Source organism: Megalobrama amblycephala, linkage group LG3 (genome assembly GCF_018812025.1).
Source record: "Megalobrama amblycephala isolate DHTTF-2021 linkage group LG3, ASM1881202v1, whole genome shotgun sequence".
Lineage (NCBI taxonomy): Eukaryota > Metazoa > Chordata > Actinopteri > Cypriniformes > Xenocyprididae > Megalobrama > Megalobrama amblycephala.
In genome coordinates, this window is record NC_063046.1 from 16,744,097 (window position 1) to 16,949,503 (window position 205,407).

Genomic DNA, 205,407 nt, shown 5'->3' on the forward strand with positions numbered 1-205,407 from the left:
AAATAGGGTGCATCATTTTTTTGGTCAAGAACTTGTATTGACAATGCAAGAGTTGAGCACTCTGTAAAGTCTACTCCAGCACATCCCAAAGACTTTCAATGAACATAAGGTCTGGACTCAGAGGTGTTGAAACTCATGTGTGAAAATGACTCTTCATTCTCCTTCCAAACAATTCTTTCACAATTTGAGCCTGATGAATCTTGGCTATGTCATCCTGGAATATGGCCATGATACATCTTCCTACATTCCCCGGTTGCTTAAGAAATGAAAATCTACACATTCCATTAGGGTTAGAAGAACTGTTGCCAAACATATAACATGTTAGGAACATAATCACTGCAATAATGATCCATTCATAGACTCTTAAGCATTTGCCTATTCAAATCCAAACAGTGACTTTTTTTTTTTTTTCCTGGCTGGGCGGTTGATCGGGACACTTTTTGCCACTGAGATAACTTGGAAAAAATGTTGCAATCAACCTGAATCATCAATCACCCTATATGAATTACTAATTCTTTTAGATAAACTAGTAACTAGTAGAAAAAACCTACTAGAACCAGTGACATGAAACAGTGTGTCTTGTTTTAAAACGTCTACCTCCATTTGCCATCAAATATTGTTATCATGTGTCATTAAAACAAACATCAGTTCTATATATACAGTGGGTACGGAAAGTATTCAGACCCCCTTAAATTTTTCACTCTTTGTTATATTGCAGCCATTTGCTAAAATCATTTAAGTTCATTTTTTTCCTCATTAATGTACACACAGCACCCCATATTGACAGAAAAACACAGAATTGTTGACATTTTTGCAGATTTATTAAAAAGAAAAATTTAAATATCACATGGTCCTAAGTATTCAGACCCTTTGCTCAGTATTTAGTAGAAGCACCCTTTTGATCTAATACAGCCATGAGTCTTTTTGGGAAAGATGCAACAAGTTTTTCACACCAGGATTTGGGGATCCTCTGCCATTCCTCCTTGCAGATCCTCTCCATTTCTGTCAGGTTGGATGGTAAACATTGGTGGACAGCCATTTTTAGGTCTCTCCAGAGATGCTCAATTGGGTTTAAGTCAGGGCTCTGGCTGGGCCATTCAAGAACAGTCACAGAGTTGTTGTGAAGCCACTCCTTCATTATTTTAGCTGTGTGCTTAGGGTCATTGTCTTGTTGGAAGGTAAACCTTCGGCCCAGTCTGAGGTCCTGAGCACTCTGGAGAAGGTTTTCGTCCAGGATATCCCTGTACTTGGCCGCATTCATCTTTCCCTCGATTGCAACCAGTCGTCCTGTCCCTGCAGCTGAAAAACACCCCCACAGCATGATGCTGCCACCACCATGCTTCACTGTTGGGACTGTATTGGACAGGTGATGAGCAGTGCCTGGTTTTCTCCACACATACCGCTTAGAAATAAGGCCAAAAAGTTCTATCCTGGTCTCATCAGACCAGAGAATCTTATTTCTCACCATCTTGCAGTCCTTCAGGTGTTTTTTAGCAAACTCCATGCGGGCTTTCATGTGTCTTGCACTGAGGAGAGGCTTCCGTCGGGCCACTCTGCCATAAAGCCCCGACTGGTGGAGGGCTGCAATGATGGTTGACTTCAACTTCAACAACTTTCTCCCATCTCCCGACTGCATCTCTGGAGCTCAGCCACAGTGATCTTTGGATTCTTCTTTACCTCTCTCACCAAGGCTCTTCTCCCCCGATAGCTCAGTTTTGCCGGACGGCCAGCTCAAGGAAGGGTTCTGGTCGTCCCAAACGTCTTCCATTTAAGGATTATGGAGGCCACTGTGCTCTTAGGAACCTTAAGTGCAGCAGAAATTTTTTTGTAACCATGGCCAGATCTGTGCCTTGCCACAATTCTGTCTCTGAGCTCTTCAGGCAGTTCCTTTGACCTCATGATTCTCATTTGCTCTGACATGCACTGTGAGCTGTAAGGTCTTATATAGACAGGTGTGTGGCTTTCCTAATCAAGTCCAATCAGTATAATCAAACACAGCTGGACTCAAATGAAGGTGTAGAACCATCTCAAGGATGATCAGAAGAAATGGACAGCACCTGAGTTAAATATATGAGTGTCACAGCAAAGGGTCTGAATACTTAGGACCATGTGATATTTTAGTTTTTCTTTTTTAATAAATCTGCAAAAATGTCAACAATTCTGTGTTTTTCTGTCAATATGGGGTGCTGTGTGTACATTAATGAGGAAAAAAATGAACTTAAATGATTTTAGCAAATGGCTGCAATATAACAAAGAGTGAAAAATTTAAGGGGGTCTGAATACTTTCCGTACCCACTGTATGTGAAGCTGCATATCAAAAAACTTGATTTGTTAAAAAGTACAAACCAAAACAGAAAGAGAAAGTGAATAGGAAGCAGAGCAAAAGAGTAAAAAGAAGTAAGAGAACTGTGTCTCTCTGAGAGACGCCAGATTATCTGCTTCACTGCTTGAGTGAAACACATTAGCAAGCTGGATTATTCAGCTCAGTGCTTCAGAGAACAAGTGCTGAAATGAAAGCATGTGTGTGTGTGTGTGCGCGGCAGCCCTGTCCTGTTTTCTCTGACATACCTCTTAGTTTAAACCTCTTCATCTGCTATGATTTAAAGACATCAGAGGTATCTTCAAAAATGTTGTAAGACACACTGTAATGCTCCTTAGTTAAACCTCTGTATTTCACTTTCCATCACCAGGATCAGCTGGACATGGAGACTGTTTGACTACAAACTAGGAGTGATTATCTCAGTGAGGAGTAAATGATGACAAGGTGGTTTTAGGAGGTGAAATCTGAATACCTGTGGCAGGGAGGGAGAGAGAGAGGCTGTAGACCACAGGATGACATTTCATTAAGTGCCCCAGTCAACAGCATATTACCGCCTCTGAAGAATCATCGAGTCTGCCAGGGTTATGTGACCTGTCACACAGACTTACATCATGACATGTTACAATCCCTTACACAAAGAGAAGAGAGATGAGAAAGAAGAAAAGAGGACACATTTACGCACACAGAACTGAGTTGATTTTCACAGAATCTTCATGCAGGAAAGCATGAACCACAATGATCCAACTATCCAATCAATCCCCCATGGACAAAATCCTGCTTTTTTTTTTCTTTTTTGAGAAGCCGTTTAACTTCGATATACATTACAATTGTATCGCAACTTCCATGTCATGGCGACTTCCATGCTTTCATGTAAATGATCAAAACAACAAAACAATGAAAATGAACTTTGCAATGATTGTAAGGCTGAAAAACCTAATGATATTAAAAAATGAAGAGCAACGGTGGGAAAGGACCAGTGAGCTCACATACGCAGCATCCCCAGTGGAGTCATTGATCCAGAGAGCCTTACATCACATGATGGGAAACTCGAGCCAGAGAGGATCACTGGACTTGACAACAGCCTGCTCTTTTAAGTGAACACAGATAAGATTTATCTGAGACATACACATCCACATATTCATGGCATGATATATATGCACAAATATTAATGATAAACAGCTACCACAATTTTTGAGCAAAGATAGGCCTCATTTATGGCCTAAATATATAAGGTGCAGAAGATTTTTTCACTTACAATAAATTAAAAAGAGACTAAGATAAGCAGATATAAACATGTAGGCATGCACAATCTTATGCCTTCTAACGGACCGATCAATGATCACACAGCCCTCAGGATATCACTCAAACTGATCCATCTATCATCAACTGAATTATTCATACATGACCAACAGTGAGTGTGTGTATTTGTGAGAGTGTATCCTTAGGACAGTTTGGGAGGATTTGCAGTTTATTCTTTTGTTTATCTTTAGCACAACTGTCCAACCAACCAATTATTATATCACAAAACCTGTAATAATAATTCTGAAAGTGATCCTTCTCAATAAAACACACAATAACCACACATATACAGTAAACGCACAAATCAAAACAGTTCACACAGATCCCAGCTGGCAATCGTGGTACAATCGAGTACAAGGATAATCCTGATCAATATCTATACTTCCTGAGGGATCGGTTTTCATAAGGATATCAATATAGAACATGATTTTCAGCACTAAGATTATGTGTTTATACAATTAAACACACACCACTTTGACTTAAAAATAATTAAAACAAAATGTTAATTGTAAGAAATAGTGAAGAATCTTTCCTCATTTTTAGATCAATATTATTTCTTTGTTTTATATATATTTTCAAAATTCTAAAACCTACTGTTTATTTTCAGATTTAATTCAAAGTTTGAATCCAAGACTTTCAATGTGGTCTCAGACTTTTGGACCCTGTTCATATAGGCCTATATTTAATAACACAGAATACATATTCAATGAACATTTGTAATAACTGATAAGTCATATATTAGAAGACAACATAAAGTGTTCTTGAGAGCTCAAGTGTGTGACTTTCTTTTAATAATTGATAAATAAAATGATCCCTTACTTCAACTGAAATGTCAATGTACTTTACATTTTTCAAATCAATAATCCTAAAACAATGCTGAGCCACTGTTGTTTCATATCTACTGTACTAATACACACACTCACACACACACACACACACACACACACACACACACACACATATATTACTGACAGTCCGGAACAAACTCATCAGTCTCATTCACACGTTGAGAGCTATTCTGGTCGACTTCCTGATGTGACTGAGGCATAAGATATCTCAAGCCCCTTGTCTCTAGGAGGGCACAAGCACACTGGCAGCAAAGGTCACAGCACACCGCTGCTTATCTCAATCACTTGGCAACACACGTCAAGTCTTGTGAACATGTCTCACCACATCTACCTGCATTAAGACAAAGTATCATGAATATATGAATATGCATTGTTTATATTGTTTATATGCAGGCAGTTTATATTAAGGACTGGATCTGGATTAGTGCAAAGCCCCACATCCTTCTTTTCATATTTAGAAACAACAGTGAATATCTGACTTACTAACTGCTCACTTTCCATCTTTATCATGTAGCCTCTCAAGTAAACATTGCTTCCTCATAAGTGGAGCCAGAGAATAAAGTATTTGCTATGTAAGAGATGATACACAGATCACACAAAAATGTGTTGTTTAAACTTAAAGTAAGCGTTCATGCTGCATTTTAAGTTTAGTCAACTTGAAATGTGAAGTTGTCTTTCACCTAAACATTACATTTCTGTCATTAATTACTCACCCTCATGACGTTCCAAACACGCAACACCTTTGTTCATCCTCAGAACACAAATTAAGATATTTTTGATGAAATCCGAGAGCTCTCTGACTCCTCCATAGACAGTAATTTAATTACCACTTTCAAGGCCCATAAAGGTATTAAAGACATTGTTAAAATAGTCCATGTGACTACAGTAGTTCAACCTTAAATGTTATGAAGCGACGAGAATACTTTTTGTGCACAAAAACAAAAATAACGACTTTATTATAATCTATACAAGCGCTGTGTTCACTACATCAACAGTGTAAGAGAATGACAGGGGAGAGAAGAAATTGTTGAATAAAGTTGCCATTTTTTTTGTTTTTGCGCACAAAAAGTATTCTCCTCACTTCATAATATTAAGGTTGAAGCACTGTAGTCACATGGACTATTTTAATGATATCTTTCCTACCTTTCTGGATGTCAAAAGGTGCAATGACGTTGCTGCCTATGTGTGGTTCAGAAACTAGATTTCATCAAAAATATCTTAATTTGTGTTCCTTACGGGTTTGGATGACATGAGGGTGAGTAATTAATGACAGAAATTTCATTTTTTGGGTGAACTAACCCTTTAGCTGACAACTTTTTTCTCTATTGTTACTTCACTAAAACTATGTGATAGTTATCTCTAGTTACTGCAATGACCCTAATAAAACATAGTATGCAACATAATGCAAAATCATCATTTATATATAACACTGTGGCAAGCAAGGCAGGGCTGAGAGCCGTGGGAACTGAGCAGGGTCGGTGGCGCAATTGTTGTGCAGATACTTATCTTAAATACAGATACTTATCTTATTTTACTAATGAGGCCTCAAAGAGATAGTTTACACCAAAATAAAAATTATGTCATGATTTCAAACGTATGACTTTTTTCAAAATTTCTTCTTTTATTGTTATTCTTTTTAACTGCATGGTTTTCTGAAAAATAATATATAACATGATTTATAATCTTTGAAACCTAACTATAACGATAATTCCCAAATTTGACACAAACAGTGTTTGGGAGGGGACTAAATATGCTAAGCTAAATCTGTATCCACTGAATCACCTGTTCGACCACTAAGACTGCTACTGTGGTGTGTGTGTGTGTGTGTGTGTGTGTGTGTGTGTTATAGCCCCTCACAAACTCTCACTGAGGTGGTCTCTACAGCTTGCGTAACATGATCCTTTCAACAGAAAATGCACAGGATGAGAGGGGGAGAGAGAGGCTGGACAAAAGCTCCTAACAGCAGTGCTGTCCAGTAGGTAAAAGAGGAGTTATCCCGAATGGCTGTGTTCGATTGGTGTGTAATGCATTCTGGGGGCTGGTGGTGGGAGCAGGACGGATGGCGCCACGCTGCTGCCCCACTGATACACTACACCACCAAACACAGCCCAAGGGAAGCAAGCGCGTCAACACACACACACACACACACACACACACACACACACATATAGAGCACCTGCAGGCCAGCTGGAAACCCAAAAGCATCTGCGAAGGTGTTGATGTTAATCATTGCAAGAAAATGTGTATGATTGTGACAGGATAGGGAACAAGATGGGTGTGTGTTTGCTGCTATTTGTGTGTGTACTAGTGCTTTGGGATAGCGGGTAACAGTTCATTCATCCCAGGGCTGGCACCAAACCTGTATGTAGTATTTGTGAACCCCTCCTTCTCTGAAGGTCATCCCTGATGTCTTGGGAGGGAGGAAAGCCAGATCGATTATGATAAAAATACACCTGTGAAGGACACAGACACACCTAGATATAGATACTACTATTTCATTGAAACACGTTATCATCTGTAAGGACACTACTATCTAGGAATAAAGCCTCAAATTACATTATGTAAATGATGGCTGGGTAGCAATGGTGAGGATTAGGAGTTCCTATTTCTGGAGATTTTAATATCAAGGCCCTGTTAAAGAGAAGTAAGTGAACTCAATACATTTTTACAATAACCAACACTGGAAAATTGTGTATTGCTACCCCTAGAAAGACAACTGTAATGAGTTACTAGTGCTCATAAATATATTGTAATATTTTAATATTAACAATATTTTACAATATTCATGTATTTTTATAATATAATATATAATTTTATATATTTTATATACATTTCTGATTTCAAATATTTTTAGTTGTGATTTGTATTGTGCAACTTACATTTACTCTGTTAAAAAGACATCTTATGTAAAATCAGTTATAACAGGTATAATATTTAACATGTTAATATTAACAATATTTTATATTTAATGTAATATTTTACATACATTTTTGATTACATGATATCACATTAGTTTGTTTTGAGTATTGATTTATATTGTGCAACTTACTTTTCCTCTATAAAATTAATTGACAAACCTAAAAATGCACTTGTAAACTAGCGAATTTATGCAAATTATATGTACATCCTATAATAAATATGAACATGTTTTTCTGCTTTATTTACCATTTAATATCACATTCTCTCCTTTTCAGTATACATATGAAACCAGACACAAAAAGGTCCATGGTACCAAAAAGGTACATTTAGTCTGTCACCTTAACTAGAGGGGGGACATTCAACACACACACACACACACACACACACACACACACTACGTCAGTCTGTCTGCAGCCTAACCACAATCCTCTTGCCTGCTGTGGTGACCGCAAGCAGTCAACAATGCCACACTCAGCATCATACTGCATAACAGAACAATCAATACACGCACACACACAAACCACCACCACACTGTTCATCACATCAATCGATAATTATGTACACCACCACATAGCTCAACAGCAGTTATACATACCTTTTATAAACGTCTATAAATACATATACATAACTATATGAATATTCACAAGTGCATGCTGCCTGTACACACAATCTCCCACACACAAGGGCAAACACAAAGGATATTGCCAATCGCATGCCCATATCAAGCTACCAGTGAGCTGGCTGACGGCCTTAAACATGCATTAGAAAAATGGTATCTAACAATATTTTACCCTAATCTAACAATGCTTTTTAAAAATGCTCTTTTTGGTGTAACCTAACAAAGTAATGTTGTTATATTAAATCATATTTAGATGTTGCCACATAAAGCACATTTTTTTGATTACCAGACAAAACATGGTATGGTAGGCCTACTATTGATAATTATGAAATGTTGAACTGGTTGCATTTACTTGTGTAGTTAAATAATGTGTGATTCTTTTTTTTTTATTCCCTCCTTGTACTAAAATCTACCTTCCCCCCATTCCTAAATCTAAAATTGTCCAGCTGGTTTAACTCATTAGCAGTGCTGCAGAGAATAAAACTACAAATCTGTCAGCCAGTGAACAGGTTGCATATTAAATTTTTATTTTTTAAATACAATCGCTAATCTCAATACTTGGGTCACTTTTTCAAAACTCTTCAGTCTCCTCACTGTTTGCACAAGAGCAGTATGTGGACTAGACTGTTGATCATTTTGCTTTGGCACAAAATGCATTCAGTACTGTTTCAAATTATATAAATTAGGTGTAAAGTATTTGAGTAAATGTAATTAGTTACTGTATCTTTTTGGGTACTACGTAGTTTTACTGAGTTTTAAAGATATGAGCAACTTTTACTCTCTACTTGACTACATTTTTGAGTAAGTATATGTACTCTTTACTCCAATACATTTGTGATGAGTAATGCAATTACACATTACATTTTGCATGGTACCTAACTTTTTCTGCAGCAGTTTATTTCTGCTATAAAGAGATAATCACCATCTACAGGGCATTGAAGGTACTATATCTTGTGTGTTTTGCCTTTACTCACCCAAACTTGTCAACAAGGCTATATTTACATGAATGTGAGTGCATTAGCAGGCGTTTGCTGAATCGCAGGTGTTTGATTTATGAGATGAGGAAATGACTGCAGCCGGTGATGAGGCTGAAACAAGCACATCCAGTGCAAGTAAACTTTGACTAGTTAATTTTACTTAAAATTATTTTTATTTATCCGCTATATTGAAGAGAACTTTTTGTTAAAAAAAAAAAAAGTTTACTTATGGCCTTGTAGACATTTAAGAGGTTGTTGTGTCAAACTTGATTTATTGCAATTTTGTGGTGTTCAGTTTTATTTTGATTTTAGAAAATAAACATGATTTCTCATCTCATAAATCAATTGTTTCTTATTTTCATTTTCATTTGAATTGTTTCTACATTCAGTACGAGTAAAATACTTAAGAACTGTTAAAATCAGATACTCTATGGCCTGGTTTCACAGACAGGGCTTAGCCAGGATTAAGCCTTAGTTCAATTAGGATATTTAAGTAGCATTTATAAACATACACTAGAAAAAAACATTACTGGTTTGCATCTTGAGACAGAAAAATGGCACTGACATATTTTAAGATATGTCAGTACAAGTTGCTTTTAGTTACAACAGCTCAAACATGCATTTTAGTCTGGGACTAGCTTAAGCCTTGTCTGTGAAACCGGGGGTAAGACTTTTGCTCGTCGTATTGCAATTGGTGACTTGTAACTTGTAGTGGAGTCATTTTGGCTATAAGGTATCTGTACTTTTACTCAAGTATGGTTTTCAGGTAGTCTTTACACCTCTGTTATTTTCTCATTCAGACACAACCACCACCAAAACTCTGTGTAGCTACAGGCCAATTTGAACATTTACGTACTCCAAACTGTTAAATTTAAAGGTACACTGTGCCTTTTGGTCCTCTAGCAGTTACAAAACAAAACTGCAAGTATTTTACAAAAAAACATTATTTTGGTTGTGCTTCGGCTCTGCATGACTGCGATTAAAATGGTTATCCTACTACCAGTTTAGATGAAAAGGATCTCATTCTCAAGCTGACTAGCTGAAGACATTGCTGTATCGACGATTAATAGACATGGTACTTCCTTGACAATAAATACCAGCACAGTACAAAAAAGCTGACGTGTGGAGCGGTCGAATGTGGCATCTATGTATGTATCTTTGGCCAGAGCAGCTTTTCTCTATTTACTGATATGAAGAGACACACATGGGTGAGTGACGCATGTACACAATTCCCCATGAAAACCATCCCGCTGTCTAAAATATAAACACATATAAGGGCCTTATCATAGTGAATCAGGGTAAGACAAAAACACGTTTTGGAAGAAGGTTTGATTATGTATTGACTCGTTACTTAAATTTGGTAAATTTTGAACAAAAAAAGTTACGTAATGTACCTTTAAGTTCAAAACAAATATATGAGCCCTAACTGCCTGAATCACTAAGTTTGGGGTACCCCTATCTGATGTGGAAGAGACAGAGTCAGGTTCACGGTGTCACAGGATCTGACCTTATCCAGTGCTTTACACTCCCTGTAGGGGTATCTCTACACAGATAAACCACACAAATCTGAATAAGACGGCAACTGGTACATTTCTACAGATATAGCATACTGAAATATATTCCAAATCTAAAAAATGAAATATTATCAAAACAATTATATAGCTTAACACAGGTGTCTTACAATTTCATTACCATCTATACAAAAATGGACAACTTAGAAATAAATTGTACTGTAATGTAAACATGGATAATGTAACAAACTGCAGTAAATTACAAACATTTGAGAGTTTCATTCTTATTTATATATATATATGTTTATATATATATATATATATATATATATATATATATATATATAACTATATATATATATAGTTATATATATATAACATTGTATTATATATACATAAGTTAATAAGTTAAAGGTGCAATATGTAATATTTTCTGTCCGCTAGAGGTCACTAGAGGCCTATTCAAAACAAAGGCGTAGCTTGATGACGCCAAGTTTGAGCGCAAAATCTTGGGACATGTGGTCTTCACTTCACAGTCGGTGGAAATAATCGGGATAGGACTCGTGAAGAAATCATGTTCATGGATGCGATTATTAACGTTACTGTAGTATGAAGCAGAGCAGGACTGAGTGTTGTGGGAGCTGAATGAGGCCGCTGGAGCGATTGCGCAACACACGCCTCACGAGCAGCGGAGCTTTTATTATGACACAGTCGCCGCCGCCACTTCCGCTTTTCTGGTCATGAGTATGAGGTAACGCAGCTCTGTTTATCATATTAGATACATCTGAGTGTGTTGAAAATTATGTTATAACATTACTCTGTGCATTCACTCGGCGGCTGCTGTGAGACACTGTTGCACACTGCAGTAAGCTAGATTGGTATTAGAATATCATATTAAATGCTGGATGGCTTGTGTTGATAAATGGCATGCATTTAATTATAAAATGTATTGTATGATGGAGAAAATGCTGTATTACTGTTATTAAAAATAAAGCTGCACCTTATTATTCTATGTTAGCTACTTCACAAAATAGTGCTATATAACAATAATTCGTTTTCTGTCTATAAATATATCAAAACAGTTGTTCCATTGTCTATTAAAACATGTAATATATTAAAGCATCTTTGGTGTTTCCATGGTTTCTACAAAATAAAACAGGAAACCGAGGGTATGACGCAATTGACAGGCGACTCCTCACACGTCCCGGAGCCTTGGTTAAAATTGCAATTTTCTCACGATTTACAAATAGTTAGGATCTTGTAAGTACTCAAGTGAATAAAATATATAACACTGCAGCCTAATGGTTTTTGGATATTTTACTGCAAAAATATGACATATTGCACCTTTAATTGCTTATTATTAGATCTATAGTAGATTTGTTGATTTATTCACATATTCACCCTCTAGTCTATTTGATTAAACCTGTAAGATGCATTAATCGTCATTATCTAGTTGCACGCGAACACATAGGGCATGCTTTTAGGACCTCCTCTTTGCAAAGAAGCTGTTTAGATTTTCACACTGTATATTGATACCAAAGTGTGATGCTTGCTCACCTAGACACTTTGTCGGTTTCTCGTTGAGCCACAGAGCCAGGTCAAAGTGTGATAAACAGCGGAAATCTGAAATACCCCACACTAGTACAGTCTTTCAGTTTGGGACTGGGAGGGTTATGTCTCCCTCTTTTGGCTTAAGTGTGTTATAGCAATCATCGGCCAGAAGCGATAATGGAAAAAGAGTAGAGCGCACAGATATTTGTTTACATTGGCATACAGTGGCGAATATTTTACTGCCGCTTTAAATCGAATTAAGCTGTCGAATCGAATTTTGATGTGTTCCTTGTAGTCCTAAATATAAGTGGGAAATATCTACATGAATCCCTCAACAATGGTGCAGTGTTGAAAATAAAATGGTAAATATCTAATGTTTGAACTAACTTAATCTTATCAGTTCGTTTGACGCTTGTTTAGCAAATTTCGTCGTACTCTCTGTAGAAATTGCGTGCTGAGCCGTTTAAAACAGTGACATCAACATTATTCTTCCTCTTTCAAAGACAATAAGACGTCAAGAGATCAAAGTTGACCAGCCGAAAGCGCCACACAGTTTCTTCCTCATTTCAAACTTTTCATTTGACTGTTGCCTCAGTAGAGTGTGTTTCTTCAACTTCGACAACAGCTTTAATGTAATCTGTCTCAGCGGGGTTAAAGAGAGACACTTTTGAGGACTAAACATTTAAGATGGCTTTACAGTTCTGCGATGCTTTTTGGGTAAGTTCTTGTTTATAAGCCTCTCACACTTGAGTAAGATTTCTCACGATGTAGGCTATGGGAAATATAATTTCCTATATTTCTATTTTAGGAATAATGGATTTTTTGTGCGTTTTCTGAATTTAACTAGGAAAACTTAAATGTCCACTCTAATAAAACTTGCCCTTGTTTTTAAAGGGTGGATTTCCTTTTAATAACGTCACGTTTTGAGAGCTGTTCAATCTTATTAGTCCTATTTAGGAACATGTTCATATTTAACAGTTCCCCACTACATGTCATTAGTGCTTATACATATCTGAATGACAACTACTACAGTATACCCATGTTGGTGTCTGATGTATAGTATATAATGTGTGTTTCATGTATGTCTTTTTAGGGTACAGACTTTATGGACCAGTCGGGTTATGAGGCCATATTGCAGAGGTTATATGATGGCAGACACATGTGCAAAGATGTAGAAGACCTTATGAAATTGAGGTTGGAAAATGAGGTATTTATGTCTGTGTGTCTCTGTGAATGTCTGTGTGTGACTTTTGCTCTTCTTCACAGAGCGCTAGCGGAGGAGAAGTATGGACGAGATCTGGTGGCAATTGCTCGGAAGGCAGAAGGTCAAACCGAGATAGGGTAAGTTGGTTTATGAGTACTGTGCAAACATATTCAAATTCAGACACTCCAAATTCAAATGACATGTTGATTTAGTGAATGCCTCATACACAACTATACCTTATATTCAAGTAAAACTTTCTTAGCACAAATGTATTCAAAGGTATGTGAAATAAGTGTCCATGCACTCATTACACTGTTTTTCATACTCAGAACATTGAAGGCATCGTTTGACAAGTTAAAAACAGGTATGCGAGGTGCTACCATTTCGTTTTTGCCTTGCACCTACAAAAATACTTGAATGCTAGAGTCCTTATTTGAGTTGCATTGTTTTTTAGAGATTGAGAAGGCAGGAAACCTGCACATCCAACTATCTGAAAAGATAAAGGAGGAAGTTCAGAAAATAGAGGTGTTTCGTGAACACCAGAGGGAACAGAGAAAAAAGGTAGAAAATAAATCAAATGATCTAAGACAATATGCACACAACCCAGCGCTTTAGAGATGCTGACATGGTCGTAGATGTGATTATTCATATGGTCAGTGTGCAAGAGGCACTAAACTTAGACCCCATTTGTTGTATTTTGAAAGGAGTAAACACCAATGAATTAATTAATGATGCAACTGATAGAGGATAGAAACTAATATCTATTTTCTGTCCTAATTAGCTTGAAGAGATTATAGAAAAACTTCAGAAGCCTAAGATGGTGTTGCACAAGAAGACCATGGAGGTAAGTGCAGTAAATGAGATTAAAACAAGTATCTATTTTCCAACCCTCTTGTTTCTCCTTTTAGAAATGGCTTTCATTAGTTGTTCAGGGCGTAAATGACACATCAGTCTCAAGGTCCACCCAAAATTCAGTATAAGCCAAAAGAGGAAGAGAGTTAGAAACTGAAAGAAGAAACAGAACCCCCTAACCATGCAGTAACTGTATTTTGCAGAATGTATTAGGACATGATTCGACAGCACACATACAGTGGTGTGAAAAAGTGCTTGCCCCCTTCCTGATTTTTTTTTTATTTTTTTGCATATTTGTCACACTTTAATGTTTCAGATCATCAAACCAATTTAAATATAAATCAAAGATAACATAAGTAAACACAACATGCAGATTTTAAATGAAGGTTTTTATTATGAAGGGAAAACAAAATCCAAACCCACATGGCCGTGTGTGAAAAAGTGCTTGCCCCCTAAACCTAATAACTGGTTGGGGCACCCTTAGCAGCAATAACTGCAATCAAGCGTATATGATAACTTGCAATGAGTCTGTTACAGCGCTGTGGAGGAATTTTGGCCCACTCATCTTTGCAGAATTGTTGTAATTCAGCCACATTGGAGGGTTTTTGAGCATGAACCGCCTTTTTAAGGTCAATAGGATTGAGGTCAGGACGTTGACTAGGCCACTCCAAAGTCTTCATATTGTTTTTCTTCAACCATTCAGAGGTGGACTTTGTGGTGTGTTTTGTATCATTGTCCTGCTGCAGAACCCAAGTTCACTTCCACTTGAGGTCACGAACAGATGGCCGGACATTGTCCTTCAGGATTTTTTGGTAGACAGCGGAATTAATGGTTCCATTTATCACAGTTAAAATAAAAACCTTCATTTAAAAACTGCATGTTGTGTTTACTTGTGTTATCTTTGATTTATATTTAAATTTGTTTGATGATCTGAAACATTAAATTGTGACAAACATGCCAAGAAATAAAAAATCAGGAAGGGGGCAAGCACTTTTTCACACCACTGTAAGATAAATGCAGGGATTTTTCATTGGCGTAGGGTTTGAAGACTAACTCAAACATTTATTTTGACCACCAAGAAATGTGCAGAGAGAAAAAGTGAAAGAGAATAGATACAGATGGTGACAGAGAAATGAGAGAAAATAAGAATAGGTTGGTTGGTTTGTAGGTATGCATGTTGTCTGTGGATATAAAAAGACTTGAACTTCCTGTGTTTACAACCACAGAAACACCACAGATAGTGAGATACGTTTTTAGACACTTACATAAAGAGCTGTATATCCCCTCTACTTGTTCCCGCTATCTTGTACTTTTACTCACTTGCACTTATTCTCTTTTTCTGTATGTCCTGCAGTCAAAGAGGTTATATGAGCAGAGGTGTAAGGAGGCTGATGAAGCTGAGCAAGCAGTGGGGAAGAAGACAAATGTGAACACATCCACCCACCGGCAATCAGAAAAGGTGTGACGGCCTAAACAGAAAGAAAAACAAAACATTTAACATTTTCTATAACTTTAAATATTTTAAATATCACATAATTTAAATACTAACTTAACTTCTTAATGTAGAACTGTTCATTTTAATTCTGGAATTTTGGGCAGTTGTGAAAAATTACCTATGGCAGGTTTGTGGTCATAGTAAGGCCAAAATGAGGATTAAAGCATTGTAAACTTGTTTCAGTCTGACTGGGCATCATTCCACCTCAGTGTTGAAAGAAACTCTAATGCCATCAGACAACACTTTCATTTCTTTACAATAGAGTATTTGTGTGAACAGTTTTGTCATTTATGTAGCAGTTATGTTACAGATGGTGGTTGTGTAAAATATATGTTACACTGTTGTCCAAATAAGTCAGGTCCAAATACTGAATATATCAATCTGTGCTGTACTATGTTGTAGGTGATGAACAGGGCCCGGTTATGCAGGCAAGCAGCCAGTCTGGCAGGTTCGTGCTAACAAACTTCTCTGTTGTTATGATCCTGTTGGCAGAAGGAAGATAAATGCAATGTAATGTTTGTGTATGTTTGTTAATGAAAGTGTTGAGTGTTGAAGTACTTAAAAAAAAAAAAAAATGGGGTCAGCAAGATTTTTTAAAATGTTTGTGTTCAACAAGGCTGCCTTTATTATTATTATTATTATTATTATTTTAAAAAATACAGTAATATTATGAATAAAATATTACAATTTAAGTAAGTAATCTATTTTAAAATTAAATTCTTGTAATGGCAAGGCTGAATTTTCAGCTTTTTTATTAGTCTTCAATGTCACATGATCCGTCAGAAATCATTCTGATGTTGATTTGATGCTCAAGAATCATTTCTTATTATTGCCAATTATGAAAATAGTTGTGCTGCTTAAAGGATTAGTTCACTTTCAAATGAAAGTTACCCCAAGCTTTACTCACCCTCAAGCAATCCTAGGCGTATATGACTTATCATCTCATCAACAGAATCTGAGAAATCTTAATAAATATCCTGACGCATCCGAGCTTTATAATGGCAGTGAGCGGAACCAACAAGTATGAGCTGAAGAAAGTGTCTCATCCATCCATCATAAATGTTTATTCCACATGGCTCCGGGGGATTAATAAAGGCCTCCTGAAGCTTTACCGCCTTCCGTATTGAAGATACGAAGAAAGTGTAAAACTCTTGAAGTTCAAAATGCTTACGCTACACCCTTAACGCTTAACTGACCTGACGCCAGTTTACACTTTCTTCATATCGTGACATTGAATATGGAAGGTGTCTGGCGGAAGCTTGATATTTTACTTCATAACTTGTTAAATATGGATATTGTTTTACACAAACGCATCACTTCGCTTCAGAAGGCCTTTATTAACTCCCTGGAGCCGTGTGGAGTACATGTTTATGATGGATGGATATGGATGGAGACACTTTCTTTAGCTCATACTTGGTGGACCCATCCACTGCCATTATAAAGCTAGGATGCATCAGGATATTTATTAATATTTCTCTGATTGTGTTCATCAGAAAGAAGAAAGTCATATAGACCTAGGATGGCTTGAGGGTGAGTAAAGCTTGGGGTCATTTTCATTTCAAAGTGATCTAATCCTTTAATATTTTTGTGGAAACCATGACACATTTTTTAGGATTCTTTAATGAATAGAAAGTACAAGAACAGGACTTATTTGAAATGGAAAAGATATTATAAATATCTTTACTCTCACTTTTGATCAATTTAATGCATCCTTGCTGAATAAAAGTATTTCATTCATTTATTAACTAAGTTTTAGTTTCAACGGTGGTGTGGATATGAGAGCTTTTGCAATATATCTGGAAATTCCCAAGCTTTGTAAGTGAGGCAGAAGGCTATTTGTGACATGTTAATGATAATGGAGAGCTGACTTAATTTTATTTTCTTTGCTGGTTCAGAAAAGCAATACAGATGGAATGTTGATCAACTAGAGAAAACTTGCCAGGACTGGGAGAGCACATACAGGAGCGCGTGTGAGGTAAAGAACATGTACAAAAATGTGCATAGACAGTTAAAAAAATAATGTAAACACAGCGGATGGAGTGTATACAGAAATAGCTTTGTGATTTCTTTAGGATGATGACTAAATGAGACATAACACAATCTCACAGGCATGTGATAAACAATCATAGCACTCTGCCATAGTTTACTGATGTAGTCCAAAGATTTAGATGAGTCAACAAAATGTCATTGCCAAAAATAGTTCGAAAAAAGGAAATGGTTCTTAATTTTCCAAGCGTGTTTTAAAAGGAAGTTACATCAAACATTTTACAAAAGGAACAACATGTATTGTATTTATGTGTCGCCTTGTAGGTGTTTCAGCAGCAGGAGTCTGAACGCATTAATATCTTACGCTGTGTTTTATGGGATCATTGCAACCTGCTTTCTGTGCAGTGCGTCCGGGATGATGATGTAAATGTCCTCCTTTGTCCATTTTTATTAAATATATTTAAAATTATATTTATCTATCTAATTATTATAATTGAAAGCCTTGTCAAATGCTGTTTACATTTACAATTGTATCAACTATTTTCTTTTGTAGTGCTATGAGGAAGTACGGAAGATTCTAGAGCAGTGCGACATCATCGCTGACAACAACTTTTTCATTAATATGAAAAAGACTGGCTGTCGCCCCCCAGGTAAATTCATCACATTCATCATGATTTACTTCAGAAATATAACAGCTATCTTTTTAAAGAGCTGACATAGGATGATGTGATGCTGTTACAGAGTGGCTGCGGGTCCTTAAAAAGTTTTTATAATAAAAGGCCTTAAAAAGTATTCAATTGTCTTAAATTCAGATTTAAATGGTCACGATACCACAAAAATTTCTCCAGTCTATTATTAGACAGACCAAAGAAGTTTTTTTTTTTCCCCTGCGGTAGTTACTGTGTCATCAGAGAGAATTGAGGTACAGAACGTCAAAACATCCATGGCCAGATGATATGCAAACTACATTTCTCGACTGGATAAAGCAAACAAGCGTCTTGCTAGTAAAGTTTTGATGGATGAGGATTGCAGTCAAGATAAATACAATTGCGGTGACTTACAGGAATCTTACAATAAGCACACGTTAGTCCTTTATATCGATGCCTAAACAAACCATGTGTGCGCTCTCGATGCACTGATCTCACATTGTTTTTATGGAGTCTTACACATTTCAGTACATTCACGTTGTTTCCACACATTCAGAATAATGTTTTGATTTGTCATGTGTATGTTGCTGTGCTGTAGTAATTCTGAATGGATCCATGACACTGTAGTAGGTATATGCAGTCAGGTTTAGGGTTTTTGGCATCTCCATGTGGTTTGCTATCAAAACTGTACTTGTCTAAAATGTAAACAAGCTCTTTGCTGTTGCACTGTACATTATGAATTTTGAAATGTTTTTTCTGTAATGTTTTTTTTATGGTGTGCATAAATTTATAAATTATGGACTCCTTATATCGATTGGTTATTTAATGTCTTTTTGAAGTCTCCAAGTGTCCTTTTTTTTGGAAAGACACCTAATTTAGCATTGAAACAACCTGGCAGAACATACAGTTTTGTGAGAATCACCCTTCAATCTCATGGTTTACTTTGCTGGATATAGCAAATGATGACAAAATGAACGTGTTAAACAAGACAACTGGTGTATGCTTGAATTCACGATAAGTCTCAAATTAATCACAATTATGACAGCCCAAACATATATATATGACATATATGACAGTCACTCCATCTCTCTCTTCAGCTCCCATTGAGTTTCAGTGTTACTCTGACGTGGACACTAATGGAGGAGTCGGGAGGGTTGAAATGAACAGGTGAATGTCTGAATAATTAAGAATGAATTAAGACATTTTTGTTCTTTGGAACTTCATTGTGAAACTTTCATATCTGAACTCCCTACAGATTATCTGTCATGCTTCCAGGGATGTCTTTTAGTGGTCAGTATTCCTTAAAGTCTTAAACTTACAGTTAATGCTTAAAGACAAGACAGCATTCAAAAGAGCATTAAACAAAATAATATATTCATAATGAATTTTAGTGAAGTCAAGTAGTTTAATGTGGGGTGTTTGAAATTATCTGCACTGAGCATCGCTGTCCTTACATCACAGGGTGCCCTGAAGCCAGCAGTAACTCGGGTGGAACATACACAAAGGGAGGAGTAACTGAGGAAATGTACATGGTGTTATATGATTTTAAAGCTCAGGTAAATAAATGCAGTATCAATTTATTTATTTTTAGCTATCAGAGGTACAAACCTGTTCATGTACTTGTTGTTACTAGTACAACTTAGTAGACGGTTCGCGGTTGTGCACCATTGAGAATTGAATTGAGAATGCTTTTTAAAGTTCCTGTTCGATTTTAGAATTTGAATTGATGTAGCAAACGGGAACAAGAATTGATATCCCAATTTGATTCTGAGAAAGTGGAAGTAAAATGAAGTGTAATTCAAAGAAAATTAAAAAACCCTGATTAGTATAATTTTAACCAACACAGTTTGTCTGACATCCTTGTTGAAAAGTTTAAAAAGTAAAAAAAATGTATAGGTTTATAAACAAAGTTTACAGGCCATGCAGACTGATAGACACAGTTGTGTTCCATTCCCTGCCCTTTCTAGGAAGCTGATGAGCTGTCAGTCAGTAAAGGACAAGTTGTCACAATAACTGAGCGAGGTGAGGATGGGTGGTGGAGAGCATGGAGGGATGGAATATCTGGGCTGGTCCCTGGAACGTACTTGACCAAAGTCTCACCACACAGTACCCGTCTTGCTGCTGCTCATCCAGAAAGTAATCCCATCAAATAGAATTTAGTAGTCATTACACTAAGTCTAACTAAGTTTCTCTGTCAATTAGTTCAGCCTACAAGTTGATGTAGAATTAATACATTAACGTGTACTAGCAGCATGAAAGATGAGCTTTCTTGACAGGCATCTTTAGGATTTTTTTTTTTTTTTACGATAAAAAAATGAATATTATGAATAATGGAAAAGTTATTCTACAGCTGTTTGTATAATGATTCTGTGAGGTTTAATCTAGTTTTTTATGGTTTGTAGTCAGAAAAAAAAAATTGTATTGTTTTAGAATTATGAATTCTAATGTTTTATTCCTTTTGTTTGTTTAATATATGTATACTGTACTATATGTATACATTTTGTATTATCAATTTTGCAGTGTTATTGCTATAATTTATCATGGCCTATTTGTCTGGTATACAGTATACTAATCCATTCAAAAATACATATGTGCCCTGTGTGGCATGCTAAAATGTAAAGAAAAGTGATTTGCATTCAAGTCCACTCGAAAAAAGGACACACAAAACCCAAATGCCTTAGCAAAGCATAAAGACATTCAACTGAAGACATATCTGTTATAAAATCAGAAGTATCCTGAGATGAGAGTTGTGCAGATGTTGGTTTGAGCCAATTGGGTCGCTTTGTTGGTAGTTTTCATATTACCCAACTGCTGGAGAAAAAAATACAGAATAAAAATAGCAGCACTTTTAATATAAGAGTAAACCAAAACTACAGAAGTCTAAACTATTGTGAGTTGGCGACCACTAGTGGAGAAAATCCCAAAATAGTTGGTACTGTACATATAAATACTCAAAAATTTGATAACTGCCCAAACCCATCATATCAACAAATAAATAATGAAACTTTCTTTCTTTCTTTCTTTCTTTCTTTCTTTGGAGTGGTTGAGAGAATGGATTGATGTTAGGACTAAATTCTGTAAATATAAAATAAATTAAAACACCTCATTGAATCATGTATTTAATTATGTATTTATTTTTATTTGTGCAGGTTTGGTCCTATACATAATGAGCTGACATAAACATGCAAACATTTTACACAAGATGAAAAACTCAAGGGTGCAATAGACATGCAAACATGGACCTAGTACATTTGACAGTAAAATGTCTGACTTCATTAACACAAAAGTGCTTAACCCTTCAATTTTTATACGTTCAAGCTGACATAAGTTTTGGATGTGGCAGTGTATGAATACCAGTCTTAATACTAAGTGCTTTAACACAATGCAACAACACATTTACTTCTTAAAGTCATCATTTACTCACCCTTATGTTGTTCCAAACCTGTAGGAGATTCTTTCTTCTGCTGAACACAGTAGCCATTGACTTCTATGATATTTTTTTTCCTACTGTGGATGTCAGTGGCTACCGTCAACTGTCTGGTTAACAACATTCTTCAAAATATCTTCATTTGTGTTCAACAAAAGAAAGAATCTCCTACAGGTTTGGAACAACATAAGGGTGAGTAAACAATGACAGAATTTTCATTTTGGGTGAACTGTCCCTTTAATACATACATTGTTACACAAACTTTGCATATATATATCAAAATACAGGCATGCAAATCCGTTTTGTTTCATTCCAGATTTCCTTTAACTAACTTGATTCTTTTTAAAACCATGTAGTCATTATGCAGTGGATGTAATGGAATATGATCCCTGCCTTTTGATTGTAGTTTTTTTTTTAGTTTCATATTTTAGGAGAAGAATTGTTTTTTTGTTTTTGTTTTTTCAGGAAATGTACAGTATCTTTAATATTAGTTATATTTGATAAACTATTTGAACAAAAGTATCGGGGCACCTGATCATTACACCAACAGGGGCTGTAATAACATTGCATTCTAAATACATAGACATTAATATGGAGTTGGTCCCCACTTTGCAGCTATAACAGCTTCCACTCTTCTGGGAAGGCTTTCCACAAGATTTTGGAGTGTTTCTGTGGGAATTTTTGCCCATTCACAGAGTAGAGCATTTGTGAGGTCAGGCACTGATGTTGGACGAGGAGGCCTGGTTCGCAGTCTCCATTCCAGTTCATCTCAAAGGTGTTTGATGGGGTTGAGGTAAGGGCTCTGTGCAAGCCAGTCAAGTTCTTCCACATCATACTCATCCAACCATGTCTTTATGAACCTTGCTTTGCGCACTGGGGCACAGTAATGCTGGAAAAGAAAAGGGTCTTCCCCAAACTGTTCCCAGAAAATTGGAAGCATGTCTAAAATGTATGCTGAAGCATTCAGATTTCCCTTTACTGGAAGTAAGAGGTCTAGCCTAAGTCCTGAAAAACAGCCCCATACCATTATCCATCCTCCACCAAACTTGATAATGTATGTCTAATATATATATATAAATAACATTATCAAATATATGTCTAAAGTGTCCCCTGAATGTGTCTGTGAAGTTTCAGCTCAAAATACCCCATAGATTTTTTTTAACTGGCTATTTTGCGGCATCATTAAATATGCGCCGATTCAGGCTGTGGCCCCTTTAAATTCTTGTGCTCCCCACCCCCCCGAGCTTAAACAAAGCTTAACAGCATAAACATAGTTCACACAGCTAATATAACCCTCGGATCTTTACAAAGTGTTCATTATGCAGCATGTCTAATCGTGTAAGTATGGTATTTATTTGGATGTTTACATTTGATTCTGAATGAGTTTGATAGTGCTCCGTGGCTAAAGCTAACATTACACACTGTTGGAGAGATTTATAAAGAATGAAGTTGTGTTTGTTAATTATACAGACTGCAAGTGTTTAATAATGAAAATAGCGATGGCTCTTGTCTCCGTGAATACAGTAAGAAACGATGGTAACTTTAACCACATTTAACAGTACATTAGCAACATGCTAACGAAACATTTAGAACGACAATTTACAAATATCACTAAAAATATCATGATATCATGGATCCTGTCAGTTACTATTGCTCCATCTGCCATTTTTCGCTATTGTCCTTGCTTGCTTACCTAGTCTGATGATTCAGCTGTGCACAGATCCAGACGTTAATACTGGCTGCCCTTGTGTAATGCCTTGAACATGAGCTGGCATATGCAAATATTGGGAGCGTACATATTAATGATCTCGACTGTTACGTAACAGTCGGTGTTATGTTGAGATTTGCCTGTTCTTCGGAGGTCTTTTAAACAAATGAGATTTATATAAGAAGGAGGAAACAGTGGTGTTTGAGACTCACTGTATGTCATTTCCATGTACTGAACTCTTGTTATTTAACTATGCCAAGGTAAATTCAATTTAATTTTTAATTCTAGGGCACCTTTAACGCACTCTGCGCCTCAGCACTCTGTGACACCGCTCTGTGACATTATGCGGCCTTCCACTTTGTGGCTGAGTTGCTGCTGTTCCTAATGCTTCTACTTTTCAATAATACCACTTACAGCTAATTGACTTATTGCAAAGGTGGCCCCATGCTTGAATTCACTGAGCGCTTCAGAAAGACCCATTTTTTCCACAAATGTTAATAAATGCAGACTGCATGGTTAGGTGCTTGATTTTATACACCTGTGGTAATGGATCTGATTGAAACACCTGAATACTTTTGTCCATATATGGTATATAAATATGAATTATTTCTTATTGTCAACAAGGCATTTTCTGCCATGAAAGAGTCAGAAGATGAGATCATTTTCCATTTGTCCTTGTACTTTTCATGTGTTTTGCATAAGGTTTGTATTCAGGGTGTGTGTGTGTTTTGTTTGTTTTTTTCATTATAAGATAATGTTTGCATGTGACCTACGTGTATAAGCTTAAGCACCCTCAAAGTTGCTTGGGCGTTAAGTGAAATGTATGAAGCAATTATATATGATGTTTTATTAACAAAATTCGGGAGGAGCAGGTGCAGATTATTAGACTAATTATCACAGGTGGAAGCATTCAGCAAATCAACCAACGGAGGTATATATACTGCAGCCTTACCTCAGGTCGATTGACAGTTTATGTCAGTTTATCAGCATCCCTCCACCACCCCATCTCCTCACTTCTAAATTCTATCTCTCATAACCACATCCGGGGGGAGTACTCTGGGTTCGGGCCAAAATTCTGAGCTCGGAGCCCTCCCCCTGGACAGTACGCCAAATACGCATTACTTTGTCTAATTATGTGTATATGTGAACTCGTGAACTTATTTCTGTTACATTTGATGTGGTGCCTTGTACTAAGTTGGTTTCAGCTCAGCTTTCAGCTATAACCACTGTGTCCCTAAATAAGACATTAAAGGGTTAGTTCACCCAAAAATGAAAATTCTGTCATTAATTATTCACCATCATATCGTTCCAAACCCGTAAGACCTTTGTTCGTCTTTGAAACACAAATGAAGATCTTTTTAATAAAATCTGAGAGCTTTCTTTCCCTCCATTGACACTCTATGCAACTACCATTTTCAAGCCTCAGAAAGGCAGTAAAGACATCATAGAAGTAATCCATGTGACTCCAGTGGTTTAACCTCAATTTTACGAAGATAACAAAGCACTCACATATTGCTTCATAAAATTGAGGTTAAACCACTGGAGTCACATGGATTACTTCTATGATGTCTTTACTGCCTTTCTGAGGCTTGAAAGTAGTTGTGAAGGCTGTCAAGGGAAGGACAGAAAGCTCTCAGATTTCATGAAAAAGATCCTCATTTGTGTCAAAAAGTGGTGACGTACTTTGCAGAGCGACGCGAAAACTCCAGACAGGTTTAGTTTGTATTGGTTTGTAGCGTTGATCAGCGGTTTGCAGAAGCAGCAATGGCATCGAGCGATTTTTGCAGGTTGTGCAAAAAAAAAAAAAGAAAGTGAGTGGTATTTACACCCAGTCGAGCGATTTGTTTGCTAAACTAAAGAAGTCATTCAGCATCGTGGAGAGGTTAAAAGGAATTGGATTGACGGTCGTGCTTGCCGTCGCTTCTCTATCGTCATCGTGTTATACCCGCCAATAGCGAGCAAGGTGGATAAGCCAGTCTGTGATTGGTTCCCGCAAAAGTGTAACAGAAGCAGTAGAAATGAATGTACGGGTTTCCAGACTGAGTTGCCGGGCGAAATCAAATTGCCGGCAGATCAGGCTGGGTTTACCCAGTCTACTACATTGGCACAATCATTGAATGAATGCAAAACTTTTGCCATAACTATATATAAATTATATAATAAAATATATAATTTTTCTTTGATTTCTTTTTTTTTTTCATCACCAGGTCCCTTTAGTGCCTCCGTAGGGCTCTGATTGTTTAAAGGAATTTGAAAATGGAAGGGGATTTTTGTTTGTTTTTGTTTTCCTTCTCTTTATATAAAAAACACTTAAAGTGACCCACTCTGACTCTTACCTGTTTTTTTTTTCTAGCAGCCTACAGTGTGAAATGTAACCTCAGCACTGGTAGTCAAGATTTGGTAATCTGGAAAAGTGTGTATCTGAATCAGAGTGATCCAATCCTATTTTGTTTTGAAAAACCAGCACAAGATGGATTTCCTGATCCTGGATAGCAAAACATGGGATTTCCAAAAACTGGGTACAGATGGCTTATAGTGTATTTTTTATTAAAAGTGTCATTTTAATGACAACTTGAAATAATTTATTTACATGATTTTAACAATCACATGCCATTGTGTGCATATCCTATCTTTTAAAATATGGATTCTCATTATTGCCAAAACTGCTGTTACAGTATATTTTGTGCATAACCCATGTATGATACCAAAGTTTTGGTCAGTTTCTGTTTTTCTTCCTTCCTTCCTTCCTTCCTTTGTTTATATTTCAGTAGAACTAATGTATTAAATGATTAGTCATTTGTCAGTCTAGTCAGTCTTTGTTCTGTGTTTGTGACATTTGACCAAGTGAATATTTGCATACATTGCTGACTAACAAATTGGAAATTAGCATTTATATATATTTACTGAGTCTGCCTTATGACTGTATTTACTCACTGGCTTTCCACAGAAGAGATGAAGATTTTATGGGTTGCTTTTTTCCTCTCAGCTCATTGTGAGCTGACTTTGATCAGGAAACACATTTTTAATAGTAATGTTGTGTCTTGGAGCGAGGCTCAGAAGTTTTGTCGTGAGAATTATGTCGACCTTTCCACTATAGACAGCCAAGAGGAACTAAACAGGTTCAATAACGATGCATATGGTCAGAGGAGCACAGAGAGCTGGGTTGGTCTGAGGAAGCCCTCTGCTAACGGCAAATGGGTCTGGAGTGATGGAAGCGAAGAAACTTTTCAAAAGTGGAAAAGTGGTCAACCAAGTAGTCCAGACACTGAGTTTTGTGGCAAGATTGAAACTGGTGAATTGAAGGACTTCACTTGTGATCAAAAGTTGCCTTTTTTCTGTTACAAGTGGGTGCCTGAACTGATTCTGGTAAGGGAGAACAAGACCTGGGAGGAAGCGTTTGAATACTGCAAGACTAAACACACTGGCTTAGCCTGTCTGCCAACCAGTTTACACCTCTTACAAGCCCAAAACAAGACTGCAGTCACTCAAACCCCCAGTGTGTGGACAGGTTTGCGCTTCCTGTCGGGTTCCTGGTTCTGGGTGAGTGGGGAATCTCTGGGAAATTTGGTCCAGCTGCCAGAATGCCCTGCCAATGCTCTTTACTGTGGATCTCGAAACCTGCAAGCTAAAAGTTGGGAGAACAGAAACTGTACAGAGAAACTTAACTTTTTATGTTACTAAAGAGAAAGGTAAGAACCAAAGCATACATTTGTGTTTCAATCAATATATTGCTCATATTAATGAAGACACATTTTTCATTGTCTATGTTTAATCTATGTTGTAAATAAAATTAACGTATATTTGAAGACACACACATTCATGCATTTGGCACATTTAAAGTTAACATTAATATATATTCATATAATTAGACTTGTAATGGTTTACCGGTATGACTATAGGCTACGGTTATCATATCGTGCACATTTGCTTATCTACTGTTAAAAAAAATCAGACGGAGAATCTCACCTGGGCATAAGCAACTTCTTTCCACTTGACTGCTTAGACTTTCAACTTGCTCCACACACGTAGAGTGAAGAAAATGTCAGAGACAGAGGCTGTTATCTCTAATCTCTATCCACCGTCGAAAAATAAGTTAAAATTTGCAGTATGAGAATACTCTGGATATAGAAAAAATGGAATTTACAGTAGGCAGTATGAATAAATTGAAAGTAGAGCTGTACAATAAATCAAATCGCGACATGGTCTGTGAATATTAAAGCGCAAAAAGACTGCTTTATAAATATAGAATCCGCTTGTTCTGCGTGTCTCTGTGTAAATGAGCAGGATGTTTCATCTATAAAGTATGCGTTTTCAGCGCCTATAGGACATGTCATGAACACATGAACATCACAAGAGCTGCTATGAGAGAATGCTGAATGAGCATTTCATAATTTTATTTGAGAAAAACCATTGTCAAATACACTCTGAAACTCAAAGGTCTTCACTTCAACCCGTCAAAATAAAGTTTTCAAGTTTGTTATAAAAAAGCATTTATTCAACCAAAAAACCTGTTTGCATTAAAGGGTTAGTTCACCCAAAAATGTAAATTCTGTCATTTATTACTTACCCTCATGCTGTTCCACACCCGTAAGACCTTCGTTAATCTTCGGAACACAAATTAAGATATTTTAGTTGAAATCCGATGGCTCCGTGAGGCCTTCATAGGGAGCAATGGACACTTCCTCTCTCAAGATCCATTAATGTACTAAAAACATTTAAATCAGTTCATGTGAGTACAGTGGTTCAATATTAAAGGTCCCGTTCTTTGTGATCCCATGTTTCAAACTTTAGTTAGTGTGTAATGTTGTTGTTAGAGTATAAATAAAATCTGTAAAATTTTAAAGCTCAAAGTTCAATGCCAAGCGAGATATTTTATTTAACAGAAGTCGCCTACATCGAACGGCCAGTTTGGACTACATCCCTCTACTTCCTTCTTTAATGACGTCACTAAAACAGTTTTTTGACTAACCTCCGCCCACAGGAATACACAAGAGTTGCGTTTGTAGAGTGTGTTTGTCGCCATGTCGTCGAAACGCTGTTATTTTCATCCCGCAGTCCAATCACCGGGTCTGATTCTGGCTCAAATTGATAGGGTAAAATTAAAGACATGTTTACAATAACACTGAGCGCGTGCATCTCCACGTTATGGTAAGAGGCGTGACCTTTCCGGGCAAGGAGCGCTCAGAGCTGTCGAATAACAACACAGGAACCGCTGGCACAATCAGAACTCGTTACGTATTTCTGAAGGAGGGACTTCATAGAACAAGGAAGTCATCAGCCCGTTTTTATGACAGCCGAAACGGCTCAGCGGTATACAGATACAGATGATACGGCAATTGTGCTCTAGAGTATATTTTTAAGAAATCCATTATTTCTTCCCTAAAATTTTGCAATAACAGCCGATTTTGTAAGGTATGATTGTCACCATAGATGTTCCCCAAAATTAAGACATTATTTTCATTTTCTACAACCAAAATCAACCACCTTCCACCAGAGTGAGCTTTACTTTTTAGAATTTTCCCTTTATAATTGCCTTTCAAAACTGCAACCCCTGCGGATTTATTACTCCCATATGCCAACCAAATATCACTACCCCACTGATTTTTCCAAAAAATAAAGTCAGACGTTACTGCATGAATTTCCTGTAAAAAATAAAAGTCAGCCTTAAATCTTTTAAGAAATAAAAAAATTGCCTTTCTCTTTAACAAATCACGAATGGCCTTAACATTGAACGAATATAAACATAGAGACATACTATCTTAATAAGCTACTAAGACAAGTGCTTTCTGTTCACCCAAGAACAACCTTTACATTAATAACTTAAATAATCGCGTGTCGTATAACACCAAAAATACAACGATCTTCAACTGGAGGTAAAAGAAATAAAAATTAAATAACACAAAAATACCAGCCCTACATCATCATATTCAGCATATAAACAAATGCTCAGCATATATAAGGCCCAAGTTATATCAACTCAAAAATAAATGTGTAATGTTGCATTTACTTTGAAACTTTCTAGAAAAGATATAAAGGATATTTCCTTCAAGAAACATGAAACCTCATCACCAATTTGGCTATCCACGGATTTCTTTGCCGTCGATTATAGCTTTAGCACCAACAAAAAATGCTTTTTCCCCTTGTTTGCGCGCAGCATCAATTTGAGGCCAAAGTCTGTTGCGAGTGTCTTTGTCTTTCGTTGTTAGATCCTCTGCAAACCTTAACTTTCTGGAATGAAGATATTCTGATCCCTTCGAATTTTTCCATAGAAGCTCCTTGGTTGATCTCGCTGTAAATCTCAGGATGACCGGTCGAACTTTCTCTGCAGTTTTCCTCCCGACTCGATGTACAATGTCAATGTGATGAAGAAAGTTGCAGCATCCGGTACCACAGCGCGGCATATGTCAATCGCTCGTTGTTTGACATTCTCTCCTTCTTGTTCTGTCAGACCATAAAGCCTTAGATTCCATCTTCTTTGGTATCTTTCAGCCTCATTTACCCTTTCTTCCAGCTCTAATATTCTCTTCTGGTGTTCTTCGTTCACTTCCTTAACAGTTACAACGTCTTTCTTAACATCCTGCATCTCTTTGAAGAGAAAATCGGTAGCCTCCTTTAAAGAGTTTATGCATTCTCTGTTTTGTTTGATCTCTTGGTGTAGGGATTCAGTGTTTTGATTCATTTTCTCCGCCAGTATTTGTACGATGTTATTTTGATTTTCAGCGTGATCACCAGAACGATCTTTCCTTGAACCAGATTTTCCCTTTTCTGTATTTTTCCCTCGTTTCCTTTCGGCCATTACAGCAAACCACTCACGGGGAAAAGTTTCCAGCTAGGCTATCTCTCAACTGCGCAGCTTTCGGTCGTTGGTATAACCTTTCTAAATACTTATTTCTAAAGGTTGAAGACTGTTAATTTACACATTTGCATCTCCATTATTCAATGCTATACGCTGTACACAGGTTAAAAAGTCTGTAAAGTTGTGTGTGAAAAACGAGAATAAACTCTAACAACAAAATACTCTGTCTGTATCGGACGCCATCTTGGCCAGCCCCAAATAACGACTTATTTGATGGCCGATTTCAAAACACTGCTTCAGGAAGATTCGGAGCACAAATGAATCAGTGTATCGAATCATGATTCAGATTGCGTGTCAAACTGCCAACGGCTGAAATCACGTGACTTTGGCGCTCCGAACAGCAGATTCGACATGCTGATTCATTTATGTTCCGTTTTTAAATCGGGTTTTTTTCTTTTTTGGCGCTCCAAAAATATTCTCGTCGCTTTATAATATTAATATTGAACCACTGTACTCACATGAACCGATTTAAATATGTTTTTAGTACCTTTATGGATCTTGAGAGAGGAAATGTCATTGCTCCCTATGCAGGCCTCACGGAGCCATCGGATTTCAACTAAAATTTCTTAATTTGTGTTCCGAAGATTAACGAAGGTTCTACGGGTGTGAAACGACATGAGGGTAAGTAATAAATGACAGAATTTTCATTTTTGGGCGATCTAACCCTTTAATTTAACAGTCATTTTAACTGATGATAATAATAATAATAATAGATTGTTTAATATCAATTCATGATATTTTCTGAGATGGTTATCATACTGTGAAAATGCCATACCATTACAAATATAATGCAGTAGAATATACTGAAATAATGTAGTATTTTCTGTTTTTTTTTTCTTCAGAGGCGATGAGAAGAGCACCAGATAAAATGATGACATTATAAATTATGAAATAAAGTAGCCCTTTATTTTAATTAAAAACAACGTGAATTAGCACAACATAATGTCTAAAATTTATGTAGAATTAATACTTATGCTCCTGTATTTGCATTCTGTATGTCTCATATATGCTATATGTTTAAGTTGTTTAAATTGGGGGGGAAAACACCTGAAGATACATCACTTTGAAACATACATTTGTTTTCAAACTATACTTTTAGTGAGTTTGTATTTGTCATATTTGCTGTACTTTTAGAAGCTATGCTTTTCAGTCTGAGTATATACTAGTTCAGTATAAAGCAAAGAAAATTTGAAAATCAGTTGTTTTGAAAAATATACTCAATAATAAACAGAAGCACTGAAAACCTTTTTTTTTTAGTCATGCGCAAAAGATTTCCAGACAGCCTGAGTTTTTGTCAATTGGCTTTTAGAGGAACCTTGTGCAATAGATGAAAATCACATTTTAGACAGCATGCTTAAATGTTTTTTTCCGAGTTTTATTTTAATTTCAATAAGCAATAAAATGTATTAAAAAAAACAATCACTTAATAGATCATTTTAAGTTCAGTGATTTATTTAATTGACCCAGATCCACATACATTACAGTACTTTGAAATACACATTGTTATACTGCATTATGCTGGGAAAATGAAAAGCATGTATTTGTCAAATATTGTAAAAATGTGTCATGTGCTGATGACCCATGAGTATCTTCATGCCAGTGAACATTGTGAGCACTGAATGAGCATTAATGTCAGTGAACATTTATGAGTTTTTGACCCTTTTGTTTTTGACCCTTTGTAAGAGGGACACTATGTCACTCTTACAAAGAACAAGGATGCTTGAAAAGATCATTTGAAAGGTTATCTTCACACACTACAAAACAGTCATGTACGTTTTGTATACATAATCATTATTTTTTTTAGAGATAATATACTCTAAGTTACATCACTGTTCACTATTCAGTGATGTAAACTCAGGTTTTAGCCAAGCAAATAATTGTTTCCTGTTCCCAGGCATTCCACAAAAGTTAAAAAAAAAAAAAAAAAAAATTGTGAATTTTCAAAAGCTCAATTCTATATTACAAATGCAATCATTGTTTTGTTCAACTTTACACTTTTTATGTTTTACTGCCAAATACTTGACTGCAAGTGTAATTTGCACTTTATGTTATGCGACCTTGTTTTTAATTGCAAGTTTAATGCTGCTGCCTGATGCTTTAGTTTGTATCATGATATTTCTCTAAAGGTAAATGTGAACACTGAATGAGAGGAAAGAAGAGTTGCCTGAAAATAATTCAAATGAACACAACTATATAACAATCTTTCTTCTTCATTATAACTACAAGGGATTACTTCTACAACACATACTGTAAATAATGTAGGAAAAAAACTGAACTATGTCAACCAGTGACTTCAGTCTAGAGCTTCTTTGGCCTAAACAAACATTGTAATAAAACATAATATCACATTACCATGACACATGGAATCAATTAGTGTAAAATGTTTACAATATAATAACTGAATGATGACTTTCTTCTCATCAGACTCTAGTGCTGTAAATAAAGGAACAATCCAATACTTCTTAATTTTAGGAACATTATCTTCACAATCAAACCAGCTCAAAGCTTTTTTTCCCCCCCCTTTTTTCTTTTTTTGTCAAACAAAAGGTATTGATTTAATACTAGTGTAGAAAAGTGGTAGCCTGATTTAGTTTAAATGTGTACAGTACACTGGCTGGGAGGACCAGCCATTCCCATGATGCCATGCAGTACTCAGGCATCTATACCCGTGCTGACAAGCAGTTCATAGGCAGGGTCATGACCTCTGCGACAAAGGACCACACATGCACACAGCAGCCCAAGCATCTGCAGAGAACAGGAAACTGTGGTCAAGACATACATTTACATTGAGGGCGATGACAAAAGATTATGAGAACGTAATATTATAAAGCGATGATGAGAATACTTTTTGTGTGCCAAAAGTAATAAAATAGCGACTTTATTCCACAATATCTAGTGATGGGTGATTTCAAAACACTGCTTCATGAAGCTTCGAAGCTTTATGAATCTTTTGTTTCGAATTAGTGGTTCAGAGTGCCAAAATCCCATGATTTCACTAAACGAGGCTTTGTTACGTCATAAGTGTTTTGAAACTTCAATAGTTCATGTGACTTTGGCAGTTTGACACACGCTCCAAACCACTGAAGCTTCGAAGCTTCATGAAGTAGTGTTTTGAAATCGCCCATCACTAGATATTGTTGAATAAAGTCGCTATTTTGTTATTTTTGGTGCACAAAAAGTATTCTCGTCCCTTTATAATATTAAGGTTGAACCACTGTAGTCACATGAACTGTTTTAAATATGTTTTTAGTAGCTTTCTGGGCATTGAAAAAGGGAGTGTTATTGCTGGCGATGCAGGCCTCACTGAGCCATCGGATTTGATCAAAAATATCTTAATTTGTGTTCTGAAGATGAACGAAAGTCTTACGGGTGTGGAACGACATGAGGCTGAGTAATTAATGACAGAATTTCCATTTTTGGGTGAACTAACACTTTAATTAAAGGGTACATAAATGTTCAACCATGTTTTGATTAAAGAACTAATAAAAAGAAAATAGCTGCAATGAACTCTAAATAAACATGTTAGTTCACCCAAAAATGATGAACAAATTATGTCATTAATTACTCAGCCTCATGCGTTCCACACCTGTAAGACCTTCGTTCATCTTCGGAACACAAATTAAGATATTTCTGATAAAACCCGATGGCTCAGTGAGGCCTGCATCGCCAGCAATAACACTCCCTTTTTCAATGCCCAGAAAGCTACTAAAATCATATTTAAAACAGTTCATGTGACTACAGTGGTTCAACCTTAATATTATAAAGCGACGAGAATACTTCTTGTGCGCCAAAAATAACAAAATAGCGACTTTATTCCACAATATTTAGTGATGGGCGATTTCAAAACACTGCTTCATGAAGCTTCAATGCTTTATGAATCTTTTGTTTTGATTCAGTGGTTTGAACGCATCAAACTGCCAAAGTCACCTGAACTATTGAAGTTTCAAAACACTTATGACGTAACGAAGCCTCGTCAAAGGCCTCGTTTACTGAAATCATGTGATTTTGGCGCTCTGAACCACTGATTCGAAACAAATGATTCGTAAAGCTTCGAAGCTTCATGAACCATAATTTTGAAATCACCCATCTCTAGATATTGTGCAATAAAGTCGCTATTTTGTTATTTTTGGCGCACAAAAAGTATTCTTGTCGCTTTATAATATTAAGGTTGAAACACTGTAGTACTGTTTTAAATATGTTTTTAGTAGCTTTCTGGGAATTGAAAAAGGGAGTGTTATTGCTGGCGATGCAGGCCTCACTGAGCCATCGGGTTTTATCAGAAATATCTTAATTTGTGTTACAAAGATGAACGGCCTTACGGGTGTGGAAACGACATGAGGCTGAGTAATAAACGACATAATTTTAGGTATTTTTGGGTTAACTAACCCTTTAAATGGAAAAGCGTTTAGAAGTGAAAAATTCAACTTGGATATTCGCTGGTCCGACGGTCAAATGGATCCGTCAAATATAGCCGGGGCTATACGATTTCAAATGTATAAGGTAAGCGGCTCTGTTATTATCTCCGTTATGATTTGCGTTACTTTCATGTCTAGTATCACACTGCAAACTCAATCTCATATCTCTCATACTAACACAAATGGCGCCATCTAGCGTCTCAGTTATAGATTGTTTTGAAAATGACCTCAGAGGAAGTCTTGTTGCTAATGCTAGGCCGATTGTTTTGTACATAGTATTTATGTCTTGGCTTAATACAATACTCAGGTAAGATTATAAAATAATTTGAAATCAATCTTTCATGTCCATGTAATAATTAGGTTACTTTGAAGATGTTTCCATTATTTAACACTCCTTGTCCTTACTGCTAAAGTGTGTGACAACTGCACTGGACCTCAACTGCATTACATTACCTGTATGGCAGCGAATGTTAATGCAGCCAGTATGACGTACAGCATAATGTCCTTAAGTTTCTTTACTACAAGAACTTCACAGCCCTGTAACAAGAGGTTCAGTTATACTAAATAAGTCATTTAATAGTTTAAGACTTTAGGAGAATGTGTGTGAGGGTGTTACCTCTGGGTAAAGGTCTCCTGGTCGCATTAACGTCCCAGTGCAATTACTGACGGTGGGTTTGCAGCAGCTCACTGGAACGCTATTGTTTTTGGACTCAATAAACCAGTGAGTGTTCATCCAATCAGAGTAGTTATGAATGCCACAACAGTGGAGCTAAAAGTGAAAGATTGTAAGAAGAGATGTTTAGAGAGAATTAGGGGGGAAAAATTATGAAAAAAGAGAGACAAAGGAACTGATGGTGTTACTTGTCTCTGCACATAGTCAATGGCCCTGCTGGGAGCATCTGTGTTGGTGCCTTTATATTCATTATATACTTTCTGAATAGAGTGATTCACCACAGCCTCAACCTTTTGGAGAAGAAGAAATATGTTCAGTGTATTAACAATGACACCTTCAAACTACCTACATGTAAATTTCATTTTAATATTTCCAACCTTGGCTCTGTAAATATACCCTAGCACCACTACAACCACCTCTGTGGCAAAGACCAGTAGCAGCACTGCTGAGAACTGCAGAAATATCAGACAAGAGCAATCATGAAAGATTCCAAATAAAAAGCTACTGTATATGTGAAAGTGAGCGGTGTCAGAGTTTACCGTGACCAGGCCACAGCGGCTTTCTCGAATGGTGGCACAGCAGCCAATGAAGCCAATGACAAAAAGAAGCGTGCCCACAGCAATTATCACCATGGCAGGGATGAAAGTGTAGATATCCTCGAAAAAATGATCATAATCATCATATGTGATAAAAACATAGGCCCCAATGTAGCACAGTATACCTGCGGCAGCCTGGGAAGAGTGCAACAGAAATATTGTTAGTGGTTCTGAAATTGCAGACAATATAAAAACCTGTTTTGAGAGAGTAAAACGTCTTCCTTTTGTAATTTTTGTTTTGGGATTGTCATTTTAATTGCATAATATCAAATCAGGCATCATTTTACGCTGTTATCTCTCCAACAAGTGTTGTTTTTTAGCCTAATTTAGTGGCAATATTACAAACAACCTGCATTGTTTATGTCTGTCTGAATGTATCAGTTGCCTCTAAGCCTGTGAGGGTCCCACTAAAATGTGGATGAGGGCTAGTTTTTAAAATACTGTTGTATTTTACTGATGTTCATAACCATTTAAAAGTTTTATTAAAATGGAGTTTTATTAAAATTATGTCACAATTACTATTACGCAGTTACTATAATAGCCTATATAGTTTTTAAGATGCGTATTGACAAACTAATTTTACTGTTATTAATCACAATCCACCATATTTATATATTATATATAATAAATAGCATAATATTATACCAATTATATAGGCTTAAATATGGGTGTCACAATCATATAGCCTTCCAGTTTCATTATTAGACTCGATTAAGATAAAAATTTAATTGACAGTGGTGATGACTGATAATATCTCAAAGATGTTTGAGGAAAAGAAAAGCTTTACACGTTTCAGAATTGATAAACAAAACCTAAAAATTGTTACAATTATCCCTGCTACATAAATCCCTACACAACGATATTGTATAGTATTGATTTTCCTTGCAATTGCAAACATTAAGACATTACAGATATTATGAATCTTTTTTAGCTGATCTTATATTAGGCTATTTGATATATGGATCTTATTTTATGGATAGATTGAATCTACAAACATGACACACAGAGGACAAAACAGAAAGCTATTTAAATTCACCGGGTGCAATTTAGCGCTTGGATTCATTTAATGGCGCTTTGAGTCAAAAATCATAATAGATTTCTTTAAAAGCCTGTCTATTATAGATTGTAAACAACAGCTTATTCGCTGTAGGTCGTGTATCCCTGCAGAGCCATAGTGCCCACTAACCACTGCATTCAAGCTATTATAGGCTACTGTAGGCAACTTACCCAAAATATCAGGTTTAGGAAGACTAAAACCGTCTTCGAAGAAATAACACCACATTGTCCCATGATCACGCTGAGGCTAGAGTAAATATTTTAATCCAGGGAGAGAAATTTACGTTAATAGCAGATGCATATCGTGCGATTGTCAAGCTCCGCTAGTCAACAGAGCATCCAACTGGACAGCGGCAGTCACGTGTCCCACTGACCTCAATAAAGCGATTTGTTCGCTGTTTGTTGTCTGAAGGCAGACAGACGCTGTAATACACAGTCCAAAGTCGTATTTTGGACATCATTAACTGTCCTATTGGCATTAAGAAACTGCGCCAGCGTGTGTTCCTGAAAACTATAAAAAAAATGTATGAATTGAACAGCGAGTCTAAACGCCCCCTAAGGAAAATAGGCTATATGGGAAGTCTTTGCACACCCATCTCAACAATTTGTTGTGGTAGTAGAGGTATGAAAGTGATGTACTAGTCTTTAGTCATAGAAAATGACATATTTTTAGGTCACATCTGATTCATATGCTATAGTTATCAGTATCAATGGCAAAATGATGTGTAGGCCAATTCTTTGAAGACAATAGATGGACAAAATATATTTTAAAAAGTTTCATCTTCTTGTTATACAAAATTAATCCAGGCTTCTTGCACAGTATTTACAACCATTACTGCTACTCAATTCAAAAGTCAAATAGCCTACCAGTTCAAAATTAAAATAAGCCTACAATGTAAATTTCAGTTCTTCATTGTTGTTAATGTATGAGATTTGTACTACATTTCTTTGGTTATCTGGTCATGTTTTTTTTTTTAAAAAGAAGAAGGAAAGAGTATAATGTTATGATGTAAAGTATTATATTGAATAAATGGAGAACATGTCATTTGTATTTGTCTAAAGATGATGAGCTTGTGTAATAAATTTATATCAGAGAAGATGGTCAACTGATTTTCACACTGACAGAAACACAGACTAAAAAGGCAAGTATTATAGATATATAGTACCAGTTAAGTATTTGGTAATTCAGGTATCACCCTTTGCACATGTTTGTATAAGCATTAGATTCAGCTCTCAGGGCAAGAAAAATATTATATAACAATGTGTCAGTTTTCACCTTGCCTTATTCTTATGTGTACTATTTTGGTATTTTACTACATTTATAACTGTGTCATCCTGTAGTGCTTGGAAATTTGGATTTTGATAGTTTGTTCATGTAACTGTTAAATCTAGGCTAGTTATGATGTGCAAAAAATGATTAAATCATTCACCAGGTAATTGTATTGCCGAGGTTTGTCTTAGATTTCCACTTTTGTCTACTGTTGTGTGTGTGATGTTTGTAAAATGTAAACATATACTCAAAACTTGGGCTGGGCAATAAAATGATAAACATTAATGTAGACATGTATTAAATGAGTAATAGAATATAATTACAGTATTTCTTTGTTATTAAGCTATAGCATTTATGCATTTGTATTTATACTAAATGTATAGGCTGTTGTTTTCCATAACAAATACCATATAGTTACATTTTACCGTGGTAGTGAGGTGCTATATGTGTGGTTTTACCTGTGATTATCCAACCCATCTAAATGCATGGATGATTATGGGTAATTTTAATAAAAGTATACAGTATACAGTAAAAGTATACTCAGAATATTTAAATTTTACCCTATAAAAATGAGGTTGTTACAATTTTTACAGATGTTACTATTTTTATTAATTAACATAAACTTACATTTGCATCCTAACTCAAGCTACTGACAAATGCACATTTCTAAGAGACAAAACACGTAATATTATTAATATTGCAGCCTGCAATGCAAACTATGACGAAGATATGTGCCATCAAAGTCAGGCAACACAAACCATTTGAAACAATATCACCCGTCAGAACATGCAGAAACTAAGAAGTGCAGCAGCTAAGATATTTCTTTTGTTAAGGAAAAAAGACTGAAAAATGATTTTACATAAGTTAACTTGTGCGTATTTTAATGTAGAAAAAATTAAAAATTTATTGAATATTCTGCCTCAGGTTTGTGAGATGTTTAAAACCACAATTAACTGTTTTGCAATTTTTACTCAAGTGCAAAAATCTGCCTTTAAACTTGAAAGAAATAAAGATTTGACATTTATCATGATATTTTTTTGGCCCAGCCCTACTCACAACAGATTAATTACTTTTTTAGTTGATATTGTTTTGTTTTCCTCACTGATGTTTTGAATTTCCTGTTAATGTTTTCTGTAAAGTACAATATATTTTTTTAGTTTTCATAAAACACCATTTGTTAGTCTAAATAATAACTTCTACAAATACATCTCATTAATAATCAATGAAATCCCCAAGAATGTTGTTCTCTAAACCTAACCACTCATCTGTTTAACACATACATGCTTTTTCACTGAACGTTATATAGAAATTTAGATACAAATTATGACACTTTTAACATTGTAGTTGCATGCAGGAGCAACTGACTTCACCAATAGTCTTTATTTAATACAAATTATTGAAAAAAATAATACAATTCTGGACATCCTCTAAAAATAAATATACAAGTATAACTTGTTGCATTTATTGTGACATGGAGGTGGATAAAAGGTTTAGTTAAGAAACAAATTACAGTTGATGAAAAAGCAATTACAAATTCCATGTGAATTAAACCTTTGAAGATTTCAGGCAACGGAAGTCATCATCATTTTTAATTGTCTTGGATGTAGCTTTCTAATATCTTCATTAATATTGCAGTCACCTAGAACAACCAGAAACAGTTCATATGAATCAATTGTTGATCTGTGATTATCATGCAGAACTGCCCAACTGACATTTTAAACCAAACAAGCAAATTATTTTAAATCACATCATTCATGAAAAGTATTTACAACAGAAGAATATTCCCTCTCATGTTCCATCAGTTATTTCAGACCAGAGTAAAGTATAACCAATTCAGTCTCGGATCTTACCGGAACTTTAGGGCGGATCTCCTGCGAGTCGAGGTGTGTTTGAAGCGCGATCTTCAGCATCTCCTGGTAGAGGTCCGCGGGCTCGACCTGCTGGCGACTCAGTGCAGCCTCGATGGCTTTCATGGTGGAATCCTCCTCGCTCGGCAAGCGTTCGCTGTCCACGACACTTTTCTTCCCCATAAAATGACCTTAAGTGTCAAATCACATTTCTGTTTCTATTCTCTAGGTATAAGTCACGTTATATGTAGCACAATAACAAGTCATGTATGCATCTCACCTGTTGCCCATAAATTTCCTCTCGGGTTAACTTTGATCTTTGCAACTTTGTTTCTTAGTTCAGTCAAGTCAAGGCTCACTGAGGACGTAATTGAAATGTAAAAAGAGAACAGCACAAGGTACGTGAGGAATCCACAGTGACAAAAACTGGATACACTTAAACTGGACATTTCTAAACGTTGTCGGTGTATCCTCTCTCTCTCTCAATGCGCGTACATCTACTAGGACTGGGGGAGTCAGATGTTGTTTTTATATCGCGCGGATGGGAGGGCTGGACGGGCTGTCGTGTGCTAATGACTTATTGCGTTCCATTCAGGTCCAGCGAACATTGCGACGTTGTCGATATCTGCAAATATGGCGCGTGTTGTGAATATAACAGAGCCTATGGAAAAGTAATTTTCACTTGCCAACACTTGCCAAAATTTTGCAGAGTCAAATTTCTGTGAACTGCAGCGTTCAGCACCATGGACAACACTCACAATCACATGCTAATAATAATAGGAGAGTTGCTGTCACGTTTGGCTTCCTAAAGGATTTCACATGAAATGTTAGTGTTGAACTTTATCCTATTGTAGGTTATTATTATTATTTTTATTATTATTTGTCTTTATTCTTCATTCTGTGTAATGTTCAAAGCAATGTCAGAATACATATATACATATATATAATGGTACAAATTTAATTGCCATTGCAATTAATACAGCTAATATGTTCCTTGCATCATGATCCGTATGTTTGTTAAATGCAGAAAGGTCAGGTTCAAAGATCATATCTTGTGAGTCAAATCAGACAATATGGTAAACTGCCAATACTTGTCAGTTATGACATTATGTGGAATTGTGCAATTCTTTTTTAGTCAAATTTTGCTTTGCATTTTTTTTTTTTTTTATGGTTTGTATTAATTTTTTTAAGAGATAATTGAGTCACTTTCATTCAGAGTCAATGGCATGCCTTACTCTAAAAAAGCTTGTTTAAACATAAGTACATCAGTAAAGAAATCAACTTTTTAGAATAGAAAGATTTATATCAGGTTCTCCTCATCTTGTTTTCCCCCTTTCATGGAAATCAATGAGTTTCCCTGTGGGAGGAGGGTTGTTTCCTTCACACTTTCCGGTCGGGAGGGAGAGGGTGAGGACGCGAAGTGAACTTGCTAAGGGTTGGAGGTGAAAATGCAATCCATTACCACCAGTGACACCTCTTTTCCCAATAGCCTGACATGAAACCCTAATGATGTGACTCCAGTGAACACGCATTTGATTTTTTTTTTCTTCCGCAGTCTGAAACAAATGGGCCAGTGACTCACAAGGGACACGGCATGCCATTAAACTCAGATGTGTGGAAGCAGGTGATGGCTGATTATTGCTGAGAATTTAAAGGTTCTAACCTTCCCCTGCCTCACACCTTTTTTTTATGGTAACCCACATAAGAACTAGGCTGTAGTAAGTAAGAGTGCAGAGAGAGTATAACCCTGTCTCTCACCCATGCTATTTTTAACATTTACGCACTTTTTAAAGTGTGAAAGAAAAAAAGCAGAATGATTCATGTTTTTTATGACACTGAATGTGATAAACACTATCTAATTATCACTTTGCATTAGTGCTTGTGCTTTTTTTTTTTTGATGGCAGTGAGGGCCATTTTTAGAGGTTAGAAAAAAATTTTAGATTGCCATTTAAAGTTAGTATTAATAATGATTTAAGATTCTGAATATATAATTAATCTTATGTTTTCTATTAATGGAAAAAAAAAATATTGATTAAAATGTGAGACTGATCATGTGAATGGTTCTGATACACATCCCGCAATGCACTTATAACCTCTGAAAACTACATCATTTAAATGTGATAAGTCAACCTTTAAAGAGAGGAAGACTATTTTTATCACATCATTCATCATGCATTAGTTCAGTACACTGGAATAATAGCTGTTAATGGGTGGCACGGTGGTTCATTTGGTAGCACTGTCTTTGCAAACAGAAGGTCCCTGGATCAAGTCCTAGCTGAGCCAAGAGGCCTTTCTCTGTGGAGTTTGCATGTTCTGCCTGTGTCAGCGTGTGGTTGGCTGGCAAAAAAAGAAATTAAATGATTTTGCATTAAAAAAATTCATATGCTTTGTATGATAAATCCAATTACTCCTTATGGTTGCATAAATGCTGACCGTGTTTTTTAGTGTTTCACACATTACAGAGGGTTAATAGAGAGTTTTCAGAGGCTGTTAAATTTCCCAGAAAGGACCAAAATGTGAAATGTCAGGGGAAGTCATTGATAGAAAAGTCAGCTTGACTCAGAATCACCACCTGTGAAAACATGACATACTTCTTCCATTTAATAGAGTGTTAAAATGTTTTTAAGCCTCATCTCAAAATTGAATGTTTTAATAGCTCCCAAAAAATGGAGAGACACCCCCATTTCCCTTTTTTTATTCAGAAGTCCAATTTTTAGACATTTAGATATGTACACAACAGCATTGTTCTTACGCAAGAAAACGCCTCTAAATAGATTTTTTATGTAAGTTTTATTATCCTGTTGTATTATCCCACAAATTAATCCCAAAATATGTTGTAAAATAACTAGGTTCAGAAAAACGATTCCACTATTATATTTTTGAGCCATATACAGTGCACAGCATAAATGAGTACACCCCCTCTGAAACTTCTGAAAGTCAGCAATTACTCAAATGCTTAGAAGACATGTTAGGGTTCTTTAGATATATAATGCTCCAGCAAGTCTGCTTAATCAATTACCAAAGAAGCATGTCAAAATTATTCAGGAAAATAAGATTTTCTTATCAAGGTGATAAAATGTTGTGTAGCAAATATGAGTACACCCTCCTAAAAGTTACTAAGTAAAACAAAATAAAAAATGTCTGGTGTAAGTTTAAGGCAATGTTTGATCAACAGGTAAGTATGTTGAACCAAAACATTTAAAGAGAAGTAATTTCTTGACAGTTAAAAGTGTCATATAGCCCACTGAATCATTCTCAGACTTAATGCTGACAACAATGGAAGCACTTGGGAGAGATCTGTCAGGAGACTTATTTCTGAGCACAAAAGAGGACAGCGGTACAAGAGGATTACCAAATCATTGTTTTAAGTGTGAAAATAGCAAAAGTAACACAGAAATTCAAAAACAATGGACTTGTAACAAGGCCCCTCAAATAATCAGGCCTTCATTTTAAGCTTTCATTTAGTGATGAGGGATTTTTTTGCTAGACAAAGAGCAGGAGAAATACCAAGTGTCTCAGAGCCAGCAAAAGCTATGTGCCTGTTTATCTCACAGAAGTAAGATGCAGCCTGCAGAAATTACATGCATGGTTGATGTTCTCACTGGAACTACCTACTGTAGCCAAAGCACAATAAAGTCAGTTAGCCATTTCCAAAGCCCATATTTACAAAATATAGATTCTGGAAATCAATACTCTGGTCTCATGAGACCAAATCAATCATTTTGGATCTAACAGCATCCAAAATGTTATGGTGTTGCTAGAGGAGGAGTACAGTGAGAAGTGCCTGGTTCCCATAGTAAAGTTAAAAGGTAAAGGTAGTAAAGCTCTTATACAGGGATGTATGAGTGCTGAAGGTGTGAGGGAGTTATGCTGTATCAATGTTGTCATGAATTCCCACACCACTGTGTAATTTAATACACAAACTTGAAACAGAAGATGTTACCCTTTCCTCATTCCCTGCATTGTTGGGCATTTTTTAACATAACAATGAGGATGTGCATTCTCCCAAGGTGAAAAACCTTCTGTGGACATGTATTGCACTCAGTCTTAACACTCTTGAGCACCTGTGGGGGATTCTGTAGAGACGAGTTGAGCAACACTTATTAAAGATCAGGGCATTTAAGGAGCTCATCATTCAGGAGTTAAATAGGACAGATTTGTCATGAACTTGTACACTCCGTGCCAAGAACAGTCAGAGCAGTATATTCAAAATTATGGAGGGCATAGTAAGTGCTAGAATATTATAAATTTGTTGAATTAAATCTAGGTTGTACTCATTTCTGCAATCCTTAATTTAAACAAAATTAGCTAATTTACTTATTTAACGACATATATTTCTCAGTTTTGTTTATGTATATGTTTAATACATTTTAGTTTTGCCAGCTTTCCATGAATTGTATTAGTGATCATAAAAAAAATACATCTTTTGTATTTGTTCAGAGGGGGTGTACTCATTTATGCTGTGCACTGTAAGTAAGCTATAAAGTGTAATGAAAATAACGTTTTTTATTTTTTCTTATTTGAATGAGGACAGTTCAAACACACTAATTAATCTCAGTATTTCTTTATCAGCCTGTGCTCACACTGACAATGCTGAGTAAATTTTCCATACTCAAAATCTTTCTCTTTATTATCATGAAATGCTGTTCTAATTTCCTGGAGGGATGTTATACTATAAAGCAAATTATTACGATGATCAAGCACAAACAATTAGGTGAGAATGACACAGTCATTTATGAGTAGGTAATTGGTCTTAGTGAGTAGTGTGAGTAATCTCTGGAACAACAGGTCCTGGCCAATTTATTAGAATCTGTCTCTGTTTACTTGTGATTTGTTACTTTATTGTCTTTGCAGAGATAGTTTCTGTCAGTAGTTTCAGTTTCACAACAACATCAACTGAACTAACAAGACCACTGCATATTGTAAGTTTACTCTAAAGAAACACCTTGATGTGTGTTTGACAAATGTTTACCACTTTAATTGCTTTGGATGGTTCCCAATGTGGTAGGGTACATCTGAGAGGCCGGCTAATCTTATCAAAACAATATGTGACACTCCATATGTTATGCTGATAGATAAAAAGCAAGCAGGATTTGTACATTATAGGTTGGTTAGCATTCATATTGCCACATTGTCAAAAAAAGAGGATCAACTTTTAAGAAAACGTTTAAAAAAAAAAGAACATACTCTGCTTCATATTATCCTTCCCGAGTCCCGAGCGCACAAAATAGCTTTTTATACCCCCGTTTGAGCCAGATTTCAAAGAAAGATGACATGCTGCTGTCTACTGCGAAGGACTGAATCAGTTCCCAATCAGCTAACTTTTTATGACAGAAGACAGCCTCATGCAAGCAGAACTTTGTTTCTTTTTTCCAATATATAAGACTCAGTGAAGCATGTGGGTCTTTATTGTTTATGTACATATGGCTGTAGGATATGCAGCTGGATTACCTACACCCAGATGAGTCTTAGTGGGAGTTTCCACCTCACACTGGGAATATACACAACTCTGTCGCACTGTTTGCATCTCTTGCCACACCATTAAACCCTTTGACAACACACACCTGCGCTGGGCATTGTGACTCACATTCAGCCAGACAGAAGGACAATTTTGACTGAGTCATTCCCTGATCTTGTGATTTCTTGAATGTCAGTTGATGGAATATTGTTGGTTAGTTATTAATGGCAGAGAAGCACACTACTCAACCCCAACGTTTTGAAGTACTAGTCTAGCTAACAAACAGACTATATTTACAGCCAGTGTCTCACAAAAATCATTTATATCCATATCCAAAATCAAACTACACAACGGAATCAGAATCAAATGCTAAATTCACAAGCTCAAAGATGTATTTCCTGCAGGAAAATGAGTTTTCCTTTATATGGATGTACTGATGTTGGATATGTTATGTATTTAGAGCAGATGGTAGAAATACAACAACAGAGACTGATTTGAGAAGTCTGTGTTGGTTGTATTGATTGTATATTGATTATGTAAGTGATAATGTACAGCCAGCAGGTCTTTATCGCAAAATAAACATCGAATACTCACCCTGAATGGGTTTATTTTATGATAATGACCTCCTGACTGAACATTATCCTGCTTATTACATGGCTACATGAAATATTGAACTTATTGCTATCACAAAGTTGAAATTATAATTTACCTTTACATTATCTAAGAAAAAATAGTCCATTACAATATATAAAACAGATGGCCAAGCGACAATATTACAGTAGCCTAATTAACTGTCATTTTCTCTACAATAGAGTTGTGTCTGCACGAAACATCAAAGTATTTGTGTTTTATATTGCCGACTGATATAAATGACTATCCAGTATGATGAACTACACCAGTCCTGCATAATGGTCATTGCGGAAACGATTAAACACTGACCAAAGGACTATTGATCTAACCTGTAATCTTTCAAAAAGCATTATCACATAATTAGCCAGTCATGAATTCATTCAAGAATGTTTAGCCTTTTCTCTTGTTAAGATGCACAGCGCGAAGGCTGCGAGATTGTATCTGAATGTCAGAGCAGCACACAGTTCACACACAGCCTGCAGTGCCAGATTATAGCACCAGTGACAGTTACCACAGTGACGGCATAGACACACTTGCTGCCTCCAACTTTTAGTGGATAAGAGATAAAAGTTGTTAAAATGCCAGCGCTATTGTGACATTTCAGAAGCTTCTGGTGATTCTAATACAATTCCCTATTTAGTGCAAAAATTACATCCCGCGTGTCATCATGATTATCACCATGAAAACGATGACAGTATAATAGACTACCATATGGTTTTCCTTGAATATTTCGACCTGACATTTTAATAATATTAAGGTGCATTTCGCTTATGATCACAATGTTTACACATTCAAACAGAACAGAACCCTTTTCTCTCATCCTTCTCACTCTGCATTTGTTTTTAATGAACAAGTTTGCCTGTTCATACTCAGTCTGGATTCCAGACTATCCCTCCACTTTGTAGCTTATTACTTCATCGTGACGTGGGCAGGCAATTACGCATAAGTATATTCTTAGGGACTATAATTAGGCTCCCTCATGGTAGGCATTTGCAAAAACTCAGGCTAGAATATATATTCGTTCATTCGACTAATTTATCACAATCAAAGTATATGGCAATGCCTTATCACCAATGCTCTGCTGGATATGAGAGACTATGTTAATGCATTCATTACTCCGCACACTCTTCTCAGATCCTGTCTAAGCTTTGGAATGTTTCATTTTGTATTCATAATGTTTTCTCCATATGTGTCGTGTTAGCAGTTTACTGTAGTTTGCCCACACAGACCACGAGGCACTTAGGTTGATTTGATCAAATTTCCTTTAATTTGGATATAACAGTATCCATGTCTTATACCACTCACTTTTACTTTATTCATAAATACATTTTAACTTAATAATAACTGGTCATCAGATGAATGTTTTCCAGGTTATACTTCTTGCATATATGCTCATTTATAAAAAAGGTTACATTAGTTGTGTTAACTGGATTTTTTTTTTAATGTCCTCACATGTTGTCACAATTATTGATACAATGCTCATTTGTTGCTACAACTACAATATAGTCAACATTTTCATCATCATAATCAGTTAATCTAGTCTTAGCTTCATGATTATCTGCATTAATACCTCTTATTATATATTTACTGACCCAATATTACCAAAACAAGGTAAAAAGTGATTTTAGTCGTAAATTTGTTTGTTAAATTAAGGTCATTCAAATCAGGTTCTGGGGCCGGTTGCAAAATGGCTGTCATTGTGAGCTGTAGTAAAGCTATTGTTAAAACAGAATGTATACAGACAAAGTCCTTCCTGCATACAAGCTTGTCTCATAAACAAGGTGAAATAGAGCAGATTAATTCAATTACTCCGACTTGCATGTTTATATAATTGTCTATTCCATTCTGTGACAAAGTCAAAATCCACAAATTTTTGTACATATGAGACATACAATGTACTCTTTGGATGGATTCCTTTCCCTTTTCACCCAAGCCAAATGTAAAGAAACATTACCTGGCTTTTAGATCAAATGATCCAGCAATGTAATGTGAGATAAGATATATGAGATAAGATCAGATGACACAACAGACAAAATTAAAATTTCAAATGTCAACTCAACATTTAAATCACTGTCATTATATAAATAATAAATAATGTTAGCATCAGTTTCTGTTTATGCCTATCGCTTCAAGCTCAATTCAGCCATAGATAGTCTTTGTTCATCTAAAAATGAAAAATGTTTCTCCCCTTCTTGTTGTGCAAAAAGCAAGTTACTTTCTTCTGTGGAACACAAAAGATTTGAGAATATGTGTTATAAAGTGCCGTAGCATTTTAATGGACAGCATTCAATAGCTTACGATAGTTCTTAAAGATTATATTTTGAAAAATATTTTTCAATTTTCAGGATATGCATCACGTTAATCTACAACAAATGGAAATGATATATATCACTCATCTCATACAATAAAACGTCATTCATAACTAAATTTATATATATTTTTAAATTATTATTTACAAACAGCTAGTGAGCCAACAGCACTGAACTTCCTTTGGAAATAAACAAAGAGGTAATAAAATTTTGTAGTGCTACAGATCCTCTTGACATTTTCACACACAGTTATACAATACCCTTTCAAAACCTCTGAGGATTATACAACGGATTCTGTAAGGACTACTGCAGTAGAAGACTATAGGTTATGTTTCTGGATTTACTTATTTCATTTAAAATGTTGCATTTATCAAAAGAATGTTTTTTACTTACACTCTGATCAGTAGGCAAACTTTCTGATCAATAACAGACATACAGTACCTCTCCTTTTTTCTTTAGTTTTGCCTATGTATATCCTACTTTAAACACCATTATTTCTGGTTAGGTTGAGTTCTGAGGGTTCAGTTTGCGTGATACTTTGGGGCTCTTTGTGACCTTGCGTGAGGTCTGGGGACTGGAGGAGCTGGGAGCTGTTCTCCGTTGTAGTAGTGGGCTGCTTGTGCCTTTGGATCTGTTTGGAGACTGAAGTGTTTCTGGGGCTTTGAGAGGTTTGAGGTTTAAGAGACCACAGAAGTAATTACACTGATGCTGAATGTGAAACTGCTCAAAAACCTTCGGATTAGCCTCACAAGGAAACCCCTGATACCTGCATCGGAAAAAAAAAAAAAAGTATGCGTCAAGAAAAAACAGCATATTATAGCACTTTAAATTCAACTATAAAGTTTAAACCCATTAAATCACATAAATTACCATTTAAATGTTTTGGGTCGGTAGGATTTTTTAATGTTTTTGAAAGAAGTCTCTTAAGCTCACCAAGGCTGCATTTATTTGATCAAAATACTGTAAAAACAGTAATACCATCAAATATTACAATTTAAAAAAAGATTTTCTATTTTAATATATTTTAAAATGTAATGTATTCCTGTAATGGTAAAGCTGAATTTTCTGCATTATTACTCCAGTCTTCAGTGTCACATGATCCTTCAGAAATCATTCTAATATGCTGATTTCTTAATATTTCTTAATATTCTTAATATTTTTGTGGAAACGATACACACAACGATTCTATGATGAAGAAAACATTCAAAAGAAATGCATTTATGTGAAATATAGTTTTTTTGTGACAATGTAAAAATCTTACTTTTGATCAACTTAATGCAATAGAATATTAACTTCTTTCAAAAAAAAATAAATTTTACCATCAGAAAACCTGAATGAATTGTTCATACAAGTACCCACCCCTTTGACCTGATTGCTATTCCGATATTTGTTAGTATTGTATCAACTCCTGCAAAAAAAAAACAAAAAACAAAAAAAACAATAGGATCAAAGTCATAATTTAAACTAAAACTAGTGAAAAGACATGCAGAATCATTTGTTTTGGATACATTTCTCTAATTTACCCTCAAGTCTGGAGAACAGCACATTTCCATTGGTCCACTGGTGGATCCAGTGCTGGAGAGAAGAACATTTTTGTCCCACCTCTAATTTCTCATTTAATACCAGTGACCTGGTACGATCCATTCCACAATACCGCATATAGACACCCTTAAGCTCTGCCTCCACTGTTGCATAAGGAACGCTGCTTCCTGGCCAGTACAGGAAGTATAGAGGGATTACCCTGAAAAATATACATAATCACAGTGACAACACATGTGAGATCAACTAGGATCCTCATATGCTGTTTGACCTTGTGTTACGTCCTGGTAGTTTTGTGCCTCTGTGTGTTTTTTTTTTCCTTTCCTCCTCCTTTTTCCTAGGCACGCCTACACGGGACGGTTATTGGTTTGGGAGGCTGCTAATCTTCATCAGCGTGCATGATGGTATGCTACCCGCTGCCAATCCTGTACGGGCGCCAGGGTTTAAAAGAGCGGCTTGACGGACGCGAAGATAGTTTTTGCTTTCCTGTTTTTGTGCTTGTTTAAATCTGCCCTTTTTGTTAAGTTTCTTTGGTGCAATGACACTCTTATGTTGTACAGCTTGGAGTTGTCATTTCTGTTTTCTTTTATTTGTTTTCTTATTTGTTATTTCGACTGTTATTCCCTTCGCCCTATGGGAAATGGACAGGTAGTATGTCACGTGACGTACATGTTGCAACACTCAGTGATTTCAATGTATAGACACATCAGTTAGAAGTGAGCGCCACTTATGTATGTTCTGTTTGGGTAGAAAGAGTAGGTAAGTTATGCCATTTGACATGCTGAAGACTAAGCGTTATCATTTTTCTTTTAATAAGTTTGGTTAGTTTTGAACTTGAGTTAGCTTGGGTTTTGTTTTTGTTCTTTTCTTTTCTTTGGCGCCGCTTTTTGTCCTTTTTCCCGGTTTATTATTTTTGTTTCTTTTCTATTTGTTTATGTAAATATTGTCTTTGTTTTTTTTTTTGTTCATGTTGTTGTTTTGTTACTTTGTTAGTACTGTATTATTAACCTTATTATCTCACGCCTCTTCCCTCTTTCTTTGATTGTAAAATAAATTCCGTTTGTTGGCAGTTCTCGTAGCATTTTGTCTTTTGCTACCACCACCCGCACACGCAATGGTCACAATCTCAATGTTACCCCTTCTAACCCTAGACCAAAATTAGGAAGTTATAACATTTAATGGGGGCTCGTCCGGGATCGTTCAGTCCCGAATCACTTTATAATTGTGATCATTTGTGTGTGCGTGTGTGCTGGTCGCGATTGACGGAGAGTAGTTTCTGGAATTTCTGGCATCGTACCCATGCGGGGAGGTATTGAAGTGTCATTTGCTTATTGTGCATTATGGAAACGTTTAATTTGCAGAATTTTGTTACTAAACCATCGTTAGGGCAGATTAATTTGTGCAGGAAGCAAGATTTATTGCTGATAGCTGACCACTATAAGATTACTGTTAGCAAACAAGGTCTTAAGAGAGACATAAAAAGTAAATTGTTGCAGTGTCTTTGTGAGTTAAATGTTCTTCCTATGCCAAATACTATAGATGGTGAGTCTAGCGGGAGTGTACGTGTGGGCGACGTTGCTGTGGCAAATCTCAGCCTTATGGATGATGCGGATAAGCGGAGTAGTAGAGCTGATGCCGAGGCGGAGGGGATTGCCGATGCTAAGGCCAGCTTGCCACCATTTGATCCGTTTTCTCCAAGTTCTGTTGATTCAACAGACAGGGCGCGACTGAAAGTCCGCTTGGCTCGTTTGCAATATGAGGCACAAGAGAAAGCCGATGCACGTCAGGCTGAGCTAAATCTGCGTCTGGAGATACGCAGGCTCGAGATTGAGGCTGACAAGCAGGTGAAGCTGCGACAGCTGGATCTGGAGGCAATGAAGGTTGCTAACGGGTCAGCCGCGCAGTCGGATCCAGGTCAGGTCTCTGATGTTTCTCCGCAGACTGATCCATCACAAGTTACATTTGACATAAGTAAGCACACTGCATTAGTACCTCAATTTCGAGAATCTGAAGTAGATTCCTATTTCAGTGCGTTTGAGCGCATCGCTATTTCTCTTCATTGGCCTAAAGAGGTCTGGTCTCTATTATTGCAGTGCAAGTTGATAGGTAAAGCTCAGGAGGTATGCTCTACGTTGTCTCTAGACGAGAGTCTAAAATATGAATCTATGAAGTCTGCTATTCTTCGCGCCTATGAGTTAGTTCCCGAGGCGTATAGGCAGAAGTTTAGAGGACACAGGAAAAATCCTATCCAGACTTTTGTGGAATTTGCAACGGAGAAAGGGATTTTGTTTGATAAGTGGTGCACAGCTACGTAGTAAGGTAAGTGATTTTAACGAGTTACGAGAGCTTGTATTGCTTGAAGATTTTAAGAATTGCTTGCCCGAGCCTGTTGTGATTTATCTAAATGAACAGAAGGTAACTTCGTTACAGTACAGTACATATAGGCTACTGTAATAAAACTATGGAATGAAATCACATGCTTTGAGCAGAGCTTGGTAGAGGGAAAAAAAACCTCACTTACTCCAGTGCTGCACCAAAGCTCTCTATCGTTCTCGTCTCTGCAGCAAAGATCTTGAAGTACTCTCTGGCCATGTTCTGAATTCTACATTCCTATAAATTAGAAATGTACAGTCCTATAAATTAGGAACTTTTGGGAAGAAATTCTAAATATTGTGGGGGATAAAAGTGTTAAAAATTGAGAAGTTTGTTAAGAAATTTACCCAGATATTTTTAAAACTTAAAAGATCTGTCACCTGTTTTGTGATTTGGAGATTCCTTTCAGCCAAAACAGTCTCCTCTCTGCTCTCATATGCAATAGGGCTCCGCACTTTCATAAAGCATGAGCTGCCTGACTCAAACACAGGATCTAACCCGTAGATCACCTTCAGCCTTCTGGTTTTGTGCTCACATCCCATTCCTACCTGAGCTTCTTCTGTTGTGACACGGCCATAGAACTTTGAGCCCCAGCAGCCTGCATCAGCAAGACCTTTACTAAAGATCAGAGGAGTCATCTCAATCTCCTCCCCAACTACATATGAGAGAGAGAGAGAGAGAGAGAGAGAGAGAGAAATGGTAAAGGGACATTTATACAATATGTATACTGAGGGGTCAAAGCACTATAACAGCTGCAATTTTTCTACCTTCCTGGAGCTCCTCACGCAGAAACATATTGGAAAGAACTGTCAACAGATGTAACAGAAAACACTGTCACAATTACAATGAATTCTCTAGAACTAATTTTGTAAGAATTTGAACATATTAGAAAGACTTACACTCTGCACTGAGAAGATACTCTGTGGAATCTTTGCCATAGTCATTGGTAATTGTGCATCTGTAAACACCACAGTCTCTTTTGGACATCCGTATAATAGCCAAGCACACCTGAGCCTCATCTCCTGCACTAAAACAGAAAACAATATACCAGCAGGCTGCAAAGAATGTTGGTACACATATATTGCATGTAATATGTTGTAAATTGGACGTTTTGTCATATGACACCACTGATGATAGCATTAAGGCTTGAAGCACTGGATAACACTAGGGGTCAGTAAAACTCTAGGAGTGCCTTACCTTCTCTTTATCTCTGAGATCTCCACCTCATCCTTGTACCACCTTATTGTTGAGTCACTTACTATGTTGAAAAACTGACACCAGAGTTTTAGATGTCCAGAGGCGTCAAACACCTCTGGTCGGATTTTACGGATAACCTGTGGAACTGCAGGGAAGGAGACAGAGAAATGGAAATATAGGGGGATAACAAAGTGCCAAAATGGTGAGGTGCACAGCTTCCAAAGAAAAAGTGAGCAAAAGCCATCAGCAACACAAAGGCCATGAAGGGAATGCATAAAATGAAATGTGTGCCCAAATATCTGAATGTAATTGTGGCAAAAGCTACTATACTTAATGACACGTCATTGTTTTACGGTCAAACACACCATTACATGGCAAGCATTATTGAAAGTTCAGCTTTTCTGTCCATTGTGAACCATTTGTCTACACTATTAATTGAAAATAACTGATGTAATTGTGTGTTCATTCCTATGATATCTTTACCTTTGAACTGGTTTTCTTTGTCTTTCTCTGTTGATTTGGGCTTAATGTCTTCATTTCCCGCAGGTTTTGGGAGGTCAGCCGGGACACTCTTCCGGGTGAGACGAGGGGAGTACGTTTCTAATGGTGTCTTCAGTGGTGAGTTACTGACTGATTGTAATGAAGATTCAGGTTGTGTTTTCAAAGATAATTTGTCCCCCTGATATGCATCTCTATTTGCTTCATCAAGACAAATGGCCAGTCCTATTTCACTTGTCTCTGTTTTAGTGCTGGGTAATGTAGTCTTTTGATTCGTCCTGGTGGCAGGTTCACTGTTGGCAGCAGTAGAGTTGTCCTGATGGTCTGTATTCTTCAGTGGGATTGATACCTTCACTGCAGAATTTTCTTCCTCCCCATATTTAACATTGTCTTTAGAATTGATATGTGTTGTAGCATTGAACGTGGCTCTGGTGGAACTTTGATTTGACATCTCAAGGTCCAATGCAGCTGATTTCAATTGTTTTATGAAGTATTCAGAATCAGTTTTCAGATTTAGATCTGTTTTTGGAAGACGACTGGTTTCAGTTAAGTCGGACTCATTTGTGCTTTTGTCGTCATTAGGACATTGCGTAGTAACCTCTGAAAGCCTAATAAAACCTGTTGCAACATTCTCAGTGGAACAGTCACTTGATGATTCAGCTCCTTGAATCAGGTTTTCTTGACTTAGTGGCAGTTGATCAGGCTTGCTGACTTCAGAAGTTTGTGAACGTAGGGAAAGATCAAATTTCTCATCACACAGACCTTCAGATTCCAAAATGGCTGTGGTTTTGTTTGTTTGACTGACAGTGTTGCTATTTGTCACATTAGAGGTTACTGCATTTGCTTCAGTTCTGATTTGAACAATATCTGATTTATTAATAGCACACTTGCATACAGTTTTGTCTGTATTGTCCACATGTCCAGATGTGCTGTCCACATCTGTAATATATATTGCAGGAATGGTAAATTCTGTTGGTAAAGCTTTTGAATGTTGGGAGAGGAATGTAGAGGGGCCAGAATGATCATTGCCTTTTTTTGCAGAGTAACTCTGCATCTTGTGATCGGCTGATACAGGTACTTCAAACGTGGTAACTTTAGATTGTTCCTGTGTGTCCATTTTAGCAACACTGTCTGTAGCTACTAGAGAAGAGCTCTCACACTCTCCGGCTGTAGTATCTTTTATTTCAACTTTAGAAATAGAGGAGCTATTCATGCTCTGTGGTTGCACCACATTGGAGCTTAACATGCCAGTTTGTACAAACTCTGTGACAATGACTTGAATTGTGGAATGGTTTGAGATTGCCGTCGATTCTTCTTTTGAAATGCTGTTCTGTACAGGCACATTTGTATTTGTATTGATGTTTGTCATCTCATTTTCTTCCATACTGTTCAAAGACATAGATGAAGGTTTTGTTTCCCCCTTAGGTTTGTCAGACTCTTTGACAAGTTGGTTTTCAGCTTTGCCATCCTTCCCACACACACTGGTTAATGTGTCATCTCCTAATGAGGAACTCATAGCTGTTGTAACTTGGCCATCATGAAGCATGTGTGAAACATGACCTGAGGAGATTTTCTCACTCGGCTGAGTGTTTTGAGGGCCTGTGACAAGTGTACTGCTCTTTGTTGATGCCACAGTCTGGTTACCTGCTCTCAACTTCTCTCCTTGTGATGGAAGGTGGCAGGAACTGAGTGTGTCCGTAACACTCGCAGTGACCTCACACATCAATGGGGGTTGCTCCTTTAACTTCTTGGCCACTTCTTTATGAAAAGGAGGAATATCTTCATGAATTGGTGGCTCTGTGGGCTTTGTGTGAGTATCACCTGCAGCCTGAAATCATAGAATTTTGAATTCGATTATTATCTTCAGAAGACTTAAAGGGATAGTTCAACCAAAAATAAAAATTATGTCATCATTTACCCACCTTTATGTTGTTCCAAAGCTGTCTAACTTTTATTTCTTTTGTGGAACACATAAGATATTTTTTTTTTTTTATGTAATGAAAGATTTTTATTGGACAATACACTTTAAAAGTTTAAGATTTTTAAATATATTCTTTTAAGTCTCTTATGCTCAGCAAGGCTGCATTTATTTAATAAAAAATACAGTAATATTGTGAAATATTTGACAGTTTTAAAAAAAGTGTTTTCTATTTTAATATATTTTAAAATTTAATTTACTTTTTTTTATTTTTCAGCAGCCATTATTCCAGTCTTCATTGTCATGCGATTCTTTAGAAATCATTCTAATATGCTGATTTGGTGCTCAAGAAACATATGTTATTATATATAAATATTGAAAACAGTTGTTTTTGGAAATCATGATACATTTTTCAGGATTACTTGATGAACAGAAATTTATCTGACAGAAAACTATTGTAACACTGCAAAGGTCTTTACTGTCACTTTTGGTCAATTTAATGCATCCTTGGGGAATGCATTAAATTGTATGAAAAAAACACTAAGATCTTCTTTTGTGTTCCACAGACAAAAAACAACAAAAAAAGTCCTACAGGTTTGGAATGACAAAAGTCAGAAAAAGATGACAAATTTCTTTTTGGAGTAAATTATAATCCCTTTAATGTATACCATATACCAATATATATATATTCTCGTGGACCTATTTACATTTTATATTTAAAAAAATTCAAGAGATTCAAACATTTCTTTTATGGAAAGCTAATTTACTCATTCCACACAATTAAACCATATACTGGTTCTGTTGCACTAATGCCAGATCCCTGACCACTGTAAATCTGCAGGGAGATTCTCCCTCTTAGCACTTGAGTCCTTAATCTAAAATCAACAGAGCATTATATTAGCTGAACCTCTGTAATATTAGCACTCGATTATCTCTCATTTAGCTAGGATAAGAGAAAGAACAAGAGTAAGAGAGAAAATAAGTGGATTCAACATTACTTTGTTTGACAGACCCCAATATTAGATCATGTGAATGCCCTAATTACTGTACATGATTACAAGTTAGAATGAGAAGCCACCTGTTTTCAGTTGACTACGTCTATCTTTGCTTCTTATTTAGCATCTATTGCCTTGGGGAAGCTGTTGCACTGGCCATATTTAGAGAGTATTTTAAGGCTTTATGAGATCAGAGGGGAATGTGGGATATTAAAAGGAGAGCAGCTGGTCTGTCCACAGCACTTACGGCTTACACAGTAAAGTTGTATTATTTTGTATCTACTTTTAAAACGCCATGTAGCAACAGGTGATTTAGGACAGCAAACATATCTGATGGATCTCAGGATCTCTTTACTTCTGTGTGCCCTGGAGCCACAAAGTGCGTGATGGGAATATTAACATTGTCTGTGACCCTATTTGTGCGTCATTTAAGATGGGTCTTGTCACATCATCAAAGTCATGCTTGTGGCTCTATTTATAGTTTATGATTGTGGCTGAGGGGGGTTACTGGTCTCACTACCGCTGGGAACATTACACTCGCATGAGGTCACGGCCAGAGCATGAGGAAACACTCACCAAGCCCCTAAGAGAGCATGCAGATGCATTCCTCTTCCCTGTGTCCACACTGACGTCATTCCCACCACAAGAATGAGACAAGATCCTCACACATATACTTACTGGATTTCTATTCCCGTGGTCATCAAAATCCATGAGCTTGTTGTCTATAAATCTGGGATTACTGTTCTGGATAGTATCTAGAGCTTGAAGTGACTCCGTTAGCTTCGTGTTTTCGTCCACCTTGTTTGTCTGGGTTGTCATGGAAACCTTCAATTCTGGTCGTTTCTGGGTTGCAATGGGCTTTTGAGCTCTCTTTGATTCTGAGGGACTTTCCTTTGCATTCTCTGACTGTTTTTCACTCTTTCTTGTGTCTGTTATGTCCATTTTCTTTCTAGATTCAGTCACTGTGGGGATCTGAGCATCCTGAGCTCTCTTTGATTCTTCAGAGGCACTTTTGTTTACTTTTACTGACTGCTTCTCATTCATTTTTCTGTCTGTTATGTCCATTTTCTTTCTAGATTCAGTCACTGTGGTGATCTGAGCATCCTGAGCTCTCTTTGAATCTTCAGAGGCACTTTTGTTTACTTTTACTGACTGCTTCTCATTCATTTTTCTGTCTGTTATGTCCATTTTCTTTCTAGATTCAGTCACTGTGGTGATCTGAGCATCCTGAACTCTCTTTGATCCTTCAGAGGCACTTTTGTTTACTTCTTCTGACTGTTTTTCAGTAGTTTTTGTGTCCATTATGACCATTTCGGTTCTAGATTCAGTCACTGAGGAAATATGAGCACCTTCAGCTCTCTTTGATTCTTCTGAGGCACTTTTGTTTACTTTTACTGACTGCTTTTCATTCATTTTTGTGTCTCTTATGTCCATTTCATTTCTAGATTCAGTCACTGAGGTGATCTGAGCACCTTGAGCCCTCTTTGATTCGTTTGAGGGACTTTTGTTCACTTTCACTGACTGTTTTTCATTTATTTTTCTATCTGTTATATCCATTTTGGTTCTAGATTCAGTCACTGAGGTGATCTGAGCACCTTGAGCTGTCTTTGATTCTTCTGCGGCACTTTTGTTTACTTTTACTGACTGTTTTTCATTCATTTTTGTATCCGTTATTACCATTTTGGTTCTAGATTCAGTCACTGAGGCGATCTGAGCACCTTGAGCTCTCTTTGATTTTTCTGAGACACTTTTGTTTACTTTTACTGACTGCTTTTCTTTAATTTTTGTGTCTATGTCCATTTTATTTTTAGATTCAATCACAGTAGTGATCTGAGCACCTTTAGCTCTCTTTGATTCTTCTGAGACACTTTTATTTACTTTTACTGACTGCTTTTCATTCATTTTTGTGTCTGTTATGTCCATTTTCTTTCTAGATTCAGTCACTGTGGCGATCTGAGCGACTGTGTTCTGTACCTCCATCTTCTCATTGGAAGTCACTTTCTCATTCATCAGCTCTTCCCTTCTTCCAGTTGGTCTGTTTTCCTTGCTTATCTCTGTTGCAGCTGTTGAAATTTTGAGCTTCTTCTTGACATAATGCTCGTTAGTCTGTTTGCTGGAGGCATTATGCACAGTATCATTGATATATGTAAGCCCCTCGCTGTCTTTGTCTCTGTTTGCGATCATTTCAGAGTTTGAGATGCCATGGAAAGGTGCTGCTGCTGACACTTGATCAGGAGCAGCTAGTCGGTCCTCTGCTGGAGGTGTTTGACTGAGAGCATCCACCTCCATGACTTTCTCCTCTGAAGGGATGGTCTCTATTGCCCTGGTCTCCATGGGGGACCTGCGTTTTCTCTGGGCTCTTTCAGGACTGCTCATCCTGTCATGCTCAAAGGCAGCTGGGACATTCTCTTTGCCTATATTGCGCTGCTCCTCCTGCTCATGGCGACGGTTCTCGTTTCGCAGTTTAAGCTTCGCAAAGTAATTTTGATGAATCTTAAACTCGCTCATTGTTCCGACCTCCAACACACCTGAACATGACACAATGCCTCGACTGTTCTGTGCTGATGCTTGGTAAATTGCAGCATCCTCCAGAGTACAGCTAAGATAGAAATAAGCACTGTAAATGTTCACTAAATATTTAAAAGAAGAAAAAAGGTTCTCAGAAAACAGCATACTTGTATATTTGGAGTGTGTGTGTCTTGTCATCTCGTGAAATTTCATATTTGGGAAGGCCGCAGTATCTGTCAAGCTGTATGTCATCTTTGTACCATGTCACTTCAGGGACTGGGTAGCCTGCAAATGTAACGGTCAAAAACAAAAACTGGTGAACATAAAGTCTGAACCACCTTAGTAATGTTCCATTATACTGTACAATGCATTCACTTGCTTTGATGGAATACCTGAGACCACACAGCTGAACTTGACGTTAGTGTCTTCAGACACAGCTTTGGATTTTAAGGTGGACTCAAATGTTGGCTGTATCTCCTCAGTTAACTGAGCCATGACACTGCAGAGAGTGCTCCTAAAATGGAGATAAATATATAATTGATCTTATGCTTAATTTACATTGGTTATAGGTGAGACTATATTAAAATAAGTGGAATATGTATAACCAACACTTTGTATAAATTAGCTGAGAAGGTGCTGTGTGACTGACTGTAGATTGCAGGTAATTCAGATGTTACCGCATCATTAAACGTGCAGTATGCAAGAAATCTGTCCGCTAGAGGTCGCTAGAGGCCTATTCAAAACAAAGGCGTAGCTTGATGACGCCACGTTTGAGTGCGGAATCTTGGGACATGTGGTCTCCATCTCTACGGACGGTGGAAAAGAACAGGGATAGGACTCGGGAAGAAAACATGTTCATGGATGCGATTATTAACGTTACTGTAGTATAAAGCAGAGCAGGACCGAGTGTTTTGGGAGCTGAACGAGGCCGCTGGAGCGATTGCGCAACACACGCCTCACGAGCAGCAGAACTTTTATTATGACACAGTCGCCGGCGCCACTTCCGCTTTTCTGGTCATGAGCATGAGTATGAGGTAACGCAGCTCTGTTTATCATGTTAGATACATTTGAGAGTGTTGAAAATTATAACGTTGTGCGTTCGCTCAGCGGCTGCTGTGAGAGAGATTGTTGCACACTGCAGTAAGCTAGATCGATTTTAGAATATCATATTAAATATTGGATGGCTTGTGTTGATAAATGGCATGCAGTTCATTTTAAAATGTATTGTATGATGGAGAAAATGCTGTATCACTGTTACTAAAAATAAAGCTGCATCTGATTATGCTGTTAGCTACTTCACAAAATAGTGTTTTTCTCTGAAGCATGGTAAAGCATGGTACTCGCAAAAAAACAATAAGACTAAACATGTTGAGCTATATAACAATAATTAATTTTTCTGTCTATAAATATATCAAAACAGTTGTTCCCTTGTCTATTAAAACGTGTAATATTTTAAAGCGTCTTTGGTGTTTCCATGGTTTCTACAAAATAAAACCGGAAACCGAGGGTAACACGGGTATGACGCAATTGTCAGGTGACTCCTCACATGACCCGGAGCCTTGGTTAAAATTGCAATTTTCTCACGATTTACAAATAGTTGGAAACATTTGGGATATTGTAATTACTCAAGTGAACAAAATATATAACACTGGCCTAGTGGTTTTTGGATATTTTACTGCAAAAATATTACATATTGCACCTTTAATGTGTTTATCATTAGCATTTTCTTAATATCTTACATTGACTTCACAGATTGGGTGTTTATTCTATGTTCCTTCTGTGTTTTATTTTTGTTGCATGAAGATGACATTAAAAAGAAACTTAGTCTTTTAAACTTTTTTTTGCCATAACTTCATAATTTATTCATTTTTAAATGCATTTTATGTATAGATAATATGGTTTATATATATATATATATATATATATATATATATATATATATATATATATATATTTGTGATTTTAAAGGGGCTATATATAAGAATTTTCAAGTATTAATCACTTGTTTTATTGACAATGTATTAAGTGAACAGCTTGTAACGAAACTTAAAAAACGAGACCTTTCCTTAGAGAACTTCATAGGTTGTTGTCAATGAAAGCCTGTAGACTCGGGATGTTTTTCCCGGGAAAATCAAAAGGATGTGACATTTACACATGCTTCCAAGAGACAGATCTTTATAGTCTCAAATATAGCCTACTTTATTTAATTACTTCATCTGTCGACATGATGCTGGTGAATTGCAGAGCTGCTGCAAACATATCCATATCGCTTAGATGCTTTCTTAACTGCTTTCTCACCGCTGTCATTTTTGTTGTGTAAATTTTATTATTAAAAGGAAAGTACGCAGCATAGTCTATTTATTCATTCTAAACTTCTCTCAGCAGTGTGGAAGACATCGGGTCAGGATGTTCGTTAACAGTAGCTGCAAAGGTATTTCCAACTTCTTTTTTCACTTAAAAAGGAAATAACGAAAAAGAGCTTAGCTTTGAATTACGTTCAGTCTCTTGTAGGGTTATGTGCACGATAATACGAATACACGCGTGAACGCCCCCAATAGAGCACGAGCAATACGTTTCAGGCTGCAGTTCACTTAACGGCCACCGGTGTCGCTAATTAAACAGGTTTTTGAATTCTACATATAGCATGCTTGAAATATCAATTGTGAGCAGAATATTTTTATTGTGCATCACTTCTGATTAAGCATAGGTAGATAAAATTAGGATACATAAAATTAAAAAAAAAAAAATCATTACGAAATGCTATTAAACAGTGCATCATCAAGATGTGATGGAAATTACACTCAATGGAAATTAAGTGCAAATTTTCATGAAAAATGGGAAAACATCAGAATTCTCCTGTGTATGTATGTTTGACATTGTTAGTGAATTAAATAACTATTAGTGTGAAAAGTGTTTTTTAAGAGACTATTTTTTTTAAAGTCCACAGGGACAAAAGTCCCTGAAATTGAAGAAACACCCATTACCCATACCTGCTGAGAAATCTGTTTAGTTAGTTAGTTAGTTCTGGATAACACTTGTCTTTTTACCTGGATGGCTTGAACTGAGAGAATCTATGGCCAGCGTAGCTAAGCAGGGATGAAGCAAGCACAAGAATCAGCCATGCGCACAAGCAATGACCGAAATCACACAGAAACTCAAGCAGGTCTATTTGTAAATAAGTACATGAATTTCTGTATTTTGAAAATTCTGTTGGCAAAAACTGAAACAAGTAAAATCTCCAAAGAAAAGTATAATGCAAAATACATTTATTTTGTGCATATTAAATCTTTCATAATTAGAATATTTAAAGGTTGCGTTTTTGACCAAACAAATTTTATAAAACCGTTGTTGCTGTGGTAAGTTGGGCACTGGTGAATACTAAAAGACATTTATTGAGGGTGGCCATGCACTTATTTATAACCTTATGACCTTCACACAAGCCTTTCAAGAGTCAGACAGACCAGTGGTGGAGCTCTGAACTATTGACAGTAATGTAAGGAAATCAAGTATCATCTAGTAGTGAGGAAACAGAATCTCTCTATCACTCTGTATTCTAGGCTTACACAGTTTTTATTATTATTATTATTAGTTTATTTAGAATTATAAACTTCATATAAGTTTGAATTCATTTATAATATAAGGAAGCGAATGACATTATTTATGTGCTGTTTATTTATGCCTATCTATCTAGATTGTTGTTTAAGCACTACTGCATTATATATTACAAATCTTCAATTTAACAATCACTAAAAACATGTATATTTTGAAAGTAGTCATTTAACAGAGATGCTTTTATCATCATATTACAGGGACAGTCGATCTTGAATAACTGGGGTTAAATGCTTTACACAAGGGCACTGATTTTACATCAGCAATCAGAAACCTGTACCTGCTTTCAGATCGGACACTGCTCAGGTAGCTCCTACAGCCAGCACTTCTATTCTGAGAGGGGGTATCACTGGCACTGTAGTAAGACCTTCCATCACTCGAGAGCGAACGGTTCATCAGCCTTCTGGAACTCATCTTCTTAATCTGTAAGTCTTCAAATTCACAAAGTCAGCTGCTTGTATCCAACATTCTTAAAGTCTGTCAACATTAAGCCGCAAAAGAGTTTGTTTTCCCAAACGTAGAAAGTTAAGAGCTCAAGCAAAACTCTTCTGTCATCACAGCCAGCATCCCAGCAGTAGATTTTACTCTGGTTTTTGTCTTTACTTTGACACTCAGGGGTGTGCTCTGCAAGCTCAGTGTTTTCTTTCGGTGCTTTTGGACTCCTGGGGTGGTGCACGGTGGCATAAGACTCTGCTGTTTCCAATCAGTCTGCAGCTTGCGTGGCCATGAAGGCTAATTATAGCAGGGCCACAAATAGGCACACAAGCACATCACAATTTCCAAAACCGACTTACTAGCTTTATTTTTTAACTAAAACATCATTATCTTGCTGAAATCCATGATAGAAGTCCCTATTATGTTTTTCGAGCTCAGTACAGGACCGACACCACTAGCGTAAGCAGGGTAGAACCATGTTAATTTGCTCCCAAGTGGTTGTTGAGAGGATATGTGGTGTTTGTCAGTGCTGTTGTAACCCAGCAAAACCCTTAAATGGACCATCTATTCAAGTAAACCTGCTCGCCTGCCTCAAGGCATTTCTCTGAGCTCCAGTAAAGCTGACTATAAAATCAGGTATTTGGGGACATGGGGTTACTTTTCAAGCACCATGAGGCTATAGTTACATGGACATCTCATGATGATAGTTTTCATCCAGTGTGGATCAATAGAAGTATGGAGAGCTTGTTGAGGATTTTGATTTGTGGTTCCACATATACAGGTGAACATCAGGTCACACCAGGAACCACTGAAACCAGTTACCATCCTTTACCCCTTCTGTATAACATGGGCTGAATGGATACAGTTTATAACCTGTTAAGAGGTCACTTATGCACCAACGCTACATTTATTTGATCAAAAATACAGTTGAAATAGTAACATTGTGAAATATTATTATTGTAATATTAAAATGTAATTTATTCCTGTGATGGTAAAGCTGAATTTTTCTTCAGTGTCACATGATCCTTCAGAAATCATTCTAATATACTGATTTGGTGCTCAAGAAACATTCTTATTATTAACAATGTTGAAAACAGTTGTGCTCCTTAGCTAATATTTTGTGGAATCCTGATATTTTTTCAGGATTCTTTGATAAATAGAAAGCTCAATAGAACAGCATTCATTTTAAATATTAAATCTTTTGTAACATTATACACATCTTTACTGTTACTTTGATCAGTTTAATGCATCCTTGCTGAATTAAAGTATTTATTTCTTACAAAAAAGAGAGAGAGAGAGAAACTTACCCCAAACTTTAGAACTGTAATGTATAAGGCACTATTAAACATAAAAATAATAGGTAAATTAAGCCTTAATTTCAGAGTGGAATAAAATATCTGCTGTATTTGTATGGATATATAGGCTACTCTACATTGCTTCCAATTTGCTCAGTTTAAAAGAAAACGTTGGCTTGTGTGTGTTCCATTATTATTAAAGCCCATAGTTAGGATAATAGTATAGTTCATTCAGTTTATTTGTAGCACTTACTTTGCACCAGTGTTGCTCCGAGCTGTGAGCAAAATGAGTTATTGAAAGTCTATGACCAAAACACATAAACATTCAAGATGGCAATGTGACATTCCAAAGCATGCTTGAACTAAGGCTGGATAATTCAGTGTTGACAGTGTCGTGTTCAATCTGCTGCTTTATGAATTTCTCCTCATCTCTACTTTTTACCTTTTATTGTCTGTTTAATGTCTAATCTCTTCCGTGACCGTGAATAAAACATTGTGCGTTCAGTAAAGTAATATCCACTATAGGCTATCTAAAACCAAGTCTGAGGTAAATTATCTCGTTTGTGGCTTTATAGATTATATGGCACCTTTGGCATTTTCTGGGCATATTTTATTACACATGAATTGTTTTATATGAGCTCTCCCCTCTCCTCTTCGCTTTTAGGTTTGCCCGAACATTAGCAATATGAGCATTTGTTGAGAGATTTTCGATGAGAGGAGTGTTTCTGCCGACTAGTGGCAATTGCTTAACACTGCAATGATTTCTGCAGTGATCACTCTACTAACCTGTACACTCAGATTGATTACTCAAATACATTAAGATATTAGTTAACCATCATTTATCAGGCACTTTCACATCAGTCGGCTACACTTAGGCTACTGATGTAAATAAGAACATTTGGGGTAGTTCCTATTACTGCAATATCTGAGAGGATCTCAGCAAGGTTACTGAAAATTATTTAAAAATAGTTCAATAAGAATGTGAAGAGAACATTTACTGTCTCAAGGCAATTTGTAAATACTAAAACAGAATCAAGATTACATACTGAAGACCTACATCAAGTGTAATTTCTTATTTATTTGATGATTTTATGAAACTGCATATAAGTACATTCAGTTTGGTTTGGAGAAGGTTTATTTATTTATTTTTAGAAAAACATAAAAATAAACTGCTTTAATGTCTTCTTAGTACAACACAGGGTAACCAATTTTTTGGTATGAAACAATGAAAACAAAAGATGAAATTTACAGAAAATAATAATCTGATGCTATACAGTGAGCAGGAAGATCACAGGGCTCAGGCACAGCCGAGTCATTGTATAACAGTGTAATTCATTATCCATTTCAGATTGTCTTCTGAGCTACAATATTTCAATCTGCTATTGCTCTGAGCGAAACATACCATTTGAAGTGGCTGAAATAGTGTCCATCACCATCAGTAACAGATCTGAAGAATTAGTCAGTCACAGTATATGGGAGTTGATCTATAACCGGCACAGTGCCAGACAAACAATCAACAAATTCTAAGGTTACTGAATTTGTAATGCACTTCTCAACCATCTTGTTGTTCTAGGTTATCAAAACACTTTTCTGCTGGCTTATCAGTGTAATTTGTATTGCTTCATTTCTTTTTGTATTACTATCATCGCATAATCACCACCAGCAGAGACAAACATATTAGGATTTCGATGCAGGTGTTTTCATCTGTGCCATCAGTGGTATTGTTGCATACTGTTTCTAGTTGTACTAGGCTATTTTATGAAGCTACACACAGCAATACACAACAGTACATAAAAGAATTACATCACACTATGTTCCTTTCTTGCATTTTAGGGTTTTCAAATGTGATTCTGATCTTTTCGGGACATTTGCATTTGACATTTTGAGAGTACCAGTGAGTTCCAGTTAGACTTTATTTTTATTTTCTTGACATAAGCATTTTTTTTTTTTTTTTTTTTTTTTTTTTTTACCAAAGATATTTAAAAATGTGCATATAGTTATGTGTGATTACTTCCACAGATGACCTTTGTGTCTACCATCAGTTTGTCATTTAAAATAAATTACTCCGCCACTACTTACGGCTATACAACCTTTTACTATAGTATGTGTCACATGAAGGCAACAGAAATGTAATAGAAACTGTCATATGAAATATTGTCATTTGGTTTAAACTGAAAATGCATTGACCACTTCAGCCATTCTGAGACTATGCCTTTGGATAAGATCATTTCATAGTCACACATCCGGATAACCAACAAATTCATCATCGCCTACAGAAGACATCGTCACATTTTAATTATGAAAATTAAGGCTGTGTAAGTGGAAGAATGAGGTCTCCAAATTATTGATGCATGCTTAAAAAAATAATTGAACAAATTATAGATAATTCAGTATTTTTTCAGAAATAGTTTAGTCTTTCAAACATTTCACATTACTTTGTCCATCCAGTGCACTTTCTTCACCCTCATCAGAACACTTAAATCTCAAGGCCACCATTTTCCACTTAATATCAGTGCTCATTTGTACGGGATGGAAATAAGAATTATAGGCATTTTATCGCTCTGGGTTGATTGGTTAAAGGTCAGTGGAAATTTTCAGTTGACCCATGCCTTGGTGTTAAAGTCTTTACACAAATGTATCCTCTGTAACACTTTATCATAAGGTTGAATTTATTAATGCATTAGGTATCATGAACTAACAATCAGCAACCACTTTAAAGTATTTCTTAACTTAAGTGTACTATTCATTGTTAATTCATTATAAATATGAATAAATAGTTAATGATTTCATGATATCTAATGTTAACAAATTAAACCTTATTGTAAAGTGTTATTAAATTCTCATCAAAACACCACTGGAGCACTATTAAAAGAGATAACTCTGTCAATGGCTTTGATCCATACCATTGACCCGCAATCATGTTTATAGTATGGTATGGATCAAATTTACACCCTGTACCAACGTATTGCACTTACAAAATACCTCATCCAAAAATCCTCCAAACTCACTCTCAAGCTCTCAACATTGAAGAGATAGTTCACCCAAAAATGAAAATTCTCTCATCCTTTACTCATCCTCATGTTATATGACTTTGATTAATCTTCAAAAAACAAATTAAGATATTGAGAACCTAAGAGGTTTCTGTCCCTCCATTGAAAGTCGGGGTAATATAAAGGTGTTGTGAAATGAATCCATATGAACTGGGCAGTTTAATCCAAGTCTTTTGAAGAGATACGATCACTTTATATGATGAACAGATTTAACTTAGGCTACTATTCACATATAAAGATACATCACATATGAAGTTTTTTTTAAGTGCATCATGTTTTCATTGATTCTCACACATCATACACGCACATTTGAGTTTCTTTATGTTTGCCATATGTGACCCTGGACCACAAAACCAGTCATTAGTCGCACAATATATTTGTAGCAATAGCCAACAATACATTCTATGGGTCAAATTGATTGATTTTTCTTTTATGCCAAAAATCATTAGGACATTAAGTAAAGATCATGTTCCATGAATATAATTTTGTAACTGTAAATATATCATAAATGTATAGTTGTGAGTGGATATGCATTGCTAAGGACTTCATTTGGACAACTTTAAAGCCCATTTTCTCAATATTTTGATTTTTTTGCACCCTCAGATTCCAGATTTTAAATAGGTGTATCTCACCCAAATATTGTCCTAAAAGCTTATTTATTCAGCTTTCAGATGATGTATAAATCTCAATTTCAAAAAATTGACCCTTATGACTGGTTTTGTGGTCCAGGGTCACATATGTGATGTGCTTTATTTATGTGTCACTCATTGTTTAGTAAATGAAAGCCTAAATCTGTTCATCATATAAAATGATCATATGTCTTCACAAGATTTGTATTAAACCACTTGATTCAATATGGATTTGTTTTATGACAAACTGCCTGGACTTTCAATGAAGGAACATAAAACTCTCAGGTTTCACTACAAACTATCATGTGTTTCAAAGAGTAACCAAAGTCTTAAGGATTTAGAACAACATAAGGGTGAGTAAATGATGACAGGATTTTCAACTATACCTTTAATGCCTGTCTCTGCCCCTGTCTATTGTCTGACCAATAAAGGCATCTTTGTCTTTGATTGCAGTATGAGGTCTTACTCGTCACAGTCTGGTTGAGTGTGTATATATTATATTTAAATGATAGGTAAAGTGGGTTACAGCAGCATTTAAAGAGCTATACATACTATTTTTTTTTTTTTTACTCAACTGCTGCAGAGAACAATTTTACAATAACTAGAGCTGAAACATACAGTTTTTTCATCTTGGCATTGTAGGAAGTCCACGGCTTTGGCTATGTAGATAATAGTAATTTCATTTTAATTTCATGGTACCATGATATTAATGCTTAGAACGTCCCACTCTCAGACTACTACAGACTACACTCTCAGGAGACAGTGAGGGGTGCTTATGCACTCAAGTTTCAGTCATTTATTAATGAGATTCCCACCCATCCAGCGCAACTTGCAGGCCAGCCAGCGCCTAAGGGGGCAAAAGTATTCATAGTGGAACTGCTGGAATTCGGGTGTCCTCCGGATGTCTCTAAGAAAGGCCAAGTCCAGCTCAGATTCTGTTAGCACAATAAGAAGGAGAAGGAGGGCAAAGAGCAGAGCCAGGGTCACTAAGAAAAGACGGGCCAAACTACAGATAAACTCATTCACCCCTTCCTCTGGGCCGTGTTGGGTTGGCCGAGTCTTCTCCAGCTGTGAACGTTTCCCTTTGGGTTTAACGGCCTGTGGCCTCGCCTGGTTTTGAGTGCAGAGTTCTGTTCCTCCTTCCTCTTGCATGCTGCGGGGGCCGTTCGTGTGGCGAACCTGAGCCTGGTATGAGGGGTCGTTGGACACCGGTGTGGGAAGCACGCTGTCAGAGGGACTGTAAGAGTCCTCGGAAAATTCAGCTGTTCCGCTTCCTCCCTCAGCTCCATTTCCATGGGAGCGTAGGAATGAGTTGCCATTGGAGACCGATCGTAGTGGTGTGGAATGGCCACTGTCACGCAGGGACTCCAAACCTGAAACAGAGCGAGGATGTTCAGTGATTTTGTTTGATGGATTGATGTCTATATGCTTTCAAGGTTGTGCGCCAGTCAGAACTGAATTTAGAATGCCTTCTAAATTAAAATTTGAATTTGAATTGAGGTAGCAAACAGGATGCAGAATGAAATTATAAATTGATAAATTATGAATTTAAAGAAGCATAAATTAAATTGCAACAAGTGCCATTTTATAGCAAGGAAAGGATTACTAGTAAAGAATGATGGCTTGAAAAAGCATTGCCTGAAAGTTTAAAGTAAAAAAGTTGAAAGTTTTAAGAACAGAAGTTTTAAGTCTTAAAAACAGATAAATAGATGTTTGAAATGTCACCTATAGAAATGTATACACTACTTTTCAAAAGTTTGGGGTTAGTAAGATTTGTTTTTAATTAATACTTTTATTCAACAAGGATGCATTAAATTGATCAAAAGTGACAGTAAATACATTTATAATGTTACAAAAAGAAATCTATTTATGTTGTAGAAACAGTGCAGTGCTTTCCGGCGTTCAGACATAGAACCTGGAAGCGTTGGACTGTTTCTACAACATAAACAGCATAGGAGAATAACAGGGAAGAGAAGAAATTGTTGAATAAAGACGTTATTTTTGTTTTTGTGCACAAAAAGTATTCTCGTCGCTTTATAAAATCAAGGTTGAACCACTGCAGTCACATGGACTATTAACCATACCTTTACTACCTTTCTGGGCCTTGAAAGTGGTAATTAAATTGCTGTCTATGGAGGGGTCAGAGAGCTCTCGGATTTCATCAAAAATATCTTAATTTGTGTTACGAAGATGAACGAAGGTCTTACGGGTGTGGAACGAGAGTTGTGAGAGTAATTAATGACAGAATTTTTATTTTTGGGTGAACTAACCCTTTAATATCCCAGCTGACTCCATATAATGGATATTCCCAGTTTGCAGAAAGTTTGCTGAGCTAGACACAATAAAAGTTCTTAATACCAGTCTGAGCCAAATGTCCCAACCAAACAGCTGAAAAATAACAGCTGACAAATTCTAACAAAACCGAACCGTTTAAACAAATGAAATGAAATGAGTTTGTTTCTCTCAAATAGTACTGAAAGTTCATCGTACTTAATAGAAAAAGTTATGTGAACTCAAAATCTGTTATTAGTGAGCCGAACTTAAACTGAATGAGTTGCAGCAGATTTCTAGCTCCCAGGATGCTTTGCGTCAGACTGTAAGGGAATGTTGAAGTTAAGTGTTATTTTGTGTGTTTTTGCACAAGTTAATATAGGGGGAGATGTGTTATTGTTTAATGCTCTGTTATTTTGGTATTTAAAGGTGTTTCTGTTATGTTGAAGTTTTGTAAGGTTACCATCGTAGTGAAGAGTAGTGCCTGCGGAGTAGTGCTTGCGGTGGTGCCTGTGGTCAAGAACTAGCTGCAAAACTTCAAGGCTATATATATACTGCATGCTGATTACCAATTCATGCAATTGTATAGTGATAGGCATAGTGATATAGTTACATTAGCGCATGTTAGTATGCTGTTGCTAACTAACACTTAACCATAAAGATTATGAATGTTTATTCAATTTTTCAATTAAATTATAATTAACAAATTTGTGTAGCACAAAATACAATTTTTAAGTTCTACTAACATAAAAAATTGAGTTGGTTTACTTAAATGTTTTGAGGTAATGGTTGTCAAAAGTTTTGAGTATTCTAAACTTATCGGGTTTTACAGTGTAGGTTAAACATAACACACTGTATATTAATATTGATTAACTAGCAAATTAAAATTGTACTTCTATTTTTAACTATTTTAACATAAATACAAAAGAAAATGTTATTAGGAAATCAAAAATAAAAAAATCCCTGTTTAAGTAATTTCTTGCTAGTTAACTTTTAAGCGACATTCCATTATTATTCACAAAGGCATAATTACACTAATTCAACTGGTACAAATGTACTGATAATATGCACTAAATTATGTAAATATCATTAGTGTATATTGTAGATCTTATTAACCACACGACAGCACAGGAAAATATAGCTCCACCCACAATCCATAAAGGCAAAACACAATCCATGCTAACAATGGTCGCACTCCAATCTGCTATATATTAGCAAATTCAAACGCAGTCACACTGAAATAAGCTGAACGCCCAGCTGTTCCAAATGACCAGCAAGAGCTTCACCTGTAGTGCTGGTGGGCTGAACACCAAGTCTGGATGACGCTCCAGAGGAAGTGGAGGAGCTGGGCAAGGACGGGAACAGAGGCAGAGCCCCTAGAGCTTTCCCTAAAAGTCTAGGTCCCATCGTCAACACCCGTACCTTCACATCCCGGTAACAGTGGTTGATCATCCGCAGGTGAACATTCACCTTTGTTTTAATCCGTATGAGACACTTCACCATGGTTTCAGAATGTAGCCGCTAACGTGTCTGATGTTTTCACCCCTGCGTTAGTGTATCTCCACTAGACCCCTTTCCTCCCTCTATCCTCCTGAACAAAAACGACATAACACTATAGTGTATGTGTGTGTTTGAAAAAGTGAGTGTGAGAAAGCGAGAACACCCTAAAGCCCTAAAGCTCCATAAGTCCCTCTATGCCCAAAAGCCCAGCTGCCCTGCATGCTCCAACCCCCTCAAACCCATTATGGGCTGTAACAAAAGAGCACATACACAACACACACTCATTCTGACACAAACCACATGACATACATGGACAGGCTCTCTATTTATAGACAGTGTAATAATAACACTGATCATACCTAGTTGGACATCACTCCTCATTGTCTCTGTATTTCCTTTGATACAAATTGTCATGAAACCCACTTATAGGGCATGTGAAGCCTTAATTTGTACTTCCTGTTAGTATTTACTTATTGCTTTAGTATAGTGAATTATTTTGATATGTGGTGTTTTTCCAAGCACACTATTTCACTAAAGTACTAGACTTTTATTGTTTATGTACAGAGCAGGTACTAGAACAAAACTAACCTTAAACTCAAAATATAATGCACACTTGTTCCCTCACACACAGACAAACACAACCATGATGGCATTTGGCAGTGCAGTAAAGTGACTGGAACAGGTGAACGTCTGGTCACATTGAGCACAATGAGAACAGCTCTCATGTTACATATAGAGCAAAAGAGAGAGATGGAGTGTGGTTCAAATTCATATCCCTATCTAGAGCACACTTTTGTTATCTTCCCAGCTTCACGGTTTGTAATCTTGACTATGCACACTACCGTTCAAAAGTTTTGGGTCAGTAAGCAATTAATACTTTTATGCAAGGACACATTAAATTGATCAAATGTGACAGTACATTTACATTGTTACAAAAAAAATGTCTATTTTAAATAAATGCTGTTCTCTTTAAACTATCTGTTCATTAAAAGAAACCTGAAAAAAATTACAGTTTACACTAAAATATATAGCAGCACAACTCTTTTCAACATTGATAATAATAAGAAATGTTTCTTGAGCATCAAATCAGCATATAAGAATGATTTATGAAGGATCATGTAACACTGAAGACTGAAGTAATGGCTGCTGAAAGTTCAGCTCTTTTTTACAATATTGTAATAATATTGTATTTTCAAATAAATGCAGATTTGGTAAGCATAAGAGACTTCTTTCAAAAACTTGAGGAAATCGTACCCCACGCATTTGAATGGTAGTGTGCTCTATGTGGGTTTTGGCCTAACTGTATATGTGTTTTAATTTGAAATATATATTTTGAAAAACACTGCACCCTGAATTGTAATTTTACAACTGGATTGTGAATTGTAGTTTTTTGTTTGTTTGTTTGTTTGTTTGTTTGTTTTTTAGTGGCTGACACAAAAAATGGGCAAAAAGGGTGAAGCAAATGTACAGCAAGTTATGGTCCAGTAAGGACACAATCATGAATCCTAGTGGAAGAATAAACCAAACCAAACAAATCTCCAGGGTGCTTTTTATTATAGAGGAGATACAACCCTTTACCACCAGATGGCAGCATATCAGTGCATATGGACCAACAGATGTTGCCTTGAATTGCATTGAATTCAGAAGTATATGCTTAAAGGTGCTCTAAGTGGTCCTGGGTGGAGTAACTTCCTGTTGACGTTCAAAGTGTTGTCAAACAAAACAGAGGCTAGCTAGACCCTCCCTCCTCCTCCTCCTCCCCCTCCCCTCCGTGCTTCCTGAAACAGTCATGAACGTGTATTTAAAATCATTCTTGTCGGTTATTGGCTGGAGCATGTTTATTATATTTTGTGATCCAGACTGCACCAGTTTGTTTTTATTGCCGTTTTCAGAGCTTGTGGCGAATACAGAGACTGCGTTTTTTTACAGTGTGTTCAAGGGACAGGCAGCTAGCAGATAGTGAGGAGATGTTTGCTGTATGTGACAAAAAATTTTTTGGCCTAAAAACGCATGACATCACTTAGAGCACCTTTAAGGTAAGTGTGTGTCTGTGTGTCTGTGTGTGTGTGTGTGTGTGTGTGTGTGTGTGTGTGTGTGTGTGTGTGTGTGTAAGTTTGATTATACTTGAGAGGTCCAACATGTCCTCACTATTCAAAAATGTCCTCATTAATATAGTGAAGCCTGCTGAACACAGACTTGTGATCCAAACCTCACTAGTTAAAAAGGCTTATAATTCAGCTAAATCTGTTTGTATTTAAATCTAGTGTTTTTCACAAGTTTCACAAAAATCAGTGTAAGTCTCTGAGATATTCTGACTAATATAGTGAAACAAACGTGTGTGTGTGTGTGTGTGTGTGTGTGTCTATGCTTGTAGGGACATTGGCATACCCTCCATGATGGAAATATGGACTGCTCTCCTTCGTGTTCGGGGAACGCTACTCTGCCGTGGACCGTGAGTGATGGAGGGACAACTCCTACTGGGGACCATCCCAGCCCTAAAACCACAAAAAGATGTGACGTGTGATTGACATACTGTCAAGTACAGTAAAACTATTAAGAAAACAGGTCAGTGTTGAGAAGACTCACCTGTGGATCTCTGGAGGCTCTCGTCTGATTTTGGCACTCTGTTCCATCACTTCCTTGGCCACTTTACCACTTTAAGGGACATTATGCAACCAAAATATTAGTGTCGCTTACAGCGAATCCATTAATAAGCATATATTCACAACAGAAGCTTAATTATGCAGGGCTCACAAACTCATGGGATTCACTTAATAACCACCAGAGCAGATACTGCTCACCTATATCTAAAGCGGCTTCCTTTGAAGAAAAGATTACTACTGGACACAGTGCGAACTTGACTTGATTTCTCAAACCTGTAAGAAATGGAGAGAAGGAAAGAGATAGATTAAAAAATAAATAAGAAAGTAACTTTGTCTAAACCAGTGGTTTTCAACCTTTTTGACTCAAAGGACCCCCACTGTCCAACATAATATCCCCCATACTGTCTAAGATATTTCCTCTTGTATTTATGCTCTAATTATGACAGTTAAGCCCTTGATCTCTTGGTATCTGCAATGGAGCTGATTTATTATTTACAGTTTTCCTATGAATTTGTTTTATTCACCATTCTGTAGGCCTGCATGCTTGGGCTATTGAAACAAAATATTAAAAATTACACAAATGAAAGTATCAATACAATAAAATATAAGTGTGTAAAAAAAAAAAAAAAAACAGTCAGCTTAAGGGAGCTACAATTATTATACGGTTAAATGACAAAATAACTACAATATTCTACACTAGAGTTCTGTGGGTTGGGTAAATTAATTACTGTAACCTCACAATCGTGTTGCATTGTGGATCTGCCTGAAATGTATATATTGAATAGGCTTGCTCCCATCTGTAAAAATCGAGGGGTCGAGTGTCTGTCCAAATAAACTTCCCTCGCCCACTTGAAGTTGAATGCACTTCAAAATGGTGGTGGGGATTCCCCCAAGGGGAAGTGCTTAGGGAAGTTTGCGAGTGTATGTCTAAAAGTGGAGGTAAACACAGCCTAGTAAGCCTAAAGTCCTTGATTAGCTTGTCCAGGTGTGTTTGATTAGGGTTGGAGCTAAACTCTGCAGGAAAGTGGACCTCAAGGGCCAGAGTTGAGAACCCCTGTATTAGTCACTGCCTACAACACTCTGGATCCTTCATTGGAAACCGAAAATATGTTTACTCTTTGAATTCTTGCACCCGGGAACAATACAAGTCGACACCATTATGACTAAAAGTTTGCTAGGAAGTAATTCCTACTAATGCAAGGCACCATCTGAATAGTCAAGCAGACTGGGAGTGGCCTTGGACGTCAACATGCCCAGTGCATTATGGGTGTTGAAGTTTTCCTATAGGAAATCTTCAACACCCATAATGCACTGGGCAAACTCAAACTCTAACACTCAAAATAATTAATTGGTTTGAGTAGGACAAACTTAAATTAAAGGTGCCCTAGAATCAAAAATTGAATTTATCTGGGCATAGTTAAATAACAAGAGTTCAGTACATGGAAAAGACATACAATGAGTTTCAAACCTCATTGCTTCCTCCTTTTTATATAAATCTCATTTGTTTAAAAGACTTCCGGAAAACACGCGGATCTCAACATAACACTGACTGTTACGTAACAGTCGGGATCATTAATATGTATGACCCCAATATTTGCATATGCCAGCCCATGTTCAAGGCATTAGACAAGGAAAGGCAGTATTAACGTCTGGATCTGTGCACAGACTAGGTAAGCAAGCAAGAACGACAGTGAAAAATGGCAGATGGAGCAATAATAACTGACATGATCCATTATAACATGATATTTTTAGTGATATTTGTAAATTGTCTTTCTAAATGTTTCATTAGCATGTTGCTAATGTACTGTTAAATGTGGTTAAAGTTACCATCGTTTCTTACTGTATTCACGGAGACAAGAGCCATCGCTATTTTCATTTTTAAACATGTGCAGTCTGTATAAGACATAAACACAACTTCATTCTTTATAAATCTCTCCAACAGTGTAGCATTAGCCGTTAGCCACGGAGCAAACTCAGCCTCAAACTCATACAGAATCAAACATAAACATCAAAATAAATACTTTACTCACATAATTCGAAGCATGCATACAGCATGCATGACGAACATCTTGTAAAGATCCATTTGAGGGTTATATTAGCTGTGTGAAATTTGTAAATGCACTGTAATATAGTCGAGAGCTCGTGTGGCAGGGAGTACGCGATTTAAAGGGGCGGCGCTGCCAAAATCAGGGTATAGTTAATGATGCCCCAAAATAGGCAGTTTAAAAAATTAATTTTAAAAAATCTATGGGGTATTTTGAGCTGAAACTTCACAGACACATTCAGGAGACACCTTAGACTTATATTACATCTTGTGAAAAAGCATTCTTGGGCACCTTTAAACAAATTAGTTCAGTCAAATTAACTTTTATGAGTATTTAGCACTTCCTTTTTCTTTCAAGTTCACAGAACTGACTGTTTATTTTAAGTAAACTGAACTGTTTCATTGTTTTGAGTTTTATGAACTCATATCTTATAATTTAGACAAACTTAAATTTTACTGAAACTGGGATTTCCCAGAATGCTTTGCCCATGGCACTCAAAAAGGGAGAGTAAATGCTAAAATTAAATGTTATATAATGTTTTTTGTGCAAGATTAATGTTAAGTGGGAGATTTAGTAGTGATTGTTTTGTTTTGCTAATTTAGAAAAGTTTCTCAACTGATTGCCTCAAATTTTGTGAGTTTTGCCAACTTATTTGGGTTTACAGTGTACCTATATGGCAAAAGAGAAGACATATAAACAGCCTTTTTTCTTTGTTTTCTGTAGTCAGGTAGCACTGATTTTTTTCCGCCTTTCTACTGCAGAGGCAGCAAAGTTTTATAGAAAGCCCATTATGCCAGCGGTGAAGTAGTACTCCCTTTAAGTTTTTTTAAGATAATTAATTTTAAGTCATCCTGGGCCCCACAATGGGCCCCGGCACCCTAGGTTGAGAACCACTGGTTAATCTAAATTAAACAATAGGCAATATGTTTTATACTTGCTTACTTGCTCTTTCTCTTTTTATGCTCTTTCCATGCTTGAGCTTAATTTCAGCCTGATAGGTCAAAAAGGTTATGCAACTCACTGGTAGAAAGCTTGGTTTTCCACCCCACACTTCCATAAATGCTTGCAGGCCTCAGGTGTTGGAGCAAAGTAAGTCAAGATGATCTTCTGATCCTTAGTAAAAGTCACAGGAGGTCAGTAAGTGAAATTATTTAGTAGTTAAACAGAACAGGTTGGTTTCCTGATAAAGTCCTGTATCAATCTGCATTCATCTTACTTTTGACCATTTGTTCTTCTGCATAACCTGGGGCTGCCTTGCAGTCACCTACCTCTTGATGAGTTGCATATATATGAAATGTCTTTCCTTCGAACTTTAGTTTGGTCACCTCATTCCTGTACAATATGACAAAATACTGTCAAAGTTATTCATATACACAGTCATTTGATCTTGACTGCTAAGCAAATGAAAATGATATGCGAGATTAATTTCACCTCTCACCATTTGAGGAAATGAATCCTCCTGTTCCCCTGCAGCACCACAAAGCCAAAGGGGGTAAATGCAAGAAATGCAGCATTCCCAGACACATCCTGTCATACAAAACAAACAATTACTGTAAGGTTTCACTTTTTTTGTGTGAATGTAAAAATGATGATTAACAGACTTTCAGTTCATAAACTTGTGTTGAAATTATTTCCTGTATATGAGCAGCTGATAGATTTTGATACTGACTTTGCAGGGGTGTGGATCTACTCCATATGTTTCTAGAGACTGAGCTTTCCTTAAGAAATTCATTTCAGATGTCTCAGGACTCTGGCCTCTGTAGGAAATTAACAGACTAATTAATATTCTGTGTTTGTTCTGGGACATAAATTTCATAAAATATATTTAATCTCTCCAATAAAAACCAGCGCACCTTTAAAAAGAGTGAGATACTGCATATGACAAGCTAATTGAATGTAAGCTTACGTCAGCTCGGATTTGTGGATCTCAGCAATGCGGCGCTCCAGGCGCTCGGAATGCTTTGGAAAAAACTGAAACTTAGAGCTGTAACCTTCCGGATGCTTCCCCGGGTCATAATCTCCAATCTCAGCTAAAAAATTTGAGAAAGAATAAAACTAAACCAGTGTCATTTTGAGAGTCTTGTCTTACTGTAATGTCATTCAAATAACAAAGCTCTTGAGATGCCTTAATTCAACAAATATTGTAAAGAATGGCTCCCGTGACTGTGGTTTGCCGTTACCCTGCAGAATAAATGCGGCCAATGTAGCAGCATCTGAACTTTTGCACAGGAGTCGGCCATGATACAAATCTCTTTTAATCTGTAGGAAGACAAGGTATCTGAAAACAACGCAGAGCACATATTGAACTGTCAGTGTGTTAATCATACATACATCAGAGAATTGTCAGACTCTGTAACTTGTCTAATAGAATTCCCCATAGATTGCTTAACTATGTCAAATTTGAACAATAAAGGTAATGAGCAGTACCTAGTGATCTCTTCTTTAAGAGCTGCAGGGTCCGGAGGATAGAATTTAACACGCAAACACATAGTGTAGGGTGGCTGAGCTAGGACACAAAATATCCACGTGGATGTAATCAACCAGACAATATCAATTTTCTGCCTTTTAGAAGGATATCTGAATGCAAAGATTATTCTTTTCACAACATGCACATAGTGTAAGAAGGATTTTCCACATACAATATGACTTACATCTCATTTGTTTGGTAATTGGCTTGCTGAACTCCAGCCAGTGCTGAAACAACAAAATAAAAAAGAAATGATATCTAGAATGCAGATAGAAATTCCAGTTTAACACATTGTTATGACCAGTATTGTCAGCTGATGTCTGTTCACAACATTACATATCGATTGCATCACCCCTTGCAGCTCTTTATCTGAATAAGCATGTGATCATTGGGTGTCCTGCTTCAAGCTCATGCACAAACATTAACAATGAGATGTTCATCAGGCATGGTTATTAACAAGTCAGAACTAGAATATGCATTAGTCAGGGTACACACCATATTTAAATTGATGTGACTAAGAACAAGGCTACAGTCAACTGGCTGTGCTGTCTGAAAGTCTACTCACAGCCTTGTTTTTATTTTTGTAATTAAATATGGTGTCCACCCTAACTAAGGTATGCTCTAACTATCATCTCCAATCTCATTCAAAATATACAAAAATAACCACTTTCCACACGCTTAGTACACTACTAACAACTCATATTTATACTATAGGAACTCACTCGTTGCTTGTCTGGGTCCACAAATCTGATGCCAAAGTAGTCTTTCTCCAGCAAGTTTAGATGATGGCAGACCTGCTCAAACAGCCATTGACCTTTTGCATCCCTCTGGAACAGAGAGACAAAGGAATCAATGTGACACAGTCCTTGGGATCATATTGGATCAAATCAGTTCAGTGATGTCCAAACAGTATTTTGGACATCACTCAACTTCCTTTGCTGACCAGTGTTGGGGGTAACGCATTACAAGTAACGTGAGTTACGTAATCAGATTACTTTTTTCAAATAACAAGGAAAGTAACACATCACTTTTAAATTTACTCTTTCTTAATTGTGTAATGTTAAGAAACAGGAATACAGAAATTGTAGGACTTGAACAGCCGTTTTATAGAGTAATTTTTCCAAACTTCCATCTATGGTGGTCAACCTTGCTGCACCTGCTATGCTTTTTTAATCAGTTCTCACTTATTTTTTTAAATATATATATATGTGTGTGTGTGTGTGTGTGTGTATATATATATATATATATATATATATATACATACAGTGCTCAGCGTAAATGAATACACCCCCTTTGAAAAGTAACATTTTAAACAATATCTCAATGAACACAAAAACAATTTCCAAAATCTGTTTAACTCAAATTAGGGTGATGCAAAAATGAGTACCCCCCACTGAAAGTCTCTGGAGCAAAGCAAAATTTTAGACTACAAATGTCTAATTTAACAAGAATTCAACCACAGGTGAGTTTAATTATTCATTACACAGGTGTCCAGCAGACAGTTGACTATAAAAGGGTGTTAAAACCCCTCCCCATTTCATGCTGTCAGCAATGGCACCACATGGAAGAGAAATGTCACAAGACCTGAGAAAGAAAAGAATTTCTTTACACCAGAAAGTTGAAGGCTACAAGAAGATCAGCAAAGCTTTACTTATCAGTCAGAATACTGTAGCAAAAGTGGTACAAAAGTTTAAAAAAGATGGAACTGCAACCATCTCACAGAGACGTCCAGGTCGTCCACGGAAGTTAACACCTCGACAGTAGCGTCTTCTGATGAGAAGGGTTGAAGAAAATCAGCATGCAAGTTCACTGCAGTTATCTAAAGAAGTAGAGAGCCAAACTGGAGTGACTATTTCCCGTGACACAATACGGCGTACACTGCAGAGGAATGGCATGCATGGGTGCCGTCCACGAAGAAGCCTCTCCTAAAGCCCAGGCACAAAAAAGATGAAGATGAAGACTACTGGGACTCTATACTCTGGAGTGATGAGACCAAGATAAATGTTTTTGGAACTGATGGCTTCAAAACTGCATGGTGTCGCAAAGGTGAGGAATACAAAGAAAAATGCATGGTGCCTACAGTGAAACATGGTGGTGGCCGTGTCCTTATGTGGGGCTGCATGAGTGCTGCTGGTGTCGGGGAGCTGCATTTCATTGATGGCATCATGAATTCACAGATGAACTGCTCTATACTGAAAGAGAAGATGCTACCATCACTCCGTGCCCTTGGTTGTCGTGCACTTTTCCAACATGACAATGATCCTAAACACACATCTAAGGCCACTGTTGGATTTCTGAAGAAGAACAGGGTGAAAGTGATTCAGTGGCGCCTGATCTGAACCCAACTGAACACCTATGGGGAATTCTGAAGAGACAAGTTGAGCATCACTCTCCATCCAGCATCCAGTCGCTAAAAGAGGTCATTCTTGAAGAATGGAAAAAGATAGATGTTGCAAAATGTCACCAACTTGTTCATTCCATGCCTAGAAGACTTGGTGCTGTCATTAAAAATCTTGGAGGCCATAAAAAATACTAGATGTAATAGTTTTTGTTGTGGGGTGTACTCATTTTTGCATCACCCTAATTTGAGTAAAATGTGTAATCTAAGTTATATTATTAACATTACTTTCATGTTATAAGTTAAACAGATGTTGTATTAAACTTATTCTTGTCAACATTTTGGAAATTGTTTTTGTGTTCATTGAGATATTGTTTAAAATGTTACTTTTCAAAGGTGGTAATTTACACTGAGCACTGTGTGTGTATATATATATATATATATATATATATATATATATATATATATATATATATATATATATATATTGAAGGGATGCCACTTCAATATATATCTTTTAAGTTATTAATCAACATATGTCTTTCTGTTAAATTATTTGAATGACTTCTTCAATGTATGTTAAAGCATTTATTTTTCTTTTCAAACACTAGAAAATAAGTTTTAATATTGTCTGTACCTCTCACTGAGAGATAAGAACATGTTATCAGTATGTTTTGGGAAAGTTTCCTGCTCAGAGCAGAGCTCAGATCAACTTCAGCCTTGGAGAAGCTGCGATTATGTGTATCTGTGTATGTGCGCTAAGTGTTCTGTGCAGGTCCTTTGTTACTGGTGGACAACTGGCACTCTGCTTGAGACCAGCAGACATCATGTCATGACCCCAAAAAGACATCCAGTACCTAAATCCAGGGTCCCCTTGTCAGCACCGTGACGAAGGGAGATATGCTTCTTACTATCTGTCCACATGTGGAACATTTCTAATCTTGTCTATTTTTCTTAGCCAATCAGAATCATTCATCCTGAAGTAATGACGTAGTTAGTTGACTCTGTTAGAGTATAATTGTTGTAGAAATGTAAATGTATGCAGAGCGGCCTTACGAACTCCTGAGACTTGAAGCTGGCTTCTGCTGATGAAACGGCAAACTATTCTTCATTAAATTATTCTTCAATTTATTAATTTTTTTCAAACTTTGACTCCGGGTCTTTATTCAACATATCTGGTTTCAAGGGTCCTAAACTGTTTATAAATATGTATATATAATATTTCTTATGACTATTATTATTACTGGTGATGTCTAAACTTTTTTAAATCCTGCTCTGTTCCAACAATGCAGCATAACAGGTTACTGAAATCTGCTACACCCCTCTATTTAAAACACAATGGCTTTAAATGTTACTCAGATTCTCTCTGGTGATGTCTAACCTTGTGTAGTTTATATCCTAGAAAGTGTTTTGGTCTGATCTCTGATGTGAACAGCTGCAGATATTCTCAGGGTCGCCAAATCTGACAACGCAGCATTAGAGGTTACCTAAATCTGTTACCCCTCTGTATTCAATACATAATGGCTTTAATGTAACCCAAGTTCACTCTGGTGGTGACTAACCTATTGTAATTAATGTCCTGGAAATCTTTTTGCCTGATGTGAACAGCTGCAGATATGCAGCAGGGTCACCAAATCCGACAACAGCATTAAAGGTTACCGAAATCCGTTACCTTCTCTATTTTACATATAATGGCTTTAATGTTACCCAAATTCACATGGGTGATATCTAATCTCCTATGTTTCAAAACTGAAAAACATTTTGGTTTGATGTGAACAGCTTTATATATACTAAATCCAGTGTTGTGTCAAATAGTGACTCCTATCTTTCCTATGAACTGTCAAACCCTTATCAACAGTAACCTAAGGGGAAACATTAGGAAATGGGGTGACAGACTTAGACACAACACCAATTTTTTCAAAGAAGAAGAGGAAAGAGTATGAGGTTAGATATAAAGTAGATAAACATTTAATATTTGACAACTACTATTTCATGATAGAAATGTTAAATGGACAGTAATACCCAGTGATGTAAACTACTCAACTTTTTTTTAAATCAAATTTCACTATATAATTTACGGAATCTCGAAAAGAATGTGAGTGAACAATTATAGGAGCCGTTTGCATAATATTAGGCATAGGATTAAGAGTGAATGTGTGCACATTGTGACTGAATTTAAGGCTAAATCAAATTTACACTGAAATGAATTTTTCACCAAAACCAAAACTTTTCATTTAGGCAAAAAACAAAAATAAAGTTCATTCACTCTCAGAAAGAAAGGGTACAAAAGCTGTCACTGGGGTGGTACCCTTTCATCAGTACCTCAATACATATTGGTACCGAAAGTGTACATATTAGTCCTGAAATGGTACATTTTAGAACCTTTTTAAAAGGTACAACTGATATAGACACTTTAAAGGGGTTTTAAACACTGATTTAGTCAAAACGACCGCTGCTGTATTGGGATTGTTGTGTTAATTAAGGCAATCTTATTGTTATGGGAATGCACCATTGCAGAATGAGGTATTTTGTTACTGTGGTAAAAAGTTTTTAGACTAAGCCCTGGTTGTGGCAATAATTTCGGTGGCAGTCAGAGGACAATTAAGGAGAGAGGGTGTAAGCATTTGGTCTGTCTTCTGTTTAAGTTCAAGCATTATGTCTCTTCCTCCAGAGAGAGCTTAATATTTCAGAATCTCTCTGGAGACATCGGAGCTCAATCAAATATTAACAATCACAAGGCACTTTGAAGGCATCTTAGAAAGCTTTAGAGCTGTGTGATAGAGGAAAGTCAGATTTTAAAATAATCATTACCTGCAAAAAGCAGTTCAGGAAGGCGAAGAATCAGGGTCACAACAGCAGCTTTCAGGACTAAACAGACAGATTTGAACTACTGTAGCAGACTGGCTTATAAGACATTATAAGCACTAATGCACTTGCTGGTATTTGCCCGGTTCAGCACGTGCAAGTACAGTATGACACATGGGTGGAAAAACATGGAGATATTATACACAGAAACAGCAGCAAGATGGTAAATAAACCAAGTATAGTATTTTGTTTTCTCGTGATTGGAAGGGAGGCAGAGTTCATGTCAGAAACTACAAGTAATGTCTGACACTAGTCATCTCAGTATGTTCTCAGATCTGCATTCACTCGAGATTAAATATTCGAATCAGCTCCATATCAGCAGCACAAACAATATTAATAAATTATGCCTTTCAAGTCATGAGAAGGGAAATCTAGTGAGAGGTAAAGGTGTGATTTGTGTAACTGTGTGTGTGTGTTTGTGCACATGTGAGAGAGAAAGCGTGAGGCATATAAATGGTTTATATGGTTCTCTTGGTGAAAAGCAGACTCTGGTTATTGCTTGCTTGCTACTACTTGACAACTAAAAATAGTAATGTAAGGGGAACTTCTTAATGAAAACGTTCCCTCTCTCTTGCTTTACACTTTAAATTCTTTATATGCAAAACCCCAAACCTTCCACATCATGATTTAGACAGCTGCACTGGAGCATGTATTGAAATCTCGCAATTAGGACTGAGTGATCTGAGTGACAAAATGATCTACACCCAACAGCATATGGCCAAGATTTACTCTACAGCAACATATTCCCCTGTTTCCCCAGCATGCAGAAGGTTAGAATCACATGAGAAGTCAGTTTCAATTCTACCACATAATAGTAACCTTACAGAGAAGTCTATTAAGTTTTAAAATGTCAATGCTGCTGCTAAGTCTTATTCCTCGCTATGCGTTTTTATGCAATGAGCAAATATGATTTTTTTAAATCCTGAATTTTTGGAGTTTAATAACCTGTATTCACTGTTTGCTTTTATTTTATGGAAAAGAGCAACATCAATATTATGCAAAACTTTTTTTATGTTCTCTTTTTTCCAGAAGAAAGAAAGCCAAATGGGTTTGGAATGCTATGAGGGTAAGTAAATCAGTCATCATTTACCTAGGCAAGTAAATGATGACTGAAATAAAGCATAATGAACATATATTTCAAAATATGCACAGCCATATGAGATAAATCCAGTTATATCAGTAGCTTAAAGGTGCCCTAGAACCGTCGCTAAAAATTGAATTTTCCTCGGCATAGTTAAATAACAAGAGTTCAGTACATGGAAATGACATACAGTGAGTCTCAAACACCATTGTTTCCTCCTTTTTATATAAATCTCATTTGTTTAAAAGACCTCCGAAGAACAGGCGAATCTCAACATAACACCGACTGTTACGTAACAGTTGGGATCATTAATATGTACGCCCCCAATATTTGCATATGCCAGCCCATGATCAAAGCATTAGACAAGGGCAGGACGTCTGGATGTGCACAGCTGAATTATCAGACTAGGTAAGCAAGCAAGGACAACAGTGAAAAATGGCAGATGGAGCAATAATAACTGACATGATCCATGATAACATGATATTTTTAGTGATATTTGTAAATTGTCTTTCTAAATGTTTCGTTAGCATGTTGCTAATGTACTGTTAAATGTGGTTAAAGTTACCATTGTTTATTACTGTATTCACGGAGACAAGAGCCGTCGCTATTTTCATTTTTAAACACTTGCAGTCTTTATAAATCTCTCTAACAGTGTGTAATGTTAGCTTTAGCCCGTTAGCTGCAGACTAGCTACTATCAAACTCATTCAGAATCAAATGTAAACATCCAAATAAATACTATACTCACAGGAATCGATGTATGCATGCAGCATGAATGACGAACATCTTGTAAAGATCCATTTGAGGGTTATATTAGCTGTGTGAACTTTGTAAATGCACTGTATTATAGTCGACAGCTCAGAGGGGGCGGGGAGCGCGCGATTTAAAGGGGCCGCAGCCTGAATCGGTGCATAGTTAATGATGCCCCAAAATAGGCAGTTAAAAAATTAATTTAAAAAAAATCTATGGGGTATTTTGAGCTGAAACTTTACAGACACATTCAGGGGACACCTTAGACTTATATTACATCTTGTAAAAAAACGTTTGATGGCACCTTTAAATAAAAAAATGTTTTATTTTACAGGAAACCTGGAAACCAACAATTTCAGTCAAATGAGACTGGCTTAACATGAACTTGAAAGAAATTGGTGCCCTTATATTTATTTATATAAAATTAATTAATACAAACATTTAATTGCTTTGAAGTAACCAAGTACAATGAGATTCATCTTACAGGAGCAAAATAGTGGCAAGAATTCAATATTGAGCTGAGAACCTGAGCAAACAACTATTATACACAGAATATATAACAGTGATGTTTTTTATAACAAAAAATAAATAAATAGCAGTGAGTGAGCTATATTGTTACACTGATGTGCAGAGGAGTAAAGTTCCAACACAAAGTTTAATAATCCAAAAGAGCAGAGTAACACACAATAAACGTAAAAGTGACCAGACACCGAAGAGAACACAGGCAGGAACTTAAATACACAGAGATGATTAACTAAAAGACAAATAGCTGTGATGAGTGTGTTAGTGTCCATGGTAACAAATGAGTGGCAGGAAACTAGAATAAAAAAACACATGATGAATGAAAATAAACAAAGTACATGAAAACCAAAACAAAAATGAACGTGACTGTGACAGCTATAACGTTATCCTTTCACATTTCAACATACTGGCAAGCACACTAAATTGTGTGAGACAAGAGATCCAGATTATCTAGTTCTTGGTTTGTTGTTTGTCTGGTAACATTAGCTCAAGTCAGGAATAAAGTCAGAAAGACATGTAGTGTCACTGCTGCAGGGAGTGTGAGAAGAGGACTTGGAAAATGAAAGTAGGCACACAAATAATACCTTGACATTGTCTGACAGTCAAAGAGATGACTGGCATGCTGCTGGTACATCCTTATATTGTAACCATACAAGTCATATAAGACAAGTGATTTCAATAAGTAGGTGAATTTACATTACTAATTTATCAGACACTTTTATTCAATTTAATGAATAATTTAACATTTTATCAGATCATGGATTCCCTGGGAATTGAACCCATGACTCTGGTGGTGTTGCTACCATCATTCTCTACTATTTGAGCTACAGGAATTTGCATCAGATACTTTTAGAGAAACCAAAATAAAAATAAAGATCTTTTTCATTTTGCACATCATATCAATGCCACTATGAAATTTCTATTCGATTCTTTCTATTGTTCATGGTCATGTGTTGATTTAGAATATTTAGAATGACTGACTGTGGAGTTTGATCCGATGAGGCAGGGGAACTAGCCATACCCTACGGTCATGTTACAAATTACACAGTTAGTTGAGCTTATAAAAAGCCTTCCACTCTTCTTATATTACTCTTTAGCACAACAACTGATGGACTATTAAGGAGAAAAAAATTACATTTCCAATAACATTCCCAAGCCATAATATAATATAGATAGATAGATTAAAAAATCTGAGGAAAAAAAAAACAGCATTTATAGGCTAAAATGGCAAGTATTTAGTGACCTCCACTTATACTTGAGCAATAGCAGGAACCTAAATGGAACGGAAAAGGACTGGAAGGCCAAGAAAACTTTCAAAATCTGATGAGAGAGTTTTATTTTTGAGAAAATGCAAGGGGCCTCATTTATAAAGCGTGCGTACGCACAGATTTGATCTTAGAGTGTGCGTACGCTTAAATCCATGCCAACGCTCATATTTGACGTGGAAAAGTGCTTAGCCACGTCAAGGTCTGAGCAGACTATTGAGATTATTGCAGGTTTTTGGAAATCTAAGATATTCTTGCAGCTCACCAAGGATTTGGACGATGACTGGTGAACTTTTAAATGTAAATGACATTAATTAGGTGTTGTTTAAAACGTGGAGAACTGAAACCATTTCACATCTGAAAGAGAGGCGTACGCTTGTTTTCTGTGTGTACGTGTGTACTATGAATTTAGGACGGTTTCTGCGCAACATTTTATAAATGAGGCCCCAGGAGGTCACACTAAATATACTGAAACAATTTTGATCAGATTTTGTTTTTTTGTACATTTTGTGTACATATATATATATATATATATATATATATATATACAGTGGGTACGGAAAGTATTCAGATCCCCTTAAATTTTTCACTCTTTGTTATATTGCAGCCATTTGCTAAAATCATTTAAGTTCTTTTTTTTCCTCATTAATGTACACACAGCACCCCATATTGACAGAAAAACACAGAATTGTTGACATTTTTGCAGATTTATTAAAAAAGAAAAACTGAAATATCACATGGTCCTAAGTATTCAGACCCTTTGCTGTGACACTCATATATTTAACTGTCCATTTCTTCTGATCATCCTTGAGATGGTTCTACACCTTCATTTGAGTCCAGCTGTGTTTGATTATACTGATTGGACTTGATTAGGAAAGCCACACACCTGTCTATATAAGACCTTACAGCTCACAGTGCATGTCAGAGCAAATGAGAATCATGAGGTCAAAGGAACTGCCTGAAGAGCTCAGAGACAGAATTGTGGCAAGGCACAGATCTGGCCAAGGTTACAAAAAAATGTATGCTGCACTTAAGGTTCCTAAGAGCACAGTGGCCTCCATAATCCTTAAATGGAAGACATTTGGGATGACCAGAATCCTTCCTAGAGCTGGCTGTCCAGCCAAACTGAGCTATCGGGGGAGAAGAGCCATGGTGAGAGAGGTAAAGAGCCCTGACTTAAACCCAATTGAGCATCTCTGGAGAGACCTAAAAACTGTCTGTCCACCAACGTTTACCATCCAACCTGACAGAAATGGAGAGGATCTGCAAAGAGGAATGGCAGAGGATCCCCAAATCCAGGTGTGAAAAACTTGTTGCATCTTTCCCAAAAAGATCATGGCTGTATTAGATCAAAAGGGTGCTTCTACTAAATACTGAGCAAAGGGTCTGAATACTTAGGATCATGTGATATTTCAGTTTTTCTTTTTTTAATAAATCTGGAAAAATGTCAACAATTCTGTGTTTTTCTGTCAATATGGGGTGCTGTGTGTACATTGATTTGTGCTGTGTGACAATGATTTTAGCAAATGGCTGCAATATAACAAAGAGTGAAAAATCTAAGGGGGTCTGAATACTTTCCGTACCCACTGTATATATATATATATATATATACATATATATACATACACACACACATATATTTTTTTTTTAAATATGTACAAACCAAAACATTTATCATAAAGCCGACAACTTCACTTAGAACCAGAATATTTATTTTCCACGATACACATGAACACATTTTGTTCCTCAAAAGTATATGCACTGTTTAGTAGCTAATAATCAATAACCTCAGCCAGTTGCATAAACATAGCCATTATGTTAAGTACTATGACCAACTAGCAGTTAGTCAAGGGGCAATAAGTCTTACTTTTTGGTATCAAATTAGACCAATCTACATTTTGAAAAAGTTATGAACAAAAATGTGATAACTTGTAAGACTACTTTTAGCAGTTTATGCAACGGGCCTGCTTTTTTATCAAGAGAACCATATGAACCATTTATATGCCTCTCTCTCTCTCTCTTTCTTTCTTTTTCTCTCTCATGCACAAACACACATGTACAGTTACACAAATCACACCTTTACCCCTCACTAGGTTTCCCTTCTCATGACCTGAAAGGCATAATTTATTAATATTGTTTGTTTGTGATGCTGATATGGAGCTGATTCGAATATTTAATCTCGAGTGAATGGAGATCTGAGAACATACTGAGATGACTAGTGTCAGACATTACTTGTAGTTTCTGACATGAACTCCGCCTCCCTTCCAATCATGAGCACACTTATAAAAAAATGTATCATCTTGCTGCTGTTGCTGTGTATATCTCCAGGTGTTTTGCCACCCATGTGTCATACTGTACTTGCACGTGCTGAACCAGACAAGTGCTCCACATAAGTGCTTAACATCTGTTAATCTGATATAAGCACACTCCTAAATATGTGTAATATAATATATGTATATAAGAAATATCCTGGTTCTAAGAGAAGTTGTGCACTTCACTGATAACTGTCTGGTTCTGTGTTGAATGAAAATGAGGGTCTGCTGATTTCTAGAGATAAAGAGTGACACAAGTCCTCTAATCAATAACCCTTCATCTAATCACTCAAAAAAACACAGATTTTATACACCACAATCTTTGCATCTTTTCACCCTTTTCCCCATGAAATACAACACCATCTGAAAGAAAGGGAACAGAAAAATACCATACCATTGTTTTCATTCCACAAAGGACTTCATAAAAAATTATTGATAATTTGTGTTATAGAGAAAAAGAGATGCCACCCCCGTGAAAACAACTGCAAATCACAATGCCTCATGTTCATGCATGCTACTGTGAGATATGTAGAAAAAGAAGCAATTAAACACTGCAATCTGAGTAAGATGTGCCTTCCTGAGGACATGCCCTCAACAACTGGTATTTTCATATCAAGTTAATTATGATTCTGAAATGCTAATTAGAACAATGCAGCCCAGATATCATAAGTCAAGAATTGGTACAGTGAACAAATTATATAACATATTATAATTTAATCATCTGAATAGTTGGCATTTGACAGGCGTGTAGTATGTGTGGCCAAACAATAAGCAGTCAAATATAGCTGAGAGGCAACCGCTGACCTACACAAAGGTGAGCTCTGTAATGAAGGTATATGTGTGAGTGTCAGATATCTGGTCTCTTGATATGTGACTGCCAGGAGCCAAACCCAGTCAGCAGTCTCTCAAAAGAGAGAGGCCATATTTCACTAATAAGCATTTCATCACAAACCAAACTCCACTGTCCTGATCAATCAATTACAGAGGACGATCCCAAGTGTGACAGGGGAGGAAAGGACAGGAGAGAACTGTCTCTGTTTGCAATGTACACCTGCCATGTTTGAGTGAATCCTGTGTAACAGAGGGGTATGTGCGTTTGCACACGTGTGCTCATATCCTGTCTGACGTGAGCAGGAGCAGCTGGGAACCGATGATAGAATCGGCCTGTTGCCATGGAGACCACAGCATCACACAGAATTCCAAGGACAATGGAATGTCACAATCTGAGGCTGATATTCCCAGACATACGACAAACATGACCTCACACAACTAGTACCATGAATGACAACCACTGCCAAATGCACTATTCCAAGAGTTAATGTTTCATATGTGACCCTGTACCACAAAACCAGTCATAAGGGTAAATTTTTTTAAATTGAGATTTATACATCATCTGAAAGCTAAATAAATAAGCTTTCCACTGATGTTTGTTAGGATAGGACAATATTTGGCTGAGATACAACTATTTGAAAATCTGGAATCTGAGGGTGCAAAAAATCGAAATATTGAGAAAATCACCTTTAAAGTTGTCTAAATGAAGTTTCGAAGCTTTACGAATCTTTTGTTTCAAATCAGTGGTTCGGAGCGTGTATCACACTGCCAAAGTCACGTGAATCATTGAAATTTAAGAACACTTATGGTGTAACAAAGCCTCGTTTACTGAAATCACATGATTTTTGCGTTCCGAACCACTGATTCGAAACAAAAGATTCGTAAAGCTTTGAAGCTTCATGAAATAGTGTCTTGAAATCGCCCATCACTAGATATTGTTGAATAAAGTTGTTATTTTGTTTTTTTGGTGCACAAAAAGTATTCTCATCGCTTTATAATATTAAGGTTGAACCACTGTAGTCACATGAACTGTTTAAAATATGTTTTTAGTAGCTTTCTGGACATTGAAAAAGGAAATGATCTTGCTGGCAATGTAGGCCTCACTGAGCAATCAGATTTTATCAAAAATATCTTAATTTGTGTTCTGAAGATGAACAAAGGTCTTACAGGTGTAGAACGACATGAGGGTGAGTAATTAATAACTGAAGTTTCATTTTTGGGTGAACTAACCCTTTAATATCCCTTTAAAAATGGATAATTTTGACCTATACAATGTATTGTTGGCTATTGGTACAAATATACCCATGCAACTTAAGACTGGTTTTGTGGTTGTCAAATCCTGTGTGTATATAACTTATAAACAGAACACTTGTACTATTCCAAATCCATAAACTTTAAGGATATATTTTGTTCCAGTGTTTAAGAATTCTGCCTCAGCTGAGCTCTGAATTTAATCAAACAAAATCCTTCAGTAACTTGCATTAACCCCATTTCAGAAACATGACCATACATATATAAGTAACTTAATTTTTTAAGCATTTAGCCCAAAATACAATGTCAATTGTGTTGACCTCTTTGTCAAACAGAACTTCAAAATATCCGTCACTGACAATTTATAGGTTTTCACTTTTATAGCCAGAGCAGCTGTGACACCAAAGTATCGCATATAGCTACTGCAATCTTTCAGCAACTGTTGTTGATTCTGAACATCTGCGAATAGTTCAGCCCAGGAGGAAACTCATTAATAAAAACATGCCTAACACTTTCATTGCACCTGAGACATTTTCATTGCTCTAGCTTTTCAAGCTCCTCTGTATGTACAAAAAAAAAAAAAAAATTCAAAATCACTGCTCTTCTTGGCAACTTAGCATCTCTTCCCAGCCAATGGTTTTGTTATGATAATATGATAAAGATGACTCATTATAACAATCCCAAACTTTGTTTTTAATTATTCACTTAATGCAATGATGAAGCAATGCATATACAACTCAGTAAAAAGGCATTAACGGCCCATTTTAATCAATTAATCTCCATTCAGGCTTGCCTTACACAACAAACAAATCATCTCTCTAAATGCATCAAGATGACAGTTTTTTTAAACAGTCTGGGAATTTGTCTAGAAACATAGCTGAATTGCACGACAGTGTTTGGCCAAACAAGAAGCTACTGAATCACCATTACAGTGTTGCACGCAGGCGACAACAATCTTTCAGCAGCTGTTATCGTGGATAGTTCCCCCCGAGAGGCGATTTAATATATGAAACCTTTCCACCAGTGCCTCTTCCCACTGAATGTGACTCAGGTCTCTCGGGCTGGCGGCAGGCAGGCACTACGTGACAGGTGACCCGCTGCTCTCTAAAGGAAACAGACGGGTCACCGAAACTAGCGCTGATTCATTCATCAAGGAAATTTCGTAATACGTTAATTAGCCATTACGCATTGCAGCCCTTGTGCAGTGTTGTCCAGATTCGTACAGATGCTCGCGGATTTTCCCGCTTGAATGCGCAGCATCGGCAGCGCGAGCATTAAGACACGTGTGTCGGTGATGGGGATCACCCGCTTGTGATGATGAAAACATGTTAATACTGACCTGAACCGTGCAAGTGTATTCCGAGTCGTCTAGCAGGCGCACTGTACAGTTGAATTCCCTGTCAAGAGCCCGATCGCTGCCACTCATCAGTCGGCTCAACATATTGGCCAGTCAGTAAAGACGCACGAGCGTTTAGGACGAGCGCAACATGTCATTCACTGCAGACATGCTAGACAGACCCTTCTCGGTGATCAGAAGCCCTTTTGAGTCATTCCTCCCCATCATTATCCTTCGGACTGGACGGTGTGGTCTCCTCTGCCGTTGGTGGTTTTATGCCAACGTTGGAGGTAGTCCAATGCACTGAACAGACTCAGGCACAACAGCCCATCCATATTCATGCATTATTTCAAGGGAGGGCTGAGGCGAAATGTATTCATAAACTGAAAGGCAGTGAGAGTCGATGTTCATAACTGTGTAGATGATGGAGTATCATTAACACTTATATTTTTAATAAGAAAGAACGCTATAATAACTTGAGTTTCTGTCTAACAAAATGTATTTTGCATTATTGTTTGCATCTACTATTATATCCACACAGTTAAGAGGGTATTTCCTGTGCCAAATAAGTAGCCTATATTCCATGATAACATTCACATCAGTAAGAAAAAGAAAAAAAAAGTCAGTTTTTCCCATAACAAATAATTAAAAACGTATCCCCTGGTGGTGAAAGAATCATTTTTGGTATCAAGTTGGCATCTTCTTAACTATCGCTTTAATATTTGATTAGATGATAATAAGATGACTCATAAAATCAAACTTTTAAAGCTTTTAATTTTTCAATTTACATAAGGCAGCAATATAAACAACACAATTTAAGGTACTAATGACATAATAATCAATGAATTCACATATCATAATTTTAACTACATGGGGTGAGGTAAAGAAAGAGTACAAATATTTGAGGAATATGAAACATGTCTATAAAATAGATATTGAATTGCACGTTAAGTTGATGTTTCAGTTATAGTCAAAAATATGTAACAGACATGATGTAAGCCCTTGTTTCATATCCCCCCCAGTGGCACAGGATTTATAATTAAAGTGGTCATGAACTGCATTTTATTATTTTTTATAATGTTTTCTGAGTTGCAATTATAATATGATTTTTACATCAAAAATTGTCATAATTTAGAAACAAAAGGCAATTTTTCTACCCCGATTTTAGCCCTCTGGTTTGAACGCTCTGTTGGAAAGGGCATGTCTGCTGTGAGACTTCAGTGTAAACACCCAGAGCTATGATTGGCTAACATCTTTGCATATGAAATACTATTACACGAGATTCATTTATCATGGAAAGTGTTGATTATAGCATTATATTTAGATAGTCTCCTCACTCTCCTGTAACATGTAAGGTTGCAGCGAAGAGCATCTGTTGAACACATGAACGCAGTGATCTTGTCTTTGCAACTCGATTTCTGCACTCATGAAGGCTTTCATCATAACTAACAGTGCAAACACGATGTAAATAAGAGATTCATTGTGCAGTGTAGACAGCATCATCGATTATAACGCGAGTTTTGGTGAGAGTTGAACTCGGTTACAGATAAGCACCAGCAATTATAAAGGGAGGTATAGTTTAATCACAATTTAAATAACTTATTTTTTCTCATGCTACTAAGAGGAACAACGTGAAGTTGGCAGGTTAGTCGTTGGCTTGATTTACTGACATAAACATTAATAAACAATTTTGAGACAAAGACCGTCTGACTTTACATGCATCATTACATATCAGAAATCAAAGATCAAGCATTAGAATTAACACGGTTACTTGCATGTTGTGGCATTACCGTCAGATCCATATCTTACAGTAAAAGTCTGTTTGCAAAGCCTGCGCCGAAATTGCAACCGATTTACCAAAGAATCCACAGTGAAATGTACTGAACAAACAAATACAATGCATTCACATGGTTGAAAATGAATAACCACTTTCCTAGAATCTCCTAGGATTTCCTAGGATCCTTCAGAGGGTAATGTTATTTTTAATCCAGTGATCCTGTATCTCTCTTCTCTATATTTCACTAATGCGCCAGTGGGTGGGGCAAAGATGCGATGACAAAGTATGCGTTGATCTGATTCTGCAGAGACGGTCTCTAATCGTACTATTACGGCATAATCTGACTAAATCAAAAGCTTGGTTGCAATAAAAGTTGTTTTTGGACTAACAAGGAAGTTTTGAGTTCTGAAACTTATAGGATATTTTTATAGTACAATGACCTCTAACAAAAAAAAAAAGACTGAAGAAATATTTATTTCTCACTTCATGACCCCTTTAAGGGTTAAAAAGTATGAATTTTAATAAGCATTTCAGATTTTGCCAGATATATCTATACATATAAATAAATCACCTGCATGGATTTTTCCGTTTTGAATGTGGGATAAACAAACAAGGGCTTTGCTAAATAGAAAAACAGAGGTTCAACACAGCAACATAATCATTCATTATCATATTGTCATTATTACCATACAAAAACTACCAAACTATTCTTTGTTTTCTATATAAAGTATGTAAAGACATATGCATTTGAAGTTGACAAAGGCACACTTCAAGTAGATAAAATACATTTTGAACAAAACAATCAACACTGGTCAGATGTGGCATAATAAAAGGTTCAGCAGGTCAATTTTCATTACTGCAACAGTGAGCAATGCACATGGAGGCCAATTTGAATATTTAACACAATATAATGAAAGATCGGAAGTCCAGGTAAACAGTTTTGTGTGCAGCTTTTACTACATTACTCTGTAATTAAGGCATTTTGTTTGACAGAGGTAATTTTTTATTGGTTGTAGGCAGCAATCAAGACTGCTTGTTTTAAGGGGACCAGACTAATGAATCAGCTCATTATATTAAAGGAGAGAAGACAGCAAACTAGAGATCTAGGTCTATGTGCTGGTGGCAACACTGGCTTTCTTCTCATTGAAGAAACTCTTAAGCATAAGCACCTGGCCAATACAGACCACAAACAGGATGATGGTCTCCCCAATGGACCAAATGTGCACACGCTCATTCAGATCTTCAGCCCTGAGTCGGTCCTGAGCCTCTCGAAGACGATACCAGGTCTGAGAGTCTGAAACCACTTTCAGGATCTCATGGATAGACAAGCAGGCCGACTCCATCTGCATGATTTATTCAGAGGTTCATATCAAATGCATATATGCAGAGTGCATGCTGTATGTGAGTGCATGGTGCTTGCGTTTCACCTGTGTGAGAGCTGTCGCTCTGTTCATGTCAGGCAATAATCTGTCATCCTCTCCAGATCGGAAGTCCAGGTAAACAGTTTTGTGAGAGAAGGTGGAGAACTCGTTGCTGAAGCAGACCTTGTACACTCCCTTCATTGTTGTTGTATGGGAAAAGCTGTCATATTGTTTTTTTCGTTCCTGATACAGCATGTTATTCAATGGATCTGTCACAAAACAGTCAACATCATAGTTTCCTCCAGCAATAACCTGGAAAAAAAAGTAAAGTATTAATACTGGAATCTGGGACTATGGAATACATCGTATCTTCAGTTGTTAAACAGTGTTTAACAGTGTTGAATAATGTTTAACATTTTCTGAAGCCTCAGAATCACGGTAATAAGTGTTTGTGGAAAATAATCACCAATCCTGGACTAGCAAAAGATAAATAAAAAAACAACAACATTGCAAAAAAAAAAAAAGAAATAAATTACCTGAAAGTCTATATCAAACTTGACTCCTTGCTCTAGGTCTTCGTAAAAGCATTGTTTCTCGTTGTCGGGCAATTCAAAAGTTAATTCGGTGGCATTTATAAAGGCTATGTACACAGCCAAAAGTAAAAGACAAGGGTGTCTCATGATGTTTAAGTTAATTGGAAAAAAAAACTTAACTTCTTCTTTACAATACACAGAAAGCCTCCTCCATTGAATTCTAGCTGGTTTGCTGAATGCTCTGACAGCTTGAAGCGACGCTTCACTGACGTGGCAAGAGGACGGTAAACTTCCGGGTTATTTGACGTTTTATTTTTCAAAATAAAAAAAAGTGCGATTATTTCAGATATTACAAGTCGGTAATTTGTCCAGAGGGAACACCCTTTTTCATTATTATTAAAAAATAAAGAAAAATTATAATGCAATCATGCGAAATAATTAAGTAGCGTGTTGTATAATTAAGTAGATATTTACTAATAATCTGCATTTTGGCAAAATAATATATAGCCTACTGGTCCTTATTTGGGCTCTTATTTTCAATTCTAAGTTCCTGACTGTAGCTCTATACAGAAGGTGGGTGGTAGTAAAGAAAGCAATAATATAGTTCTTACCTCATATAAAGTAATATCCTATTACTTTAGACAAACAAAACTGTTTCCAACACATAAACTAGTTGGTGTACACTTAGAGCTATCAGAGCATGAAAACTTTTAACTACTATCTATAGGGAGTAAAGTCAGGAACTGTAGGAAATACTATATATATATATATATATATATATATATATATATATATATATATATATATATATATATATAAGCAATTTAACAAAAACTAGGCTATATCTTTTAACATAAATTAGCCTACTTTACAAAGTAGACGTTTTAAAATAATTTTTTAAACATTTAATAAATAATAAATATTTGTATTCATATTTTTTGTCACTGTTTAATGCTGTATAGCAATCAACAACAGATTTGCATAATGCTTGAGAGTAATATGATCTAAATTATTTCCAAATGTTTGATTTTCCACACAGCCTTTCAAATGTTGACCTTTCTAATAGTTATTTTTTCATTGGCTAGGAATAAAAAATAGTCTGGAGCCTTAAACTTTGGCATGTATCTCAAGGTTATGTACACAAAATGTGTTCATCCTTGTTTCAGCTCCTCGCCTGAGTAGAAAGTTCTCATTAAATACACACTAATTACAATACAGCTCATTGTTTTTGCCTTAAGTTAATACATTGCTTAAATTAATACATTGTTAGCTAATTGCGTGATTTGTAAATTTCTGAAATGACAAATTGGTATAGTTACCTCTGATAACAGATTACTCTGAAATGAAACGTTGACATGCATTTTCTGTAAAGCTGCTTGGTAACGACATGTATTGTGAAAAATCGCTATACAAATAAATGTGAATTAACACACAAAAACTACTCTGAAAATTACAGTGACCTTATAAAGAAAATGTAAGTGCACTGACCAAATCCCTGGGCCACTATGTTGGAACTGGCTGGTCAGTTTTCAGTATTTACTAAGACAGAGGTTTTCAAACATTATGTGAAGTGTTACATGTTAGCCCTCTTTTAGTCGAGGTGTAATAGGCATAGCAGTAACAAATTTTGGAGAGAGAGCAGAGGAACTTGTCTCCAGCCCCAGAAACACATCCAGAACAAATGAACTTAAACAGATGTTTATTGAATCAAAATAAATAAAAAATAAAATAAAAAGGAAACAAGCTTCAGAAGGGAACAAAGGTCAACGCAACAAAAAAGTTTAACTCTGACTAACTCAGTTTTAACCATAACGCATTTATACATAAAAATAAAATTACTGATGAACTTCTCTATCTCTCTGACTACACAGATAACCAATAGAAAAGCAGTTTTAAACAAAAATGGCACAGGTTTCCTTACAAAACTCTTAAATTCTGAACAAATCTTCAACTAAATTCACAGTAGGACCAACAGGTAACATGTGGCACCAACAGAACACAAAGTTATCTGGGGAGCGCGCACGCCAAAACAAACAAAAAACACACCAAAAAAAAAAAAACATGGCAAACAGAGTACCTCAGGGATGACGTGTTTTTGTAGGCAAAACCATAGGGGGCAAAACCCAGAAGCGAGTTAGCATTCTAGGACTTCCAGTTCCATTGCCCTAAAGTCTGTGGGTTTTTTGAATGGGTTTTTGCTAAATCGCCTGAAATAAGGTCTGTGGTTAGCAAAGCCTCTAAATATTTTCATGTTTTGATCTATGACATAAAACACACCAGTTATAACTTGCTTTTGATTTTTTTTAAACCTTTATTGTGTCTTAAAAACAGCTGTTGCTAAAAGGGACTACTTCCTCTGGCGGGGACTTTAGACGTCATCATGACAAACAGGACATTTGGACAGCATCATGAAAAAGTGAATAAGTATTCATACACAGCGCAGATCATAATCAGCGAGCATGTTTTTAAATAAAGTTTGAGGAAGCTTGGTGATGGTGAAGTTGATCCGCGAAAATGGTGTGCTGTAGTCCGTTTATAGCCTACTGTTAGCTTTTTATATCTGACCACTTTATTTAGGCTTCAAAATGTATAAATGAGTTAACTTGTAAAGATTATCTTGATAGACAAAACGTGTAAGTGTCATAACCCTTTGTTAAACACAGAGCTTATTTTTTGTGATTTTCCAAAAGTCTTCGCATAGGCTTTCGATCGAGGGTACCCGTGCACCACTAACTTCCAGGTTGGCCTACAAAAACACATGAGGTGCGTCCCAATTCGCGTACTTATGCACTATTCTATGACGTTTTTAAGTATAAATAGTGCGAGTAGTGCGTTCACACTGAAAATTTAAATACCCGGATGATGCACTAAATTAACGGAAAAAACGAAGTGTGGAATGTTGGACACTTCGTGCACTCAACTGTCGCAGCTTTAATTACGTAGTGGAGGGGAAGGAAGGATCGGACTCCGTTATTAAATGACAAAATAACCTTATACAATTCACGCACTACATGGATGAGTGCATAGTGCACAAGTACATAGTGTAGAAGTGCATTGTGTATAGTGCGTCATTTGGGACGCAACTATCATCTCTAAGGTAGGCTACTCTATTACCATCTGCATCCCTCTCAGCTTGTCAGTGGAGCCGAGGTGAATGGGCAGCAAATCACAGGTGAACCCAATCACCCCCATGAAAGAGGTAGCAGTAGACATGAAAAAAAGAAAAACAAAAGAAAACAAACACATCACAGGGCACATATAGTAGAACAATCACAAATAAGATACGTCTTAGGACGTAACACAAGGACCTGCAAATATGATTCATTTAAAATTAATAAAGTTATATATTTTCATGTATAAAGGCCCATTTATCCTGTGTGAGAAAAAAAGGGGAAATGTTTACTTTGATTTACTTTGAGCACCCATATTCATCGAAGTGTATTTTTTCGTCGTTTTATCGTCCTCCAGGCTTAAATCAGACTGTACGCCAGCACCACTAATTATTTCAAATTTATTACGAAACTATTGTTGGACTCTTGTTTTGAAATTCGAGACTGTAGCACGTGAGTCCACTGTGTTTACTGTGTAGTTTGGGGGCGGTGATCTGTATGTCTGCAGACACTTGCGCTGCTCAAGGAGCTGGACTGCGGATGTCGTAGTTGAAGGTGAATCTACCAGGTGTGATGATGCAGGAATACACAAAGGCAGCGAAAGAGTTTGTGGAAGAGCACCCAACAGGCGTCACAGCTGTCCTGGTCACGGGTAGGCAAAAGTTAAATCATAGTTTGCATGTTTCCAACTGGTTCGATAAAATAATGGCCTCCCAGAATAATCAGGGTTCCCTCGGCAACAAAACATATGTAAATATGAGGCACTTTTAAAAATTTAAAAAGGGATTTCATAAATAGATTGTGAATGTTTTTGCAGAAGCTCGGCGCACAACTTGTGCGTGCAACATATGTCAAATGATTAAAATCATGAATGGCTGGTTTTTGCAAGTTATGTAAAAGGTAAATATGGGATTTTATTGATTGAAAGATGTGGGAAATCTGTTATATTTAATATAATGAAATAAACAGTACATTAAGATTTTATATAGGCTATATTATCTTATTGATATATCTGTAAGCCTCTTGCATGTGTTTTGGATAACCTTTGCCTGTGCTTATCAGAGGTACCGACGTAATGAGAGTAGGTTAGAGGTGAGGAAATGATGTTGGAGTAATGTTGCACCTGTACCGGTAGGTGTCGGTCTCTTTGCCCTGCGGAGATGGATGGCTGGTGGAGTCTGCCGCAGCAAAGCGCGCTTGGACGGCAAAACTGTCCTGATAACGGGAGCCAACACTGGGATCGGTAAAGAGACTGCGGTGGACATGGCCAAGAGAGGTCAGATCATTTTCATGTTGTTTTAAAGTATTAGTGAACTGACATCATATGTTAGGTCTATATAGTAGCAAGTGTGTTTTGTAATTGTTACATTATATTGTCTCAGTGTGTTCAAGACGATTACAACCTTACAACACAGTCATGAAGGTCTAAAGAGGTCCACTCTGTTTTTTTTATTTTTTTTTTTGTGACTTCGCAAAAAACTGACCTTGATTTAGAGGACAAAAGTTTAAACAAATATTATAGTTTAAAACAAAATAGCTCCACTGCTTTTTTACTGAAAATTACTAAAGCCAATATTTTTACAATCTCTAGACCTTGGCACTTTTTACTTTTAAGCTCCACAAAAATGAAATTGATAACATATTTATCATAGTAGAGGTTGTTGGTCTGAATTGAATGTTTAATGTATAACTTTTTAAATCCAATTCCAAACACAAAATGAGCATCAGATCAATGACCCTAATAACAGTGCTGATGTCCCTGCATTTCACAAACAGGCTGGTTTGATGATTGATGAAGGCTCTATCTTTTTTATTTGATTACTATTTATACTGATTGATATTCAGTACCCCTCTTAATGGATTATGCGATAGGTTTGAAAGGGATGATAAATTCAAAGGGGGAAGATAAAACTGGTTTAAAGGATTAGTTCACTTTCAAATAAAATTTTCCTGATAATTTACTCACCCCCGTGTCATCCAAGATGTTCAGGTCTTTCTTTCTTCAGTCGAAAAGAAATTAAGATTTTTGATGAAAACATTCCAGGATTTTTCTCCACATAGTGGACTTCAATGGCCTCCAAACAGTTGAAGGTCAAAATTACAGTTTCATTGTAGCTTCAAAGTGTTCTACACGATCCCAGACGAGGAATAAGGATCTTATCTAGTGAAACCATCGCTCATTTTCTAAAAAAAACCCATAATGCTTATTTAACCATAAATGCTTATCTTGAACTAGCTCTCTTCTTCCTCTTCTCTATTAGAATTCCGACAGTGTAGACACTGCTAAGTGTATTTACTGCCCTCCTCAGGTCAAAGTTTGACTTAAATTGTCATATACAATATGCTAGTGCAAGTATATAACAATTAGTTCAAACTTTGACCTGTGGAGGGCAGTATTACACTTAGCAGTGTCTACACTGCTGGAATTCTAATAGAGAAGAAGAAAAAGAGAGCTAGTTCAAGATGAGCATTTACTGTTAAAATGTATAAAATTTTTATTTAATTTTTTTAAGAAAATGAGCGATGGTTTCTCTAGATAAGACCCTTATTTCTCATCTGGGATCGTGTAGAACGCTTTGAAGCTACAATGAAACTGTAATTTTGACCTTCAACTGTTTGGAGGCCATTGAAGTCCACTATATGGAGAAAAATCCTGGAATGTTTTCATCAAAAACCTTAATTTCTTTTCGACTGAAGAAAGAAAGACATGGACATCTTGGATGACATGGGGGTGAGTAAATTATCATGAAATTTTAATTTGAAAGTGAACTAATCCTTCAATTAAGTCTATTAATAATCTATTACTTATGAAACCACACTAACATGGCCAGTTTGTTACTCTGAGGTTAATGACACCTGCATGGTTAGAAACCTCTGTGTTCAGCAAGACAGTGCATAAGAGTCTTGTAGTACTGTTGTATTTGTTGAAGGCTTGATGGTTGCAGAAATGCATTGCATTCTGTTTATAAATCTCCATTGTTCAGGTGCAAGGGTGATTCTGGCTTGCAGAGACATGGGCAGAGCCACCAAAGCAGCGGATGAGATCAGGAAGAGGAGCGGAAATGGCAACGTGGTTGTGAAGATGCTTGATCTGGCCTCCTTGCAGTCTGTCCGAGCTCTGGCCAAAGATGTAGAGCAGACTGAGGAGAGATTGGATATTCTCATTAATAACGCTGGTAAGACAGATTGTAGTGCATAAGCACATGGTTAATATAGTAGTTTTTACAACAGTTTACAAGGCTTGCTCTGTTTGCAAATTAAACCTATTTATTTGTTTGTTTTCGTTCGTTTAATTTTTTCCTGCCAACAGGGATAATGATGTGCCCACAGTGGCAGACAGAAGATGGCTTTGAGATGCAGTTTGGGGTGAACCACCTGGGCCATTTCCTGCTTACCAACTTACTTCTGGACTTGTTAAAGAAATCAACACCCAGCCGTGTTGTCAATGTTTCTAGCTTGGCCCATGAGAAAGGTGTGGAATCCCATTTATGTCTTTATGTGCATAGCTGTAAGCATAACAAAGCTTGCTCAATTTGATCATTTTGTCTCTAAATTATTGTGAGCAGTAATTGAACTCCTTATCCAAATCCCTGACAAGATGCTCAGTTTTGACAAAGTGTAAGGTAATTGTATTTTACCATTGTTGGTCAGTGTGCGTTGATGGTATTATTTTCCAACATACAATAATTATTATTTTAATTTGAATGTATTTTATGTATTACAATGAAAATACATTTAGCGCCCTATTATACACCCGGCGCAATGTAGTGCCAGGCGTGACGCAAGTGTTTTTTTCTAGTTTTAGCCCAACACAGTTATCATTTTCATGTCCTGCGCCACATTGTTTAAATAACAAATGCATTTGTGGCCATTTTTGTGCGCCCATGGGCGTGCTGGTCTGAAAACGAGTTATGTTCAGGGGCATTGTTGGCGCGTTGCTATTTTGAGGCAACTGAAATAGACTGCACCATTGACCAACAGAAACCTGGTATAAAGTCAATGGTGCAATATATATATATGTTTTTTTTTGTTATTTAATAAGCGTGTTAGTAATATGCACTATGCGCGTACACTCTGCTTATTACACACACACACGGGGACGCAGCACCACACAAACATGCCATATATTAAAAATGAAAGGATTACAATGTAAAAGATTATTATTGTGTGCATTGTGTTCAGTTTTTCTGTTTGCAAATTCCGCCATGTAAATAGCGAATACGCCATGGCGCGAGCACAACTGGCTTTTATAGGGAATGGGAGATGAGACTCCGATTGGTTCATTGCATGTTATGCCCAAAACACAACCATTACTCATTATGAGAATAGGGACAACCCTTTTAGACCATGCACCGGGTGCACCGAACCATTTTTCCCATCATTAAACTAGCAAAAGTGGATTCGGACACACCCTAGTGTACTTGCGCCATGCGCTTAGATCATTAAAGTAGGGCCCCTTAAGTGTAAACAGGCATGCAACTCTTTACATTTCAAATTATTTTCTGTTGGATAGGCAAGATTTATTTTGATGATATAAACCTGGAGAAAGACTATGATCCATACAGAAGCTATCGACAGAGCAAGCTGGCCAATGTTTTGTTTACCCGTGAACTAGCTGTCAGGTTGAAAGGTAAGCTATAAAGAAAACTTTCTCACTCTTATTGTAGTGAAACATAACAGTGTTACACTCTCAATCATGCTGCTTTTAAACACTTTCCATGTATATTATTCAGGTACAGGAGTGACAACTTACTCTCTCCATCCTGGGGTGATCCATACTGAACTCGGCCGACACTTTTTACCCACTCTGCCTCTGTGGAAGAGGCTTTTGTTCTTGCCCTTTTTTTTCTTTGTCAAAACACCTTGGCAGGGTGCACAGACCACCATCTACTGTGCAGTGGATGAGAGTCTGCAGAAGACCAGTGGGCTTTACTACAGGTCAGTAGCTTTTTCTGCAATTTAGTACGATATTGCTCATCAAGGCATGCATAGAGGTGTAAACAACCTTTCTAAAGTTAGCGTTACAACCCAAAACAAGGTTGCCTGTGTGTCACCTCTCCCAAGATATCATAGACACCGAATTATAGGAAGAAGTTGACAAACTTGAAACATTGATTTTTGCAGAAAAAAGCTTTGAAGTTTTACAATGGATGTCTTCTTCATTTTAATACGGTCAAAATGGAAAACAAACTTTTTTTGCGTACTGTTTAATAAAGCTTTTATTCACACAGTGTTGTCTGAGCATTGTCGTTCAGTTAGGATGCTGTGGTTCATTGCTTTCTTTTGGTCATTTTGCAGTGATTGTGCACCCAAAGAGGCGGCTCCTCAGGGTAGGGATGACGCTGCAGCCCGCAGACTGTGGGATCTCAGTGCTTCCATGGTGGGCCTGGCTTGAGACAACATCTTGTCCATTGAAAATCACTCTCTTCATTTAAAAAAACGTGTGTCACCTTTTCCTATCTAGATTTTACTTTCCAAATTTTCAGATTTTCATTAAATCCTCTTACTTTATATAAAGAACAAAGAGCCTGTTTGATTAAGAATGTAGGAAACTCGTCCTGTTTCAATGTGCAGGATGGTGCCTCTGCAATAAGATAAACTGCAATATGAAGTGTAAATTTAAGCATTAAATAATTTATGAGATTTTAATGCTATTAGCCATATTGTGCCTAGCTATATAACTTAGACATTTGATATACCTTCTAAATACAAATTTCATTGCTAATGCTTGTGTAATTTGATACCATGTATCACAATAAATCTATGCATAACATGAATGTAGGTCAACAAAGCCTATGTTTGAATGATGAAATAAAGTCATTGAATTGTACATTAAAGGTAAAGAGCATTTCATACAGTAAAAGCCGTAGCATGACATGAGTTGCATTTGGAATAAAATTGGAATATTTAAATTCTTTTTTCCTTACATAAACATACTTTCAACTTTGTTTTCATTAAGCTGTGAGCATTATTGTCATCAAAAGATAATAAGGTCAGTATTAAAAAAAGTAAAACATAATCAGTGAATCAATGAATCTAATCTACTGCTAACTTATTATTATAGAGATGAATATGATTGAGAAATGTGAACCTATGTTTGGTAAAGCCGAATACAAAACAAGACTGAAAATACATCAACTCATGTGCAGCCCAAGAGATTACACTAAAACATACATACATACACTTAGTTTTAGTAGAGTAAAAATGTAACTTATGGATAAATTAATAAATATTAGTTCTCATTGGAACCATAATTTAGATGTACACAACTCAAACATGGTTATATGTATAAGTATGACATGAAATGACAGTCAATTATGCTACTTAAACAGTATCTGGAAAAAAAAAAGTAAATCATATATGAGTTAGAAAAGTAATACTGAGTTAAACTTATTAACAACTATCAGTTATTCAGTCATTGACATTCACATATCACCAACGCACCCTGACCCGAGCGCCCAGCAGACACAAAGCTGTATGTGTCAGCCACATGCCCTTATCAGTTCTCCGTCCAACAGATTCACCATCTTTAGCTGGGCTGGAAAAGTGATAAGGAGATGTGAGCGACCATTTGAACATATACTCAACAGTCCCGCTGAGAACTCCAGGTGCTTCCAGACAAAACTCCGGCACAAGTTCCCACCTGCTCTGTCCACCTTTATTCTTTCAGCCAAAAGAACAGCAAATAAGTCTTCATGACATGTCTCCCCATATAGGTAGCTGCAGCTGAGATTACCAGGTTAGGGAGGACCTCTGTGATTTTTCCAGTCGCTCTCAGTAGCTTTCCACCAGGATAAGTCTGAGTCCGTCTCCCACAAACCATAATTTTGAGGCAGGAGATCTGCACGGTATACTACAGCCTCACAGTCTTTACGTATGCCACTGTGGACACACCCCACGGATGAGTTTTATTTACTCTCCACCCCACCTATCTGCAAGTCAACCTTGACATGCTATTGGTTCACAATTGGGGATCATAGGTCAAACCCCTTCAGCAGCCAAAAGAGAATGTTTATTTGTTGGTTGCGCTGTCCATCATGATCGAATCAGCCAATGAAAAAGGAAAGACCAGGTTCGGTAGGTGTGTTCATCCCAGGTGTGACTGAAATGAACATTCCAGTCTTCACATACCTGTCTGCCCATCTCCTCCTCCTCTTCTTCTGCTTCCCTGGCTGCAACACACCCTTTCCAGACAAGAGACAGAACACTTCCTGCTGTTGTTTTTATGGGCTTTCACCTGCCAAAATCACTCAGCATCACTTAATGCTCCATGAAGAAATAGGACTGTACAATGATATAGAGTTGGTTTGAAAAACCAAAGAGGAGAACAATTTAAAGTTTTTGCTGAGTTTTAGAGTTTAATCAAGTCATTTTAAACACTTTCTCCATTCAGTCATTTGATATACCCAGCCGACAGGGAACGTTCTCATTAACTTTGCTTAACAGTTTGGCAAGGTTCTTGTGCAAGACCTTGTTCTTTTTCAAAGTTGTACAAATGCTCTTCCAGTAACTACATTCCTTCAAGATTATTTGGTCTTTTATAAAGTTGTCATTAAACATTAGCACAAAAATGTTTTTTATACATTATTCATTTTAGTTGGATGTTAGTCTAATGTTACTACTTTTTCAGATGCTTCATAGAACATGAAAAAGTAACATTTCTATAATACTTGCAAAAGAATAAAATAGAGAAAACATTCCCTTGATGTTTCTCTAACATTCACATAACCGAGAAAGACATTTTCATAACTTAATGGGAATATTAGCAAAACATTCATAGAACATATTTTTATTAGGCCCTTAAATGCAGAGTTTACTGAAAAATTAAAATTCTGTCATCATTTACTCCCCTTCAAGTCATTTCAAACCTGCTGAGATATTTTTTTGAAAATGTGAAATGACGGGATTTAAAAAAAAAAAAAAAAAAAAAATTGGGGGGTGTACTGTTCCTGTAACAGGTGCATGCAGTAACATGCACGGTTTTCTCCAAGCAGTTAACATCACGTTAAATTACCCCACGCACATACGATGTATTAGGGTGTGTGTGTGTCATTGTACATATGTGCCTCAAGTTGGTGTGAGAATGCAGGTTTGTAGCATTCCAGGGAATACAAACTCACTGTGCGGCCTCTGCCTATAAGACGAGTTAAAACAAGTAAAAAGCTTAATCATCCTTCAATGCAACTAAGAACCTATCACTTGCAATCATGTGTAATGGATGTCAGAGACATAAGAAATATATAACGCTTATGTCTGGTACAAAATAGGCTGAAGGGGACACCGACATTCAAACGCTCTTCTGGGAGGAGGCCAGACAGCTGTCCAACAAATGAAATCACGCTCATCACTCTTGCTTCATAGACAGATCATGGTGCATTGGTTTATTATAACACTAAACTGAACTTAAACTTCACAGTTAATAAATGTTTAGAAAAGTCAAAGTTAATAGATGTTTTAGTTTCTAAGGTCCAGTTTCACAGACAGGCCTTAGATTAAGCCAGGATTAAGCCTTAGTTAAATTATGACATTTAAGTAGCTTTTATAAACATGACTTAGAGAAAATCATTACTGGTGTGCATCTTGAGACAAAACAATGGCACTGACATATTTTAAGATATGTCAGTGCAAGTTGCTTTCAGTTAAAACAGCTCAAACATGCATTTTAGTCTAGGACTAGGTTTAGGCCTTGTCAGTGAACCAAGGGGAATAATTCCTAGACATCAAACCCAGTTTCAAGTTCCAGTATATTCTTTGAAAAATACTCTTTCTTAGAAAACTGTGGATTGCCTATAGCAGGTTTATATATACAGGGAATTTTTGAAGAGCTATAATAAATATATAAAATAAAAAAAAATAAAAAAATAAAAAAGTCTAAAAAATGAAATCAAAATTGCTGCAGAACATTTATTTTATTTGGCAAATTTAAGTAGTACATAGATAAAAGGGCACATGGACTCAACTTTACTGCAGAGAGATGAGCAGTCGTTCCGCCTGACTGGTTGTTTTGCGAGTGATAGTTAGTGATGTCTTAGCATGCCTGTGTCAGGGAAAGAGAGCCAGTGACTCAGTGGGCTTTGTGGCCAATTATCTAGTTGAGTTCCTCTGGATGGTGTGAAAGTCGCATGCAAAGCAAACAAGCTTCAGTCGTCCTTTATCTGATCCTGGAGTTCCGTCCAAATCAGACATCAGGATCACTCATGTGGATAATAGGATATATGCTAAAACATCTTCAGCACCGGAGCAGGATTACAGGACACACATTCCCAACATTACTATTAGTCATCTCCTCTTCATCGCTCATTAAAAAAAACATTAAAATAAGTTTAATTCTAAAACTATTACATTATAGTTTATTTTTGTGAATATTTGGGGCGTTATTGTGTCATTTCCTTTTAATTATCTATAATCTGTATTAAGAACAACATAACTAAGAATGTATGGCTTTCAATACTATTCAAGAGGCATCTTTTTTTTTTTTAACAAATTCTGCCAAAGTCGTAATTTAACAGATGTTTGAAATTTTACTGATTGATTGTTGTAACGTTATTGAACATAAATATTATGGTTGATATATGCATTACTGCAATATTCAATTTTATTCAAAACATATAAATAATTGTATAAATTGTATTTTATTTTAATTCTTAAAAATAGTAGCGGTTATTTTATGTTACATGAAGAACAGCCAGAGCATGTATTTCCATTGTCACACTAACAAATGTTAGTGTTAAAATGTAAAGTACACATATCCCTTGCTTTATTTTCATGTGATTATATTCTGTCTGATACAACATTTTTATATGAAAGAGCAAAGTCAGACCGACCCCTTTTTCCTTTGAGCTGAAACATGAGAAGTTGTGAAAAAATAACCCTGAGCTACAAATTTTTGACTTGCAAAAAACAACTGCAAAAAAAACTGACTTGCAAAAAAAAAAAAACTTCAAGTGTAATGTTTCTGCTTGGACTTAATTCAAGTTTTAATACTATTTAAATATGAAATGTGGTTATTTCTGAGAAATACGATTGTCAACTTTAATTCACATTTTCACATCCAGACAAACATAAGCTAAAGCAACACAATTTTGATACACATCACTAGTTTTGTCCTCAGTGTTTGGAAAACTATTAAAATATTCATAATTCAAAGCAGTTAGACTACAGTGAAGCTACTCATATAAAAAGATACAAAACAGCTTGGTACACTGAAGCTACTACAGGGGTTTTATTATTTACTATTTTAAAACCATAACGAATAAAATGAAACATACATTTACACTCATACAATTACATTATATAAAATTAAATTAAAAGCCACACAAGGACTTCTGTAAATCTTTTTGAGGTTAACACAAAAATTAAACTGTTGATATCAGATTATTTTCTACCTTTCCTATCCTTTCAAATACAATAGTAATGGACAGAAGAGAGCTTAGTGTGCATTAGCTCTACAGGGAGTGCAGAATTATTAGGCAAGTTGATTTTCTGATCATATTTTTTTTCCCAAGCACATTTTACCAATTCCAATCCACATCAATCTTAATAACTACTATTAATATTGTTTTTAATCATTTATAAGTGATATATAATTGTTCATGAAGGCTGGAAATGAAAAATGCCTTATATTCAGGTGTGCAGAATTATTAGGCAAGTTTTCTTTTACAGGCAAAATGAGCCAAAAAAGAGATTTAACTCAGACTGAAAAGTCAAAAATTATTAAATACTCATGAGAAGGACGCAATACTAATGCAATACTAGAAATTGCAAAGTTAAAGCATGACCAAGGGACAGCAAAATGCTCATTGGGTCAGCGGGGTCAGACAAAAGCAGGTGGAAAAGAAAATACACATGTTAACTGCAAAATAATTAAGAATTAAGGTGAAGAATTAAGTGTGAAACCATCAGGAACCCTTTAGTCTCCAGCGCCACCATTTTCCAGAGCTGCAACCTACCTGGAGTCTCCAGAAGTGCAAGGTGTTAGGATCTCAGAGACTTAGGTTAGCTAAAGAATCCTAAAAAATGACCTGCACTTGATAAGAATCACAAGCTGAAGTGTTGTGAAATACATGAAGACTGGGTTTTAATAGGGCTTATAGACAGACAGCTTGAGAATGACTCCTGATGGACCAGCACCACATCCTCTTGTACCACTGTTTGAAGAATTTATCCAGAATCTGGCAGTAAGGTGTTTGAGTTCACTTTTAGTCCATCTCTTATCCTGAAATGTCTGTCTTGCAGAGATGGACTAAAAATGATCTTCCAAAACTTACTGCCAGATTCTGGAAGATAAATTCTTCAAACAGTGGTACAAGAGGATGTGGTGCTGGTCCTTCAGGAGTCACTCTCAAGCTGTCGGTTTATAAGGCCTATAAAAACCCAGTCTTCATGTATTTTATAACACTTCAGCTTATGATTCTTATCAAGTGCAGGTCATTTTTTAGGATTCTTTAGCTAACCTAAGTCTCTGAGATCCTGAGACCTTGCACTTCTGGAGACTCCAGGTAGGTTGCAGTTCTGGAAAATGGTGGCGCTGGAGACTAAAGGGTTCCTGATGGTTTCACACATAATTCTTAATTATTTTGCAGTTAACGTGTCTTTTCTTTTCCACCTGTTTTTGTCTGACCCCACTGACCTAATGAGCATTTTGCTGTCCCTTGGTCATGCTTTAACTTTGCAATTTCTAGTATTGCATTAGTATTGCGTCCTTCTCATGAGTATTTAATAATTTTTGACTTTTCAGTCTGAGTTAAATCTCTTTTTTGGCTCATTTTGCCTGTAAAAGAAAACTTGCCTAATAATTCTGCACACCTGAATATAAGGCATTTTTCATTTCCAGCCTTCATGAACAATTATATATCACTTATAAATGATTAAAAACAATATTAATAGTAGTTATTAAGATTGATGTGGATTGGAATTGGTAAAATGTGCTTGGGAAAAAAATATGATCAGAAAATCAACTTGCCTAATAATTCTGCACTCCCTGTATAGTATCTAGGCGTAGACCTAATAAGTATGACCTTGCTCGTACGTATGAACTGCTCAGCCACTAGAGGGAGACACCTCCCTTGTACTGGCTTATCCTGACTGGAGCAGCATATGGAACCACACACTAGCATACTACAATTTCTGTCATAGAAAGATATTGTAAAAGTAGTAAATGGAGTATACTAGTAGCTAATTCAGCAACTGTGTCCAAAATCGCATACTTCCCTACTATATAGTAGGTGAAAAACAGCATGTGACAAAAGAAGCATGTCTGAATTTACAGTACTCATAAAAGAGTAGGCAAAAAGTAACCGGTTAGTTACCATATGAGTACCATCCCATACAATGGACACTTTACTATCCCATGAGGCCATAGTAAAGGGTTTGTGAATGGCAACTGACACTGCCAGTCACATGAAAATGACAACATGGTAGCCAATGTCCAGATTTCATTCATACTACATACATTCATACTCTATAAAGCTTACTTTTTAGCGCTTGCAAAGTAAGTACTGATTCAAAATAAGTACCTACTCAAGAGAGTATGGGATTTTGGACGCAGCCAACATCTTTATATGGCTGAAATAGTAAGAATAGTATGTTAGTATGCTGTTCCAAACTCTGAACAGCCAGCGCAACAGCAAATTGTCTGGGTTAGGTGATAAATTACAATTACAGTTTTGTTTTTTAGATTATTTTATTTAGCACTTTTAGGGGCAGGTTTCCCGGACAGAGATTAAGCCTATCCTAGAATAAAATGGCCCTTTAAACCAGGATAACAGAAATCTGCTTTCTCTGTCATGGTTTAAAATAGTCCTAGACTTAGTCTAGTCCAGAGTTTAATAAACTGATTTCCTGGAGGAAGACTAAAGACTAGAGCTACTCCAGGACTAAATTGAGGCTTAAATTAAACCTACCAGGAGGCAGGTTTAACTTCAGATTATATATATATATATATATATATATATATATATATATATATATATATATATATATGTGTGTGTGTGTGTGTGTGTGTGTGTGTATATATATATATATATATATATATATATATATATATATATTTTTTTTTTTTTTTTTTTTTTTTTGGTGCTGTTCACTTTATTTAAACAATTTATTTTGATTTAACAAATCATGGATGTGTTAGTTTACTGCACCGGTTTTAAAGTAGTGAGCAGGGTTAAATAGTACCTATCTGAATTACTGCTTCCATCCTCTCAGTCTAGATCACTTAGATCTAGGAACTCAGAATTACTATATGTTCCTAGAACCAGACTTAAAAACGGGGGTGATCGCGCATTTGCGGCCATCGGCCCCAAGTTATGGAATAGCCTTCCAGCCTACATCAGATCTGCCCAAACCTTGTCAACTTTTAAATCTGCCCTGAAAACTTACTTTTTTTCCATGGCTTTCAATATCCCGTGACTCATAGTGGCCTAAATTTCTTTTGTAACTAGCTGTTCTCCTTTATTTTTATTCTTTTTACTTTTATTGTTTCTCTAGTGCTTAAATTTTGTCGTTATTGTCGACTTCTTTTGCCTTGTAAAGCACTTTGGTCAACACCAGTTGTTTTTAAATGTGCTACATAAATAAACTTATATTGTATTGTATTGTATAAATAAGTAGGCTACCTAAACATGAAACGTCACGAGTGCACATTAAAACACCTCCCAGATGATGACAACTCAGAATTGTCTTAAGAGAAGATCAAATCAACTTTCACTCTTTCAGTTCCATAACAAAAGGGGCGGGGAGAGTTACAAAACAGATGAGTAACGCGGGAGTTTCCATAACAGCGTGATTCAAAGGAAGTGTGTTGAATAATCTCACCTGCATAGACATGGATGCAGATAACAGTGAAAAAAGTTTAGAGACGATGCAACTTTTACAGGTGAGGTTCGCTCCCTTACTAAACGTTTCTCACTTCCAAGACTTTATAGAAATAAAGCACGTGCTGATAACTAGTCGGTATGTCATACTTATCTTGCCAGTACATAATACATGTATAGAGAGACAGTTTACTGTACGTGTAGCTCGAACGCGTAAATGACGTTTGGTTCACGAATGGATGACGACGAGAAGAGAATATTGAAACAGGTTTAACCGTTATTTCGATTATTTATATCTGAGGCACACTTGAGCGACAGCGAAGACTATTATATTTAAAGAAAATAAAGTTAATTACTGTAACGGGCAAATAAAAACAGATTCGGTCTGTGTTGTAGTGTTTATATTGTTTTCGTTAAAAATACCGAGAAGAAGAAACTCCTGCAGTCCAATGCAGTGATTATAGCGCCCCCTGTATGACACAGGGCGCAGAAACATGCTGGTCGTTAAGGCCGGATTATTTTTTGAATGTAAAACTTGTCATTTTTAGGAGAGGACACCGCCTCAAAATCCTGGAATGGATGAACCGGTGCCTCGGGCGTCCCGGCGTATCAGAGAGAAGCAAAACCATGAAAAGAAACAAATTTTATCCCCAAAATGTCTGACATTTAGGTCTGAGGTGAAAAACACCAGAAAGGCAGTCAAGAGAAAGGTAAAGACGTCCCTTATGGAACATTTAAGCACTAATTGTGTTTGTGAACTTGTATATTGACTATTACATATTATCTTAGAAAAATGACAGTGAGGAAGAAGAAAATGTTCGAAAGACACAATCAGACAACGACAGAGAATTTCCTCCAGTAAGTACAAACGCTACATGATCCTGTCTACAGCCAAAATGTCGACTTTCCATCTGAATGGCAAAATCCACCTTTTCTTTGTCGTCTCAAACAGGGTTATCGTGAGGGTTTGTCTGAATATGAGCTGGAGCGACTGGAGAATATCCGTCAGAACCAGGCCTTCCTCAATTCCCTGAAGTTGCCTCAGGTAAAACTTTGTAGTGAGGCAGGAGAGTCATGTTTTAATAATTTGGCTGTTTTTCACATGAAACTTGCTTGACTTTATGCCATTGACTTAATAAATTACATTGGTACTCTTTTGCAGATTTCTGAATCTCTGAGACCCAAGCCAAAGCCTGCTCAGAAAGGCCTGAAAAAGTAACTATTAATAGTAACTTATTAAAATGGCACAATGAAAACAACGTGAATAATATTTATTTCAATATATTGGTATTACCTATTAATATAATTGTATTATTTTCAGTTGAAGTGGTCCTAATGTTTAATGGTCCAAAACTACACCGTCTCACTAACTAAAGAAATTATTTACTTTAGGGAAAAGACAGAAACAGAGATGCTCCCTGTTCGCAAGTCACTGCGGCTACAGAATAGGGGTCCTCAGACAGCTGTTACTCTGGAAATTAGCCCGTCTACAGACAAAAGATACGTAAGTCACTGACATGCATCTGAATTGAAAGTGTTAATGTTAAATTTTAACACAATCTTGACAAAATACTATGAAATAATTGAATTTTTTTAAATTAAACAAATGTGTCATATTTCAGGAAAAATTTTCAGAAAAACCCCCTGGACCAATACCACTGGATCCAATCAACCTGGATGAAGATTTCCAGGTACCTGAAGATTTATTAAATCTCTGGAATGAGGTCAGTGTTTACACATGCACAAAAACACTCCTATATTAATTGGAATTTGGTCATATTCCAGTTACTTGTGCATCACATATAAACCCAAAATCTGTATGATTTGTATCTTTTTTAGGTCCCATTAAAACAAGACACAAAAACATTGGATTTGAAATCGTGAGTAACATGGCATCTATGCATTTCATTTTGGTGTCTCTTCTGTCAGTTTCAAATAGTGTTAATCTTGTAGTAATTAGTAGCATTTTACACAGTTGGAATGTATCATTTGTTTTAAATGTAATAACATATTTGTTTTCAGGTACAAAGAAGTGCTGCAGAAATTATCTATCAATGAAGGTTATGTGGTGAAAGTTGTGAAAGAACGGATCTGTTCAGCAGCTTTTCACCCCTCTGCTTCTAGCTTGCTCATGGCAGCAGGAGACAAGTCGGGCCACCTGGGGCTCTGGAAACCAGTGAGATAACATTATAATGGGGTGATACAAAGGAGAGATGTTTGTGAACGTTGGATAGTGGGGATGTGATTAAGTGACTAATGGCTATTCCAGATTTTCTCTGTTATGCCTATCATAATGTATAATATTAACTGTGTTTCCCTAAGGATGCTAAATGGGGTGATGATGGTGTACTCTGCTTTGAACCCCACTCTCGTATAATTACCAGCATGGCCTTCTCATCTCACCCTTGCAACCTCATCACAGTCAGCTATGATGGATCTGCACGCAGCATGGACCTGGAGAAGGCTGTGTTTGAAGAGGTGAAAATTACAGCTGGTCTTTGAAATGTTTACACTGGTCATACACACACATTTATTGTGTAATATTTCTAGAGATGCACCATCAAGTTGTGATAACAGGTTTTTGTATAGTCAAGCTACAGTCTTTGTGCACATATATATGCCACAATGTGTAGGCCTAATTGAATATTTGGAGAGTTCAGTGCGTGTTGTTGCACATCACATACACTACCGTTCAAAAGTTAGGGTCAGTATATTATCAGTAAGATAATATATATAATTTTTTTTTTTTTATTATTATTTTTTTTTTACAGGACTTAATATTTTTTTCTCAGCAGGGATGCATTAAATTGATCAAAAGTGACTGTAAGGGCCGGTTCACACAGAACACGTTTTTGTTGTTAAAAACACAAGACACGAAAAAAAAGTGCAAGGTCTTGAGATGCGTTTTTTAAAAGTTGAACTTATTTTAACTTGAGTGCCACATTTTTAGAATGCTGTGTCATGCGCAAGATGCTGCAAAAATACGCGAAAAATGTCCATCTAGCACATTTATATTGAAAAATAATGGAAAAGTAGCGCCTTCTGTGTCAACGGCCCCTTAGACATTTATAATGTTATGAAAGGTTTCTATTTTAAATCAGTGCTGTTCTTTTGAACTTTATATCTATCAAAAAATGTTTTATGGTTTCCACAAACATGAAGCAGCACAACTGTTTTCATCATTGATAATAATACAAAATGTTTCTTAAGCACCAAATCAGCATATTAGAATGATTTCTGAAGGATCATGTGACACTGAAGATGTAATGATGCTGAAAATTCAGCTTTGCCATCACAGGAATAAAATACATTTTAAAATGTGTCTTAATTTTTACTAGAAAATTGTTATATTGAATTCTAATAATATTTCACAATATTATGTTTTTACTGTAAATTTGATCAAATAAATGCAGCCTTGGTGATCATAAGACTTCTTTCAAAAGCATGTAAAAAAATCTTTCTGACCCCAAACTTTTGAATGGTAGTGTATAAATGATAAAGAAATTCCATATTGGCTACAAGCATGAAAAAAAGAACAGTAACAAAATATTGGAATCTGAAATTTTTTGGGAAATATTGGAATCTGTCATTTGCTAAACAAACAAACAAAACCATTTTTTACACGCATTAGTGTATCTCTAGTAAATCATCTTATCATCCAATATCTGGTTTTTGATCCTCTTTCTTGATGCCATCTTACAGATGTACAGCCTTCAACACTTTACAGATAACACCACTGTTTTGTACTCAGGTCTATCGCTCAACCTCTGTCCTGAGAAGTTTTGACTTTTTGTCAAATGACTGCTCCACATTACTATTTGGTGATGGGAATGGAGATGTTGTCGTTGTTGACCGCAGAACTCCTGGGTAAGACCGAAATGTCAACATAAATGTTAAACCTAAATACCCCATAGAGCAGTGGTTCCCAAACATGGGTACGTGAGGCGACAGAGGGGGTGCGTGAACAAAATGCTGAGTTTTGCTGTTCATTTAATTCTTCCCCACCTTAAAATAACATTAAAGGTGATAGAGAGGATTTTTTCGTCGACTGAGAATCCAAAGACTGTTACTGAGTTTTTGAAATGAGCGCATGCGTAAGAACAGCCCCCCTCCTTCACAACACATTTCAAAGGAACGCCTCCCAAAACTCGTAAACACTCGTAATGGAACACGAGTGTTTACCACCGGCATTCGCTGTGTCGTGTTTTTTGGATTCATTATGTCGGACTCACCGCAGGTAACTCATAATCTGCAGTTGTTACTCCTGTCTCCTGACAAAAACATTGCATGCGGTGCCTGTAGAGCGTGGAAAGTTACTGGAGAGCGCAGCCGCGCTCGTCTCTCAAAAGGAACGTCACGGCAGTGATTGACAAGCCAGAGGGCCAATCGTTTACGCGATGATCGCGTAAACGATTGGCTGATGTTTTTAAGGCCCTACCTCGTGCACAGATGATGTATATTAATATTATTACTTTCAGTGCACCTAATAAATAGTCTTTTATCAGTTAGTAAAGACAGTTTCAAGTAATATTGCAAAAATGTATAAAACAAAACATCCTCTTTAGCACCTTTAAATCCGATCATGTATTTCTAACAGGCACAATGCTGTAAATATGTGACATCCAATCAAAATACCAAATCTTTTGCGTTCAGAACTGACTGCATCCATTTCCACATAAGCAGTATGGGTGCATATAGGTTGCGTGCAGTCTGCTGCCTTAGCAAAGCCAAATCGCACTATGTTACTGCCGTTCTCGACAATGTACCTGTAGATTTAGTGCTTACTAGCATGGAGAACAAATATCCTAGCACAAAAGGTGCATAGAGATCAATTTAAGATTCAAACTCTTGATTTAAAACATACCTTTTGTAAGTTCTTGTTTTTAATGTTGTTAATATTATACGAGCAAGACTGCAAATTCAAATATCCACACGACTGCAAATGTGACATTGATTTTATACAACAGTTCAACAAACAAAAGGGTAATATTAACTAAGTGATGTTCATCACAGTATTGTCAGTATTTACTCTATTTTGCAATGAAATAATAGTTCCAACGAAAGCCAAGCAGAAGTACAGCTGTGTTTTGTGAACGAGTTGTTCATGAAAATCATTGATTCAATGATTTATTCATAAATACAGCCACTTGCTTCCTTACTGAATGAATGAATGAATGAATGAATGACTCTGACTCATGCATTAAGACCATGACTTACCACCACCTACTGGCAGTTTTAGTATTTAAAAGAATCACTTTTCACGTTTTTATCATCATTGCATATTATTTATTTATTTTTTTAATTTAAAACATTATTAATGCTGCAAAGGTATTTATAAAGATAAAAAATGCACTGGAAAGTCAATTTAGGAGATAATCTAAGGCACAGTCTAAGTGGAAGAGAGGGGGTACGCAGAATCCTTCAGGGGGAATCCATATTAAAAAGTTTGGGAACCACTGACATAGAGATACATATTTTTTTACATCATAAATTATAAAGGAAATGTGTGATTGCAGGGAATATGAATCTCTGCATGCCATGGCTGCAAATCCTTTGCGCTCTGTTCATGTCCATCCTGTGCAACAGCATTACTTTGTTGTGGCAGAGAGCAGGTATCAGACAACTCTTCTAAACTAGACTGTTTCAGTCAATTTTCACCAAATAATGATCAACATGATGTTTCACAAATTGCTGAGTAAATGTTTGTCTTATTACCCTTTTAGTTTTGTGAACATATATGACTTGCGCCATCTAAAGAGAAGGAACAATCGAGCAGTCTGTAAACTCAATGGTCATAGCCGCAGCGTCTCCAGTGCCTTTTTCTCCCCACTCACAGGCAACAGAGTTCTGACCACTTGCATGGACGACACGATCAGGTGCTCATAGATCTCAAGCATCACTGCTAGAAGTGCTTCTTGCAAATGTACCAATAGAGGGTGCCAGAGCATCATGGCTATTACCATATTTGATGTGTCAGAATAGGTTGAACAGGCTTTGTCCTCTTTATATGTGTGTATGTTTTCCCCTTACTACCTATACTCCTATAAACTATACAAAGCAATTTACTATAAAATAGTCTTCCAAGAATTGTAAATGCCATCCATCCTCAAAACCGCTTATCCTCTATAGGGTCTGTTGGAGCCTGCAGAATTGGAAATGCATTACAGTTTGTAATATAAATGTTTTATTAACCTTTTTGCAATTTTGTTTTAGGGTATTCAACACTTCCCAAATGGATGGCAATACTCCTGTACTAACTTCAATTTTGTAAGTATGGGTGTTATCATATGTGTAAAAATCATCTTTTGTGACATCATCGGTTACACACTACTGTTCAAAATACTAAGGTCAGTAACTTTGACATTAGGTTTTTACATTATGTATCATGTTTTCCACAAAAATATGGGCAGCATGACCGTTTTCAATATGTATGATAATAGAAATGTCTCTTGAGCACTAAAAGTATTAGAATGATTTCTGAAGGATCATGTGCCACTGAAGACTGGAGTAATGAAAGTTCAGCTGCCATTAAAAGGAGAAAAATACATTTTAAAAATATATTAAAATAGAAAAAAATTATATTTTAAGTTATAATACATAATACTTATAATACTAATATTTCACAATTGCAGCCCTGAGCTTAAGGGACTTCCTTCAAAAGCATTAAAAATCTTACTGACAAACTTTTGAACAGTGGTCTCTTTTACAAAAATAATGATACAGACTTGTTTTAAAATCAAAAGAATTATGTGGTGTAAAAAGGGCTGCAAAACTGAGCCTAGCATCATATGTAACACTTTAAAGGGTTAGTTCACCCAATTCTGTTGTTAATTACCTCATGTCGTTTCAGACTCGTAAGAATTTTGTTCATCTTCGGAACACAAAGATATTTTTAATGAAATTTGAGAGATTTCTGTCTCTCCATTGACAGTACGCAACTACCACTTTGACGCTTCAAAGTGTTCATAAAGAGTTATGAACTAAAACTAATTTATATGAATTGAGTGGTTTAGTACAAATTTTCTGAAGTCTCGATCACTTTATTTGATGAATAGATTTAATTTAAGCTTTTATTCAAACATAAACATCGATCAGCGAACATAAAACGGAAGCTAAACCGAGCCTGCTTGACTTGCAAGAACAAACCTCATTGGTTCTTGCGGAAGCTCAAACGTGTTGCGTAACACATGAGAAGGAACCTCATTGGTTCTCGCATGTCAAGCAAACAAGCTTGAGCTTCCGTTTACCACAACTTGATGAATGTTTAAATGTGAATATAAGCTTAAATTAAATCTGTTCATCATATAAAGAAAATTTGGACTAACCTGCTCAATTCATATGTAGGAGGGAGGGACAGAAATCTGTCAGATTTCATTAAAAGCATCATGATTTGTTTTCCAAAGATGAACGAAAGTCTTAGGGGTTTGGAACAACATGCGGGTCAGTAAATGATGACAGAGTTTTAATTTTTGGGGTGAAATACATAGTTCAGGCATGAAACTCTAACCCTACCCTACTTTTGGGATGGTGTGCTGGGAAAGCTTCTGTCATCCCTCCTCCTCCCCAGCGCCACCTGTAGAGATCTGCAACGGGGGTTCTACCATTTTTTGCAGCAGCAGCCTTCTTTTTGTTGGTTATTTTGACTAAGCTGAACAAATTGTTGTATTTGCTCAGCAGCTGTCACAGCGTAGCAGATCTTGTGCACCAAAATCAAGCTATGCATATTCCATGCCCCATGCCAATAAATGCTGGTTCAATTAATTCACTCCGAGAGTTGTCATGACTGAACTAACCCTTTTAAGGCCTCACACAAAGTGGCCTCCAGAATCCTATATTTACATACTTCATAACTAAATGCAGTTTTTACCAGTATCAACAAAACATTATTTTGTGTACATTTATCTTTTATAAATGTGCTTATATTTTATTCTGACTAGACATCTAGATTATTCTGCAATATTCTACATTGGAACATTTTAACTTTTTTTTCTGAACTAGAACTTTTTTTTTTCTTTTTTTTTTTAAATCAATCAGAGGTGCCCATTGAACAGTTAAATTCTTTCTGTGTAGGCACAACATGCAGACAGGTCGGTGGTTGTCCAAGCTGAGTGCAGTATGGGACCCCAAGCACCAAGAATGTTTTGTAATTGGCAGCATGGACAGGCCTCGCCGAATTCAGGTATATCACGAGAGCGGTCGTCTCCTTCACACTTTTCGCAACATGGACCACCTGACCACGGTGTGCTCCATCACAGCATTCCACCCAAGCAGGAACGCTCTGCTTGGAGGCAATTCAAGTGGGAGGCTGCACATCTTTACTGACTGTTTCATCAACTAGGAAAGATCAATTTATTTACCTGTTTGTTGATTTGATTGTATTGTTGTTCTGATTCCCTCTTTTTTTTTAATACGCACAACAAAGCACTTGCTTGTAATGTTATTTGATATAAAATATGCTGTTTTCGTTCTTGTAACATTAACATGTACTATTAAAGGTATATAAAGACTTGAATAACTTTATTAGTCATCTTTTCTTTTTTTTTCAAATAATGCCATACTAGTGTTTTCTTATGAATACATGCTCATCCTGAATTCAAATGCAAAAAAAGTTTATAGTCCAATCTAAAAGTCAGTTTAACACATTATCCATCAAAACATGCACTCCAATACATATAATAGACTGCTCTGATTATTTCCATATTCCCAACCAGAATTATATTTGGAGGAGGGTGTGTATTACTTTAACACAAGACTGCATGTGTATGCACCTGCATGTCATGATACTAATGTATTGGGTATTAATGTAACCATGTGATCCACAACATACTAAAAATACAGAGTTGACGTTTTAGCTGAAAAGTTTAAGTTTTTTAATGCACAACATAGCACTAGCCTGTTGTTTTACATAAAATATGCTGTTTGATTTCATTCTTGTAATATTAAAGAAGAGTATATGAAGACTTGAATCATTTTCTTAGTCATCTTTTTTTTTTTTTCATTCAAATAATGCCACATGATACAGTAGCTTATCGTGATTTGTACCTGTTTTGTTATGGACACATACTCATCCTGAATTCAAATGGAAAGAAAGTTTATAGTCTAATCTAAAAGTCAGTTTAACACATTATCCATCAAAACATTCACACCAATACATATAAACTTAAAAAACAAACAGGTTTATTTAAGAATCTGCAGAGTTGCCTTGAGAAACAGTTTACTATGGATGTGACAGGCTTTATCTCTTTTAGTTAAACCAGAACTCAAACAGTCAGTGAAGAAAGAGGCTCATCATAAGTAATTGATTTTTCCAAAGTGCAAAATAAATAGCAAATCAATACAAAGGAACAGTAATTTTCCATTCAAAAGTTGTTAAACCAAACTTTAGATTAGTTTAATTCTGGCAACAGTAGTGGTGCTCAGGAATGGGCATATGGTCCTGTACCAGATGAAGAGCTTTAGCTTTGGTAGCCAGGGCCCAGGCACACGCTCACACTTTTTTTGTTGTTGTTTTTTTTTTACCCACACAACCCTATCTACTCATGCAGATATCCAACCATTTACATGGGCCTTACAGGTTTTTTCTTTTACACTAGAAATCTCTTGGTGTGTTTCTTGGAGTTACTGTAAGTGAAGGCGATATAAATGAAAATAACTCAAGTTAATACAATAGACTGCTCTGAGGTACCACACCGATGAAGGCCACAAGGCTGCATGCACCTCCTATTTCCATATTCCCAACCAAAATTATATTTGGAGGAGGGTGTGTATTAATTTACACAAATTAATACACACCCTGCACCTGCATGTCATGATGCTAATTTATCAGGTATTAATGTAACCATGTGATCCACAACATACTAAAAATACAGCGTTGATGTTTGTTAGAGCTGAAAAGAGTTAAAGGACTCTTTGCAAACTATCGTTCCATCGTTTCAGTGGCTACCCCATGAGATCAACCCCAGGAGGTCAAGATGGCCTCCAACTACCAAAGGTGAGCAACTCCAAAAAGGTGATCATTGGTTCTCATGGAGGAACATCTCAATCAACTCATGGTTGATGAGTGCCAGCACAGGTCATTTGTTCCTTAACATTTATTCAGCTTGACTTTAATTCAAAATATTTTATGCTGTACTGTAGTTTCCCACATCCTTCCCAAAATTATAATAGTCAAGTTCCTGGATGGCCACTTCAGAGAGCTTAGTTAGGTTCGGTGCATCACTGTTTTCCATATTCTCTGGTGCTGTAAAATTGAAGTTCTCATCCTCATAGTCCTCATGAGGCTCCATGTCTGGTGGGCCATCTGTATCAAAAATCAAAATGAAATGTATGTTAGAAACATTTAACTGCCATGTTAGAGGATGTTGATCAAATATGGTTGTATTCTTCTCACCTTGTCCATCTGGAGAGACGTCCATTCCATGTTTGACCTTCATGTGTCTGCTAAGATTGCCCTTCAGGTTAAATTTACTCGAACAGCATGCACATTTGAAGGGCTTACTGCCTGCATGGAGGTGCATGTGGCCCAGGAGGTTGTACATTCGGTTAAATGACTTCCCGCACACCTGTGGAAAAGAATCAAAAGAGCTTTACATACCAGACTGAGAAAGTGTCAAAGAGTTGGTGTGAAGAGCATTTTAAGTCTTACCTTGCACTTGAAGGGTTTCACAGGCAGGTGTACAATCATGTGAGTTTTGAGGGTCTGTTTCTGGACGAAAGATTTGAAGCACACATGACACTGGAATGGCCGGACACTGGCATGGATTAACATGTGCCTCTTTAGGTTTGCAGACAATGTAAACTCTCGGGCACATACGTCACACTTAAACCCCTTTGTTCCCTAATGGGAAAAAAGCACAACAAACAACTAAAATAAACCATGGCAACGTCACAAAAGGTTCGATGCAAATTGTGCATTTTAAATCATTTTATGACAACATTAGTCTAAACAATTGGCATATAAATGAACAATTTGTTATGGTATCAACTGAAATACTATACTGCAGTGTTTACACTGTATTAGGTACTAATGCTGGCTAGGTAGATCTTGAGCTACAATGGACATTGTTAAAAGGAAAATGGCTGAGAGGGAATCGAAAACGGAGAGAAGAGAAAGGATAAAAGCCTTTACCAGTCAATCAGTGAATGATGTAGAGAGAGATGGGATAGATATATATATATATATATATATATATATATATATATATATATATCTACCAGTGGATTGGAATCATAGGTTTATACAGAAGTGTGAAGTAAACTAGGAGCACACTCAGCAAACAAAGGGTTAACCCCTACAGAGTTTATACCGTTATCTATCACTATCCCTTTGTGTTTCTGTTAGATGATGATCTAAAATGTAAAACAGTCGGAATGACCCAGTATTACCAATACCATTAATTTAAACTATGGCTGATTTACAGTACTGAAAAATTTACTATCATGCAATCATTGTTCACACAGTATATGACCACACCATAACATAACAGAAAGAAACCAATACAACAACAGCAATGATATACAGCTGTTCAAAAACACACAAATACCTTAGTAGCGCGGGCCTGAGGCTTGTTTGTCTTGTGTGTTAGGGAGTGTTGGCGTAGCTGATGCAGTTGAAGGAACTGCAGGCCACACTGACTGCAGGAGAAGGAGCGCTGCGTTTGGTGCTTCAGCAGGTGATTCTGCAGCTGGCTGCGGTAGGCAAACGACTTGTTGCACTGGCTACACTGGAAGGTGGAAGGTCCTTGGTGGCTCACCTGATGACGCTTCAGGTGGGCATAGGTAGGAAACTCCATGCCGCACTGTGAGCAGACGTGGCACCGGCCTCGTTCATGCTTTACTTCGTGAGCACGGAGTTCACTGGGGTAGGCAAAACCACGACGACAAAAACGACAACTGTAGGGCTTAACGTCAGTGTGCTGCAGCATGTGCCGCTTCAGGTGGCTGGTCTGGGTGAAGCCCTTCTTGCAGACAGTGCACTTGTGTGGCCGTGTGCCCTGGTGTGTCAGCAGGTGCGTCTGTAGGTGGCTGGGCTGCTTGAAGAGTTTGCCGCAATGTGGACACGCATGTGGTTTGATGCCATTGTGGCCCAGGATGTGCGTGACCAGATTGTACTTGGAGGTGTATGACTTCTCACACATGCGGCACTTCCATCGCTTCAGGCCCTCACCAACGTCCACACAGTACGACTCATTGATCTGGATGTTAATGTCCAGTCGGTCGATACGGCGGCCACGGGGTGCCTCTCCTTCCACGGGCTCTGCCCAGAACATCCCCTCACTGTTCTCATCGAAGTCCCCTACCCCTTCCATCTCGCCGCCCTCATAGCTGACCTCGTTAGCCTGAAAATAGCTGCTAATTTCCTCGCCACCGCTTCCTGCTTTCCCCATGCCATTTCTCCCGTTGTCCCTGTCTTCAGTTACCTCATCTACTCCTTTTTCATGTGCGTGGCTCCTGTTGCGTGAAGGAACCTCATGAGGTGTGTGGTTGTGGGAATGAGGGTGTAAATGTTGGTCAGTCGGAGGGTGCGTATTCTTGGGGTCTCTGACGCAGGTGGAGCAGCAGTTGTTGGGTTGGGGTTTGGGCAGGACCCTGTAGCTGGAGGGGTCCACCATCTGCATGCCTTCTCTGGGCACCATGTTATTCATCATGTGAGTGCAGGAGGGCAACCTGGGGTCACAGCCTCTCCTTTAATGTGTGATGCCATGTCTTGGTGCTCTACAGAGGGTTTGCTGTTCTCGGGTTGCCCCTGCCACCTTCTCTCGGCACAGCTGGAGTGCATGTGCCCATCCTCGCCCAAATTCTCTCCAAGATAGTCGCCGTTGGCTCCTATAAGCTGGTCGGCGTATTCGTAGTCCATTCTCTCACCTGGCGGAGCGGGGGACTCTTTGGGGTCTCCGGTGTAGAAGCCGTTGGGGGCGATGGTGGCGCCAAAGACCTCGTTCTGTGAGATGAGTCCCAACACAGCTGCTTGGGCCAGAGACAGGACCACCACAGGGTCTGTCTGTGTGCCTGCATCCATCTGCTGGTGCATGGCCTCAGAATAACATCTGACCAGCCGCTGTGTCTTCTCCTCCTGTAGAGCACACACATAAACACAAGCAGATTAGTTTAGTAGGCCAACATGCCCAGTTTCTCTATTAGTTCGAAACTACTCAAAATCATTTGCAAACTTTTATCTAAAGATATTGTGTGGTTAAGGTATTGTGACAATCACACCATTGACTGAACCGATGTTGCCATGTCTGCCTGTTCAAAACAAATGATGGTAATTCTGTTTGGTAGCACTAGAGGTGCAAAAAAAATAATAAAATGCACTTCAACTTAAAACCTATAGTTTTCCCCAAATTGAAAATTGTCATCATTTACTCACCCTTATGTCATTCCAAACCTGTATAACTTTGAAGAATGTTGGTAACCCAACAGTTTTGGTTAGCACTGACTGGCATTATATGGACAAAACAAACATTTCTCAAAATATCTTCTGTGTTCCACAGACGTAAGAAAGTCAGATTTAGAATGACATGACAGTAAATGATGACAGAATTTTCATTTTTGGGTGAACTCTCCCTTTAAAACTAGGTAACCCAGTCAGCGCTGTCTAGTATTCATACGTGCTACCTCTCCATCTCACTCACTCAACACGAAGCCTCATTCCCTCAGACAGGTGACCCTTTTTAAAGGAGGATTCCACATCTTAAGAAAATCCAAAGTCTGCTTGAACATCATGCAAATCATGTAACAAAAGTAATTATGTAATGATGACTTTTCTAGGTATTTTCAAGAACAACCGTGTATCTTTAAAAAGACAGCGAGAGACTATACAGAATAAGGGAAAGAAGACATTCAGCAAGGAGAACGAGTGAGTTAACAGAAAGAGAAGTAGAAAAAGAGAGGGAGGGGCAGAGAGTGGCTGGGTTACTGAGTGAAAGCAAGCAAGAAAGATTGAGCGAGAAAGAAATAGAAAGAGACTGAAAAAAATGAAAGACAGGCAGAATGAAGGATTAGGGTATAAGAGAGACAATGGCGACTGAAAGCAGCTGAAACACTATGATGAATTTCGAAACAGATCAAATAATATATATATTTTTTTTAAATCACTGCAAATAAAGCGTGGTAATTAAAAACAAGAATCAATCAAATATATATATATATACAAAAATATGTTGAGCCATTTGATCAGGCCACTCAGTTGGGCCATCCAGTTTAGCGAACACACACATACATACACACAAACAATCTGCCAAACAAACTGAGCTCTCAGAATGCATTGGAGCAGTTGCGAAGGGGACTCACCACATTTTTCTTGGTCTGTGGCTTCAGGTGTTTGAGAGATCTCATCCTGAGGCAGAGTCACAGGTTTGAATTCACCCGCTGCCCTCCCCTTCATACATTATATGTTCTCTGGACCAAAACAGACACTCTCTCCTCTGTGTTTCTCGTACTCTCTCTCTGTTCTCTGTGTATGTGTGCTCTCTTTTTCCTCTCTCACTCTTTTTCTCTCTCTGCTTTCCCCTCCCCCACTCTCCTCTCTCTCTTTTTCTGTCTCTCTCTCTCTCTCTTTGGTGCAAGCAAGCACACACATACAGTGCTCTTTTCCTTCACTCACTCATTCCCTCCCTCCCCCTCTTTTTCTTTCTTTCCTTCTTTCTTTCTTTCCTTCTTTCTTTCTTTTCCCCTTACCCTCTCCAACTGTCTCGCTCAGACATTCTCTCTTGCATACACTTGCGAAACACATTTGAGAACACAAACATTCATGCTGTGAAAATGTGAGCTCAGCCATAAACATATAGGCATACATGTACATCACAGCGAGCACACAAAGAGAAGATGTGTTTGACAGAGCGTAAAAACAGATGGGAGCTGCAAGTATTTTAGAAGAAATACAGAAAACATTCTATAAAACAATCTGATCAAATTAAAGAGGAGTACAAAATGGATATGTATAAGCAGAGGGGAAAAAGGAAATCATCCGACAGCTTCAAGTTTGTTTAGCAGGCTGACAGAACAGAGGCTGAGAGCGCATGAGAGTGCATCTGAGAGACTCCGTGCCAGACGAGGACCTTTTGGCCTGAACCCTGAGAAACAGAAGCGTTCAGCATATCTCTCTGTTTTAATGCTCAGCAGACACTATGCGATATGCATTTATGTTCTTAGACACAAGAATCCATTTTTTACTGTCAAGCTATTATGATGCATTTATGCTTCGCTGTTCTTCAAAATGTCATAACTCGATCATCCAATGAAAGCACAGACTTCTTTCTGGTGGTGTATGCTGCTCCAATCATTTGGTCTGCATACACTCATCCCTTTCTTACAATCTGCCTATATCCAATCAACAACCAATGAATTGAACCAAATCGCTGCTGTACTTCTTTTTTTATAATCCATTTTACTCGGATGTCCATCACAATACAGAAGAAAAGATCTGTTGCTACATATGGTTACATCACAGCTTCAACAAACAAACTTGTTATGGACAAAATCACTAATAACAGGATGTAGATTTTGGTACATTTTTTTTGACATCCAGTTAAATTCAAACCACAATTAGTAAACAATTAAGCAATAAGGTATGGGAAGCTGTGCTATGCTGTGTCCAAAAACTTTGCAACCTCGCTGCCCTATTACGCAATAACTTTGCAGGCAGTGTTTGGACATGGTACCTCTTGAAACTGATTTCGGGCAGACTTTTGAGGCAGCATAGCAGTTTAATGATCTACAATAAAAAAAAAGGAGAGCTTTTTGTGAAAACTAAGCAAATATTTAATTACTACAATAGGGATCTCTCAATAGAAATGACATTAAAAGTGGAAACCGTTGGTCAAAAACATACATTTACACACAGACTGATCACCAACCGCAACCTTCAGACACCATCTTTAATTTTGGGCTCAACTGTCACAGAATGGAAGGCACAGAATCGTGGGATTTCAAAGGACGCAAAGGATATATCTATGCTGCCTTCAAAAATCAATCAAATTAATGTATCTCAGGAAATAGGAAGTGAAGCTAAAATTAGATTCGGACATGCCTTGATGCCTTCCTACCTTGGAATGCATCCTCCAAAGGCAGCATTTTTAAGCTTTTGGATGAACGGTTTTATGAACCATTCATTCTACTGGTTTTCATGAATGAGGTTCATTGTTCATTAGTGATTAAACTTAATTTATAACTGTGGGATATAATTACACCTTAATTCTCATTAAGTCACGATTACTGAGCAAGTATTGATTTTTAATGGATTTAAGATAAGTAGATATACCTCCATTTAAAATGGCTGAGAGAGAGAGAAGCATTGTGAAAGAAGAGAAAATGGAGGGATGAGGGAGGAGAAGAGAAGCCTTTGCCAGTGAGGAGGGAGGGGGGTATTGTGAGAGAGCAAATGGTAAGAGAGAAATCGAGGGAGAGAGGGGAGGAGATAAAGAGAACAGGAGAGGGAGGGGAGAGAGAGAGAGTGGAGGGAGGGGGAAAGATACAGAGAGAGAGAAATGGGAAAGAGAGAGAATCATAGCAAAAGGGAACGATGGAGAAAAAAAAAAGTAAGAAAATAGAAAAAGTTAACTCCGTTTGAGTGTATGTTGTGGGGGTATTAAATGGGAACAAATGGAAAAGAAAGAAAAAAGTAGAGAGAATTCAAAACATAGGGGGAAGGGAAGGAAGAGAGGGAGAGAGAGAATATTGACAGGATCTCCCCTGAGGAAGGTCTGCACATCTCAGTAATATACAAAGGAATTTGGTACAATGTTATGAATTCAAATTAATAACAATATTATGAAGTCAAGTGTGCAAAGAAGTTGAATAATATTCAGCAAGGACAATCACAAGATGCAAATCAGGTATGAGCAATGTTTTGAATATGCAGCTTCCCGAAATGTCTTGATGAATAGTGTTTAGTACCCAATGCGGCATTTAGTCAAAACACAGTAACTTCATAAACACTGGAAGTGCTAAAAATGTGTTTTGACAAAATGTGTAGCAAAACTGGTGTCTTGTATCATTTTGTGAATCATAAAAGGCACTGGCAAAGAACAACTAACTAATTAAACCAAAATACAAACAGAGAGGCATGCAACAAATAAAACACTACTAACCACCATCTAAACTACTTTGAAGTTGTGATTTAATGATCTTGAATGGCAAGGACAGAACAATCCCCTAGCACTAGCATCCCCACTAAAAATCTTGTTTCAAAACTTAAGTATCACTAAGCACAATTTTTGGAAAATTATGAAAAGAAAAATCATTCATGTGCTATTTTTACACCTCTGCAATTGTCTTTGTTGTCTCAAACGTACAACTAATATAGATGCTGGCCACATGCAAAGAGAAACTATTTTTGATTGACCAAATAAAGGGAATGATTGTTTTTCTTGACTGCATGAAGAGAGTTTTCAGAGCAGCAAACACTAAACCACAATGCTGAAAATAATTAATTGGTTTGAGTAGGACAAACTTAAAGGAATTAGTTCAATCAAATGAACTTTTATGAGTATTTAGCATTTTTCCTTTTCTTTCGATGTTCACAGTACTGACATATTTTAAGTAAACTGAACTTTTTCATTGTTTTGAGTTTGATGAACTAATTTCTTTTAATTTAGACAAACTTAAGTTTAACTGAAACTGGACTGGGATTTCTATTTCCCAGCATGCAGGATAATTTTAAGTTAAATATATGAATTAATTTACTCAAATATTTCAATTTAAGAACAATTAAAATGTATGAGTACAAAATAAAAAGTTCCGCTTTCTTAAACTTGGAATTTAACTTAAAAATTTTGATGTAACCGATTGCCTATGTAACATGATAAGGTTTACATTGGAACAAAGCAAGAATTATAAAAGTTATTCCATGCAGCAAACGATTTAAACAGTCACAGTGATTAAAGCTCAGTCTAAACTGCATCTATATTTCACAAATATAGTACAGTGACAGTCGTTGTAATTTATTATCTTTCATGCCTCATCACTGCATAATAACAGAAGTAGCCTACATATGTGCTACTTCATTATCTACAAATTGTGCCATTGTTTTTTTTATAAGAAAACTGTATTTTTAGAAATACAGTTTTCAAGAGCAACAATAAATATAGAGCATTATATCAGGCAAGCAAGCGGAAACATACAAGAATTTAACTACCAGCTGTCCCAGCTAAAGCATCTCACAAAGAGCTACTTTTATAAAGACTGACTTTTAGGTTTTATTAGTAATATAATTCTCATCTACAGAAACCTAAGGAGTCATTAAGTCACTAAGGAGTGTGTGATAGAGGGAAAGGGGCTGTGTGATTTTACAGCATTAAAAAGGGCATAGAAAATAGTAAATTCTTCATAGAGCATAATTGACACCTCACATCTCTCATCAACCCATAAAAAAGTCATTCACCCCTTGTGTAACACAAATTGACATCTGTAGGCCTACATGTTTTGCCATCCTTTACCTAATCAAACCTATTCGTTACCATATACATGTGTAAAAAAAACAAGAACAAAACAAAAAACAGTGGTGGACTGACATGGGTTTTTCAATGACCGATACTACTATCTGGATAGCAGAGTGACCAATTGCTGCTATATACTGTACGTAAGTATTGCTATTTACATAAACAATTAGTGACAAATGAGTGTGCACCAAATAGCATAAATGTATAAATATATATTCTCAATATTAATTCAAAATTCATAAACTAATACATTAATTCAAAAACATAAATGTGCATTATATACAAAGCTGTTTGGAAGACTTTGAAATTGATTTATGCATGTGAACCAACCCATTCACACCAAGGAGGGTAACTACGACACCTATAAAGTCTTAATAATCATTCTAAACTCAACTAAAACTAAACTAAACTAAAAAATAACCATAACAATAACTATAAAGACACCAACAGTTATGTCATCTGCTGCTTTAAAAGCTCAAGCTCTTTAAGGTTTAAGGGTGGGTTCTAATTGGCCAAAATTTTTTTGTTTTTTTTTCGTTAATCAGATTTTTTAAAAATTAGTCTTAAAATTATCCCAATGATATCATTCCTCTGTGTCATTATCATAGCTATGGTTTGGACTCCCCTATTATCATAAAATTAAGACCCATTCACACAAAGAATAATAACTATAAAGATAACTGTAATTATAAAATATAACATCTCTGGTTTTTGGCGTAACCTCGGTTGCCTGAAATGAGGGAACGAGACATTGCATCATCTTTGACGCTATGGGGAAACACCTTTCTCCTAGAAATACTGAAGCCTGATTGCAGGGTTGCCAGAATTTCACAACAAAATCACTCACCTATTTGCTACTCAAAACTAGCCCAATAGCGTTTCGGGGTGGGGGGTCCCCCAGTAAAAACTGCGTTCCGGGGGGGTAAAATCCACGTTTTTGGTGGGGTTCCCCTGGTAAAATTCGCATTCCAAGGGCTAAATGTGTTATTTGGAGTTGCTTCAACCCGCGGACATGAATAGCAACCAGTGGCAACAGTGTTAAAGTAGTCCTATTCTGCGGGAAAACTGCAGACTTGGCAACACGGCCTGATTGCAATAACGCTATTGCACCGCAATAGCCAATGCCATTCAAGTACACGACTTAGAAGCGGGAACGCCTCCTATATAATGCGGTGTATTACCTCAGAATCTTTTGAATAAGCCACTTACGAAAAAACCCTGAGCATAGCAGTAACATTGCATAAACGCAACGTCTCGTTCTCGTGCGTCACCTGTGACGCTATGGGAAACATGCTCCAATCAAGCCATGTTACTGCAAAGGGTGCTAAGCACAAGCGGAGCTAACGGCCCCAAGCACAATGTCTCACAGTAGAAATACTGCATTAGAAGACATTTATCACAACAAGTTGCATAGCAGCACTTCGCTGTAATACAAGAGATAGAAGCGGCGAATCTCAGTGCTTAATATAACTCATTACTGAAGTAGAACACTGTTTAAGAGGTGCATCTAGCTACAGCGACAGAAGGAAGCGTTGAATCCCAAGCAGTCGCATTTCTGGAAGGGCGTTAAGAAGGATGACCTTCTCTGTGCCCTTCATATCAATGAGAGTCAGCCAGAGATACTGGTCCAACACAACCAAAATCCTCATCGTGCGGCCGATAGATTGGGCGTTGTGAGGTCAGTCCGATGACCTCCGGATCAGGGCTGTGCTAATAAAGATGCTTCAGCATCTTCAACTGAATCACCTGCAGGACAGCCATCAAGCGTAGGGCTGAGGCTGCTTCGCCAGCTGCTGCATAGGCCTTCCCGGCGATGTTAGCGGTGGTGTGGCACAGCTTGTTGGGATGGCACTAATGATGACCCTTAGCAACATCAAGGGGAAGCGGTAAGCTGTGGTGGCTTCTTCCATAGGGGGAAGCTTGGAATATCTCTGTGCTGTTGTCAGTAGAGAGCAACATCAAGCCAGCGATGTGGGCATGAGCCGAATATGGGGCATCTTAGAGACCTCTGTGTGCACCTTGAGGGAAAACGGGGCTGGTTACTGAGGAGCAGATCAATGACGGCAGCAAGGCTGGAGGAACCACTCATCAAACCTGCTGCACTCTGGTTCCACGGGTGAGGGAACTACTCCAGCTCCTCCACTTCTCATATTGATCTATCACTTAACAAAACACTTCATAGTCCTGTAAATTAATATTTGGACAGCAATGTCTTCAAAAGTCAAATTTAAACATCATGCTTCATGCAAGAAGAGTCTGAACAAATGAGATGCATAAACTGTCACCCAGGCGGTAAAAGTAGCTAAACAAACTCTGATGCTGATATTCTTTCAGCACGCAGAACATCTGATCTGAAGATGGTGCGTGACAACGATGCACCTGACCTGATGTTGACAAACAATCGCAGTCATCATAATATATTCACTCACTATCTTTAAAATAAATAATGGCAACGAATATCCATAAACCACACTTCAACAAATCCCACGCAAATTCACTAGCCAGCTAGCTCCATCTTAAAACTTCGCCAAATTCTTCAGCATCACCAGCTAGCATACATTCCGTCCAAATGTAAAGAGTTGTGAAAAGAAACTTCAGAGAGGGAAACTTGAATCCAGACGGCACGGGGATGGGCCTGTCTTAAGTTTTGCTCCGGTCATACAGTGAGCTAGGCTAACCGAAGGCGAGTGTGGCCTGCTCTATTCGTTTATGCGGCTCTTTTACACTCCCTCCATTCCCCTCCCGACGCCATCTGTTTGTGCCATGAGAGAATGTGGAAGTAAAAAGAAACCGCGACATTTTGGCTCTATAAAATGACCTAAATACGGAATCGCTCCCTCGGAAATACTAGCGCAAATCGTAATGTAGATGTCAGATGAAAAGCGGAAATGTAAATATCAGCATCCAGTTCAGAGTGCACATTATATTTTGAGGCCAGTTATACAGAAATCGGTGAGTTTCGCTGGGATAGACAGTGGGACAGCCGGGCTTTATTTCGGGGGCTATTCGATCAGTTTCGTTTTCTGTTTCTATGGCAATAATGAACGGACCGTTGTCGAACTTACCACGCTCCAAAAATCGGGTGTATACGTAGAAAACACTTTGGAAGATTTGAATGTCGCTTTCTAGTTCGAATTGTTGCTGGTCTGGTTCTCTGTGTTCGGCAGGAAGGAAGGAAGGAAGGAAGAAGGGAATGAGAGAAAGAGTGACGTGAACGAATAAACAGCCCGGGCTCCTCCTCGCTGTCACAAGTAAATGATGGAGCTCATGGGCACAAAAATATGTACCCTTTTGAATTTAATACCGATATTGGCAACACAGACAATGCTATTTGTAAAAGAAATTGAAAGAATTTGAGAAGTATATGACATGCTTCTTTTCAAAGCACTGAATATTTAGATTTAAATCATAAAGAAGTATGTTTATTCTGTATCTGTGTTCAACGTGCACTTTTGTTTTGGGTAATTTATAAAAATTAGAAGACTTATACAAACAATGGACGTTAGAGGACGCTTCACTACCCTTATTTATGCATCTCTAGAGCAGCATGTGTAGTTTCTTGCACTAACAGGAGAGGTCGCCCTGTCATTATATATGGTGAATTCATCTCAAAATGCGAGTGGTTTATTTTAAATTACAAAACATTAGTGTAGCTATTTAATGTAAAAGATAAAAGCTAATAAAACCTTTTAAAATCTAGCAGCAATCACTCTGCAACTCTCCTCTGGTTTCCATTCAGGCTAAGCAGGGTTGAGCCTGGCCAGTTCCTGGATGGGAGACTTCCTGGGGAATACTATGATTGCTGTTGAAAGAAGGGTGCTTGGTCTGTGGGGTTCCAATTGTGTAACCTAGGCATCCTGGCCACTTTGCATAATGTCCTTTATCAATCATGGCCTCCTAATTATTCCCATTTACACAGATGGTGGTAAAGGACCCATTCTGTGACATGTTTAGAGTGTGTGAAAATGCTATATCAGTGTAAAGTGCTGTAATTCAGGGTTCCAAAGTTTAACAATTTTGGCCAAATTACATGCTTGTACAGGGATTTAGGTGTGACAGTAAAACAGTACAAAGCAAGGGTTTAGTGCAAGTATAAAAGCGCATTAATGATTGTGGATCAAGTGCTTGTGGAAACATTCATAATGGCAATAATTGAGGTGAGGGTGTCTCACCTGTTTTCTAAACATTTGGCTTTTCATCCAAGTTTTTTTTTTTTCTGTAAACCATTTGTATAGTGTCAAACAATTGTAAAGCACACATTTCGATATATTGAAAATTGATATTTAATTCAAGTTTATTTATACAGTGTTTCATAAAAGTGCATATTATCATGCATGTTATAATTTGATTAATTTTTTTTCCGCTGGATTCTCGTAAAGTTATTGCTCAGGGTTAGTGCTGATCCGGACAGAGATAGAGATCTGTTTCTTTGCATTGCATCATGTCCCCTCAACATCTGTGACCACTGGGACCTCCAAGCTGGAAAACTGAGCATGTGAGTGTGTGTTTGACCCTGCTGAAATCTTATTAGTTCCCATCCCATCGGGATGCACCTGGACGGATCATTGTGACTTAGATGTGTCCTGAATGCAGGAATCATAACATACAGCTTGCTTATACGCATACACAATGTATCTTGTATACATGTGCACAAACACATATACATACTGTACACCAACAGGTGGTTACTGTGCAATAAGCCAGAACATTATTTCAGCTCTTGACATCTGAATGTGTGAAAGAAGCCTTTCTCCTTCTCTGGGTGTGTATCCACACCCACAGCAGGGTGTGTATAGATCCAGTGGGAGAGATTAGCTTGAGAGTTTCTGGCCGTAATTCAGTGCTGAATGAATCATAAAAAGCAAATCCACGCACACAACACATGGAGCACATGTACTCTCCCACATTCAGCGACACTCCACCCCCTGTGTACAATGTGAATGGAGCGGCATTCAGCGCTAGGTTGACAGGTCTGTATTAGCCCAGTTCCCATCATGCAGAGCTGGCCTAGTGTTTTAGGACAAGACCCTCATTAGTATCAAGCCTGGGCATACTGAGTGGAACTAATGATGAGAAGTGAGGTCTAAAACAGCACTTCATATCCTGACTGGTCTTTTATTAGAGTCAGTGTTACTTTCATTTCGGAGATCCGGAGAGATTTTTGTTTTTTCTGTCAAGATGTTCAGTTACACAGTTTGGACTTGTTTAAAACCAACCTGTTACTGACAGAGAAACTGGAATCAGTTTGTTGAGCTGCTAAAGAAAGGTCAGGGCTTTGACTTTAAACATCCTGCTCTCAGTTTCTGTCTTTCTCTCCTTCTCACAGTCTCCCACCCCCCATCCCATCTTTCTTTCACCATTTCTCTCACTTGATTCCTGTTTTGTTGCTCTGAGAGATGAGGTAACGGTCCCTAGAGCACTATCCATTCTCATTCAATTCTCATTCAAATATGACTTGCAAACAAGCCTGAACGATCCAAAGAGTGTCCTGTTAACAGAAAACAAGCCGATACTTGGATTTAGTGTTGCATTCCTAGTAATGATGACTTCATCAGCATTTGTACTCTGAAATAACAATTTTTTATGAGTGTACACAGATCACAAACAAACTGAGTTATGACAGCTCATTATTTCGGAGAGTTTCCTGCATGGTCAGATCATCATTTGTCTGTTTTTCTTGTTTTAATGTTTCAAGAATACAGCTGACCCACATAGACTCCACAAAGGCCTGTAACTGACATTAGTGCCAAGTTTCATTTTGATAAAAAACTTCACCAAACTGCTATGAAAACTGTGTTAGTATTTTTCACTTCCTTTCTCAATTTATTTCAAGGGTATTAAAATACGTATAAAAATATTCACTACTTACGCATAAAAGTCACATCCTCATTCCTGATATATCCACTACATTCTAATTTTTATCATTCAAATTAGAATTTAAAGGACAATCCTTCACTCAAAAATGAAAATTCTGTCATTATATTCTCACCCTCATGTTGTCCAAACCTGTATGACTGTCTTTCTAAAATTTGGGTTCCTTGCTATTGTCACCTTTGGCTTGCTTAACTTGGGTTTAAAATACATTTAAAGGGATAGTTCACCCAAAAATGAAAATACTGTCATCATTTACTCACCCCAATGTTGTTCCAAACCTGTAAAAACGTCTTTGTGCTGCTGTACACAAAGGAAGATATTTGGAAGAATGTTTGTAACCAAACAGATTGATTACCATAGTATTTTTTTGACTGCTATGGTGGGGGCGAGATCTGCTTGTTTACTGACATTCTTCCAAATATCTTCCTTTGTGTACAGCAGAACAAAGACATTTATACAGGTTTGGAACAACTTGAGGGTGAGTAAATGATGAAAAAATTTTCATTTTTGGCTGAACTATCCCTTTAATAGTCAGTAATATTATCGATATAACTCTACAGCTTTATATCTGAATCTAATTTGTTTCATAACTGATGAATTTTGCAACATCAGCACTGTTATTGAACTGCTTTGAGCTGAGTAATGACACTGTTGTCTTCTATAGAGCTACTTATAGCTGAATTGAATTCATTTCATAACTGTTATTGAAGTGAACTGAATCAACACTGAACTGACTTGAGCTGAATAATGACACTATTGTAGATATAGAGTTGCTTTAATGCAGAATTTGAATTTATTTCATATTTGCATCATTGATTTGGTTATTTTCCTGTTTATTGCTGTGAAGCTGCTTTGAAACAATCTGTATTGTATAAAGCATTATATTCAAGGCAACTTGATTTTATTCAGTGGAACACAAAAAAAGATAGTTTAAAGAATATTGCTACTGATTTTGTCCTTACAATAATAGTCAGTGGGGTCCAAAACAACTCTTAAGCATCTTCTTTTTTGTTCCACAGAAGAAAGAAATGCAAACTAAAATTTTGGATTTTTGGATGAACTATCCCTTTAAGACTTATGCTAAAGTCTAAGACGGATTGTGGCTGGCCCTGTAAACTGGTTGGAGGCATCGTTTATTTAGTTATATGGACTGCTGGTCACTCTGACTAACGTCAGTTCTTAATCACCAGTCAAGTCTCCGAGCCTGGGAATGCAATCCCTGTGTTTACACAAGATATCCCTCTCCCTTGCCACAACTCATCAGACAGTTCACGCCATGCACTGAGGGGCAGAACTGCCCGGCAGCAACACTCGGAAGTGGCTTGAGTCCTAGAAGTATTAACGGTTTAGTGACCCTTGGATGTTGTGATTTCATTTGAATTTGAAGAGGAGGATATGACAGCTTGCTGAGTCAAACACATGTGACTCTGTGTGTATATGCAAGAGAAAGGAAAAAAGAATGAGACAGGGAGGATTTGGGTTTAGCATCGGCAGCCAGTCCATTAGATATATTTCGAAAAAGCCACTCGGTCTCTCAGCTGCATGTCTAGACTATTTTGGTTGTCTGCTCTATCTGCTGAATGCATTTGGTCTCTCAGCTCTATCAATGTTTTACACACCAAACCACATTTGACGGATTGTCATAAGTCATCCATCTAGCTGTGCAGTATCTCTTCCAAAGAAACAAATGTTTGGGAGATTTATGTGAAATTGCACAGTACTCCCTATATATAGCAGTAGTGTAACTCCAAAACCGCATGACATTTATGAATTTAGGTGCACAAAACTGTGATAGAAGACTCACCATGATGAAGTAAAAAAATCTTGAATAAGACCAGTAGTTTACCTGTAAATTGCAAACCTAAAATTGTAGACGAAGTTGGTATGGTCCACTGTGTAAGAGTGTATTGTGCACATGACTCAGGGCTCTCATTTCTCATTTGTTCAATTGTGGAGTAGACCGAACAGATACTGGTTACCTAGGAGACAAGCTAAATGGTGGTAAGGACAGACGCTGAGCTTATTTCTGTACAGCTTGATGCAAAAATATAAGAATCTTTCTCTCTGGTGAAGATGAAACGCTGTTTTATATTTACACACGTTCTCAATGGCATGGATTCTGCCCAAACAGGGTGCAGTTGGTGATTGAATACCAAGTGAACAAAGCAACATTTTAACTTTGAATCTCTATCAGGTGCACAATAGAGTGAATGATTCAAAAGATTAGTGTCATTACAAGTAAAAAAGGGATGGAAAAGACTGTACCTGTGACTTAAAATATTCTTTTGATAACCAACTCCTGTCTAAGAGCACAACTGCTCATTAGAAGTATTAAACTGATGCCAGTCTGCTGTAACCTTACTAGAGATTTCATGGATGCCTGAGCTTAGCTCTGGCCCTTGCTGCTGATCTACCTCTAATCCCCTGTAATTTCCTTTGAGCACTACACTATGAATTATTCTCCTCAATTTGAAGGACTGTTTAACTTTGGGAGTCCCAGAAAACCAGAAACCTAATATATCACCTGGTTGGACTATTAAACCTTTTTAACTTAAAACAACAACAAACAAACAAACAAACAAAGATCTGCATATGAGTACATTTAAAAAGTTTGTTTTCTAGATAACAGTGGTGACCAAAATTGACTTTTGAATATAGCCTATAGGTTTTATTTTGCATTTAAAAAGTTGCTGAAAGTGAAAGTACAGACTGTCTTGATTTGAACATTTTTACATAATCACATGACCTCTTAAACTTGAAAGTTGATGTATGCCTCAAAGCTCCATATAAGGAAGTGATGTGTTAAACATAATAAAGATTGAACTAAATGGGTCTGTTTTGGTCTGTTTCATATATGTAAACATGCCACTGATCATATTGGGAAACCATTTTGCATAATAAACTAATAATAAATGTATTTCAAAGTAATATTACAATACATTAAAGTTACATTACAGTATAAAGAAATGTGAATTTATTCTTGGAATAGCCTATAACTTCTTGTCCACCACAAATGCCTGATAGTAAAAAACAAACAAACCCTTTTTAGTTCTTGTTTACCAGCTGAGAAATTTTGAGTGTAGTTTCCCGCTGGTTACAATTGTAACCAGGAATAAAACAGAGTTTCTTAGTCAGTACGTAGGATAAAGAGAGCACCTCTAGTTTCGTGTGTGTGTGTGTGTGTGTGTTAGAGGTGTGGCTCCAGTGAATGGTTGGAGGAGGAGGGTCGAGTGTCTCAGCGGTAGATCCATGAGCGAAGAAATCAGCGGCTGAATTTTATACAGTTAACTGGGACTGAGAGGACACATGCTGGAATACAAATCTAAAGGCTTATTTCCACTTCATATCACCTGGCTGGCAGTTTCTTCGGAGAGAGATTTATTGGCTTTAGTGGTAAGTTGCGTATATGAACAATAAGTTAAAGGGGGCAGTGGGTAACGTTAGATCAAGAGGTGCGATCGAGGATTCAGTATTGTTCGTAGAATATGTAGGACTGACCACGTTTATCTGTTGCGCAAAATCACCTGTTGCAAAACATCACTTTTTCAGTCAGTAATTTATTTTCGTTTAACAGAAATGTTTTGGTATTAAGGTGTGTTGGGATCCAGGGTGTAGGCTATATCGTGTGTTTGTAGTGGTTTTAGAGGGTGGTGAGTTAGTTGGGGGTGGGTGGAAATGGGTTCAAATAAACAAGGTGGTGCTGGGTTGTGCATGTGTTCTCATACAGTCACTGCGAAGTAAAGCTAGACATCTTGCAAGTAAGTGTGAGGGAGAGTAAAAGTAAAAAAAAAAATAGCGTGAACTATGGAAAATAGTCATGTTTGTGATGTGGCGCTGATAAAAGCTGTGTAACCTACTATCAGCCTTTTTTTGTGGTGTTTTCACCCTCTCTAATGTAAATGTATCGAAACTTATTATTTTGTTGTTTTTTTTAGATCATTTTAGATCATCTAGATCGTTGCTTTTCATAAGTGTTGTTTCATATCACGTGCAGCAGATCATCAATAAAACTGGGGCAGTGGTTTTACAGCAAAATATGACCACTGCATTTACAGTAAAGAAATGTTCTGAATCTGATAACAACTAGATTTTGTCACTGTTGGGAAAACCAACCCTACCAGACAAGATCGCTGCCCATCAGTTGTTAGTCCACCCATCTGTTTACTACAGTTTGGGCCAGACATGCTGACCACAAATGAACTTGGGTAAAGTTGGTTTTATATTTGCACATTCAGACTTCTGATAAATTCAAAATTAACCAATAAATGTGCAATAAATTAATGTTTGCGAATTTTAAGCAGTGAAATGATATTGACAACCAACGATTGTCAACTTGCAACATTTTTCACAGTCGATCAAAATAGGCAAGTATTGTTTTGATGGCATATTTACTTGTGAATGTCCAGTGTAGTGTGATTAACAAGGCTATTTAATACATATGTCCGAATGTGCGAATATAAAACCAACTTTACCCAAGTCACAAATGACTAGCATGGATCAGCAAGAAACCATGTAAAACCAACTACTATCACAAAGGTTACACATAGTCTACTATATGTTCTCAATAGTCCAATGATTGACCATAAGCCAGTTCTAAACAAGTAAATTACCTGTAAAAGTTTATCTAACATATTCAGAACTGGAAAAGTACATAAAACAGACCCTCATAAACAACCAAATGCAGTTATCGGGTTTGAAACTGAAGCTCACTATTCACTATGATGATGTCAGGCAAATGAAAGTGTGTACAGAATGAAAAAAAAAAGATTTTATTACATTTGTTTACAGTTGATATTGAAGTTCACTTGTCCCACGTTTGCTGAATCTATAACGTGAATTTCCTTTGTTTTGAAGTCATAGGTACTTCAATCAAGTGGTGCATTCATTTACATTGATGATTGATATTAATCATTTTAATTATGAGTGGGATCGGAAAACTGATAACATCCTTAATTGTGTCGGGTAGACTTTTAACTTATGCTTCAGATCATGTGACTTTGGAGTGTAGTATGAGGGAGGTTTGATAATGATTAACACATGAGATAACAATTTAAATGAAATTAGTGATCAAAACATTTTTTTCCACAAAAGACCATTTTAGTTACGGATTAAAAAAACAAGTAATCAAAACTGTGAGATACTTGCTAATATTTTCAATCTAAGACTGAAGATTGAGTGTTGCTAAAAAAAAAAAGAAACTGTAGTTCCTCTGGGTGGTTGGGTGAGTGAAGAGAGCACATGAAAGCAGACCTTTATTGTTTACATAAACTCTGCTCTCTTTAGAACAGCATCAGCCTTTTGGATCAAAGACTGTGAGGACTAGAGAATGAATACCTTGTATGTCCTATCAAAGAACCGTTTGATGTTTATATTATTTAGTAAAGATAGTGCGAGTTCTCCTGTTTTGAGTCTGTAGGGAGTCAACAGCTCTCCATTTGGCTTATTACTTTGTCAGAGGAAGACTTCTCACCATGTCACACCTCAGGACAGGAAAAGATCATTTGCTGTTTAACAATCTGAAAACATGAACACCATTTTGTTGCCTGTGCCCATGTGCAATATCAGTTGTTTGTACTTGTAGATGACCTTCAGGAGTTTCAGTAGAAGTTGTTGATATAGATGCCTTTATTGAACTTTTTGCCCTAAGGACTTGAAAAGGGAAGTAGTAAAAGAAAACAGACCAATGGTGTAAGTATACTGCCTTCTTTCAGTTAGTATAATAAAAGTGTTAGGGGAAAGATGCTTGTAAATTTTATTGCATATTTCAGAGATCTTTTTGAAGTAAAAGATAACAAGTTGTTTGATAAGTCATCGTCTCTAGATGGTCTAGTTTATGATGTAATGCATCACATTTGTCTTATGGCGACAATGAGACGACTTTCATTTTTGGCGCTTCATTAAAGGGTTAGATCACCCAAAAATTAAAATTCTGTCATTAATTACTCAGCCTCATGTCGTTACACACCGTAAGACCTTCTTTCATCTTCAGAACACAAATTAAGATATTTTAGATGAAATCTGAGAGGTATATGACTCGTCCATAGACAGCAATATAATCAACACTTTCAAGGTCCAGAAAGGTACTAAAGACATTGTTAAAATCATTGACGCGACTACAGTGGTTCATCTTTAATTTTATGAAGCGACGAGAATACTTTTTGTGTGCAATAACAAAAAAAAAAAAAAAAAAAAAGACTTTATTCAACAATATCTTCTCTTCTATGTCATTCTCAAACATTGTTTACGTCCAGCGCTTCCAGGTTCTACTTCAGAACGCCGGCTCATTATTGGCCGGCTTCTGCATCAACATCACACGCATGCGTCGTGCTGCTCACATGATCAGCTTTGGCCAATACTGAGCCGGCATTCTGACATAAACACGGAAGCCTGCGCTATGCTTACTGCGTCAACTGCATAAGGATAATGACTGGGAAGAGAAGAGATTGTTGAATAAATTCATTATTTTCATTTTGTTTTTGCACACAAAAAGTATTCTTGTCGCTTCATAAAATTAAGGTTGGACCACTGCCGTCATGTCGACTGTTTTAATGTCTTTAGTACCTTTCTGGACCTTGAAAGTGGTAGTTAAATTGCTGTCTATGGAGGAGTCACATACCTCTCGGATTTCATCAAAAATATCTTAATTTGTGTTCCGAAGATGAACGAAGGTCTTACGGGTGTGGAACGACATAAGGGTGAGTAATAAATGACAGAAATTAAATTTTTGGCTGAACTAACCCTTTAAGAGTCTACTGAGAATGAAAGATTTTGCTATGTTTACGTTTGTTCACATTGCATTTTTTCTGCTGTTAAAAAGATACATCACACTTTTAATTAATTGTAATCTTGAATATGAAAATCCTCAGGTTGATAGGTCAAATTATTAATCCCCCTTTCAAGTCATAATCTTTTAAGATCATGCAGTAAGTCAGATAGTTTAATGGAGGGTTATCAATTGGCAAAAGCTTTCATACTAAGGGAAGTTTATATAGAGCCATATTTTTGTTTATGTGCCATGTGGACATACTGGTACATGTGATCTGTCTGCTGTGGCAGTAGTTTCTGAAAGTGTACGCAGCATGTTTTATTTTTATCACTGTCTTTAATCATTTAGAAGTGCTCTTAAGTCTTAACTGAAGCACAGGGCAGTTATGTCTGCAGGCTGTATGAGTGTTTTGTGTGCATCTTGTACTTGTAACTGACGTCAGTGGTATATTTGGTTGAAATTTTGTTACATCTATGCACAATTACGCTAAATTGCTGATGTATATACAGCTATAGTTATATGTTTACATGGCTGCACTTTGGGCTGTTTAATGGTCTAAACTGTTTGCCTTTAATGGTTTGCAGTGCTAAAGACAAAATTGTCACCTGATCTCTCTGACAGTTTATTCACTGGCAGACAGTCCAGATTCAGAATTATCTTTTGATTTATTTATCTCCAAAATAATAATAAATAAATAATTCAGATATTTAAAATAAATAGAAATTGAGAACATGAGCGTGATCAGTATGGCATTTTGTAATTTTATTTGTGTGTTGTGTTTGAGGCTACAGAGACTACACGGCCTTCCCGTTTTCAGGACGTAACCAGCCTTAAAATCTGATCAGGCCAAAAGGGAGGAGTTGTTGCATTTCCAAATTCTGTTTAGATAATGTCATGCAGAGGAGGACATTACATTCAGCCTCTTTCCCACAAAAACACTGAAGCATGTGCTGTGGATGTTGAGATCAGCTTCCTTTGAACTGAGAAACATCTGTTTTCTGTCATTAGTATGATTTGTCTTAAGTACTTTAATTCAGACTTGATGTGTTTTTTTTATCAGCTGTGAGTGGCTATAATTCATGGTTGTAGCAAAATGAAATTATTCTTATTATTCCCTCCCAGGGAAGCCGCATCATTCAGTCTGTTAGTTTCTGTTTAATCGTGATTTAAATGTGCTTCTGTTTCTCCCTCTGCAGATTCCAGACGGTCTAATTGGAGTTTGCTACGTGGATAGTCCCTAAGAGGAGGAATGTGTTGTTTAAAATAAGTGTGTTTGCTTACACGGATCTGATATCTGTTCACCTTTGACCTCTTTGAGGGCATAATTGCAGTATGGCAAGTATCCCTGAAAGAATCAATGACTGGGTGTAAACATCACATTTGAATACCAAAGATACCTGGAATATAACGATCTTCAATTGCAAAGCAGTAACCATGGCAACCAAATGTAAAGTCCAATGGAAAGTATCCATGGAAACCACAAACTCTCTCTGGCTCTTGTCTTGGACCATATGGATTTTTTTGGCTGCAGTTTTACAAGCAACCTTGGCGAATGAAGATGATGTCACCGCACGCGTCAGTTTCTCTTACAGTAAGTGCATTGATTAATTCGCTATTCAGCAGATGCTTTCTTATCCAAAGCTACTTACACTTCACTTACTACTGTAAAGGCCCGTTCACACCAAGAATAACTATAATGATAAAGATGTAGTTCTAAAAATCGTTCTAAATATAAAAGAAGGTAACACTTTATTTTGATGGTCCCGTTTAGACATTCTGATGACTAGAAGTAATGTTGCAACTACATGTCAACTAACTCTCATTAGAGTATTATGAGAGTAAACCTTAAATGTGCTGTATGCGATTTCTCAAATGCTTTGTTCAACACTGTTGATATTTGAAATCAACCCAAACAAACTCACCCCTCTCTACATTGCTCCGCCTCCAAAACTCACCCTCCAATCCTAACCACCCTGCTCTGAGTCTGTCTCGAACCCTGGCCCGATCGCTGCTGGCATGCAAGGCAAATGCACTACCAATGACGCCAAACACCTCATTCTCTAGCGGGCATCAGTGTGCAGTGCTTCACCTGCTCAACTCTCACCATCTGGCCACTGTTACACACATGCGAGAGTGGATGTCTGTTTAATTTACAATTTTATTTTGGCAATTTAATTTACAATCACTGTTAGCAGTTTAATTGAAGGTAGAAGCAATGAACTCCTGGAAATAATGAATTACATATTAAAGGTGCTAAAGAGGATGTTTTGTTTTATACATTTTTGCAATATTACTTGAAACTGTCTTTACTAACTGATAAAAGACTATTTATTAGGTGCACTGAAAGTAATAATATTAATATACATCATCTGTGCACGAGGTAGGGCTTTAAAAACATCAGCCAATCGTTTACGCGATCATCGCGTAAACGATTGGACCTCTGGCTTGTCAATCACTGCCATGACGTTCCTTGTGAGAGACGTGCGCGGCTGCGCGCTCCAGTAACTTTCCACACTCCACAGGCGTTGCATGCAATGTTTTTGTCAGGAGACAGGAATAACAACTGCATATTATGAGTTACCTGCGGTGAGTCCGACATAATGAATCCAAAAAACACGACACAGCGAATGCCGGTGGTAAACACTCGTGTTTCAATACTCGTGCACGAGTTTTGGGAGGCGTTCCTTTGAAATGAGCTGTGAAGGAGGGGGGTTGTTCTTACGCATGCGCTCATTTCAAAAACTCAGTAACAGTCTTTGGATTCTCAGCCGACGAAAAAATCCTCTCTATCACCTTTAACAATAATTAGGATATATAGAAATTTGGGAATGTGCATGTTGATCCAGATGATTGCATCATCTGAGTCCTCGCAGGAGTTGGCGCCGTCTCTTCAAAGGTGTTAGTCATCTGAGGTCTTCTTAAGAGGCTGGATCCAAACTGAAGCTGATGTACTCTCTAGTCACCTCAGTACGGGTGTCCCAAAATAAAACAGAAAAGCAAATGGAGAATAATTAGCGTAGCTGCTGTTCATTACATTAGGCAAAGATAGTCATGTGCAATTGATCTGATATGAGATGCATTATGTGAATGCTTGGCTAAAGAGATGCGTCTTTAATCTAGATTTAAACTGGGTGAGCGAGTCTGAGCCCCGAACATTATCAGGAAGGCTATTCCAGAGTTTAGGAGCCAAATGTGAAAACGCTCTCCCTCCTTTAGTGGACTTAGATATCCTAGGTACAACCAGAAGTCCAGAGTTTTGTAATCTTAAAGAGCATGAAGGATTATAGGGCAATAGAAGATCGGTTAAATACACAGGAGCTGAACCATTTAGAGCCTTATAGGTCAGTAGCAATACTTTATAATCGATACGGAACTTAATAGGTAACCAGTGTAGAGATGATAAAATTTGTGTTATGTGATCATATTTTCTTGACCTGGCTGCATTTTGGACTAATTGTAGCTTGTTTATTGAGGAAGCAGGACAACCAGCTAGTAATGCATTACAGTAATCTAGTCGAGACGTCATGAAAGCATGAACTAACATATTCCGTAACATATGTAATATGATTTTCGAAGGACAAGTTGCTGTCTAATATAACACCCAGGTCTTTATCTGTCGAGGATGGAGTAACAGTACATCCTTCTAAATGCAAATTGTAGTCTGAGAGATTCTGTGTACAAGTTTTTGGTCCAATAAGTAATACCCCAGTCTTATCTGAATTTAATAGAAGAAAATTACTAGTCGACCAATGTTTTACTTCTTTAACACACTCTGTCAGATTGGATAATTTGGAGATTTCATCTGGTCGAAATAATACTGAGTCCACCTTTAATGTTATGAAGGGACGAGAATACATTTTGTGCGCAAAAACAAAACAAAAATAACTACTTTATTCAAAAATTTTTGCTCTTCTCTGTCAGTCTGTTAAGCAGTTGGCGCAGTGCTGCATTTCCATGTTTACGTCCAAATGCTAGCTCATTATTGGCCGGTTCCTGCGTCAGCATCACACACATGCTCCGTGCTGCTCACGTGAAGAAGCTTTGGCCAATACTGAGCCGGCATTCGGACATCGAAAATGGAAGCTGCAACGAAAATAGTGTAGCAGAGGAGAGACAAATTTGTTGAATAAAGTTATTTTGTTTTGTTTTTGCGCACAAATAGTATTCTTGTTGCTTCATAACATATTAGATTAATCGCGATTAATCGCATACAAAATGAAAGTTTGAGTTTGTATAATATATGTGTGAAAAATGTGTGTAATTAATATGTGTATATATAAATACACACAAATTAATGTATATATTTAAGAGAAATATGTTATTTATGTACAAAAAATGTATTTATATATAATATATATATACATAATAATTACACACATTACACCCACATATATTAGGCAAACTCAAACTTTTATTTTGTATGCGATTAATCGTGATTAATCGTTTGACAGCCCTACTGTAGTCACGACTATTTTAACAATGTTTTTACTACTAATCTGGACACTGAATGTGGTAATTTCATTGCTTTCTATGGAGGATAAAAAACCTCTCGGATTTCATCAAAATATCTTAATTTTGTGTTCCAAAGATGAACGAAGGTCTTACGGGTTTGGAACGACATGAGGATGAGTAATTAATGGCAGAAATTTCATTTTTGGGTGAACTAAGCCTTTAACACTCTACTAATACTCAACTAATAATCTAATGAGAGTTAGTAGACGTGTAGGTGCAACGTTACTTGTAGACAACAGATAATGTTTAAAGGGGACGGTCGAAATAAAGTGTAACCTAAAAGGATAGCAGAATTCACACCACAACTATAACGATAACAGCACTATAAAACGTTATCGCTGGAATCACATTCAAAATGCTTTTTTCCCAGATGATGATATGATATAATACTTTATTGTCAGAACATGTCTGAAATTTTTCTTGCATCACAGTATATTTTCCATGTTTGCAACAATCATCTCTTACACAACATCACTTAATCCACTTAAAAAAAAAAACCCTACCCTTACTACGTCCCACTACACAACACAGCACATTTACAATACTCTTGATTTACGATTAAGTGTCTTATTTAGCTCAAGGATCGCCTGATGCACAAATGAGTGTTTCAGTTTTTTGAATCTTGGGATTCTGTACCTCCGATTTGATGGTAATAATTCAAACTCATTACGCAGGACATGATTAGGATCAGAAATTATATTATTAGCCAGTCTTAACGCCGAAAGACCTAAGACGACGAAGAAAATAGATTCTCTGCTTTGTTCTTTTACAGAGAGCATCAATGTGATCTTTCCATGTTAACATATCATCAATCATTACACCTAAATACTTATAAGTTTTAACTTGCCTGATTTTACTATTATGAATAAATGAGTATCTGATGTAGACCCAAGTATAATCTCTTCTGTTTTACTTGTGTTAATGACAAGATCATTGTTCTCACACCACTCAAGCAAATTAGTCACACCCTGTTGATGAAACCCAGCACTGTCCAAATCATTCAACACAGATATTAACACGGTGTCATCAGAATACTTTAAAATATACTGATTGAACTTGTTAGTTCGACAGTCATCTGTATACAAGGTGAAAAGTGTGGCAGAGCTGACGCAACCTTGGGGTACTCCGACATTTGTTATAATAGCAGATGACAGTGTTTTATTCACTTTAACTCTCTGAACACTATTAGTGAGGAATGAGATATACCAATGAATCAGATGGGGATTTACACCCAACTGTACAAGTTTTGACACCAATATGTCAACCTTTATGGTATTGAACGCAGAAGAGAAATCTAAAAATAGGGTTCTTATAGTTGTATTGGATTTATCTAAATGTTTAGAGACGATTTGCACCAGAGCAGCAACTGCATCTTCAGTACTACAACCTTTCTTATAGGCAAACTGCCAAGGATCAAGTTTATCTTTTACCATCTGAACTAAGTGCGGAAGTATCAATCTTTCAAGACATTTCACAATTACTGAAGTAAGGGCTGTTGGTCCTGATGAACGATAAAACAGTGACAGCCAATCAGAATCCATTCTGCTTGAAAGAGCTTGGGCATTTAAAGTGGTAGACGACAAAACTGCAGCGTGCGCTTAATAAACAGAATGATATTGTCTGCTGGTGTGGATGCTAATATAGTTATCTTTATAGTTATGTATGTTTATATGATGGTATCAGGTAGTAATTGTCTTGTATATCTCTCATTCTTACCAAGGCTGCATTTATTTGTTCAAAAAATACAGTAAAAGTGTAATATTGTGAAATATTATAAAAATTTAAACTCTTTTACAAACCCGATTCCAAAAAAGTTGGGACACTGTACAAATTGTGAATAAAAACAGAATGCAATGATGTGGAAGTTTCAAATTTCAATATTTTATTCAGAATACAACATAGATGAAATATCAAATGTTTAAACTGAGAAAATGTATCATTTTAAGGGGAAAAAAGTTGATTTTAAATTTCATGGCATCAACACATCTCAAAAAAGCTGGGACAAGGCCATGTTTACCACTGTCTGGCATCCCCTCTTCTTTTTATAACAGTCTGCAAACGTCTGGGGACTGAGGAGACAAGTTTAGGAATAGGAATGTTGTCCCATTCTTGTCTAATACAGGCTTCTAGTTGCTCAACTGTCTTAGGTCTTCTTTGTCGCATCTTCCTCTTTATGATGCGCCAAATGTTTTCTATGGGTGAAAGATCTGGACTGTAGGTTGGCCATTTCAGTACCCGGATCCTTCTTCTACGCAGCCATGATGTTGTAATTGATGCAGTATGTGATCTGGCATTGTCATGTTGGAAAATGCAAGGTCTTCCCTGAAAGAGACGACGTCTGGATGGGAGCATATGTTGTTCTAGAACATGGATATACCTTTCAGCATTGATGGTGCCTTTCCAGATGTGTAAGCTGCCCATGCCACACGCACTCATGCAACCCCATACCATCAGAGATGCAGGCTTCTGAACTGAGCGCTGATAACAACTTGGGTTGTCCTTGTCCTCTTTAGTCCGGATGACATGGCGTCCCAGTTTTCCAAAGATTCCTGAGCCCATGTTGTGATTTCCATTAAAGTAGCATTCCTGTATGTGATGCAGTGCCGTCTAAGGGCCCGAAGATCACTGGCATCCAGTATGGTTTTCCGACCTTAACACTTACGCACAGAGATTGTTCCAGATTCTCAGAATCTTTGGATGATATTATGCACTGTAGATGATGATAACTTCAAACTCTTTGCAATTTTTCTCTAAGAAACTCCTTTCTGATATTGCTCCACTATTTTTCGCTGCAGCATTGGGGGAATTGGTGATCCTCTGCCCATCTTGACTTCTGAGAGACACTGCCACTCCGAGAGGCTCTTTTTATATCCAATCATGTTGCCAATTGACCTAATAAGTTGCAAATTGGTCCTCCAGCTGTTCCTTATATGCACATTTAACTTTCCGGCCTCTTATTGCTACCTGTCCCAACTTTTTTGGAATTTGTAGCTCTCATGAAATCCAAATTTAGCCAATATTTGGCATGACATTTCAAAATGTCTCACTTTAAACATTTGATATGTTATCTATATTATATTGTGAATAAAATAAAAGTTTATGAGATTTGTAAATGATTGCATTCCTTTTTTATTCACAATTTGTACAGTGTCCCAACTTTTTTGGAATCGGGTTTGTATGTTTTAGTATATTTTAAAACGTAATTTATTTTTGTTTTGTCAAAGCTGAATTTTCAGCATCATTGCTCCAGTCTTCAGTGTCACATGATCCTTCAGAAATCATTCTTACATTCTTTATTATTATCAATGTTGAAAATATTTGCGCTGCTTAATATTTTTGTACAAACTTTTTTTTTCTTTCTTCTTTTGAATAGAATGTTCAAAAGTACAGCATTTATTTGACATAGAAATGTTGCATAAAATGGTATTTTACGCTCAAAAAAGCAGCCACGTCAGTAATGAGCACTGTATTCTGTGGAAGAAGCTCTGCTGGCCCAGATTCCCTCAGACTACCACTCATCTGCAATAACTTAGCTCAATTTTAGGGCTACTTGAATTGCAATGATGTTTCTTATTCCCAAAAGACCCATTATGAGACTGTTCCAAATGTTGCATTCACTCATCTTAGCCAAACACACATGAGGGTTTAGTCCTTGATTGTAAACATTTACAAGAGCTATTAGAACCATTTGCAAACCCTGGCTGGTGTACTGTAGCAGAATAACAGCCATACTCATTAATCATTTGAGGTTGAAATGCAAATGTAATGGTTGCACTTAGAACAAAACGGCTTGTAAAGGGTTTTATGTCAGTAAACGCTGACTTTAGTGACCTCTGTCCCTTGCCAGGAAAACCTTCTGGACAAACTGACATCATTTTAAAGGGTCAGTTTGTGTGCCAGGTCTGTGTAGTTTTGAAGGTGCATTCCATATGAGGAATGCAAGATGCTTTTTGAATGTACTTTGTTTAGACACTGATTGAATATATATATGTGCGAAACATTAAGATTTTTGGATGACGTGGATTTTTATTCTTTTTATGAGGTGGTTTTAAACTGCATGTTCAAAGTAATATTTTTGCTTTTGTGTGTGTTCAGATGCAGAAGGGCGATCAGTGAGGGAGTTCTCTGTGGATGGTGTGTATAACTATTCAACTCTTCTGCTGAGCCCAGATGAAAACAAGATCTACGTGGGAGCCAGGGAGAACATATTCTCTCTAAGCCTGGACAACATCAGTGTGACGTTTCTACAGAAAACAGTAAGTGCGTGCGAGAATGTTTGTAGTAGAGTGTAGGAGTGCATTTTGATGTTAATCAGCGTTGTTTTGCATCTTTTGCAGCTCACATGGAACACTCCAGAAAGGAAGAGGAAGGAGTGTATATTCAAGGGAAAGGACCCCCAGGTATAAGTGTGTTGCGGTTATTGTTAATATAAATGTGACTCAATATATTAAAACAAACTAAAAGATAATCTGCCACTTATGTGTTTCAGACTGACTGTTTCAACTACATTAAGATTTTACTGCATTTGAACAGCACGCACCTGTATGTGTGTGGAACGTATGCCTTCAGCCCCATCTGTGCTTACATAGTGAGACATCTCTTTTTCTCTTTATTTGGTTCAATAATATTTAAGTGTGTCCATGATAAAAATAATGGTCCCACTTTATATTACGTGGCCTTAACTACTATGTACTTACATCAAAAAATAAGTACAATGTACTTATTGGGTTCATATTGAATTGCAAAACACATTTTCAGCTATTGAGGTGGGGTACGGGTAAGGTTAGGGAAAGCTTTGGTGGTAAGGGTAGGGGTAAGGGTTAAGGGATGGGTCAACGGTGTAATTATGAATGTAATTACAGATGTAATTACATGCAGGTGTTTTTAAAATATAAGTACAATGTAAAAACATGTATGTACACAATAAGTGCATTGTAGCAAATGATTAATTTAAATGTAAGTACATAGTAGTTAAGGCCACTTAAAATAAAGTGGGTCCAAAATAATAAAATTGTTCAAGTTTAAAAATGAAGTTCTTAGAAATGTACTCAAGTTAGATTCATATGCTTTTGGAAAAAAATGTAATGTCTCTAAAAATGTTATGTGGCATTATCATTAAGTAAAAAGTAATTATTTAAAAGTAAAACTAATTATCTGATATTTTAATCAACTTTTTGACCTTCAAACACAGTCATGAAGGTCTGTAGACAGTTTCTCTATGGTGTCATTTTATTTTTAATTTTATTATTCTCATTTTTTTTCATTTGTTGGGTGAACAACATGACTTATTTTGCGGACAAAACTTTTTACAAATCTTAATAAGCAGTGAATCTGTTTTGGTAAAATCGTTTTTAATAATAAGATATTATGTAAGTTTTTTTCTTCACAATGTTGATCAATGTTGCCCCAAAAAGTAATATTAAAATGAAAACTTTAAAACAGAAATAAAAAAGATGTGTATGTAAGTCATTGTATATTTAAATAGCATTTTTTATGTATTTTTGAATAAAATAATATATAGGCCAAAAGTTCCATGTCATTGACCCATTTGTGCAGGTGTGTCTGGTGTCATTTAATTTAACGGATAATGTCTTTGTGTTTTTCATGAAATTTGTAGAACATTTTAAGTTTCTCTCTGGAAAGAGATGAAAAGGCGGAACCCGTTACAGAGGACGGCCGTGGACGCTGTCCATTTAATCCCGAATACAGATCTACAGCTATTACAGTGGGTGAGTATACTCATGCAAAAACAATGCAATCATTTTGTTTGAACTTCATGTATAAACATCATTAAGCTTGATAAAAAGGTTGATTTAGAGTTAATGAGTGCTTGTATGTTTTGTGTTATAGATGGGGAACTGTACACTGCTACTGTCAGTAACTTCCAGGGAAATGAACCCACCATATATAGGAGTCTAGGGTCTGGCACCCCTCTCAAAATGGAGAACTCTCTCAACTGGCTCCAGGGTAAATATATACAAACACACACACTTCCTCACAAGGGAACTTCTAAGAGATAAAAATCTAAAAATAAATGCCAACATCAGTGATTACAGAACCCTGCTTTCTCACGCATGTTGGAAACACAAAATTACTGACTGATACTGATGTTAAATAAACATTTTTTTTCTGGAATATGTTAAATGAAAGTGTTTATATTTGTGTGTGTGTGTGTTGTGGTCCGTCAGACCCAGCGTTTGTAGGTTCTGCTCATATTACTGGTCAAGACAGCGAGAGAAGTGATGATCAGATCTATTTTTTCTTCAGCGAGATGGGGAAGGAGTTTGACTTCTTTGATAACACCATAGTGTCCAGGATTGCACGTGTGTGTAAGGTAAGATAGATTGTTTAAGCAGTTCACACAGTGTTGATAAAGTCAGCATAAACCTGAGAAAAAACACGTACTGGCACACATACAGAAATCCCAATATATCCACTATCAGTATGCATTAAGTATATTTGTATTTTCTAAAGATTCCTCATCTCATTCCTGTTTAGCTCTAAAGGTCTAAATGAAAATAAAAATCGACCATGTTTACTTTATACATGTTTCCTGGTGTTATAATGCAAAATCCTTATTCATAATAATAAGGATTCATAATAATATTCATAATTAGGATAATCTTTCATTTAAATGTAAGGATTTGTTCTGGTTCCGAATTTTTTTTTCACCTATTAGATATTGTTAACCAGTAGCTAAATACAGTGGCATGAAAAAATATGTGAACCCCTTGCAGAATCTGTGAAAATGAGAATTATTTTTAATAAAATAAGAGGGATAATAAAAAATGCATGTTATTTTTTGTTTAGTACTGTCCTGAGTAAGATATTTTACATAAAAGATGTTTGCATTTAGTTCACAAGACAAAACAATAGCTGAATTTATTAAAATAACCCCATTCATAAGTATGTGAACCATTGATTCTCAGTACTGTGTGTGGTTACCTGATGATCCATGACTGTTTTTTTGTTTTGTGATGGTTGTTCATGAGTCTCTTGTTTGTCCTGAGCAGTTAAACTGAGAAAAATCCAGAAAAATCCTCCAGCTCCTGCAGATTCATCAGTTTTCAAGCATTTTTGCATATTTGAACCCTTTCCAGCAGTGACTGTAGGGTTTTGAAATCTGTGTTTTCATACTGAGGACAACTGAGGGACTCAAACACAACTATTAAAAAAGGTTCAAACATTCACTGATGCTCCAGAAGGAAACATGATGCATTAAGTTGGGGTGTGAAAACATTTGAACAGGATGAAGATGTCACAATTTTTCTTATTTTGTTTAAATATCATTGTTTTTCATTTAGTACTGCCCTTCGGAACCAACAGAAGATACTTGCATGTTTCCCGGCAGAAAAATTATGTACAATTTACCTTGATATTTGAATTCAAAAGTTTTCACCCCTCGGCTCTTAATGCATCGTGTTTTCTTCTGGAGCATCAGTGAATGTTTGAACCTTTTTTAATAGTTGTGATTGAGTCCCTCAGTTGTCCTCAGTGTGAAAAGATGAATCTCAAAATCATACAGCCACTGCTGGAAAGAGTTCAAATATGCAAAAATGCTTGAAAACTGATGAATCTGCAGGACCTGGAGGATTTTTCTGAAGAACAGAGCTCAGTTTAACTGCTCAGAACAAACAAGGGACTCAAGAACAACCATCACAAAACAAAAAAAACAGTCGTGGATCATCAGGTAACCACACACAGTATTGAGAATCAATGGTTCACAATCACATACTTATGAATGGGGTTATTTTAATAAATTCAGCTATTGTTTTGTCTTGTGAACTAAATGCAAACATCTTTTATGTAAAATATCTTACTCAGGACAATACTAAACAAAAAATAACATGCATTTTTTTTATTATCCCTCTTATTTTATTAAAATAATTCTCATTTTCACAGATTCTGCAAGGGGTTCACATACTTTTTCATGCCACTGTAGCTAGTTAACATTGTCTTCAAAAACTAAACATTTAAATCTGGCTCCATTCTCCATTTTGAGAGAATCCTATTGTGAACCACAAATGATGGCTAGAAAGACATTGACTTAAAGGGGTAATTCACCACTGGCAAGATGGACTTTTAATAAAACTTGACTGTTTGTGCAGTGGAAAGGTGCTTTGTGACTAAAGAGAAGGGGTTTTGGTGGTCCCTTTGCCAAACACCTATAATGTGCAGAGATGAGGGATCGAAAAATGCGGAAGTAGAGTTTTAACGAAAGCCCTGGATATCAAAAGTCAGCCAGATGACATGTTTTGCATCATCCAGTGGACTTTAACTGACAAATAAACCTTGAGATCTGGGTGCAGGTAATGTGGAGAAAGAGTACACATTGTTCATTTACATATTCTGTTCTACTGGCATTGTAACAATACAAAGCTGTTTGAAAATCTGCAAACTTGTCATTTAATTATATGTCATTGCCTTTAACAGATGAAACTGATACATCTATTTTTTTTTGGTCAGTTGTCTGGACACTTGTGAAACCGGGGCGTCCGTTCACCTTAGTTTCATGTTAATTTAAGAAGCAGATGAACAAGGTGAATCACAGGAGACTGTGAACTCTGCCCTATTAATGTTCACATATGTGTTACTTTCCCACACGTTGACACTCCCTGCCTCCATGACACGCATGGGATTACAATGATAATTTTTGAAATGCCCTGGATAATTATATAAATACTGTAGTATATGAATATGATAATCCTTCCGTACTGTGGTATCACTATCTGATACCATCATTTTACCATTGGAACTGCAACAATACTTTTTTTTTTTTTTCCAAGATGCTCTGAAACCAGGACTGGAGTTCTGATGCCCCCTGGTGGTTATAAAATATTGAGTTAGTTTGAAAGTGTTAATCAGCTGCTTGTGTGTGTTTGTGTGTATAACCTCAGGAGGATCAAGGTGGAGAGAGAGTCCTGCAGAAGAAATGGACCACATTTCTGAAAGCTCAACTCTTGTGTTCGCTACCCGATGATGGTTTTCCTTTCAACATCATTCAGGATGTATATGTGCTTCCAGCCCAACGCAAGAAAAACACACTCCTCTATGCAGTGTTCACTTCTCAATGGTGAGTGAAAAAATTGAGGGGCACAGGAAAATAATGTTTTTTTTGTTTGTTTGTTTTTTACTAGTTCTATACTAATACTATATGCTACAAACTCTGTTTGCTCCAAGTTCTAGTGTGTCTGTTCTAAAATGTAAACTTTTTCTAATTTGTTGCTATATATTTTGTAGGAGTAAAGGTCTAGCAGGCAGTTCAGCAGTGTGTGTGTTCAGCATGGATCAGGTAGAGCAAGCGTTTACTGGCCGTTACAAAGAGGTAAACAGAGAAACACAGCAGTGGTACACACACACTCACTCTGTACCCGAACCACGACCTGGAATGGTAAGACAACACACACTCCCATATATACACTTTACTAGTTCTGTATAAGTGAAGGATCTTTGAGTTTCTGTGAAGCTTGTTATGAAGATTGTTTTTTTTTCCCCGCTGTCTACAGTGTATTACTAATGCTTCAAGGCAGCTGGGAATACACTCATCCCTGGATATGCCAGATAAGGTACTAAACTTTGTGAAAGACCACTTCCTGATGGACAGTCCTGTCAAAAGTCAGCCTGTGCTCTTCACGCACTCTGTGCACTACACACAAATTGCTGTACACCATGTGCAAGGCCTCCACAGAGCTTACGATGTGATGTTCATCGGCACAGGTATGTTCGGTTTATTAAGTGTCTGATTTTCTCTGATTTCCCTTTCTTTTCAAAATTAATTGTTGATGTTGTGCTCTGTGATTTGACAGATGATGGACGTTTGCAAAAGGCTGTGAATGTAGCTGGTTCGATGCACATCATTGAGGAGATCCAACTGTTCCCAGAAAAACAACCTGTACAACAAATAGAGCTGGATTCAGCTAAGGTGTGTGTGTGTTTATGCGGTAACACTTTACAAAAAGGTTAATGCATTAAATATCATGAACTAACAGAGAAAAATACTTTTACAGCATTTATCTAGGTTAATGTTAATTTCTGCGTATACAACAACATTTCAATTTCATAAACATGAATACGTAGTATATTTATTATTAGGCTATATTAAAGGTGCCCTAGAATTAAAAATCGAATTTACCGTGGCATAGTTAAATAACAAGAGTTCAGTACATGGAAATGACATACAGTGAGTCTCAAACACCATTGTTTCCTCCTTCTTATATAAATCTCATTTGTTTAAAAGACCTCCGAAGAACAGGCGAATCTCAACATAACACCGACTTTTACGTAACAGTCGGGATCATTAATATGCACGCCCCCAATATTTGCATATGCCAGCTCATGTTCAAGGCATTAGACAAGGGCAGCCAGTATTAATGTCTGGATCTGTGCACAGCTGAATCATCAGACTAGGTAAGCAAGCAAGAACAATAGCGAAAAATGGCAGATGGAGCAATAATAACTGACATGATCCATGAAAACATATTTTTAGTGATATTTGTAAACTGTCTTTCTAAATGTTTCATTAGCATGTTGCTAATGTACTGTTAAATGTGGTTAAAGTTACCATCGTTTCTTACTGTATTCACGGAGACAAGAGAGATGTCGCTATTTTCATTATTAAACACTTGCAGTCTGTATAATTCATAAACACAACTTCATTCTTTATAAATTTCTCCAACAGTGTAGCATTAGCCGTTAGCCACGGATCACAGCCTCAAACTCATTCAGAATCAAATGTAAACATCCAAATAAATACAATACTCACATAATCCGATGTATGCATGCAGCATGCATGACGAACACTTTGTAAAGATCCATTTTGAGGGTTATATTAGCTGTGTGAACTTTGTTTATGCAATGATAGAGAGCTCGGGAGTGGGTGGAGAGTGCGAGCAATTAAAGGGGCCGCAGCCTGAATCGGCACATTTCTAATTATGCCCCAAAATAGGCAGTTAAAAAATTTAATTAAAAAACATCTATAGGGTATTTTGAGCTGAAACTTCACAGACACATTCAGGGGACACCTTAGACTTATATTACATCTTGTAAAAAAACGATCGATGGCACCTTTAAAAGATTAGTTCACTTTAAAATGAAAAGGATTTACTCACCATCAAGCCATCCTTGGTGTTTATGACTTTATTCTTTCTAATGAACACAATCTGAGTTATATTAATAAATATCCTGATGAATCCAAGCTTTATAATGGCAGTGAATGGGACCAACGAGTTTGAAGCTCAAGAAAGTGCACCCATCCATAATTAACGTACTCCACACGGCTCCAGAGGGTTAATAAAGGCCTTCTGAAGTGAAGCATTTGTTTAAGAAAAATGTCCATATTTAACAAGTAATAAAGTTAAATATTTAGTGCCTTCCTAATTCAACTTACGAAGTTAGTGTAAAACTCTCGCTGTTCTCAACATCTTTTTTCATAAGTTGAATACAGAAGGCAGTATGTATATATTATGTATAGTATGTAACACAAACGCATTACTTTGCTTCAGAAGGCCTGTGGCTGTGTGAGTACGTTTATGATGAATGGATGCACTTTCTAGAGCTTCAAACTCATTGGTCCCGCTAACTGCAATTCATAAAGCTTGGATGAGTCAGGATATTTATATCTCAGATTGTGTTCGTCAGAAAGAAGAAAGTCATATATACCTAGGATGGCTTGAGGGTGAGTAAATCTTGTGGTAATTTTCATTTTAAAGTGAACTAATCCTTTTATAAATGCTGTAAAATGATTGTTCCTTGTTTGTTCTTGATACCTAATGCATGTGAACAAAAAGTGTTACTGTTTATTTTTACTTAAGAAAAGGTGCACTACCTTTCAAAAGTTAGGGGTCAATAAGATTTTTGAATGTATAAATCTTATACTATTGTGTTATACTTGCCAAAGCTACATTTAATTTGTTAAAAATACAGAACAAACAGTAATATTGTGAAATATTACCATTTATAATATATTTAATATATAAAATGTAAATTTATTCCTATGGTGGTAAATCTGAATTTTCAGCATCATTACTCCAGTCTTCAGTGTCACATGATCCTTCAGCAATCATTCTAATATGATGATTTCAAGTAGCCTATCATTTCTTATTATTATCAATGTTGAAAGAAAAAAATGTGTGTGTGGATACCGTGATACTTTTTTTTAAACAGTTTTGTAACATTATAAATGTCAATACTGCCACTTTTGATCAGTTTAATGCATTCTCTTTCAGAAAAAAAAGTACTTGTTGGCCCCCCAAACATTTGAATTACACATTTACTTGCACGTATTCTTCACAACTCTTGTATTTCACTCTTTTACTCTCAATCCTCTCTCTCAACAAACAGGGTTTGTTATTTGTGTCGTCACACTCTGGCATTGTGCAGCTGCCAGTAGCAAACTGCAGTTTCCATAACAACTGTGGCGAGTGTGTTTTGGCCAGAGACCCATACTGCGCTTGGACAGGAACACACTGTACTGACGTCACACGTTACACACCACAAAAGTAAGTCTTCTTTCTTTCCCTGTTCCAAATGATGTATTGAGTTAATCATTTTCAGTACCAATACCAATCTTTTACCATCCTATATGTGTTTCAGGCAATGGCAGCAAGATATCGAAGAGGCTGACACTTCATCTAAATGTAACAGCACAATGTTCAGAGTGGACTCTGAAAGCTCAGGTAAACTTGCAAATGTTTCCATATACAAGCATCTATCATCCATCTGAATATGTCATAATATCCATCTCTTCTCTCTTTCTAGTGTCACCACGTTCTATGCCAAATTCCCAAGCACCTGATTGTGTGATCATCATTGTCCCAGCTAACACCCTTCGCCTGCTGCCCTGCAATCTTCGCTCCAATCATGCCCAGAGAAAATGGTTATACAAACCAGATGTAGGTCACTTCCTGTTCCCCAGCCAGGATGGTGGATTGGTGGTCAGCGGCCGAGCAGGCAGCGATGAGGTCTTCTCGTGTTGGTCAGAAGAACATGGCTTCTGGCAACTCTTGGCCAATTACTGTGTAAAGGCAGAGCCTTTATCCGAGACCACAACCAATATTGGGCAGCTGGATGAACCTCTTATAATCCAAAGCGTATCATCAGACATCCAGTTTGGTGAATCGGCACGCTCCGCCCAACATCGCATAAAGACGTATGGCACAGAGCTGGCGGTAGTGTGTGTTTTGTTAGCCGTGTGTGTGCTTTCGTTCGGGCTGTCTGTAGTCTATCGACACAGGGGCCGGATGAAAGAGGTGCTAAGAGGGGGAGAACAAACTGGAGGAGCCCAAAAGAGCACAGCCGTGCCTGGGGAGAGTTTGCCCCTCAATGCTGGTGCGCTTCCAACCTCCCCATCCGACCACAAAAGCTACCAAACGTTGGAGGAAAGCTGTGGTTACATAATCGCTCCATCAGAGACGAGCACACAGCACAACTCCAAGGAAGCACAGACACTCGCCCAAACACCACAAAATGGGTTCAAAGAAAGTCATGTGGAGGTCAGTGACATTAGCCCTCGTCCACGGGTACGGCTGGGCTCTGAGATCAGAGACTCTGTGGTGTAAAATACAGACATTGCCAATAAGTTTATATGATGTATGCATAAACAATCTTAATGTTCACTTGGTACAGTCAATGGGCAGCTTTCATGAAGACTAAGCGTACTGAGCCTTGAGTACAAGAGAGTAGATGAGACATGCTCAGTGTGTGTATTGCCAAATTTGAGTTATTCAAGACAATGCCCTCAAATCCACTCCCACGTCTCCTTCACTCTTTAATGTTAAACATTATGTTATTACACAGTTTATTGTGTTAACATGGGAAAGAGTGTTGAAATATTAGAGATGTAGTCAGAGACAACTATTGGAGAAAGAGGGACCAGATGGATGAACAGGAGAGAAATGGGCAACAAGCCTTCTTGTACGACTGGTACTGGTGCTTTTATCACTGCCAAGAATTGAGTATTGATGCTTTACTCAAGGTGAAAAAAAGGTTTTGTATGTCTTTTTGTAATACTTTGCCATTTTTGTGCAAAGATTCAATGCATAAGTGTTTAATGAGGGTATTTTATTATTAAAGGGTTGTGTCACCCAAAAATGAAATTTCTGTCATTAAGTACTCACCTTCATGTAGTCCCAAACCCGTAAGACCTTCGTTCATCTTCGGAACACAAATTAAGATATTTTTGATGAAATCCGGTTTCTGAACCAGACATAGGCAGCAATGTCATTGCACCTTTTGAGGTCCAGAAAGGTATTAAAGGCATCATTAAAATAGTCAACGTTGACATTCGCAGTTAATGAGTCGGCGTTCGGATGTAGAACACGGAAGCGCTGAACTGCGTTCACTATGTCAACTGCGTATGATGACAGTTCAAATTGTTAAATAAAGTGAAGTTGTTCTTTTTGTTTTTGCGCACAGAATGTATTCTCGTCGCTTCATAACATTAAGGTTGAACCACTGTAGTCACATGGGCTATTTTAACGATGTCTTTATATCTTAATTTGTGTTCCGAAGATGAACGAAGGACTTACGGGTTTGGGACAACATGAGGGTGAATAATTAATGACAGAAATTTCATTTTTGAGTGAACTAACCCTTTAAAAGCTGACTATGAAACCAATAGCCCATCCTCTGCAGATAGTCATTATACCAGCATTGAACACCAGGCAGTTCAAACCAGAGAGCTCATTAGTGTTGCAGAACTTGGTTACTTTCTAAACATTTTAGAAATCTGTTATTTTTATTTATTCCTTTTTTTTTTTTTTTTTTTTTTTTTTTTTTTTTAATTTCTTAGTCCTTTTTGGGAATTAGTATATAAGTGTTTTCTATTCTGTGATTCAAATGTGTTCATATTAGCAAAGTGCCTGGTGTTAAATAATGGTATGGTGTATATGGAAATATGAAATGTGGAGTAATTACAAAAAAAATAATATTTGCTTTTAGATAAAATGTAGCAAGCGTGAATGAGCATAAAGAAACAATGTTTCTTAATACTTTTTGAATGTAAATTTGAAGAGTTATATGGACATTTAAAGCACAAGTATGAGATTGTGTCTTGCCATACACATTAGTGGTACAGCATATAATGTAGTGGATGGAGTCTAAATGGACAGAACAAGACAATGATACTGTACAATACAATAAAAATACAGTATTGTTGGCGTTTGGTAAAGAGTGAGGTAATGCGAGAGAAAAGAATGATAAACACCATAGATTAATTTGATTATAAATGCACAGTACAGCATGCTCAAGGAAATCATATGTGGCTAATACAGCGAGATAAAGAGCTCCAATTCCAGTAGGAAGACTGAAAATGTCCAGTTCCAGACTTCAAACACACCCTCTTTGACACAAACACTAACTTTGCTATTATAGACTTCCATCATAGACTTCCACTTGGAAAAATCTTTTTAATCCACATTAACCATGACATGTTTGATGTTGTTTAATCATGTGTTACATTCCACTGTTTTCAGCTTGTGTGTTTTGAATGTAAAGTAGATTGTGATCTTTCATACTTTGACACTGTTTTGCTGTTGTTTTACATTGTACATTCACGCACTTTATTTTTTTCTACCAGTATTTGTAAGCTGTAAATGAGGTAGGCCACTGTCAACGTCCTGATTTTGTAGACCAGGTTTGAAGAGGATGTAAAAATATGTCTGAAAGAGTGTCTCCACAGTCTGACATGCAAAATAAAATTTTGCATAAACTCAAACGGTCACAGTCTGAGTATCTGTCTTTCGAATTAAGAGTTGATTTCATATGAAGTTGGGAAAAAAGAAAGCTTCTTATAAGAACAATACGTTTATTATACATGATACAAAATTATACACTGAGGTCCAAAACTTGAGACTGCACTAAAAATCTGGGATTCAAAAATGTAATTTTGACATAAAGCTTTAAGAGTTTAAAATACTAAGAAACTTTTTGTTTGAAATCATATATTAAAAAAATTGTATAAAAATTATAACGGAAGCAGGATTCATACTGATAATATCAGAGTGATTGATTACATTACATATTTATGAGAATTCACAACCTGTGTAGTGGTTCATACAAAGATTTAGAATAATGCATAATAATGTGTAAGATCAATTAATTTTCAGTAATTGGTTTTCCATTTAATTGCATTTTCAACATCAACATGAGAACAAGTGGAAATAATTTAAATAACAAATGTTAATGCATTACTACGGCCTATTATGACACTCTTCTCTCAAACAACATGAAAGCCAATTTAGCCATATGTACAAATTTGGATGGTCAATTTTCTTTTATTGAATGTTCAGTGAAATATTCTGTTGTGATGGCATCTCTGACAGCTTCGCCAGCTGGATGGTCCAGAGTAATAGGGTCAACATCATCAGGGGGGAGATCATATTCATTTGGCACTCGCTCCTTCCTTATAGTGGCTATGTTGTGAAGGACAACACAAGCACCCACAATCTGAGATGCCCGCTCTGGTGACACTCTCAGGTCACGAAGACAGTTAAACCGTGCCTTTAAAATGGCAAGAGTGGTGTCAATCTTGAGCCTGGTTTGATTGAGGGCCATGTTAAAGTCATGCTGTGGTTTTGTCTCAGGGTCAGGGTAGGGTGTCATCAGAAAGCTCTGACATGCGTAAGTCTCATCTCCCACCAACAGACCATCAAACAGCCCTGTCAATGAACAGAAAAAAAAAGACAAGCGTCACAATAAAAGTCCAATGTAAAGTGTCATTGTCTACTGTTCCCATTTTGCCATACCTTCCTGAAAGCGCTGGCATAACGACGACTTTTCGAAAATCTGGTTGTCGTGCATTGAGCCAGGCCATCTGGCATCCAGGCTTGTGACCATACACTGATGGTCACAAGTAATCTGTAATGAACATACAGCAGGTGAGTCCCATGTTTTATAATATAAAGAAAGCAGATGCTTATTAGTCAAATGCAATATACCTACCTGAACATTGAGGCTGTGAGTCGACTTTCTGTTGAGATAATTAGCCTCAATTTCTTTTATTGGAGTCGAGATTGGGATGTGTGTGCAATCTATTGCTCCAATAACTCTAGGGAATCCTTTCAAAAGATCACAGCATCTGTTTACCAACTCCTAATATCTATAATTAGATGGTGCGTTAGTGTGTTGATCTATCTTACCAGCTATACTGGAGAAGCCCTCTTTTATGGCCACAGTGGGTAAATGTCCCGGGAACACAACGAAAAGTGTTTATATACTTCTGGAGTGCGATAACTACCCTACGAATTGTTCGGCAAACTGTGTTCTTGCTGAGCTTCTCGGCATCTCCCACTTCGTAGAGGTATGTACCACCTGCAAAGAAACGCAAAGCAATACAAATCATTTGCGGGACAGTGGTCGCGTGGCTTCGTCGCGTCGGGTTTTTAATATGGGGCTCAAGAAGCCGACAAAGATACAACATTCCCTCCGCCGAGAATCTGTATTTCTCGTATAAGTTCTCGTCAGAGAATGCTAAGGGGTTTTGTTTATCTCTAATAACTCTTTCTCTGCGTAAAGCCCTTTGTATAATTTGGGCTCCGATGTCTACAGGATTATCCAGATACGGTGAAGCCATTTTGCTACTACGCTTACAATGAGAATGGACTTAGTTACGTCAGAATTATGTCGCTTTGCTCACAGCTGATTGGTCCAATCTCTGTTTACGACATGTTATCATGAAAGATACTAAAACTGTCCCAGAGCAGTTCAGCATGTGGCGTTTGTTTTACTATGGCAGTATAAAAATGCAATCTTTCATGAGACGGCTCTAGTTTAAGCGATGCTTTAGTGAACGAATTGTTTGTGAGTCGGATCTTTTTCTGATCTGAACGATTCATAAATCAGAGTGATTTACTAAGAATCAGATTTCACTGATGCATCCAAAAGTTTAATAGCAGAAATGTTAAACCTGCTTATATTAACACACATTGTTTATTGTTAGACAAATGCATACTCTATTTTATGATTGCTGCAAATAACTGAACTACACAATCAGCTACAACACCCTTATTACTAAAACTTAATTGAAACAGTAATAAACAGGAAAATGTGTACGAATAGCTTTTATTTTATTGTTGAATATATGCAACGCCAGGATGTGCGTCAGGGATCACGAGCTGTTCGAAAGAACCGATTCTGTTTAGTTAGCTGATTCTTTTTTTAAGCGGTCGTGAAGTAATTACTTATTCAAAATAAGAACCTACTAGGGGGTGTAGGGACTTGTGGCTTCTCAGAGCACTGGGCACCTAATTCTGTAATTCTTTCAAGTAGTAAGTAGGGACATTTTCTGTACGTTCACAGCATATTTTTGTGACAGCCCTCATATATTGTTCTTTTTCCTGCCCACAGATGATTATGTATATACTAACAGTGGTGGCATAAGTGTTTTAAATCTGGGCCATGATTAATGCATTAACAAACAGGGTACCCTATGGACACCATACAGTATAGAGCATTAAGTAAAAGCCAACTAATAGTATATTAAGAGATTAATTACATTTCAAATGACAAGTAGAAAACATAATGAGAATGAATGAGTAAAAATGTACTTATTTACATACTTTTTATGGCAGTAGAGAAGCTGGCACTGAGAGTTCACTACTTCTTTTTAACACTGCAAATATTTCTTTACTTGATTTGAATCGAATTAGGAAAGTGCACTGCATAATTTGAATACTGTAAATAATCATGTTGTAACTGCTTTAGCAATTATATGGTTAATGGGTTGTAGTTCTGAAACCATATCTGAACACTACAGTTAATTCAGTATAAATAAGGGAAAAAATGAGAATTGTTAAAAACATTACATTCTAATACACACATGCATATTATAGGGATAACAGTTTAATTGGTAGGTGTGAATTAAAAATGTACATTTTTATTAAGAAGGGCACTTTATACAAAAATACAAGATCACAAGTCCGGTCCAGACATTTTGAGACTCCCATTTATTTGGGCTTGCTCTTATTATTTGAACATAAACTCTCTCCTCCTCCATAGCTGAACACAAATCATTACTGTATAGTTGATATGCCCTTTCAAGCACATTATGGAGTTTGGGATGAAACATTAAAGAATCAAAGTCTCCACATCTAGACAATGAAAGATACTCTCTCTTGACAAAAGAAAAAAGATCTTGGATGCCATGTCGGTCACAACCCCATACACTGGTTATTTGGCTTTAGGGTCTCCTTTCTCATTTGCCTTTTTTTGCTTCTGCTGCATGATTTCAGCATCTCTGGGGGAAAAAAAAAAAAAAATCATATTCACATTTAGAATTACATACTTTGTAATTAAAAATAGCTATTTGTTATTCTCTTTAGGTACCTTTGCTTACGGGCAGCTGCAGAGAGTCCATCTTCATTTCTCTTCCCTTTGGTAGTTTCATTTTGCTTTTTAGCATTCTTTTGACGGGCAAGCTCACGCTGATTTCCCCCTGCAGGACAAGAGATTTCAAAACTCTTAATGGCTTGTTCATGCTTTACTCCCTTGAAAAGACAAAGATTGCAGTCAGGATGGAACATGAATTAACAAGATGCCAGTCTGTTTAAAAATTTCCAATCGGCAAATCAGTGTCAGGAAGTGTATTTTGAAGACGATGAAGGCTGATGCTGTACAGTATAACATGCAAATCTGTGTTCAGACTCAGAGTATTCACACATAGATGTGCGGCAGTGAGGCGACGTGGCACTGAAGGCGCCAGAGAGCCTTCATAACAACAACATCCGCACAAAACGAGTACCTACTATCGACGATATCACAAAATAAACAACATCCTGGTCTTATAAAACATGTTGTCTTATAAGATAAAAAATACTTTAGCTGTATTTTGTTGGGTGGCATTAATGTTGCATTATAATTAACAATATAATTTAAGTTCGCTAATGTTAAACATCTTTCAACTTTTTGAAGTTTTCCGTGTCGTAGTATACATAATAATTAGTGTTCTGCCTGGTTTGGAAGCTTAATCTTGTGGCTTCATTTCGTGGACTTTACACAGAATAAGCTAGCTGGCTAGTTAGTTATTAGCCTTGCTATCGTACTGCTCCTAAAACCGGGATTCCAATAAAGTACTTCCGTTCGTAACAGTAGAACCTGATATAATGTCAACATGATTAATAAAAAAAAATCAATACCCACTCGTCATGATCGCTCTTTTGTTGTCGCCGGAGCGAAAAGCTCAACCAGGCGTTACCTCTTGAACTTATGATGGCTGGCGGACCCGAGATTTACGACAACGCAGTGTCGAAACACAGCAGCTCGTTTCCAAGTGAACATGCCTCGTGATTTCAGTGGACGTCATTACGTCACATGAAGATGTTAAAGAGCCAACAATTTATTTTACTTTAAAAAAAAAAACATAAATTAAAAAAAAAAAAAAAAAGTGTTCACGCCTACATCTTATTTTTAGAGATAAGGTATATTTAAAATAGCACAAAAGGAATTTTAATAGAGACTAATATTTTGTTAATGAGCTCTGGGCTCTGATCTACGTGATTTTAACATTTTTTTATAATTATAAATATATATTATTTTTATTGGTTGTTATAATCCTGCTCAATTCAACATATAGTGACATAGAAACGTCATATCCGTCATATATGACAAAATTAAATACGTAATTTATTGTAACAAGAGTAATTTAATTTAGTGTTATTTTGAACCTTCACAGTGGAGTACATGAATTTGCCCAGCAGATGACGCCAGTGCAATAGCATTTCTTTCTTTCTTTCTTTCTTTCTTTCTTTCTTTCTTTCTTTCTTTCTTTCTTTCTTTCTTTCTTTCTTTCTTTCTTTCTTTCTTTTTCATTCAAAGCCTTTAAAGGGTGTATTCCGCAGTTTATACAGCCTTTTGTGTCTTCCATTTAATTATGTAAACGATCATTTTAACATTGAAATACGGACACCAAACTTTACGTGTTAATTTAAGCATTTTAAGATTCAGAATAATTTTTTGAAACAATTAACTTAATTGTTTTTATTAATTTATTTATTTTTGAGAATGTCACTGTGTTCAACTGTAGACGCTAGTTTTGGTTTAGGTCTTTTATTTTGTAATGAATGTGACATATCTGGTGCGGTATTATCGTCGGTTACTTCATTGCTTTCGCTTATTTTTGACACATGGCGGTATAAGTGCATCTCTATCGCTGCGTATCATCAGTAATGAATCTTTATGGAGTGAATTTGTCAGTGTACTGGTTTATTTATTCTTCACAGATCTGATCATGTCTGTATCGTGGACAGCGCGCCAGGGGGAATTGGGTGATCTGAGAAGCAAGAGTAAAGATGAGCTTCTTGAGATACTCTCACGACAAGAAAAGTTACTGTCAAATAAGTAAGTGATGACCTCTACCATTTTACCCTGAATATATAATCATAATATATATATATATATATATATATATATATATATATATATATATATATATATATATATATATATATATATATATATATATATATAATGTATGTGTGTGTGTGTGTGTGTGTGTATAACTAAATTAAGCTTTAAGGTTACTGGCTAGAATACTATACTGGTTAAATATTCTAGATCATTCCAGATCCACTGGAGCCCCCACAGGAACCTTCTTATTAGTCATGTTAATAACAGAGATCCGTGCATCCTATGAGTGGCAGTGCACACTGCTACACACAATAGTTGGGACAATTTATAATTCAAAGCAAAAACACCTCTTCATATGTAATACACATTAATTTGTTGAATTAAGTAATTAATGAATTTAGCAAAATTAACACTTATTTTCCTGTTAATTATTAAGTATGAATTTTACTTTTATTATCTCTTCAGGAGATTTATTCTGAGCCTCCCAGATAAGGGAAAGAAGATTGCTGACTTTGTGGTGAAAGTACGCCTTGCACTTGGACATCTGGAGGAGGAGGAGAGAAAACAAGCAAGTTTAAGATCTGTCCGGACAGAGTTTCAGGCTAAATATCAGCAAGCCCTTGCCAAGCGAAGCACAGATAAGCATTTAGACTCAAATTTGGACATGATTATTCCATCCCATGATGGAAACGAAGCCAATATTAACATCGATGCAGCTAACATACAGGAAAATGGTGGTCTGTTTGGCCAAGAGGAGTCTTTGACATCCCGGCCGGGATGTGTTGAAACACTAGAAACAGCCGATGGGAATGCACCAGCCTCACTGATGAAAGACACAGAGCTTGTGGAGGCATTTGGACGAGTAACACTTGCTGAAAGCAACAACGGCTCCAACCAAAGCACTGTCAAAACGCTGCCTCCTAGTAAACCCTTTCTGGATAAACACTATCAGACGAAACAACGTTACATAGAAGTCCTGGAGAAGACAGAGAAAAGTGTGAGGAAGCCCAGATTCAAACCAAACCAGTGAGTGGAACTACACTGTCCTTGCATGGCTTTGCATTTTCTTTAAAAAATAAGCTGAAATTGAGTACTATATTAACATACTTCATATTTCCTTTACAACTTAAGTTTTATTATAGGCCCGGTTTCACAGACAGGGTTTAGATTAAGCCAAGATTAGGGCATTTAAGTTGCTTTTATTAACATGCCTTAGAAAAAATTGTTGTATTATATATATATAAATGTGTGTGTATATATATATATATATATATATATATATATATATATATATAATATTTATGGGCTTTTTGTGCCTTTATTTGGAGAGGACAGTAGAGAGCAGACAGGAAAGCATTGGGCAAAGAGAGAGGGGGGCAGGATCAGCAAAGGACCTCGAGACGGGAATCAAACTCGGGTTTGATATGCATTCGCGCCGTATGTTGGCGCACTAACCACCAGGCTATCGGCGCTGGCTACTGTTGTGCATCTTTAGACAAAACAATGGCACTGACATTTTAAGATCTGTTAGTGCAAGTTGCTTTCAGTTAAAACAGCTCAATTATGCATTTTAGTCTGGGACTAGGCTTAAGCCTCACCTGTGAAACCGGGGGATAATTTGTTATAGTTGTCCAGGTGTAATGAAATTTTTACTTTATTTGCGCACTTTACGAGTTTTGTGGTGAACAATGAATTTGTGCAAATTAATCCACAGAAACAATGTGTTTGTCTTTGTATTTTTAGTCAATCTTGTGTTCACACTAACATTTAATTAAGATTACTCATCTAGAATGTGAGGAATATGATTTTATGGACATTTAACATTGAACACTTATATAGCTTCAGTTCTCAGGGTCACTTGCCCTTGCATGGTGCTGGCAACAGCCAAGTCATCATGGGTTCAAGTCCCACAAAATACGTTAACTTTCAAAATCCATAGTTTAAATACTCTGTAAGTTACTTTGTATAAGTGTCTGTGCTTTCTTTAGGTTAACAGAAAAATCGGAGTCCTCATCACCTAGTCAGGCCTCTGGCAGCACCACGCCACTATCTGCAGAGGCCAGAAGACGACAAGACCGAAAACACCTGGATGACATTACTTCTGCTAAGCTTCCACCCCTGCACTACAGTCCTGCTCAGCTGCTGTCATTAGAGGAGTCAACTACCCTTCTGCAAGAGCAGACCAGAAGGAACCTGGTAGGTTAAAGATGTCTTACTCATAGTAGACCAAGATAAAGTGAGATCATTTGACTGATCAAAGTGATGAATGACATTTCAAAGCCTCTGATGCCTCAAGTACTACTTAAAGGTGCCCTAGAATCAAAAATTGAATTTACCTTGGCATAGTTGAATAACAAGAGTTCAGTACATGGAAAAGACATACATTGAGTTTCATACTCAATTGCTTCCTCCTTCTTATGTAAATCTCATTTGTTTAAAAGACCTCCGAAAAACAGGCGAATCTCAACATAACACCGACTGTTATGTAACAGTCGGGGTCATTAATATGTATGACCCCAATATTTGCATATGCCAGCTCATGTTCAAGGCATTACACAAGGGCAGCCAGTATTAACGTCTGGATGTGCACAGCTGAATCATCAGACTAGGTAAGCAAGCAAGGACAATAGCGAAAAATGGCAGATGGAGCGATAATAACTGACATGATCCATGATTACATGATATTTTTAGTGATATTTGTGAATTGTCTTTCTAAATGTTTCGTTAGCATGTTGCTAATGTACTGTTAAATGTGGTTAAAGTTACCATTGTTTCTTACTGTATGCACGGAGACAAGAGAGCCGTCGCTATTTTCATTTTTAAACACTTGCAGTCTGTATAATGCATAAACACAACTTCATTCTTTATAAATCTCTCCAACAGTGTGTAATGTTAGCTTTAGCCACGGAGCACCATCAAACTCATTCAGAATCAAAAGTAAACATCCAAATAAATACTATACTCACATGATCCGACGCATGCATAAAGTATGCATGACAAACATCTTGTAAAGATCCATTTGAGGGTTATATTAGCTGTGTGAACTTTGTAAATGCACTGTATTACTTAAAGGGCGATTTAAAGGGGCTGCGTGCTGAATCGGTGCATAGTTAATGATGCCCCAAAATAGGCAGTTAAAAAAATTTATTTAAAAAAATCTATGGGGTATTTTGAGCTGAAACTTTACAGACACATTCAGGGGACACCTTAGACTTATATTACATCTTGTAAAAACTGGTTCTAGGGCACCTTTAAATTTTCCCAGCTGAGAGTATAAAACCTATACACATTTGCCACTTTTTTGTGTGTGTGTGTTCCTGCCTCATTATGTATTCAGGAAGTAGTACATTCATGCAATTGTGTATACTGTTCATTTCAGGAGTTGCAGGCCAAACAAGCTGCCCAGAAGCTGGCAGATGGTCTGAGTATCAGGATGGAGAGTTACAACCCAGAAGGAGGCCCACTGGCAGCCTACAGAGAGGTGCATGATGATGGGGCCCAGCTTTCCTCAGAGGAGGACTGATCGTGGGGCCATACTGGGAGGGTACTGGCTTGCTGATATGTTTGGCCTCTTGCCCTGGACCAGCTCTCGGCCTAGAGCCTATGCTTCAGGACCCTGGAGAGAGGCTTTCAGCCTGAGGACAAGAGAAGGGCTCTTCATGAACTGCACTGACATTGTCTTCAGATTTTGCCAGGGAAGATAAAAACGCAGGTTGAATCAAGTTGAAAGTTATTGTGTTGAAAACCCAAACATTTTTGTATCTGGAAATGTTACTATCCAACAGTAACAGATTATTTTGGCAAGCCAATGCTGAAAATCTACCTTGACGGGTCCACACCTGTTGTCTTGTACAGAATAATATAATTTGAAGCTCTTATCAGATGTACCTTCAAGGGTGTGCTTCATGTGTTCTTGTGAAGATGGTAATAGAATATTTTTGTATGACCTTTCTTAGTGTTTATTTAAAACAAAACGCTCTGAATTGACCTCCAAAGCTGGTGATTGGTTCTTTGAATCGGATAACAGAAACCACAGTTTCATAAACTAAAGGTGGAAGCACTTAATGTTTTGTCACTTGAGCGCAACAGCTTGGGAAACGTCTGTCTGTCTCCCTCCCTTTTTGCAGCATTGTTTTGATAACCGCCCCACTGGTTTGATTGGAATGAGTCAGCCGGCGTTTGAAGGGAGGGATGTTGTTATCAGTGCAGAAATCTGTGACATGCCTCAGATGATTAATATATGTAATGTGAAATATCGAGGCTTGAAGGAATTAGACCAATTGGTGGAGTACATCTGGATTGTATTTAGATCATGTTACTGCATGAAGTGGCAATGCATTCTGGGATGGCAACAGATAGACAGATGTGACATATGGTAAATGCAATTTCCAAAGCCATCAACACTGATAAAGAGTTCACTCTTTTAACCTCTTAGGATGTAGAAATGTATTTTCTTTGCATATGATTCAAGAATCTTTATATGTCGATGGAGAAAAAGGAGTTTAGAGGAAGGAAATCCAAATCTTTGCTGCTCTGCAGTTGATGACCTGTGATAACCTCTAGTAATTGCTTCTGCCCGTTGATGGGAACTGCTGCCTCAGAAAAAAGATCCTAACACATCTGGCAGGTTAGTGTTTAGACACCGTCTGTGACGAACGCCAGAGTGCCTTACCAGGACGTCCCGTGATAAATATGTCAGACTTGTCCAGAAAGAATCTCCTCTCTACTGGTATTAATTAAGTCTACCTTGCATACAGAGGAAAAAAGACTGTTATCAATTATACACTAGATTCCTGTGCTGATCAGATTCACTCGTGAGTACATAGATATGCTTGAGTTGTGGGCTTGCAGATGACTATCAAATAATCTACCTCAAGTGTAAAATCATGCCCTGAGAAAACGGGCAACATGTTTGAGCTGTGAGGGGGATACAAGAATACAGTTTCTTTAAGTGCCCTTTCAACAGACTTCCCATTAAAAACAAATTTTATTGCAGTAGAAGATATAAACTATAACTGCAGGATAGAATAAGGTTTTGAATTAGGGGTGTAACAATACATTGATACATAGATCAATGACTAACGATATGATGTATCGATGCAATGCATAAAATATCGATACCTATATATATTTTTAAAGGATTAGTCCACTTTTAAAAACACTTTTCCTGATAAATTTACTCACCCCCATGTCATCCAAGATGTTCATGTCTTTCTTTCGTCAGTAGAAAAGAAATGAAGGTTTTTGAGGAAAACATTCCAAGATTATTCTCCTTACAGTGGATTTCAATGGCTACCAACAGGTTGAAGGTCAAAATTACAGTTTCAGTGCAGCTTCAAGGGCTTTAAACGATACCAGACGATGAATAATGGTCTTATCTAGCGAATCGATCGGTCATTTCCGAAAAAAAATACAACCGTTTATGCTTTATAAACAAAATATCGCCTTGAATGTACTTTCCGCTTCCGCATTCTTCATAACGCTTACGCTCAATGTCCTACGCCTTCCCTATTCAAGTTACGGAAAAAAACGAAACTGGCGCCGCGTTCGTTCCGTAAGTAGAATAGGGAAGGCGTAGAACATTCAGCGTAAGCGTTATGAAGAATGCGGAAGCGGAAAGTACGTTCAAGGTGATATTTTGTTTATAAAGCATATACAGTTGTATTTTTTTTTTTTTAAATGACCGATCGTTTCGCTAGATAGGACCCTTATTACTCATCTGGTATCATTTAAAGCCCTTGAAGCTGCACTGAAACTGACATTTGGACTTTCAATCTGTTGGTAGCCATTGAAATCCATCTTGGATGACATGGGGGTGAGTAAATTTATCAGGAAAAGTGTTTTTAAAAGTGGACTAATCCTTTAAGGCATCTTTATTTCGACACTCACGCGCAATGTCTGTGCATTGCCGTCAAAGAATTCATTCGCGTTTAAACTCTCCTATAAGGGCTCGACAATAAGGACTGCATGATGGTCCAGGGCTAGCGTGAAAGACTCTCAACTGTCCCAATCGGGCTAGTGCTGAATCCTCATGAAAATGTATCAGTTGCCTGTGTTTTGAGCCTTGCCAGTTAAAGGCGCTCTAAGCGATTCTGAGCGGAGTAACTTCCTGTTGACGTTCGAAGTGTTGTCAAACAAAACAGAGGCTAGCTAGACCCTCCCTCCTACTCCTCCTGGCCCTCCCCTCCGTGCTTCCTGAAACAGTCATGAACGCGCATTTAAAATGTAAGTAGCTTGCGTATTGACGCTGCTTTTCGGTTATTGGCTGGAGCATGTTTATTATGTTAAGTGGTCCAGGCTGCACCAGTTTGTTTTTATTACAGTTTTCGGAGCTTGTGGCGACTACAGAGACCGCGTTTTTTTACAGTGTGTTCAGGGGACAGGCAGCTAGCGCATAGTGAGGAGATGTTTGCGGTATGTGACAAAAAAAAAAAATTGGGCCTAAAAACGCGTCAAATCGCTTAGAGCGCCTTTAACGCATTCAAGCGCAAGAAGACGCGAAAAAGAACTAACTTCTTTACTCCCACACTGTGTGAGAAGTTTTCCATGTGCATATTGCGCACGCATTCGAAGCGCGCGCACAGAGAGCCGCCTCTCAGATGGAGCGCAAATACTGAAATGGATAAATACAGACAAAATTATGTCAAAATGTCCATCTTGGCAAGTATACTCATAAACACAGTCGGTTATGTCTTAAAGTGAATGTCAACAGTCAATTGTTTTAGTATAGTGGATCTGCACATTAGCTCTTAAAGTGACAGGAGCCTAATAAACCTGCTGCTGCCTGTGTATTTAATGTTAATCAAACAACAAAAGACAAAGAAAACACTCCGTTCTTGACTGAATAACTTTTGTAACTTTTTAATCTAAGCAACCTCAAAGTCTTTCTTGCTGTTATGTTGTCAAGCTGTCTTCAGATTACTGATCTCATGTGTGTGACTTCGTTTTTTCCTATTATTTAATTTTCTTTATTATTTAAAAAACTAAATGTCCCAGTTGTGGTGCATGATGTGCAATTTTCTGAGAAATGTTCATGATATATACCTTGGTTGCATTTCTGGTTGTGTAAAATAGGCACGGAATATCATAATATCAAGAAATCGATCAATTTACCCCTGAATCGAATCATAATTTTTTGAGGTATCAGTAAATATTGTATTGCTGGCTATGAAAATCGATATCAGATCATATCTGAAATGTCTAATTTACACCCCTAGTTTTGATAATGCATTTCTCTGCTCTTAAAGGAATTTTGATTAATCATCACCGCTTTGTGACATAAATCTGTCATAGTCTCTCTTCGTAGTCTTTTCTGTGTCTACCTGTCGGTCCAGTTTCACAGTAAATCTGGGCTCTAATAAGACACAGCTGACATGCAATAGTTCTCCACCTTTTTAACTCGAAAGGCCTTCTTTGTCCGAGACAATGAGGGTTGCCAGGTCTATGCAACAAAAGCAGCCCAATGGCCAGTCAAATATAGCCCAAAAATAGCCCAATGTGACAAATTCTTTTCTGTACAGGAGTTTTGGGGGTGTTGGAAATCAATTTTTTTTTACCCACAGCAACAACTGAAAATTAGCCCAAAAATGCAGACTTGGCACCTGCCCTCCAATCTAATATTTTATGTACATCTGTTGTAATAAAACAAACAAACCCAAAATTTCAGTTTATTTTTAGTGTTTTTTTTGTTGTTGTTGTTTTTTTTAGGGCCCCACTAGAAGTTTGTTGAGGCCCCCTAGTAGGCCCGGCCCCCTGTTTGACAACCATTGCTCTAATCTAATCACTTAAATATATGTGCTGTTTTTTCCCCCCACAATTAGTCTGTAGTTCAAATCTGTTTGATAGAAATAATTAATTCTTCAGTGCTCTGTTGCACACCACAGGAAATTATACCCTAAAAGACATCCTGTTTTGACTGAATGTTTCTGTACTGGATATAGAGTAATTGAGCAATTAACAATTTTTTTTCATTATATACAGTACAGTCCAAAAGTTTGGAACCATTAAGATTTTTAATGTTTTTAAAAGAAGTTTCGTCTGCTCACCAAGGCTACATTTATTTAATTAAAAATACAGTAAAAACAGTAATATTGTGAAATATTATTACAATTTAAAATTTTTTCTATTTGAATATATTTCACAAAGTAATTTATTCCTGTGATGGCAAAGCTGAATTTTCAGCATCATTACTCCAGTCTTCAGTGTCACATGATCCTTCAGAAATCATTCTAATGTGCTGATCTGCTGCTCAAGAAACATTTAATGTGTACAATTGTACAAAATATTTGTGTACAATATTTTTTTTCAGGATTATTTGATGAATAGAAAGTTCAAAAGAACAGTGTTTATCTGAACTCTAATCTTTTGTAACATTATAAATGTCTTTACTGCCACTTTTGATTGATTTAATGCATCCTTGCTGAATAAAAGTATTAATTTCTTTAATTTCTTTAAAAAAAAATAAAAATAAAAATTCTTACTGACCCCAAACTTTTGAACGGTAGTGTATAATGCTACAGAGGTTTTGTATTTCAGATAAATGCTGTTCTTTTGAACTTTCTATTCATCAAGGAATCCTGAAAAAAAAAGTACACAACTGTTTTCAACATTGAAAATAATCATAAATGTTTCTTGAGCAGCAAATCAGCATATTAGAATGATTTCTGAAGGATCATGTGACACTGAAGACTGGAGTAACGATGCTGAAAATTCAGCTTTGCATCACAGGAATAAATTACTTTGTCAAATATATTTAAATAGTACACAGTTACTTTAAATTGTAATAATATTTCACAATATTACTGTTTTTCACTGTATTTTTAATTAAATAAATGTAGCCTTGGTGAGCAGACGAAAACATTAAAAATCTTAGTGGTTCCAAACTTTTGGACTGTACTGTATATATAGGCCTAATATAAAATTTGCTTTTAAATCTTTGATTTGTATGTGGTTTTGATACAGCGGTTAATGCCGGAAGGAGAGGATTGGTTTTGGAAACACTGCTTATATCATTCCTGATGTCTTCTGGCAATGCGGTCATATGATGACTCCACATCTGCTCCTTTACCACGTCCATGTGAATAAGTGTAATGAGGGGAATATTTAAGTACTCAAAAAGGAGTGGGAATGATTATCTCTGCTATCTTTATTACTTGACTTTACAACCCTGACAAAAATACTGTGTCAAATCTTATTTACATAGCACTCTAAGGTAATTATTGATTGAACACCATTATTTTACTATCATACCATGCCAAATAAATTTTTTTTTTCTTTTATTCAAATCAAATCAAGAGTTTTTTCTCTTCTTAAAGGGCAATTTGACCCATAAATAAAAATTCTGTCGTCATTTACTCACCCTCATGTATCTTAAAATATCTTCTTTTGTGTTCCACTGCAACCACAGAAGAAAGTCTTAAAGGTTTGGGACTACATGAGAGTGAGTAAACAATGGCAAAATTTTATTTTTTAAATTGCGCTGAGTGGATGCATGACAGATTAATGAAGGTGAAATCACGCTAATCAAGCATGATTATTTAGCCATTTTGTATGTTATATGTGTCCTTTTCTTAAAGGACCATGCAGGATTTTGCTTTGTGTACCTAGTACCCTGGTAAGCCAAAACTGTTTTTTGAACAGACAGCAGATGGCAGCAGTGCTTCTGTGTTTCACATGCTGAACAAAACCCTCTTTTTCAGTCTTTTCGACTGAGAGGGTTCATATCTTGTATGTATTTTGTCTGAAGAGGTTTTTAATGTGATTATTCTTAGCCATTAGATCTTTTTTTATATTGGTATTTAGTGCAATTTACTGATGTGAGCTCATTAGGATGATTCAGCATCATTTTGTTGCCATTAGTGGCTCCAGCTTTTTGCCATTCCTTTCAATGGCTAAATCATCTTGAAAGTGTTATGGGTAATTTGATACACATGTATGCTGAAATTGTGGTTGTGTGTTTAGCTCAGAGCTCTAATAACTATATAATATCGGCCTGAGTGGGGTTTACACCTGCAGAAGATAATGTTTATTCCCTAGACGATCCTCCAGAGCTCTACCAGATCTGGGGAAACATCCTATAGTTTCAAATCATAGTCCACATGTGCTTAAACAAACTGTTGTTCTAAGAAGTTTGCTTAACAATTATGAGATGGCTGGTCCATCTCAAAAGCATGGAGAGACAGAGAGATGGGGAGATTAATAACCGCCAAAAAACTGCCAGCATTCTGCTCAGCCACTGCTCAGCCTGGCACGGCTGTAAAGCCTGTCAAAAACTCATCACGGTGAGGAAGCCGCCTCAGCAGGGATGCTTCGAGCTGCCAGGGCACGGTGGGGGAAGAAAATGGAGCCGCTTGCCCAGCAGCGTGTGATCATAATGAGGAGGAAAATTCCCATTCTTGTATCCAGATTAATGTAACAACAACAATGTGCTTTTGTCCAACTTTTTTCTCCCCCCTCTCATATTACTCAAAGCCTCCGTTCCCTTTTCCATCCATCAGCGGTATTGCGAGCATAGAGTTACTCAGTACAGTTGCATTGCTGGTTTAATGCATCTCTTGGGTGGGATTCCACATAGATGTACTTGCATATTGTGCGAGTTTCTAGTTCTTTAGCAAGCCGAGGAAAATCGATTACGGTTACCAGGCATCCCAGTACCATCTCCAAGCAATGAGTCTCTCTATCTGTGTACATGTGTACATGAGGTCAGTCTCAAGCTGTCTGCTGGTGAATGCAGTGTAATGCTGTTTTTAATTATTTCCATGCTATTCAAGTGAAATCATGCTTTCTCATTTCTGAATGCACCAATTGACAAGCACCAGGAGTGTGAATTAGCAGCAACTCGGGGAATACTGCCAGACGTTACAAATGGAGAGTGCTAACTTCATTTAAAGGGTCATGAAATACAATCGGAGATATGTCAAATACTGTCATTGCCCATTTTGCCGTGTTGCAGGTGCGAGAGAGGCTAACCCATTGGTAAAAAAAACGTTCTTTTTGGACTTTACTGCTCTGTATACGGGATCTGGTGTTTGTCATTTTATTCTAGATTTATTTATTTATTTCCCTATGGTCAGATTCTCTTATATTATACAACTCCAGCACGACTTGTAAAGATTTGCTCACCGGGCCTTTGGTCATACAACAGAAGTAAAAGCATGCAGTAAAAACAAGGCAGTTCTCTCAGCCCAGCTCATAACAATTACAGGGCCTTGATATGGACCCGTAGCCTTGTTTATGTGTTGTAATGTTGTCTGCGTGCCAAGACAACCTTGAGTGCTAGGAGCCCTGGTGTTTCTGATCGGAGCTACGTGTTGACTTTGCTAGTCTGCAGCCTGGCTTATTAGACTACAAGTTTTATATGTGTGTGTGCATCTGTTTGTGCACATCCTAATTTGTTTATTTACATAAGCATTCTCTCCACAATCCCTCTGTCATGAAAACCGGAGCCTCGTCTCCTCAAAAGGCAAACATATTTTTCTAATGAGGGAAGAGATGCTGTCCAAGCCCATAATGATCTTAAGCTGTGGAAAACTGACTGTATTAAAATGCAATAATTAGGTTTAACAGGCTTTTAATTGACTTCTTCCTCTGCGCTGTATTTTTTCAGTCGGTATCATAACCTTTGACCTCAAATCAAATGTAATTACTTAGCCAGAATTCAAATGAGTGGAATGCATAGAAACACCTCCTTGTTATGGCCCGAGGAGTGATTCAACGGGCGTGGAGTTTATTCTGTGCTTTAACTACATTTCACTGGGATGTTTGTCTTCCTGTGCTTTTCTGTTCAGTGCCAATATTAAACTAAACATAATTGCGCACAGGACCGTGACAATTGTTGAAATGTATCGCAAACTGGCAATCGCTCATCGCCTCAAGGTGGGAATGCTGTCTTTTACAGGTGCCACAGTTTAGAGTAATATAAAGCAGAGCAAGAGAGAGAGGAAACTGCTTGGATGACTTTCCATATCCTCCTTTTGCTTCTTTACCATTGAAAATGTATTTTGCCCTTCCTTCTTTCTTTTTTCTTTTCCTTCTCTTTGTTTCTTCTCATCAGATTTCACATGCAGCGTGGGACCTCTTTACAGACAGATGGTGTTGCTCACACAAGTGGTGCCCTGTTCAGTCACATATCAGATTCGTTCTGTGTGGATACTCAGGCATGGCTCTTTGGGAGAGGGAGGAACCCTGCAAAAGTGACAGGTCATTTGACGCCCCCCACTGATCTCATGTCTCATGATGCTTTGATAAGCATTGTGAATTTCACAGGCAGGAAGAGGGACGACACACAAAGTGACTCGCTCTGCAGGACTTAAAGGGTGGAGTGTTTTTTTTTTTTTTCCCTCAGACTTTTTTTTTTTTTTTTTTTTTTACCACAGACAGTTATTGAAGTACCTTTAATGGCCAAACATAATCCTGGACATTCATTAGTTACAGGACATTCTTTGAACATTAATAATTCTTTGTTCCTCTTGAGAACATCTTTTTCAAAAGCTCCCGCGGTGCCCTATTCATGTTTTGACAGGTTTGCTTGCAGTAAATTTCTGCAGATAGTCATTTGACAAAGATGATACACTTCCCATTGATGTTATATTCATCATCTACTTAAAATACCCCCTCTCTCGTTTTTTCTCCTCATTACTTCCCAGAAATAATCACAAACATGTGATACCCAGACAGACTTATAAAAGCACCTCACGGCAGAGGCTCTTCTCAGTGTCAGAACTGTCTTTGGTTATCTTGTGCTCTCAGCTCAAGCTTTGACAGCTCCAGCTTGTTCTCCCACTTACTTGCCTCCTGGTTCCTTCAAAATAACCACTTCTAATTCCTTAAAAGCAAAGGAAAAGGAGACTGAAAACAAATTAAAGAAGCATTTTATAATAAACTGCAAGACTTTACAATAAGGTTCTTATAAGGACTTTATTTATAATGTTCTATACACCAATCAGGCATAACATTATGACCACCTTCCTAATATTCCGTTGCTGCCAAAACAGCCCTGACCCGTCGAGGCATGGACTCCACTAGACCCCTGAAGATGTGCTGTGGTATCTGGCACCAAGATGTTAGCAGCAGATAAGCAGATAAGTCCTGAGGTGGGGCCTCCATGGATTGGACTATTTTGTTCAGCACATCCCACAGATGCTCTATTGGATTGAGATCTGGAGAATTTGGAGGCCAAGTCAACACCTCAAACTCATTGTTGTGCTCCTCAAACCATTCCTGAACCATTTTTGCTTTGTGGCAGAGCGCATTATTCTGCTGAAAGAGGCCACAGCCACCAGGGATTACGATTTCCATGAAAGGGTGTACATGGTCTGCAACAATGCTTAGGTAGGTGGTACGTGTCAAAGTAACATCCAAATGGATGGCAGGACCCAAGGTTTCAAAGCAGAACATTGCCCAAATCATCACACTGCCTCCGCCGGATTGCCTTCTTCCCATAGTGCATCCTGGTGCCATGTGTTCCCCAGGTAAGCGACACATACGCACCCGGCCATTCATGTGATGTAAGAGAAAACGTGATTCATCAGACCAGGCCACCTTCTTCCATTGCTCCGTGGTCTAGTTCTGATGCTCACGTGTCCACTGTTGGCGCTTTCGGCGGTGGACGGGTCAGCATGGGCACCCTGACTGGTCTGCAGCTATGCAGCGCCATACGCAACAAACTGTGATGCACTGTGTATTCTGACACCTTTCTATCAGAACCAGCATTAACTTCTTGAGCAATCTGAGCTACAGTAGCTCGTCTGTTTGATCGAACCACACGGGCCAGCCTTCGCTCCCCACGTGCATCAATGAGCCTTGGCCGACCATGACCCTGTCGCCAGTTCAACACTGTTCTTTCCTTGGACCACTTTTGATAGATACTGACCACTGCAGACCAGGAACACCCCACAAGAGCTGCAGTTTTGGAGATGCTCTGACCCAGTCATCTAGCCATCACAATTTGGCCCTTGTCAAACTCGCTCTAATCCTTATGCTTGCCCATTTTTCCTGCTTCTAACACATCAACTTTGAGGAAAAAGTGTTCACTTGCTGCCTATATATATTAATACCAAGTTCTGTCCAAGTTCTGTCAAGTTTCTTAGCGTAGCAGATCTATTCCGCCAGACCAAATACATTAACAATGTCATATCTATTACTATGCTAAACTCTTCCAAGAGTTCTCATGATATAACATAAATCCTTTTGGAGCTTATTTTGCAATAATGACCTGACTTCATCATCCCTTATAATCAAACATGACTTAACAATTATCACTAGTATATTTATAAATCAACATTAGCCTTGATTAATATGCTATAAATTCTATAATAATGAATTAATACTTCAGAATTTAATCTTATTCTAAAGTGTTACTGAGAAATCATATAGCACTTTTTGGCATTTGATGAAATTTATGACATCAATCTGTCATATATTTAACATTTAATGACTTTTCACAGTACAACATATTTTTTCTTCTCTATAACAATCCTTATTGATTACAAAGACACACATTGGGCCATTATTGGCTTAAATCGGGCTCATTGAGGTGATGATGAAATAGATTATTCCTTTAACGACTAAACACCCCAGACTCTCTACGGGACATCTGGTTTCCCACTCACATAGAGCCCTAGATAGTTCTGTTTCCTATAGCTCCTGCCCTCTTGCCCACCCTGATATTAAAGCACACACAGAGAATGACATACAGAAAAAAGTGAATGATGGGGTTAGGAGAATCTCTTAAAAGCAAAGCCGGAACTGGCAAAAGGAAGTAAGCAGCTGTGATTGATTTTGAGCTCCTATGTGACTATTAGTGCTGACACCTGCAACCCATTTGATCTCAGGTTTGTGATTATAGAGACAATAAGGAACAAAGTTTGTGCTGGGGAGTAGTAATGTTTGATTTGTTGAATTATGAATGTTGATCTCAAGAGGACAGTTCTAGTAGAATAAAGTGTCATTATTTGGATGCACAATTATAGAGATATAGTTTCCATTTCTCTACGTATGCGCAACGTTTAATTGAAATTTTTTTAAGAATTAAATACGTCACACATCTGTCTTTCAGAGAGTGCACACAACAGCGAGGTTAATAATCTGATTAATGCATATACATGCTGAACAAAGCAGAGCTACAATTGCATTATTCAATCTGCTAGTACAACTTTGCAGTAACCGAACTGGTGCAATTTCATCAATTTCACACCCTTGTGAAAAAGAAGTGTGCTTAATTGTATTAAATGTGCTTTTGTAGTGTATTTCAACTTTAAGTATATATAAAACTGTATTTGATAATATAATATTAAAGGTGATAAAGAGGATCTTTTCGTTGACTGAGAAACCAAAGACTGTTAGTGAGTTTTTGAAATGAGCGCATGCGTAAGAACACCCCCCCTCCTTTCGAGGGAACGCCTCCCAAAACTCGTGCACGAGTATTGAAACACGAGTGTTTACCACCGGCATTCGCTGTGTCGTGTTAGTGGATTCATTATGTCGGACTCACCGCAGGTAACTCATAATCTGCAGTTGTTACTCCTGTCTCCTGACAAAAACATTGCATGCAGCGCCTGTGGAGTGTGGAAAGTTACTGGAGCGCGCAGCCGCGCACGTCTCTCACAAGGAACGTCACGGCAGTGATTGACAAGCCAGAGGGCCAATCGTTTACGCGATGATCGCGTAAACAATTGGCTGATGTTTTTAAGGCCCTACCTCGTGCACAGATGATGTATATTAATTTTATTCCTTTCAGTGCACCTAATAAATAGTCTTTTATCAGTTAGTAAAGACAGTTTCAAGTAATATTGCAAAAATGTATAAAACAAAACATCCTCTTTAGCACCTTTAATGCAATAAAATGCCACTTAAAGAGAGTACATTTTCATGACTGTCTTTTTAAACACTCAAGCAGACTTTAAAAAAGTGCACTTTGTAATAATGCCAAATCAAAATTTTTACTTAAGTACATTTTAAATCATAGTTTTATTGTGGTCTGTTCGATTCTACTTAAAGGATTAGTTCACCCAAAAATGAAAATTCTGTCATTTATTACTCACCCTCATGCCGTTCCACACCCGTAAGACCTCCGTTAATCTTCGGAACACAAATTAAGATATTTTAGTTGAAATCCGATGGCTCCGTGAGGCCTGCATAGGGAAGAATGACGTTTCTTCTCTCAAGATCCATAAAGGTTCTAAAAACATATTTAAATCAGTTCATGTGAGTACAGTGGTTCAATATTAATATTATAAAGCGCCGAGAATATTTTTGGTGTGCCGAAAACCCCCCAAAATAACGACTTATATAGTGATGGCCGATTTCAAACACTGCTTCAGGAAGCTTCGGAGCATTATGAATCAGCATATTGAATCATGATTTGGATCGCGTGTCAAACAGCCAAACTGCTAAAATCACATGACTTTGGCGCTCCAAACAGCTGATTCGATACACTAATTCATTATGCTCCGATGCTTCCTGAAACGTGAAGTGTTTTGAAATCTTCCATCACTATATAAATTGTTATTTTGGGTTTTTTTGGCGCACCAAAAATGTTCTCAATATTAATATTAAACCACTGTACTCACATGAACTGATTTAAATATGTTTTTAGTACCTTTATGGATCTTGAGAGAGGAAGTGTCATTGCTCCCTGTGCAGGCCTCACGGAGCCATCAGATTTCAACAAAAGGTCTTACGGGTGTGGAACGGCATGAGGGTGAGTAATAAATGACAGAATTTTCATTTTTGGGTGAACTAACCCCTTAAGTGAGTAAAAAAGAAACACTTTGAATTTCAATAACTGCATTTAATATAAATTTGACATGCAATTAAGTGTCCAAAAACATTACATTCAGTTCTCACTTATGTTTTTTTAAGTATATTACTTCTGTAATGTTTTCTTTTCAAAGTATGATAAAGTGTACTTGATTTTCTCAAGGGTAGCGTGTTTACATGACATTAAAAAAGACAAATTATTACTTTAGTCTGACTAAAATCTAACTTTTTAAAGTGCATATAATTGTTCTTGATGTGTTATACAAAGGCCTAAAATAAAGGCACAGATAGAAACCGAGAAGCAAAGCAAACGATATATGCATTTAAAATAATAGCTCTGAGGTCCTGAGACAGGAAATGATGCCATTAGAAAAATCTCAGCAGAGTAAATCAGCATCTCAAACATCTGTGCTCTACCCATACTCATCTGATGTATGGAACAGTTTAAGCCTTAAACACATCTTTACTTAATCACCGCTTGAGTCATTACTGGTATTTTTGGCTTTAATTGAAATGATCCATTCGGCTGTTGAGAGTGGCGGCGTGTCAGCTCGAACGCATTGAACCAAAGTGATGAAACCTTTGGATTAAGTGTACAGGCACACGGCTATGATGACGGAGGAGTCATTTGTCCCAACCATTAAGCTAATGTGCTGTCCCTGTTCAGCCACATATCACTGAGGGTGCATAGGGGAGCTCTCGAAGGAGGTGGCTCCGCTGAATTGTAGCCAAGCTTATTCTCTTACCTTAACCTTGCCAGGCCATATGAAAGAACATCTGAGCAGCTCCATGCCAGAACAAAATGCTTTGGCTTCTCGCTGAGGCAATAAAGCAATTGTTTGGTCACCATAGCTTAAATAGGGCCCCCTGAAATGGCTCTTTGGTCTTGGCTTGAGTTTCTCTCTACCTAACTTTTCCTCGTCTCTCTCTCCCCAAATATTGTTACTCAACATATGATTTTTAAACGCTCTATGTCACTGTTAGCTATAACCTCACCCCTCATTCCTCGCCTCCCTTGGGTGTGGTAGTGGATGCCATTTTGTAAACATAGGCATTGCTCAATATGATCATTCCTTTATATTTTCCATCGTTATAATTGTACACACACACTGTTCTCATGATATGAAGTGTGAATACCTCAGCGCTGTCTGTCAATGTGTGCCCAGTGCGTTTGCGATTAGGACCGAAGCAAAAACATATTAAGGAATGTACTTAACACCTTTCTCTCGCAGGAGATACATATATATATGTGTGTGTGTGTGTGTATGTAGGTCTGTGTGTGTTGAAGAGGAGTGTGTGTCCAGTGCAGAGCTTTGTTAAATAATAATCGCCCACTGTTAAAGTGACTCCTCGCAGTCTGCCCAGAAAAACACATCCCGCAGTGAGAGAAAGGCTTTCCTGCGCAACCATGGCCGATACACCCAGCTCTGGGTCAAAGAGGTCTGAGTGACATCATCAGAACTGGACAGCTCAGTGCCAAGAGCTGAACATAACTGCTTAGCCGACTGAAGCGCTGTTAGGGAAAAAGTGAACTGTTGCTGGAATCTCTGATCATCCTGATCTAGTTCAACTGCTATGCATTGTAGATATGTTAGTAAGCTACTTTTTGGGGGATTTTATTCCAGTTCATTTTTTTATAGGCAGTTTTATTATCTGGCATTAGCCCTTGTTCAGATTTTAGTAATAATCAAAGGGATAGTTCACCCAAAAATGAAAATTCATTTACATGTCATTCCAAACCTGTATGGGTTTAAATGTAAAGTGAACACATGTGAACCATTTATTCATGGTTTGTAAACATTAATAACCTGTGAAAGTGAACCTTAATGTAAGTAGACACTTGCAAGCCGTTTATTCATGATTTATAAATGTTAGTAACCTGTGAAAGTCAACCTTAATGTAAAGTGAATTCCTTTGGGCCATACATGATTCACGTGTCTTCACTTTTCATTAAGGTTCACTTTCACAAGTTACTAACATTTATAACTCATGAATAAATTGTCCACCTTTCATTAGGGCTCACAGGTAACTAATAATGTAATTACATTTTTCATTGTTAATATCTCATCAAGTTATGGTTGTGCTCGTATTTTTTATTTATTTTTTTTTTCAAAATAAAGTTTGATCATGCCGTTCCACACCTGTAAGACCTCCGTTAATCTTCGGAACACAAATTAAGATATTTTAGTTGAAATCCGACAGCTCTGTGAGGCCTGCATAGGGAGCAATGACACTTCCTCTCTCCAGATCCATAAAGGTACTAAAAACATATTTAAATTGGTTCATGTGAGTACAGTGGTTCAATATTAATATTATAAAGCGACGAGAATATTTTTGGTGCGGCAAAAACAAAAACAAATAACGACTTATTTAGTGATGGCCGATTTCAAAACACTGCTTCAGGAAGCTTCGGAGCATAATGAATCAGCATATTGAATCATGATTTGGATCGCGTGTCAAACAGCCAAACTGCTGAAATCACATGAATTCGGCGCTCCAAACAGCTGATTCGATACACTGATTCATTTATGATCCGATGCTTCCTGAAACGTGAAGTGTTTTGAAATCTTCCATCACTATATAAGTCGTTATTTTGTTTTTTTTGGCGCACCAAAAATGTTCTCAATGTTAATATTCAACCACTGTACTCACATGAACTGATTTAAATATGTTTTTAGTACCTTTATGGATCTTGAGAGAGGAAGTGTCATTGCTCCCTATGGATGCCTCACTGAGCCATCGGATTTCAACTAAAATATCTTAATTTGTGTTCCGAAGATTAACGAAGGTTTTACGGGTGTGGAACGGCATGAGGGTAAGTAATAAATGACAGAATTTTGAGTAAAAAGTGAGTAAAAAAGAAACACTCTGAATTTCAATAACTGCATTTAATATAAATTTGACATGCAATTAAGTGTCCAAAAACATTACATTCAGTTCGCACTTATGTTTTTGTAAGTATATTACTTCTGTAAATGTTTTCTTTTCAAAGTATGATAAAGTGTACTTAATTTTCTCAAGGGTAGTGTGTTTACATGACATTAAAAAAGACAAATTATTACTTTAGTCTGACTGAAATCAAACTATAATTGTTCTTGATGTGTTCATGGCCATTTTGCAGAGTATCATGAGTAATGCACAGAGTAAATTCTGATGAGCAACATTGAGAAAAGTGACATAAGTCATGAGATATTATTGAGAGAACCACAAATAAATCACCCTTCATTCTCATCATAACAGTATATTTTTGCTGCATCATGAAATAACCAGAAATCTGGTTCTCAGTAAAATATGTGTGAATAAATACATTTATTAAGCATTTACAAGATGTGAGTTAAAAATGGCTCACTATTTGACAGGTATTACGTTAAAGTCATTTGTTTTATTCATGCAGTTATAACTGCTTATCAACAACTTGTAATGCATTTGTAAATAAGTTATTAGTCATTAACAAACACCTTTATAAACCCTTTACAAAGGGAACCTTAATGTAAAGTGTTACCGGTTTTATTTATATTTTGCTACATATAAATGTATTTTAAAGATTTTGAAGTGTCAAAAGGTCATTTCATTTCATTTCATTGCTCATACGCATGTCCCAAAACATCAGGTCATTCGGTACAACTGCTATAAAACATGGAAAATGTTGTAATATTTTAAAAACTTGTACTAAATATAAAATGTTTGATTGTCCTTTTGCTAGCTAGCTAGATATCAGCCTGTTAGCATTGTTTGAAAATATCGTCATTCGGTATAACCAAAAGTGTCATTCGGTAAAACTGAAATTTTGGTTAAACCGAATGACTTTTTTGGTGGCAAATTTTGTCCATCTTGTAAAAAAATGACAAAAGCAGTGTTAATTGATTATAAAAACCACATAATCTCATTATTAACACTTAATAAAACTTCAAAATTAATTATATCTAATATTTAACAAAGCTCTGCACTGGACACACACTCCTCTTCAACACACACACACCTACATACACACACACACACACACAAACACATGTTAAGTACATTCCTTAATATGTTTTTGCTTCAGTCCTAATCACATCTCCATGTTTCCACACTTAAATAATGTGCCAGTGATGAAACCCAAAAAAGACAAGAAGAAGAGAAGATGAGTCATTAATTATTCCCTTTGGCAGAACTGTGTGATGCACATGTTGTTAAACAATGGATAGGCCTACACACTTGTGATTATCTTGCCCGCAGTTTAGTTAAGTTTTAGGCATTCTTTTTCATCCATTGAACTAACTGATCTAATATCTAGTGCTGTCTTTTCTATCTACTGCAAGATTGCTAAACTGATGTGTGCTCTACAGTCTTGATTGTCATATGCACGTATACTGTAATTTTTCCTTTGTTTCATCACAAAAGGAAAATTTCCTCCATAAACCTCAAACTAAACGTTCCTTTCCTCTCCTGTTTGCCAAATTTAGCTTTCTCCTCTCTTCATAACCACAGCATTCCTCTTCTTTGGTAAAACAAGACTTGATTCACTTGTTTGCATATCAATAAATAGTTTCCATCTGCTTGGCTGCAAATACATCCCCCTTCATCATTACCAGTGTATTGCATAGGATTTTATGTGAATTCCTCATGTTTGTGTACATCATTGGCTCCTGTTTGTCACTATAAACAGCTACTGAATCAAGAAGTTTTTTTTTACTAGCTAATACACAAAATATGCATTTATCCACAATTTGTATTATACAGACAAAATAAAAACAAAAACAAACAATCATAAAAGAGAAAACATTGTCTGCACTTTTTTCACACTTTTCTTTTCTTTCCCACATGTAACTAAATGAGGAGAGAGACAAAGAAAATAATAAAAATAAAGAATAAAAATAAATAAATAAAAGTAGCCACCCCCCACCCTAAAAACCCCCCAGGAGGATTAGAAAATATCAACAGTCTTTGTATGAATCAAGTAGTTTTCAAACTGAAGTGTACAATTTCTGTGCTACTAATAAGCATTGTTTTCAAACTGGTTTCCCAAATACTCAGGTGATTGTTCTGATAGCACCACAGAGTCTGTGTTCACGCTTTTCAGGGTTAGCAATATACCAATTAATTACTTATAGTTTCATATCATAATCTGGGATAAAAGTAGTTATAGGGATAGTAAAGTATTTTAACATACACTACTGTATGTAAAATGTTGGGGTCTGTGTTTTTTTCTTTGAAAGAAATTAATACTTTTATTCAGCAATTGATCAAAGTGACACTAAAGATATTTATAATGATTTCTATTTCAAATAAATGTTCTTTCATATCGTTTCATAAATGAACGTTCTATTCATCCTAAACAAATCCTAAAAAATGTATCAAGGTTTCCACTGTTTTTAACAAATAATAGTAACTGTTTCTTGAGCACCAAATCAGCATCAAGAATTAAAAATAAATAAATAAATAAAATAGAAAAAAAGTTTTTTAAATTGTAATTTTTATTTGTTTTTATTTTTTATTTTTTTTACAATATTACAGTTTTTACTGTATTTTGGATCATTTAAATGGGCATCAGATATTTCTTCAAAACCATTGAAAAATCTTACCGACCACAAACTTTAACATCCCAAGTCCTTTATAATTTAAACAATTGATCTTAGACTAATAGTTATAGTTTTCATAATTTAAAACATAATAAGTCAATCCACTTGTCATTTTATCTACTAAATGAGTAACTGAAAGCATTTAAATATCCTTTTATTTATCATTTGCTGTTGCACTAGACAGCATTTCCATCAGATTGATCAAATGAACCCAAAGAGAGAGAGAGAGAGAGATGAGCCTTTCGTAATTTGTACATTTTGTCTAGTCACGCACTTCTTCCCAAGCCCACGGTATGCTGACCTCTAGTGTTTGGAGACCTTTGGTCCAAGTGCTCATTTAGGTTGGGTGCAACATGTCCCGGGCTGAAATGGAGTGTTTGTCTTTTCTCCCCTTATCTCCCATCCTGCTGTCTGTGGACTGGGGAGGCATTCATCACTGCAGGGCAGCAGTATTTACGAGCCTTTCCTCTCTTTATTAATCTCTCCCAGCTGCCCGTGCCTCGGCACTACACGGCTCGCTCGCACTAAACACCTTCAGGGGCGACCAGCATCTCCAACATGTGGGCCGGAAACAGGCCTTTTAATCCAGCAAACCACAAATAAACCCCATTAAAGAAAGGAAAGGGTTGTTTTCATTTTTTATTTTATTTTTTCTGCTGAAAGATAGATTTACATGGAGCATTTTTTTAATTGTTGTGTTTACTGCGCTCGTTTCAGAGCTTTTATAGTGAAAGGCGACTCCGTCTTTTGGATGAGACTGGGATGGTAAAGGCTGCTAACTAGCCCCTAATGATCAGTCAAAGCAGTTGGATGCCCTGTGGACTGAAATAACTGTTTTCTCATCTCTTTAAGCAGAGCTGTGTATAATCTGCAGCCGCTTTCATGTGAATTAATCCTTTGTGGCTCTCTTTCAGCGTTTAGTGCGAACGGGCAGAATACTGAATGTTTTACTGAAGTCTGGAGATTCTTCTCATTTCTCGCTCTCGCTCTCTCCCTCCACACACGCACGGCCTCCCTCCAGTCTCCTGCTCTCATCGCATGGCAAGAGTCCCACACTCACAATCAGCTCAGACTCTTTGCTTGTTTTACTGGGCTCCCCCCACCGCCTCCTTCTTTCCTTTCCCTCTCTTCCTTCCTTTCCCAGAAATGACACTGTCAGATTTTGAAACATCTCTTTCTCCGTTGGCACTTGCTTTGCGTTTCCTCTGTGTCTATCTGTTTCTCTTTCGAGAGGACCACACAGAGGGATGACATGCATGAGGTTCGTCCGTACTGGGTGGCCTGAAAGCCTGGAAAACACGGGGTGACAGGATCGGTCTTCAATCAGCACGAGAAGTAATGCGTGAGGACGGTGCAAAACCAGTCTCCTGGAGACCCCGGGAGGAAAAACGAAAACCTGGATAATTGCTGTGCAAAGTAGCAGATATGCTTTAGGTCTTTGGCAGTGTCCAAGGCCGAATCTCCCCGAACACCCTGTCTGATGCACCTCAAATGCATTAGCCAAGAAAGGAAAAGCAAAGAGACTTTATCCTTCACATTATGCGCTGAAAGCCATTCGGAATTGTCAGACCTCATGTTGATTCAGTCTTATCTCAGGGGACAGGGAGACTATTCTCATTCAAATGAAGCCATCTTCATTCCCTGTGAGGCTAGTCAATGCTCTAGCTGTTATTTTATAAGCCTCAGTTCCTCCAGCATCCAAAACATTTAAGTATGGTTTGTGCTCAGCGGCCACAATGAGGACACACAACACCTGGAGGCTGGATGGAAGAAGTAAAGTTTCATGCAAAGTATGGCACATTGTTTTGCTAGGATTTGCAGTCCTTTATAGAGCTGCCATTGAAAATACACACAATTTCCTGTATTTTGATTGGATTTTGCTGCGATTCTCATTTGTTCTGCAGTACCAGGCGGTACGAGTGATACTTAGTTGATTATTCGGAGTATCGGTTTCATCTCAATGGCATGATCGGAGTGTATTAGGTCATACTAAATTCTGTTTGGAGTTCCTTAGTTTTGATCATTTCCTCATGGAATTCTGTTTCACCAGTGTTTAATGTTTACAAGATATGTTGTTTTTGTTTCTCTTAAACCCCCAACTTCTAAAAGTTGCGATATTTAAGCCAATACGCTGATGGCAGGGTTTGGGCAAAATTGAATTGAAGAAATGGATTCCTTTCAACTCATGAGTTGGGATTTGTATTGAATTGGCCACACCCCCTAGGAAGCTGAATTGGAATTACAGAAAGTGTGATTTACTGAATTCATCAGGCAGTGGAATTCAGTGGAAATTGAGTGTTCTTCCACCCTGATCCATAAAATGTGTTAAATAAAGAAGTGTATGTAAATAAAGTCACGTTTAAAACAGATATAAAAACTTTAAGCTTCAAGACTTTTTACATTTCTTTAAACTTTCAGAAGTTTTTTTTCTTTACAAACCTTCCTTTTCTATTTAAAAATTATACTTATTTGAGTTGAATTTCAGATAGTCTTAAAAGGATAGTTTATCCCCAAAGAAAAAGTCTGTCATCATTTACTCGCACTTGTGTCATTCCCAACTAGTTTGGCTTTCTTTGTTCTGCTGTATATTTTGAATAATTAAACTGTTTTGGTCCATACCATGAAAGTCCATGGTGTCCAAAATGGTGTCCAGTGTTGACTGGACCCCATTAATTTTAATTGTATGGACAAAACATTCTTCAAAATATTTTCTGTTTTGTTCTGGAATACCTTTTCAAGGAGCAAATGTGATTCTCCACTTAATCTGCAGCACAATTAGCTCTTCTCTGATTATTTAACAGCTGAACTACATTAACCCCTTCATGAGTTCTTCTGGTATATATCTGGATATATCTGGTAAACAAATGCACAATAGGGCAAGTTCATACCATTGAATGCATGTAAACATCTAAATGGTGCATCTAGGTTCTGCACGCCCAAAGCTCTGTATGCTTACACTAAGGAGCTTTAGTTTTAGGAAGCATCAAGAAATGGAAGAGATCTGACTCTCAGTCAACAGCCTCTTCCCTCAGTGGATGAACAGCAAAGATGTTCTATCACTCACTGCTCTACATATCAGCACTTCAACGTTTGTTTTCCTGCTCTATCTCTGCTCATGGCCCCTTCTTCAAATGAAGATCCCCTATTGTAAACTTAGCTTTTGCCCTCATCCATTATCATCACATTGTCAGGGATGGGAAATCATGGGTAATGTTATTTTGGAGATGAAAGAATGAAAAACACTGTCAAATCCAATTTCCTCAACTTTGTCATCCCGCAGCTGTACGTTGAGGCGAATGGTACAGACAGCACAGCTGTGAATCATAAAAGCTGAAAATATAAACTGTTTAGTAGTAGAATCCGATGCTCTTTCTGCCAGGATTGTGCCATAACATTCATATGAAATCATTTCAGCTCAAATCCCAAGGACGATCTGCTGGAAGAGGGGAGGTTTTAATACCACTGTCTTGCTTGCGTAAGTGTGATGGATGTGCGCTTGGCTGTTGAGACATGAAACAGAAGGTTTACATCCTGTGGTGTGTGGAACAACTTCAAGCCCGAGGAAACCATTGCCAGAAGATATTCAGGAACCAAATGGAATTCAGTTCATTTTAGTTTAATATTTGCAGAAATTTCGTGTTGCAGAATAGCAAGTATTCTCAATTTTCTGCCAAACATTTTCCAGCTTCATCACAGGAAATCACCAAGCCACCTATGAGCGAGTGAGAAGATCTGGGACAGCTGCTAACAGTGAGCTCAGTTTGAATGTGTAACGCAAGATATCAGTGTTCAAGATTATAGACTTCAAGTCAGTTTATATGCACAATTATAATCGAGCTACAGTCGGTTTGTCCAAGACTAGTATATAATTGAATATTTGTTTTAAATGCTGCGTGTCAACTCTGTCTTTCAGAGCAATTACATGATGCAGAGGCCCATTAATAGTCTGATTAACATGTATACATGCTAGACAGGCCGAATCGCATTATCTAGGTCTGTTAGTCTGACTTCGAAAAAACTGTACTGGTACAATTTCAGACTAAGGGCCAGATTTACTAACAGCTTGCGTCAGAGCAAACCCTCCTTTGGTATTAAAAAACTACTGTCAGGATTTACTACAGGCATTAGTGCTAAAAAAGTGTGGACACAGCTAATTTTGCAGCTGACCTGCATATGCATTTGTAGGAGTTTCCCTTTCAGACACAAAATTTATTTAAATGAATCATGCAAGTTGATTTACTAAGGTTTGCGCTAGTCAATTTGCTGGTATTTGCGCCATTATTTAACTCCCCCAAAAAAGCATGTCTTAAACCAGATTCTAATTGTGTTGCTCTTGGTAGAATGTGTTGGTCATTATGGAAATGATCCAGCTCTGTCTGTAGATCACACACAGAACTTTCCACTCCCATCGGTGCTTTTATGGGATTGCGCTCTCACGCTAATTTGCCCTGTTTAGTAAATCCAGCCCTAAAAGTGTTCGTGACATTTTAAAATGATAAATTATTGCCCTCAAAATGCATGTAAACATACTTATTTTAAAGAACAATGGGCCTCAAAACAACATTTGATGATAAATTTCATTTTATTGATAAAAAACCCCCACTAAAACATTATTAAAGTAATTTCTTTTGTATCCCATATTCCTTACTCCAAGTTTTTGGAGTCACATGTGGGTGAGAAAATGTTGAGAATTTTGGGTAAACAAGCCCCTTAAAGTTTCTATTTCACGTTTTACAAATTACAACTGAAAAATCACTATATTATATTTTTAGTGAATTGTTAACAGACATGTATTATTCTTTTTTTTTTTCAATTCACACATATTTTAACAAGAATGCTGAATTCACAATGATCTTCTTTGTGACGGAGTGGAAATGCTCAAAACAGCTATGGTTGCTATCACGGGGGGGACGGAAAGCAAAATTAGTGGGCTTTCAGGCAGCTGTGTGAGTTTTCTGTGCTCCGCTGGGAGATCCCTTGGCCTGCCGAGCTCCAAACAAACACCACGTTTGCATCCTTTGCAGGGTGAGTCATGGGGTTTGCTGGGATATGATCAGGATGAGATGTGCAGGAAATGAGTTGATGCTTTCATGCCCCTGAATGCAAAATTACTGAAGCGCCTTCCCTGCCAGTGTAGGGTGTCTTCAAAGAGCACAGAACTGATTCTACCATCTATGACTCAAAATCAACATTTGTGTTCTCTTCGGGTAATTCCTCCCTATTGTTTTTCATCACACAGCTGTAATATTTAAAGAGCACAGGTGTAAAGAGCTTTGTTTAGGATTTCATTGAGCCCAGCAGTTGACAGCTGGACTGCCCCTGTTCCCCACCCTGATACTTATGCTCAATTATCACAACTTCATTTAATTGGCCCAATAAAACAATCCAGCTGCATAAACATGTAACAGAGGGTGTGAGATTTAGAACAGGGATTTCTGTCTTGCCATGGATATACGGCCGTCTGCCAACGCAAATGAATCATTTCACACTGCGACATGGTGGTTAAAAGGTGGCTGAAGTAGAGCGCAGCTCCGTGGCACCTTGCTGGGACAACGTGTTGCTTTCTTATGCATCCATCACAGTGAACGACCCTCTTCCCAAATGGCTGTCACATAGACTTTGTGCTGCCCCATTTGGGGTGCTTTCATGGAGGGTTCTACTGTTGATCTGCCCATGTGGGGTGTGAGGATGGGGGCTTAACGTTAAGGTGATATGGGGGAGGGTCCCTGGAAGCCGTGATAGAGTAATTACATGAACTGGCCATTTCAGTAGATGTGAAGAAGGACTGGTGAGCTCAACGTCTCTGTCTTTCTTACTCCAAAGCAAGTTTTGATTGTGGAGGCAATCAAATTGAATGCACCTAACAATAATGGATCTTGCACAAGATTATTACATTAACCTCAAATAATAATAATGTTTTGAGATACTGAACAATCGGCTGTGACGTACAAATACGCCATATACTCAGATCTTGACAGATCTTGTTCATACACTCAAGTATCCCTGTCTCTTGAGAGGTGTAATTACACAGTTAGGACATATTTCTCTGTTCTGCTTCATGTCTATCCTCACTCAGTTCTTTGACACATGTAGTGGCTCTTTCCTTCATCCCAACAGACTGACCCACCAGCCATCCAATCATAACTGATTAGTTTTAAAACTACCCAGAAAGCTTGTTTCCAACTTGGCCAGACTGGAAACAATCCTTCATATTACAAGCATGATATGGGTCTGAAGAGACTGAACTTCTCTACATAAAGAGAGGATAAGAGCTTTTTTTGGAATGAAACAGGGTTACATCAGAAATGTAAGTTTGAGGTCAATAAGACTTTTTAAATGATTTTGAAATCACATATGCTTACCATGGCTGCATTTATTTAATAAAACAGCTCTGTTCTTCAGCAAAATCCTCCAGGTCCTGCAGATTCATCAGTTTTCAAGCATTTTTGCATATTTGAACCCTTTCCAGCAGTGACTGAATGATTTTAAGATCCATCTTTTCACACTGAGGACAATTGAGGGACTCAATCACAACTATTAAAAAAGGTTCAGACATTCACTGATGCTCCAGAAGAAAACACGATGCATTAAGAGCCGGAGAGTGAAAACTTTTGAACAGGATGAAGATGTTCAAATTTTTCTTATTTTTGTTGAAATATATACAGTACAGTTCAAAAGTTTGGAACCACTAAGATTTTTAATGTTTTTAAAAGAAGTTTGGTCTGCTCACCAAGGCTACATTTATTTAATTAAAAATACAGTAAAAAACAGTAATATTGTGAAATATTATTACAATTTAAAATAACTGTGTACTATTTAAATATATTTGACAAAGTAATTTATTCCTGTGATGCAAAGCTGAATTTTCAGCATCGTTACTCCAGTCTTCAGTGTCACATGATCCTTCAGAAATCATTCTAATATGCTGATTTGCTGCTCAATAAACATTTATGATTATTTTCAATGTTGAAAACAGTTGTGTACTTTTTTTTCAGGATTCCTTGATGAATAGAAAGTTCAAAAGAACAGCATTTATCTGAAATACAAAGCTTCTGTAGCATTATACACTACCGTTCAAAAGTTTGGGGTCAGTAAGAATTTTTATTTTTATTTTTTTGAAAAGAAATTAAAGAAATTAATACTTTTATTCAGCAAGGATGCATTAAATCAATCAAAAGTGGCAGTAAAGACATTTATAATGTTACAAAAGATTAGATTTCAGATAAACACTGTTCTTTTGAACTTTCTATTCATCAAATAATCCTGAAAAAAAATATTGTACACAAATATTTTGTACAACTGTACACATTAAATGTTTCTTGAGCAGCAGATCAGCATATTAGAATGATTTCTGAAGGATCATGTGACACTGAAGACTGGAGTAATGATGCTGAAAATTCAGCTTTGCCATCACAGGAATAAATTACTTTGTGAAATATATTCAAATAGAAAACAGTTATTTTAAATTGTAATAATATTTCACAATATTACTGTTTTTACTGTATTTTTAATTAAATAAATGTAGCCTTGGTGAGCAGACGAAACTTCTTTTAAAAACATTAAAAATCTTAGTGGTTCCAAACTTTTGAACTGTACTGTATATATATATATATATTTTTTTTTTTTTTTTTTTTTTTTTTTCATTTAGTACTACCCTTCGGAAGCAACAGAAGATACTTGCATGTTTCCCAGAAGACAAATTAAGAACAATTTACCTTGCTCTTCAAATTCAAAAAAGTTAAATTCTTAATCCTTCTGGAACATCAGTGAATGTTTGAACCTTTTTTAATAGTTGTGTTTGAGTCCCTCAGTTGTCCTCAGTATGAAAACACTGATCTCAAAATCATTCAGTCCCTGCTGGAAAGGGTTCAAATATGCAAAAGATGCTGGAAAACTGAAGAATCCGCAGGAGGATTTTTCTGAAGAACAGAGCTCAGTTTAACTGCTCAGGACAAACAAGGGACTCATGAACAACCATTACAAAAAACAAAACAAAAAACTCCAAAAAACAGGTAACTACATCCAGGTAACCACACACAGTATTAAGATCCAAGGGTTCTCAAACTTTTGAACGGGGTTATTTTAATATATTCAGCTATTTTTTTGTCTTGTGGACTATATGTAAACATCTTTTATGTAAAATATCTTACTTAGGACAGTACTAAATAAAAAATAACATGCATTTTGTATTATCTCTCTTATTTTGTTAAAATTATTCACAATGTCACAGATTCTGCAAGTGGTTCACATACTTTTTCATGCAGCTATATGTTCACATTTAATCAGCAGACACTTTTATCCAAAGTAACTTAAAATGAGGAGAACAGAAGAAATTAACAGAAGAAATTAAATACATTTTTAAAGACATTAAAAATAAGTGCATACTAATTATCAGCAGTTATGGTCTGGCTGGACGTTCACACAAAACCTTGGCAGGATAATCTCAACCATGTTGCTTTCAGACCAGACCTCCTAAATGTGGTAATATTGTCCCTCAAGGACCAGCCAATCCTTCAGCCTCAAAGTGAGAATATGACAAAGAAAGACATGAATGATATGTTTTTCTTGACTGATGATCTAACGCTGAGAGAGGACCCTTGGTATGGCAAATTTATACAACACAGAGAGTTGGCCGAGCATAATTCACTTTGAAATAATTTTCATCATTCAGAGAGAAAAAGAATTATTTGCGGTCCCGGTGGTGATACAGGAATAAATTCAAGCCCCTTTCCATATGTGTCCAATCCCAGGCTAATGCTATCATCACCTGTTTTCATGTGCCTCAAGAACATCTGGACCACATTAAAACAAACACACACACACAAGGTGCATTTTGTTGACTCTGTGTTTGTGCATGTATTGGCACATGCTTTAGCATTTGGCTCGCATTTGTAAATTAAGCTAAAACAACAAATTAAGATCAAAGAATGGAACGAAAAGTCTTGATTTAAAAAATCAATGCACTAAAGTTTTGAGATACCAGACTCCTTGGGGAGCTTCGAGTTTGTGTGGATTTATTGCTTTCTTAAAAAAAACAAAAAACAAAAAAAAACCACAATTATAATTCATCTGGCTGTATCTCCAGTGATTGCATAAAAGACACTTATGATCTAGTAGTTTTAACAGTGTTCCTAAAGTCTCTGCGTATCAGATTCCAAGTATTTTTTCTCATAAAAATACAGTTTGTTTAACAAGTGAGATGCTGCTAATAATTCATGTATAAAAATACAAAAATAACCACTAAATATGGGTTGGTCATTAATACATGTTTCCTGATTTTAATTGCACAAGGGGCAGGTGCCCTTATTGACAGTGTACTTTTAGTCTAAAATGTGCCTTTGGGACCACAACACAGCTGCATTGCATTTTTAACAGTGGTACATGGACTGCCCAGAGATGGGAAGTGCTCTGTTAGGAAACTTTTTATCCCCAAAACAGACTGGAATCTCTTTATCCATTTGTGTTTCTCCCATGCAGCAGCTGTGCAGCTGGTTCTAGCTGGGAACTAAGCACAGTACGCTGCGGTCAGGAGGGACCTCAGCCCGGCCCTCCCATGTGCATGTAAGGAAGCTATAATGTCATGCAATTGGGGCCGTATTATTGTTGCATGAGGCTTGAGGAGTGATGTCAGAGGAAAGAGGAAACTAGCTAACTCCCAACTAAGGGAGCAGAGGTCCAGCTGAAGTTGGCTACAGCCCAACATGCTTCAAGTGTTTTTCTTTTTCACTGCCCCTTCATTTTGTCTTGCTAATTAATTAGTCATGCAACAATGGGAAGACACGTTTAGAAATGGCAGATGATTATGACTGAGGGACATGCGGTGGATTTGAAGGGGGGGGGGGGGGTACATTAAATTGTGCAAAACATCTAGTCATGTCTTGTGGTACTGAAAGATGCATTACATATCAGGTTATTGACAAAGAAATGGTAGGAAGAACCAGTTTCCACTAAAACAATTCTTAAACCAAGATAAATTTGAGTTTTTTCAGTGAAGTATATAGTTATATATTTAATATGATTTGGTTCTTGGAAGAATAGAATGTGAAACGTTAACACTCAAAACTCTGATTTTTGATTACATGCGTTATTATTTTGGACCATTGAGCATGTTGAGATTTTTTCAGAAACTCTTAAGGAGATTATCGGGGTCTTTTTATCAGGAAAGAGGCAGGATATCTAAACAAAAGTGTCTATTAAATCTCTAGTTAACCTCATTGATATTTAGGAGAAACAATTGAGAAATTTAAGAGCTCTCATAAGGGATTTGTCTTTCCTGAGGGAATGAAACAAACCGAAAGAGGGATTTTGAAGTGGGCCCAAACACACTACTGTATGATTACAACCTGATCTCTTTAGATATGGCAGAAGGGGAGAAAGTGTCTCCCTCTGGAGGAGGAGCTTGTAAAGGGTGCTGCAATTCTCCGGTTCCCACCGGCTTAGCTTTCACTGCTTATCTTGATGAAGACAAATGAACACATTCTAGCAGATGTTGCAATCTCATTTTCGAACATCTGAATTTATAAATGTGACTTGCATTAGTTTTATGAACTATTTGGCAAAGTGTGGAAAATCCATAGATATTTAGAGAAGATTAATTGGATTGGAAACGCATGCCAGAGCCTATTTAAGAGATAATACACAAATGTTTAATTCACCCTCTAGTTCAGTAGATGGGACTACTTTTTTGACCATAAATCCTCTAAAAGACCATAGGCTAATGATCAGTGAATGATACTTATCAGACTCCATAAGTGCTTCGTCTAATAAATGTATGTCTCTGAGGAGAGATATTGGAATGATGATCATGATGGATGCTGCCTCGTCATTTAACCTTGGGCAGAGTCCAAGATGGTTGAAATCAGGATTCCGAAGGAACAGTGTGATCATTCTCACATTGAAGAAAAAAAAAAAAAAAGATACATTTGTAAGGGTGTGAGAAAGTTAATATTCATTTGTATTCTCTATGCACTACCAGGGTCATAAAAACGAAAATACACCCTTAAGAATCACACATAAGTCTGTAATAACGCTATTTATTGATTTATCATGTTTTTCTTAAAAGCAGCGATTTTACACTACTGTCATGTAGAAATATTGGTGTGAACTTGGTACACTGTAATCATATGAGACTCCAGAGAATTATAAATACTATTCGACAGACTCCTAAGGAGGGAAGGGTCGATGACACCATTGTGCAACAACGTCAAATGGATTAAACAATCCTTGTAAGGCCTTTCGCTTGCAACCTTCCAACACTTTCCTGTGTTGATTGGTTCACACTTGATGAAAACCTGCAACACTCTTTGAGGTGAAACAACCCACTTTTGTTCTTCAAATGCTGTCACATACTAATTCGTAAGGAAACAGTTGAGACTCATTTCCATGTGATCCACTGTCTCTGTAGTGGTCTTTCTGTGGTCTAGTTCAAAGCTCTGTGCTGTCCTTTTCTGCTCTTCCAGATCTAGACCAGTGCTGTGTAATGTAGCCAAGTCTTTTCATCACTCTTGTTGGTCTGACTAAAGATATCAGCAGATTGGCTGGGCTGCTGGGAAAATCCATTGTGAATGTTTCTTTGGGAATGCGACTTCTAAGGTAGTTGCACTACT

At 37.0% G+C, this 205,407-nt stretch overlaps 14 protein-coding genes and 1 long non-coding RNA gene across 20 annotated transcripts; 7 read left to right on the forward strand and 8 right to left on the reverse strand.

Annotated features, from left to right (window-relative positions):
- Nucleotides 1–12,560: 12,560 nt before the first annotated feature.
- Nucleotides 12,561–21,236, forward strand: pstpip1b (proline-serine-threonine phosphatase interacting protein 1b). The gene is made up of 15 exons (XM_048184293.1): nucleotides 12,561–12,761; nucleotides 13,138–13,238; nucleotides 13,311–13,385; nucleotides 13,578–13,612; nucleotides 13,703–13,809; nucleotides 14,030–14,092; nucleotides 15,455–15,559; nucleotides 15,998–16,043; nucleotides 17,491–17,570; nucleotides 17,906–18,004; nucleotides 18,135–18,231; nucleotides 19,326–19,395; nucleotides 19,484–19,518; nucleotides 19,690–19,784; nucleotides 20,196–21,236. The coding sequence occupies exons 1-15, from the start codon at nucleotides 12,732–12,734 to the stop codon at nucleotides 20,379–20,381; spliced, it is 1,224 nt and encodes a 407-aa protein (XP_048040250.1). The 5' UTR covers nucleotides 12,561–12,731; the 3' UTR covers nucleotides 20,382–21,236.
- A 4,204-nt stretch (nucleotides 21,237–25,440) lies between these two features.
- LOC125264700 (lymphocyte antigen 75-like) lies at nucleotides 25,441–31,604 on the forward strand. Its single transcript, XM_048184294.1, has 2 exons — nucleotides 25,441–27,052; nucleotides 31,062–31,604. Exon 1 carries the CDS (start codon nucleotides 26,280–26,282, stop codon nucleotides 27,042–27,044), a length of 765 nt encoding a protein of 254 aa, XP_048040251.1. The 5' UTR covers nucleotides 25,441–26,279; the 3' UTR covers nucleotides 27,045–27,052; nucleotides 31,062–31,604.
- A 46-nt stretch (nucleotides 31,605–31,650) lies between these two features.
- On the reverse strand, nucleotides 31,651–37,465 carry tspan3b (tetraspanin 3b). The gene is made up of 7 exons (XM_048184295.1): nucleotides 37,131–37,465; nucleotides 35,847–36,038; nucleotides 35,685–35,759; nucleotides 35,496–35,597; nucleotides 35,251–35,403; nucleotides 35,088–35,171; nucleotides 31,651–32,964 (listed from the first exon to the last, which is right to left on the reverse strand). The coding sequence occupies exons 1-7, from the start codon at nucleotides 37,191–37,193 to the stop codon at nucleotides 32,872–32,874; spliced, it is 762 nt and encodes a 253-aa protein (XP_048040252.1). The 5' UTR covers nucleotides 37,194–37,465; the 3' UTR covers nucleotides 31,651–32,871.
- A 2,108-nt stretch (nucleotides 37,466–39,573) lies between these two features.
- Nucleotides 39,574–40,824, reverse strand: nmbb (neuromedin Bb). Its single transcript, XM_048183349.1, has 3 exons — nucleotides 40,357–40,824; nucleotides 40,080–40,267; nucleotides 39,574–39,868 (listed from the first exon to the last, which is right to left on the reverse strand). Exons 1-3 carry the CDS (start codon nucleotides 40,523–40,525, stop codon nucleotides 39,818–39,820), a joined length of 408 nt encoding a protein of 135 aa, XP_048039306.1. The 5' UTR covers nucleotides 40,526–40,824; the 3' UTR covers nucleotides 39,574–39,817.
- Nucleotides 40,825–47,409: 6,585 nt separating this feature from the next.
- alpk3b (alpha-kinase 3b) lies at nucleotides 47,410–64,381 on the reverse strand. Of its 4 annotated transcripts, none has more exons than XM_048184297.1 (14): nucleotides 63,392–64,379; nucleotides 62,550–62,588; nucleotides 59,895–60,016; nucleotides 59,670–59,787; nucleotides 57,571–59,593; nucleotides 54,067–55,909; nucleotides 53,584–53,728; nucleotides 53,286–53,413; nucleotides 53,154–53,192; nucleotides 52,767–53,041; nucleotides 52,535–52,623; nucleotides 49,998–50,215; nucleotides 49,834–49,882; nucleotides 47,410–49,240 (listed from the first exon to the last, which is right to left on the reverse strand). In XM_048184297.1, exons 1-14 carry the CDS (start codon nucleotides 63,523–63,525, stop codon nucleotides 48,976–48,978), a joined length of 5,487 nt encoding a protein of 1,828 aa, XP_048040254.1. In that variant the 5' UTR covers nucleotides 63,526–64,379; the 3' UTR covers nucleotides 47,410–48,975. The 4 variants fall into 4 exon arrangements, with proteins under 4 accessions (XP_048040254.1, XP_048040256.1, XP_048040255.1 ...); XM_048184299.1 differs by having other exon boundaries at nucleotides 57,673–59,593; nucleotides 63,392–64,378; XM_048184298.1 differs by lacking the exon at nucleotides 62,550–62,588 and having other exon boundaries at nucleotides 63,392–64,378.
- On the forward strand, nucleotides 61,456–74,799 carry LOC125264704. The gene is made up of 3 exons (XR_007184111.1): nucleotides 61,456–61,933; nucleotides 63,402–63,536; nucleotides 74,666–74,799. It is a non-coding gene; the product is annotated as an uncharacterized LOC125264704 (long non-coding RNA).
- frmd5b (FERM domain containing 5b) lies at nucleotides 68,390–94,376 on the reverse strand. The gene is made up of 14 exons (XM_048184301.1): nucleotides 93,960–94,376; nucleotides 80,129–80,233; nucleotides 79,591–79,633; nucleotides 79,367–79,445; nucleotides 79,120–79,217; nucleotides 78,846–78,969; nucleotides 78,609–78,696; nucleotides 78,378–78,466; nucleotides 78,208–78,271; nucleotides 77,961–78,052; nucleotides 75,093–75,167; nucleotides 74,878–74,946; nucleotides 74,680–74,786; nucleotides 68,390–69,893 (listed from the first exon to the last, which is right to left on the reverse strand). The coding sequence occupies exons 1-14, from the start codon at nucleotides 94,059–94,061 to the stop codon at nucleotides 69,313–69,315; spliced, it is 1,716 nt and encodes a 571-aa protein (XP_048040258.1). The 5' UTR covers nucleotides 94,062–94,376; the 3' UTR covers nucleotides 68,390–69,312.
- A 1,828-nt stretch (nucleotides 94,377–96,204) lies between these two features.
- On the reverse strand, nucleotides 96,205–97,918 carry tmed3 (transmembrane p24 trafficking protein 3). The gene is made up of 3 exons (XM_048184303.1): nucleotides 97,631–97,918; nucleotides 97,161–97,406; nucleotides 96,205–97,076 (listed from the first exon to the last, which is right to left on the reverse strand). Exons 1-3 carry the CDS (start codon nucleotides 97,772–97,774, stop codon nucleotides 96,843–96,845), a joined length of 624 nt encoding a protein of 207 aa, XP_048040260.1. The 5' UTR covers nucleotides 97,775–97,918; the 3' UTR covers nucleotides 96,205–96,842.
- A 3,296-nt stretch (nucleotides 97,919–101,214) lies between these two features.
- Nucleotides 101,215–106,567, forward strand: si:ch211-107o10.3 (uncharacterized protein LOC407663 homolog). Its single transcript, XM_048184302.1, has 7 exons — nucleotides 101,215–101,389; nucleotides 101,873–102,013; nucleotides 103,722–103,913; nucleotides 104,048–104,209; nucleotides 105,251–105,367; nucleotides 105,471–105,675; nucleotides 106,036–106,567. Exons 1-7 carry the CDS (start codon nucleotides 101,311–101,313, stop codon nucleotides 106,130–106,132), a joined length of 993 nt encoding a protein of 330 aa, XP_048040259.1. The 5' UTR covers nucleotides 101,215–101,310; the 3' UTR covers nucleotides 106,133–106,567.
- Nucleotides 106,568–114,452: 7,885 nt separating this feature from the next.
- wdr76 (WD repeat domain 76) lies at nucleotides 114,453–123,063 on the forward strand. Of its 2 annotated transcripts, none has more exons than XM_048184306.1 (15): nucleotides 114,453–114,613; nucleotides 115,100–115,261; nucleotides 115,341–115,409; nucleotides 115,504–115,596; nucleotides 115,714–115,766; nucleotides 115,944–116,055; nucleotides 116,174–116,275; nucleotides 116,391–116,431; nucleotides 116,574–116,727; nucleotides 116,874–117,029; nucleotides 118,303–118,418; nucleotides 120,068–120,163; nucleotides 120,275–120,427; nucleotides 120,765–120,818; nucleotides 122,622–123,063. In XM_048184306.1, exons 1-15 carry the CDS (start codon nucleotides 114,563–114,565, stop codon nucleotides 122,887–122,889), a joined length of 1,680 nt encoding a protein of 559 aa, XP_048040263.1. In that variant the 5' UTR covers nucleotides 114,453–114,562; the 3' UTR covers nucleotides 122,890–123,063. The 2 variants fall into 2 exon arrangements, with proteins under 2 accessions (XP_048040263.1, XP_048040264.1); XM_048184307.1 differs by having other exon boundaries at nucleotides 116,174–116,242.
- A 643-nt stretch (nucleotides 123,064–123,706) lies between these two features.
- znf710b (zinc finger protein 710b) lies at nucleotides 123,707–132,064 on the reverse strand. Its single transcript, XM_048184305.1, is given in 6 exon segments — nucleotides 123,707–124,851; nucleotides 124,942–125,113; nucleotides 125,197–125,388; nucleotides 126,095–127,218; nucleotides 127,221–127,623; nucleotides 128,844–132,064. Coding segments are annotated over 6 exon segments (2,115 nt in total). The 5' UTR covers nucleotides 128,889–132,064; the 3' UTR covers nucleotides 123,707–124,672.
- Nucleotides 132,065–142,020: 9,956 nt separating this feature from the next.
- On the forward strand, nucleotides 142,021–164,147 carry sema4bb (sema domain, immunoglobulin domain (Ig), transmembrane domain (TM) and short cytoplasmic domain, (semaphorin) 4Bb). 2 transcript variants are annotated; one of them, XM_048184308.1, is made up of 15 exons: nucleotides 142,021–142,258; nucleotides 146,828–147,222; nucleotides 154,239–154,399; nucleotides 154,481–154,543; nucleotides 154,633–154,731; nucleotides 155,761–155,872; nucleotides 155,994–156,110; nucleotides 156,332–156,477; nucleotides 159,041–159,216; nucleotides 159,384–159,534; nucleotides 159,650–159,860; nucleotides 159,950–160,065; nucleotides 162,483–162,640; nucleotides 162,735–162,817; nucleotides 162,900–164,147. In XM_048184308.1, exons 2-15 carry the CDS (start codon nucleotides 147,066–147,068, stop codon nucleotides 163,697–163,699), a joined length of 2,550 nt encoding a protein of 849 aa, XP_048040265.1. In that variant the 5' UTR covers nucleotides 142,021–142,258; nucleotides 146,828–147,065; the 3' UTR covers nucleotides 163,700–164,147. The 2 variants fall into 2 exon arrangements, with proteins under 2 accessions (XP_048040265.1, XP_048040266.1); XM_048184309.1 differs by lacking the exon at nucleotides 142,021–142,258 and adding an exon at nucleotides 143,346–144,553.
- Nucleotides 164,148–164,888: 741 nt separating this feature from the next.
- Nucleotides 164,889–168,815, reverse strand: harbi2 (harbinger transposase derived 2). The gene is given in 5 exon segments (XM_048184310.1): nucleotides 164,889–166,798; nucleotides 166,886–166,997; nucleotides 167,082–167,197; nucleotides 167,279–167,342; nucleotides 167,344–168,815. Coding segments are annotated over 5 exon segments (1,056 nt in total). The 5' UTR covers nucleotides 167,713–168,815; the 3' UTR covers nucleotides 164,889–166,403.
- Nucleotides 167,279–175,470, forward strand: polr2m (RNA polymerase II subunit M). Its single transcript, XM_048184311.1, has 5 exons — nucleotides 167,279–167,439; nucleotides 171,356–171,473; nucleotides 171,948–172,508; nucleotides 173,471–173,678; nucleotides 174,862–175,470. Exons 2-5 carry the CDS (start codon nucleotides 171,364–171,366, stop codon nucleotides 175,003–175,005), a joined length of 1,023 nt encoding a protein of 340 aa, XP_048040268.1. The 5' UTR covers nucleotides 167,279–167,439; nucleotides 171,356–171,363; the 3' UTR covers nucleotides 175,006–175,470.
- Nucleotides 168,965–170,441, reverse strand: serf2b (small EDRK-rich factor 2b). Its single transcript, XM_048184312.1, has 3 exons — nucleotides 170,277–170,441; nucleotides 169,464–169,572; nucleotides 168,965–169,374 (listed from the first exon to the last, which is right to left on the reverse strand). The coding sequence occupies exons 1-3, from the start codon at nucleotides 170,281–170,283 to the stop codon at nucleotides 169,308–169,310; spliced, it is 183 nt and encodes a 60-aa protein (XP_048040269.1). The 5' UTR covers nucleotides 170,284–170,441; the 3' UTR covers nucleotides 168,965–169,307.
- Nucleotides 175,471–205,407: the final 29,937 nt, after the last annotated feature.

Bases quoted from the DNA above. Each gene is read 5' to 3' on its own strand.
- pstpip1b (XM_048184293.1), top strand. From the start codon at position 12,732: ATGGCTTTACAGTTCTGCGATGCTTTTTGG. The intron at 14,093-15,454 runs GTAAGTGCAGTA...TATGTCCTGCAG, and splicing joins TGCACAAGAAGACCATGGAG to TCAAAGAGGTTATATGAGCA. The intron at 18,232-19,325 runs GTAAATTCATCA...CTCTCTCTTCAG, and splicing joins GACTGGCTGTCGCCCCCCAG to CTCCCATTGAGTTTCAGTGT.
- LOC125264700 (XM_048184294.1), top strand. From the start codon at position 26,280: ATGACTGTATTTACTCACTGGCTTTCCACAGAAGAGATGAAGATTTTA.
- tspan3b (XM_048184295.1), bottom strand. From the start codon at position 37,193: ATGGGACAATGTGGTGTTATTTCTTCGAAGACGGTTTTAGTCTTCCTA. The intron at 36,039-37,130 runs GTAAGTTGCCTA...CACTCTTCCCAG, and splicing joins TCCTAAACCTGATATTTTGG to GCTGCCGCAGGTATACTGTG. The intron at 35,404-35,495 runs GTAACACCATCA...TTTCACTTTTAG, and splicing joins TTGACTATGTGCAGAGACAA to CTCCACTGTTGTGGCATTCA.
- nmbb (XM_048183349.1), bottom strand. From the start codon at position 40,525: ATGTCCAGTTTAAGTGTATCCAGTTTTTGTCACTGTGGATTCCTCACG. The intron at 40,268-40,356 runs GTGAGATGCATA...TTGACACTTAAG, and splicing joins AGGAAATTTATGGGCAACAG to GTCATTTTATGGGGAAGAAA. The intron at 39,869-40,079 runs GTAAGATCCGAG...TGGTTGTTCTAG, and splicing joins AGATCCGCCCTAAAGTTCCG to GTGACTGCAATATTAATGAA.
- alpk3b (XM_048184297.1), bottom strand. From the start codon at position 63,525: ATGAGTTCCAGAAGGCTGATGAACCGTTCGCTCTCGAGTGATGGAAGG. The intron at 53,729-54,066 runs GTAAAGATATCA...CCTTCCCTGCAG, and splicing joins CAAAGAAAACCAGTTCAAAG to TTCCACAGGTTATCCGTAAA. The intron at 53,193-53,285 runs GTAAGTCTTTCT...ATCTGTTGACAG, and splicing joins GTATCTTCTCAGTGCAGAGT to TTCTTTCCAATATGTTTCTG.
- frmd5b (XM_048184301.1), bottom strand. From the start codon at position 94,061: ATGTTGAGCCGACTGATGAGTGGCAGCGATCGGGCTCTTGACAGGGAA. The intron at 78,697-78,845 runs GTAAGCTTACAT...AATTTCCTACAG, and splicing joins ATCCACAAATCCGAGCTGAC to AGGCCAGAGTCCTGAGACAT. The intron at 78,272-78,377 runs GTGAGAGGTGAA...CATATTGTACAG, and splicing joins AGGATTCATTTCCTCAAATG to GAATGAGGTGACCAAACTAA.
- tmed3 (XM_048184303.1), bottom strand. From the start codon at position 97,774: ATGAGACACCCTTGTCTTTTACTTTTGGCTGTGTACATAGCCTTTATA. The intron at 97,407-97,630 runs GTAATTTATTTC...TTTTTTTTCCAG, and splicing joins AGTTTGATATAGACTTTCAG to GTTATTGCTGGAGGAAACTA. The intron at 97,077-97,160 runs GTGAAACGCAAG...TAAATCATGCAG, and splicing joins GAGCGACAGCTCTCACACAG to ATGGAGTCGGCCTGCTTGTC.
- si:ch211-107o10.3 (XM_048184302.1), top strand. From the start codon at position 101,311: ATGATGCAGGAATACACAAAGGCAGCGAAAGAGTTTGTGGAAGAGCAC. The intron at 104,210-105,250 runs GTGTGGAATCCC...TCTGTTGGATAG, and splicing joins TAGCTTGGCCCATGAGAAAG to GCAAGATTTATTTTGATGAT. The intron at 105,676-106,035 runs GTCAGTAGCTTT...GTCATTTTGCAG, and splicing joins ACCAGTGGGCTTTACTACAG to TGATTGTGCACCCAAAGAGG.
- wdr76 (XM_048184306.1), top strand. From the start codon at position 114,563: ATGGATGCAGATAACAGTGAAAAAAGTTTAGAGACGATGCAACTTTTA. The intron at 116,728-116,873 runs GTGAGATAACAT...TGTTTCCCTAAG, and splicing joins ACCTGGGGCTCTGGAAACCA to GATGCTAAATGGGGTGATGA. The intron at 120,428-120,764 runs GTGCTCATAGAT...ATTTTGTTTTAG, and splicing joins TGCATGGACGACACGATCAG to GGTATTCAACACTTCCCAAA.
- sema4bb (XM_048184308.1), top strand. From the start codon at position 147,066: ATGGCAACCAAATGTAAAGTCCAATGGAAAGTATCCATGGAAACCACA. The intron at 154,400-154,480 runs GTAAGTGCGTGC...CATCTTTTGCAG, and splicing joins TGACGTTTCTACAGAAAACA to CTCACATGGAACACTCCAGA. The intron at 156,111-156,331 runs GTAAATATATAC...GTGGTCCGTCAG, and splicing joins CTCTCTCAACTGGCTCCAGG to ACCCAGCGTTTGTAGGTTCT.
- serf2b (XM_048184312.1), bottom strand. The intron at 169,375-169,463 runs GTACCTAAAGAG...TTTTTCCCCCAG, and splicing joins GCAGCTGCCCGTAAGCAAAG to AGATGCTGAAATCATGCAGC.
- polr2m (XM_048184311.1), top strand. From the start codon at position 171,364: ATGTCTGTATCGTGGACAGCGCGCCAGGGGGAATTGGGTGATCTGAGA. The intron at 172,509-173,470 runs GTGAGTGGAACT...TGCTTTCTTTAG, and splicing joins CCCAGATTCAAACCAAACCA to GTTAACAGAAAAATCGGAGT. The intron at 173,679-174,861 runs GTAGGTTAAAGA...TGTTCATTTCAG, and splicing joins AGCAGACCAGAAGGAACCTG to GAGTTGCAGGCCAAACAAGC.